The 240,903-nt window shown below is 40.4% G+C and overlaps 8 protein-coding genes and 1 long non-coding RNA gene across 13 annotated transcripts; 4 read left to right on the top strand and 5 right to left on the bottom strand.

The window, feature by feature from the left end:
- The first annotated feature begins 1,170 nt into the window (after positions 1-1,170).
- Positions 1,171-15,155, top strand: PROZ (protein Z, vitamin K dependent plasma glycoprotein). The gene is made up of 8 exons (XM_071571632.1): positions 1,171-1,316; positions 2,905-3,068; positions 4,743-4,767; positions 7,629-7,742; positions 9,107-9,238; positions 10,495-10,580; positions 10,659-10,782; positions 11,305-15,155. Exons 1-8 carry the CDS (start codon positions 1,250-1,252, stop codon positions 11,814-11,816), a joined length of 1,224 nt encoding a protein of 407 aa, XP_071427733.1. The 5' UTR covers positions 1,171-1,249; the 3' UTR covers positions 11,817-15,155.
- PCID2 (PCI domain containing 2) lies at positions 12,336-23,971 on the bottom strand. The gene is made up of 14 exons (XM_071571754.1): positions 23,802-23,971; positions 22,471-22,560; positions 21,382-21,455; positions 20,214-20,281; positions 19,636-19,675; positions 19,104-19,158; positions 18,663-18,766; positions 17,858-17,933; positions 17,598-17,739; positions 16,457-16,557; positions 14,869-14,942; positions 14,579-14,704; positions 14,245-14,368; positions 12,336-13,245 (listed from the first exon to the last, which is right to left on the bottom strand). The coding sequence occupies exons 1-14, from the start codon at positions 23,835-23,837 to the stop codon at positions 13,156-13,158; spliced, it is 1,200 nt and encodes a 399-aa protein (XP_071427855.1). The 5' UTR covers positions 23,838-23,971; the 3' UTR covers positions 12,336-13,155.
- A 908-nt stretch (positions 23,972-24,879) lies between these two features.
- On the top strand, positions 24,880-62,840 carry CUL4A (cullin 4A). Its single transcript, XM_071571372.1, has 20 exons — positions 24,880-25,114; positions 25,654-25,769; positions 29,892-29,995; positions 32,035-32,104; positions 33,801-33,874; positions 35,287-35,449; positions 37,919-38,008; positions 39,693-39,775; positions 42,783-42,850; positions 46,139-46,257; positions 48,779-48,971; positions 50,357-50,461; positions 52,162-52,272; positions 52,667-52,752; positions 54,136-54,243; positions 55,451-55,564; positions 56,705-56,810; positions 59,812-59,984; positions 60,831-60,983; positions 61,263-62,840. Exons 1-20 carry the CDS (start codon positions 24,946-24,948, stop codon positions 61,356-61,358), a joined length of 2,301 nt encoding a protein of 766 aa, XP_071427473.1. The 5' UTR covers positions 24,880-24,945; the 3' UTR covers positions 61,359-62,840.
- Positions 50,012-61,974, bottom strand: LOC139679896 (uncharacterized). 2 transcript variants are annotated; one of them, XR_011699269.1, is made up of 6 exons: positions 61,420-61,974; positions 61,234-61,306; positions 58,633-58,965; positions 55,487-55,589; positions 53,572-53,661; positions 50,012-51,964 (listed from the first exon to the last, which is right to left on the bottom strand). It is a non-coding gene; the product is annotated as an uncharacterized lncRNA (long non-coding RNA). The 2 variants fall into 2 exon arrangements; XR_011699281.1 differs by lacking the exon at positions 53,572-53,661 and having other exon boundaries at positions 61,420-61,973.
- Positions 62,841-69,471: 6,631 nt separating the features above from the next.
- On the top strand, positions 69,472-89,158 carry LAMP1 (lysosomal associated membrane protein 1). The gene is made up of 9 exons (XM_071571504.1): positions 69,472-69,633; positions 79,028-79,143; positions 80,444-80,657; positions 80,763-80,924; positions 84,526-84,743; positions 86,093-86,215; positions 87,134-87,203; positions 87,363-87,533; positions 88,142-89,158. The coding sequence occupies exons 1-9, from the start codon at positions 69,477-69,479 to the stop codon at positions 88,279-88,281; spliced, it is 1,371 nt and encodes a 456-aa protein (XP_071427605.1). The 5' UTR covers positions 69,472-69,476; the 3' UTR covers positions 88,282-89,158.
- Positions 89,159-90,490: 1,332 nt separating this feature from the next.
- Positions 90,491-123,125, bottom strand: GRTP1 (growth hormone regulated TBC protein 1). 2 transcript variants are annotated; one of them, XM_071571875.1, is made up of 8 exons: positions 122,987-123,125; positions 121,097-121,248; positions 114,965-115,123; positions 109,822-109,946; positions 107,938-108,034; positions 93,344-93,516; positions 93,040-93,225; positions 90,491-91,021 (listed from the first exon to the last, which is right to left on the bottom strand). In XM_071571875.1, exons 1-8 carry the CDS (start codon positions 123,022-123,024, stop codon positions 90,932-90,934), a joined length of 1,020 nt encoding a protein of 339 aa, XP_071427976.1. In that variant the 5' UTR covers positions 123,025-123,125; the 3' UTR covers positions 90,491-90,931. The 2 variants fall into 2 exon arrangements, with proteins under 2 accessions (XP_071427976.1, XP_071428062.1); XM_071571961.1 differs by lacking the exon at positions 93,040-93,225.
- A 34,056-nt stretch (positions 123,126-157,181) lies between these two features.
- Positions 157,182-178,086, bottom strand: ADPRHL1 (ADP-ribosylhydrolase like 1). The gene is made up of 7 exons (XM_071569739.1): positions 177,873-178,086; positions 174,039-174,203; positions 167,979-168,104; positions 165,269-165,409; positions 162,106-162,233; positions 158,394-158,526; positions 157,182-157,339 (listed from the first exon to the last, which is right to left on the bottom strand). The coding sequence occupies exons 1-7, from the start codon at positions 178,084-178,086 to the stop codon at positions 157,182-157,184; spliced, it is 1,065 nt and encodes a 354-aa protein (XP_071425840.1).
- A 2,967-nt stretch (positions 178,087-181,053) lies between these two features.
- Positions 181,054-207,585, bottom strand: DCUN1D2 (defective in cullin neddylation 1 domain containing 2). 3 transcript variants are annotated; one of them, XM_071572329.1, is made up of 7 exons: positions 207,322-207,585; positions 204,763-204,979; positions 201,610-201,778; positions 198,911-199,041; positions 187,444-187,526; positions 186,064-186,160; positions 181,054-185,420 (listed from the first exon to the last, which is right to left on the bottom strand). In XM_071572329.1, exons 1-7 carry the CDS (start codon positions 207,322-207,324, stop codon positions 185,341-185,343), a joined length of 780 nt encoding a protein of 259 aa, XP_071428430.1. In that variant the 5' UTR covers positions 207,325-207,585; the 3' UTR covers positions 181,054-185,340. The 3 variants fall into 3 exon arrangements, with proteins under 3 accessions (XP_071428430.1, XP_071428506.1, XP_071428600.1); XM_071572405.1 differs by lacking the exon at positions 207,322-207,585 and adding an exon at positions 207,041-207,305; XM_071572499.1 differs by lacking the exon at positions 207,322-207,585 and adding an exon at positions 206,893-207,022.
- Positions 207,586-207,595: 10 nt separating this feature from the next.
- On the top strand, positions 207,596-239,936 carry TMCO3 (transmembrane and coiled-coil domains 3). Its single transcript, XM_071572202.1, has 13 exons — positions 207,596-207,827; positions 210,233-210,774; positions 215,911-216,090; positions 217,704-217,895; positions 218,696-218,824; positions 221,050-221,142; positions 222,318-222,504; positions 223,441-223,558; positions 224,130-224,325; positions 230,161-230,311; positions 236,447-236,526; positions 237,024-237,173; positions 238,766-239,936. Exons 2-13 carry the CDS (start codon positions 210,328-210,330, stop codon positions 238,877-238,879), a joined length of 2,037 nt encoding a protein of 678 aa, XP_071428303.1. The 5' UTR covers positions 207,596-207,827; positions 210,233-210,327; the 3' UTR covers positions 238,880-239,936.
- The last annotated feature ends 967 nt before the right edge of the window (positions 239,937-240,903 follow it).

The raw sequence follows: 240,903 nt of genomic DNA on the forward strand, positions 1-240,903 counted from the left end.
CCAGTGGTTGGATCCAGAGGAAGATCAGAACTTCAACAGGACTGCAACGGTCATCTACACCAACAGGTTTTTTCCCTTCCTTTTACTTTGGAGTCACGGTCTCAGCACAGGGGCTAATGAACACCATTCTGTTTGAGCCTGAGGGTGCTGGGTTCTACTTCTGGGCTTTGTGGATTAAAACCAATTTCTCTTTGTGCCATTCCATTTATTGTAATATTTTTATTAAATTGTAGCTCTGACTTACAATCTCTTTCGTGTTGAGTTCGTTTCTCCTGTCAGTTTACCTTTAAACCAGCACCCATGAAAACACAGAATGGTATCTATAACTCAGATTAAATGAAATATGCTCTTCCTCTCAACAGCTGTTGCTCTCAGTATAGAATTGGTTTCCTGTTCTTCCCAGGAGACTGCCTGTGCTGGAAGCCAAAAAACTCCCAGCAGCACCATTGCATGCTATTGGATTTATCCTTTGTCTTGTCCAGGACTGGGAAGCAGGGTCGCCCCAGTCTCTGGGTGCCTAGCTGAGCAGCCCAGGGAGTGCTTTGGTCTTCTCTGTACTTCCTGTACACCTCCTCTCACAGACTCTGCATGTCTGTGTGTCTCTGCGTGTCTCTGTGGGACTGGGATCCTGATATCAAGGAAATGTTTTCTATGCTTTCCTTCATGGCTGGGCATTACAAATTTAGCAGTAAAAAAGAAAAATGCCATATCCATTCAGATGCATCCCTAGGGGAAAGATCCCATGCTTGGGTACTTAGTTGTTACAAAAGCTGGTAGGATTTGCCCTTTGCAGCTAAGCCTTGGCAAATGTTTTGTGGCGACAGTGTATGAAAGAGCCAGATCATAAAATTGGTCCCTGTCATCTTTGTTCCACTTGTGCTTTGATATAGTACAAAGAAATGTTCATACTGTTCATCTCCACCCGTGCTGAGTTACAGTACATGAAGGCTGGGGCATAGGAGGAATACCCAAATCTTGGAGCAGCTCTCAGCAGCACTGGCAAAGGTCCTCACTGTCAGCCTGGCCACTAAGAGAAGGGGCACTGTTGCACCACTAAGCAAGGGGTTGGGTTTTGTTTGGTTTTTGGTTCGTTTTTTTTTTTTCATGTGTTGACATTATAGCCAGGATTTGCCCTTAGAGGTTTTGTTTTCTCATGAGTAGCTGGACTTTAAACCTCATCTCTCCTGTAGCCATTTCCCCCAAGAGCTTCAGGAATGCAGGCGGACACCATTAGGCTCAGAGAGTAACAATGGCAAGGTGCTCTTGGATAATATTGTTCCTTCTCTCTGCCCTTTTCCTTCAGACAGAGCAGACAGGTATGGCCTTTGTTTTGTTGCACCTTTAATTTTGATTTGTGCTGCCACTCCTTTAAAAGCATGAGTAATTTTGTACCTTGTATCATGTTTACTTTGTAGCACAGGGTGAAATCACTGAAAAATGTCTGTTCCTAGTTTTCCTTACATTTCTCCTATTTATTTCATGCATCTAAGTGAAAACTACAGTAGGTTACCCAGGCAATGTAATTTTGAAGTACCATCATTTATGCCAGGGTAGTATTTTGTCTTTTCTTACCATTTTTAAAGTGCCTCAGATATTAAAGAGAATTTTGTATTATATTTCTATTTGCTGCTGAAATAAGAGAGTCCTATGAAAGAGGACGCATGCTTGTTATAGCTTGAAGAAATTTGTGTTTCTGTATTAATCCTTCATGGTTTGTCAAAAATAAGGAGGAGACAGGCAAGGAAGGAAAAGATGGTGACCTCTTAAGAAGGTCAAAACGCTGCTGGGAGCAGCAGAAGTGCACTGCCAGCTGTGCTGGATGTGGCAGAACCACAGCACAGCAGAAATGTGTGCTGGGGGTCAAACAACTCTTCAAAATGAAAATCCCAGTCATGAGCCTTTCTTTTTATCCTTTTTTTAATATCATGTGCAAGCCAGTTGCTTATGGGATAACCTTCAAAAAGATAGCTAAACATTAGTATGCAGTTTCAGAATCATTTTGTTCTTGATCTCACATTTTCAAATTCTGTGATTATTTCAACCTAGTGGTGCTGGGCCCCCAAACCCAGTATAAACGAGAAAAAGAACCCCAAACATTCCCTGCCCCAACATTTGTACTTTCCAAGTACAGAAGAACTGACAAATATGTGCTGACACACACAGCTACATAGTGCCTAATGTGGGAGGCAACAGGCTCCATCGCGCCACCAGTCACCCAGCTGGCAGGCAGGTTTTGTCTCAGGTATCATTGCAAAGAGGAGTTTTAAGATCCAATAACTCTCACGTCTTTGATCTCCTCCTTTTTACTCAAATCGAAAAGATTGTGGTACCTTCCACAGAAAGGGTCATATGTGATACAGCCCCCTTAACTGTGAGCATTGCTGAGGGGTAGCTTTTATTTATTATCCTTAAGAGATAATTGCTTGAGAGATCAGCCATGCCATGGCTTTGCTTCTCAGTAAATAAATTGCCATGAACTAAGACTGAAGAGTGTCAGTTTGGATCCACCATCAAAATTTTTTACAACTAATATTCACTGCTACCTGTGAGCCTGAAACCTCTATGCAGTCTCACAAAATAACCTCTGGCTTTATGTTTTTATCCTTTTCCTTGCTGTGCCTCTCTGCATTGCTGCTCTGTATGTCTCATGCAGTAAAAAAATATGTCAGGAAGGGCTTCAAATTATCTCTGCATGGGAGCAAGTCAGGAATTTCCTAAAAGTAAAAGGTCATGACTTCTATGCTGAATTTGGGCTAAGAAAGTAGAGCTCTTTAAGTGTGTAAGTTTAATGTGATTGAAATAATGGGTCAGCCGAAATTATTTCTCTTTTTAGAAAGGAGGTAAAAGTATTCAAGGAGATGAATCTAAGTACTTACATCAGTGTTTTGTCATATAATATTTCAGTGTTTATATCAGCTGATGATGCAAACAACGTTATGAAGAGACAGAGACGTGCCAGTTCTCACATTCTGGAGGAGGTCCTCCAAGGCAGTTTGGAAAGGGAATGCCTTGAAGAGAGATGTACACATGAGGAAGCAAGAGAAGTATTTGAAAATGATGAAATGCTTGTGAGTGTTTTGTTTTCCTGTGTGCATAAGGAAGATTGCTGCCTTGATCCTTTTCTTATCAAACACAGCTTCACAGCCTGCTTCCTTTGTTTGGGCTTCTCTCCATGTAAAATCTTTGCACTTCCCACCTCAGTAGGTATAAAGCAGGTCTCTTCCATGGTCAAAATGGAAGTGAGAAGATCAGCTCTGACATTTTTTAAGTCCCTCCTGAAAATGATGTGTCCTGTGCCTTATATTGTGAAATCACATGGTTTTTGTCCCATCCTGACCACACACAGAAATACAAAGAGCTTCTGGACAAATGCAAACACAGAAAGGAAACCTACAGAGGATGGAAGTAAGGACAGGTAGATGCTTGGGAGGGATGCAGAGAAACTGTCTGAGCAGCCAGGAATCAGGTTAGGAAAGCCGAACCCTGATTGAATTAAACCCATCCAGGGATGTCAAGGGCAACAATAAAAGCTTCTAGTGGTATGTTGGTGACAAAAGGAAGACTAGGAGAAATATGGGCCCTCTCCAGAAGGAAACAGGAGAACTGTTTACTGGGACATGAGGTAGGGTGAGGTACTCAATGATATTTTTACCCCAGTCTTCACTGGCAAGTGCTCCAGCCACACCACCCAAGTCACAGAAATCAAAGGCAGGTACTGAAAAAATGGAGAGCCACCTGTTGTTGGAGAAGGAATGGAGAAGGGTTTTAAACTGAAAGGGGGTAGGTTTAGATTAGACATTAGGAAGAAATTCTTAACTGAGGGTTGTAAGGTACAGGAACGTATTGCCCAGAGAAGCTGTGGATGCCCCATCCCTGGGAGTGTTCACAGCCAGGCTGGGTGGGGCTTTGAGCAACCTGGTCTAATGAAAGGTGTCCCTGCCCATGGTGGGGAGAACTAGATGATCTTTAAGGCCCCTTTCAACCCAAACTATTCTGTGATTCTAAGATTGGAATGGAGGGAAGCAACACACCAGCAAGTACTGGGATCTATAGAGAGAGACTCACTTGGTCAGTAGCTGCAAATTCCCTTGCATAAGAAGCCCTCCTGACATGTACAGATGGATGCTGCACTCTTTAACAGGAGCCTGGATGGAGGTTTTGTTTGCAGGGAAAGCAGAGGAAACAGCTGTAGGGCTGCCCATGCACAGCCCTGGTGCTTTGGGAAAGGGAGCGGTAGGGAGAGGTGTCCTGTTGGGGAAAGCAGCATCTGAGTCAGCTGCAGTACCAAGGGAAATGTAGGGCATGTGGTGGTGCCCAGTGCCAGTGACTTCCAGCTCTGCTCTGACCCCTCTGCCTTCAACAGCACCTGCTGGGGACCAGGTGGGATGGACAGGATGGGGTCATTCCCCAGGCTGGTGCATGCCAGGGAGACAATAGCTAGCCCATTTTTCTGGGAGGCTGCACTGCTAAAGGATTCAGCTGTTCCTCTCTGACCTGTGAAGTGTTTATTTTCTTTTATAGCTTAATAAGAAACAATAAAATAGTCAGGAGGCAAACTCTCTCCCATCTCATGCACATTTTGCTAGCAGGGCAGAATTTGTAGTTGTGCAACTGTGTAAACATCAAACTGTAATATGTATTATCCCATAACATGTGTTTGTTTTATCAAAATATTTATGGTATGGGTTATGACATTATTTGAGAATTAGAATCTAATTTCCTTTTCTTTTTCTTCCCCACAGAAAATGTTTTGGGATATTTACTATGGTAAGTTGGCTGCTTGATTTTTCTCATTCATAGCACGGTCACCCTGTGAACATTATGATTCAGCCCAGTGCTGGTTTTCTAAGAGTTTCTAGCAGTTTATTCTGCAAGGAACATCAGTCAGTCATGTCTAGTAAAGCAAAAGGAAAAGTCTTGTGTAAAATGTTTTAAAAGAGGAGTAAATATGAAAAAATTTTAGGCTGCAAAAAAGAATAAAAGTTGGAGTAAGCAAATGTTATCATAGTAAATAGGCTACTTCTTTTTCTGAACTTAAAGCTATTTTGAAACAACCTGGGCCATAAGAATGTCTGTTTTGCAGATACAACAGAGCAGCACAGCTTTACCAGCAAAATCTCCCAAAGACCTAGCACTTAAGCCTGAGTGAGATCAATAGGTGCTAAAAGCTACTGGGCTGTCTACAAAGTCTGGATGCTGGCACTGCATCATCCCCTGGCAGCTGTCAAAGGCAAGAAACAAATCTGCAGAAGCTGAGGGTCTGATGTAACTAGATGCCTCCTGAACAAGGAGCCTGTGGCACCAGCTTATGGTGACTATGCCTTATTCCCTCTCTTTTCTGCATACCTCATCCCAAGCTTTTCTCTTGTTTTTAACTTAGCTTTTATTTATTTCTAATCTTAGGTTTAGACAGTGGATAAGGTGTGGCAAAACCAGCAGTCAGTATTCATTTTCTGCAGAAGCCACTAAAACACTGAGTCTAGGGAATTATTACGTAGAAGAATCCTACCAGTACTATAAATGTTATGAAGGAATGATGCTAAATATCTGGCTTTTATTACTTCTGTGAGGGTGGGATTAATTTCTAAATTCAGTCATTGAATGTTTGTACTAAGCATGTCATGCAGGCATCCTCTCTAGTCTAGGAAGAGAGAAGGGCAACTGGTTCAGAATGGCCCATGCAAACAAGATTAGCCACAATCAGACCCATTACTGGCTTCAGCCTCAGGGATGGGTTCCTTGATGTAATTGAAAGCCATATGTCCTGTCTTCTTCCTACAGAACAGCAGTGCGTGTTTCCTTCTTTGTGATGTCTTTAACATTTTAAAGAGTGTTGTCTTTGAAAAGTGGCTTCTTTCCTCCTCCTTACTAAACAAACATTTTTTTTTCATCCTGTCTTCCAGTAATCTCATTTTCTAGACCTCTGTAATGTGTATTGCTTTCCCCCCAAAGTCCAGGGTACAGTGGGTAAACCTGCACTGTGAATAAATGTATGCTGGGGAGAAAGGCTGAGCACCCACCTAACTGAAGGGTCACCCTTTGGCTCTGTTTTGTACTGCTCCACCTTGATCCTTCAAGTCAAAGCTGATGTAGCAGCATCTTGCCAGATGTCAGGGCACTTTGCCTGAGGTCATACTTGTCCCTGACCCTCCTCTATTAACAGTATAAACTTAGCCACTGACAATCTCTCTTAAAACATCACTTTCCATACAGTTTTGTACATGTCTTATAGTGGTGTGTGTTTTCCTACCTCAATGTCATCTGAGACATTTCTACTATAATGTTCACTGATTCCCCCTAGGTTCCTTAGCCTATAACGTGATTAGATATAAATGGTATGGATTATTTGATCTTCAAAAATGCATGTTGGTTGTTACTTACCACCTTTTTATTTTGAGGGATGCTTACAGTTTAATCATCCCAGTAGCTTTCCAGGAACAGAAATCATGCCAATTTCTCTTTAATTCCTCGTATCTTCTCTTTCCTCCTTTAATGAAGCTAGGTGCTAGATTTACTTATCCCCAGCATGCATTTCACAGGCTTGAAACCATCTAACTGCTTCAGGCTGTAGGCATAACCCTTTCCCTAGCTCCAGCTACCCACCACTGCTGTTGGAAGTCCTCACTCCTCACCTCTGCCTTCTCAGCTATGCAGATGAGGCCTCCCTAACCCACCCAAAAACTCTCCTGGGAGGCCTAAATTGTGCTGGGGTATGTTGGTGGCATCTGGCTGCAGATGGGCTGAAGGTGGTAGCTCTTTCAGCCAGTATTTTAGTGCATTTAACACTCAAAGATATGCATGCACATAGCCTGAGCAGATGGTGATTGGTGCGTTTTTTCTCAGTACTAGGTACAGTTTTTGTCTGGATACCAAACTAGGGCAACCCACTGACTGAAGCTAACCTGTCTGAAGAAGTGTTAAATTTTATAAAGGTTGAACTTGCCCCAGGTTAGGCTTTTCTAGCTTGTTCACTCATAGCTTACCTCTACAATAAACAGTTTTTGTTTGAGGCATGTTTCCAGTAGGCAGTTTGAAGGGGAACTGACAGCTCTGCCTGTGCTTCACTTATAGTGAATAGGACATCCTCTGGCTTCAGTATTTGGTTCATCAGAATGACTAAGCTTGATAGTGTCTGAGCTGCTATATAATAATTGTACAGAGATTTAACAGTTAGATTTCCTCCTATTTTGATATTGCTTGCTGTATGTTTGCTATAGAATTTTGATGCCAACTTTTTGTATCCAGTGCATATGAACTAACAGGGGAGACCTAAACCACCAGTCTCATACTACATTTGTAACAAACTCATGAACTATAACTCAGTCCTTTTCCCTGAAGCAGAGCATCCAGGAGACTCTGCCACTAGGTACCTCCCAGCCTCTCTGACAGGGGCTGCAAGAGTGCCTCTGGAAACAGACCTAGGCTAAAATTACCCCTGAGGAGCAGTTTGTTGAGACTAATCTCATTTCCTTTCAAACTGCTTTCACATTTCTCTGTTGTCACCACCTTTTTATTTTGTTGAGTGCTTGCAGTTTAACCATTGCAATTGGAAAGCTCATATGCTGGGAAGGGGACAATGTGATTTGGGGTCAGTGGTGGTAGTGACTCATCCCACTCTATTTCTTCAGATGGCAGGAGGTGCTCATCAAGCCCCTGCCAGCACAATGGCGTGTGTGAGGACAGCATTCGTGGCTATACCTGCACCTGTACTGAGGGCTACGAGGGAGAGAACTGTGCTTTTGGTAAGGCATCACCCCCTTCTAGAGAAGCCCTATCTTCTCCTTTCAGAGGCAGTTCATGTGAAACCATATGCAGGTCTCCCATTATGTCAGTCGTCATGTTTTTGGTTAAAACACTGAGTTTTTGACAGAGCAGGAGTGATGTGTGCTACCCATCTACAAAACTTTATGGCATTCCAAGGTTATGCAGGCTGTCCCTGCCCCTTGAGCCTCCCTTCTCTGGGGATGCAGTGAAAGGACTGATGGAAATCTGCCTCATGGGTAGGCTCCAAAAGCCAGCCTGCCACTGCCATCTGTCCTACCTAGCTGCTTGTCCTGTTGTGGTCCCAGGTGGCCCAAAGAACTACGGCTGCAGTGCTGGAGTGCTTGGCTTCCCAGACAGCCCAGTGCCTCCAAGGCCACACACACCCACAAGCCAGTCTCTCAGGACAGAGGGACTCCAGAAAAATGTTTCCAGTGGAAGTGAAAGGCATAAGCAAAACAGATGCTTTCTGGCACATGAAACACCCTGGGCCAGATCCTACATTTTTACATCTGCTGGGTTCTACTTTCCAGCCCTTACATCAGCACTTCTGCTGGTTCACAGGTCCCATGGGGTGGGTGACGCCCTGGCGGCAGCAAGGCAGGGTCATTCTCTGTACAAGGGGTGTGACTGTGACCAGCTTCTGCAGGAGCACAGGAGGTGACACAGCTTGGACCAGTGCTGGGAACTGGATCTGCTCAGCATGAGTCTTAGAGAGTGATGTTATGCGAGAATTTTTGCTACTTCTTCACCTACAAGCTAGATCAAACAGCTGTTGCTTTGTGCTAAAGCTTTAAGTGTTTCCTCAGATATGGAAAGTTGACTGAGCATGTTTCAAAGTTTATACTGCCTTTCTTTTTTTCTTATCTTTGGCACCTGGTAATTTAAAGTTTCTTAGCACAAGTGTGTGAAATATGTGCTATGTATTTATTCTTTCTGAAAACAGAAATCTTATCCACTTTCTTCCTCAAGCAATACTTACTTGCCTTCTTAACATGTGTAACAGTTCCTCTCTGTGCAGATACTCAGTGTTTTGTTCAAACATCCATGGGGTGACATGGAAGGCCCAGTTTGGCCCATGGCTAATGCTCCCCAGATCTCAAGAAGTGCAGAGTCTGTTCAGGGATGTGCTGGGGGAGCAGAGTTTGCGATGAGCCTGTGGATGCTGCAGAGACTCAGCTCTCTCCAATTTCTGCTTAACATGGAAAAAATAACATAGTAGGAAATACTACCATCCCAGATCCACACAAAGTGAATAAAAATAAAACATAAAGAGGACTCAAGCTATGAAAGAATACTCCAGGTGAACTATTCCCAGTATTTTTCCGCCTCTCGTTCTGTTCAGCTAAAAATGAATGTCACCACCATGCAAAGGAAGGATGTCAGCACTTCTGCTACCCAGGAAGTGATTCCTACCGCTGTTCCTGTGCTGATGGCTACGAGCTTGGGAAGGATGAAAAACAGTGCATTGCATTAGGTAGGTGTGAGCATGCAGGTACAGAGGGTACCTGTTCAGGTCTGGGATGGACAAGCCACAGTCTGGTATCCAGGCATGATCAACCTGCTTCAAGGATCAAGCAGTAACAATACTACTGGGTAGAAAAAGAAGGAATCTAGGCACCACCACCCAAGGTGCCATAGTAATAGTAAAAGAAGCAATATTTTATCTGAACATTTCAATATGAGTCTGCAGAGAGGACTTGCATCATCCTACATATCATTCACCAGGTTTTCCACTATGTTTGAAAGAATAACTCCACTGAACCCCTCCTTGTTTGGGAATGAGGTTCAATTGATTTCCATCAGGCATCCAGTGGTTTGATAAATGAAGGGTAACATTTGCTGACATATTAATTAGTTTGAAGCAGTAGCCCTTTTCATTTTTTCAATCTCATACTAGGTATGTCATTCAATCTCATCCCCTTATAAAGGAGGTCTACTGAAAACACAGAAGTATACTTAGACCCATGTCTGTATTACCAAGTGGGGCAGCCAAAGAGGAGTTCAGCTGTAGAGCCACACTTTTGGGGATAAAAGCCTGATGTCCACACTCAGTGCAACCTTCAGGTGGGCTTTACATCAAACCAGCTTTAGTTCATTCCTGTGGACTAAGCACCCATTAACTATGAGAGTATGTTATGTGTGCTCCTGGAGGGTGTCTTGTGGTTCAGCTGCACCAAACCCCAATCCACTCTGTGTGACACAAAACCGAACCACAAGGTGAACTGAAAGTGTGATAAATACAGGTAACTGGGTGATCCAATGAAGAGAACTCATGTTGTTTGAACCAGAACTTGAACAAAAACCCATGAACATCCCTAGAGTGACAACTTTAACAAGGAAAATCCAAGATTTACCTTATCCACACTGGGCCACAGCTATCAGCTATTTGGTACATGTTGAATAGAGGATACAAAACTGAAAACACAAGCTGTGCTGATGGTTGGCTGGAGAGGAAGCCTCATGTAATTAGTTAGACACAGCGAAACCTGGTCACTACAAGCCTAATACAATGACCCAAAATGTTCAGCCCATTTTTAAATTATTATGACTAAAAATATCAAGCAAATTATTCCAATTTTCACCAGCTCAGAATTTTGTCATTCTCTTTTTCCATGGTTAAAACACAAAACCCCAAACACAAGATGAAACCAATTAGGCATTTGCAAGTATTAGCCATCTTAAAATTATACAGCATAAGGTGTTGATTTTTTCTTTTAATTCATTTGCTAGATGAATGTGCATGTGGCAGACTTCAAGACAGTGATAATCTGATAAGTGAAACCGGGAAGAAAAATCATGAGCGATTTCCTTGGCAGGTATTTCTAGCAATTCATGAAAACCGTAACTCAACCTCAAATGGACAGTGCTATCTTTGTCTTTTTGCATTTTCTCAGGTACTACTGCTCAATTCAGAAGGGAAAGGCTTCTGTGGAGGAGTGCTGCTAAAAAGTAACTTCGTATTGACCACAGCAGAGTGTGCCCTTCTGCACAGCCGTGTTGAAATCAGGGTTGGTGCTGGTAGGTGGTCCAACACATTTTCTCTTGTTACAGCAGAATTTAGTATTGACAAGCTAAAAAAGATTACTGAACTTGTTGCTGCTTAAAAATTTTGTTACAGTAACAAATATTCTGTCATTGCATTTAAACACCTCACTCATAGTATCTGAGCTAGAACTACAACTGCCCCATGCCCCCTTCCAAGCCGAGCAGGGACAACTGCGTCAGACACAATTCAAAACTCAGCACCCAGGGATAAGCTAAACACAGTGGATTTAGAGGTGGCTTTTGTTTCATGTCAAAATTCACTTCTGTGCTGGGTATTTGTCCTTACTGCAGAACATGCATGCTTCTACACGGCCTTAAAAAGCTGTGATCGTCTTATTCCTAGTTTCCCTTGACTGCAGCTGTTTTGAGAAACAGCACCTTTAGTTTCTCTGCCACACATAATACTCAGCACAACCAGGCAGTTGTCAGCTTGCATGCAGCTTACAGTCTCTGATATACTATTCCTAAGAACAGTGCAATGCCATTGCTTCCCAGGGCTTAATGGAACAAGTGGAGCTGAGCAGATAATGCAAGTTAGCGAGAAGCACATACACATCCGGTACGATGAAGACACTGGCGAGAACAACATTGCGTTGCTACAACTTCAAGAGCATGTTGAGTGCAACAACTACCACCTTCCTGTATGCACCCCTGAAAGAGACTTTGCAGAACATGTTTTAATTCCAAAACTGGCTGGCACAGTCAGTGGCTGGAGAATGGAAGGTGATGAACTTCAAGGTGATGAGCTGCAGGTTTCGTACCTTCCTGCTGAGGACTGCAAACAAATACTCAACATCAGCCTCACTAACAGGCAGTTTTGTGGGGCCCTCCAGGAGGCTGTAGGTAAACAACTGGCTGCAGGAAGCTTTTTAGCTACCGAGTATAAGGGCACTTGGTTTCTGACTGGTATCCTGGGATCTTGGCCACTAGAAGACACTGACTGGAAAACACTTCTATTCACCAACACTGCAAGGTACATGATATGGGTTAAACAAAAAATGAAATAAGAAACAAACTCAACCAACTCTCAAGCATCAACCCACTACCAGTCATTGGAAGAAAACATACGGATGCAGCCAGTACACCCATTTGACTCTATCACAACTTGCAGCAATGGAAGTTGCAACAATGAAAAAAGTATGTAACTCCAATTTAAACAGAAAAGCTGTCTGACTTTCCTTCCTCTGCTGACATGCAGTACTGTGAACGTCATGATGCAGTAAACCTGCTTATTTTACTAAACACTGACTTAACTTCAAATTTCCTAGAACTGTTCATCCTAAAACTCAAAATACTTTGATGTTTTTCTGGGATTTTAAATGTTGCTAGAAGGCAATTATTATTTTAAATTCTTGTTACCCTGAGGTTAGATTCAGCAAATTCATATTACTTCAGGATCCATACAAGTAAAACTTACAAAGAATAAGGGAAACTTCAAGCTTTTAAATGTCTGTGTTGATGCAGGACTTGACATTTTCATCATGCTAAAAAATGCATGTCAGTTAGAAGGTAAAACAAAACCCAACTGTAAAAGACAGGAAAAAAACTGTTTAATTTCCTTTAAAAATAATTTTAACCCCTCCAAAACTAGCATCTCATTAGCCTGGACAAAGTTACATTGTAACCCTGCAAACAAACCAACCAACCCCCCAAGGGAGTAACACTGAAAATTCTGGATCCAGTGGTAGTGTTTTGCCCAGAAGCAAAATATAACAGAGACTGGATTAGTTACTTACATCAGCTTCTGTTCAACGTTACAAAATTTAAATATTATCAGAACTAGAAAAAACTCAAACTCATCCGTGGGCACCTACAGACAAACCATCCACATTTACTTGAACCCATAAGTATTACTGACACAATAAAGCTTTTGGTTTTCTACTTTCTCTAGTTTTAGAGAAAGCTTGAAGAGAGTATTTAATACCAGCAAGATCACTGAAGAGACCATGTAAGAAAACCTTTCCATTCTGAAGAATGGATTAACACAAGTAACAAAAGCTGATACTTTTCTCTGAAAGGTAATTGCAATAATAGTAACACAAAGTACTTTAGGAAAGTTTTTAAGAAGTTCGTAAGGAATTCGGAATGCTTTGCTTTATTTTTTCATTAAATACTTTGAATGATTTAGAAAGCCTGTGGAAACTGTCATTTAAAAGTCAGTCCTTCATTCCAACACACTTGGTAACACTGGCAGCCTTGGTCACTCTGAGAAAGGAACCACAAACAGTTCCTGGTATTCCAGTCCTGGACATGAGCCATGTAATTTACAGTGTTGGGGTGATTAGGAGCAGTTCCACTGGGCAAGCTGAGTATCTGGAAAGTACTTGCATGGATAAGATGCAATACTCAACACACTGTTGACAGTGGCGGAAATGGGTTCTGCTTACTGACCACAAGCTTCTGATGCTGGTGGGATATGTAGCCTTTAATGTGACCCTGGCAGAAGGAGAAAAAGGAAACATTAGTTGTGGGAGCTGTTAACACAATCCCTATAACCTAAGCGAACACCTGCAACCATAGCAAAGCTGTGTGTGTATGTTCAATCCTCGCTGCACTGCTGTACTTAATACCTATAAGGGTCCAATTTAGGTAAGTGGGTCAATTTGGAGAGCAAGGAGAAAGTTGGAACAACCCCCATGTTTGGGTAATAAGGGTGCTGTCAGTCTGAGAGCCTCTTCCCAGGGCCCCCTATGGGTCTGCTTACATTGCCTTGAAAAGACACAGCTCTACAGAAGTGTTTCTAAATTTACTCTTGGTCACTTTAAAATGAGGATTTTAACCAGTTAGTATTCTACACCTAATAAACTAAATGACATAAGTACTTCCTTTTCAAACATAGTGTTGTAACACTGAAAGAAATCTTCCAGTGACCTACACCACATCAAATAATCTGTTTCAGAAACAGAGATGTGGTTCATTTTCTTGCTGACACCACAAGGCTGCTACAAAATCTCCGATTTAACAGAAATCTTTATATTTCAAGCCTTTTTCCATTCATGGGTAGTTGAAATCCACTTGGTGTAAAAGACAAAATGTGGAACAAACCCAAAGAAATCCGGCTTTGTTTTTTTCTAATGTTAGAAGGTCAAGAGTCTGCTACTTCAAATTCAAAACAAATCCTTTTTGGTTCCAGTTAAAATGTTTGTATTTTTAAATCAGTATTTATGCATATATGGAAAAAATGTCAGTATCAGATTTATAATGTAAAATTCAACTTCAATTTTAACTGATTGCTGAAAAAAAGAAAGGCGGGAACTAGAGGAAATCCTCAGGGCAAATGAAAACATTCCATTTTCAGCATAAGTGAATTGACTTTTTTATACAATAAAATGTGGGATTACTGGTGTGGGTTTTGTAAAAAACTTTTATTCTCTGTCCAGTACTTTTTACTGCTTGATGTCTGGAAGGACCAGACAACAAGTGATCGGCACATACCATATATATAAGGTTAGCTAAAATGCACTGGACTTCATCAATATCAACATCCTCTACTTGCATGAACTTCAGGGCAATCAGAAAGGCATCTAGAGATAGCTGATGGGTTTTGAGTAGTAAATACCTGAAAGAAACAACAGAAAAAATATGTTATTGAAAAATAATCACATAAAAATTCAGGTTCTTATAAAAATGGCCTTTCTAGCATAAATTCACTTCAACAGGAAGTCAGCTCTCTCAGAGAGAACTAAGGAGCATATACATTTCTACCTCAGTCCCAGGTAAAACCATACTAAATCTGCTTTTGCAAAAATACAGGTTTGGTTTTGCTTACACTTTCTTAAAGAGATTTCTGTATGTGATGATTTTCAGCTTCTCAAGGATAAGAAAGATTCCACATCGAATAAAGAAGGTCTCATGCTTTGTCAGAGCATCATTGAGTAGGAGAAGATTGCCTTCACTGCAAGGATGAAAAGATTAAAAAATGAGAAGGTCTCACCCAAACCAGAAAAGAAATTGTCTGACTTGGTAGGAATATGCATCCCCTGCCTTCCTCAATCATCCCAGATAAATACCTTTTACTTAATACTTTTTGAACACAAAGCAACAAAACAAGCATCATACCTCACAGACTTTGTTACTTCAGCAAACTGCATAAGGTCATACTTTTTTAAGAGCTGAACTGTTGGCATATGGCCCTGAAAAATAAATGGTTTCCAAAGTTTTGCAGGGTAAACTCAAAAGCATTTTCAATAGAATCTAGTAAGCAAAAAAACCCATAAATTCTTAAAAGACACTTTTTGCTATAGAATAAGAAGTGAATAAAGAATTTGTACGACAACCCTGCTCCTGTTAGATATCTTGTAGCTCAACCCACAATAGCTACTGATTTGTCATGATTTAGGGGGTCTTGATACTTAATGTTAAGGAACAGCTATCAAATTTGCAAAATCAAGATCCTGTGCCATGAGACCTAGGCAGATTCAAAATTTATATCATGACTGCATGACCTAATCCACAAACAGAAGAACGTTGGGAATACCAAGCATTCCCAAGAAAACACAAGCAGTGCTTCAACATTGTCAAGTGCTGGCTCAGTCTGTACCAGAATTTTTGTTCTCTGTCTCCATACAGAAATAAAAATGTCCTCTCAAAAAACAAACACCACCAACAACCCCCTCCCCTACAAGATTAAATTTAAAGAAACAAAATTCTCATTGCTAAATCAGGTAAGACTGAACTATCAAAAAGAAAATTTGCTTTTTCCACTACACAACGAAGATCAGATTGCACATTGACTTGGTCAGACTTTAAATTTAGTTACATCATGCTATGCTGTTGGTAACTCCTTTCCTGGATGGAGGATTAGCTGAGAGCAGAACTCGGTTGCATGTTTACTGAGAGCTGCTAGGAATAAAAAACCACAACATCCAAGCTATTGTAGTACAGTTTAAGGTTAGTGTTAATGTTTGGGCTCTGATTTTAAAAAATTAACTGTAAAACTAATAACCTTTATCTTATTTCTTTAGGGCCTCTTGTACACCAGAACTGCTCCAGAAAAGCCACGGTAATTCCAGGCACTAACAAACTCACCAGTTTAAGGCACCTCATGACCTTTCTCACATGCCTTGAATGGGAAAATATACAAGATGCAAACAGAAAACCCAAAGATAGGCTGTTCCAAACCCCTCTCAACAGTCCTCAGCCACCTGTTTCATATCCTCCTCCCTTCCACCAGGTGAAAGAAGGAGACAAATCTGTTCTAGTGAATCCACATGTTTCCTGGCTTGCCTGTGCAGCTGATCACTAGAGAGGCACACTGCTACATGACAGAACTTACACTGCTGAGTGCTTCTCCAAAGAACTCAAAGATATCTTTATTACAGATGTAATATCAGGTTGCACCCTTAGGAGGGGTGGGAGCAAGGTAGGGGGAAAGGAGGGCCAGGTTGGTTTTGTCTGGGGGGTGGGTGGGAGGCATTTGTTTGCTTGGTTGTGTTTCCCCCCCACACCAATTTCTCCTTTCCTGTTTTGCTATAAATGACAACTCAACATTTTTTGTGCTCAAACTACTAAATGCACATATGTTGGCTCTTACAGGGGTAAAACAGCCTCTGAATTCCCAGAAACCCAAGAACAATACTGAGCATCAGTGTTATTAACTGCATGTGTGTCCCCCCTTCCCTTATTTAGAAAAGTAACATCTACTCACCAGCAACATTTTTACAGGCAGCAGGTAGATCAAAATCATTCTTTTATTCTTCTGGCTTGATCGGTGACAGTGCTCAAAGGCAAATGACAGATACTCCTCAGCTGCAGAAACAAATGAAAGTACCAATAATGTGAGTTAACAACAAAAATGGATTAAAACCGTATCCCAAATTCAGTGCTCAATGTCCACATCTAGCTCGGACATGACATTTGAAATTATGTAAAAAATAATCACACCAATCAAAATACATTAAGAAAAATTGGAAATTCACATGAAATACAAAGCATTACCAGAAAAGTAAGTTCTCTTTCAGAAAGTCGAAGTAAACTTGCCAAGGTCTAGATGTTAGACATAACGGTTATTGGAATTTTCAGCTCATTTCAGGGATATTACTGTGCTCCTATTACAGAAGTGGAGAATCTTAAGAAGCACCGATAGTATAGCACTCTCTTTTCTAAATTCAGATTTACTTCTTCAGTGGATGAAAGCTGCATGCAACACACAACTTGCTGAGCTGCAGAAACATGCCAGTATAACACAGCATAACAACACAAAAGTCTCTCAGCAGTTTCCAACAACAGATAAAAATGATAAGCCTGACAGGCACCAGACACTGTGAAGAGTTGCAGAAGCAAATTCAGTTAGTGATGAAGTTGTACACCTAAGCTCTAGAAGCATCTGTCTTAATGAAATCTATTAGAAATCTGGGAAATGCAGTTTCTGCATCTTCTGAAATCAATGTACCAAGAAACTAATTCTGCATCACTGTTTGCTGAAGTTTTCCTACATGGTACAGAGCAATTTGAAAAGGACAAGAGAGTCACAAAGTCTCCTTTGTAAAACCTTTTACAAACTCTTCTTTTGAATGCTCATACATTTTGTGATGCACACATGTAATGCATAAGACTACAGGGAGCCTCACTGACACAAGTATTTTAAAACTGGACACATACAATTAGAAGTATCATGTAATCTCATCTCTGCTCTGAGTCAGCCTGTGGGCCTTGGACCTTTCAGCATGACTTTCCTTTGATCTACCCAAACAGAACTACGTCTTCTACTTGTGTTTTGAGTCACACACATCAGCCAGATTTCATACCAAGCAGCAACACTTTCAATGTGTCTTACTGGCACACAGTACCTTGCTTAAAGTCACTGTCAAACATGGCTTTGCGTCCAACATAGTATTTGTATGTAACTCGCTGTGCCATACTATATTCATCCTTCAGATTTGAGCTGTCAATTGCTCTAATTAAGGGCTTACATAGATGGAGCTTGTTGATCTGTTAAAAAAAATTGCATTTTACTTGGAGAGTGCAGATAAGCAGCATCATATACAAAAGAGTGGGGTTGACTTAGAATATGAAATACAGAAGACATCTTACCAGACTTGAACCCTACCTTAAAATAAATTTTAAACAGCTGATTCACAAGAAACAACATGCCCCACTTTTTGGAGTCTTCAATGCCTGCTCGACTGTCATAAACAAAAAGAAAAAACATGCTAGTACAAAACCCTGTAAGAAAGTAATTATTTTCTCCTTATAGTAAATTCACCCCATAGGTATTTTATGGATTTTTAGTGTAAACACAGGTGTCTGAAAATAAACATCAAGGCCAAATTCCTTGAACTCCTTATGTCTTAAACCATACCAGCACTGTGAAAATAGAACATGTATTCCCATATAAACAGCTCTGCTATGTTTTTATCTCAACATAATGAAAATATGTCATGCAAAATATTATTCATCTGCATCAGAACCCTCACTCCAGTCTGCAGGTAACACATACAGTAGCACAGCAGTGACTTACAATATATGAGATTAGAGAAAATTAGAAAATTAGAAAAAAAGCATTTTTCCACTTCAAAAGTGTTAAAATTGCTAAGACTGGAAACCAGGCTCCTCTTTTCCATCTAATCCTAATGGAGCAAATTTCACAAATGAACAGGGCACAAGAGCATTAATCACCTTTCCTGAGAAACAGGGACATAATCAGTCCCTTTGAATAATATCTGCGAGGAATGTTAAACCTGAAGGGCTGTTCCTCTGAGTTAATAGTCAAGAGAGAATAGGCTAAAACAAGACTCAGAAGTCTTCATTCTTGCTCTCATATATGGCCTTAGTAAGTGGGAAAATCTAAAGTAAAGTTCATTAAGCTCTAAAGAATTTAATAGTGAAAGTTGTACAGAGGACCTTTCGCTTACGTGTCACTGGCACAGACGCGAAAACAACTCATCAGTAGTTCTGCTGCTTTTTCCAACATGTCACCAACTTTGCTTTTCCCTTTCTTCACAAGCTGTTGATCTGCCTAGTATTACACAGTAAGAAACAATATGTAATTCTGCACTCTGGTCTGCTGGGTTGCAAACAGTCCAGTTCCTTAACACAGCATTTTATAAAGTATTATAGCAATGGATTTGCCATGCCTGTTATCTCCCAAATCTAAACCCCTCCCATTTGCAGATGGTCAGACCGAGCAACCTCATTTTCCAAAGGACTGGATGAATGTAGTGTGTCAACAATATCCTAAATAATGACTTAAAGAGAACTGAGCAAAATTAGGCTGCACAAAGAGTAAAAAAAAATTCCATTGTAGAAATATCAGAGAGATAAAAGCAAGGACATTGTTAATGACACCTACTTACATTATTAGCAAAAATTCGAAGATCAAGGGCTACGGCATACATAATAGGTAAGGCCCTGGAAAAGCAAAACACAGGATACTTAGTATGTACAAATCATGCAATAAGTAAAGGATGAGAAAAAAAGCAATTTTTTTTTGGCTAGTTGGTCATAAACCCCAAAAAATATATGCTAACCTCTAAATAAAGACAGATGTACTTTTTAAGAGGAAAGTTCTTCAAGATTGCAGCATTTCATAAATCCTACGTTAGAATTATTATTTCTGACCACTTTTCTTACTGGGACTTTAATAAAATACCAATGCACTTTAAACAAACTCTTTACATATTTACTTGTGGACCATTCTACAGAATTGCGCTCAGATGTTTAGTTTTCACGCTTCTGAATGTAAAAAATCATGCAGCAAAACAGTTAGGCTGGATTTAAGCTTCACTAGGAATAAATAAAAACTACAGGCATAATTTTATTTGACTACTACAGTATTAGATGGAAAAGATGAGTTTAGTTCCTGGTAGCTTCCTATGATGTACTCACCAATTTTCTTCCTTATGTGCCTGAAATGCTCGCAGGAAAGATGTATTGTATTCAGGAGAATTTAAAATGCCATGACATGAAGCACAGATTTAAGAAACAGCAGTTGAATGGTACCAGATGTTACTACGTGAAAGACTAGAAACCAAAAAAGCATCAAGTAGCTGAGGAGTCAGGAGGCAAAGATGCACTTTGGATGAACATAAGCACAGCCACGCACTCCTTTGTGTGGCAGCAGCAGGAAGGAACAGTGGCCACAGATAAGACAGCAGCTTCTTTACCATTATTTTTCACTGTAACCAAGTACAAGCTTCAAGGTATATTAATTATTTGAGGGTCTCCTATACTCCAGGAGAAATTAATTTTCTCTTTTAGAGCCAAGTGACAGAATTATTCTCAGCCCTAGAGAAAACTGAAAGAAGAGTGTATCTGGATTCCCTTGCTTAGGAACCTAAGCAGCTGAAGAATATTTGGAAGCAAAACTCATTCTATTCGATTTTTAAAAGGCATAAGGAGAACTCATTCTAGAGGAAGACATACAGTTAATGTGAAAACAATATATAAGATTTATGGAAAAGGATATTGGACAATAACTGTTTGGCATTTGTATGCTTCTACAAAGTCATGGTTTCCAACAGCGTAAGTACACCTGTCAAAGAAAAGGAACATTAGTGCATCAGAAAAACATATGTAAAACAAGTATTTGTTTCTTAACAAGCATAAAGTTTTACAGTTTATTTAAGAGACACAGAAATATGATTAGAAACTTTCTCAACAAAATTTTTTAACAAGTATTTTAACAGAGCACTAAGCTTGATAATTGTGGAAAACTGATCCAAGAGATAAATGGGGATTTAATATGCTAAGGCTTACTGAAACCATCACCAAGAGTAGATTAAAAAAACAAGACTTGAAAGAGAACTAAAGATTATGTTAATGTAGAATTTTTTTAAACAAAAGCCTCACAGAATTACGTAGGTACTACAGCTGTCTTAAGAGTACTTTTATATTAAAATTTCCTTTAAAAAATGTTTGTTTCCCTTATTTATTTCACTCAAATTCTCATGTAGCTGGTAATCACAGAGCAAGGGAAACAGCAAGCACTGAAACCAAAGCTGTGCCAAAGGCTGTATGTAGATGACTGCCAGGTACACAGAGCAAACTTTATGTGGAGAGGAAAGAGAAAGTCTTTATTTCCTGCAAGTCTACCATTATTTATAAGAGTAATAAATATCAACTTTTCAGATGTAAGCCCTATAAAACAGTGTTGTAGTTTGGGATTATTATGTAAATTCTCTCCCCTGCCACTTAACTGCCCAGGCCAGCGGTTAACAAAAGAAGCAGTTAACTGTTGATCGACTAGAACCTACAGCACCCGGCATTTCCCAGGAGGTCTCCCATCCAAGTACTAATCCGGGACTGACCCTGCTTAGCTTCCGATATCTGACGGGATCGGATGTCAGGGAGGCATTTAACTGCCTCCTTCGAGCCCCCACTCCCCCGTTCCGCCGAGCCAAGACTGGGGAGAATATCCAAAAAAAAACCAAAAGAGACAAACCTGCCCCCACCCCAGCGATCAACAGTTAACTGCTTCTTTTGTTAACCGCTGGCCTGGGCAGTTAAGTGGCAGGGGAGAGAATTTACATAATAATCCCAAACTACAACAAACAGGTAAGCAACTTAAGGACATCCTTCTCCATCCCTGCTGGATGCCTCACAACTGACTTTACATTCCAGGCCCATCTTTACCTTAAGTGGGCTGCAAACATTTCATCATATGGTGGCTCCAAAACTTGTTGACACTTCTCCTCTGGAGATGGAAGCTAAGTATAGAACAAATCAATGAAACATTAAAAGAACATCCAATCCACCAGAAACAGAACATCATAGGGATGTTTTGTCATGGCAGTTTTCACACAGTGGCAGAATTGTTAGAATTGGAAGAGACTTCTGGAGACCATCTAGTTTGCTTCTATCAGAAGTTATCTAGTGTAATGAATTGCTACTGTGCATTCTGTAATAGTGGTAAGTAAAAGCATTCAAAATGCACAGAGCACAAACACCAAGGTCCAGAGAAGAGCAACAAGGCTGGTGAAGGGACTGGAGCACAAGCCCTATGGGGAGAGGCTGAGGGAGCTGGGGTTGTTTAGCCTGGAGAAGAGGAGGCTCAGAGGTGACCTCATCACTGTCTATAACTACCTGAAGGGAAGTTCTAGCCAGGTGGGGGTTGGTCTCTTCTCCCAGGCACTCAGCAATAGGACAAGGGGGCACGGGCTCAAGCTCTGCCAGGGGAAATTTACGTTGGCGATCAGAAAAAAATTCTTTGCAGAGAGAGTAATCAGGCATTGGAATGGGCTGCCCAGAGAGGTGGTGGATTCCCCACCCCTGGAGGTTTTTAAACTGAGATTGGCCGTGGCACTGAGTGCCATGATCTGGTAAATGGACTGGAGTTGGACCAAGGGTTGGACTCAGAGGTCTTTTCCAACCCAATCAATTCTATGATTCTATGATTCACCAGGCCCTTACTTCCCACTGCTTTTTTTCTTTATAGTCACTTCCACTGTCCCATGTTAATAACTAATGCAGACTTGGTGAGAAAAGACTTTCAAGACTGCACCTATTCAGAAAACAATTCAAAGTGGAACATAAAGAGCCACCCAGGAAATAAATTTTTTTAAAAATCGCTGTAAGAAGAAAAGAGAACAAAAACTACAAGGGGATCCTGCTCTGGCCTATGAAACAGGTTTCTGAGGTTTATCTCCAATGAAAAGGAATCCACATAGAAAGACAGCAAAACTTAAAGCAAAGCAAAAGAAAAGGTCAAAAACAGATTCTCACCTGTAGCCTTGGGTTTGCTACATGTGGATGTTTAAATGATACTAATTCTGCACAAAATTGTCCATCTCTGCTGTCAATGGCTTCTTGTACCTGCCAAAGTAAACAGCCTCATTACAGAATATAATCCAGCAACAAGCACCCAACATATTTACAGGACTATGGAATCCACCTTCTTGTTACCACTGTTCATTCTCTTTAACATCAAATCAAAGGTGAGTTTTTAAAGGTTTAAAACTGAATGAATAATTTTGCATTTTCAATATGCCCATTTTTCAAAAAGGCCTCAGGAAGAAGGCAGAGTGAACACTATTGTGTTTTTTTCCTTATTTGTAGGCTACAAACAAACCAGAGGATCTCCATACAACATGTATAGGTTTAACATTGTAATACAGCAGTTGTGAGATAGATTTGATTAGGCTTTTAAAATTCCAGTTGGACTTACGGGCATCAAACACATATTTGAAGGCACAATCTTTAAGTAATACTTTAAAATGAAATCAGGCAGACTTAACATGTAGATACTGTTCCAAAGGCAATATTTGATATTAGACTGACACTTATATAGAATACTTTTGAAACCTATTAAGACTGTAAATGTTATTTTTTGTGTGAGAATGGTTTAATTCTGCTTCCTGCTAAAGATAACTCCTTATAAACATTAGTCTGTCTGAACAGTTTATTGTGACATGAAGGTGGAAATTTCTTGAGTTGTGGAAGTACTTTTATATACTACTTCTTAAGAGTTCATTTCCCATTGCTTGTCCTTTATATGTCATATTTTTGTGTCCCAATATGAAAAAATGTATCTTTTTGCTGTATGGAAAGTTCATACCAAATGGGAAAAATCCATAGATTAAAACAGCAGCAGAAGAGGGAAAATCAACTGCTTAAACTCTTTCAGAAATTGGCAGGGATTTTTTTTTCCAACAACGCCAGGCAGTGACCATTCCGTGCCGCTGGTGTCCCTGGGATTCCGCTCCCCCCCCTCCATCCTCCCTGCAATACACTCTCCGAATTTTTGATCTTAAATCCCTGTATTTCTTGAACCCCTGAGCTGCACTTGTTCCTGCAGGCACAGTCCATCCCTCCCTGTCGCTCTCAGAGAAATCCCCTCGCTCTCCATGACATCAGGAACCATTCCGGCATTCCCGGTACGCGTCCTCGGCACCCCGACACAGAGTAAAGAAATGTATTTCTACACTACATCACTCAGGTTATTTCTTAAACAAGGCAACGTATTTACAGCAACAACGACAGCACCGTATTTACACCCCCATACTCAAACAGAGCCCACAAATTAATTTAAAAAAACACTAAGAAGCGTCGCTTACTTGCTGCAGGTACTGATTGATGGTGATGTGCGCCATGGGAGCGCAAGCAGCGCGGTCAGGTCTCAGCTATTCCCGCTCCGAGCCCAGCGCGGCGCTCCCGGAACTCCCTCCGCGCTTCCGGCACCGCCGCGCGCGCCCGCGGGACCGGCACCGCCGGCACGTGACAGCGCCGACCCCGCCCAGTCTCTCTATGCCCCGCCCATCGAGGGGCGGGTCTCCGAGAGGTAGCCAATGGGAGAGCGAGATGGGCGGGGCAGAGGGCGCGCGTCCCTGATAAGCCGCGTGCGTTGGGAGCGCGGCGCAGTCATTGGCGGGCGGTGCTGGGGGGCGGAGCTGCGCTGTGTTTGTGCCGCGGGCTGGTGGCGGCGGAGGGTCGTACCCTCCTTGAGCCCCGTGTGACGGGACCCCGCTGATTGAGGACCCCCTCCCAGTCTCTTACCCGATGGAGCGCGGGGGCTGGAGCGCCCTTCTCCTGTCCCTCGCTGGCTGCGCTCCCGGGGGTCGCGTTGCCTGCGGGGAGCGCTTGGGTCGAAAAAGTTGAACTGAGCAATTAACTCCTGAAAACGTTGCTCCTAAAGGCACTAATGCTAGGGAGGCGTGTAAGATAAAGACACGCTCCGTGCCTGCGCAGGCTGGGCTCGGTTGTCCGAGCTGGGCTGGGGGAGCCGGTGAGCAGGGCGGCCTCGGGGCCGGTGGCTCTCCCGGGCAGGATGCGCCGCTACTCTGTGCATCCCGCCCCGGCCGCGTCTCGGGCGGGCAGAGCCGGGGGAAGGAGCGGGGGGCGCCGAGGGCCTGCGAGGTGACGGCGGAGGCGCTGTCGCCGCCCGGCCGGCCCGCGGGAGGCTGCCCCGGCCCAGGAGCCATTTTGTGCGCGGGGCTGCGCTGCCCAAGCGCCGCGGGCGGCCCGGGCCGGGCCACGGACCCGGACGCGCTCGGCGAGCCGGCCGCCAAGGCGCCCCGGCGCGGACAGGCGGCAGAAGCTCCCTCTTGGCCCGGCGGCGCTTGGCAGCCGCCCCCGGGCAATAGGGGAGGGCGGCGGGGTGGTGGCGGCGGAGGAGGAGGGGAGCGGAGGCGGGGACCGGGCGGCCCCGGCCGGGCCCAGCCCAGCGCGTTGCCCCGGCCGGACACGGCGCCCTGGGCGGAGATGGCGGACGAGCCGCAGAAGAAGCCGCACTTGTCGGCCTTGGTGGGGCACACAAACGGGCTCACCAAGCCCACCGCGCTGGCCGCCACCGCCACCCGCGCCGCGGGAGGAGGAGGAGGAGGAGGCGCGACCGCCTCCTCCAAGAAACTCGTGATCAAGAACTTCAGAGGTGGGTACGGGGCAGGCCGGGCCCTCTGCCCCGGCAGGTCCGCCCGGCCCCGCCGCCGGCCACAGCCCGACCTTTGTTTACCGCGCCCCCGGGCGCTCCCCGCCCCTTCCCCGGGCCGGGCCGGCGGGGCCCCGCCGCTGTCACCCGCCTTATCGGAGCCAGGGGCAGCTGCCCCGGTTGTGCCGTGCCCTGCCCGGGCTCCGGGGACACGCGGGGGGCTCCGTGTGCGGGGGCAGCGGCGGCTGCGCCTGGGAGGGAGCGGGCACTGAGCCACCTGGGAGTCAGCGCTGATCAGAGCCAGGCGAGGGCGGGTACCTCGCTAAAAGTAACACGGGCGTCAAATACAGCAGCCGGGGAGTCAAATGCGTCGTGGTAGGGTTTGGTCGCCTCCGCTGGGATTAGTGAGCCCTCTGCCAGTGCCAGAGTCACACAGTCGAGCGCAGCATGGCCTGGCAGAACTCGATGGAGCAGCGTGAGCGACATTGCTGCAGACTCCTCTGTGGTGGCGGATATTCAACTACTTGTGTCTTACTTCACAGAAAGACCCAGATTACCAGATAATTATACTCAGGACACCTGGCAAAAACTTCATGAAGCAGTGGGAGCGATACAGAGTAGCATTTCTATAAAATACAACCTCGAAGAGCTCTACCAGGTAAGGCACGTAGGGTTTTAGTTTCTTCTTTTGAGTTTAACAACACAAATAAACTGCTTTGAGACTCTCACAGGGCACACATTCAACATATTGTATTTTGATTTATTAAAAGCTGACTATATTTTGAACACTTCACTCTGTACTCTGTTTCTTGTCAGTTTTGTATACCAGTTCCTTAGAGAGTTACCAGGATCTGGGCCCATGAAAAAACAGTTTATGTTGGGCAACACAGAAAGCTATTCCTGGGCAGGGCTGAGATTTGTCTTGGTATCTTCAATATTCTGCCTACTCCACATGCTGAGAATGGCATGTTCTTCTAACTGGGTTATGAAGTTATGTGTTTCATGATGATTTTTGTACATGGTATCATGTCTTGTAAATAGAAATGTTGAAATGTTTGCTGTTATTAGATAATAACAGTACATTTCAACATCAGTACCTTTTGGGGAATTGAAAAGGCATCTCAATTGAGCAGACAACAAACTGTCAGTTTATCCATGTTTCATATTTCTGTTACATTTACATAACAATCAGGGTCTTAGTTGTTTTTTGTTCAAGTGGTGGTAAAATATTTCTGGAACTAATGGACTAATGGAGCAAGGACTAGGAAGGGTAAAAGAGAGACATAAGCCATTTCTTTCTACTTTCTCAATTTATATCTGATTTAGTTCTATGGTATTTTAAATCTATGTGCTTTAAGGTGCTTAACTGAAGTAGTGTTTTTTTTAACAGGGATCACATTATAAAAATTGCTGGTGCACACTGAGTTATGCTACACAGCATAAGTGAGTTATGAGTGTTCTATGGGGAAGATGTTTGGTCTACACGTGTTGATGCCCTTGCCCGACCAGGACTTAATACATTATTACACTCACCTAACATTTTCTGAACGTTCAATTGAGATAGTTTTGATGTTGTCTGCAAAGTGCAGACTTTGAGAGAGAGGAGAAGGCCAGCAGTTCGTAATGGGTTCATGCTTAAGAAAATCAGCCTGGATTTGAGAACTGACTGTAACTGTACTTATCTCTGTGATTAGTTAGGGTGTTGGGGTCTAAAATGGCTGATTATGTACATGTGTATTGACTTGATATAATTTATTGCCTTTAAATAGAAAAGTTGACTGTGTTGTATTCATCTATTAATACAGGTTTGCCGAGTTTGAATTGCATAATACATTTTAGCGTTTTAAACTCAGCATTTCAAAAATCCTGCTTTTTCGTGCCTATCTACAAAGAAAAATCCCACAGATGCTTTGAGCATTACCTAACTTGTTTTCAGAGGCTCAGAAATGAGATTATAGTAATATGGCTATGAAATCTCTGGGGTACAGACGAGTTTTGGCAGAAGAGGAGGTGAGGGATTTCAGATAACTGTGAAGGGAGAACTGTATTTCTTGCTTTTTCTCTTTGCCTGCTTATTTGTAAAATACTGTGCAAGGCCAGTCGAAGGATCAGTAAGGCAGCAAATGAGCAAGATACCTGCATAGTGGGTGGTGGCATCAGTGTGCCTGTGCAGAGACAGGTACTGACTCTCCAGTCAGGGGAATAAAAGATGAGGTTCAGCATCCACTGGAAACCTGATCTGTACTTACAGATCGTTCTAACTGCCTGTTGGTAAGCACAGTGTGCATAAGTTTTTACTATCTGTGCTTTTTTTTTTCTTTTTTTTCCTTTTTTTTTTTTTTGAGTCTTTATCCAACGTTATTGCAGGAAGTGAGAGGCCTGCTAGAGTTCAGTGCAGTGAGCAGGCTGGTGTACCAGCCTGCCTTTGAACTTTCTGATTTATTTATTTAATTTGGCTCAGTGGCTGAGGAGAAACTGAAGAACAATGACGAGGCTTTGTGGGAAGCCTGAAGGATACTCCTTCCCAGGCATTAGGGGCAGCATGGGATCAGGCATGAAGGTGCTTGGCAGAGACATAGTGAGCAATGGGAGGGTGGCAGCCAATTTTTTGCAACTAAAATAGAAATGATGTCTGGGATTGGTGGGAGATTGCACAGGTTTTGACAGAAGTAGCTTATACTTGGTGAGATAGAGAAGTAGGACAGTTCAAAAATTGCCAAATGAGGCATGAGTGATAAAAATAATGGGAAAAAAATTACCTTTCCAATGAGGTCCTAATAACCTGAAATGGGGCAGCACTGCCCTTCTGTAGGACATAGAATAGGGCAGTGTAGTAGTAAAGGAAAAAAATTTATGAGTTGTGAGCAGACTTTTATTTGGATGGGTGGATAGGAACAGCCATGTCTGAGCACACATAACAAGCTATCTGCACAACAGTTCAGTGTGAATACTGTTTGTTGGAAGTATTGTTTTACTCACCTGGTTTAAGACCAGATGAAAAACATAGTATAGGCACTGTGTGATAATTTTGTTTGTTTGTATACTTTAATGTTCTGTCAAAATTGAGAAACCTATTTTTATGTGCATTTAAATAAAATGACATTAGGTAGGTTAGAATTACCCCATGGAGAGAGTTCTGTGAGGCAGATTCACTTTGTGTTTTGGATGACAAGCTGTTCAGTATGTTAGAATCTGTACAGGAAATAACAGAAGAAATAGCAATAACTTGCTAAATGTTAAAACAGAAGCCTCTGCTCCAAACAAGTTATTAAAAGACTGATTTTGAACAAAATTTTTACTACATCTGCGTGGGCTAAGAAACTGAAAGTGTCACCTCTGTTATTACTGTAGTTTTTTTCCAAACTAAATGTGTGCAAGATGAATAAAACTCGATTCAAGTGTCTTAAAAAAGAGAGTCAGGAAGAGCTGACTGAAACAAATGCTGAATAACAAGGAAATTACTAGATTTCATGCCACCAAAAAAAAAAAAAAGAAAAACAGAGCAGGAACAGGTGGTATGGCTGCAGTTGTAATATACTTTAAGCCACTACTGCTGCCTAAGGAATCATAAAATGGTTTGGGTTGGAAGTGACCTTAAAAGATCATCAAGTTACAATCCCCCTGTCATGGGCAGGGACACCTTCTACTGGACTGGACTGTTCAGAGCAGCCCAGCTTTTCCCCTCACCTCTCTTTTGGCCCATGCACTTGGTAGCACATGTGTTTGGGTGATCTTAAACTGAAACAGTGAAAAACATTTAGTATTGCTGTGACAAAGAATTGCATGCTGGCATTAAAAACCATAATGTTTCATAATAGAAATAAGACACACACAAAAAAGATAGAATTTGGAAGAAAAATCAGTAAAGGCCTAGCACTGCAAAAATACTGAAACTTTGTCCAAATTCATTGATGTTACCAAAAAATTTGTCAACAAAATGCCACTGTAAATCCTCTGAAGCAAAGGACAGCATTCTTGGGTCAGTTTTAGTTGCCCAGGTGACATATTGCTTTAAATCTTTAGCAGTGTTCTCTGCAGTGTCACCTCATAGCATAAAGGCTGTTGTCATTAATGTAGTGACCACAAGAAGATGTGGTTTTGGGCAAAATTAGTCTCCTTAGTTAGGATAAGTACTCAACTAAATCCTGTGAGGTCCCAATAAATCAAGTCTTTATACAATAGTTAATGTGGGGCTGGTTTGGATTTTTTTTTGTTTGGGGTTTTTTGAAATTATTTTTTCCCCTCAGTTTATGTACCTTAACATGAATGTGTGAATAAGTGGAAATATTTGGATATAAATAAGTTAATAAAAAGACAGGAAAGTAGCTATACTCATTCATCATCTAGAGAGACTGGTTGAAATGTCTACCTTACAGTTACTGAGCAATTAAAGTATTTGCTATGATTGTGTCCTCCCCCCAAAAAAGGACGTGTGTACTTGCACTGAAGGATGCACAAAATGGACCCAACAGGAGGAGTTCTGCTCCTGTGCAGTATTGGAGGAGGTAGAATTCTGGTAATGTTTAACAACATCTGAAATATGACCTCAATTCTTATGGTGGACCTTGTTTGTATACAAAGTCTAGCAGCATAAGAAGGGACCAAAATCAGAAAGCAGTCATGAAGTCTTGATTTTTCTACAGAATTTCATTCTGATGTTTTGGTTTTGTCCACTCTGAACATATAATACATATTTTTTCCTTTATTGTCACCCTCAACTACACAGACAAAATTTGAGTTCTTTTTTTGTCTCACTCATAATCTTGTTTTGTTTTTTTAGGCTGTTGAAAACCTCTGCTCTTACAAAGTCTCTGCTACGTTGTACAAACAGCTGCGACAAGTCTGTGAAGAGCATGTTAAAGCACAAATCCTTCAGTTCAGAGAATATCCTTTTGTCATGCACAGAAGTGGTTAGAATTATTAGTTTAAATCATTACTTTTTAAAACATCACTTTGTAAAAATTAGACCAGTAATTGTCTATGTGTTAGAGGTGTTTGACCACTTGCATATTTTCAAATCGGGCATAAGCAGCTTCAGTCATCTGGGTGAATAATTTTTGTGTACCTATAACTAGCATAATAATAAGGATTTACTTTTTGTTTCAATAGGAATGCAAATTTTATACCTAGTCTATAAAATTTCAATAGCACTATGACATTTCACAGTAGTTACAAATTTCTGTGTCAGGTGAGTAGTGAAGGTACTTATGGTTGCAATAGCGTAATAAACATCACCACAGTAATTTTTCAACAATAGTAAAAGAATTCTCAGACATAAAGTGCCACTGTTCGACTAGTAATAACCAGTGGTCAACAGCAATATGTCACAAAGGCATTCAACAAGCCTTCAGGTATCTTACGTGTACCTTGAGAGGTTCTTGTGAGAGAGCTCTAAGTTCAGGAGGTCGTTTGGGATGCACAGAAGCCTGAGTTTTATGGCAAATTTCCCCATGGTTTACTGGTGTTACATTGCTGGGCTTTTCTTCTGTCTCAGTGGGTCACAGAAGTGTCTTGGATCTCCTGTGGGCACCTGGGTGCAGCCAGCCCTCTTGTCTGAATCCAGTCGACTTTTGCATGCTGAGAAGGTGATATTTGTCTTTTCTGTGATATCCATGGGGCTGCACTTTGTTGGGCAGTAGACAGAGCGAGTTTTGGTGCCCCTTGCTGTCCCCACATTCATGGAAAGTGTCTTAGAAAGCAGATGCTGGATGGAGAGTGCTATACTGAACAGATACTCTAGTACTAAGGCTGCTGGCAGTGTTTCCAGGTCTCTTTATGTATTTTATTAGCAGAAAATGATAGGATAAAAGGACAAAAACAAGGGACTGGGGCCTAAAAAGAGCCTTCTTTCCAGATGAATGCTTTAAATGTGCTTTGAATTGTGCCTCTGTTTCTCAGTTCACTACATTCCCCAGGCAGGTGCCTACAATCATGAAGAACATAATTATTTTTTCCTATTACATAACTAAGTACTAACATGGTTTTGGGGTTACGTGGTTTTGGGTGATTTCTTTTTTTTGAGTCTCATTTCAGGAGTATCCTTCTACATAGCACATGAGTCAGTACAGTAGTCTCTTGAACAAACCTGGTCTCTGAGAACCAGTTTTATGGTCATCTCTAAAGCAGTGTACAGTCAACCATTTTTTGCATCCCTCCTTTTTCAGACTTTAGATTATCTTATGAAGGGTGTTTTAAAAATTTGCTTTCACCCTGGGCTCTTGACAGAACTGATGGTTGGAGAATTGAGAGTTCTGTATTTTACAGGTATTCCACTTTATGTCCTAAGGACACGAGATCAGATTAATCAGATTTTGCCAGAGCAAGTTGGAGATGATAATGTGGGGGAGAGGAGGGAAAAGTCTTATTTGGATTTACTTGTATGACACATGAAAATTCTGTTACTTGTAAATAACAGTTGGATCTGTTGTGTAATGAAGAAAAGTCTGTAGATTACTTAGGGTGACCTGGAGATGTATATGAAAAGGGTGGTATTTGGATTTGTTGAGGATTATTTAGAACTGTAACTGCTTTTAAGAGATTAGGGTCACTCCTGTTGTGCACAGTGTGAACTCATTAAACAAGCAAAATAACCTTTCCATCCCTCTCACCTCTGTTGGTGAAAGGTTGTTTTTGACATTGGTGGGATTTCTGTTTAAATCTATATTAAGGTTATACAGTGCAGCCACTAGATGGTATTGCTGAAGAGCAGTGAGTGTTATTCCTTGAAAACACAGGGAGGCCTTTTGGAGAACTGCCAGCCCCTGTGCTGGGTAGGAGCTCTGCAATTAACAGTTTATCTCCAGCAGGCAGAGTAGCGTTGGAATATCCATGGAGCAGCTGTGCTTAGTGGCTGACAAAGATCATCTCCAGAATCTGGCCTCAAAAGATACTGGCAAACTAGTTTTCCTTAATGGGTGCTGTACAGATTCTCTGGATAGTCTTTTATTTTTAAAGAAGATAAATAAATGTTGGCAAGATCACTGCAGACAAATGGTAAGTTCAGAATACATATCCTTGAGGTGCAAAACCAGGTTTGTCATAGTTTCAGCTTGGGACTGTGCTGCACCTCCTCCAAATTTCAGCATTGCTTTTCTCTTTTCCCTTTGCTAGTTGAGGGCAGTTTTGTTGAAACTCAGGTTCTGTTGTGTTACTCTCTGACTTTCATAGGCTTCATATGAAGTTGGAATATCATTCAGAAATATAGTGACACCTTTTTTTCTGTGTGTCAAAAACTAGCCAGGCAATGCTGAAACTGTCTACAGTTTTCAATTTTAAGTAATTGGAGAATCCACAATGTTAGCTTTTAGATAGCTTCAAAAATGAGGTTAATTTGTGACTTTTTTTTCAAAGCAGAGATGATTATCCTGACTATAGAGCTAAGAAACAGGAAGATTAAAGAACTGAAACTTGCTTTCTTTCTGCCTTTGTCTTCTACCTCCACAATCATTTATGTTTCAAAAAAAAATTCTTTCTCAAACACACTCCATGTGAATTGTGCTTTTAAGGAAGCATCATTATAATTCCAAACCAGCATTTTTCAATGAGTTTTTATTGTATTGTCACTTAGCTTTGGTTGAATTTCTATTTTCATTCCTCAAATCCACCTCTCCCTCCCTCCCTGTGAGGAGTGGACAGTGGTGTGTCATTTTTATCTGAATTAAAAATGTAAAATTAGGGAAATCATTTGAAAAAACTTGACAGTCTAATGAAAACAGAGTTGAAGATTATTGTATTGAAAATGTAATTAAACTGAGCCTGTGATTTTATAAAAAGGCTTTTGCTGTGAACGCTGTTGACTTTAATTATGTGTAAGCATTCTTTTTTTTTTCCTTCTTTCCTTAAAGCAACAACCTGTAGCAAGTGGCTTTCTTGCTGATGTGCTGGATTAGCACTTGTGGTATTTAAGAAAAAAAATCAAACTTACTGCTATGTTGCTTTAATATTTTTGGATGAAAGCTATGTCAGTTTAAAAATTGCTTCAGAAGCAATGAAATCTTTTAGGGAAGGAGTAGGTGGACAGCTGGGAATAGAAATCTCTGTATCTGGCCTGGGGGTGAGTGAGTGAGTTACTGACATTCTGAATTATGCTAATGCTAAACTGAGAGCTGGGCAGCTGTTCTATGAGTAAAGTTAAAAACGGATTTTGAATGTGCAAGAGTAATAAGCTAAAAAAACACCTTCTCCCACTTTAATGAGAATATGTTTTTATATCTTATTTCTTCTGTTAGATTTAATATATCTCTGTTTTTCTCATGAATTTTGGCGCTAACTTTTATTATTAAAAGATTTATTGCACAGCTTGTTCCTGTTCCTGCATAAAGCTGCCTTTTTTAAAATTTTAAAGCAAAACCCATGTCAGCCTGCTAGTTCAGGATATTTACTGACTGTCTTGGTGGTGCTGTTTGAGTAGCTTATGTATCTCAGTGGTATAAAGCTCCTAGCAGGTTAATAAAACTATTTAGTAAATAGTTAGGAATTTGAAAACTGTCTTGAATGTACTTGGCAATACCACTTAGTATTGGCTTCAATAAATTGCATACCAGTGGCTGTACCAGTCACTGTAAGTGTTGAAAATACCTACATCAGTAATTAAGGTGCATGTCTATGTGATAGTATTTTAGAATTTGTTTTATAACTTAAAATACCACGTGGTGGTAAAGAAAAAAATGTTTTCTATATTTGTCTTCAGATCATGATCAGAAGCATTTTCTTATTTTTGGATCGTACCTATGTGCTTCAAAATTCAATGCTTCCTTCTATATGGTAGGTATCCATGTAAGTATTTATCAGCTCTTTAGGGTGTGGACATGCTATAATACTTGGAAAGATTGAAAATAAATTTTTCACATTATAGTTGATCTGTTTAATAGATCTTTAAAATTTTATGTCACTTTATGGAAATAAATGTGTCCGCATGTATATACATGTATCATTTCCTTCTTCCCCAGGAGTATTAATTGTTAAGTGAGGGTAAAAAAGACCTGTGAACATAAAAGTCAAGGCACGCTTAGCTGTAGCTGTCGTAGCCTCCTCCTGACTGCTACCTCTGCTCCTTAGCACTGGCTCAGCAGGACTTTAGCTGCTTCTGCTGTTGGCAAAATACAACATTGAGCTTCTTGTTCTGTTTTTTTAAGTTAGTCAGATACAGTGACAAGGTGCAGATTATCTTTCCAGCGCTGGCCTCTTCAGAGTTGAGACGTGTGGCTCAGAGCACTTGGGAGAATGCCATTGGACATTCAGCCCCACTGTAGCTGAATCTTTGGACATTCTGTTTTTAAGCCTCTCTCCTGAGGCCATTTTGTATCTTGCCCAGCAAACAAACCCAGGCTTTGCCAAAAATTTCTGGTATTATTTCTTCAAAAGAAAAAAGAAATTCATAGACAAAGTACTGAAGTAAAAGCATGTCTTTTCCCTGCCTGACTGATCTGTGCTCTTGAGAGTTCCTCAGGCTGTCTGAGGAGCTTGACATCTTTCTCCCACATCTTGCTTGTCCAGTGGACATCTTTCTTTCCAGCCTCTGCAGTAGCTTTCCTCCAGCTCTTTGTGCTAGACTTCCTTTTGCTATATGATATTCAAGAGCTTTGTTCTCATACTGGGAAATTCCTTTTATTGAAATCCTGATACATGTGAAGAAGTTGGAGGTAACAAGTTTCATCACAGATTCCTCAGTTTTCCATGGCCAGGACAATATTTAATAATTGGCTGCTTCATGGCAGAGAGGCACCATTCCTCCTCTTGGAATGAAACAAGAATCTGATACAGGTGATAAGATTCTAGAGTTAAAAAGAACTCATGCTTTTAAAAGAACTTTTAGTTGGCTGAAAGATTGACTAATCCAGGGAATCTTACTTTAAGGTATATGTTCAGATTTTTTTATTATTTTTTAACAAACAGAGAAAATTATAGTACATTATGTGAAAGATGGACAGGCTCGTCACGGTTCTCAGGTGGAGTGTATGCATCTGGTAGCATGTGACCTGGTATTTCTATGATTAATTCTTGTTACAGTTGTATTAGTGGGCAGTGTCAAAAACAATATACACACCATTAATATAATCTCTTTCTGCATAATATGTATACACTACATATATTTTATGTGTTTATTTTTCTCAAACTGAGGCAGATTTTTCAAAAGAGCCAACATGCTGACTTCCTAATTTTTGGTATTCACACAGGGATATGGGGTTAGAGTTATTTAGAAACCACATCATTAGTGACAAGCAAGTTCAGACCAAGACTATTGATGGAATTCTCCTGCTGATCGAAAGAGAAAGAAATGGTGAAGCTGTGGACAGGAGTTTGTTGCGGAGTTTGTTGAGCATGCTGTCTGATCTGCAGGTGAGTACAGCAACATTCACTAGTGCTGCCTGCTTTTAGAAACAGTTTGACTCTTCTAATTCATGTCTTGTACAAAAATTATTCTGTGCTTCTAGTAAAGGTGCTTCACAGACTAGCTATTGGATTGATAAGACTACCTCTTCTTCAGCTGACATACAATCTTTTATTCTCTGTCTTTAAATGAGACCTCTCTGTTTTCCTTAGATAAGGTAGTGGCTTGCAGATCTTAATAGATTTGCAAGTTTTTTAGTATGTGCAATATTTTGTCTGTCTTAAGCACACATTGTTGAATCCCAGTGAAATTAAGTGTAGGAACAGGAAAAGACCCACTCTGTCACTGTAAAAAGGTGTCACCCTTTGAAGCCCAACTCTTGAGTCTGTATCACAACAACATGGCTGTATTGGCAACTTCTCAGCAGAAATGCCAAGGATAGAATGGGATGCCAAGTTGAGGCCAGGGTTTTCAAATAGATCATGTCAAGCTGTAACTTACTGGAACTTTCCATGAGCAGAAATACTAATTAACCAAGGAGACTGAGGAGTGCTGTGCTTCTGCCTTCAGCATAGATTGTCGCTGGGTTGATGTTGCAGCCTTGTGTCATGTGCAGTGAAACTTTGGAGCTGCCTTCCACTGTTGAGGATGCTCCATTTCCAAGTGGCGTACAGTGTTAAAAAACTCGCTGAAGGTTAAAAAAGAATTTGAAAAGGAAGACTGCATAAAACAGTACTTTTTGGTTAGACAGCTTACCTTTCAGGTTAATTCTCTTGACTTTATTATGTAGCTTTCTTTAGCATACAAAAAAAAATTAATAACTAATTATCCTGTTCAAGAGAAAAGGCAAATTTTGTCAGTGATTTTTCAGAACATATAACTCTCTAACTGCATCATCTCTGTATAGGAGTTGACTTTTTAATATTTATTACTGTTCAGCAAAGTACTAACTAAAGATGCACATTCCCCCTTACTGTATCCTTCCTGCAGAATTTGATTTGTCTGCATTTTCCTTCATTGGCTCAAAAGAGTAGTTTTCTTTTTTTTTCACTAGGGAAAGTAAGGTAGTCTAATCTGTCCTTTCATAATAGCTGTTGTTTCACTGAGATAGAGATACGCTTGTACACCTATAATTATATGCCAGGATCTTTACTTCTCCCTTTCAACAGAAGTTATCTCCCGAAGCAAGAGTAATTAATTAATTAAGCAAATCTTATATTTCAATTTAAAAGAATTAATCTCCATTCGTGACATTTAGGCAATTATGCAGTTGAGGCCCAGCTGCTGAAAGTTGGTTGTTATTTGCATAAATCCTACTCTATAGCTGTTTCCTATTGCAGAGCTTTAGTTGTGTTTTATGCATATACTGTTAATGTTCTTTCAGTTTTCCTGATGGAAAGGAAGGTAAGAAATGAAATCTAGTATTTGATTCTGTTCACATGGAGGTAGTGCAAAGAGGAGGCTGAAACAATGAGTTGATGTCTGCTTGTGATGCTGAGTTAGTGAACTGTCATGTTCTGAATGCTTTTCAAACCAGAAGTTTCATATTTAAGTTTGCACTGAAATAAAGCATCAAGCTTCTAAAAGTCACAGAATGATACAAAGGTTTGTGTAGGAAGGAGATTTAAGGGTCATGTAGCTCTAAACCCCTTGCCATGTTGAGGGAACCTTCCATTGGAAGTCCTTAAGAGAAATAAAAGTGGTCAGACTGTAAATGAGTTTTACATCTCAGCAATATGTTTTGGAAGAAATATTTTCTTCTATGGCACTCAAGGAATCTTTCCCTTTTCATTGTCCCTCTGTTTACACGTTATTCCTTAGCTACCTTCCAGACTGTTTTCAATCTTTATATAAATGTCCTTTCTAATTTATTTCTGTTCTATAATAAACTGTTAATCATTATGCAAAAAATTTTTAATGCCTGTTATTGTTGTTGGTGCCCTTTTTTGCACACCTTATTTGTTCGCTGGAGAAAGACAGTTCACCTTATTTGGTATAATTCATTTTTCATGGGCAACTGAGAGAAACCTGGCAGATATGAAGATGCTTTAGTGAGTGTATTATTCTTTACTGATGAGAGTTACCTAGTCTGTGCCAATGTTTCACTAGTTGGAAGTTTTTTTTTCTCCACAGAAATATCCGTGGGAATTTTGAGCTCGGGTGGATGATATGTTATTGCTGTGCTGTGATATTGGGTACTGGTGTTGGGCTGAGTGCCTTAAGCAGAGCCTGTCAATTTAGACCATTTGAGTATCGATGACTGAAACACACCCTTGGTGCCCTGGAAGTCAGCTCTGATCTCAGTCTTTCTAAAACCAGCAGGCAAACAGAACTTCTGTGCTAACGTAACGTTACTCTGACACTTCCCACAGTGGTGTGCATTCTTGAGATTTTACTTGCCCTCTACACCTGACAAACAAAATATTCCACCGTTTCTGGGAGCTTAATGACAGTAACTAAATTAATTTCTTGTCCAGGTTTACAAGGAATCATTTGAACAAAGATTTCTGGAAGAGACAAATTGTTTATATGCTGCAGAAGGCCAAAGATTAATGCAAGAAAGAGAGGTAGGTGCATGCTGTAGATGTTTGCCTTTATGTTAGTTTTATCAGCTGTGGGATTATGTGGGAGCTTCTGGTAATGCCATGTTCTGTGAATGTTCAGTGAAATTTACTGGCTGTCAGGTATTGAAGTGTTTTGATACGGACTACAGTATCAAAGGACTCTTATTGTATCAAAGGGAAGAGCAGGCCCCATATTGCCGTGGTACTTGATATATATAAAGTGTGGAGTAACCCAGTGACATTTTCTGTAGCTGAAGTCACACTACCAGAAAGTCATTTCCACATGAAGCCTAAAGGTGTGCCATCAATATTATTTTTGCCCAAGAGCTGTGAAATGTCCACTGGCATCATTTTACTCTGTGGTTAATACCAAAGTAAGCAATTTCTTTTTTTTGCTGGTTTGTTGTATTTATTTTGCAGTTTTGTTTCTTTCCCTTAATTGGTTAAATAAACTTGACACATTTTTGCTTTCTGTTCACTTGAGATAAAATTATGTCCTGTGGTGGGCAGCCTGCAAATGTCGGTATCTGAAAATGTGTGTGTCTCTTGATGGTCTAAAATACTGAAGACTGTTTCTTAATTCCATTTTAGCACAGAATCACTACAAACATTTTGAAAACACCTGTTTTCATTGAATTGAGGTGAATCCCTGTGTTTTATCCTGCCCCATTTACCTCATTCCCTGGTGTTCCAGTGGGACCTGAGGTGAAATTCTTCAAACACAGGTCTTGAAACCAAGAGTCTTACTGCATTTGTACATCTAGGAGAAAGCTGTGGGAAAACAGAAAAGGAGTGAGACCCTAATGTACACACCATATACATGTACATACTTACGCATACACAGGTAACATGTGCACACATGTATGTATGTATGGCCAGACTTCGCGAACGAAGATTTGGGCAGGGCTTTCCCCGCGTGGGTGTGCCCTTCCAGCCTGCACAGTGGATTTTTTAGGTGAGGCACAGCGTGCACAGAACTGGCCCCACCCTTTAAGTCCTGAGGTCCATTTGCCACGGCTGAGCAAGTTTGGACAGTGACAGTGAAGTCCGCGGGACTGTCACAGCACCCGGCACTAACCGGGGCTGACCCTGCTGAGCATCCGAGATGTGACGGGATGGGATGGCAGGGAGGCATTGAACTGCCAGGGGATGGTCCCCACTGAGACTCGAACTCAGGACCTTGGGATTCAGAGTCCAGAGTGCTCTCCTTTACACCACGGGACTGCCCCATATGTGCACACATATGCATCTACATACATATGTACATGCACATACCTGTTGTAATGTGTTCTAAATGTGTTAACTCTCCATAGAAAAATATGCTCCACTGGACAAAATGCCATTGATATAATAGAACTCTATGGTTCACACCAACTGGAAATCTGCTCTGTGATACTTTATGGGCTGGCTTAGCTCAGAAGGGTGTTGAGAAAAAAATTAACCTACTCTGAAAAATTCTCAGATTTGTTTTTCTCTGTCTTTCTGTCAGGTGTGTTTATAATACACTTAATATGAAGTAACACTGATTAAGAAAAATACAGATTATGTGGTACATAACATTTTGGTGAAATAGTCCTTTCCGTTTCAAACTCCCTCTAAATTCTTAGTTTAAAATAATTGCCATGAAACAAGATTATCTGCCTTTCATACCTTTGTAGCTGAACTTGTCATTCTCTTGTCTCACTAGGTCCCAGAATATCTTCACCATGTTAATAAACGTTTAGAAGAAGAAGGAGACAGAGTAATAACATATTTAGACCACAGCACACAGTGAGTACAAATTTTGTCATTTTTAATATAAGTCTAGCATTCTTTGTAAATCACTATGGTTATCTGTGGTTTTAGAGACACAAAGATTATTTCTGTATTACCTTTAAGATATTATCTTGTTGACAGTTCTTGTGATACAGCTTGGATTTTTACAGATTTCATTTTTATCAAAAATTACACCTAAAATAAAAATATACTTTCAATAAGAAGGGAGAAGCTTGTCCAGAAATATGAATCCTGTATACTGAAGTTAACATCATATAAGAACTCAAATTTGCCTTATCAAAATAACATCTGATTTTAGCTGTTCATGCACCGATAACAACTTTAACCAAAAATCCCTTGAGGGAAGAAGACTGATTAGAAAAAACCCCAACCAAACAAGAAAAAAACAACCAAACAACAAAAAAAAACACAAGAAAACCCAAACAAACCCTAAAAGGACAGAGGACAACATGAACATCACTCATGAGCAGTTCAGGATGTGAATTTAGCGATAGATCAGTTGGTGCAGCTGCTGCCAATGTACTGTGTGAGGTAGCTTGTCCTTTTTTCAGTCGGGTTTTGAGTAATAGTTTGGGTTTTCTTGGGTTAAAATGTGTGTTCAGGAGGTACTGCAGAGTCACTGGCACACTATATAGATCCATATATAACTTGTCCTGCAGTAACCTCTTGCTTACTTTTTATTAAGAACGTAACATTTTATTTTATCTTGTAGTCTTCCAGATGATATATTGGCATTTCATCAAGTGTCAAAAGGAGAAATGAATAAAAATTATCATTTTAACTTACTGTTGTTCTTCAGATATTATATATATATATTCACACATACAGCATACTTTACGCAACACATGGAAAGTGTGTCATTGCAGCCCATAGAAGGATTCTTTAAGCCCATCCGTACGTGCCTTTCTGGACAGCGGACCAGAATAACCATTTTTCCTTGTCAGTCAGTAGATGACCAAGGCAGATGACTTTGAGGCCATACAGAAGGTATCTTTAGGCTCATTCCTTAGCTAACAGTCAAGATAAATAAAATACTCATTTTGTCTACTTGTTAAAGTGTAGTGCTCTGCCTCTTGGCCTCAAGCAGATGGATTCTCCTTCCTTCCCCTGTACACAGGATAGGTCTTCCAGGGCAAAGGATGGTATTTCATACAGCCCTGACTCCTGCGGTTGGAGACAGCCAGCAGCTGTAGATAGGAGTAGCTGGAAATGCCAGGGAATATGAAAATGACCATAAAAATTGCTGTGTGTTCATACTGAGGGTTTGTCTAAACAGTATTTCATATTCACATATGACCCACTGAAGGGAAAGAATAGACAAAGTGAATGTGATGCCCAGATACTCTGCTAGTATCTACCTGTTTTCATCTCAGAGTGTTTTCTGAACCTGATGTGGTTGGTTTGTATTTCTTTGAAATACTTGCACTATCTGTCTCATGGGATGCACATAAGCTTTTCCATCTAGTCTTTGGCAATATGTTCTACTGGGGCACCAGCCACCATGTGTTGTTGCCTCCTTTTGTGCAAGTCTGGTTCCCAGCACCATCACTGGTGAACCCAGTTCTTGCATTGGAAAGGAAGGTGATCAGTCAGTTCCCTTTCGCTCTCGTTTCTGCCTGTCAGCACACTGTGGCCCTGCTAAGGCATCTCTTTCCCAGAAAGCAGAGTCTTGAAGTTGTCTCCCTTGTAGCTGCTGCTGCATCCTTTGATCATTCCTGCTGCCTTCTCTGAACCTTTCCAAATTCTAATCTAACCTTTTTGAGATGAAGAGCCTGAACTGGTGTAGTGTATTGAAAGTCAGGCATGTCCCCTGATGAGCAGTTTCGGGGAATATGCTGTTTTAGTGGAGGTACACTTGTGTTTTAGCAAAAGTGTATGTTGCTGGTCCCGTGGTGTAAAGGAGAGCACTCTGGACTCTGAATCCCAAGGTCCAGAGTTTGAGTCTCAGTGAGGACCATCCCCTGGCAGTTCAATGCCTCCCTGCCATCCCATCCCATCAGATCTCGGATGCTCAGCAGGGTCAGCCCCGGTTAGTGCCGGGTGCTGTGACAGTCCCGAGGACTTCACTTGCACTGTCCAAGCTCTCTTGGCCGTGGCAGATGAACCTCAGGACTTAAATGGTGGGGCCAGTTCTGTGCACGCTGTGCCTCACCTAAAAAATCCACTGCACAGGCTGGAAGGGCACACCCACGTGGGGAGAGCCCTGCCCAAATCTTTGTTCGTGAAGTTTGGCCATACATACATACATACATACATGTTGCTCTGTAAAAGGCTTCCATAAATCCAAGTGAAGCATCTCTTTTATAGGAAATCTCAAGTAAGGAGCTGAGATGGAGTTTTATAAAAGTTAACTTGGAAATAAATGGTTGATCTTACATTGTCATATTGCAAGCAGTGGTAGAAGTTTGTGTTTTCGTATTTTACACTGTGAAAGATGTAAAGGAAAACTTGATACTATTTTTCACTCCTAACTAAAGTGAATGTATCAAACAAATACTTGATTAATAGTAAAAAGTAGGGACAAATTTAAAATGTGATCCAAATTTGAGTCTTATGGTTTTAGCTCAATTTATGCTTATGTAGGTACATAACGCAATTAGGCTGAGATTTAAGCATAGACAGTGGATATTATGTTGGTTTGGAGTTTAAACCCTTAGAGGTTTTTATTTTGTTTTGTTCTTTGGTTTGCTTGTTTGTTTCCAAAACTTACTATAACTTTGTTCCAGTAATGCTTTTGTATTGATTTTTGCTGACTGAGCTTCTCTGTTCTACTATGTGAGGACTTTCAGTATCCAAACCTGAATTTATTTTATAATTACATGACTTACTGTTATCTTTCTTGTCCTACATCACATGTGACATTTTTGTCTTAATTTGTAGCCTAAGTAGAAAATTTTGGGGAGTTTTGTATTATAATATAAATTATATAGAAATACAGGGTGACAGAAGGCAACTGCCTTATACTGTAATGGTTCTAATTTACTTTTCTTGCCTAATTTAGGAAACCTCTGATTGCGTGTGTGGAGAAGCAGCTACTAGGAGAACATTTATCAGCTATTTTGCAAAAAGGTATTGTTTGTTAAAATTCGTGTAATGTTCAATAAGGAGTGGATTCTCTTACACTCTGCAATAGCTACATATTCCACAGCTTTTACTTTAGGAGGTGTATCAGCCATAGGAAAAACTTCCACAGTCACAGAAAGCCAACCTGATGATTATCACACCCATTGTGACAAGTAAAGTGTGTAAATGTCTAGAACATAATTCCATATTTGTAAAGGTTGCTAAGCCCCCAAATCTCCTTTGACTTCCAGCAGTGGATTTAGGAATTAAAACTTTGGAACTGCTTATTTCCTAGAATTATATAAACTTGTAAATGAGAGCTGCATTTACTGTTGTAGGTTCTTTTTTATGTGATAATCACACAGTTCAAGTGCCATAGTTTCACATATTCTTGATTGTGTAGTTCAAGAATCATGAGTTACTGGAACCAACAGCATTTGAAGCAATGACCTTTCATGTGCTTTTGTCTATTCTACCTTTTGTCTGGCAATTTCAGATAAGAGCTGCAGTCTTCTTAGGAAGTCCTTATTTAGACTCTAATGTCATCAAATCACAGTTTCTTTGCGCCTCTTAACTTTTAATATCTTTTCTCACTGACTTTCTGGCTTTGATCAGTATTCCCTGATTCTTTAGTACTTTAAATGATCTTTTCTTCCTCTTGCAGTAGCCATATTTTAGGTTTCAGATCTTCTAGCAACTTGTCCTTTACATCTTTATTTCCCTTATTGCTGCAAAACAGATGTCCCCAGTAGTCTGGTGTCTTTGAGCTCCATCACCTTCATGTTTGTTAATACTCACAAGTTCTTATAAATACCCCTTCCTTGTCTTTCCTTGTCCCCTTTAAAGATGACATATGCTCACAGTTTTCTCTCGGCTGCTCTGGGAATAGGTCATTTCACTATTTTCAGCATATTTATAAAAATAAGCCTGGCCACTCCATTTAACTATTCTTAAGTTTGTCATAAAGAGAATGTAAAAATAATTATTTTTTATTGATAAATGTCAGGTTTTTTTGCTCTTCAAGTATTTTCAAGTAACTTTTATAGTGATACATTTTTTTATCAGGTGGCTTAAACAGAAAGGGGGTGTTGTGTGTGTGTCTTGTTTCAAACTGAACTTTTTCTTGGTTTACAATGTATATGAACCATCCATGTAACTATGGAGAGATTTGTATGTTTTTCTAGTTTATATGTTTTAGGACTCTCTAGTATTGTTGGATCAGCTTTTGCATTCTGTGTCCTCACTTAAAACTTGTAGCATCACTTCACTTGCATAACTTTCTGTAGTCATTTAATTCAGAGCACACTGTAATTTGCTTATAACATTCTATTATTCTGTGCAAGTACAAGAAAATAATTGCCTTTTGTATGTTTTCTTAATTCAGACAAGGCATGTGATGTCATCAGTTTGATACAGATGAAAAAAGCTTAAAAATGTGGAATATGTATAAGAAACTCCTTTTTTTTTCTTATATTACTACAGCTGCCTTTAGCTCGATATTGGTGTGAGTTTTCCATTGTGAGTACGATAGTTTTTCCAAAGTTGTGGCAGTGATTTCTGAAAGCTGTGTGTAACCTTTTACCAGAGGACTTTGCTGTATATTCTATTCACTTGTCACATTTGTGACTAAATTTTCAATCATACAGCTCGTGCTAGAGGAAGAGGGAAGGTTAAGCTTTATGACCTAGATTTTAATAAAGCAGTTGCTGTGTTTGTTCCTTTAAATGAATAGGAGGTAATGCTTGGATGTGATGGAATGGGCACTTCTTAAGAGAGCTGAGGTTGTTCAGCATGGAGAAGAGAAGGCTCCAGAGAGATCTTATTGTGACTTTCCAGTACCTAAAGAGAGAGAAGAGGGAGAGCAGCTTTTTTACACAGACAGATTGTGATAGGACAAGTGGGAATGGTTTTAAACTAAAAGATGAGAGATTTAAGAGTTGATGTTATGAAGAAATTCTTTACAGTGAGGGTGGTGAGGTACTGGAACAGGTTATCCAGAGAAGTTGTGGATGTCCCACCCCTGGAAGTGTCCAAGGGTTGGATGGGTCTTTGAGCAACGTCATGTGGTGGGTGGCATCCTTGGCCATGGCAGGGAGGGTTGGAATAGATCATCTTTAAAGTCCACCCTAATCCAAGCCTTTCTATGATTCTTTGAATTCTACGATTCTAATTCCATGCTCAACTGCCAAAAGAGCACCAACCCCACCTTGTATTTTAGACTGTGTAGTCTGTTGTCTTACATTTAAAGTATGTCCATTCTTCCAGTATCTCAAGAGTTTAGGAAAACTCAAAATATCAGACAAAAATTTACCTGACATCATTCTTGAGCACTGTTTGCTTTTCTGAACATGTAAGTAAGTTGTAATATACAGTGAAAGTATTTTTAAGCTGAAAAACATAGTTGAATATGGGATAATTCAGTAGTGAATGAAAATCCTTTGTAATCTAATACCATTTAAAAATTGGCATTAATGAAATACACTTTGTGAAGTAGGACAGTTGTACAGTCTCAGTTACACTGATGATGTGAATTGTCAGCCTGTGTAAAATCAAGCTTTCGGGCTTTAAAAAAATGTCATAAATCTTTGATGCTATGCTCCCTTATTACTAAAGCCTCTTTAACTGACACCAGACAATGTATCTCTGATTACACTGGAGCTACATTAATCATATTCTCACACTTAAAGATGTGTGCTAAGTTGATATTTGCTTGTTACATGCCTTGAGCTTCACTTCTCCATTTGCTAATCCGAAGCTTAGTCTCATGTAGAGTGAATCGATAAAGCAAAAGTTGCTTGAAAGGAATTTGTAGTCTTGTGTTATTCCACTGGTAGGAGCATAGAGAATTCCTACCACATTCTTAGTCTAAAAACATAGTTCACCACACTCTACAGATAAAAATCTCACAAAGTACTTATCTTTGCTTTAAATTTAGAGCTGTTTGTTTAGCTCACTGATTCTTTTTAGAAGTTCTTAATAAAACTGTACCCTTTAAATCAAGCTCTCTACATAACCATTCTGCAAAAGGCTTATGGTCATCACCTTGATGGGAGAGTAATTCAGTTGAAATACTTTTTAAAATACTATATCATAAGTAATTTCATCCCGTTTAAACAAGGGTATGTGTCATTTGCTTTCAGAAATTTAATCTTAAAATGTTCATGCTTTTTAAGCATACTGGAGGGAGGGTCTTGTGTTTTGCTATATTTCATATAGATTTCTCTAATGTATTTCTAACTGTATTTATACAACTGTATTTAAATTTGCTCTTTCTTCTAATTTAATTTTTTTTAGGACTTGATAACCTGCTTGATGAAAATAGAATATCAGATCTGACCCAGACGTACCAGCTGTTCAGCCGGGTTAAAGGTGGGCAGCAGATCCTTTTGCAACATTGGAGTGAATACATCAAGGTATATCAAAGATTTATTCCTAATGTCAAAATTTATGCTGTTACAAATTTCTTCTGTCACATCGAAGAATAATATGTAGGTGTATGCATCAAAGTTCTCTTTTAATCAGATATGGGAGGGATGTTAATGCTTCCCCCCCAACAGCAATCACATGATGAGAAACAGCAACACCTGTTTCAGTTTTAAATTTCTACTTGGAATTTGCTTTCCTTATAGGTTTGAACATTGTACAAGATGTTTTGATTTTGCTTTTCTTTTGAATAGAGTCACATGCACTTGTGTTTTGAGTATGCTGGACTGTACTATGTGTTGTTTTGCTGCAAATACACTCAACTGTTTATATATCTGCAAAAACACTGAAATATCAGAATGTCCCAATTCTACCCTGGGTTAGCAGTGCTACATGTAAGCAACCTACAGCAGTGCTGATGAATGTTTAAGCTATTTCAAAGGGAATGCTCCTATTGAAAATAATCCATCATCAAATTGTTATTTAGATGTTTCAGGTTTGCTTTGCTAGGCATGATATGCATACAGTGCTTCCCCAGAGAGTGCATTCTAGTGCTTTTGGCAAGAGGAAGGCAGGAAAGCTTCACAGAAGATTTTTCTCTCTGGAGTTGGTAATTCCTGGTGGGATGGTTCTCCCCTAAATTGCCCATGTATTCATCAGCCTATAGTACTGAGTGGACAGCATCAGTTCATTTCAGAGGTGCCTTTCCTGCACAGCTGTGTCTGGAGTTTGGCACCATCCACCAGTGCTGCAGCCCTTGTGAGTGGGATATAGACACCCCTCTGCCCCCAGAACTGAGGTGTTTACTCCACGGGGAGTCATCTGGTGTCCCCGTATGCAGCCCATGGGTCCACAGACAGCTGGTCCAGTTGAATGGTTTGCTGTGGCTGAGGAGGAACCACTTTCCCCTTCCTTGCTCCCAGATCAGTCTCCCAAGTTAACCCTTGTGCTGCCTGCCACTCCACAGACTCTTGCGTGATGTGTTTTAAAACACTACCTTGGGCAAGGTCACTTTTGTGCAAGGTTTAGTGAACTGAAGAGTCCAAAGAAAGAAGCAGGAGTTCAAGACAGATGGCAAAGTAAGGAAAAGAGGAGCAGAACCTTACCTTTCACAGCAGCAATTTTCTAAATTGGCTTATCATACACTAAATCTCATGGAACCAGACCTTCTGTGGCTCTAAGATGGGTTTTTACGTGCTCAGAAAGCTAGAAACCTTTTTCTGTAGTGTCAGTAAATCTCCCGTTGGACGTTTTGTATGAGAAAATGCATTAAAGAGAGGCTTCAAGAACTATTAATGTTTATCTTGAGCTGAGTTACTGGAGTGAAGGTCTGTGCTCCCTTGTCATCACCTTTGTATGATTTTTGGAGCTGACACTTGGCTTTCTGTATCTCAATTTGCCATTTACAAAATGAGGGCCATGCCCTGCAAGTCATGAACATAACTGGTAGAGACTGTGAGGTGCCCAAATACTGTGTTAACGAAGGGGAAACGGTGATAAGTGGAAGATATGATGGAATAGGTGATCATCAGAGGTCCCTTCGAGCCCAAGCATGTTCAACACATGTTGAATCTAAGGACCTTGGGCAGCCTTGTATTCAGCATCACTCTGAAATCTGACCTGAGAAGGATCTCCATGAAAGATGACAGTGGCTAATTAGATACTGAAGTGGAAATTCTGAGGTTTGAGTGTGATTTCCCCATCTTTTACTGTTGTTGTGGTTAACATACTCCAGTTGATGAACATATACCAAGTGAATATTGTTTTGCTGTTACTGTGCAGATGTTCCTCTTTCTCACCTTGGAAAACTGATCATTCTGTCCAGGGCACTGATCAGTGTTACTAAGCAATTGTAAATTGTCCAATTGATTAAAATCCTCCCTTACAGGATATTTTGGTTCATTAGACATAGAGTGTTCTATCTAAGATAATAAATGTAGAAACAAGAAGAGAAAGTCAAGTCTGTGGCTGCTTCTTGTGCATGGGAAAGTTTTGTTTCCTTGCAAGTCAGCTAGATTATTTTGCTATAGAGCCCTTTCTGAAAGAGGAGTCTTGGAGTGATGAGCAGCAGTTGAATTTTTGCCACCTGTTCCATAAATAGAGTTCTCTAGTAGATTTAAGAAAAATAGTGTGAAGTTTTCTATTACATTTAACATTTCTGAGGCAGTTTCCATATAATTTATTTTACCTGAATCATGTGGTTCTATATATAACTGCAAATTTGCACATCATAGTCATGTCTACTGTGTATTTATTTAATTTATTTATTTATTTTGCATCTGTCTTGAATGTATATAATCTTTAAGTCAAACAATAGTGTTTGAAATCCATTAATGTGTGTCTGGGTTTTTATTTTAAATTTCAATGCATCTCATTTTTTGAAAACTTAGTCACATAAGTAGCACTGTTAAAAAAATTACTCTTTCTAATGATAAATTTTATAAGGGTGTCTGTTGGGGGAGATAGGTAGCACTCTAAAGTATTTTACTATCAAAAGTGTTTGTTTTACAGAACTTTGGGACAACAATAGTGGTTAATCCTGAAAAAGACAAGGATATGGTGCAAGAGCTACTAGATTTTAAGGATAAAGTGGACCATATCATAGAAGTGTGCTTTCAGAAAAATGAAAAATTTATAAACTTGATGAAGGAGTCCTTTGAAACATTTATCAACAAGAGACCAAATAAGCCTGCAGAATTGATAGGTACACAAATATTTTTCTGTAAAATATTTCAAAACTCCGTAGAAAGCGTGGTAAGATATTGCTGCTGAGTGTGCTAGTGCAATAGTGGTGCAGTACGCATTCTGCTCTAGGAGACCTTTTCCTGGGGATACGAGGCAAACGTTACCCTGGGACCGGCACAGGTTCTGGGAGCTTGGGGTGCTGGAGGTGTGTGTGGTGTCCTGACGGAGCATGGCCCTTCTGCTGTCCCTGTGCTCTGCTGCTTGCACGGTGCCGGTGCTAACAATGCTGGGGTACCAGCAGAGTAAGTGGTTAGGGGTAAAGAGTAGCCATGGCAAAAAAAGGGGAATGGGTTCTAACTCTGGTAGTAGAGGAGTTCTTTGGATGTTCTGTATCTCTTGGAAAAGACTAAGCACAGCCCATCCATCTGCCTTGAAGGCTGAAGTTGGGGTAACAATTTTGAAACCTTCAGATACAAAGAGTTTTAATAGAGGAAAAGAAATTTATGATCTCAAAAGGGAAATTAGTGCATATTCAGGAGTCAAAAATAGTAACAAATATTTTAAAAACTATGATTTGTTTTATCCCCGATCTGCCAAAAGCTATTCTGACTATTTTGCCTGCAGCAAAACGAGCTGTGGCATTGTACACTAGGACAGGATCCTGCTCCTTAGTTGGTTGTTTTCCCTCTGTACATTCTTATGCCTTTATTGATCTTATTTTGTGACTTCCTTCTAAAATCAGGTTTATTTAGGACAGATTGCACCACAGTCCAGTGATACAGGTTAAAGCCACGTTAGGGGCTGCTGTCATTTGTTGATCATGGTGTTTCAGCTCCTGCAAAGAGCTTTTGTATAAGGATACTAATGTGTCTGAATAAATACTTAGCTAAACTCAAAGTTTAACCTTATTTCTGGCATTCTGAAGCTACTAACTTGAAGGCATTGCTTCTGTTTAAATTTTGATCTGCTCTTACCAAGGAGCATGAGGGACATGGTAAAGGGCTACAGAAATACAGTCCTCTTTATGTTGTTTGTTTCTGTTTCTCATAAATACATTCATATGCATTGTATGCTTCCAAAACATTGTCTTTCAACAAGTAATGTACTTGTTCTTAATATAACACAAAATATGGGAATTTCTAATGCATTCATTTTAATCATTATACTGTATTCATTTTTTTCTTGAACTGTTACTTTTTGCAATATTTTTCCATTATGCCAGTAGTACCATAGGGCTCTGTCATTCCACTGAACATAGGGATGGGAAAATAAAAAGTTTAACACTTATCCTGTATTTTAACATATATTCATATTTAACACATAATAATATTTCAAGGGGGAAATATTTAACTTGGTTATTTTAGATTTATTTTTAAGCTGTTAAATACTTTTATTTATTTGTAGCAAAATATGTGGATTCCAAGTTAAGAGCTGGTAATAAAGAAGCAACAGATGAAGAGCTGGAAAGAATCCTTGACAAAATCATGATCATATTTAGATTCATTCATGGTAAGAAATAGCACTTCACTGTTGATGGAATTAAAACTGTCTTCCTTGCTCCTGGCAGACCTTCTTTCCTCTTAATGTAAGAGATGTTTTTCATTATGAGTTTCTGCTTGACTTGGTCTTTAATTCAGGTTGCCTTACACCTGAAGGAGCACAATAAATACACCAAAGGGGACAAACTAGTTCTGTGGAGATTGGCAAGTTACAGACCTTTCGCAGTGTGTGGGTGGAGACCTGAGAGTCAGAGCTGTTGCTGGAAGTTTTTTCACATAGATTAACCACATCTGTAACCACAACCTGTCCTTTAATGACAGAGAATGGATGTTAGTACATATTTTCTCTTCCCTATCTGCCTCAGTATGTTGAAAGTGCAAAGCATGTGAAAACTTAGCACCTAATGACTTATTTTCTCATCATGGCTGAGGGGGAACACAGTAGAGTGCTCAGAATGGTGGGAAAAGTTGTTGTTATTGAGGTTTACTGCCCTTGAAATGCACTTCCCCCATGTATGTCCCTATCTGAGCAAAACCCTTAAATGTATTAAGAGAATTTTTTTTTCTGGATTGGATATCAGGAGAAAAAAACAAGTGGTCTAGTCCAGTAGAGAGACATGGTCACGATTTTGAGGGAAGCGGAACATGTATCCTGGGCTGGGGTGGAATTAGCAGGAACTGCAATTCTGTATTAGTTTGTTCTAAGATCTAGTTTGTTCTCTCCTCATAAAATCCAAAAACAAGTGTAATATAATGGGAAAGCAGTCAAGTAGTGTCATTTGCATCATGATTTTTGTCAGATAGAGATGGCGAATGGAAACAGTTGCACTGGCAACTTGTCAGCCTAAGAGATTAGTTTCTGTTAATCTGAAACTTTCATCAGCTCCTTTTTTTCTTCATATTTTTTGAGCTAAAAGTGCAAATTTTATTTTCAGTTAGTGTGTAAGAGTCCTTTTAAGAGCAGATGATAATTAGTAGGTAGGTTTTGGGCACTGGACTTCTTGATAATGTCTTGATGCAGCTGTTCCATGACACATCACCAGAGGGACATATAGAGAAGGAAGAAGACTGTGGAGGAATTGCTGTATTGGAAGGTGTTTACAAGGAATTATGAGGGGCTACTGTAGGTAGTGCAAGTAGTGCCTTGAGTTACAGTGAATTTATTCCTCTTAAAACTGAAACAACTTGCTGATATCTTTGCACTATCAATAGAAAAGATATGCGGAAGCTTCGGTTTGAGGTGTGAGAGTTTGTGGGTGTCTGTATGACTTCCTCATTTCAAAAGGCTACTGGCAAACCAAGTGAGAAGGCTTCTGTCAATTTTTCTTCATCTTAGGCTTTTGAAATACGTTCTTTAATACATAGAAACCCCGTCCCTTTTTTTTCCTTAATAAACGAGACCACTGGAGAATGTTCTTCTGGACATCAGAACAATTTCATCTGGCTTGCAGGTGATCCAATGGGAAATACAAGGCAGTCCATGTCATTGGGGCAGCAATAAGAAAGAAAAATTCTGTAAAATATGTTAATAAAATTACTAAAATATAAAAAGAACAAATAATCTAAATGTTTTTCTTGACTCTACATAGTAAATATTCTTCTGCAGATCAGCATGTCACGAAAAAGGCCTGAGTCATAAATCTGAACTGCAGTGATGCAAATAGTGTATTATTTCAGTTGTATTTTATTTTTTGTTTCTATTTCTTACAGGGAAAGATGTTTTTGAGGCATTTTATAAGAAAGACTTGGCCAAAAGACTGCTGGTTGGAAAAAGTGCATCAGTAGATGCTGAGAAGTCCATGTTGTCAAAGCTTAAGCATGGTAGGTGTCTTCAGAAGTGTTAAATTTGTATTACTTTTTGGCACATAAATTGGAATCCCTATTTTCTCATGCTTTGACAAGAAGTGACAAGCCAGATTTCGAGCATTAACAACAACTTTTACTTAAATACTTAGCTATATATATCTATATCTATATATCTATCATAGCTTTCGCTGTGCTCAGCAAGAGCTATTGGGCTGACTTGTTAGGTATGAGGCTGGTTCATTTTATGTACCTACAGAGGAGCAAAATCCTTAAAATTCTTGAAAATTCATCTATTTGTAGGTGCTGTATAACCTGTCAAATGTGCCTCAGCTGTTTTGGAGTAAATCTTTTATGGCTTGTTCTGTGCTTCTTTGTAATAGTGGGATCTTTGCTTTAATTTGTCTGACAGAATGTGGTGCTGCTTTTACCAGCAAACTGGAGGGCATGTTCAAGGACATGGAACTGTCAAAAGATGTCATGGTGCAGTTTAAGCAGGTATATTTAGCTTTTGTTTGCATACTAAATTTTCAAAAGTAGTGGGGAAGCATTTAATGGTGTAATACCTTGAATTAAGCTAAAATTAAACAAAACAGCTTTTTAGCAGGTCCTGGTCTATAGACTATTCTATTCTTACGGAACAGAATTTATCTATTGTATATCTATTCAGAGATAGGCTTGTGTTACAGTTTTATTTGATTCATTTTTAAGTGTATGTATGTATGGCCAGACTTCGCGAACGCAGATTTGGGCAGGGCTCTCCCCATATGGGTGTGCCCTTCCAGCCTGCACAGTGGATTTTTTAGGTGAGGCACAGCGTGCACAGAACTGGCCCCACTGTTTAAGTCCTGAGGTCCATCTGCCATGGCCGAGCGAGCTTGGACAGTGACAGTGAAGTCCTCGGGACTGTCACAGCACCCGGTATTAACCGGGGCTGACCCTGTTCAGCATCCGAGATCTGATGGGATGGGATGGCAGGGAGGCATTGAACTGCCAGGGGACGGTCCCACTGAGACTCAAACTCTGGACCTTGGGATTCAGAGTCCAGAGTGCTCTCCTTTACCCCACGGGACTGCCCTCCTTTTTAAGTAAACTTGTCTAAGTACCACACAGTAATTTAGTCAACTGATGTCCTTTAAAGTCTGTTTACCTTAATTCTGTAAACTGTTTCTGATCTGATGAATTCTCCGTGAATGGCCCACAGCACAGTAACTCCCAAAGGTTACTAAGCATGCAGAAACTGCATGTTTCAGCCCTACAGTTTCCAACCTGCTGGTAACCAAGGGAGGACTTGGAGTAAATACTGTATATGCTCACCCTGTTGCTGCATTTGTGGCTGGGTACTCGTTTTGGGGCCTCATTGAAGTTACCCTGATGGGGTAGAGATCAAACCCAGGACATCTGCTCCTGTAATAAAATACTAAAGTGACTTTTCTGTCCCAGACTTTGCAGCCTGGTTTGACCAATGCTGTGCTCAAATTATATGAAAATATTTTGTATAACAGATGTGGAAGTCAAAGGGGATCTTTTTGATCTTATGGTCCCTGCCATGGCTTCTGCCATGATCAAAAGCTTTTCTTTTGCTTTATTTGCATGTAATTAAAGGTCTTTGACCTTAATATCCTCTAGAAACAGTGGTCTAGGATATTTCATGGCATAATGTTCTTTTCTTTGTACTTCCAGCCATTTGCTGTGTTTTGAAACTGGAGAGGGGGGCATTAAATAGTTACTCAAAATCCTGGTAGAGCATGTCTAACCAAGGATGTGGCATGTAGAAATTTTTCCTTGTTATACTAATTTTAAATATCTTAAGTGTATCTATATTTTCTAATTTAGTATGCTGACAGTATACTTGAATGATTTTTGTCTCCTGTATTTTAGTATATGCAGAACCAAAGTGACCCAGGAAATATAGACCTGACAGTAAATATATTAACTATGGGATACTGGCCAACTTACACACCTATGGAAGTCCACCTAAATTCAGAGGTTAGTGTTTAAATTGTTCTTAATGCACTATACAGAGTGGAATCATAATCACTATCCCATACTGAACTAATGCACTTCATTAAATGTTTTTTCTGCTAAATATTTAAGGAGTTTGTCATTTTAAAGATTGCAGGATTGCAAAAAATAAAATGCAGTGGATAAAATGCACTTTTTTCAGATGACTGTTTCACTCAATGTGGGGTTTTTTACCTGTTTAATAACAATATAACATTAGTATTACAAAATCATTGCCTCACTTAGCATTGCAGTCAAGCACTTAAAGGTTTGCAATTGGTCAGTTCACCTTAATTTAGTCAGTCTTTAACTACATTGGTTATGCACTTTGATCTGGCCAGTAGTTATCTGACTGCATGATCCTTTCTTTTGTGAGATCCTTCCTCTGTTCCCTGCAACAAAATTAGTCCCTGCATTTAAATAGTATTTTCATGAAAAAAAGATTGCTTCCAAGCTGAGAGGTTTTGTGCAAAGCTCCTGCCAGTAGCGATGTAGGTTAAAATACGTGTTTGGTGTCCTATTTCCTGCAATACCTTGCCTGATCTGAAGTGTGGAAAGCACTTCAGAGGCCAAAGGTAGTAATGGGGTTCCCATTCAGTTCAGAAAATGTGGAAGCTTTTGTGCTCTTGCTCCTGAGGTGTCTTTTCCTCTGTGGCAGACTGCTTTGGAATGATCCAGCCTAGGCAACACACCATGAAAATGAAGGGGTAGAAACCTCTAACTTGCAAGTAAGAGAGTGTAAAGTACTGGAATCAGACTTGAATTCCAGTATAGGACAAACTACAGGAAGAGCTTGGAAGTGGATGGTAATAGCCAGTGTGAAGCTGTGAGATGTATGCTCTTTGTCTGATGACTTCTTGGTGAGATTCAAAGTCCAGGACAAAACTAGTATTTATTTTTGAGGTTTAAAACCCTTTAACAGAGGGTTTATTTTATTTTTATTTAAAACAAACAAAAAAATAAGGTAAAAAAAACCAGGGAAATTAAAAATTGTTTTTGAATTAAGACTTTCTTTTGTGCGAAATAGTATGAGTGTACATGAGAGCAGAATGTTGCTCTTTAGATTGTTTTCCACACAAAAACACGTATTTTGAAACATGATCAAAGAGAATAAAGAAATTATATGTGTGAAATCATCTGGCATCACTGCACTGGTATAATGTTTAAATATTTTTCTCTGTTTTCTTTACAGATGATAAAGCTTCAAGAGGTATTTAAAACCTTTTACCTGGGAAAACACAGCGGTCGAAAGCTTCAGTGGCAGACCACGTTGGGGCACGCTGTCCTAAAGGCAGAGTTTAGGGAAGTAAGTTTGCCTGTTTGAAGTTAGCCTGTCAAGATAAAATCTAAGTGAATTGTTTGGAACCCAGTCACATTCTGTATTTTTTCCAGAGGTAGTTTTTGTGAAGGAGCAATCACAATTCAACATTTATTTTGTATAGAAAGTGGGCTTTGTACAATCCAACTGAAATACTGCCTAGCCAATGGAAGTGTGATACATTTTGGTAATATTCATTTGATAGGAACTATTGTTCAGTTGTGATAAAGCGGGAAATTAATGAAAAAAGACAATAGCATTTTTTATTTTTAATCAGGAATTATTTTGATCATAGAAATACTGGTGATGCTTTTAGTATGCTTAACTGATACAAAAAGACTGAAAGGTGTTAGTCGTGTGATGTCTGTGGTTAATCTTTAAATGCTTGTTCAATTATTTAAGTCTTGAATAACCACATTCTTTCTTAATGTGGTTTTCTTTTGTCTCATGCAATATCTTGACTTTTAATGCAGCTTCATTGAGCCGCAGCAAAGATAAAAAACCTTCAATTCTTTTGCTAACTCATTGTGAACATGAATCGTGGAGGTTTAGTCATTACACAGGAGTCAGATGGATGGGCTTGTCGTTCAGTTGACAGAAGCATTCACAGCTGGCTGAAGAGTTTTGAGTTCTTTATTTCCTTTCCATTGCCTGTTTGTACAACCATTGTGCTACTGATAATACTGTCCCTGTGGGTCATAGTAAACCAAAGTTATCTTTTGTTTCCTTCATATTTGATTGAACACCAAGATTTCTTTTCTATTAATTATCTTCATAAAATGAAACTTAATTACAAAGAGATTCGCTATTGATGGCAACAATGCCAGAATTTCATATATTGTAATTCAAATGAAGTAAAGGATATGAACTAAATATCAGGCCATTCTAGTGAACTTCTGCTATGTACTGTATTGCTACTGTTAGAGGAGCCAAAAAAAGAGGTTTTAAAAATACTGTTTCCTTGATACTACATCCAGGCAGAGTCTTCCGTGTGGCATTCTAAAATGCATATTGCCTCTTCTAGAAATAGAAAAATAAATGTATGCCTTCTGTAACTTGTTAAATGTTTGGGGATGCAATAGAAATTCTCTGAATATTACTTCTAACTATTTGATATTTCTCTTTTAGGGGAAGAAAGAATTTCAAGTATCACTCTTTCAGACGTTAGTCTTGCTTATGTTTAATGAAGGAGATGAATTCAGTTTTGAAGAAATTAAAATGGCCACTGGTGTAGGTAGGAAAAACACTTTCTGATTCTTAAATTTATTTGAGTGATTGTCAATTATGATTTGGTATACAAATGCTTAATTTTAAAAAATGTGCCCTGATCATTAGGCAGACTTTGAGCAAATAGCATACAGACACCAGAAGAGATGAAAACACACTGCTGGTAATCCTTAGTGTATTTTCTTAGTGTGTAAGACAGATACTTCACAGAATTAATACTAAGAGCTGTGTAGCCTGTGGTACTAACAACCTATTAGATTTACAAAACATCACTGCAAATCTTAAAATTCAAGTGGTGATAGACTGTTGTGTGTACGGATTATTTTTGTTCCATTAGTTTCACATGCTAGATTTTGAGAATTATTTCCTGGAGAATGCTGTCATTCAGGGGTGATGCAGGAGAGTACTTTCAATTGAACTGTTCTGAGAGCTCTTCCACCTGTTTCCCACCACTGTTGCTGCAGTGCCCTATTTACAGTAGGTCTGATTTGTCAAGAGCAGCAGTGTTGTGCTGGGTGTATACTTTGTAGCTTTCTGCCTCTGCACTTGAGCCTGAAGGCAGAAAGGACAAAAACTCAAGACGAGTATAGTTTCATTTTTAACCATCTTGCTTTCTGTATTCTTATGTTCTTGGGTGGTTTTTTTTTTCTGAATTCTTAGCACTTTCTTGAAATAGTTATAGCCATAATTCTGCCATCTCTGTACTCTCTGGAAGTTCTGCATCAATCAGTGGGTTATACCCAGGAGCCCTTCACATGTTGAAACTTAAAATTAACCCAAAAGAGCAAAGCTGGAAAAGGGTATTTGAGCTAAAATATTGTAAGGTACTTTACTAAAATACTGTAAAATGGAGGTATCAAGAATGTTTGTGGTTCATTGCAAAAGGCAGTACAGAGCCAGGGAGCCTCAGCTATTCAGCATCAGTGATTCAAGTTACTTAGTCATACACTCCATTAATGGTAAGGGAGCTGAAGAAAATCCATGCCAGTGTAATTGATAAACATCAGGATAGTCCAGAGAGGCTCATTAGGCCAGAGTACAATGTTTACAGAACAAACATAGGTTCACACAACCCTGATCCAGGTCCTGCTCTCTCATCTTGTATTGCTGTACTTTGGAGTTTGCATTCTGGCTACCTGACAGCAACAGGTAAAATCTGCTGCAGAGAAATCCATTCCATTATAGCAAAAAATAAAAGATTTCACTGGAGTGTTTTTAGGGCAGCTGGCTGGAATTGATAATTGAGAGCTACCTGTATGTCATTGCACTGAGTGCCATGTCTGTATTTCTCTCCCCTAGGGAGAAGTTCTATAGGAATGTGGGTAATGAGGACAGTTCGTGTTCCACAGGTTTCCTTTGGGGCCAGGATCAATGCTGTAAAATCATAGGATGGTTTGGGTTGGAAGGGACCTTAAATATCATCTAGTCCCAAGCCCTGTGCCACAGGCAGGCACACCTTCCCGTAGACCACTTTGTTTAGAGCTCTATCCAGTCTGGCCTTGAACACTTCAGGGACGGGGCATCCACAGCTTCTCTGGACAACCTGTTCCAGTGCCTCATCACCCTCACAGTAAAGAATTTTTTCCCTGATATCTCATCTAAATCTACCTTCTTTCAGTTTGAAGCCATTCCCCCTTGTCCTGTCACTACATCCTCTTGTAAAAAGTCCCTCTCCATCATTTTGTAGGCATTAACTGGCCCTGGTTGGAACTTGTGTTTTCCAGTCACTGCTACAATAAATTATCATCAGTCTCTTTAATGAGATTGTCCCTGGTACATTAGAAGAGTGGTAAAATGCACAAACTGTCACTCAGAGAAATAATGCTTACCTTTTCTCTGGTAATTCTGCTGCTTCAACATGCATTGTCCAGATATCCTCCATACTTTACATGCCTTTCTCATTATCAAAGAAGCTTCTCGGAGCTGTAGTTTTTGCTTTTACTTCAGTGATTGACAGGTAATTGCAGATTCCTTTTCTTTGCATACTGTATCCTGTGACATCACACACAAGGCAGATCAAAGCTCCAAAGTGTTTTAGCAGCATCCTTGTATTTGGACAAAAATTGAGGTTGAGACATGCAAAATGTGTCAAATGTCATAAATGCCTGTTTAGTCCACGTAGATTTCAGGGTTTTTTTAGTAATCATAGGACAGTTGGAAACCTAAAAAAGGGAAAATGTCTCTGTGTGAAAGTTTAACACTGTTTTTAAAATAGTTTATCATTTACTCAGCTACCCTGCACTCCAGCAGTAAATTGCAAAACCTTTATATCAATTCTTAGACTAAAACTCTGTTCAGGAGATCCAACACAATTGGTGATAATCTTATATTGTGAGTAAAGTATTCTGGAGAATGTTTTAGTGCAAAATCTTGATACAAGACTTTGCAACATAATTACTAGAATGTTTAAGACTTCATTTTATCTACTTGTCCAAATGCTTTTAGCCTTGTATATTACTAGATAAAATTTTCCTCACCCACTTGTTTCTACTACTTTCCTGTTGTGGGGGAAGTTTGACTATAATAGCTGTCAGCTCTACCTTCTCACTAAACACCTTCCTGTCAGTTTAGACTTCTGGTTTTTTTATTCTATTTTGTATTTTCTGGAATGTGTTATAAACAGTGATGAAACCATTAAATGGGTGGCTTGAGTTTCTTGTCAGCCTCTGACCTTTTCCTCTTCTAAAGTCTTGTTACTACCAAACAAAACTAAAGCAATAAACCCAGGCTCACGTTAATGTGAAATCTTCCATCTCTTTTGGATGGAGAGCTCACTGAGGTGAGCCTGAGTCTGCCTTTCAGACATGCACAATTCTGGGCATGCTGTCAGCACTTACCTGTGAAAGATGTGAGACTGAGCTTGAAGGCTGAATTGTTTCCTAATTGGGGCTTAATTGGAAGGAAGTATTAACATAAAAACAGTGACTTTTCAAATGTATTTCTAGATTAATCACATAAAACTCCTCATGTCAATGTTTTGTTCTGCTTTCTCCCATACTTCTTCACAGAGGACAGTGAATTAAGAAGAACATTGCAGTCTTTAGCTTGTGGAAAAGCACGAGTATTGATTAAAAATCCAAAGGGGAAGGATGTAGAAGATGGAGATAAGTTCATCTTCAATGGTGATTTCAAGCACAAATTGTTTAGAATAAAGATCAACCAAATCCAAATGAAAGAAACAGTATGTATATTTTTTGCATTCATTCAGTTTATGTATTAACTTTTTATCTACATATCTCACGTGGAAAGACAGAATCTCTGTATTTCTTCTTGTAATTTTTGCATATGAAGAAAAGATGTTTAATTTTTTGGGATAGTCAGGATGATTCACAAAGATTTTAAAACTCGCCAAAATCGAAAAGACTTAGGTTTCTTCCTGTGTTTCCAAATTTTTATATATTACATTGATAGGATCTTGTAGATATTTCAGTCCATCTTAGAAGTTTCTGTAGTATTGCTGAAATGTTGGTACTATGTTGAATTGGTGAACCAAATGTCACCATGTCGCTTCTATATTTAGCAGGTAAGAGGGTTATAAAAGTCAGGGTTGTCCCTGAGTTTACAGTGGATGTCTTGATTGTACCTGCATCCCAATTCCTGACACAAGGTGACATATTTCAATTAACATTGGCTTGTTTCTTTTATGCCTTTGCACATTAAAATCCCTGAAAGTCAAATTGGGAGTTTGACACAGAAGACTACTTTATTTGGGCTGTTGAACTACTTTATTTGGGCTGCTAAGTGTTCTCTCAGAAAGCTGAAGGGAGTTTTTAAGATTTAGTTCAATTTATCAAATAGATTGAAAATAAAACATCTTATTTTTTCCTTTATTATCCTTATTTTATCTTTGACTTGCTTTAGCAGTACATGCGAGAATCACTTAGCTCATAACATGCAGTAATGTGTGCATCTGTCTCAAGGATGAGTACATGAATTTCATTTTATTGTAAACGTTAACTATAGAAATATAATTAATAAAAAGTAGTGATAAAAGCTGGTATGATTTGTGGTGTTGTATTGTCTTTAGGTCGAGGAACAGGTCAGCACAACTGAGCGAGTATTTCAAGACAGGCAGTATCAGATTGATGCTGCTATTGTGCGAATAATGAAGATGAGAAAGACTCTTGGTCATAATCTTCTTGTTTCTGAATTGTATAATCAACTGAAATTTCCTGTAAAGGTAACTTATGTTTTCGTTTGTCAAACATCCTACATTTATGTAAACATATGTAATACATTTTTCTATTCAGCATGTCCTGAATAGATGATATTGTGAAATACTGTAGAGTCAAACCTATAGATCAAGGTATTGTGTGAATAGAAATAAGCTGGAGTATCAGTAGTAAATTAACTATATACTATGGTGAATTTTCTTACGTGGCTTTTAGCAGTCTTATTGTTTAAAATGTATTTGCATTTATATTACTTACTGTTATTCTAATTTCATCTTTCCTTGTAGCCTGGAGACTTGAAAAAGAGGATTGAATCTCTCATTGACAGAGACTATATGGAGAGAGACAAAGACAACCCCAATCAGTACCACTATGTTGCATAATGGAGAAGTACTTTTATTTAAAAAAACTAAAAATAACCCAAAAAGTAAAAACCAAAATTACCCACATACATCTTCAGGACACCAAATACCTAAGCTGTTCCAGACTTTCCTTTTAGCAGATTTCAGGTTGATGTATACTCTTCAACCAGCTGCATGCACTGCTGTGGAAAAGAAGCAAACTGACATATTAATGGATCACCCTTGTCAAGACTCCTTACTAATTTTAAAATTCCTGAGGATTATTTTTATCTTTACTCTTTTGTTCTTCTGGGTTATACAAAATTTAGTTTCACTGTTTTGTTTAACAATGTCATTGAAGTTGGGTGGAAAGGTAAAATCACCTGTGTGAGAAATGCTTCTGTGATGGCTGCAAGTCTGGTTTCTTCTTTAGGTGTTTCTAACTGCATCTGTAAAGTCCCTAAATGCTGCATTCTTTAGCTACAGTGACAATTTGGGTATCTTTTTAAAAACCTTTAATGATGAATACTTATGTACAGGCAGTGTTGAAATACACTGAATTTTTGAATTTATGCACTATGAAAACCCTTAAACTTGTGTTCAGCTAATTTTCTTTCAAGTTACTACAAACTTCAGTCTGGTTTGGATAAATCAGGTTTTGAAGTGAGATCCTTGAAGTGCCAAGAGGACAACTGTATTCCTGTGTGTACTGAGCTGTTGGATTATTTAGATAAAATATGGATTATTCTGATTACTACTTCTGCTGGCTTGGGTGGCAAAGATTAAATCTGAGTTAAAGAGGCCCTACCTCACTTTAGGGCAACAGGTGTTATGTAATTGCTGTAACATTTAGTTCTGCCTTGAAAATAACCTACAGGGAATCTACTGTACAGCATACTCCACTTAGAAAAAACAAAACCTTTTTAAAAAGACTTACCATCTCCATATTGTGAAAGCAAAGCTACATGTCTTGGTAGACTAAGGATTTTGTGAGTACTTTGTTACATATTGTATATATGTGTCGATTCGAATTAAAGAGTGAAAGACACTGTAGGTCTGTTAGATAATTGTTACTATAAGGAAGACACATTTTGTGGTAATACTTAAAAGACTGTTTATTTTCCTGCTTTGCATAATGGTGTGTGTTTCATTCTGAAAAAATGCTACCAAGGGAGTTTTGATCACTACGTAAATGAGAATTTAACTAAGCAATATTTTCTAGAGACACCTTATGAAGTTTATGTAACGTGGGGTTTGTGCATCAATTAAAAGGCCACTGCCTCTTCTTAAAATAAACATTGCTATGAATTGACATCATCTGGATCTACAGATTAAAAGTTCTTATTCTGTCATCTGGTGACATTAATTTTACTGCATTCTTCTGAATTAGTTTTGTTCCCTTTGTGTTTAGAAACGAAACATGTTTATTGTATTTAAAGCATATTTAATGTTGTAATTTAATACAGACTTATTTTAATATTTGAATCTTCAGTTAATGCAAATAAAATCTTTAAAGCATATTAATTTCCTAGCCTTTGTGAGAACACGACACTGCAGTTTATTTGTGCAGTTGGTCCTTCGATGTTAATTACACTGTGCACCTTGTAGTTCACTTTCTGTGTGTATGAAAACTGAACAGATCCATCTAATCCAGCCGGGAGTGTGTCCCTCACAGAGTGCCCAAGGCTTCAGCCACACCAAAAGCTGGCAGTAGTGTGCAGTAGCAGATATGAGCTGTGTGTACTGCCTGCCCTTCTGAGCCCAAATGAGCTGGGTCAGTGGTTTTAAACAATAGGCTAAAAGCAATGGTGTTATCCTGAAGATGACTGAAATGGTTCTGCCTCAAGAAGCAGTGTTAATTCATTAAAAGTGCTGACGTGCAGTTTTGCTTAATTGCGACAGACTAAACTCTTTGGCCAAGTAATTGTGGTCTAGCAATTAAAAATTACTTGTTCCACAGCAGTGAAAATAATGAAGTCTGTCTTCCTTTGCTGTTTTCCATTGGTCCCTGGTGTATCATCCCCCACAAATAACCTTAAGCTGCAATATTCATGGGCGGTGGTTCTCCTTAGTTCTTCCTTTCTGCTTGTAGAAGAATGAGTTTTGTTCTTTTGTTCCAGCTACTGCTCTCCACCCCTCCCCTTACCCCTGAATCTGTAGAAATTCTCTGAAGACTTTTAGTCTTCCAGATTGGTCTGCAAGTGGCTTTGGAGGTTCAAAAACTATGGGCAAGGCTGATGGGCCAGGTAATCAGGACACTCTCAGGTCCTCATTTTTAATTTAATTTCCTCAAATTTTTCTTCCTGGGACTTTTTTACATGCTGAACCAAACAGGTTAGCAGTTAGTTTCTTAGCATGATAATCACTTCTCCATAGCAAAATAGCTGCATTTGATTGCTTTTTGATAGAATGTGGCTGAGCATCCAGTCTCAATCAGCTGGTTATTTGGAATGACAAAAATAACAGCAAGAATTTGGGATACAGGTGGGGACTCAGATAACTCATCCAAACATACATTTATCAGGGCCAGACTTCACGAACAAAGCTTTGGGCAGGGCTCTCCCCACGTGGGTGTGCCCTTCCAGCCTGCGCAGTGGATTTTTTAGTTGAGGCACAGCGTGCGCAGAACTGGCCCCACCATTTACCTCCTGAGGTTCATCTGCCACGGCCGAGCGAGCTTGGACAGGGACAGTGAAGTCCTCAGGACTGGAACCTCCAGCCCCCTAGTATTCTAAGTACTAACTGGGGCTGGCCCTGCTGAGCTTCCAAGATCTGACAGGATGGGGCATCAGGGTGGCATTTAACTGCCTTAAACATACATTATATGCATTTAAAAAGCAATTTTCCTGAATGTGATGCCCTGTCCTTAGGGAAAATGAGGGTGTAGGCTGGGGGCTGATTTAAAGGTGCTTCCCAAGTCTGACAATTGCAGCTCTCCTTACCAGCCAACAGCCTCCTTCCTGCCCTCTCCTTCAGTCTTCTTAGTTGTTCTATATTTTAGTTTCCCTTGGATTCCTTTCTCTAAATGTGGGTTTATCATTTAACTCCCTTGATCTACTGCAGCTATTTTCTTCCTTTCTTTGTGCTATATGTAATTAAAAAAAAATTACAGACCTTTCAGACAACTTGAGTGCATCAAATTGTTATGCAGATAGACCTATGGAACACTCCAGGCTTGGGGTAGAGTTGCTGGGAAGATGCTTGGTGGAAAATGACCTGGGAGTTCTGGTTGGTAGCGGCTGAACAAAAGCCAGTAGTGTGCCCAGGTGGCCAAGAAGGCCAATGGCATCGTGGCCTGTATCAGAAATAATGTGGCCAGCAGGACCAGGGCAGCAATTGTAGCACATACTTGGCACGGGTGAGGCTGCACCTCAGATCCTGAGTTTTGGGCACATCACTACAAGGAGTGCACTGAGGTGCTGGAGCAGGTCTAGGAAAGGTCAGCAGAGCTGGTGAAGAGTCTGGAACACAAGTCTTATGAGGAGCAGTTGAGGGAACTGGTGGTGTTTAGCCTGGAGAAAAGAAGGCTCAGGGGTGACCTTACTGCTCTCTACAGCTCCCTGAAAGGAAGTTGTAGCAAGGTGGGGGTTTGTCTCTTTTCCCAAATAACAAGTAATAGGGTGAAAGGAAAAGACCTCAAGTTCTGACAAAGAGGTTTACACTGGATATAAAGAAAAATTTCTTTACTGAAAGAGTTGTGAAGCCATTGGAACACACTGCCCAGGGAAGTGATGGAATCACCATCCCTGGAGGTATTTAAGAGACTTGTGGATATAGAATCATAGAATCGATTGGGTTGGAAAAGACCTCCAAGATCATCGAGTCCAACCCTTGGTCCAACTCTAGTTCACTTACTAGATCATGGCACCCAGCGCCACATCCAATCTGCATTTAAAGATCTCTAGGGATGGTGAATTCACCACCTCTCCGGGCAGCCCATTCCAATGCCTGATTACTCTCTCTGTAAAAAATTTTTTTCTGATATCCAACTTAAATTTCCCCTGGCAGAGCTTAAGCCCGTGCCCCCTTGTCCTATTGCTGAGTGCCTGGGAGAAGAGACCAGCCCCCACCTGGCTAAACTTCCCTTCAGGTAGTTATAGACAGTGATGAGGTCACCTCTGAGCCTCCTCTTCTCCAGGCTAAACAACCCCAGCTCCCTCAGCCTCTCCCCATAGGACTTGTGCTCCAGTCCCTTCACCAGCCTTGTTGCTCTTCTCTGGACCCGCTCCAGCATCTCAATATCCTTTCTGAACTGAGGGGCCCAGAACTGAACACAGTACTCAAGGTGTGGCCTCACCAATGCAGAGTACAGGGGAAGGATCACTTCCCTGGTCCTGCTAGCCACGCTATTTTTGATCCAGGACAGGATCCCATTGGCCTTCTTGGCCACCTGGGCACACTGTTGACTCATGTTGAGCTTCCTGTCAATTAGTACTCCAAGGTCCTTTTCTGCCTGGCTGCTCTCCAGCCACTCTGTGCCCAGCCTGTAGCGCTGCAGGGGGTTAATGATGGACTTGGCAATTCTGAGTTAACAGTTGGACTCCATGGCATGTGGGGTCTTTTTCAACCTAAATGATTCCATTATATTTGTAGGTTTAGGATCTTCGGCAGCCAGTTATTAGGGAGAGTGAACTCTGTACCACAAACTTGGTTAGCTGTTCCTAGTAAGCCTCTTCAGAAAGAATATAACCCTGTGAAGTCAGGTATTACGCAGTAAAAGGCTAGAGGAAAAATGGAGTTGTTTTTCACAGAAATTCTTTCCTGGTAAAAATCCCTAAGCTGTATTGCCTCATGCTTTTACTCTGCCTTGACCTTGCTGGACAGCTTTTACTGTAGCAATGGCTCCTACATCTGCTTGTTTCCCATGAGCAACAATTCTGCATCCATGAGTCTACGAAAGGCCCAGAAGTGCACAATGGCTGATATCTGGACCTGTGTTCACTGGCCAGCAGCTCTGTCAAACAGAATACACAGGGACTGGGCGTGGACTGCATTTCATTTCCCTGAGTGCCAGCACTAATTTGGATCTCCAGGCTGTGTACATATATCAGCTTTCACACAAGATGTAGGTTTATGTTCATGTGTTACCCTGCTATCAAGTTTGACTGATGTCAGACAACAAGTGGGGCTGATGGCCAACATGGTTGTGTAATACTTGTTCCATTAGTCTGACAAACACCCTGGGTAGCATTTGTATTGAAATGCTGTGGAAGTTGCTATTGTACAGTCTCTACACCACTATAAAAGGCCTAGTGAGCTGATGATCCATAGCATATGAGGTCAACATCATTCTCTGCTAACAGCCTTATGTTCTTTGTTTACCAAATTTTTTGCTTTATGTAACTTACATATACATATTGACAGTTTTTGGTAGCAATCCAAGCATCTGTCGTTCTTCCTTTTACAGACACCTACCAATTTTCCAGCAGAGAGCCAGACTGCCTCACAGCAAGTTTATACTTGATGCTGGGCCTCCCTCTCTATTCTGTCTTGTGGCAGACTTCCAAGTGTTCTGCAGCCCTTCCTCTATTCCTGGTGCAGGTGCCAAAAACAGGGAATGAAAAATAAGAACCACCCATGTGCCATCTGCATTACCCTCAACTCCTCTGCAGATGACTCACTCAAACACTTGACCAGAGCTGCTCATTATGTCCCTTTTTCAAACTGACTAACTTCTGCTTTTGGTAATACATGGCAAGAATAAAGATTGCTAGAAGTGTTGCAAACAAACTAAAATACATTACAGTCTCTAAAAATGCACAGATAAAAATGCAGCATTAGGAAATCCCTGTTTATAGCAATAGCATAGAAATTGAAAGGTAGATCCCCAAGCCACCCTAAGGAGCAACTAAACTTACCTTGGATGTTCCAGCAAAACAGGAAGTGTAAGTGAACTGAGACAAACATCAAGGAAAGGTCAAGTTCACAGGAGCTGAACTGGACTTTAGCAGCTGGTAGTAGCTAAATTGCATTTCAAATGGGTCCTAAGTAAAAATGTCTGAAGGGAGCTTGGGAGCAGAACTGATTCTGCCTCAGAGACAATTTATCTGGAGTACAGTGTAATGAGGAGAGGGATGACACAGCAGTCATTTTGAGAAAGCATAAGCACCCTGCTATTGGCACACTTTCCAGCATTACTAGAAACAGGATTTCAGTAGCAAAATAAATACTTCTGAGGTTTCAAGTGAAGTAAGCATATCCCTAACAGCGTAGATAGGAGAGAGCATTGAATTGCAAAGTGATCAAATGGCCTGGGTTTCCCATCTCCATTACTATGCTCTGTTACATCTGAGAATAGTCGGATCTAACTTCACCTTTTCTTACATTTTCTAAAAAACAAAATTCCTTAAAAAACATCTGACATCATCTGAACCTATGTGAAATTGCAACTTTTACACATGCAAACACAAGTCCTTAGAGTCTGTTTTTTCCTGGACCACATGTAGATTGTATGTATACACAGCTAGAGATACATCACTTCAGAGATAATAGGCCATCAACTTCTAATGTTTTATACAGCTGGAACTTAAATAGTTCTATGCAGAACGACTGTACTCACCTTAGACTGCCTCTAAATTTAGTGACAATAAACATATTCTGGAGGCAATACAGAACTTCAGTGAGTTCTGTGAAGTGACAGGACAAGGAACAATGGCTATAAACTAAAACACGGTATGTTCCACCTCAGCGTGTAAAAAACTACTTTGCATTAAGGGTGGCTGAGCACTGGAAGAGGCTGCCCTGGGAGGCTGTGGCGTCTCCCTCTCTGGAGACATTCCAAACTCACCTGGACACGTTCCTGTGTAACCTGCTTTAGGTGACCCTGCCCTGGCAGGGGGGTTGGACTGGATGATCTCCAGAGGTCCCTTCCAACCCTAACAAGTCTGTGATTCTGTACTTGCTCATGAAAGCCTTTTCTCGCCCTCTTCTATCACCCTCCTTTTTACCACAGGAGTGACTGCAACATTCTCCACTGGGATGCAGCGTTACACGCCTAGAGCCGATAAGGGTGGGCCGATGTTCCTCGCAGCTTGGATCCCTCCCAAGTCACAAGGCTGTGCCGCACAGCACCCACAGGGAATCCCCAAGCCCCGCACGGCGCAGGGCCCTGGGGAGCCCCTTGGGCCGGGGCTGGGCTGGAGCCAGCGGGGCCGCAGCGGGGCCGCAGCGGCGTGTGTGGAGCGCGGCGGGCACGGGGGGCGTGCGGGTCCGGCCCTGCTCCTGCCCCCACCGCTGTCCTCTCCCGACCCCGGCCATGCCTCATCCCTACCCCTACTCCTACTGTTACCCCTATCCCTGCCCCTGTCCCTATCCCTGCCCCTATCCCTGTCCCTCTCCCTGTCCTGCCCCTATCCCTGCCCCTATCCCTGTCCCTGTCCCTGTCCCTGCCCCTATCCCTGCCCCTGTCCCTATCCCTGCCCCTGCCCCTATCCCTGCCCCTGTCCCTATCCCTGCCCCTGCCCCTATCCCTGTCCCTCTCCCTGTCCCTGTCCTGCCCCTATCCCTGCCCCTATCCCTGTCCCTGTCCCTCTCCCTGTCCCTGTCCTGCCCCTATCCCTGCCCCTATCCCTGTCCCTGTCCCTATCCCTGCCCCTGTCCCTATCCCTGCCCCTGCCCCTATCCCTGCCCCTGCCCCTATCCCTGTCCCTCTCCCTGTCCCTGCCCCTATCCCTGCCCCTGTCCCTATCCCTGCCCCTGCCCCTATCCCTGTCCCTCTCCCTGTCCTGCCCCTATCCCTGTCCCTATCCCTGCCCCTGCCCCTATCCCTGCCCCTTTCCCTCTCCCTGTCCTGCCCCTCTCCCTGTCCCTGCCCCTATCCCTCTCCCTGTCCTGCCCCTGCCCCTGTCCCTATCCCTGTCCCTGTCCCTGTCCCTCTCCCTGTCCCTGTCCTGCCCCTATCCCTGTCCCTGTCCTGCCCCTATCCCTGTCCCTGTCCCTGTCCCTGCCCCTGCCCCTGTCCCTATCCCTATCCCTGTCCCTGTCCCTGTCCCTGCCCCTGTCCCTATCCCTATCCCTGTCCCTGTCCCTGTCCCTGTCCCTGTCCCGATCCTAATCCGCCCCCCGTTCCGCCCCCCGCTATCGCGAGATCCTCCCCCCACCACCCACACCGCTCACGGGAGTCACGTGACTGGCGGGCGGCGCGGGTGACGTCACAGTCACATGACCGGCCGGGGCCGTCGCCAGAGCGCCCCGAGCGGAGCCGGAGCCGCCCCCACCGTGCCCGTCCCTGTCCCTGTCCCGGCTCCTCCCGCTCCCGCCGAGCCCCGGCCCCGGCCCGACATGGCGCGGCGGCTGCTGGCGGCGGCCGCCCTGCTCGGTAAGGGACGGGGGAGCGGGCGGCCTGTGCGCCCGGCAGGGGGGCGGGCAGGGGGGGCGGGCGGCGGGGGCACCGCGGCCTGAGGCGGCCCCGGGGCCGGCAGCGCTGGACGCGGCACCTGGCGCGGCTGGGACTGGAGATGGAGGCGCTCCCGCCTGCCGCGGCGTTCCCGGGCGGTGACTGACTCAAGGATGCCGGGGCTGTGCGGGGCACGGGCCCAGCGCCCATCGCTGGGGGTCGTCCCGGCCGAGCCGGGCCCGAGGGAGCGATGGGCGGGACTGACCGCGCAGTGCCCGCAACGCTTGTCTGAGCACTTCCACTGGATCCAGGGACAGCGCTCCGGGGAGAACCTGGAAACCGCCGTCACCTTTCACGAGGCGTGGAGACGCGGGAGCTACTGGTGTCATTGCTAGGAAATTGCAGTGTTCTATAGGGCAAGTAATGCTCCCTTACTTAAAGGGTTTCATCCTGGCGTATCCTGGGTAAAATATGAAACGTGTCTGGGATAGAGAGATTTCAGTGTCTTGATGAGAAGGTTTGTTAGGGCAGCCAGGCTGTTCTGTGAGGAAGTGTGTCGTGCTTGTTTGCTGATAACTACCTTGCTTTGTGGTTTCTCGTCTTGAAAGCCACATCACACAGCAGTTATCAGTTTTCTGAGATGTGGCTTTGACAGCAAAGGAAATTTCTTCAGCAGCTGGCAAAAATGTTTTCCAAGTAAAGCAGCAGTTGAGAATGGTTATCTGCCATCGTTTTTGAGATATGACAGTCTTTGGGACTCTTCTGACGTCTCTTTGGTAGTAAATATCTTTATCACTGTTGACAGCACTTCAGTTTCACTGAGCCCAAAAGGTGCCGCTCGCAAAGGGCACTAAAGCAGTTCAAATATCCAGCCCTTGCGAGTCAGTCTGGAGAGCACAGTGGCTTACAGTGCTGCCTGACTACTTGCCCTTTAGGGCTGGCAACTGAAGTGTCATTGAATTGGTGTTAGAGTGGAAATTGTATTGTTTGTTTCATATAGTTACAGCTTAAGCGAAGAATTGCTTTTGTTTACCTTCTAATCAGCCTGCCTGGTTTTTAAGTGGTATCACAGTTAATATTTTCTGCAACTGCAGTAGCTTTTCCTTGATTAATCAGCAGTTACAAACACCATTCTGTGCATTATATTTGTCACTTTTTGGCCTGTAAAATGTGTTAGGTTCCTGCAGCCGAGGCAACTCCAATATATATTTTACCACAGATTATTTACTGATAGTCAGGACTTTGTAGCTGGATGGTGTTTCTGCATAACTTTATCCTGCAGTCTTGGGAGAAAGTTTTGTGGTGCAAATAGAGACTCCCTTCTTGGAGTGCAACAGGCCTCCACTATCCTCTGCCAGAGTGTGGGACTTGGGTTGTAGGTGAGGGGAGAAGAATATGAGATAATGAAAATATATGAGCTGGAGTCTTCAGATATTTTTAGCTCATTTGCAGCCTTTTAGTCATCTGAGTGAACACTGATGAGAGTAAGGTGATGATCACAGGAGGCTGAAGGATTAGCATGGGTGAGTCTTATGTGAAAGCCTTGACTTTGGGACAATAGAAATTTTTTCCTCGTGAACACCTCACCACACCTCACTTACTGTTTCAGTTTTCCATTCACATTAAGCAGCAAGCACTAAGCTGAATATTTCATGTGTCAGCATTAAGTCTTTTGTGATTAATTTCCTCACTAATATCAAGCATGCTTATGGAATTAAAAAAAGATTTCGGTAGTATGGTGGTAAATCCAGGGAAGGTGGGCTATGGGAAAAGAAGTTCCTCCCCTCAGACTTGACTGCTACTTTTTGAAATATGGAGTAGGATGGTGCTTGTCTGTTGTTGAGCATGATGAGTCAGTTGGGTTGTGTGCCAAACCCAGCAGAGCTGCTCATGCTCTCTGAGTCCTGGAGCACCCACAGATTTTTTTTTTTTTCTTACTGCAACCCTCTCTGAAAATCCAAGATTAGAGTCAGACAGATTCGGTGTTAATGAGTAAATAATGAAGTGCTTGAGATTTGAGGAAGGAAAAATTCGTTGGTCAAAGTAGTGTGATGCCATTTCAGAGTTATTGACACATAATCCACGTGTTCTATTTCACAACTCTAGTCCAAAGGGGAATTTCAAACCTTGCTACCAGGGATAGTAGAGGCAAACTTGATAATGAATTCCAGCCAGTGAATAATTTGGTGCTGAATTGTTCTTCTCAATTTTGTCATCACTAGCTGTATGGAACTGAGACCAAGTTAAACTTAATTTTCACAAACTGTAACTGCTTTTATATGTTGAACAACTTTAGGAACGTTGTTGTACCAAATGCTGCCCTTGACATAGTGTTTGCTTGAGAGCTGCTCGAAGTGTGTTGACATAGTCTTTAAGGATCTGAATTTGTGTGGCAATCATCATGTGATAGGTTACTCAGTTTTGACTTCAGCAGCTTTTTTGACTCTTGAAGTGACTTCTTTACTTGCTGTGTGAGAGTTCTGCAGCCTCCCTGACACATCTTTGAGGTGTGTTCACTCGGTTTCTGTTCAGACTCACTGAGGAGTTTTATTTTTGGTGCAATGTACTTCTTCTAGATTGTTGTGTAGTGATTAGAATGTTTTGTCGTCAGTAACAGACAATCAGCTGAAGAAATGCCTCTTGGTACAGAGGAACCTGACTCAAATAAAAGATTGATGTTCCATTCAGATGTTAACTGCTACTATCTCTGATCAGCCTTTCTAGGTCTTAAAGATAGTAACTTATTTCTAGCACAAAGTGGGACTTCACCTTTACTTGTTGGAGTTTAACTGCAAATTTGTCTTTTCTCTCAAGTCAGATGTGATTATTTGAAAATTCCTAGAGAAATCTTGGATTTCTTGGTATTTATTCTCTTTAGCTTGGCAAGAGACTCTTTTGGTTATGTGTCGGTAGTTGCAACATCTATTTGAACACTCCCTTGCATTATCTTAATTCTATATTGGATACTTTAAAATGTACCATATGGTTTGGTAAATCAGAGTTTCGTGGGTTTTGTGCATGTGATTTCAAGACAGACTGGTGTCCCTTTCAGTCTCAGGATAACAATTTCTTAACCTTCTTTATCACCTGACAGCAACACTGACTGTCAATACTATTTCTGCTGCAATTCCAAATATGAGAGTCTTAGGAGCACCCTGGCATTAGAGTACAGAGTTTCAAATGTGCTTGAGCTCTGTGCAGTGGACACTTCTCTGGCTGTTCCTTCTCCAGTGTTCAGGCTGGGCACAGGAGTTCACAGTTAGTACATTTGGTTTTCTTGTATTAAATTTCAGGAGTTCCTGATTTTTTGACAGAATTCACTCTGTGCAATATGGGAACATCAGTATTTTTTTACTTTCCATCACAGGGTTAAGATCTGCTTCTTTAGAGGACTGGGAGAGTAGTTTTACTCAGTCAGTTGGTTTATTATCCTTTTTTCCCAATATCCTCTCATCTGGGGAGACTTTCTTTTTGATTTGTCACACAGTGCTGCTTCTTTCAAAGCATTGTTTGGGGCTGCCTTGAGTGTGTGTTGGTTGTGTGGTGTGGTACAGCAGCACTAACCAGAGCAAGTGTAGAATGGACTTGTGTGAATGCTGGAAGGGGTCTGGCCAAGGGAGTTCAGACCTACCAGTGCACTCATGTAATCATTTGCTGGAGAGATATCCTAAGACTTCCTTCCTTTAGATAGGAAGCCATAAAGAAGCTTCATGTGACTAAACCTGATGCAATTGTGCGGTTCTTGGGTCAAATGGCAAGTGTTCAGCTGCTGGATGGCCTTTCCTTTGTAATGCCTTTGTACTTTTATAAATTTGTTTATAAAGACAGAAGTTATTCATCTGCAAGCTTGAGTTGAGAAACAAAATGGTTACTGCCTTGACAGAAGTCAACAATATCAAAACCATAATCTGAGACTGCATGGATTTGGTAGCTGGCAAGGAAATGTGTTGTGGGGCTGGTCAGGAACTTGATACAGTGCTGCACTTTGTGTGAGTGCAGTGGGTTCTCTTCTCCGCTTGAGTCCTCTCATCCATCCTTGAGTTAATCTCTGCTCCCCCTTTCTCCACCTTTGTGTGTGTTCAACTTTGTCCAGCAGCAATTGAAGTGAGTCCAGCCTTGCCCATAGAGCCAGGATTCCGTCTTGTGTGTCCATGGGTGACAGGTAGGTATAACTCACTTTAGGGAAACCATATTCTCTTGCAAGGCATTCCTACATCAAGTCTGTCAAGGGATTTTCCTGCTTTCAATTGTTCCTGAAATGTTAAGGTTGGGAAATAGTGTGATCTTTCAAAAATATATTATTTTTTAAGTTTTTTTCTTTCTGTACTATCCCAAGGTATTATAGGTTCTGAATCCTAAGGAAGTGATCTCAAGTCAGTCTTTTGATAAAGAACTTGGACCAGGTGTCCCTCTAGGAGGGGTGCTTACATTAGAAGACAGGTCATTAGAGGAGAGCGTAACTCATTGAGGATTTTTCCATCCTCTTCTCTGGCAAAGATTTAGGAGTCTAAAGTGGTGACTAAGGTTACCACTTTGTTCACAAAATGGCACTGAAATGACAGGATCCTTCCAAACCATCAGAATGAGTAAATCACGGGTGCTTTGTTTCATGTGTGCTGTAGAAAATAAAGCTTCTTTAGATAAAAAGTAGCATTTATTATCTCCTTGGATTAATGCCCCATAGATAGCAGCGTTGGCTCTGTGCCATCAGAACACCTGGGCAAAAGTGCAGGGCAACACTTCGTGCTATAGCTCAGGGACAGCAGATTGCACAGGGCCAACACCCCTGAGCCCAGGGAGCTGCTGCACAGCAGGGGCAGGGCTGGCTGTCACCAGGAGGGTCTCTGTGTGACCAGGCTGTGGGTGTGCTGCTCTGCACCGCTGTCAGTGCTCCTGGGAAGGGTAACCTGGGCCACGCTGCTCTCCTGCTGTACCTCCCCAATGCCAGGAGTCGGTGGAACTGCACAGTCCCATCCGTGGGGAATCTGCGTGGCTTAAAACTCCTGATGACGTGGAATGTGTGCCCAGGTGGATTTGGATGGCTTGTTGTCCTTTATTCCAAAAGGGAGGAAGAAAAATGCTAAAGACGTTTTTACTTATGCAGAAAACATGACTACAGCGTGTGTGTGTGTATGGCCAAGCTTCGCCAGCGCAGATTTGGGCAGGGCTCTCCCCACGTGGGTGTGCCCTTCCAGCCTTTGCAGTGGATTTTTTAGGTGAGGCACAGCGTGCACAGAACTGGCCCCACAGTTTCAGTCCTGAGGTTTATCTGCCACGGCCGAGTGAGCTTGGACGGTGACAGTGAAGTCCTCGGGACTGTCACAGCACCCGGTACTAACCGGGGCTGACCCTGTTCAGCATCCGAGATGTGACGGGATGGGATGGCAGGGAGGCATTGAACTGCCAGGGGATGGTCCCCACTGAGACTCGAACTCAGGTCCTTGGGATTCAGAGTCCAGAGTGCTCTCCTTTACCCCACAGGACTGCCCTACTGAATGACTATAGTAATGAACTCCAGATTATACAGAAGAAGCTTTTGTGTTTTGGATCCTTATTGTCACTGTTCTGTGTTTCTAATAAAAACTGGACACAAAGTAAATGATAAACTATAGAACTGAGCTCCTCTTTGCAAGCAGTCAGTGTGAACAATTGCCATTAATATGTTTTGGAGCACAGCAACCATTCATTGCTCTCCCTTAGCAGGTTTCCATTATATGGGAGAGTAACCCAAGGGCAGTGGTGCTTGTCTATCAGGATTTCAGTTATAAGAATGTTGAAACATGAAAACATCTTTGTGTGGTCGAGATATGAGGAATCCAGGCATCCTAAAAGCCATATTCAAAAGGGCTTATATCTGGAGTGTACAGATGTGCTAGATTGTTTTGTTAGCTTTGTAGTTTTCAGTTTAAAACAAACAGCTTTATGAGGTAGATTTCTTTAAGATAAATTGTTATACAATCAAAGAAGTATTTGTATTGTTTGACTTACTAACAATCTGAGATAAAATAAATAAATTTGGGGGGTTTGAGTGAGATATATTTGGTAAGGAAGGATGCTGGATTTAATTCAAGTGGCATGTGTAGCTGTTGCTTTAACAGTTTTACCCTGAATATTTTCTTGCATGAACCTGTAATTGCAGAAATTAAGTATAAAGAGAGAGATTGTCTTACGATTTTCAGTTGAAAAGATGCAGCCAGAATAAATATATTTGCAGCCTTTACTTGGATCTCTTGGAATACAAAGGAAGCATCTGTACTGAATGAAATGTCTTTTATGTTACTACATTTTTGATGGTTGCTTCACTAGATATCAATAGTGTTTCCAGCCAAATGAGTAATGAACCTTACAAAACTTACCTCTGGTATTGAAAAGTCAAGGAGCTCTTCAGTGCTGCGTGTGCTCTGCCACAGAGAGTTGTCAAATAGGACACTGCAGCTTATTAAGAGGAGCTTTTAAAGTCTGAAGTTAAGAATCTGAATGTTGTATCAGTTTTTGTGTTAAATAGCAAAGAATGATGTTGTAATGAGATGTATAAACAATATTCCCAACTTGTAGGTCTGCCCTGATAGAATTGAGCAATACATTATGTAACTTAAATAGAAATATTCCCAGGATAGATTGATTCAACATGAGTTTGCTTTTCTCTGTTCTTGACATTTTGACTGTAGGCTCTTGCTGTTTGTGGGCTGGTGATGATTCATGCATTAATCACTGGTCCACACCGAAACTGCCTTCACAAAACTCAACAGCTGCTTTCCTGCAAGACCCAGCGGGCTGTTCCTCTGCCTTATACGGGAGAAAAGTTTAGGTGGGACCTTCTTTCTTGAGTATCTTGATTTCTTCTGCAGTAGTTTTTTTTATCAATTTTTAATGACCCTTATGTTTCACTTGGTTTCATCTTCATTCCTCCAGGACCTTGGGAGCAGGTGCTGCTGCAGCTCAGTGCTCTCTGATCACCTCCCGGGCTGGGTTGCCTTACGGGCAGCAAAACAGCTCTCCTGCCTGTTCACTGAGGGCAGCTCAGTGTCTCCTGCTGGATGCATCTGTCTCATCGCTGACATTGCAAATCCAGCAGCTGCTCAACATTTCTTAAGAAGGATGGGATGTTTTTGGCTTTTGTTCCACACTAAGGAAATCAGGATTCTTGTAATAGTGTGAACTTTACCTTGCAAAAATCTAGTGGTTATGCGGGTGGTATTTTTTTACTGTTTCTTCATCCCCCTTATTTTCTATTACTTAAACTTGCTGAGGATGATCTGTCAGTTCGTCATTCCCAGAGTTTGTCTTCCATTTGGTGCTTTCTGGTAGTTTTGCATTGTCTATTCTCTGAATCATCTGTAATGGTCAGGTCTATCACATTTTCCTTTAGGTCAGCAGCATTTTTCTTGGTTGTTTTTCAGTCTTTTCTTTCCCCTGCATTTCTTTTTAAAACATTTTCATTCTTTTACTGCCTGTTACCTAATTATTTTTATCTCTAAAATTGTCAAGATTTTTAATAGCCATCAAACAGAGGATTTCATTCTAGCATATTTTCCAATCATAATGTTAGTTCAAGGAGCAGTGGATGCTTATTCCCTGCCTTTACTCTGTTTTCTCTGCTATGCTAGAAGTCTTCAAGAAACTGTAAGCAGCCTTTGAGAAACTTTGCAAATTGAAACTTCTATGTGGAAGAGCATCAAGCGTTTCTGGTACTGCTCTGAATTGCAGTAAATAATGAATGTATGTTCCTTAATGAACATTTTAAGCTGGACATAAAGGCAAAGATAGGACAGTTCTGCTTTGAAATAAGTTTTCTATGCTGTCTGTTCTTAAGCATTTTCTTCCTTTTATCTCTGATTGCAAGTCCAGACTTTTCAAACAGCTGGATAAAGTGTATGAATTCCAGCTTTGCCCTCTTTGGTGCTGGGGGAGGATATGTTGTTGCTAAGGGGAAGGCAACAAGGGAAAATGCTTGCTGGGTGCCAGAGAAATAGTTTCCGATGTTTTCCTGCGACCGATGTGCCTTCTACCAAAGTCCAGCTGACAAAAGTCCAATTTTTCCTAATAATTGTCCCAATACAATTGTACACACCACAGTTTTGCAGTGAAAAGTTTTAAGATTAGGCTTTAAAAAAGAACTTCTTGGGGAGGAAAGCTGGCTAATGGATAATCCCTCATGGGGATCTCTTTGCTATTATCAACAGTTGAATGGATTAGCATGTTTGACTTGTTTAAAGCTTATTTGCTTGTGATAGTGGTTTATGTCTTGCAGCTGTTTTTTTATCAGGTTTTCTGCAAGACTGAAGTTATTGCAAATGCAGACTGATAAAGTGCTAGCATGAAAATGATGCAGGCTTTTTGCAGTGAGGTTCACTTTGCAAGGGTGTGTGGTGACAAATTGAGAATCAGAAAAATAAAAGGCTCTACATCAAAGACCTGGAAACACCTTCGTATGATTTCAGCTACAGGAGCACTGTCAGTTATCCTTTGCCACAAATCCAGTACAAGATAACCAGCATTCCAGCTGTATTCAGCCTCCACAACAATTCTGATAGGCAGAGCTTCTTTGGCAGTGGACACTGGTCCCAGTCCATGCTGCAGTCAGAAAGGATGACCCTGTGTGCTCCTCTTGCTGTGTGTTCTTACTCTGTTAAGTTGGTCCTGGTGTGCTCAGTTGTACTCCCTGTGCTCCAAGCGCTGGGGCTGGAGGGAAGCAAGTGGGAAAAAGCTTTTCTGTGCTTTTCCCAGCACCTGAATCTGAGTTCAGCTTAAGCCAGTCAGGAAAACATAACTGAAGTCTGCATCAAGGTCTTGGCCTCTTCCTCCTCTCAAGTGCAGAGAGCATGATGACAGTAAAAAGAAGTACTCCTGGCAAGGGTAGCATGCTCTATAATGCTATTTTTGGCCATGCCTTTAAAACATCTGCAGTCAGTCCAAGCTTTCTAAATGCTGCATTCAGTGCATGTACAGCTGAGTGTCCTGGTACAGCGGGAAAGGAGGGTGCATGGTGTGCTGGGGGGAAGGCAGAGCGCTGTAGGCATGCAGGATCAAACATGCCAAGTCAGGTCTGGCTGAAGATTGTAAAATAGTTGCAGTGTAGGGTGAACTATCGAGTAGCTGCCTTGAACAGTCTGACTCGTGTTTGTTGCCTGTTTTTCTTACCATCTGAGGACCCAGCATGCCAACAGGTAGTGTGGCTTTGTCTCTTTATAGATGAGTTGTTAAATTTCTGTGTTAGTGATGTTGAAGCTAACACAGATTCTGCTAACGCCCAAGTTTCCAAACTCAACTGATGTTTAGGCTGTACTCCCAAAATGTACAGATGTACACATGTCTCCTTGGGATCAAAAATAAAAATGAATGTGATAGCAAGTTAACCACTTGTCATTCTCAACAGGGTTTTTGCAGGCTTCCTCTTCATTTGAAGTGAAAGATTCAAGTGGTAAGGTCTGCATATTTGCTGATTTGACAGTTGCCTTCTCAGTGGAGTACAAAACCAATGCACAAAAAGAGGTAAGGGGGCTCTCTTACTGCTTGTCTCTATTGTTTTTAAAATGTGTGGTTATTTCTGCACATGCACAGTATTTAAACTTTCAGCAAGTATTTATGCCTGGAAAACTGCTTCAGCAAAGATTGTTGCCCTCCCAGTCATGTTGCATCAGCTTTTCTTTATTACTGATGCTTCTTCTAGTTGAGCAACAGAGTTAAGGCCACCTGAAACAGTCACAACCAATACGTGTGTGAAATTACTTTTGTAACTGAAATTCCACACCAGTCCTATCGATAACTAAAATTATTTTCTCTAGAACTGTAAAGGCAGAAATGCTACCATTTGTCTTTTGGTGAACTTGGTCACACTCACAGAGCTAAATCTGAACTTTTAAACTTATCCCAAAATCTCTGAGCTTCTCACTTGGCAAATCTCTAAATTTCAGTGTATCTGTAGACTAGGGCAGTGCTTACAAGTTGTTTCATATTAACAGCAAAAGCTTGTTAATGAAAAATTAAGGATTTGCCTTTGCAAATACTCTTATTTTCAGATTTGGGTTTTGTTGTTTGTTTTTTTTAGTGTCTTCAATACTGAGCGGGAATTGTGGATTATTTTATAGTCTCATTGCAATTGCATGTTGTTGAAGTTGATTTTTTCTCCCCTAGCCCTCAGTATAACATAAGATTAAAAAACCCCTACTACTTTGCCAATGTTGCACTTGCTATGAGTGATTTGGGCTAAGCATTACATTGCGTAATCCACTTTTCAGTGGTGCTGATGATCTGAAATCCTGCTGGTACTGGTATACATGTGTGCATTCAGAGGTGACAGCTTTCATAATACGCTTTTGTCTTTCTTGCTGTAAACAGTAAGCTCAAAACTTCCCAGTAAATGTTGTATTGGGCTTCAGATACTTCACAATGTATAATAAAGTATTATGACCAAACTATGTAGGGTGTACCATTTGCTTTTGTTCTTGCCCAATTGTACTATAAGAAGCAAAGCTTAATTTCTGCTACTTTCATGTGTCCAGAGTCTGCCAGATTTTATTCACTTAATACAGAAGTACTTGCAAATTCATATTGGTACCTCATGAGGAAAAAAGTCTTGAAAGGGGCTGTGAGTATGTGCTGGTTTGTCCGCAAATTTCAGAGCAACATTCTTAAACCTGAGTGCCAGTGACATACTACTTGCCATATGCTGGTATATAGGTAGACATCTTAGAGCAAGTATTAATGCCTGCTATATGTTTGTAACAGCTTCACAGGATATTTAAAAAGCAGTTAGACAAAGCTTACATGTCTGTTATTTTCTACCCCACAGGTTGTACACTTCTTTCTGCCACAAAATGCTTCAGTAGACTCGCAGAGCTCATGTGGTAAAGATAACATATCTCATCCAGTTCTGATTCTGGATTTTGGAGCAGGGCATTCATTAAGCCTGAATTTCTCAGAATCTACAGACAAGTACCAAGTTGAAGAGTTAGTTTTCCACTACAATCTGTCAGATGCAACTTTATTCCCTAATTCAACTATAGGTAAAATGAAAAATTCCTGTTGTTATTGTGTAACCCTTCCAGATGTAATACTGACTTGTTTCTTTAAATACTGTTACATACTAATGCAATGTAATCTTTCTACAGGAGAAGTGAAGACTGTGTCACATGGAAGTATTATTCAGGCACATGTGGGCACAAAATACAGATGCATCAGCTCGCAGCAGGTCAATATGAAGAGTGTGAACATTACGTTCAGCAATGTCACTTTGGAAGCCTTTCTTGCAAACGGCACTTTGAGTGTGAACAGTAGGTATCTTGTAGCAGAAAATGTACTTGATGAGCTAATATTTCCAATAATGGATTCTTTCTTTTTACATTCTGACTAATCATATTTAGGTGGGTACAAACTGGATCTGAAGCTCTGATAGCAGCATCTTTTGAAAGGAATGGCCTTGCCTCAGGTTTTCGTGGTAGGATTGTCAGAATCTGTGACTAGAAGGCAGTGCTCTCTATTTCCATGGGTATTGATTGCACATGTACCAGGGAACATTCCTGCTGTTGTTGAGTATGGGTGTAAACATGTGCTGCAGTAGGTTGACTGGGCATATGGCCAAAATTCTAGTTTAAGAAGTATCTGGTAACTCCCAAGCATTGTGCCACTGCTAAAGTAATTTGAACTAGTTACTGTGTGCTGTGGGGAAAATGAGGGATATAATGGCAGTTAAAAACTGGTCTGTAGAAAGCAGATCTGTACATCTTCCTAGAGGAGGTTTTATGTCAGCTGAAACAGTAAGGCTCTTTCAGGCACAGACACAAAGTGATTTTTTGTCCTGATTGCTTGTATTGAAAAGCAGTTTGGAATTTTGCTGCTAGAATGATTAGAAGACAAACTGCTTCATGGTGTGTTCATGTCCTTTGCTTTTGTGGCAGCACTCCTCAAGTGTGAAGAGCCACATAAACTGATCACCCATGCTATCTTAAGGAGTGATAAGTCTTTGCCTTACTTTTGGAATGCAGAAGAAGTCTTCATCTTCTTTGGGAGATGTAGAAATTTTCTTATGCTTTTAATCCCATTTATGTATCAGTTAAGTTGAAACAAATCTTAAAAACCAGGGTAGTTGGTGCCAGCATAGAATAGATAGAATGAACAAGTGCCTTCTGCTGGAGTATCTACCTTGTCCTGTATCTGTGAAAAATGCCTTGCCTGATGCACGATGATACTGGCATTGACTCCTTTTATGGATGCTTCATGTGACTGGCTCATATCTCAGTGCATATCATTCTCTGGATCAGTCTTTTCCATTCAGTGAACTGGTTTGAAGTAAAGATGCAGACCTACCTTTGTCCTTTAAAAAAATCCCAAACCCTGATTCTATTACTGCAGCCTTCAGAACTGTCTCATTTTTACTTATGATATCTTGATTCAGTTCTTATACTGGGAAAGTATGAGGAGTGATTATTTTTCAGCAGGCTCGTACCTAAGACATGATACTGGGAAAAACCGGTTTTTACCTTCTACAAAACTTCAGTAAAATCTTTCTACTGTGTAATAATTTTCTTTTTAAGACCAGCTATTATCTGTTCTTATGTAGTCTTCTGGTTAAAAAATAATCAGTATGGCATTATTTCTGGAGTGTATTTCTTATGGAACTCAAATTTTTGTCTGCATTTGCTTTATTTTCTATTCCGACACAACCTTCTCTTTTTTTAGATAAACATAAATGCTTTAATTTGTCATGATCATATTGTCAAAGTTGCTTCTTTCTATCCTGTGGTATCACTGTCTTGATAAACTATTGATCTTCAGAAAATACATGTGATTTCCTATGATCCCAAGATAGACACTGGTCTGAGTTCAAGGTGGGGTTTTTGTGCCATTTTCTTGTTGTTTTGTTGTTTCCACATTCCTCTTATCCATACTGCTATGCATAGTTTTTTCTTTAAATTGTCATCTTCCCTAAGTTTTTATTAGTCTTGGATCTGGCTTTCCCATTTCTAGTGCACAACTTCTCTTTCTTGGTTTTGGGGGCTTTTTTTTTTAGTTACGATGGGTAAAGAATTCTCATTCTATTAGTTTTTTGTTTTTAATCTTCTTGACTCTAAAATCTTAGTTCCTTCCATGTCTGTTCCTTTCCATTCTTGTAGGCTTGAAGCTTCCCTTGTCCCTGTGGCAGCAAGTTATTGATAAACTTTTGAGCTGGAATTTTCCCTTAATGTTTTTTCTCTGCAAATCTTTCATTAAAGGATATTTCTGCTGGTGATCTGGACAAGGATTACTGAAGGGAAGAAGAGTCAGTTTTTGGTGCTTCTGTGCATTACTAGGAATGGTGACTTCCATCAGAGTACCTAGAATTTAGTGACTGAGGTGATAGTAGTGATTATCTGCAGCTCTGAAAGGGAGACTTTATCTGTGATAGTTTTGTCAGCTGCTTTCCTGTAACTGTCAAGAAGAGACGTAAGAATTTCTCCCATCTTCAGGTCTGTCCTGAAGAGTTACTAGAAACTTTGCTGTAAATTGTTTCAGTGAAACTAATGTATCAAGGCTCCATCTAGGGCAAGCTTCCACTTGATGTGATTTGGTTCTTTCCATCTCTGCCAACTTGAGTATGAGGCTCTGTGTGTTGAGGTCTTGGAAATAGAGGGAAATTCTACGCTGAAGTCCCAAGAAGCTTCTTCTTACTTTGTTAGGAAATGATTGAGTTTTGGGATCAGACCAGTATCAGTCTGCAAAACATAGGGTCACTCATCTATCTGTCCATCTTCTCTCTGCTGTTTGACTTTCCAGAAATGGAGAGTAGAAATAGGAAAACATGCTGTGTTGGAGTGTGTGCGCCTTTCAGGTGTGATTAGAGTTCCTCTTTCTGAGCCATAATCAAAAATTAAGCTGCTGTTTTAAGTTCAGAGCCTATTTATTAGGTATCTTGTACCTGCAAGATACATATGCATTAAATTTTAGAAGTAGGCTCTTTGAGTCAGAGTTGCCTGCTGCTGCAGTTGCTGTTGTCCTTATAAAGTTGCAAGCTGTTATCCCTTACACATGGAGATGACCTTGGCTTGGGACATGGAGGTCATGTCTTTGTTATGACCTTTGGTTTTGGCTTAGATGTGCAGTGTCGGAACCTTCTTGGCTCCCAGATCAAGTTAAGATCTTGCTGCCAGGGGTTTCCAAGTACTCTGGCAAATAAATCAGTCACTCTTCCCTCGGAAGCTGCTGCTGAACTGGATGAAAAGAGAAAACCAACTTGCACATCTTCACTGAGTCTTGTTCCACCCATGGACGGTGGCGCCTTATGTGGAACTAAAGGGAGGATGGATTTGGGAGAACACAACAGAACACTTGCCACTAGTAGTGTCTTAGAATGCCCTCATTAAGGATAGGAGAGTCAGAGTACTGTTTTAAGGTTACTGTGGATATTGCCAAAGTAATCACACAGGGTCCTCACATACTGGTAGTATGACAGAGGAGAAGAAGGACACATCTCCTGGGAGAGCACTGTTAACAGTGGGCTGTTCTCTGCCTGTAGCACACAAGTGCCCAAGCATGTGAGGGGCGGGCAAGCCAGCCTTGCTGTGAGCATACGGCAGGAATGCTGGCTCTGTCAACATGGCACTGTCTAAATAATCCTGGCTTGATGACAAAGTGAAATGATGCATGTGAATGAAAGGATGTGAACTCCAGTAAATTATAAAAATAGAGGTGTTGTTTTCACATGCTAGGCTTTAAAAGTGTCTCAAACTTTGCAGCAAATGTTTAGGTAATGCTTTACCATTGCATTTCTGAGCTTTTATTATCTTCTGTTAGGAAAAACTACTTGGAATTGTGTCTTCCTTTCCCTTGAGGATTAAAAAGGTAGATCATCCCACAGCTTCATTTTGTTTGATGATGTCTGTTTTCCTTTCTCTGCAGAGACAGAATGTGCTGAAGATATGGGCTCTACTACTGCTGTAGTGCCCACAACTCCTAAACAGACTACTAGCCAGGTTCCAACAACTAGCCCAGCACCAACATCATCACCCCCAAACCCTGCAGTTGGTAAATACAATGTGACTGGTCCAAATGGAACCTGTGTACTTGCCTACATGGGCTTACAGCTTAATATCACCTACCCAAAAAAAGATGAAAAGGTACATCTTGGGTTTTTGTTTCTTCAAAGCCTTCAGTTTCCTTCTTTGGGGAAGGCTTGGGAAATTATTGTGAGCTAACCTTTTCTTTAAAAAAGCCCAGGTCTTTGTGATGTTCATCCATCATTATCCTCTATTTGAATTGCTTTAACATGGTCTAGGCTAGTGACATTTCAAACAGTTCTACTGAAAGTGGTCATTAAGGATTTTTCCATTTACTAAGAGCAGTAATAAACTTTGTTGAATCCAGGAAGTGTATGTGGCTGTTTCAAAGAAGCAGTAAAAATTATCAAGATATGAGTAGAGGGAATCCTGTTATCAGAGTTGCTATCTAAACAAGATTTTTAAACTGTTAAATAAAATACAGAAATTTGGCCAGAGGCACCTGCATGAAAACAGTGAATGACTATTAGAAGGGAAAACCACTACTGTAAAACTGGACAGGCTTGTGACTTAGTTACTTTCAACCAGCACTGCAGACGTTGGGTTTGACTTTAATGCTTAAAAGCTACTTAATGCTTGATTGTAATAGCAAAAAAAACAAAACAAAAAACATGGTTTGTGTAAGATCCAGCCCTGGCAAAGGTTCTTCCTCTCCACTGTTAGTGCAGAGCCCAGCTTGCCAGCTCCATGGACAAACCCAAAGTCCCAAAGGGGCTGGTGAAGGCCCTCAGTAGGAAACAATGGTGGTGCAAAGGAACCTATTGCATTTATTAATGATGTTGATGACTGAGAGGTAAAATCACAAGCACTGATAGGTGTACAGTTGCTGATTATGATGGCAGTTGTGTTTTAGCCACCTTAATTGTGTGAAATTCTCTGAGCATGGTGTTCTAGCTCTGCCATAACAGCTGATTTCCAGTGTAATGACCATTGAGGAGGTGGCAAATAGCTTTTCCAAAGTCTCCTGAGGATCCAGCTAAGAGCTGCTGAAAGTTTTCTATTTGATTGTTTGGCAAATATGCTTAACTTACAGGTTGTTTCCTTAATGGCTTCAACATTATGCCAAAGCAGGATGTTACAGTGTCTTGACCCCTGTGTAGTGTGGTTCTTGAGGTTTTTGTATGCTGCAAGAACCAAAGCAGTTTAGTGTGGAGAAAGCAACAGGTTATTGGCTGCAGCCAATCAGGCTGCAGAAGGCTTTGTTAGACATGCAGTGTTGCCCACAGTGCTCAGTGTCAGCCTGGGGCAGTGTGCACCAGCCTGTAACCCGCACGTGTGTCTGCCCCGGTGACAAAACGTGTGGGCAAACAACACTGTGTGCAAGTGATACGAGCCAGCCACATGTCGATTGGATGGAAGGTGATGTGTTAGTCTCTTCAAATGTCATAACTGAGCCTCTCCTTTCACAGATGGGTTTGGATTTGCTGAATTTCATACCACATAATACAAGTGTTTCTGGGAGATGCGACAATACATCTGCCTTGTTGAATCTGACTTTTGAGAAAACAAGGGTTATCTTCCAGTTTGCATTGGTAAGAATTTCTGCACAAAGCATGTAACAGGGTCTGCAGGGTTCTTCGTGTGGGAAAACTAATTGGGACAAGTACAAGAGGAAAAAAGATGCAACTACGCTAAGGGGAGTAACTAATTCCTTTGGTTGTAATACTAGAATTTGGTGGGTTTTACACTTGGTAACTTTTGTGAGAAAAGAATGTATTCATGTATATATGTACATATATATATGTATATATACACACAGAAAAGTATTTTGTTTGGAATGGGAATTTCTTTTAAAATTGTATTGCCTGCTCTAAGGCTTCTTGTCCAAACTGGGAACAGCCTGTGACAAGTAGATATCTCATCTGATTGTACAAGTCTGGAATTGGATTTAAGTCCTCATCAATATTCTATGTACAGTTGAAGGGCTTTGTGTGCTTGTCTTCTGGTCTCCTATCATGGTTGGGAATCCTGTTTCTCACAGTCCTGCTCCAGTGCTGTATTGGAGCTGCATACCCTCGAGGACTGAATCCACTTTGTCAGAGAGCTTCATGCTCCTTTTAATGCTGATGGGATTGATTGAATGTGATCACCTTGCCCTGTTGCTATTGAATGCCTCTCCCCAGCTCTGGGGTACTGAGATCACTGCAGTAGGCTGCTAAGGTATGGGTGGGACTATGCCTGCAGTGTGGAACTCAAGTCAATAGTGTGAGGGGTGACAAGTCCCCCTTTCTCTGTCTCTACTCTCCCCCAGTGTAATCTTCCCTAAGGTGCACATCTTCTGTAGCTTTTCTCTCCTAAAGTACAACTAATAAACTTCCCAATTGTGGACTAGCCTATGAAAACACTTCTCAAAATGCATGCAGAATCAAACCTGGATGTTAACAGCTTATGTTGTATATCATTAGCTTAAATGACAACTACTGGTTTGTTTTTCTTTGTTTTTTTTAAAGAATGCAAGCGCTGAAAAATTCTTCCTGCAAGGTGTGAATGTAAGCACGACTCTGCCTTCTGAAGCAAAAAGTAAGGACTTTTAAGAAGTCTACTTTCAGTGACTACTTCTCTAAATATTAAGGGTAGCCTGCATTAAATAACATGTTGGGGATGACTATCAAATTTTAGCTCTATGAGCTTACAGTTCCTGCTCTTCAGGTTTATATAATAAGACTTTCTCTTACACAGATCCAAAATTTGAAGCATCAAACAACAGCGTGAGTGGGCTGAGAGCTACAGTAGGGAACTCCTACAAGTGCAATTCAGAGGAGAATCTGCAGGTCACAGATGAAGCTCTTGTCAATGTATTTAATGTTCAGATCCAGGTTTTCAAGATTGATGGAGACAAATTTGGGCCAGGTAAGAGGTTTACATTGGGTAGCCCCCGTCAAACCTAAGATTTGTGAAGTACGATATTCTGTAGTCAAATGTCAGTTTGTGGGTGCTGTGTTTAGTGTCTGCCTGCCCCGCTACAGACGATGTGGGGGCTGATAAAGATGCCTGAGTTGAGAGTAGTGTGAGAAGTACATGAAAAGCTTTGAAATAACTCAGACTTATTCCTGATGGTCCAGAGGAGAGTTAAGGAAGAGTGCTAGTTTTTCCTCCTAACTAGTTAGTGTGGGGTTTTATGAAAGGGACAATGCTATCCCTTGTGACTGGTTAAAGCAAAATGGCTGTGGGAGGAGTAACACAGACATTTATGATGGCTAAACTTGTGTGCAACAGCAACCACTCTTGAGGAGGAAACAATTAGTATAATTCTCTATATTGTACATACAGGTAGTACTAGAAAGACTTCATCCTGAATGATCAGAGTTAGTGCACTTGACTTCCTTTTCATTGTTGGCAAACTAGAAGTTCAGTTGAGCCAGTTTTATCCATGTGCTGAGAGCAAAATCCTGAAGTTCTGGATGTAGCCATCTATTGGTGCACTAGTATCTAACGTGGATCTTTTTCTCTCTCTTCAGTGGAAGAATGTCTACAGGATGAAAATAACATGCTGATCCCTATAATAGTTGGTGCAGCCCTTGCTGGTCTTGTTCTAATTGTCTTGATTGCTTACTTGATTGGCAGAAAGAGAAGCCATGCTGGATATCAAACAATTTAATGACTTGCACTAAAATCCAGTGTAGATGAAAAGCAATTGCAAGAGGCTGGGGAAAAAAAGCCCACACATTTTCCCTGGGCTAAGATTGATATTGTAAGGTAACATCTTTTCTTGCAAATTGCTTCTTTAAAGTCTGCTTTATTAAATGTGAAATCATCTTGCAGCATTTAACTATGCACAAAAATAACTTCTGAAAATTCTGGTGTTTAATTTTGCTAACTAGTTTAAATATTTACCCACTTAGAAACAAGCTAAAAGTTTTTAAGGGTGATTTTTTGGAATTGGCATAAGATCATGTCAGCTAAAGATTCCAGAGAGGGATGTTGCTAACTCACACTGACTCAATTTCAGAACTCTTAACAAAGGGAAAAGGTTCATTCTTTGCACCGCTGCCACTGAGCAATGATGTTAATTATACTGATGATGCGTTTAAAAAAACTTTAGTAACAACTGACAAAAATTGAAATTTAAAATCTGAACTTCACCTTGTCTCTTAGGTGTGTATTTTTTACTAAGCTTTAAACTCAATGCCTGGCACATGCAGGGTGTGAACAACGCAATATTCAAACCTTACAGGAACTCTTTATGATTGGACAACTCCCCTGTTTGATATTTTTGATGCTATACCAGCTTATTAAGAGCTGGTACTTTTTTAAAATGGGTGTTATTTTTATTTACCTTTTTTTTGTAAAGTGATTTCAGTCTATTCTGTTGGAAGGTTCAGAGAGATCCTGTTACTGCACATGTGTACAATATAGATCTCAATCTGCTGATTCTTTTGCTTTAAACTTGGCTGGGGGGTTGTACACTTTAAGGATCAGTTCTTATGTATGCATTGCCTGTAACAATGCTAATAAAGACACCTTTTTTTTCTGTATTTCTTAGTTTTGCTGATCATTCTTAAAACATTTGACCATTTGTTAAGTGCTGAAGTCATGGTTTGACAAGCTTCAAACTATCCTTAGTATGGAGTTACGTTAAACAAGTGCTTCAGTTTTTTCTTCGTGGCACAAAGGTGAACCTTAACTGTGTTTTCAGGACAGTCCCTTGTTTTGGACTTTGTGCCTGGAAACAAGGAAAGCTGTGTTTTGCTAACCTGAGACCTGGAGAAGTTAACTCCTATATTAAATTACCACTTGCTGAGACATGTTAGTCTCCTCCTGGTCTTCCCTGCTCAGCGTTGCTTCCTGGAAATGCTGCTAAGGTTCTCAGTGTCAGGACTGTGTAAGTGACATTTTGTCCTTATTGTGAAGTTAGGCTTTTTCCATAAAGTAGGAAACACTTGTCTGCTGAGGGCTGTGGGTGTAGGGTAATGTGCTGGAAATAAACCTTTGTGGTTTAAGTCTCCTGGCTCCCTCCTGCAGTCAGGCTTTTTGGTGTTTACAGTACTGGCTCTGCAGGACAGGAATGGAGGCACATGGAAACACTGCCCACAACACTCCTTCTCGCAGAGAGAACACATGGCAGCCAGGCTGGTTATACCTTGGACCATCTGCACTGTGACCTTGAAGGTACCTGGAAACTGGATTTTGCCAGTGGTGAATAATATTTCCAATACCTGGTGACATACTTGGAATATGGTACTACTACCATATTTGGCCACGAGAGGGCTCTGGAGGGACAAGAAAGCAATTCCCGGGCTCCCGGCCCCAGTAGGGCTGGAAATGGCCCTGTGCCAGAGACAGGGCTGCTACCCAGGGTTAGGATAGTTAGACTTGCTTTAAGGTACAGCTTTGCACTTGGCTGTTGTCTTCCCCTGTCGAGGAAGAAGTCTGTTCATGGCTGTCTTTACAAATGTTTCTCCTCAAATGTTTAGGGACACAAGTGTGTGAGGACAGAGCAGCTGCAGTGCAATCTCAATACCCCAGCACAAAGCAGCAGTACACCCCTTACAACAAAGTGAGGAATGCTACCTCCCTCTTTCCATCAAATTACATGTTACCTCTGTGCTAGAGCTAGAAAACCCCAAATAAGTGTGTAAAATATGGTTGTAGAGGAAATTTTGCAGTACTTTCTGTATCCGTGCATGTGGTCCCTGATGCCTTTACCTGAAGAGCTGTTATATGCTGCATAAGTTAACTGCTAGGGAAGATAAAGATCACTCTCACTGCTGTCTTGCCCTGCACTTTGCCATATTTATTGAGTTCCTTAAGTGACAGGAGGGAGGAAAATGATGCTTGTGTTCTAACCAAGTACCTGCAGTCAGGAGTGGGATCACATATTTATTTTCTTTACACCAAGAAACATGTTCTGACAAATTAAATTAATTTATTTTGTACAAATGGTAGTGGTGTCACAGTTAATACAGTAATACATAATTTTATACACCTGTTTTCTTCTAATATTACAAAATGCCCTGGGATTTTTTTTTTAAGGAGTGTCCTGATATTGATCACATTCTACACTCTGAAAACACTTTAATCCTTAAAAAATAAAAACAACACACCAACAACAAACACTAACAGAACCACCACTTCCAGTTATCAAATCTGACATACAGTACAAAGTACTAACACACTTACTTGAAAGGCAGGAAAAATTGGTCAAGTGTCAGTTAACTCATGGAAAGCTTAAAGTGTGCTTTAGTCAGTGCAAATAGAGGAATGTGTCAATTGCTGTAGTATCTGACCCCCTGGTTATATCTGGTGAGTTATCCCTGAGAAAGCAACTTCTCCCTGCAAGTCTCTCGGAGTTTGTTGATTGTTGTCATGGACAAGCTTCCAGGGTCTGTGAATATTTTCTGAGGGCAAAAGGAGAAAAGTCTTAGTTATAAAAATGCTGGCTTTGGACAACATGCTGGAATTCTCAGATAATTCTCTGAAGTGTGAAATCCCTGCTTTGATGCCCATACTCTGAAAATCCTTACAGCTGTTTGGCCTTCCCATTACAGGGTCATATCTTTATCTACTCTGCTGTAAAGACAGGTTAAACAAGTGTTATAAGTTACACAAAAGCAGCAATACAAAATCTGATTTGAATGTGTGTCCCATCAGAATTATTTTCGAAGGCAGTGGTGGGGGTAGAAGGCATGTTTAGAACATACTAAGCTGTCCTGGGTACTGCTACAAAGCACGAGGGCACTTCTCATGTGGTGCTGGCAGTAGGAGCTCAGGCTCTGGAACATCCATAAATGAGTATGTCCCTGCAAAAAATCAGTCTTGATACCTCATTATGCTACCTTTGTTCCTCTTCTCTACCCGTCTTCCAGAGTAGTAAAATACATGGATGTAAGAACTTGATGCATTTCTAACTTTCTTTTGCTCAATACATTTCTTTCCACTACTTCACCCAAAACTTCTGAGTGAACAAAACTGTGAAGAAAGCTGCAAGTTTATGCACTTTAATCTATGGTTAAGACATGTGGGCCCCTCAGTTCTCAGGAGTTGTTAAATGACAGCTCTGGAGATGAGATTGTCACTGAACCAGTTCTAAGCAGCTTTCTGGTGAAGGGGCCTGCATTGCATTAAACTAAAAATGAAGGTTCTGTTCGTGGGGAGGGAGGCATAAAATACTCAACTGTGATCACATCTACTGGTACTAGTACCTGTACTACTGAAAAAAAACACCCCAAATCCAAACATAACAGTATGTGTTTCAAAGGTACAGAGTAAACTAACTGCCTCCAAAGCCCCCTTATTACAGTGACTAACACTGTTAAAATAAATTGCTTTATTCAGGGTAACTGCAAGAAAAAGGCGGTTGATTTTCTATAAATAGCTGCTGTAAAATTTAACGTCATTAAAGAGGGGGAGAGAAGTCCTTCAAAGACAAGTCTTAGTATCAGCCTCTTAACTGCCACGAGAACACCAGTTGACATTTAACAAAACTCTTATTCTAAACTGCTTATGGAATGGGAAAAGCCCTCCAACATCTCCCTTCTAAATTAAAGCTGAACCTATGATTTGGTTTTCCCTTTCTTCTTCAATAAAAAGACTCACAAACACCAGTAAGTTTAGCTTGTTTTTGTTCTATTTGAGCAAAAATGAAACAACATAATCAACATCCTCCTATGACAGGCCTATGCACAGAGATCTGACATGAGCATGGAACTCTTCTGGGGGCTAAAAGTCACGCTCCAGGACAGGGTTTGTGTGCACTTACCAAACAATGACAGTGGCTTTGAGCAAGTGATTTATGACTGATATTGTCCTGCTACCTTTTTGCAGCTAACCTCTTACATTTTCATGGTCTGAGTTAAGCTCCAAATCTAGTGCTTTATACTGATTTGGCACCCACTGTAATAATAATTTTTAGTTTGCAGATTGTCATAAGACTCAACTTCATGGTTTTTGTCTCGCAGTGAGAACTTGGTGCTACAATTTTGTTCTAAACAGAATGCTTTATATTCTGGCACCACAGTGATTTATCAATGCAAGTTTAAAATTCACTTTGTGCCTATTCTACAATACTCTCTTGCAGTTAATCTAAAAAATCCCACAGGAACACAATCCATAGTTCACTGAAAAAATGCAGCAAAATTATTTTCTCATTAGACTTCCTACCTTAACTGGTAAAAAGGGCAAAAAGAATTTTTCCCTGTATGACAGGTAACATAAATGCATTGCTATATATGGAGTTAGGTAATTATTTAAGAAAAGTTCTTAGAAAGTTTTGTGTTTCTATGGAAAAACATTCTTCATCATTTTGGCAATCCCAGCAACTGCATTTCTCATAATTGTACCTATATTTGCCCTGTGAAAAACATTTCTGTCAGTTTTGTTTTTAATTTGGAATGACTAAAAGCTGCAGAGAATTTACCTGCATGAAACTGTGACACTCTGTTACAAATGTTCCTTTGGTGATCTGCTTAAATTTCTCACAAATATCAGGAAAATTTGTGGCTTCCAAAATAAAAGCTTGGTGTTGCTTAATCAATGTTAAGGCCACCCGGAAGATGATCTTTGACCCTTCATAGAATAAACAATCCCATATTCGGAGGACAGTCTGCAGGAAAGGAGAGAATTCAGATTACAGAGTGATGTCCAGCAGGTAATTATTACTAAAGGAGTACAAATGAAACAATGATGAGTGTGCAGTAAAAGAGCTTTATGTTACCAATTACCTCTACTGGAAGAATGTCGATGAACAAGCATATAAACCAGCGTGACACCACAAGGGTCCACATTACTCCGTGTCTTTCCATCAGCTCTGCCACAGCTGGAACTTTCATTTTCACAAGTTCTCCCAGGACTTCCTGATCAGTTTTCAGGCCCAACATTGCAGGACTGTAATAATCTTGGAGAGAGGAAACCAAAACTCAGGAATCTGTGGGCATGATCTTTTCATGCAATTGAAGAGAATGTCCTGTGCAGCTGAGTGTATAAAAGCACATTGAGCCTATGAATCCCAAGGTGAAGTAAATTAAACAACACCACAGATCTCTGCACTGTGGTCATACGGTACTTCCCCTTCAGCCAAGGCTGATCCTCTACACAAACGTTTCATTCATGCCTACTGAAGTATCTTCTTTCTCTTTGATGTTTCTTGGCAATTCCTTCTTCCTTCCCAAGGAAGGATAATCTAGGTAGTTTTTAACTGCTAGCTTAAACTACAGAAGTCTTACTAATATTTAAAAAGTTCAATATAACCACTACCACCTCCTTCCCATATGGGGAGGCTGCACAACTCCCAATCCACACAATACCCAGACAGATAACAAAAAACAACCCAAAACAACCTGTAGCCTTTAAACTAGGTCCAGTCACAAACTGGAAATGCAAACTTCAGGATGTGTCAGCTGTGCAGGGGGTGCTGGAGGCCAGATACCCCTTCTTCTAGAGTGTGACCTAGACATTGTTACGAGTTTTTCTCTCCTTTCTCCAAGCCAAGAAAATCCCACTTTTCATAGAATAATTCCAACAGGAAGTGAATGACAAATCCATCAGGCAACATCTCTTCCTGCTTAATTTACCTGCAAGACGGGGATTGAAATTAGACCTACATGTCCTAAACTTCTGGTCACTGCACAATTAAGAACAACAGAGCACGCTCTGTCTGTCACTCACAGCCTGTTTGTCAGGGTAAGCATTTTCATTACTAAGGTACACACTGAATACCAACCATCTCAGCTCTATGAACAAGTAGTTCAGGATATACTTAAGAGAAGAAATAGACTGTTTCAGTTCATAAGGGTTCAAATGCCCCATCAAGAGACAAGAATTACACAGATGTTTAAAAAGTTAATATTTTGGGTTTATATATTGACAGTTCACTAGTGCTTTGCTGACAAGACCTGTGTTATTGACTTTATTTACAGGAAGAAATCACTGGTAATGCAAAGCACCTTTCTATGCCTTCTTTCCTTCACTGACTCTGGAAAGCTGCAGTTCAGGTTTCTCTGTCTTAGCTGGTTTCTGTCATGGTTCCTAGACACACAGAGCATAGGCCAATCGTTTATATGAAGGTGAAGGAACCAGAAAGAGCAAAGTCTATTTGCCTGAAATAATTTTAATAAAGTCTCCCAATGCTGCAAGTAAGTTTAAAAATATGTCCAAATTATGCAGTACATTTATGACCATTTTAATTTTTGTAATGAAATCACAAGAGCAGTTTAATAGTCTACTCTTTCCTGTGTCAATGGTTTTCCTGAACAGACTTCCCACCCCACAAGCTATTTGCTCTTCATTTGTCCTGTCCAAACTGCAGCACATCTACAGGAGTTTTTACTGGTGCTATGGAGCATCATATTCAACCTTTAGGAATCCAGCTTTTTGTCTGGGATCCTTTTCTTTGTTGCCACTGAAGACTGACACATAAAACTCCTCAACAGAGGTAAGAGTCACTGCCACTATATACATTCCTTTAACCATTTGCCTTTCAATTGCTTGTAGGGAAAGCTCTGAGAGCTAAAACACAAGTAATCCCATGGAAAAGTTTATTAAATCCAAATGGAGTTGTCACACCACAGCCTCAAAGCCAACACATAAACCTCTCTTTCTCCAACATGCTGTGTTAGTGTTATGCTCATTAGTGAACTGGAATGCTGGTAAAAGAAACATTCATCAGCTGAGCAAACGTTTCTTAAAATGCTACTTAATTGTAAGTGAAAACCTAATCACATCTCAAATAACTCAGAAATAACAGAACAAGCCTTTCTGCCTTTCCTACCCTTCCTCCTCCTCTCATACATCCACAAACTTTTTTCTTTTTCCTCCTCTTTCTCCTGACATATGTGAGTACTTAAAACTTCAAGTTAACACTGTTGAATGTCCTCAGGAGGAAGGACAGCAGCCCACTCGCTCTCTGCTCTGCTGCAGCCATTCGATACACTGAAACCAACAGCAGCTGCTATTTTTAATTTATACAGCAAAGTACGTGTCAGGATCCCAAGAACAGAACTGGGCACCTTCCCAGCTCTCCAAGTGCTGGCAAGCAAAAAGTTAACAGACAGGCAACGTGGATACGTCGCTCCATAAGTTACTGAAGCAGTCAGGAAGCTTTGGCATAAATTAAAATTTCATTCATGTCTGTTAGATTGTACTGCTGGACAGAAAGGAAAAAAAGAACTATTCATCTATCTGGGGCAGCCTCCTGCTGTTCCTCGTGGAGCAGGAGTCGCTCCCATGTGCCCTGGTACACAGCCCTGCAGTGCTCGGCCCTGCGCACTGGGAACCACAATTAATGAGTTAGCAAATGGCAGCAACTGAGTAGCTCCCCCAGGACACTGACTGCCAGTTCACAGCAGAAGTTAGGTTAAAAGAATCTGCATCCAAGACATTCTTACATGTAATTATTATACATTAATTATAGTTACTTTGGGTATTAATTATAATTACTACAGAAAATAATATGCAGTTATAATTTTATGTTTATTTTACTGTATATACAGTAAAATGTATACATAAACTTACGTATACATTTTATACATAAACATGTGTATACAAAGTTAGCTCCTCAAATTAGGAAAGCCAAATTTCCAAATCCTTCAGAAACATTATTCCTGGAGGACGCCATATTTGCTCTTACCCACAGATCATCTACAAGGAACACCTTTCACAATCTACAGTCCTGGTTTCACTAGGGAAAAGGATTCTGTAACTTGGTTCAGTGCCTAATTGCTTGGTAACATTTAAGCTATATGGCTCTTCTATTCCCTTCTTATTTGCTAGAGATTCCCAGTCACTAAGCCTTCTGGAAATGTCCTCTCATCAAAAATCCTGCAGCTCTCCCTTGCTGAAAATGCTGCACTGTGTGCCCTATTTTCCTAATATTTTATAATTGACTGCTCTGCCCAGAATCTCTCCCTGAAGTCAAAATATCCTTGTTTATAAACACGTCTACACAGGCTTACCTCTCCCATACAACACAAAACTTTTTCACAAGATACAGTGTGGTAAATTATTTTTACTCACCTACCATCAAACCCCATAAGCTTTATGTTCTTTCCATCTTACAAATTATTTGAAAATTCTAGATTTGCATGATCCACATTTAATTAGCATCTTAATTATTTTCCCCTCTCAGCAATCTGGCAAAATACTGAGCAGTTGATGACCCAGTACAGACCTGAGTCAGTGACTGCTCCTAATCTGCCACTTACTAATTAAAAATAGAAGAAAAAAAGTGGGCTAATTATATTGTGTATCTGTTGATCTAGATTGGTTTATAGGAAAGCCCTCTGACAATATATTATCCCCCAGAAAAAAACATAGCCAGATTGCTTCCTTTTATTCTTTGAATTGTCAAATGGAAGTGATACTCTTAATTTTTAGGTGACCACACACTGGATTACTTTTAATCACATCTTCTTCTGGAAGGCAACAAATGAAATATTGTATTATCAATTATTATTATTAACTTATTACTAAATTCCAGAAAAATGTCTAGATGAAAACCAAGTTTCAGTTTGCAACTCCACATTTTCAAGCTCTTGTAACCTGATCCTAGGCTTCCATACTTACCCCTCTGCTCTCCTTTGGGTGTGGCTTACCCACGTGCACCTGCTTTGCCTAGTCTGTTGTCCTGAGCACCTGCCTATGGATTTTGAGTGCCTTGCTAAGTTTAGGAGTGCCTGAGAGTAGCACAGGGCCATGCAGGCAGCATTCCGCATGGGATTCGCTCCGCCAAATGCCCCTTCCTCATCAAAGTCCTGACTCCAAACAGCAGCATCTCTGCTGGGATCATCAGCTTCTTCCTCTTGGAGTCAGGCACAAACAGGAAAAGCCAGATACACCAACTGCCAGGTACTTTATTGCTACAGTACAACACAGGTGAGTAGATGAAGGCACCTTTTTCCTTGTTCAAAGGGCTTTTTGTTACTAGCTGCACTGTGGCACACAGTGACTGAGCTGGAAAACTGTTCTAGCTCAGCATCTGGCAAAGAGAGGTTCCTTAAACTACACTTCACTGTCTCCCTGTCATAATAATTAGCACCTCTCTGAATTGTACCAGGATGTCCAGGACTAAGACATACCTGTCTGCTTGTGCTTCAGAGCAGTAATGAGATTTGTAGGAAATAAGGATAAAGCTTGTAGGGACTGCATGACCTTGTTCTGATACAAATAGATTAAGAGGTTCCAAAAATAAAAGTTTAAGAAGCAGTACTCTTAGAGCCTTAAATTATCTCTACAAGTCAGAGCTGCAGAAGTTAAAAAAAGAATCCTTCGAGTTTGTTGTGCATATGTCAGGTTAAATATACATACTCCTACTGGAACTAAATTCTTAAGTGTTATGAAAATACCCAAAACACGACCTCAGCTCAGCTGCTTTTCTCCCAGCATTTCTAACTATTAGTTCAAGAGCCCCACTTCAACAGAGTAATTTGCCTTGGTGGTCCAAACAAAACCGAAAAATTAAAAATTAACTGATTTAACTTTTCTTACAATCAAAAGCAAGGTAAAATATTAACAAAATGTAAAATATTAACAAAACAGTGTTTGTAATGTCCATGAGAGTTCTCTGTGTGTGATGATGATGATAACATTCTCTCCCCTCTCCCAACAGAAAAAGTAGTTTCTTTTTATACCAACATGCAACATTCAAAAGCATCTCCATTTGCTACCAGACTTAACTGGAATCCAGAAGAAACAAATAAAGCAGGTCTAAGTGCTGGCAGGCAAAATCAGAGGTTTCCATGAACGGAACTGGCCAACTTCGTGAAAAGCCCTCAATTTTACAATTTTCTACATTTCAAGTCAAAACAGGAACAGATTCCACCATGCTCACTTGTGGGAAAATATCCTTTCTAGTAATCCTTTACTTTAAAACTTACCATTTTTAATGTCTTTTAAGTATCTACATCATAAGCCTGGCATAGAAAGTTGAACAAACTACGTTTGGGAAGAAATCAGAAAGCCAAAACAGGAAAATGAGGAAACCCAGAAGTACTGCCAATTCTTTCTGCAATATCAAGCCAGAGTGACTCCCTGCAGATGTCCTGGCCAGAGCAATATCCTGCAGATATGTGGTTAAATGGCAAGCTAAAAACTTTTAACTATGTTATTTTTAAAACACGAGTTTCTAATCCTTCAAGGAGCTGAAAAAAAATTCAAACAAACCCAAAACCAGCTCAAGCCATATTTTATCTTTTCTTGCATGAAATCAAGCTGATCCAGAACTTCTGTCCTGTGGTACTGAACTCATACCAGAACTAGCAGTAGCTATATCATTCACAGCTGAATATTGGCTTTAAAAAAACTACAAGCAAGATAGATTTATTTTGGTGGCAGAACTATTTTAAAAAATTGGGACCGCAAGCATTTTATGGATGCTTATGAGTTGTGATATTGAGATTACACAAAATTTAGAGTAAGAGTGTTTTGAGGAATGACTTACTATTAATAACTTTCCAGCAAGCACAGGAAGGCAGGGGTTGTTTTTTTCTACATAAACTCATCCCATCTGCCTATATTCATCTTTTGCTTCTGGCCCCATCCTGTGGAGCAGAAAGAGCCCTTTGGTTTTCTATTTGCATTTCACACAGCACAGGGGGATTCTGAGGAGATGTAGCAGCTACCTAGCATTTGGAAACTGAAGAAGGATGCTTGTTAATTAGGAAGACAATGGAAGGGCAGACAAAGATGACATCCTTCCAGACACCACAGGGAGAAGAGAAGAAATACAAAGAAACAAGAAGACTTCATGTATAACCCCTCAGAAAAACAAACTGAAGTTAGCAGCAAGTTCACAAGCACAAATGCAAGTTTCAGACATTCCAGTTACAGAGAATGAAACTGGCTATGTTAATTATTTATGAACATATTAGCTCTGTTATGTGCTGCTCAGTAGAGACATTTGCATCATTACAAACTAGTCCTGTTTAAAATTATAGCTACCAAAATGCTCTCTTGTACCTTAGATGTAACTCCGAGCAAAATACTGTTTGTTGTCCAGCTCTTCCCTCTTCCCTCACTCCCCTTTGTATCCACCACCATTGAAATCACTCCTGTTATGGATAGTGGTTTTTTTCATAGTATCACTGAGCTGACAGACACCAAGGGACACAGAGTATTCTCCACTCGGCTGTTTCCAAACAGCCTGACTCCAGTCACTGCACTCCGTGAATTGCACCTGCCTAAAGAGTTGCACACATGGAGAAGTCTGTGGCTTATGGGGCTGACAATGGCCCCAGGAGCCAGGGCTTTTAATTCACAAAACACTTTAACAGACTTTTATCACCAGTTTCCTCAGATACAGAGGAAATTCATGAACAAGCACTAAAACCTACAAGTGCTTATCATGCCTGTTGAGGAAACAAACTAAAAAGAGAAGAGTTTACAATTGTACAGTGAGTCTTAATGGCTGATGACTTCAGCAGAAAAGGGATTCCTGGATCTGTGCTTTTATAATTCCTCCATGGGATTAGGAAGAATAGCTACTTTATCACTTCACTGCACTGACAAGATTATTCTTAACACCTCAGCACAAAACTCAGCAATTATATCCTCTCACATTTCAGAAGAGCCTCAGTGTTACATTTTCTTCAGCTCTTTACAGAAATGCTGTGGTCTCACCATAGGGATCACTGATCACATTACTTAAGACTGGGACAGAAGCAGACAGCACAAGTTGAGAGCTGGTCCAACACATACAGCTCTAGCCTGATACTGGAAGAGGGAAACAAATCCAACCCTTCAGTCTCAAGAGAAGGGAAACAAAACCCACAATCCTCTTACTTAAAGCCTGAAGAAGCTAACAAGAGAATTAATTTTAATCTTGAAGCAACAGATTTTAAAACTATAAGGGGAATAAATAAGACTTCTCCACTAGCCATAAACAGACAGCTTAGTAAAGCACTCAAGTCTTCTGAACATAAAACCCATGAAGCAGCCAAAGTCATATTTCCCAAGCAACTCTATAAAATTAAACAGTCACTTCTTGTATTTTCAGGTAGACAAGAGTAAACACTGTACACTGCCCATCATTTTCTTCATTTCCTTTACTCTCAAAGCACATCTCCTTCCAAAAACACATTCTTCATGTAGCCAACTGTGCTGCATGTGTATTATACTGTATTTTGAAACAATATCACGGCCTGCTGTCAGTGCTTCCTCATACATATTTACAAAAACCCCAACACTTAATGAAAGAGTTGAGTGATTGAAAAAAGAATAAACACATTTTTGCGACATCTTAAGTTGAAAATACAATAAATCCAGAGTAAGGACATCTTAACTGAGAAAAACACAAAGCAATCCTGGAATATATTATCCACTGAAAAGAGTGTATGTCATCTCTGTATATGACAATAGAAAAACTGAGGTTAGAAGTTGAAGAAGTGGAAAAGACATGAAAGAAAAGGTTATAAACACTACTAAGAAAAATTGAGCTCTGTAAAGAACTTCTTAATTTGTACAATTGATGCACAAAAAATGAAAAGCAGTTTACTACTTCACAGAGAAAACATACAAGGCATTATGGACTTCTCAGTATAGTAAGTGAAAGTCCGAAAAAGAAATAATACCTACAAATTAGGACAAGGCAAATTCCAATGAAATAATATATCAAGGGCTTTTACTAAGAGTAATTTATAGTTTGAGTACACTGGTGATGGAGTCCCTCTGTCAAACCAAGCCTGGGACCCTTCACAAAGCAGCCAAACAAGCCTGCTACAGAGGCAAGGATACAATGGTTTGGGTTGGAAGGGACCTTACAGATATCTTGGCTTGGCCATGAACACTTCCAGGGATGTGGCATTCACAACTTCTCCAAGTAACCTGTTCCAGTGCCTCACTACCCTCTGAGTAAAGAATTTCCACCTAACATCTAATTAAATCTCCCCTCTTTTAGTTTAAAACCATTCCCCCTTGTCCTGTCACTGTCTGCTCCTGTAAAAAGTTACTCTCCATCTTTTTTAAAAGTTCCCTTTAAGTACTGCAAGGCCACAAGGGGAGGAATTACTACTGTTGCCTCACCCAGCTTCTTGTATAGCAAATCCAGCTACATTTTCAGTTTTATGAGCCTTGGTATTTTATACACAGCTCACTTCAAGCATCTTAATACATTTTATGGGGATTTACAACTTAAAATACAAAACTGTATATTAGGATCTGCACTGAGCACATACAACCCCATCATACATTTGTCAGCCATCATATTTTGCTTCTTACTGTTAAAGTGACATATTCTCAGGAAGGCTCCATTATTAAAATTGTAATTGAACATGCAGAGCCCTGGATGACCATCAGACAGTAACAAAAAAACAAACAAAAGCTATGAGCAATGAAATAAGCTACTTGCCTTGGCTTTGCACCATTGCTCCGTTAATTCCACAGGTAAAACAGCACAACCCCTCTAACATGGAGATGGCTCTGTCAGAATTATTGTTTCAATACCAAACATGTACATTAGAGCTTTCCTAACTAGAGCCATTATCTAAAACTAAAAATCAAAATAGAACTTCCCTTCAACATGGCTATTCTGCTAAAATATGGAGCATACACTAGGTAAGCCTTGTGCTGCATGCCATGGCTTGGCCATTAATTGGTTTTCACACAGCCAAATAAGTGGTGACCTCCCAAACCCACACTTGTGTGTTTATACCACTCTGCCTACTTTCCTCCTTTGTATGCAGCCAGGGAATTCTACCTGTGATCAGTCCTGTAAGATTTCATTTGACAAGTTATTTTGCTGGTGGCTTTTGAAAGGGATGAAACTTTGATTTACTGGGGAGATAAACAGTCAAGTACCACTGCCTGCACAGACAGCCAAAGGCTGCAGGGCACCCAAGCAGTACCATGGAAGGCCCACTGAAGATACTTCAAATTCAACATAATTAAATTCTATCAGTAGAAGGCTTGCTTGCCAGAAAGAAAGAGGCATACTTGACTCTTTGGCTGAATAATTCCTGTTCCCAGTGTAAATACAGCCATATTAAGGAACACAATAGTCTTCAGCATTTTTAAACACCATGGGTGCTTTTGCATCATGACTGAAACCAAGTTTCCTCACAGAACTAAGGCTGACAGTGTGTATATTCTTGTCATATGCAGCAAACTTCTCTTTCAGACAAAACTGTAAGATTTCTACCAAGCCACTTAAATCACACCTACTATATAATGAGATTTTTCTTTTACCAATGAGGTTTGTGACTGGGGGGAAGGAAAGGGGATATGATACATAAATACAATATTTCAAAAGTATAAATACATGTATTATTTTAAAGAAAAAATCCTCATCAGTTTGTAATTCCCTCTTGCTCAAGTCTCACAAATCCCCTAGCAGTTCAGATTTGTAAGTAATGAGTATTTAAGGCTTATCACAGTTTCTAAATACAGGCACATGACTCCTTCACTCCACCTCCAGCTTAACAGGACACTGCATGCTTAATTCCTAGGTAAATTCGACTGACCTCTAATGCTCAAAGATTAATGCTGTCATCATGACAGGTGGTGAACACTAAAACATGATGGAACCCCATATTTCAAAACTCCTAATTATTCAGCCAACCAGCCAAACACTCCTGTCTCCTAGTAATAGCTGGAGTAGATGTTGTACTCAGAGATGTGCACCACTACAGCTTCACATGCAATCACAGAGGAGCTCTAAGGATGAGCAAGAATTCTGCCAACCCATGGGCCTGTAGCTGAGTGCTAATGGAGGAGGAAGATAAGCAAACAGCCCAGAACTGATCAATCTCCTGAAATTCTCTGGGTAGATGGTGCTATAAAAAAAGGTTGGTTACCAAAATTTACTTTGCAAATACAATGTCATGTATGTCACACATAGTCTTGCAAGGAGTTTTCCACACCTAAAGCACATGCATGTGGTGCTCAAGTCTTCCCTGTGAAAGGACATACTTTTCATCAGAACAGTCTCCACTGCAGCCTGTAAAGTCAGTGGAGTTCAGGTCAAGCAGTGATTTTACCCATGAAGCTAAATAAAATGCTCTGTGTGAAACAGTTCCATTCCCCTTTCAGGATTCAGGTCTTGAAAGACACAGCTGCCAAGGCTGTTCTGCACTCCCAGGTTCCCTGGTAATACTCAATTAAGGTATTCAAAGAAACAAATTATAACAAAATCAATACATGCTTAATTGCAATTAAAAGCAAACAGTGTAAACAAAAATTCTTCACAGGTTAGTGCAGCATTCTGCATTTCTCCGGTTGTCCTTTCCCTTCAAACTTGGAAGTCTGTATTATGGTACTTTAAAGAACGTTATAACATGAATCCCTCAAAAAAGGAGATACATGAGTTTGATATGTAACTATGGTATCATTCAGTTCAAACACATATCTCTTACTATGGCTAACCCTCTTGTGCAACAGTACCTTTGAGTCATGTCTCTGGCTGATAGACTTGCAAACCATAGAGAGCTCAACAGAAATGTGTTAGATATCCATTATCTCAGCATGCAGACATTTGCCATAACCAGCAGCCACTAAAGCTACCCAGCAAAGTGTCAACTTGTTTTGTATCTTGAGTCCTTGCAGATAATGCCAGTTAGTTCAGTGCAGTCTCCTACTTTGGTGACTATTTCATCATTCAAAACTCTGTTCTTAATTATTGATGAACAACTGGGCAGTACATGTGGGTAAATAAATTTTAAAACAAAAGGCTAAAAAGCAGCTGTCTGAAGGAAGGTTGTTAGACTGACCCTTGAAGAATTCTAAACCTCATGTAAGATTTTTATTTAGAATATTAATTGACTGTACCCAACGAATACATGAAAAGCAAGCACAAAAGAGAAGGGGACTTTTTACCTCCAAAAGTCAGCATTGATACAAGATTAAAAGGATATAAAATTGGCCATGAACAGTGCACAAATTGTGAGAAGTCTCTTAACCACTGGAGGAGTAATTTACAATTAGTTTTCAGTAACAGTAGCTCCAGTATAATTGTCCAGTAGACTACAGCTTGATAAAACACTGCTGCTTCCAGACTGAGAACCTCTGCAGAAAAGATAGAGGAGGGAATTTTCTGCTATATATAAGCATAACTGACATGCTAGAGTTAGAACAAATTGTCAAGACTTTTTTCTCTTAAACTCACCATTTAATCACAAATATGTAAGCCACGACAAATGTACTCCTTAAATTACATCCTGAAGTATCACAGTTAAAAGGTCCCACCTACATGGCACTTTCTAAAGCATTTTTCCTCAACAGAACATAAAAAATTCTCTACAAGAATCAGAGTAATGAACAGAATAAAAACATTAGAGCTATGCTGCTTAGAAACTGCAGGCACATCCACTGTGATTTTGAATTTAATCCATACTGCTTCTTGTGGGCAATACTGTCTGCTCCAGCCATCTGTTTGAATGAGCCTGGGAATAAAAAAAACTTGGTAACACCCAACACTTCTGTTAAACAAATAATTCTCTTCCCCTGCTGTGTTTAAATGATATGCTCCTAATTCCTCCAAATTCCTGACTAAGCAGCTGACAGACACAACAGGCAGTGGTGCATGGGCTTGCCTGCAGCAGCAGCAGGAACTTTCTGTCCTCACCCAGCCATACCCAGCAGCGCTACATTCAGCCAGATGAATGGCACGCACACAACTCCAAACACCAACAAACCAAATCCTAATTTTTGCTGGCTCTCTGTTCCAGCTGCACTAAATCCATTTACATGTAACAGAACAATTCAGCCAGAAAACCTCTACTGATGGGCTCCCATTCTCTGTCACTTCCCCAGAAAGCTCCCATCTGTCACAATGTGCATTTTCCAATCAATGACATTGATCTGTGGCTGGCTCAGTTCATCTGCTGACCAAAAAACCACTGTCAGCATCAAAGTAATGGAGTGGCTGTTCAATGTAATTAAATGTGTGGGCAGGGTAGGGAACATTCATAGAGACACTGCAGAGGGCAGAAAATGGATTTCTAAACTGTCCTAAATCACCACCAGCAGCAACAGGACATATTTGAAATTAGAACATGACCCAGAGGCACATTTGTTGCAACAGTAGGAGGAAAACATGTAAATTATAATGCAAACAGATCAAGGAAAGAGCATCCACAATGAAACTAATGGGAAAATGTTGGTTAATCAAACTGTTAGCATCTAACAAAAATTATTGCTGATTTTCCTTCTGAAGATCTGGAAAACATACAGTGCTTCTCTAATTTCCTAACAAATAATTGTGCAGCTTTAAACTGAAACGTGCTGCACCTTGCAGTCATCACTTACCCCAGTAAGGTTTTTTTACTAGTACAGTCTGTCTGTCTCTCTTCCTCACATATACACATGCAATATTTCACTGAAATGATGCCAATTATCTGTCATACTTTGAATTTTATAAATATGCAAATCAAGAACAACATAGGAGGGTGGTGGTAATAAAAGGGATAAAAATATTTTTCAAAATGTTAGGAGTTCCTTCTCATAACCAGTGCTTCTTGTCTAAGATAATTCAATAATTAAGAAGGAAAAACAAGGAACTTTTGTCACTTAAGGATCAGCAAAGCATAGAAGAAGGATATACAAGAAGAACAAAGGTTTTATGACAAACTGAATTAATCCTATCAAAAACAATGATCATTATGTTCTGACTCCACCTCCCTTGCCTCAAATGAAAACATGTAAGACTACTGAGAAGATTAACAGCAAAAGTTTCCACACATCACTTTGCAATGAAACTTTCCTTTTACTGAGGACCTTATCCCTCACACAGTGATGTCAAAGGAAAGACATCCCCCCATGCTGGCCAGTGGCAGGTCATGTGGCTGATAGCAGCCCTGTCTCCTACCTGTTTGCACAGCTTGTAACTCTCAAGGCTGAACAAAAGTGACAGACAGGTGATTCCTTTAAACTATTTTTATAGTTTGAAAGTAAACTTTAAGGCTGTAAAATGTCAAATATTTGCAGACTGATTCAACAACTCATAGCACTCCCTGCTTGTCTCTGCTCTTTCAGTCTGGAAACAAAGTCCACTCACCTTGCTCATACGCAAGGAAAATCCAAGTTCCTACATGGTGGGTTCAGTGTAAAAGACACTTTTCTACAGTCATTCACAAGCAGGAAATGACTATGTCACATCTTCCTCCTTATTTCTAAAATTCTTTATTTTCTGCTAATAAGACAACAAAAATAATACCTTTTTTTTTGTTTAACCTTAAATAAGAAATGAAAGAAGCAAAAATGAAAGTGTCAAACATGATGTCCTTGACCAGTACTTATTTGACAGTATAATACTATTCCACCTCTAACCATTTGAGATAAAGATCTGTGCAAAAGCAAAACTGGGCCAATAAGGAATTAGACTTCCATTTTCTATTAGTCTTCCAATTAGTCCTTCCACCTATATTACAGGTGGAGCTGTAGTCAATCCTGTGCTACGATAATGGGAATTCATGATGAAACCATTCTCCCTCTATAATTAAATCCCAAGAAGGAACATTCCCAAACGTATTTCATAGAAGTATAAAACATAGCTGTGCCTGATGTCTGCTTCTGGTTTTAAACTCCCTCACATGTGCAGTGAGGTTCAGGTTATACAAGGGGCAAAATTGATTGTGTAAACACCTCTTGCAAGCCCAGAGATCCAGGAAAGGGAACCCAGAGAGCTACTGAGGAGACCAGATGCAGATACTGTCTATAGCCTTGGGTGAGGTGAATTTCCCTCGGACTCTATGGATCAGCCTGGCTAGATCATCATGGATTTTAACAGAACCTTAACAAGAACTTCCCCTACAAACACAGACAGGAATTTTGACATTTGTTTGCTTTGTTGCAAAATCACAGTGTGCAACTTGTCCAAGAAATTTCCACTCATTCGAAGGGGGGGACACAGCAGGAACTACCACCACCTTGTCAAAAACCTCTGAAGAAAGCTCACATTGCCTTCTGCCAAGCCACTGGGAATTCCTCCTTCAGGCTCAGTGCTCAAACTTTGCACAACTCCATCTTCATCTTCACTCTGCTCTGCAATCACCACTTCCACTGGTCACATTCCTGCAACCAGAAGTGCCAAATCCCAGCCCCCTTTCCAAGCCCTGTTCCCCAGGGATGGAGGAAGACAGCTACCTAACAAGTATAAGTAGGCAGTGAGAACTAAGACTGCAAATTAATAAACACATAAAATGACTGCATTAAAACTAAAATCTGACTATGATACATGGGCAAATTTTGCCTGTGTACTGTGTTTCCAGGACCCTAGAAAACTTGAGCCCAGGCAAGTCCATTTTAATATCTAAACCCTGTGAAACAGAAAAAAATGCAACAATAAAAGCCAAGCTCCAATATATTAATATAACTATTCATGTTTTTAGCATACCAGGCAATATTCTTCCAATAAGAGCATCTAGTAACCAAAAGGACTCCTCTTCATTCTTTGTAATAAGAATCAGGTACCCAGCAATGAAGTTCATGCCCTGAAACAGAAAAAAGGGTTTTAAGATGTGTCCACTGAACAGTTTCTAGTTTATTTTCTTCTGATTAAGAGCTAAATTACTCGAGTCCTACAAAGCATGCATAAGTAAAATCTAGTAATGAAGGCCACTGGTTGAGTAACCTGTTAAACCTGCATGACAACAGCTAAAAAGAATTATTAGCAAAGATCAAGGAGAGGAAAATTAAAAGTTTAGTAGTCTATACTTTACTTTCAATTTTACTTGGGTTTTTTTTTGTTTGTTTGTTGTTGTTGTTGTTTTGGTTTGTTTTTTTTTTGTAATTCCAAAGCCCTGGCCCAGTGCAACTGAAAACTGCTTTGATCAGAACCCAAACATGGCTGTATTAGATATGAGCTCAAACACAGCACAACACACCTGCAAGTAGACAGTGAGACTACAGGAGAAGAATGCTTGACCCAAACGCTCTTCAAAGGTGCAATTCCAGCAGCTTTTACAAGCTGTTGCTGCTTAACTCTTTCAAAGGTTGTACACAAACCATTTGCTTACATAATACCTCCAGTACTCCACATACATATAACCCTGATTCCGTGAGCAGACCAGATGTGCAAAGAAACCACATAAGGTTTTTTTCATTTTCTTCTTCCATTAGCTTATTAAACAGTTAATGTACCAAAACATTTTAGGAACAATGGGACATGTATTTTGAGTAAAGCTACCATGGTTTAGAAGTTGTGCATATGTTACATTGTGTATAACCACCTCTGACACTTGCAAAAGTGACTATTCATAATTCTACCTCTTCTGTTATCAGCAAAATACTAAAATTATATTTTAGTAAGTACATATTACTGAAAATAAAAATCATTCATCTTTCAGAGACTGATGAAGTTCTCAGAATACAAAGAAAAGGTTTTCTTTAGTTACTTCAGTGTTGGTTTAAGTCCCCCTAAGTCTTCTTCTCTCCAGATTTCAAGAATCTTTTAACTTTGAAGTAGGTTATATTTACTGTACTAAATTTCTCAATTAACATAAGGTATATGTTAGCACACATATCCTTATGGAGGAAGGGGAGGAAAAAGGAGAGGACTTCAGTGAACTGAAAACAAGGTTTTCCAATGACAGTTCTTGCTTCTTTATGGTCCCTTAAGATGACTGCTTTTTTTCTTGACTGTCAGACTGTCATGAATCAGCTTTTATCTTCTTTGTGTCTCACAGGAAACTTTACAGTACTTGACAGTGACAACAGAAGCTTTTTTGAGCTGGCATCAAAACAGTATCAGGGTGAACTTCAAAGAAATTTTCTTCCTACTTGCCTTATCTATATTGGGAAATTGGCACCAAATAAATGCTACCAGCCCCCAGTTACATGATGACACATTAATGCTGGTCTTTCTGTATTCTGAAAAATGTGACAGTGAAAACAAAGGAAATTGAGATCTTGTGATGCTTTGCACATATGAGGGGATGTTTGGGGAAAGATGGCAGGAGGGAGGAAGAAGGAAAGGCAAGCTCACTTTCTCTTCCTCGCCAAAGCAACTAATCTTGGTATAACCATGCATGGTAAAACATTTCTTTTGCAGCTAACAAATGGAGTCAAATATGATCAAGCTAGCTATGAAAACAGCCACAGAGTAACTCACAAGGACATCTGAATCTGCCTGAAGTGATTCATCCCCCATCCCTCCTCCCCAGGGCCATTTTGAAAAACAAAATAGTTTGTGGATGTGCTTCTAGGAAACACATTCAAAGTGCCAAGAACAATTACAATGGTGAGATGTAGCATTGTTTAAAGAACAGTGATTACATACCTGACAATATCCTACTGCTTTATTATGATGCCCATATGCTACCAAGACGTTGTAGAGTGCATGCTGCAAACATGGATCAGCAGTTTTGCGGAATTTTACATTATCTGGAAATGTTCTGTTCATGTCTAGACAAAAGGAAGAAAGACCAGAATTAAGTGCTGTTCCCTCTTCCCCTTTCCAAAGAAACTTTTACAATTCTTCTGAAGTCCCACTGAAGCTTCACTGGTTCACTGAACTGTTGTTTTGGTGGATTGCTTTTAAGAAACAGCTTTACCTCCATTTTGGCTAAAAGGGCACTTGCATTCAAGGATAATTTATTCCTAGAAAGAATAATCCTATTAGTGTGCAGAAACCAATTTCAAGCAGGCCTAAAGAAATTCTCCTGCAGATTGGACTCTCTGTGTTTGACTGCAAAGACTTAAATGAAAGCAAACTAGGTATTTAGACTGACAGGAACAAAACATACTAAATGTATCAAGTGATACATGACAAGTGATACATGAGCAGGAAATGAGCTGCACCTCTGGGAAAGTACAGTCTCACAACACATCAGATGAACCTCTACCAAACAGTCCCAAACAGCTGAAAAACCAGCCCCGTTCCTGCAGCTGGTGACTTCCACTAAAAACACTTTTCAAAAGTTAAGTTTCTCCATGATGTGACCATGACAAGACTTGTGTCTTCATTGGTGCTAGATCATCAAGAAGGAGAGCGATTTTTGATATCCAAGCAGCAGAGCACAATCCCACATGCTTCAATCTCAGTCCAAGTAAGAGCTATACAAATACTGACATTGCCAACCATTAATTTCTTTCAGAGCAAACATGAATAGCAGGACTCACCTCTCCTTACAAAGGCCTAAAAATTAGACATACAAGTTTGAGCTAGTCACTACAAAACACCCTTTAGTTGTTGGAAAGAAACACGCAGAGTTAATTTTTGGCCTGCTTCACTCTATAAATAGAGAATCTGAGATCACTAGTCCAGACTTGTGCATCTGATTTTTGAACAGGGTTTTACTCCCCAGCTCAAAGTTCTAAAGGTAACCTTGAGGATTTTTAAAGCCCAAGAGTTATTAATAAAATATGAATAGTTTTTTGGGTTATATTTAACAACAACAAAACCAAACTGAGTTAAAGAACAAATACAGTAACAGCACCTCCGTACAGATCTCCATGTCCTCAGAATTATCACTTCTTATCAGCCTTTTCCGGCATAAAGGAAGAAGTCTGTTACAGCTCTGACACAAAGTTCACCTGGAAGCAACTAAAAAAAGAAAGCTTCCCAAAATCAAGAATAATGTAATGCAAGTCACAAGCATTAGGATGTTGTTATTTCTTCCTTTTATAGCAAAAAAATAATTTACAGGAAAATATTTCACTTCACCTCTCAAGTGACTGAAAAGAAAAACACACAGAGAAAGACAATTTTTAAGCAGACCTGAACAACAGACAGTTAAAGGATAAATAAATTTGGGTTGTTTCTTCTTAGTAGGAATAACAGCATAGTATTTGCATAATAAAAATTCATTGTTTATTAAAGTATATGTTGGGTATTACAGAAAAGATTGATTTTAACATTTTAGCCATGGCTCTTCTCCTCAGCTATACAGAACAAGGGTAAGAGGGAAGTATGAAAAGTCTGTCACATACAGGGCAGAGACTACTCACACTGAATTCATCTCTAATTTCACAACCTGAGAAAGGCCTGCAGTTGAGAGAATCACCTCCAACTTGCTTTCTGATTGCAGAGCATTTTTTCCCACAAGGACTGCAGGAAATCTTCCCTAGTTTTACAAAGGATTTAAAATTTTCTTTTATATTTAGTAACAGTATTTTAATTTAGGGGGAGGGTACAGAGAGAAAAACAAGATACAAGAGCTAGAACGCTTTATCCTTAATAAAGGATACAGGGCATGGTCTCACAGGACTCCTTGTGCCAGACTACTTTGAGAACACCAAGAGCAGAGAGTCCCACCTCCTCTCCATCCTCCCCTTTCTGCTCCATTTGCACGCTCTCTCACGCTTCCTCCAGTTCTGAGGCTCCTCTGACTGCAGGGTGACAGAACTCAACCCACTCCACAGTGCACATAAACCACCATGTTTTACCAATACTATAAGATGACAGTCAGAGGTGACTTGAGGCAAATGGCAGGAGCAGCCAAGAGCTGTTTATTTGGCTTCAGCACTTACACCCACTTTACTACACCTGTTCCAGAGCAGACATTCAAACACCACCTCTGCACAGCCTACCCCTGACCTGTTATCCACTAATCTGTTCATTCTTCATAGACATTGGTGCACAAAGGAACACAGCCTCAAACTAGTCCAGTTGAGGGGGAAAAAACCAAAACCAAAATTCTTTTCAAGCAGGGAAATGAACATTAAAACTTTATACTGCTAAATAAATCCCCAAATTATTACTATCTTGCCATTGTGTGCAGATCTGCTCCTTACAAACAGAGCACAGAATCAGGAAGAAGGCCACAGGTGTCTCAGAAACTCCCCAGACAGGGGAAAACTGGGAAAAATATTCTGAGGAAGTATCACTACACACTTTACTCCTCCAGTTTTTACTTTAGCTGTTCTGGTAGACCAAGGACTAGATGAGGCAGCCATTTGGACATGACCTGATACAGCTTCTCTTACAGGGAGCCTGAAGAGCTGACACTGCTGTTCCCCTTAACCAATTGCTCCTGCATGGTTAAATGCCCTAAACTCTTGTGAAAATTCCCAGCCTTCACTAATAGTTTAACAACATTCAAAGAAGCTTATTAGTGCTTTGATAGTAAAGTATTCCCTGTCTCCAGGGAAATGGCAATGACCATTGTTTGAATTACTTTTTTGAATCCATAATAAACTCAGCTAAGATCCTGCAACCACCATCACAGTCAGATCTTTATGCCAGCAGTCACATAGTGCAGCACAGGCTCAGGGGACTCACTGATAGATGTCACACCCTGGGTTTCACAGCCCCTACAACTCCTCTCCATGAAACACATGAATGGAAACACGGATATTAGCAGCACAGACACACCTACTCTGAAATTCAATGGCCTGACCTAACAGGAGCTTACTGCAAGGAAGAGACCACAACTTACATCCCAGCTTTTTTTGTAACCAGTACATAGCTTTGCATTAGAAGGACAGCCACTTTTTATCCTGCCAACATCATTTGTCCCACTAAACTTTACTATAATAGGACATGACCAACAAGGAATAGTAGCAATGCAGGCCCTTCTAAATGTGTGCACAAACTAAGACATGAAAATTTCTATCAACATTTACAGACTTGCATTCTCTGAGCCCTTGTTTTTATGCTTGGAAAAGAAACCTGCTCTCTTCTATATTTCTGTTTTTGTTTGGTTGGTTTTTTTTTTAAAGTATGTTCAAACAACAAATACCATATTAAAAAAACAGGCAATAAAGCTCATCAGTTAAGAATCAGGAAGCTAAAGGGCAAAATGGGGAAAGAACAGATTTAATTAGCTGAAAGACTTCTGTTGCTATTAGTAATTAGACTTTTCTTTAAAGATTAAACCATTTCTTTACACAGTCTACCTTGCCCTTTTCAACCCGATTATACTCCACTAAAGATTTTCCAATGAGAAAACAAGTTCCAGTATTTTTCCTCCCCCACAAAAATAATTGTATTTCATTTTAACATGTGTGAAAAGCCATCTACTAACATGATACCACCCTTCATGTCTTTGTCCAGTACTGGAAAAGAAATTGTTTTCAACTCTTTTGCAGCAGTTGTACCCCAACTGAATAGTTTAACCCTTCTCCACACTCTTACCAAGGCTGGCTTTAGAAAGTTATCTTAGTAGCTCTCTCTGTATTCATAGAGATTTACTGTTTCTAGTCCTGAGCAGGATACGAGGCTGCCTAGTCTTCATATTCATAGGAACATGAAAGTTCATGCTCCCAAATGCCTTACTAAGGTGTGGAGTCCCAAAACCCCAAAGTGCTGCTGTTGCAGGGAGAGGCAGAGAAGAAACTCTGCATAGACCAAAAGATGCTTATCCCACTCAAATAAAAATCCACAAAGCTCAATTTTTAAGTACCTGGGCTTTGCAAGAGGAAAAAGACAACAACCATACCTACAATTCTAACCAAACAACCTCAGCATTGTGTTTGTCTGGAGCACAGCCCAATCTCTTGACTTATTAATTGGAGAATTCAGCCAATATCAGCTTCTCTAGTAAGGCTCTGCTGTAGCAGGTTGACTAGTTTCAGGACAAACATCAGTTACATCAAACCTCTACTTCTTTGTCCTCACTTACTGCCTCTTTTTCCTCCCAGCAGGCCAGTCAAAGCTCTGGTTGCCCTGTCACCAGTATTGGCCACTGATCAAAGTTCACAGAAAGTGCATATGAAACTGGATTAGGACAGGAGGGGTATTTCATCTCCTGCACTTCTCCCGAGGACTTGCATTTCTTGTTTAGTATGTCATACATCAGGTAGATTCCTCCACCTGTTAGTTTGTCTAATTTCTTTTTAAATCAGCTCATACTTCCATCCTCTGTTGCACAGTAACAAATACCACAGCTCAACAATAAGCTTTTCTAAACCTGCAGCAGGGCATATTTCATTCAATTTCCTTGGTTCTTAAGTTACAAGAAACAAGTAACAATTGCTCCCCATTCACCGTCTTTGCACCATTTATAATTAATATAAATCTATTAACAGCTTTTTCTCAGCAGTCTTTTTCCTCAAGCTGAAACCTGGCATGCTCCACCTGCTTCAAACAGACTCTGTAACACACCTTCCAGCATCTGGCTGCTCGTCCACTGTCCTTCTGGGACAGAAATACAGAGAAACAGGCTCAAAGGCAGGTCTCATGGCACAAAGTTGTAACTCTTCAATCACTTAGGAGATGACATAGTAATGTTTTCTAGTTTGTTCCTTCCCAAATAATTTCTAATCTTCCTTAAAAGCATTAAGGAATGCTTTTAACCACATGACAAACCTGTAGAGATCTGTGCTGTTAAAGAGCTTATGGCTAATCTAATTTACATGTTAATTCAGCACTTAAACCACTACTACAGAAACATAAAGTTTTCCATGACATAACTTGATCTCTAACATTTAAGGAAGTAGGATGGATAAATACAGATAAACTGCATTATCAAGACAATAACCTGTTTTGATTGCTTCAAGCAGCTTGTCATTCTTCTCTCCTTCAAGTAGTCTGTGGTAATATCCAGGGTTTTGTTCCATGTTGGTTTGGGCCCCACTCACAATCATCCAGATCAGTGCACGGTGTTCATTGGGGATGCCTTTCCTGATGTATCTCTTCACTGCAAAACAAGAAGTTTTGTTTTGTTTGTTGCTTTTTTAAATACATAAAGCTGTATTATTCTTTTGGAAACGAGCAACCTAAAGTTAAGAACTCATAGGAAAACTCTTGACTGGAGATTATTATGTTTTCTTTTCTATGTTACCATTTAGGACAAACATTTACTTCTCAGCTTTGTAGTAAATTTTAGATTCATACCTAAGTTCTTGTCACTCAGACTCTACCTGAACAGATCTCCAGACCCAGGCTTTCCTTTCTCCTCTCTTCTCCCACTAGCATTCTGAACCTTTTCCTCTTCTGCCTTTCTGGATGGAGATAGGAATGGCAAAGTTTCCCCCTGATCTTTGTTCTTTTTCATTCAAACAAACACTGACTTTTCCTTTCCTACATTACCAGTGGCCTCTGACATGATAGCTCTGCCTGTTTCATTATGCTCCAGGACCAGTGGCTATGCCAACGTCACCCCAGGGTTTCAGCTTAGCATCTCGCCACTGAAATCATGCCTGAAACTGAGGAACATGAAATATGTGCCTGCTGCCTAAAGGACCCCTTGGAAGAAGTGAAGATGTGAGTGAGCTGATGATTTTTCCTAGAATAACTGGGAAGTCTTTTCAAATCTAAAGTAGCTCTTATCTCCTGCATCGTATCCATCACTAGGGTGTGCTTGAGGGTTTTTTTAAGCTGATAATTAAGTGTAAATAACTAGGACGCAAAATTACAGGAAGAAGCATCAGGCTAATGACAACCAAAACAGCTTCCTCCTGGGAGTGGTATGAAAAATATTAATAAGGAGCCAATGCTGCTCATTGGTGCATAATCCTAAATCAGCATTACCTCTTCTGATCCAAAGAGACAGCTGAATGTTTGAGATTCATCTGCTTTTTTCAGGGAGAATAAATTGACAAAAGAACCAGACATTTCTTACTAAATGAATGAGACTGTATGAGTTAGAGCATCAACTGCTCCTCCCTAGTTTCCATGGGACTCAAATGAGAGTGGGGACTTTTATTACACAAACAAAATATCATTAGCTAGCCATAATCATGAAGACCTCTAAGTCAAGATAAATGCTGCCTAAATTAAAGCCCTTAAAAACAGCAGACTGAAACAAGGGTTTACAACTCAGACAGATACCTTCTAAATACATTCTATATAATTCCAGCTGCCTATCCTTCAGAAACCAAAGCTGCTTTCCCAGTGTCAACAGATAGAGCTATGCACATATAATGGGCCTTCTACCCACTTAAAATCTGGAACTTTCCCTCAAAGAAACATACTTGTAATAAACACTTGGTCCTCAGGGTACAGTTTTTGTTTACCTTTTTTTATGAGTATTTATACTATGGGTTACAGTCTCTACTGTAAAGTGACTTTAACTACAACCTTCTTTTAGACAGACTGGAAATAATTTACTTGTTTCCATGGTGGCTTAATAATCCACACTTCATCTTTTTTATAAGATTTTGAACTCCAATGCTCAAGAAATCCTATAGATGGCCATAGCAAATACATGAATGAGTATGAAGAAGCATTCCCTTTAGGTTAAGAACAAGAGACATTTGGATGAGCATGCAAATGTCTCTAGAAACAAACTTACTGGTTAAATACTGAATATTATCATATTTTAACACATAATTTCAATGGGGTTTTTTTCTGGAACAACTGTAAATCTGGAAGCATAGCCAACATCCACATCCAACAACACACATTAAATTCAAGAGAAGCAGGGACAAGCCTTTGACAGTGGCACAAGGGGAAAGCAGCCCTGAAGGACAGCATACACTCGTTATTCCTCAGTGCCATCACTCTCATGGTAACAGCCAGAAGCTTGTAGCATCCCAAGTGACTACTGAGCCAGCTCCCCCACTCCCTGAGGAATGGAAAAGCCCTTTACAAGGTGCTTTTTGTCCTCACACCATTATTGTACTTGCTAGGATCTGCAAACTGGCACACAGGAGAAGCAAAGCCGTTTTCAAAACAAGGATAGCTGCAATTTAGTTTTAGATACAAATATATTATTTACATGTGGCATATTCTATGCACAAAATTGAGTTGTTTTATACAAATATATATTTATTTTGTTTTCTACAGGCTTTCTTTCACATCCTCCTCAGGAACTAAAAAGCCCACAACAATCCACACTGCAGAATATCCTCCCACTTTAACACCTATGAAGATGTCACAGATGCAGCAGGACCGTGCATGGGTCTCCAGTCACACATCCGGTGCCAACTGGAAAACAAGGGCTTGATCTCAAAAGTAGCACTGTTGGGTAACACCAGCCTCAAGTCCCTGCACACAGAATCACTCCCAGGACAAGCACAGCATGCACAACATAGTCTAAGTTTTAAAACACATGCAGTAAAGAAATATCTTTATGTAAAATTTTTGTCTCTTCATTATAAAATATGAAACATCAATTTTTAAGCAAAAAACCCCTCTCTTAATAATTCAATTATCTCTGGCACTTAGGGACAGTTTCACACATTTAGAGTCACACTTTATAAATGTGTTTTTCTTGTCATGAGAAAAAACAGGTACATGATAGGGTAGTGGTCTAAAAGTGCTGATAAATACCCCAAGTCACTTCAAGAAAAAAATATGCAGAAAATAACATTTTTCTAATACTGTGCATTACTTACAGTAACAGGATTTTAAAATAAGTCACTTAAATCTGCCTGTTGATATTTCATGGTAGAATAGGAGAATTTTGGAGGCTCCTGCTCCTATAGAAAAATTGTATTTACCTTTTCCCCCCATTAACATTGTTTCACTCTACAACATAGACTATGATGCAAAAAAACCCCATTTAAAAACAAAAGTTATCTCATATTAAAACCATTAGAAGAGTGTGATTTTGAGAAGCACCTGCACTTACTACTTTTTCAGTTTCTAAAAATTGCTTTTGTATGCTGAGGAAACAAACTTGGGCACTGGAAGAAAAAATTCTACAAAAGTGCAGAAAAGAGCATACAACAAGTAACTGAAAGTCTTATTTTATGAGTACATCACAGAAGAAACAAAGCAGACCTGTGCTGTAAATTTTCAAATTCCAGTCAAACATGAAAATTGACTTTCTAAAATGCTCCTTCCTCCAGCCCCTGGTCTGGAACAAAAGTGTTCCTGTCATAACCACTGTTCACTACATTTACTTTCACCTTCCACCATATTTTATCAAAGATCAGAAAGCATCTTCTGCTACTGGTCAGTTTTGACTAATCCACTTACAGCCAAATTCTTTCATGTCACATGATTTTGGTTAGAATTAGGCTACTTTGAGAAATTATGTCAGACAGTTTGCTGCCCACTTGTAAGCAAGTCCAAGCAGAAAGTTGTGTTTTGGTCCCATAAAGATAGCACTGAGTGGAAAAGAGAATAAAAATAGGAGGATCTCAGTAGTGGCAGAGGAAGAGACAAATGACAACTAAAATTTGTTATGATGATAACAAGAATAGAGGGAGAAACAAAATACCGGAAAAATAACAAAAATGGAAGAGACTGGAAAATAAGAGAAAGGAACTGTACATCAAGATTCCCATGATCCGCCCTGCCAGAGATTGTAATACAGGACAACAGGATACACTGTCTAATTACCATTGTTAAAACGTAGTCTAATTATTTTTCTTTATAGTAGAACAGAATTATATGCATACATACCATGCTGGATATGAGGCAAACACTGTAGCATGTGAACATGCCACATTTCCAAACTGGAAAATTAACATAAGTCATCACTTCTTCCTGTTCACCCAGACAGAAATTATGAGCTTCTCTGTGTACAAATGGGTGTGGGACTACTGAGACACCAGACATACAATGCCTCTCTCATGTCTGCTCACAGCAAGACACTTGAAAACTGCCCCATTAGAACTCAAAACATGGGTTCACAAATAGAGCTATTGCGTTCAGGGAGAGAAGTAGCAAATCAAATACTCTTCTCAGTTCTAGCTTATGGCAGAGCCAGCAACTCTTGAGCAAAGCTCCAGAGCAATGAGGTCAGGTTCTGGAGGAGGGAAATTCAGTGCATAACCAAGCACACCTTCTGCTCTCTGACTGCCTGCAAGGAAATCACTGCAGGATCATCTTGCAGGATAAAGCACACAACTGCTTACACAATTCCATGTTTATATGCAACAGACTTCAATCTTAACACCAAGACAAGAAGGACAGCATTTAAAAATCAGTAATTGCACAGGTCAACCTCTCACTCTCCTCCAAGGTATGAGTTGAGGAGATGCAGGAAGCTTTTTGTAACAACTTTGAATCTACACTCAGACTACATTTCTTCAACATTGCTTATTCCTGTCACTTTCTTTAGAATTATATAGTACATGAGAATGCATAGCCTACAAATCCTCGTATCTTTAGCAAAAGTTAGCAATGTCAAAGATGATGCACCAGCCCACAAAGGCTTATAAAAGTCAAGAGCCATTGGCTGTGTCTACTCAGTGGATTTACAGAATCCCATTTTTCACAAAGAGCAGCCTGTTTGAGACAATTAAAGCCACGTTAAAGGTTACTGTCATTACATGGCTGGTGGAGTAGCACAACCATCGGTTTTGAAACCTGCTAGAGTTCTGGGCAAAGTTTTGGCTCCAAAATAAGACCAGAGGCATTTATACTGTTTGTATCAGTGTCTAGAATGCTGGAACTGGAAACACAAAGAGAAATGAAATGAACTCACAGAAATTGTTAACAGTTGCCACTGGTACCATTCACACATTTTAAGAGAAGATGAATCAAAACCTGAGATTATTTTTCCATAACAACTGGATGACTAAGTTCTTCAGAATCTCAAAATCATCACCAATTCAAAATAGCACACACGTATCACTATATTCAAACATGACACACTAAACAAAAGCTTCTTTACATTTATAAGAAAAAATAAGATAGTAGAAGTAGATAGTTTCTGGTTAGCAGCATCTGATCTAGCAGCTACAGCTCAAACCTACATTTTCTGGGATTTCTCAGACTTAAAATAGACATCTGCACACAAAATACACTGTTATAGTTAAAAAGTTTCCCTAGTTATCATCACATTCCTGGTGCCAGGAAAAAAAAATGCATCAAAAAAACCCAAAACCACCAGAATTACCAGTCAAAGTCTGTACCTGCAGCACAGCTCTAAATGTTTACCTGTGTTACAGACAATGCCTGATTAACTTTTGCTTTGCTTTTACTCACTTTTTCTTCAAAATACTTACAGAGAATTCTGCCCAACTCCAAAAGACACCCCAAGGAAAGCAAGCTGAATAGCACCATTAAAAGCAAAATTTAGATGATTATATGAAAGCATAACCCAGAGAGGAAAACCCCACCCTTTAGTTCCACAGAATTCCCTGGCACCTTCTGACTCCATCCATTTATTCCTATCTGTCTTTCAAGGAAACCTCTACTAATGTTTTTATTTTGCTTTTTGAAGCAGACACTAACACTGCATCAGCATTGTATCCCATGTTGCACTAGCTCTTGCATTCATTTTACTTTCTTCAATTTGTACAGCATTTATCACCAGTTCTTACTATGCATTTTTTTAGCTGTGAGGTAAAGTCATTTCACAAATGAAAGACATAGAGAGACAGAAAATCTCAGCAATCTAAAGAACTGTCAGAGTCAGCAACTGAAAGCCTTAATAACCTGATTCCTGGGGTTCATGACAGCATCTTCTACACAATTTCATGTCTTTTTAAAGAGACAGCAGAGTAAATACAAGCAGCTGCAAAACAGCATCTTGAAGTGCCAGGGGCGCTTCTACATACTACAGTGTATGCCAAAGAAAGATTATTCCATTATAAGCTTTAAATCAAATCCCTCTAACAACAGCGTACCTGCTTATGTATTATCAATGTTTACCAGTTTTCATCTAAAGACAGAAACAGTATTTAACATTCAAAACCACAAACTCATTGAATACCATTTATATTTGTTCCAGCATAATGCACTTTTACCTATAAGCAGACACACAGCTCACCTTTTAAACTCTTCTGTATACTGTTATTCCCCTTTAGGAGCTTGGACCATTTGATTGCTCTTCTAGTGAGTACCACCAGATACCTGGAAAAGAACGCTTCATAGGATGCATAGTCAAAGTCTTCTGGCCTTTCAAACCCATATGGATCAACCCTACAAAATAAAAAAGAATTCTTGTACAAATGTTTCCACATATCTACAGCTAAAAAAAAATATGCAAGTGTGCTTTAAATAACTTACAGTTGCTATTTCTAAAAGCAGCTCAAAACTCCCTCCTCCCAGCAAAATCCTACTTTACACAAACTGTTACACTTCACTTACCCTAACAGAGCTGTTTGAGTAAATTAATTTAAACATGCACTGTTCAGCCAGTTTTACAGATTTCACTGCTTTTACAAGTAAGGAATTCTGGAGCAGAGGGTCTGTTGTGTGCAAAACTGACCCAAATTATGATCACACAGAACCTGGGATAATAATAAAGACAATAAAGACAAGCAGTTGAAAAGTACAAAGGTACAGCACAAGAGCTCCAGTAGGGCCTGAGCTCTCTTTCCACACTGATCTGCTCAGAAAAATGACAACAAAAAGTACAAGTGTAACAAGTTACAAAAATTATTTTTAGAATGGGTAATTTCTGAGATTATCTTCATGAAAGTAAATGACTTGGAAATAGTGACAAATACTTACGGGAATCCACCTTCTTCATAGGTAGTATCAAACACCCTTATTTTACTAGCTTTTACAATGTTTCAATGTTTCAGCACATTATCTCATACAGCATGATGCTGACAGAGTTTCAGAACTGCATGGCTAATTCTAAGATTAATGCATCGAGTCACCTTGCTAAATTAGGTTTATGGCAACTTCCCGGTGCGCTTTATACCTGAGTACAGCACACGCATAGGCTTTGTATGAGTTAAACAGGCAGAGGAATCTGTCCACTCAGAAAAGGTTTCAAGACAGACTTCGGGGTTTAACTTCCCAAAATACTGCCCATATTCATTTGTGGGGAAGGAATTGGCCTTGGAGCAGGATGGGCACAGCCTTGGGAAAACTGGCTCTCAGGAGCGTCACAGGCAGTAAAGCATGAATCAGAAGAGGAACAATTAAATATTCAGACCTCAGACTGCTATTACCCACTTGGCTGTTTAAGAGTCACCTTAGTATTCGTGTGCTCCTTAAATCTGACACAAAACCCACAGGTGGAAAAGACATCGAGACCCCGACACAGAGCATGAGAACACCCAAACTCTCTCCCCTTCAGACCTCTCTGAACACACAGCTCATATTTGCGACTGCCCGGGCGGCAAGTACAGATTAATTTCATGCTCAACTCCATTCCCGAGGCAGAGAGGCAAAACAAGGAGTCAGGGCGCAGGGGGTTAGGGAAGCTTCCTTCCCTGACCTGCCCTCGGGCCAGGGCGGTGCTGCGGTGGCCGCTCGGTGCCCACAGTGGCGCCATGGGCTGGTTCGAGGGGGCTGCCCCTCCGCGCAGTCCCTGGACTACCGCTCCGAGCGCTCGGGGCGGCACCGCCCGCCCTGCTGGCCCCGAGTCCAGCGCCGCCCGGCCTCACCTGTGCCCAGTGCCGCCCTGTCGGTCCCGAGTCCAGCGCCGCCCGGCCTCACCTGTGCCCAGTGCCGCCCTGCTGGCCCCGAGTCCAGCGCCGCCCGGCCTCACCTGTGCCCAGTGCCGCCCTGTCGGTCCCGAGCCCAGTGTCGCCCGGCCTCACCTGTGCCCAGTGCCGCCCTGTCGGTCCCGAGTCCAGTGTCGCCCGGCCTCACCTGTGCCCAGTGCCGCCCTGTCGGTCCCGAGCCCAGTGTCGCCCGGCCTCACCTGTACCCCCAGTGCCGCCCGGCCTCACCTGTGCGCCCCGTGCCCCCCGACCCTCACCTGTACGCCCAGTCCCGCCCGTCCTGCCGCCTCTCCATCGGCCGGGCGCTCCTCAGGCCGAGCCGAGCCGCGCCGCGGCCGCGGCCCCGCACGGAGCTGCGGCTCCCAAGTTAACTCCGCTGGTGCCGCCGAGGGGCGGGCGCGGCCGCGGTGCCGCCTCCCGGGGCCGGGCAGGGACGCGCCCCCCTGCTCTCCGGCCCCGCACCGAGGTGCTGGTCTGCTTCTGATGCTGCTACAGATTTGTGTCTTTCACATCTCTCTCACGCGGAAAAAAAAATCTTTTTTTTTGGAAAAAATTCAACTGTCTCACTAATGATGGATGAGACCGGCTTCAGGTCCCGCCCTTCAAACCGAAGGAATTTCCCCATAACCTGTGAGGGGAAGTTATCACAATCCCCATAACCAGCAAGGAGAAATCACCCCAAATCATCACAGTTCTCCGTTTAATTTCCTCAGTTTATTAATTAGAGTCAAAGCTGTGTTGCACAGAATTTCTGAGCTGGAAGGAATCCACAAGGAGCAATGAGGCCAGCTCCTGTCCCTGCACAGGACACCCCAAGGATCACGCCATGTGTATGACAGCATTGTCCAAACACTTACTGAACTCTGGCAGGTTTGGTGCTGTGACCACTGCCCTGGGGAGCCTGTTCCTGCCCAGCCACCCTCCGGGTGCAGAACCTCTTCCTTACACACTGAAATATTACCAACTTCAGCTTCTGCTGATTCATTGCCACCATAAACTAACTTTCATTTAAATACGATTTAAATAATAAATAGCAGGTTGTAAAAAATGTGAAGTAATAATACATAAAATTATTCCCCAAAATTGGCTTCCCCATTTCCAGAACCCAACTCTAAAATTAGCACACTGCTTTTCATCTTCAGAGGTGTCGAGCAAACCCCAAAACCCACAAGGACTCTGCCCTACCTGACTGACAGCAGCTTAATGCGTAACACACTGTGAAACAGAAGGGAGAGAGCAAAACGATATCCCTGCGTGTCCTTTTTGAGTCAAGTCCTGACTTTGCACCCAGCAAAGTATTTGGAAAATTACAGCTACTGCCGGAGAAACATTATCTGGTTCAGCCAGCAAGCAAGAGTTGCTGAAGACAACAGATGGAATTTCACAAGGGAGATCAACAGTTGTTCAGCACAGTCCTCAAGAAAGGTACATTCTCTCTGGGGGATCAAAGGAATCACCCACACAGAAATGTAAAAGTATCTCAACTCTAATGGTAGGGAAAAAAATAGAGATTTGTGCTTGGTTCAACTGTCATTGCAGTGCTGTAAAAGTTCATGACTGTTCAGCCAAACATAATTATCTTTTTTTATGGGAAAATTCTGTGCTTCAGCAGAGATAGGGCTTCTCCTGCAGGAGTGTGGTCCTGCTCAAATTACTGTGTGGCATCACAAACACACTCGGGTACTGGCAGAACTGGAAGCTGATTACAGAGCAGCCTGGGGAGAGCCGCCCGGTGCATGTGCCAAGGCTGCTTTGACTTCCCGCCAGCGTTGCCTTGGTGGGGTGTAGGCAGAGGCAGGCTCTGCAAACAGCTCTGCCCAGAGAGCTGGTCACAGGCTCATAGAAAATCCTTGGCAGAGGTGTGAATAGGAGGCGATGCTCTCTCACAAAAGAGAAGAAGGAAGCCTCAGTTAAACAGAATATCTCTTCTCCCACATATCCTGAAGTCATAGGCTTGTTTGGTGACAGGGTTATACTTCACCTGACAAGGTCAGCCTCTTCGGTGGATGTTCCTTTTAAATGGTTCCACCAAAAGTTCCTACAAACAGCAGATTGTTTCTGTGATTAATTAAGGGTACATCTGCAGTGCATCAAGGGTAGCCTTGTGTATACCACAGTGCATTTTCACTGTCAGCAAGCCTCAAATGTTACATACAGTTTCTGTTGCTCTAACACAAATAGAAAACTGTGTGGTTTACTCAGATTTATGTCTTTTACACACAAATACTCCCATTAAGAAGACTTAAAATATTAATTGATTAATAGAAATAATTCTTAAATTTCAGCACAGTAATAGGATCCCCGTGTTTTGTCTGATAATATGAGCCAGCCCACTGTCTGGCAAGAGATAATGCCTTGGTTGTCCTTCACAGGGTATCAATGCTGCTCTCTTCTGGGCAGATGATACCATGTTGCTTTCAAAGGCAGCCAAAGAAACTAATGCATAAACCTTGAATCTGAAAACTGCATATGCTTGGTGTTGGGAACAGCAGAAAAGGATACTTTTTACTTTTAATCCTTCACTTCTAAAGAAGCTGCTGACAGTGGCAGACTGCCAAGAGGGCAGACCAAGTTGTCTTTCATACCAATGAAGCTTACAGCCTTCCTACCTGCCACCTGGTGCAAAGGAAATTTACTTTATATAACTTCTCCCTCACCACCCCTCTTTTTGCATTTGAACCTTATCCCTGAAGTTTTTTATGGTGAAAGTATTTGGAAGAAATTCCCATCCTGATGCTGCCAGAGTGAGTCCTTTAAATAGTGACTTTCCTTTAAGGGCAGGCATTTAGATGTGTTCCTTGCAAAGGCAGATGAAGGTACAGCAGACGAGTGTTTCATGGGCTGAGGCATTCAAAGTTTGCTGGTCTCATACCCGGTGTTTTAGTGAGCAAGGCTTCCCTTCTTGTGTTTGCAGAGCAGTTTAGAAATAACAATACCAGGAAGATTTTTATCAGGAATTAGTCTGGGTTGGCTTCATACTTCTTAAGGCCGTGAAATATGTGCTATGACACCTATACTTGATGTACACCAGTGCTGTAATGTGGTTCAGCTCCTCACATACCACCCCACAGCTGTTGTTACTTTTAGGCCAGAAGTGTGGAAGGAGCATCAGGAGAAACTCCTTGATAATATTTGTGCCCAAAAGTATTTCTTCGATTGCCTGTAGGGGCCATAAGGATTCTTTATCCATCCAAGAATGAAATAAATATATTATTATTTTGTATATCATAAATGTGTTGGAGTTTTTTTCTCAGGTTCTATTTTTGCTGGCTTCAGGGAGGCCAAAGAATAAAAATCATTAGGGGAAAGAATAGTGCTATAGGACTGAGAAAGGATAAGGTGTGTATAGATATAAGTGTATGTGGATATCTTGTGCCTAATACTTTTAAAAGAGCATGGTGAATCTGTTCATGTAGAAATAGCAGCAAGAAACACCATTTCTAGCAAAGGTAACAGCTCTGCTTTTCCACATCCAGACACTAAGTTTAAAAAAATCCAAAACCCTAACTACTCACAAAATGGTTAATAGCAACTGTTTAGAAAACATGAATGCAGCAGCATTGGAGAAGAGATAAAAAGATGATTCTCACTACTGACTGGATGTTGTAGTATCCTAAGTAAGGAATGAAATTCCCACAGCACATGTGGCTTCCCTAGCTCATGTGATTTGCCATACAACCACTGATCTTTGTGTCTGTACTTAGTAAACCACACCACACAAGTACACCCTGCTGTGTTGGAGCTCTACTCTGCATCCATTTGGCTTGAGCTACTTTCCCATGACCTGAAATAAATCTGCTGCTCCATACATAAGGAAAACAGTTTAGATTAAGCAGATTTGACAGTACGGAATATCCAGTAAGAGGTAAACATATATGTGTATGTGTGTATATATGTATGTATATATATTTTTTTAAAATCAGTGCATGTCTATATTCTAACCTAGACACAATGTGCTCCAGGACTAGACTACTCATCCAGCCAATAAGGTTAAGGAATGCCACCATCACATCCAGACACACTTGGTTCCTGTTACAACCAGCTACCTACTAAGTTAAGTCCACCTTCACCTACATATGGGTTGAGGCTCTCAATCCATAATGAATTGTAATGAAATGCCGAACTTGCTCCATATTTTTGTCCTAGAAAATTGCACCATGCTTACATAATTGTAGTCTGCAGGCCTGATTAGACCTGCTCATGTGAATTGTTGCAACAGCAGTCACTGAACTTTAGAACAGACTGGATGTCACGGATTGAAAAAAAGTTAAATTCCAGTATTCCCTGAAGGCTTTGCAGCTTCATGTTTATGAAGGTTATTAGCTGTTAGGACAAGTCACAAATCCATGTGTAGTCTGGGAACTGCTGGTATTTTGATTATCCTAGGTATGACTGTGGCCCTGGGAGTCAAAGCATACTGATATGAGCATCTATAAAAAGGAGCTCTAAAGCTTGTTACATACCACTGCAACTGCCTGGAAAATCAACATTACCCATGGAAATCTCTGCAGAAAGGGTTTTGCACTCAGCTGCCATCCTCCAGCTGTGTCAGAAAAGAATGCTCAAGGCTGTAAGTGACAATACTGGAAACAGCAGGGACAGAGAAATGATACGGTTGTTCCCTCAGTGTGAAAAACATGGCAAAATTATATGTCAAAAGTGATGTGGAAAAAATATTTGAACATTATTAGCAGCAAGGGTTCCTAACACAGGAACAAGGGTGTCCTTAGGAAAAGGTCAGTAGCTATCACAGACCAGTAACCATGCAGCGTGGAAATGAGTAGACCAGGTTCTGTGCTTCATAGTGGCTAATTACTTGATGAATCTAGCTTAGGTCAGGCTGCAACTCTGTAAAAGTTGTTTGTTATTTCAACTGAAAAACGAAGTATTTTCTAGATGGCTTTGTTCTGTTTGTTTTCTTTTTTCCTTATTTACTTGAATGATCATGAGGGGTATGCCGAAAGCCCTTTAAATCATGCTGATGATGTTTACTTTCCTAGCTGCATGGGTACAAGGCTTACAACTGAACTTTGAAATTTCCTAGGGGGAGAGATGACAGACAAGATTGGAGATTATTAACTCCTTACTTGTCCCATCCCTTTTTCTTTCTTATACCCAATTGTGAAGGTATCATGCCTAGCAAATCTAGTAGCTCCAAGAACTACTGTTTAGAGATAGGGTTTAACCTGGATGTTCTCTGGCTGTCTACTATGATTTCACATTTGGTCCTAGTTGAGAAAAGCAAAGGCAAACCTTCTCCCGGCCTTCAATTGCCTCACCATTAGGACTCCTGCAAGGACTCTCATTTCAGTTGTCTCAAGCAGGTATCCTGTTCTGTAAGGAACAGGCAGAGTTATCATTGCAGGTATTTAAATACAATAATTGCATGTAAATACGTAGTGTTAGCTATGAAGAACATTATCTATTTCACTTAATTGTCTCTATGCAGTAAAAGGTTTCTCTTAAAATCATGCATTAAGGAAAAAAAATCCTTAAAGTAACAACATAGTTTGGTGTAAGAAGAAGGTGTAGCTACACATGCAGGAATAGACATCCATTTCTCACATGGAATGAGGCAGGAGTTCTTTAGGAGCACAGATTTTGAGTTTATGTAATTAAATACTATTTTATTATGCATACATACAGGAGGACTGAGTTTAAGTCAGGTTAGCAAATTCTCTTTCTATAAATTCCCAGCTTTGGAGTGCTGAACTCTTCATAAGTAGTGTGCTCCCATGGAGGTTGTTCTTCACCTTAGCTTTCTGCATATTTATTCCTGACACATTTTTAAAACTCATAGGTTGAAAGAAAAATAAGGCTTGTGAAACCCTGAAACTGGGTTTGACAGCAAAAGCAGCTGAAGCTTCTTGGAACTGCAAGGTTATAGCAACAGCCATCAGTACAGACATGCCTCAGTATTTACATGTGATCAAGATATCGGCTGGAGTATCATGTTTTTAAATTCCTTTGAGAGGTAAGAAACTTTGATTGCAACATCTAGGATCAAATTATGCCTTCCTTCTGGCTTACTTTGTCAGGTTACAGATTATATCATGTGACTAATACTGGAGGGAAAATATCATTCTCAATTTGTGTTAATTTGTGGATGAATGTCTCCCAAATACTAATACTATCACTACTCGATACATTGTCAAAATTGAAATTATGTAATTTAGATTTTATTTTTCTTATTTCTGGTGTTGCTGACATTGTTCTTTCCTGTCTTAGAGTAATCAAATTGAAGAGGGAAGTGTGACATTAAAAACCATCAGAAACATTTTGATATTTCCATGGTTTGCTGCATAATTAGTTACAAAAATAGTATGTTCTCAGCCAGATGTTTGATTCTATTTTCCATTTAAAGTGTAACTCAGTTGCCAACAATACATCAGCTGGATTTTTTTCAATTGAGAAATTTTATTGTAGCTGTGTATGAATTTAAGAAAACCATAGAACTGTAGTTATGCTGTAATTATTCATTGAGCCATAGCAATCATTGGGTGTGATAGTGTTCTACATCTGTATTGCTTCTGCAAGAGGTACCTTCTATTCTGTGTTTTATTATTTCTCCATAATAGATTTTTCAATAATTTTCTGCTCAGAAACTCCAATTCTATCATTTTTATAATAATTTCCTTTTGCATGATATCCTGTCACTGCCAGTCCTCCAGGAGCAATTGCTAAATTCCCAAACACAGCCAAGTAAGCTTTATGATAATTATTATCTTTCCTGATCTATGCAAAATAATTGTTTTTTCATATAGTTGCAAAAGTGCAGTCATTGTCTTCTTATTAGATGCTGATGGAAAATTGTTTATGGAAAATTGACTATAGTCATAATCCACATGTAAATTCAAATCAGCTCACAAAAATACATTAAGTAATAAATACATTAAGTAATAAATCAGCTCACAAAAATACATTAAGTAATACTTAGAACTGACCATTACAGTTTGCCTGCTGTGGACATGCCTTGTAGATACCCTGATTCTGTGCCCCACTCAGTTACAGTCTAGCCCACAGTACCTACATGTGATGAAACCATTTAACATTCCAAAGAATGACTCCATCAGTAATTCCAGCTGCACTTCTCTTAATTAAGCTGTTCTTGAAATCTATTTCAGGCACAGCTTTTTGTATTTTGATGACAGCAGAAATGCCCTGTATAAAATTTGCTGAGAATTACAGACTTTCAGAATTTATTGTTTCTTTATATGTGTGCAACAGATTACTTTTTGTAAATGAAACATCTTTCAGCAAAGAAAGCTCAGATTCTATCCCACAGAAGTCACTGGGATGGAGGAGTGAAGGGGCTGAGTGTTTGTCATGTCTCTCCTAATAATTTTCAGTTCTTTGTTTCAGCCTGGGATTCAAGAAGCTGTGGCAGTGCAGGATCAGAGAGAGTTCATGAATCACTCAAGAAGAGATGATTCTCCTCCCGTGTGAAAAATTGTCACTTAGGCCTTCACCTTTCTCTCTCCAGCTCTGAAACCCACCCAAGTCTTGGAAACTTCCAAGGCTCAACACAGAATCGCTGAGCCAGAAGAAACACTTCTGAGAAGCTCTAGCACTCCTCCTGGCTGGAAGCACCCAGTCTCTGCTTGAAGGAACCAGCTGGCTCTCAAAAAATATATTACGTGTCTCTGCTCTGTCTCTCACATGTCTTTGCTCATGTTACAGAAAAATAGAGGTAGGGGCTAAATATTAAAGCAGGCCAGATCATAAATGTGAAGGTATAGCCACAGTTTTACTCCACATTCGAATAGTCAGGGAAAGCAAACTTGAAGGAGCCTGCAAGTAGAACAAAAGAAGTTCAGCCTTCAATCCAGTAGGAAAAAACTGCTGGTGTTGGATATTGCATAAAACACCTCAGAATGTCCCCTTGCACATCACAGGATCAAATACAGCTCGCAGCAAAGTTGCAAGTCTAGCAAGCTGAGAATCAAAGGGTCAGGTACCGGCAAGAAGGAGACCTTGGCGAGAACTTCCTCAGATTCATCCAATGCTTCAGAAAAGGAAAAAAACAAAACAAAACAAAACAAAAGATTAAAAAAGAAAAAAAAAAAGGAAAGGAAAGGGGGGACTCTCTCTTGGAATTCCTCTTCTAGGGAGGATGCAGCTTTCAAAGTTAACCACATCAGTGGCAGTTAGCTTCACAATGTTGTTTTTAGCATGAAACAAATGCCAAATTAGCAAGGTGTTGTATTTCCCACAGCAATGATAGCATGTCCCTGACAATACCGTTCATATGCCCAGGGGAGAAAGTTAATGCTGGTCCTTGAAGTCAAGTTTATGTAGTGATAATAAACCTCACAGCTGATGTCAAGGGTCTTCACAAAGGGGTCATTTGTAATGAAACAAAAGACATCTATGGTGGACTGATTTCTGGAAAGGAAAAACAATCAAGTAACACATGAGCGTCAGTGGCTGGTTTTAGCTTTTCAATGCTCTGATTTGCTGCTGGAGCACCCTTCAGTACCTTTTGTAAATGCATCCTCCTGTGCAATTATTGGCTTTTGCAACTTGCGCTTCCTTGACCCCCAGAGCTATCTTCGGTTGTCTGAGTACAGTCTGAATTTAACTTGGCTTGCTAAACCATTTTGAAAACCAGTGGAGTAACATCAAGTAATATTTGAGAAATTTGTAGCAGATGATTGCTAGGAGCAAAGCTGTGAGCACTGAAATGCTGATAATAAGGAAATGCAAGATGGTTATCTTGTCACTTCCATTTTAGCACTTACCTTTAATTAAACTAAAAAACAAAGGCATCATGGGACTCCTCCCTGAACATATGTACTTCAATATAGTAGTTGAGTTGATGGTCTGTACTATTAAAAATGGGTAAAAATAGTTTAGAAGAAGGTGAGACAAAATCTGCCTTTGATGAGTGTGAGGAAAGATGAGGAAGGACATGATAGAGACTCAGTGCGTCAGGCTGTTTGCAGGTCTAATTTGAACCTGGCTATTTTTAGGAGGCGTGTTGCACATACCAACAACACCAATGACTGCCAGCAGACACAGCCATGTTCCTAGAGCCAGCAGCATTGTGTGCAGCTCTCAGGATTTAACTAAAGCATGCTTTTGGCAAATAGTAATAAAAAGTAATTAATTCTGCTTGTTTCCTTCAAATTGAATTATGCTGTTATTTTACCTCTCTTTCCCTGTGGGAAATTAGTCCAGAGAGTAACTTGACAGCATTTAGCTCTTACTATTTAATGGAGTGAATGGCTTTTTCATAAAATTCTGACTTTTTCTTTTTCTTCTGTGTGTTTGTGTGCTATGGATGGAAACCATGATTTTCCCATTGCCTTCATTTTATTGCTATTATGTGATCCGTCTAACATTTTGGGAAGCAAAACAATCCCTACCAAGAGACTTGTCTCCCTCATTACTAAATGCTGAGAACAGCATAGAACAAGACTCTAATCTCTGGCAGGGGACATGCAAACAACATTTGCTGTATAAACCCACATTTGTAAGAGGGGCATCCTGAGCTGGCCCAGAATAAGGGAGATATTGTAGGGCAATATTCCATGCGCCTTTGGCAAGGGTATCTTTCTTATCGCCATTTATTATTAGCAAGCTGTTCACTCACAGATCTACCCACATGATAATATTCAAAAGTGATAAAGCAGCCTCATTAGAAAAGTTTCTGACTAGCTGTGGTGGCTGGGGAATGCAAGTTGAATGGCAAGCAGTGGGGAGTCAGAGAGAGCCCCTTGATCTATGCCTGCAGCACAAAAACAGCCAAAGAAATCACTGTGCAGGCACTATCAATAAATGTCAAAAGGGCCTTGATGTAAATTGTGGATGATTTCGTTGTTGATCTCAGCAAAACAACAGCCAGACCTCGTCAACTGTGGAAAACGGAAAGAAAGAGCCAGAACAAAATGCAAGGGCTCCAGCTAGGCAAAGCCATTTAGCTGTTGGTTTGTTCTCAGTGCAGGTATTGAGGTGTAAGAGGTGGCTCTGTTTGACTGCAACACAAGACAGAATCACAGAATCCTACTGTCAGAGAATCATTTAGTTTAGAAAGGACCTTTAGGATCATTGAGTCCAACCATTAACCAGCACTGTCAAATGCACTCTTTACCCTGAAGTGGCAGAGCTTTGCAGAAATCGGGGTGGATGTCTCCAAAATGGCATGTGTGAGGTGAAGGAGCCAGTGCTTTTGCCAGAGAGACACTGGCACTGGTGCAGCTTTCCTGTCAGCCCTGCACCATCACATCGTCTAAGTGACAACAAATCCTGGGATGATTTTTGTCAGCAGTATACTGGGGAAGCGGTCAAATGTTTTCCATCCTATAAGGTATAAAATAAGATACACTCTGTGCTAAGTGCTTTAATGAGGCTTTAAGTCCCCTGTGATCTGGTACTCTTAAGACCCGATGGCAGCTTCACTCTCAGCTGAGCCTGGAAGCCATTGGGAAAGGCAGAGGTAATGGCATAGAAGGCCTTGCAGTAAGGCAAGGAGGTTTAGTGAGCTAAAATTTCTGGGTTTTTTCAGTCAAACATTGCTGTGTGCACAAGGAAATGCCCCCAGGCTAGTGAAATATACTACTGAAGTATTGCCTCTGCTCTCCTTAGCTCTGTCCACATGACTCACACACTGTTATGGGGTCAAAGAAAAGTTATTAAGATCTAGAAATGAAATAGTCTCTGGGTTGCTGGTGGGATGAGGTACCAAGTGCTGCCCTTTGCTGGCAACATGCTCTTCTGAGCATAAGTTAAGATTTCCTATGCTACCACTCAGCCTTAACTGTGTATTTCTCCTTGTCTCATACAGTAGGAAAACTTCCATGCTCTTCTGTGCTCCACAGCTCCTTGCTGTCTCAGAGGGGATCCCTGCAGCAGCCCCCAAGGCAGCTCCCATCATGACAGCAGCCCTGCAGCACTGGGTGTTGGATGAGCAGGGGAAAGCTGTGGGAAAATACACTCATGTGTGTCCGGCCAGGTTCTTGCAAAATCTACCCATTCCCTTTGGGCCACTGGGTGACAATGGTGGCAGTGGCAGAGCAAAGGTAGGCTGGTAGTTATGAGGTTTTGAATCTGTGCTGCGTTACAGCAAGCAGCTCATCTGGTCTTGCAGCTTGTAGAGACGAACGTGATGGCAGAGCTCAGCCATGGCACAAATGTAACAGGTCTGCCTTGCTTGCTGTGCATTTATGGTCTGATAGCCGAGGGTAGCATCTTTCTGCCATACTGGAAATGTCTGAGGGAATCCTGCTGTCCGCTTTGTAGCAAGACTGGCAATAGCACCAGCTGCCCATCCCTTGTGGTGCCCAGGGCTCCAAGATGCAGAGGACCTGGCCTTTGTTACCGCCAGGCTCCTCCTGCAGCTGAGGTGGTAGCAAAGGGAAAAATCCCAAGGGATCCGGGAATCAAGTGTACAGCCCTGGAGCACAGGAGGGATGGAAATACCTTCCTGTCTTGCCCTGCTTCAAATATTTTAGTTATTTGAACACCAAATTGTCACAAAATTTGAGGTTTGCTGCCAGAGTGAAGTATATGTGTGTGTCTATGTAGCTGATCAAAACAGAACATTCCAAATTGGGGTTTTTTGAATGTCTGTGAGTCCTTTTTTTAACAAAGTAACAATGAAACTTCAGAATGGAAAGACTACTACCTTACTGAAAACTATTTGGTTTAGGGGTTTTCCCATGAGTTAATGAGCAGCTGCATGTTGGAAAGAATTTCTTTCTCATGAGGCTCTTGGGAGGACTCAGAAAACTTTATTGAAAAATAACTGGAAAAATTGACCCACAGAGCAAGTTCTCTATGTTTCTTGGAAATTCATGATTCATGTTTCGTTCTCATTTTGTATCCCTTGAACAAGACATAAATGTAGGGCAAAAAGTAGGAAAGTGGAAAGGAAGAAAGGGAAGCCAGCAATAGGAAATGTGTCTGTCACAGGATAAGCTTAGCAGAGTTTCCATGTGGGCAGTCAGGGAAAAACATTTATTCGTGTGTCTATTAAAAGTACTCTTTTCAACACCTTATTTTTACTTTTGTGAAGTATTCATATTTTTTTCTTTTGTGAATTGTTGAAGGAGTCCAGATGAGTTTAAAACCCAGACATGGATTTTGAAAAACAGATAGGGAAAATATATTTTCCTAGAAGTATGGGATGATTCAGTGGGGCCTAGACTCAATATTTTTTAACTCTGTGGAGAATTTAACTCATTGTAGCATAGAGATCATTAATGCTCCAAGTCATTGCTGGAGACTCAGTCTTGGACTGTGCGGTGGGACCTTCAAAGTCACTCATATTGGTATCTCTTAATTCATGTCTGACGACTGTAGGGAGGCAAGAAAATGATAGAATGATCATCATATATTGTTACTTCACCTCCTGGAAGAGCAGTCTTAATGATTTTGTGCTGTGGACTGTGACTGCTGCTGAAGTAGGTAGTGAAGGACCTTATTTCCATGGCAAATAGTAATATTTAATGATCAGCTAAAGTACTGATATTGCCATCTTTGGGGCAATATCTTCATGCCTGGTAAACAATGGGTCATGCACACAAAATGAAGCACTGTGGGGGAGCTCTTAGGGAGGGTGAAGAGTTAACTCTTAGCTATCATCTTCAGACAGAATTTCTTTTTCAGATTCCCTTAAGAACCGAGGCTTTTCTTCTCCTTGTCAGCAAACAGCCACATCTCTAAATGGCAAACTCGCCATCTGCAGGCCAGAGAGACAACTCGTGAGGGCTGGGGAAGAAACATCCCCACAAAGATCGGCTACACCTTGCTTGTGGTGGTTTTAGGATTTCCTCCTCTTTTATGCACCAGTCAGAGAAAGGAAATCACCTCTGGATGTTATCTCAAAGAAGTTAAAGTGCCTGTCTCTGGAGCTTAATCTTATCCCGGTGTATTGCTTAAAAATGTAAAAAAATTAGACTTGATGTTCTTCTGCAGCAAATTTCTACCCTTTGCAAGCTCATACCTGGTCTCAGCTGCAAGGAGAGAGCAGAGCTTCCCAGCCCAGGCCTTTACACCTCCCCCAGCTACTAGAAATCAGCACTGTTTTTCCCCATGAAACATGGTTTTCATTAGAACATAGTGTTTTTAAGCATATTTTTGCCATGAGAACATGTTGCAGTTTTGAAAGATACTAAAACATTGTTTTTCAGGAAGTTTGAGCTTGCATTGTCAGGCTGGAGGAACATTATTGGAACGCATTTTTCTATTTTAAATAAGTTTTAAGGAGAACATTTACTTTGTTTCAGTAGTTATTTTGTAGTGCTCTCAAATCACAGTTGCATTCAATTAACTATAAAAAGTCAAAACCTGAACAAAATGTTTCATTTTTATGATATTTCTTTATTCAAAACTCAAAAAAAACCCCCGAAACTGAGGCAACTTCAATTTCACCCCATTTTTGAATAAAAGCTATCTCTTAGCTGCTGAAAGGAAAACACACATATCCTACCTCCTCCAGCAGCAGAAAAAATTGAAAGCACCCTAGAGAAACCCAAGAATCAGTAAACCTGCTTTTGCCAGCCCTGTCCTATATACAGTCATGTGGCACCCTAATGAGAAACAGCAGAGCCTTGTTACTGCTACGTCTCCTGCCCATAATGCACCACACATTTATTCTTACTGGATCTGGCAACTGTGCATGAGAGCCATGTCTGTACTCCATGGCCTCCTCTGGCTCTTACCAGAGGATTTTTATTGTAGTCTTTGTCCCACCTGAAGCTTCTCCTGCAGAGGAAGTTGCTCTACTGCCATAGGGTTACAAGGAGGGAAGCCACCAGACAAGCAAACCTACCAAAGCTTTGGGGTCCTGTTGTTGCAGGTGGACTTAACACACTCTTATAGTTCTTCACCAGTCACAAGACACTTCAAGAGGAATTTTAACCATCTTCATGGAGGCTGCGGTGGTCTCATGGCTTTCAGAAGTGAAGCTGAACTTTTCTTCAGCCCCTGGAACTGGGTAATTACCTCATTAAATTTCAGCCCCTGAGATTTGTAAAGAGATGAGTTTTCATTGAAACCTGGCTTGTGAAGGAGAAAGCATAAAAAGGGCCTAATTTTGTATTTCTTTTTGCCTAGAGTTGGGCAGTAGTGGTGTACACTGGAGAGCAGCGTCCACTTATTTTCAAAAGATTTTTAAAGAAGTCATTCAACCAATGTTTAGTTCAAAACTAAGCCTCAGTGTTAGCTTGCTTGAAAGGGAAGCACCTAGAGGTTGCACCTATGCCACTTATTTGCTTCCAGGTGAATTCTGAAAATGAGGGACTGAAGTTGATAGAAAATAATAAACATAATATTCAGACTGAGTTTTCACAATGCCACAGAACTCCAGGTGAGCTCTTGGTTGCAGTCAGAAGGGTAGTACGTCCATATACATACACTTGTGGCAGACTGCATGGCCCAAAGAACTTGGGTATATAACGACAGGCACCATAGTGAAGGAAAAAGTCATTCATTCCTCTTATGCAGATGGAGAAGGAACGCGTAAACCAAAGCTGATTCTTTTGATATCAAAAAGCCTTACTGCTTTGAGGGGACAAAATCAAGACTTAATTGTATTTTCATTATGTTTTCTTAGAAACAGGTTGTGCTTTAGTGTTGGCTTCCATGTGGTACTTACACAAGTCTGTTTCTTCTAATTCTTAGTGGCATTCAGTGTCATATTCACTCCTGCTGGGAATTGTGTTCCCATACAATTTTTATGCACTCTTAATACCTTTTTCAATAATGGGTTGTACAGGTCTGTGAAGAGAAACACCAGAGGAACATCAGAAGTCCCCAAGCAACTGATGATACTGGTTTGGGTGATAATAGGGGAGTGGCAACTCAACTAAACATACAGCTGAAAAAATGCTGCCTTTGTAAGGGATTGCTCTGACAACTTGCATGCTCATGTGGGCTGTGTCCCACCACAGCTCTGTTCACTCTCCACCACACTTCTCCCACTCAGTGATCATCTTACCTACACACTGTAAAAGCTGAAGGGGAGGTGAGGATCAGTGGTGGTGGTTTTGGAAGGGGAGTCAGATGCACAGGGCAATGGTGAATGTGGGTAGGCAGCTTCTGTCCTGGTTTCCCTGTGCTGCTCACATCCAGGCAGTAGGTCCAGGCTGGGTGCTTTCTGACCCCTGGCCACAGCTGCCATTTGAGCTCCCTGCTGTCTGTGAAGTACATCTTCTGTTTTGTAGGTGGGATCAGTTTTGCTGGAGTTTCTTGTTCTGGGGAGGACAGCATCTGGCAATCTCAATAGTAAAAGGTGTTTTCCTTAAAGCTTGTATATAAAGAAGTAGCTGCCCAAGGGCCTTCCACAGCTCTAACATACAAATCTAACTACCAGATTACTGACTACTGCCAGTCTTGAACCGTGGGTAGCCAAATGTGATTCAGCCCTGTCATGGCACCAGGTTTATTTCAGGTGTACATTTAATTACTGCCCTCACCAAGCAAAGGCAAGTTAGGCAGTGACATCGGGTCTAACCAGCCCCCCCACACTATGGGCAGCATAGGAGGAGGGAGCTGGTCCAACCACCCTGATCCTTAGCCTGTCACTGCTCCTATTTAGGTGGTTGGAGTCACCTCTCTGACACAAACCTTCTCTTTGCCTGGGTCTGAGGAGCCAGTGAAGAGAGGGCAGCAAGGAGCAAGCTGCAGAAAAAGCAATTTGTCAAGCTCTTTTCAAAGCCATGGCATTTGCATAATAAATGTTCTGTTTTCTACTTGTTCCCACCTGTTTCATGAAACTCGGCATGTGTCAGCTCTCTTGGGCATAAGGAAAACAGTTTGTATACTGATGAGACTCTTAGAGGTGCTGTTTGGTTCTCATTCTCTTTCCGTAATAATGACAGAATGATTACAAGATTGCTATTTTATATAGTTTTATTATTTTAATCTTCTCAATACACAAGACTCAATGGTACAAATAAGGAACCCATGTAAGAAGGAAAACAGTTTTATGAAGAAATCTCTATGGTATGACAATGGTACAGACTTTCTTGTTTCATGATATGTGTAACTTAAATGAGTTAATAAAGAAGATGTGGATTTCTGGTCTTCTGCAATGAGTGTCCTGGAACTTGGAGACAGTTAAAGTTGAGATACATTTGGTGGGACCTTATTTGGGTGTTTAGATCACCGCAGTCTACACAGAAGAATGAAGGGTCTCAGTAACTGGGTTAGCAATCCAAGGCTGCCATTTGGTAGTCTATTGTGTTGATATGAACCCCAAGGGGCACAAGGATTTCACTCTGATGGCGTAATGTGACTAAACACTTGTTTATTGACAAGGATGGACTGGCTCTACAATGTCCAAGAGTTTCTTTCTTTGATTCCTTCCAAAAGTCTTGGGGATCACAGCGATGGGAAGGCCTCATCTTCTTTTTAGACTGCATCTCAACTGGTGACTCTGGCAACTGCTGTTGTGCAGGCCAAAAAAAAAGGTGTATGATGTACAGAAAATGGTTGCAATTCCTTGTGGTAAAAGCAACCTGCAGTGGCTGCATTCACCTACAGGGCTGCGGTGAGCTGGCCGGCCCCTGCACATCAATTCTTTCATTCACATCCTTTTCTTTTTCACATGCAAGTAAGTAGGTGCCTAAGAAACCTCTCCTGTGTTTCAGAAATCTGAGGTAATTTATTTAAAAGGGGATTTGGTTGCCTAACAGAGGTATGTGATGAAAGAAGCTTGATTTTCAGAGAGCAAATGCTGAGCAGTTATTCCAAAAATCAGATCTTTGATAAGATGTCCTATTTTGGATATTTGGAGTCACTAGACTTTTTTTTTAATAGAGCCCATAACAGATATTTGGTCACTTTTTGAGAATAACCAGTTCAGTGTATTATAGATTTTTATGGCTTTATTTTCCCAGGAATTTTTCCCTCTAGTAATACATCTCTGTAGTTGCATGACATGAATCATTGAGAGCCTGCTGTAGCACTTGTTTGCTAAATGACAATTCCACCATCTTAAAAGGTTGTTCTTGCACCTGTAACTAAGGACACATTGAGGATAAACCAAGTGCGGTAACAGGAGGTGTGTAGCAATTCCCAAAACTTTTTCAGGTCCTTCAGATCGTGAGACCTGACCTCCTGATTCTCTGGTTGTTCAGTATACAAAAATTCTTTTAGTTGTCAGGAAATCAGATACCTGGCAAGATTTCTTGCCCTCTTTTTCCTCCATTTTCATTGAGGAGTGGAAAATGTTTCAATTCTACAAAAAGATGCTCATGGAAATGAAAAGGACTAATGAAGCTTAAAGGATCAGATACATTTTGGAAACCACAATAGTGAGTGCACTAGTTAAAACTGTTTTGCTGTTAATACCCCTGTGATTATTTGTCAGATAACAGAGTTTTACTTCCATGTTAAAGGGAAACACTCTACTCCCAAATCTGTAAGGATCCACAGTTATTACTTGTCAGGTTTTGTTTGTCACCCAGACAAACTTCTTTTGGAGGGTGTCCAGTTCTTACTGGCACAGGAAAAACAGAAGAAATGGTTTCCCAAATTTCCTTACTATTCCCACCACTATTCCCACGTTTTCTCTGCTTTCATCGCTGCTTGCCTGCTGCCTGCTTTACAAATTCAGCCATTAGGTGGAGCGTTTCTACTGTCAGCAACCCAGAGATTTCCTCTGTGGCATCTCGGCCCTGGTGAGATGCTGAATAGTCCCTGTGTGCTGCGATATGAGGTCTTTTCTGTTATCTTTAGTGCTTTCTTCTATTACCAACTCCACTGAGATCCAAAAGAGTTCAACGGGGAAAACCTGAATCAAACTGTACAACTTAAGGTCTTGATTTCTGTCCTTTTTTAATACATAATATGTTAAAGGTTACCAAAGTGAAGAAGATGCTGATGAATCACTAAGTTATTTCACAGTTCAGAGCCAAATGTGTGCATTCACTATTTTTGTTCATTTAATTTGAACAATTTGGAACCAAACTCTATCAGGACAACTGTTTCTTCCCAGTTTGGAGGTCTGGAGGAAAGTAGTGACACCTGCCCATATTTATTTTTTCAAAATATTTTATCTGGGTTGGAGAGTTTCTAGTGGCCAACCCACATCATGCAGCACCTTTGAACCCACCTAAGAGGCTGTGAAATGGGCTGTGCATAAGTTTTGTCTCTGAACTAGGGTTTCCAGGGGAGAGCAGCTTGCTGAAGGTCAGAGAGCAGGCCAGGAATGGTGTACAAATTTTGTTCTTGTTTGTTTGGGGAAAAGAAAGCTTAAAAGCAAATACACACAACCAAAGCCTTTGCTTTCCCTCATCACTGTCTATAACCACCTGAAGGGAAGTTCTAGCCAGGCAGGGGTTCATCTCTTCTCCCAGGCACCCAGCAATAGGACAAGGGGGCACGGACTCAAGCTCTGCCAGGGGAAATTTAAGATGGGTATTAGAAAAAAATTCTTTCCAGAGAGAGTAATCAGGCATTGGAATGGGCTGCCCAGAGAGGTGGTGGATTCACCGTCCCTGGAGGTTTTAAAACTGAGATTGGAAATGGCACTGAGTGCCATAATCTGGTAAAGGGACTGGAGTTGGACCAAGGCCTGGACTTGATGATCTCAGAGGTCTTTCCCAACCCAATCAATTCAATGATTCTATGATTTTCTAACTTCACAGTGGCTCACTTGTGCCTTGTGGTACAGCACCGGCCTCAGTTCTTTCACAGGCTAAACTGTCACAGGGTTTGGGCTCCTTTTCCTGGGAATAGCTATGCTTTATGTGCTCTCTTTTAATTTGGAAAAAAAAAAATCAAGGAGGAGCTCACTGTTATTGCTTACATAGAGGCAATGCTCATCCAGCACGGCTTAGCAGCCCTTTCTGAGTTGGGGGCAGAGAGAGGGCTATCCCATGGACCCACTGACCTCTCCTAGCACCTGAAACCCCAGAAATACAGGCATCACATTTGCTTCTGAAAATTCTGGAGAAAGTGGTGGTCTCATTGCAAACTGGGACTCTGGGGCCTGGGTCTGCCCCACTCAGCCCCAAGCACCTTAGTTGAGGACTGTGCTTCTGTAGGGGATGGAGGGAGAGCAAGGCACACCCAGCGGGCAGTTGACCTAGTTCTAAGTTTTGGAACCAAAGGCAGAGGTTAGTCCTTCAGTCAGAAATATAGGAGCATGAATGAGACTGCTGGAGATGATGAGGACTTGTTCAACACTGTGAAGGTGACTGTACTATCACACTGATGTGCCAGTTGTTCAGGTCCAAGCTTGACTATCCAAATTGCCCCAAACTAATCCTATTGTGATTTCTGTATTACTAAGCCCACCTGAGAGGTGTCCTGCCAATGTGAAGTGCTGGGGGATATTTGACTATGACCTAATTACAGAGGACATAAAGGTCTGAAGGACTTTCCTGATGGCTGCTACTGGGAGCCTGCTGGGGTTCTCTGTTGCCCAAACCTCTATGTCTCCCACTAACCAGTGAGCCCCCCTCAGACCTGCACCTTCAGATGGGACCCTCCAGGTGCCCCAGTTCCAGCTCAGTCTGGACACTTTTTAAACAGTTCTTTTATTCAGGCTTCCAAAAACTCCAGGAAATCTACACTTTGGAGGCCCCAAAGCAATGGACTATACCTGAGGCAATAACATTGTCAGTAATTTTGGCACAGTACCTTTAAAACAATCTCTCTCCATGAGTGTCTAATTCCATAAGAATGTGAAATTTCAAAATATGTCACCATCGAGGGGGAACCTTGAAAAACCTTATCTACCTGGGCTTTGTTTTTCCTTATTTGCCCTGTCCCTGGCCTGGTTTTGATTCTGTCTGTATCGATAGCTAAGCCGGGGCTTTAAGGAATAATTAATAAAACTGGGGGAGAAAAATAGAAATCCTGCTACATTTAGTGCAAAGTAAGGATCTAATCCCTTCAGTGACCTTGAGAAATGTGTATTAGTGATGCAGAGGGCTGTAGTATAGAGAAGGAACAGGACTGTATGGAGTTACACCCATTGCCCAATACCACAAAAGCCAAGAGATGTGCTGGCAAAAGCATCAAAAGTATCTTATTACATCAGACAAATTGAAATGCAGCTGGGAAGGGTCCCTTCACTGCCTCTTCTGTGATGGTGTGAGAGATGTGCCTAAAGCATAGCAGAGGCACAAAGCCTCTGCGCCTGGCAGGGAAAAAGATCTGTGAAGGACTACTGGGAACTGGGAATGAAACTATTTTCTGTTGTATGTCTCACTTGGCAAGGATCTCATTAAATTTGAGCCTGGTCATTTGCATGCCTGGCATAGCTGGCATAAATGAATGTATCACTCCTCAGACTTTTTTTCTTTCTGAAATACTAATTTCTGGCATTTCTTTGCTTATCACCAATTCTAAATTTCCTGCCTGCATGGTCTGGAGTGGCTTGTTGACTGCAAAGCACATCAGTCTTCTAGTGCTCTTCTAGCCATCACCACTGGAATTTGTATGGCCTTGCTCTCTCCTGTCCTGGAGGATTCAATGTATTAACTCCTGAAAAGTTTTCCCTAAGTGAGGCATTACCCTTAAGGATGCATTTAATGCAAATCTCTTATGTTTTAAGTGCACTTTGGGGAGGGTCAATTGACTTGGATGGATATTTTATCTTTCCAGCAGGGACTAAGGCATGCAGCAACCTAAAAGTTAACCCTCACAAGATGACTCTGCCTGACTTGTCCTGAACACAGGGTGCTGTATCTCAGTTTCCTAGTGTTGCATGTCTGTTGAGAAAAACAAACGTGGCAGGTATAAACTGGAAGACTTAATGACCTCCTGGTGCCCAAGGACTAGCTCTGCTGGAAGGCACCTACTTCACATTTGGCTTTCTGACAGAGACAAGAACTCCTTTAACTTGTTAGAGGGTAGTAATCTTTCTAGATGTTAATAAGGGGCAACATTCTCACCATTTCTTTTAAAAGATTAGCAAAATAATAGCCAAAATGGCTTCTAATAAAAATAATTAAATTCCAATCAGAATCCTTAAAATGCCTTCTATGATAAGGTCACCTATTTACTGAAGAGGAGAAAGGCTGTGGTTATAGTCTGGCTAGACTTTAATAATGCCTTTGGCACCATTTCCCACATATTGCCCTGGAGGAACTGGCTGCTCATGGCTTGGACAGGCTCACTGTTTGCTGGGTAAAAAAAAAAATGGCTGAATGGCCAGGCCCAGAGGGTGGGGATGAATGGACTTACACCCAGCTGGTGGCTGGTCACTAGTGGTGTTCCCCAGGAACCAGGTCTGGTCCTGTTTAACACCTTTATCAATGATCTGGACAAGGGGATTGAGCCCACTCTCAATCAGCTTGGAGATGTGACACCAAGTTGGGCAGGAGCGTTGATCTGCTGGAGACTGCAGAGGGATGTGAATAGGCTGGATCAATGAGCCAAGGTCAATTATATGACGCATTATAACAAGGCAAATTTCCGGGCCCTACACTTGGGTCCCAACAAAATCAATGCAGTGTTACAGGCTTGGGGAAAAGTGGTTGGAAACTTGCCTGGTGGAAAAGGACATGGGGTGCTGGTTGACAGCAGTTGAACATGAGCCAGCAGTGTGCCCAGGTGTCCAAGAAGGCCAGTGGCATCTTGGCTTTATCAGCAACACTGTGACCAGCAGGACCAGGGTGGTGATTGTCCCCCTGTACTCAGCACTGGTGAGACCGCACCTCAAATCCTGTGTGTCCAGAGCAGGGAAACAGAGCTGGAGAATGTCTGGAGCACAAGTCTCACAATGAGTGGCCAAGGGAGCTGAGGTTGTTTAGCCTGGAGAACAGAAGCCTGAGCAGGAATCTTAGTGCTCTCTACAGCTGTCTGAAAGGAGGTTGTAGCCAGGTGGGGGTTGGTTTCTTTTCCCAAGTAACAAGCAATAGGATGAGAGGAAATGGCCTCAAGTTCTGTCAGGGGAGGTTTAGAGTGACTATTAGGAAAAATTTCTTCACCAAAATGGGTGTCAGGCACCCCAGGATGCCCAGGGAAACAGTGGAGTCACCATCCCTGGAAGTGCTCAAAAACATGTGGATGTGATGCTTATTGACATGGTTTAGTGGTGGACTTGGCAGTGTTGGGTTAGTGGTTGGACATAATGGTCTTTGAAATCTTTTACAACCACAACAAGTCTATGATTCTCCTGTGCTGGCAGGAGAAGCCAGCTAATAGAGAATTTATTATTCAAGTCTGGTGCAAATACTTTATGCTGTAAGGACTTTTCTCAAATGGGAAATGAAATCATGGACAATAAAAAGTAAATTATGGTTTAGATTTAGTACAAAGTGGCCTTTATATTTGCCAGCCCATAGAAGCTTGGTCAGTGAAATACACCTCTGTGTGGAAGTCTTGTATCTTCAATAAAATCCATTTTAGTTTTTGAGGACTGGTGTGATATACAAATGTGATTTTCATTTTCATTTTGTGACCCTTCAGATTCCAGAAAGCCTAATTCTTGGCATGTTGTGAAGGAAAAAAATCAAAGTTTAAGCCTCTTCAGTGGTCAGGAGACATGATGTTTATGTTCCCACATCATCCCAGTCAGGCCAACCCCGTTGTCGTGTATGTGACTCATGTGCACTGTGCTGGCAAACAGGTTTGATCTCAGCTTGCTGCCAGCCTGTTCTTGTCCTCTTTCTCTTGCTGGCAGTGGGTTGGGGCATTCTGCCAACCTGGGCTGGAGGAACAGCCAACCCTCAGCTGCACAGAGTGTGGTCATGGAGAGCATCTTAAAAATTGAAGGGAAGTCACTGCCATGAGGAAGCAGGACCTTAGTCGTATAAACCCTCTCTCTTTCTGGATATCTCTGTGAATTCCTGAAGGTGGATCTTTAGGATATGCCTTGAGGTTTCCTCCCCAGTAAGTTTTAACATGAATGTGTGGTTACAATGCTAAGCTAAACTCGTGTATAGGAGAGTTGATGGTGTAAGACCTTCTGTCTGTCACAGATTTACTAAGACACCCAAGGCAGCCAACTCTGCCTTCGCTTTTCCAAAACAATGTTCATTGCACAAACTTTGTGCAGAAGATGCTATTACTGTAAACATGAAAAATCATTCCTCATTAATAGGATTCAGTGACACTGGCTGCTTTTTACTGCTCTGTTCCACATTGCATTGTAAAATAAACACTTCCTAAGACTTCTAATGTGAGCCTGAGGCACCTGCCTCACGTCTGTGTGCCCCAGGATTTGGAGTGGGACAGATGTCCCAGGAAGAGCTGAATTGCTATGGCAAAGTGTTGAGCCCCTTTGGCTTACCTTGTCCTCACAGCCTTTCAGCCTTGAGCTTTTTTGCGCTCTTACACTTGTTGCATATTCATCTACAGTAATTAAGAAGCCCTTGAAATGGTGTGTCTTTACAACAATAACACAGGCAGTGTATGGCCGAAGTGCAAATAGCTTCAGAGGAGGTTAAATCACTATTTTTCCAATATTAATATTAATGAGGCTGAACATTTGCATTTGCAGTAAATCTCCTTGTAGCATCAATGTCCTTTGTGGATTTTTATGCAGATAAATGAAGCATTCCCCTCCTTCCCTCACTACTTCTGCTAACAGCGTCACTCAGTGCAGCAATAGATCAACAGTTCCTGCCAATCTCTGAAAAGGCAGAGCTTAGAAAAAGCCCTTTTTGATATAATTAAAGCTACACTGCCTACCACTATTCCTGGAAGAAGTACCAGTGGAGTTTCATTGGAACAAGTAAATACAAATAGAGTTCAGCCTGAACAGTTGTCTTTGTTACAAACAAAGCCCATTAGCTAGCAAGGAGAGTCTGAGGCAGGGCTGAGTTCACACTGATCTCAAAGCCCTCCTCATATTTAATTTATAAACTGATGATTAATTCAGTGATTAGCTAATTCACTTGCAGTGATTAATTTAATTCATGTCTTCAGGCTAATGTTTAAGAAAGGAAAAAAGCCCAGCTCGGATAGATGCACATCAATATCCTTGTGATTAAAAAATGATAATATAATGCCCTGGAGAAAAAAGGAGAAAAGAAAGATCAAGAGAATCGGTGGCATGATGAGTTGTAAGTTCTTGCCTAAGCTGCAGCGGTAATTTTCAGCTGTGATGTTTAAATGTGTCAGTTACTCTAATGACCAATGGTTTGAAGGCTGAATCTAAGGATCCTTCACTGTAGCTTTCCACTGTGTATTTTGAGAAAGGCATTGCTTTAGAGCAGTCCTCCAGCTCTGCTTTTTTCTCACTTGTTTTACCAGCTGCCTGCCAGCTCCCTTCCCTTACAGCACCATCTTTCTCATGCCTCACCAAAGTTTTTGATGAGAGTGCTTTGTATTTCTTAAATCCAGGCTGTTTATTTCCAGCAGGATTTTCCTCATCTTTTGATGCGACATGAAATAATGAAGATGATTTGGCATTCTTAGACAAACTGGTCTTTTTTGGGACAGTACTGCTTTTGCAATTTATGCCATTGCTTGGCAATGGAGCTTGATAACTCATGAAATCACCTACAAGGCTCTCCTCTCCTGAGGCATCACTGCTGTGCTTTTCTGATTGAGCTGAAGAGCCTAGCTGGTATTGCTCTTGTCTCTCAGATTCAATCTTCTTTTCTGGACTATCAGTTTTATACAGTAGTTTTTCATCATATGGTGGTGTCAATTGCTCCTTTTTAGCTGTGGCCTTATTTTCTTGAGGCTTCACCAGCAAATTCGAATATGAGGACTGGCATGCCCCAGAACTTTGACCTTTGCTTTTATCTTTTTCAGCATTTGCATCAGGCTTTGTATGGCTTTCAGATACAGTCTCTGGTTTTTCTCCTTCTTGAATATTTTTCTCAGGCTTTGATAATTTTCTTGAAGGAGGTAGCTGATGGTTCCCAGAACACTGGTATTTATCATCCTCCTTTACAGCGTTTTCTTCATATGGCCTGGTGTCCTCTGCTGCTGATGTCTTTTGCTTTCTCTCTCCTGAGCTTTTTTCTTGAGGGTTCACCACTTTGTTTGAAGAAGGTGGCTTCTCAGAATTTGGATCTCTATCTTTTTCTTTTACAACATTAGTACCAGGCTTCTTTAAACCTGAAGAAGCTGATGTTTGTTGCTTTTGTTCTGGAGTATTTTTTTCTTGAGGCTTAACCAATGTTTCTGATGATACTGACCGATACTTCTTGGAACGTGGAACTTTATCCTTCTGTTTTGCAGTATTTTTATCAGGTGTCATAAAGTCTTCAAATCTCATTTGCTGTTTTTCTCCTCCTGGAGTATTTTCCTCATGAGTGTCTGGTTTTCTTGACAGAGGCAGCTGGTGCTTCCCAGAAAGCTGGTGGTCGTGATCCTCTTTTATTACCTTTGTTTCAGGTGATCTGGTGTCTTCTGCTGCCAGTATCTTTTGCTTCCTCTCTGTTGAAGAGCTTCTGTCTTGATGATTTGGCACTTTGTATGAAGAAGGTGACCGAAGCTTCTCAGAGATATGTTTAGTCTCTTTTTTGTCCAATTTAGTTTCAGGCTTTACAAAGTCAGCTGGTGACATCTCTTTCTCTCTCTCTGGGGGGGTATTGTCCTCATCAGTGGTCTCATTGTCCTGCCTTGATGTATTTCTTGATGGCATTGAGTAATTGTTGAAGTTTGACTTGATGTTTTTTAGCCCTGCACTGTTGTTTTCAGATTTCATTGTTTCATCTGATGAGTTGAGGTGGCTTTTCTCATTATTGCAATAGATGTTTTCATCTCCTGTCATATCATGTTCATGTTTCACAAAATCTCTTGAAGGTGTTAGATGCTCCAAATTCTGTCCAGTATTTTTCACTGCTTGAATGTTGTTATCATGCTCTGATGAAGGTAACTGTGATGTTTGAGGTTTATGAGCATTATTCTCCATTGAGGAGTCATTATCATCTTCTGCACTGTCGTTTGGTGTGAATACTTGTTCCTGGTCTAATTTATGCAAGACATTTCTCTCTTCTTTCTCCTCTGTCTCCATCCTATCACCCTCATGCTTCATGTAATCATCTGATGAGAAAAGCTTATCCTTTGTATGTTCAGATATCTTATTTCTACTTTTGACATTCTTCTTTTGGTCTGAGACCAATTCATTTGATGAAAGATTCAGGTTCTCTTCCATCATATCATATCCTTGCTTTTTGGTATCATCTAAAGTTGGTGTTTGATCCTTCTCCAAGGGTAACACAGTCTCTCTGGCTACCGTGGTTTTATTTTCATCTTTTCCCAGCTTCTTGGTTGAAAGTGAAGGACAGTTCTCAAATCTTTGACATATATTTGTCTCTTTGTCTGTAGAGTTTTCACTTCCTCTTTCATGATTTAGGGGCAGTGCTTTGTTCTTAAAATCACATGTGGTTTTCTCCTCCACTGTTGTGTCATTCTGGCGGTTTGTCAACTCATCTGAAGGGGGTGGTGAATGCTTCTCACGGTCGTGGCTGCCGTGCTCATGTCCTGCATCACCAGCTCCCTGTCTCACCAGATCAATAGGTGGAAGTGCTGGAGGACTTTGAAGAGTGTAATGGATACTTTGTCCTGCAATCCCACTCATTGATATTGGTAAAGAAGTTGACAAGGGTAACTGCCGTGCCTCAGAGTCAGGCCATGACATCTCATCTGCAGTGGCCTCTTCATGCTCAGTGAAAGATTCAGATGGCTTGTGACAGGTCTCCAGGTCAGTCAAGGTACTCCTGTGCAGGGCCAGATTGTTTGCATTATTCATCATGTCATTTGCTGAAGATAATTTGTCCTTCCCAAAACCTTCTTCTGCAATACAGGAACTGTGCTTCACAAGGTCACCTGGCAAAGGGCTTTGTGTCTTTTCCAAATGAGAAGAGATGCACTCTTCTTCTGCAGCACTAGGCTTCGGCACCTGGTTCTCATTTGAGGAGAGTGTGGGTCTGTTGTGATTTGCATCTAGATTTGATATGTTTGCACTGACATTATCCAACTTATTTTGTTGGCTAAAAGTTATTTGAGGAGGCTGTGTCTGCATGGCTTTAGAACCATTTTGCATTTGGCTGTCAGGTGTTTTATTCTCCTCCTCCTCTATGTTTAGGGCATTGTTATCATTTTTGCTAGACAACATTTTGTCTTCACTGTGAGATTTTGCTTCTTCTTTGGCTTCCTCAGAACATTTGCCTCTTAAATCCAGTGCCTCTTTTTGGACTACTGGAGGCATTTTGCCAGAAGCTGGTACTAGGACAGTTAGATGTTGATCATCCATTGGAGACTCAACTTCACAAGATGCTTGAACTCCAGGAGAGTGAAATGGCAGGATGTTTCCCAGTGCTTTCTGCTCTGGAAAATATCTTTGTCGTGCAAAGAAAGGTTGGTTTTCTGTCTCCTTTTCTGGCTCTTTGAGCTCTATGTTATCTTCCTCTGAACTGTATACATACATAGTTATTTCAGGAATCTCTTCTGGTTTAGTATCCTGAAGACTTTGTCCATGGGATTCTTCAGCTGTGCTAGAATAAGGCAAGTCAGAAGGTGGGTTGTTTTCCTTAACATATTGCAGAGCACTGGTAATCCCTGATAGTGGAGATGTGTCAGGACCAGCTGTCATGTTGTTCCTATCACAGTCTAGGCTACATTCAGATAAGGGAGGAACACAGTCTGCAAGAGCTTTATTTCTATGAGTAGTAGAAGAGTTATCTAGAATAGGATGAAAGTTGGGTACTTGTTTTGCAGAATCAATTTTAGTTTCAGCACAGTCCTTTGCATCTGGCATGGCCACTAATGCCACCAGTAATTCTCCTTTGTCCTCCCTGTCCTGTGCTGCATTTGCCAGTGTTTTGTTCTCTCCACAGTCTCTGCTGGACCCCTCATTTTCCTTCAGCAGTGTGCCAAGAACAAAAGGCTGCTTTGTGGCATTATTTTTTGACCAGCTCCAAGGATGGTTAATTTTGGTAGCCATGCTGAGTCTGGGCACTGGGACCATGGAGCACACTAAATTTTGGGACTCTGGACTTTTTATACCTGTGGCTGTTATTGCTGCCATGTGCAGGACTCTGACCTCAGGCTTATGAATAGTTTTTCTGCTTGGGAAGTGTTTAGTCTTTTTCTCACCTTTGCGCAGGAGTGATGCTTTCACCTCTGCAGCTGAGCAAAGAGTGCTTTGTTCAAACTGCTCCTTCAGTTTGGACAGGACTGAACTCCTGTTGACTATTTTTGGCAAACTGCTGTTTGCTCCCTTCCCTTTCCAGCTAGAAGACTTCTCCTTGGCTTCTTTTTCTTCAGCAGCTAAAAATTTCTTTATTATGTTCTTCACTCTGTTTTTCCCAGTCGTGCTGCTCCACCTGGCCCTCTCGCTGGGTGCTGTATCTTCATCCTCCTCTGCTGCTTTTCCATCTCCTTTCCTGTCTCTGCTTCTGTCCAGCTTGTTACAAGCCCTGTTTAGCCACAGCTTTTCTTTAATGACCAGTTTGCCAACTTCTCTTCTCTTCTTGGTGTACGGCTCACGATTGTTGTTCAAAAACCTGGACCGCAAGAGCTGAAATCTGGTTGGATACTGAGTCCTAACTGGATCTGGACATGGCTGGTTATAACTCACCTTGTTTTCTTTACTTTCTTCCCATTTTGTCCTCTTGTTGCTGATCTGCAGATCGCCGGCTGTGAGCTCAGTGACATACAGCAGCAAGCTGCTGAGAACAGCAAAGGCCCCTTCCTCTGTTGCCATCCTATTGAGCTTCTTCTTCAGCATCAAAGGGTCTACGAGCATCTTATCATCTCCACAGAAATGTGTGCTTTTTGTGCTGTGCAAGAGAAAACATGAATGTCTTTTCAAGTCATCAACATTGTCACTACCTTCTTATTTTGTTTTAATGGCATGCTGCCACGCATGAAATGGAAAAAACATTTTAATTTAGAACATCCCAAGAGAGTTCATGTTAGTGGCCTGTTAAAAAGTGTGCAAAGTGCTCAACAAGCTTCATGAGGCATAGTGTAGCAGGATTGTCAGTGCTTCACACCATCCCACACAGCACTGTCAGCTCTTTTCTTCTCTGGTTTGTGGGCAGCAGAAGCACTTAGGGGAGCAAGCAATGCTAGTAGGGGTCACTGCATCTCCTCTGTGCCACTCCTCACTCATTTAGTATTGCCATGTCCTAAAGCAAGGACACCATTGAAGATGTTTTCCTATCATGCCAGGTAAAGTGTAGACAAGGATAAACATGATGAGAATGAGGTTAGCAGGAAACCTTGGTTCTGTCTCTGGTTTACAAAAATAGACTCCAACCATTAAAACAAAATATCAAGGCAGAGGGGCACAAGTGTGCCATGGATGGTTTTTGAATTGGTACAGGTTAGAAGTCAGTAGGTATCTCTCCTGAATTAAAATAATGCCCCAGGGTTTGTCATTTGCTTTTTGATAACATTCAAATCCCACATCAGGACTATGCTCTTGTGTCTGCTTTGTGAAGGGTATCACCACAACAACAACCTTGGCAACGTCCCTTGACTACAACCCCCTTTAATCTGGAGGAAGAAAGATGGTACACTGGATCTTTGTCTGAGTTTGAAGAATCAGGCCCTTGGACAGCTGGAGATTTAGTCAATGCTTTAATTGGTGTGGATCAGCTACTAAATAAAATATTGAACTCAGTATAAAAGCTGGAGCTTGAAGTCAATAACAATAGATGGGTCTAGGAGGAAAAAAAGAGATGCCAGCTTTCTGACACCACAAAAAGCTGGGAGGTTACTTCACCATGCAGTGAAATAGCTTCATGCACAGAATGTAGCCTGCATACCAGGAGGGGATTAATTTTTATGAGCAGAAGTGGAATAAAAAATTGTGTAAATTAAGCCCACATAAAAAGATAAGAAATGCAAAGATGGCTCATCCTTTAGGGAGTGTCAGCCTCGGAAGGTTGGGGAAGGTCCAGCTGTGCCCCAGCAGGTGGTACTCCATGAACTCTGAAAGAAATTGGACCTGGCCCCCCACTGCAATGTTATGGAGGCTGTTTGCAAAATGTGGGGTGGTTTCTGTGTGACATTTGGATTCCACTTGGCTGCGTTTCAAATTCACATATTGAAAATTACATCCCTCAGCAGAGGTATGAAGTTGCTATCTTGAATGGGAGAAGGTCTATTTATAATGACTTTGTAGATATATTTAAAGGCCAGTAAAAGAAAAAAAGTGTGACAACTGGTCCATGTCTAAAGTGACAAACAATATCCCGTAAGTTTTGATTGGGAATAACCACATTTCAGCGTAGCACAGGTGGTATCATCCTGGTATCACGCTTTCTGTTACAGAATTTACCCCAGCCAAGGAAGCCAGGCTTCTCTGTTACACCAAGATTCCCATTTGGTACAGCTATGCAAATTTTCAGAATAAACAAAGAACCAGAATTCAGAGTATAATTGGCTAAAATATCCTGGTTCATTCTTCCTCAGATAGCCAATCTGCTGATATTTTAACTGCAAACTTGCCATGGCAAAAGACCACCTGTCTCCTCCCTAACTAGTGTCTAATCTATTCAGAAAAACATGTGGGGCCATCAACCGGTGTGGTTTAGGGTCATCTCTGATCTCTCAGAACAGAATGGAACCAGATGCCCTGCTTGTGCCTCCCTTCTGGACTACACTGGATACTATAAATGGCCACAGTAAAATATGGACTGGTCCTGATTTCAGTGAGGTCAGCGTAGCCAAACTACTATTGATTGTCAAGATCAGACCCTCTCTGCTAGGAATATTCACAGTAATTAATCATGTATGAGCTATAAAATGCAAACGACTTCATTAAAAGATACTACTAGTGAGCTCTCTTCATGTTCCTCTTCCATGTTAGAGTGTTATTGGATGCCATCTGAAGTGCAGCATTTGTGGGAATACTGCATTGCCTTAAGCACCAAGACACGGGTTGAGTGTTTGATGTTTGATCCATATTCACCAGCCAGCAGCAGAAAATGAACAACCAGCTATGACACCTACTTAGGACATCTGCAGTTCCTCCAAGATGACGTCACCTGCAAATGAGCATCGTGACTATGTAATTCTGAAATTCATTCTGTGCAAGGGCAGTGGTACAATGATACTAAATTCTGAGACCACCACAGAAAATGGAGGTGGTGATGAGTCTGCTTTGATCCAGCATTCGGAAAACACCATCCTTCGCCCTTACGGAAGGAGGGCAAAGTGAGAGGTTTCTCATTTTTGTGAGCATGACCACCATTCTTAACAGGCCAAATTATCATCTCTAATTTTTCTTCATCGCTTTTTCCCATGTTTGTAAACTATGAGACCTATCAATGAAATATAATCACTGCTACGTTAACTATGGATAGCCAGTTCTAGTCCCAACTGGGAGGATCAGCACAGGTAGCCCCCAGCACAGAGGGAACCCCACAGCAGCAAAGTCACTTCCCAGCAGTGTGAGCTATGCCAGGTGACAAGGCAGATACTTGGTCTCCTTCCAGATGCTGTGAAATGGCCTATCGTGGACTTCAGCTTCCTTGTCCCTCTTTTCCCCCAGAGATGCTGGTTTTCACTGTTTTTATTGTGCATAATGTACCTCTGTGTGCTGCTGGCTTATGGAAGTGTTGCTGTGTGGTTTTCAGTGTCTGGATGACAGACTGCTTGGACCTCCAGAGGGGGCAAGGCAATCTCCAAAATTTTCCTGTCTTCTTGGCCCTCAAATAATTAAGATGCATGGGACGGGCTGTTTAGTTATTTATTTATAGTTTGTTTGGGGACACTTATCATGGGCAGCAGAGTGGCAACAGCCTGATATGCTAATGGGCAGCAGTGCAACCCTATCCTGCTGGCTGGCCTGTCCCAGAGAAACCTCTGCAGTGGTTACCGCTGTGTTCTGGAGCAGAGGAGAGCTGATGTGCCACGGCAAAGAGAGAGGAGCTGGCACCCTCCTCTAGAGCTGCCCACAACCTCCTGCACCAGTGCACTCCTGTCTGTCCACTCAGTTAGGGGTCCAGAGGCTGCTGAGTAGTGGTGGATGGCGGCATTTGCTAAAAGCATTCAGCTGCAGGACTTTCTGGTTTACTGTCTTTGGTGTGAAGAGAAGGCCCTGTCTCTTGACCCTGAATTGCATGTTAAATATCTGATCACCATTTTACACACTGACAGCCTGAAGGACTAGGTGTTGCAGGGACAATGGCATGGGCAGGAGGACATAGCACTATGGAGATTGTCAAAAGATAGGAAAAAGATTGGAAAACAATGTCTGACTCACAGAAGCTGTCAGAGATTGATGGATTGCTCTGCCTCACTCTGGGTAGGCTCTGGGGAAATGGCCACAAGCTGGAGAGTGTGATATGCTGCATCCTGTAGGCCTCCTCATCCCCGGGCATCCCATCATTACCTGGATCTGCATGGTGTTTGGTCCCTAGATAAGGAAGGCAACTAGGAGTAGCATTGCCTTCTCAAACCAATCCACAGGCCCTTAGAGTGTTTTCAGGGAATTGATGCCAACATGTCGCTCACCTCAACAGCTGTAGAAATGGTGCTTTACAGGTTCAGTCTTTGGGAACCACCTTCTAAATGAGATTCACTAACTGATCTCTGAAACACACCCTGGTCCTGCCTAGGTTGCATACAAGGTAAAGTGGGAACAGTTATGAATTCTTTTAGTTTGCTTTGGTGTTTATTTTTTTTTCTAAAGGAAGAAGAAAAGCTGAAGTAGTAGAGAAAATCCTACCTTGTGGAGACTATGTTCTTCTCTCTTCTCTATTGCTGAATTTATTACAGGCATGCTAAAGGCATCCTAAACTAGAAGGAATGTTTTCAGAATGTCTTGGTACTCTCTTAAATCAAAAACTACAGACACAATTGCTCGTTTTGGTTTAGCATATCTCCAAAGCAAACAAGAAAGCACCTTGCGAAGCTGCCAAGAGAAAACATGCTAAAACAACAGTGTGAGAAGCAGCTCATAGTACGGAAAGCCTTTTCTTTTGGATATTGTCATGCACAGGGATCACCTGCTCCTGTTTCTGCCACATAATATTCCAGTGACGATTCCAGCAATGGCTTACATGGAAAAAGGCGTAGGAAAGTACTCGTGTATTTTTAGCTATCTTTTTAAAACACAGTTCAGCAGCTGGAGAAAGACAGGAGAAACCAACACCATGTAGGCTATCACACACGATGGGAATCAGAAAGTGCCATGGAGACCTCCGTTTCTGAACTTCTGAGGTAAAATGTAAGGTTAAACACCAGGAACAAATTCTGAGCTCACTTCTTCTGTGTCATTTCACTGAGGATTGCAAATTTGTTCCTGTGCTACTGTGAGGACATCAGAATCTCCTTCCTCAGGGTCTACTGTTTACTTTGTCTGTGGTATGCAAATTTTAACCCGATAACAGTTTGTTGGTTTTCTTAAAAAATGGAAAAATAAAAATAAGAAAGAAGGAAAAGTGAAAAAAGGAAAATAAAAAAAAGGATAAAAGGAAAAAGAAAAAATAGAAAAAAGGAAAAGGGAAAGAAAAGGAATGAAAAAGGAAAAAAGATAAATGAAAAAATAAAAAAGCAAAAAAAAGAGAAAGGAACAAAGAAAAATTAAAAAAGGAAAATTGAAAAAGAAGTTGGTGAAGGGAGGGGAAGTGAGGAAAGGCAAGGAAAGGGGAAAAAGGAGAAAAATAATTAAGGGGAAAAATAAAAATTAAAGAAAAGGGAAATGGTAAAGCAGTTGTAACTTTTCTTCCTGTTTTTTTTGAGGTCCTTGGACTTGTGAAATGTATCACAGCCTGACTGTTGACCTATTACAACTGCTTGAAGACCTCAGCCAAAAATTCTGATACTGATACAGCAACATATAATCTGTCCAATCTAAAAATAAAGACTGATGCTTAGAAAATAGTGCAAGATTAATTTATTTACAAATATTGCAGCCAGTTATATTTTAGAAAAAAGTTTTGTTTTGAGGAAAAATAGAAATGTAATTCAGCAATTTTAGACACATTGATCAGAAATTTTAAACACACTGATGCTTTGCTGTTCCTTGGAGGTATTTTTAGTGTTGGCTTTTCCTTTTCTGGAAGCTTCTAATGTAACAATACCTTGCACCACAGTGCTGATACAGGGATCAGTGATTCATTAAAAGCTAATCCATGAGACATTAGGTTTACAAGTGTCACAGACACATTAGATTTGAGAACAAGGAGAGACAGAGTGGTGAAAGGATTGTCAAATATACAGAGAATATCCCCATAAGTATATAATACCATTAGTTTTGCAGGAAAGCATTAGTTCTGAAAATTAATTTTGTATGTGTAATTACTGGTCACAGCTCTTTAGAAAGTGGTATTATAGCAAGTTAAACTAAAATCAGTCAAAAGACATTTTATTTATTTTTTACCAGTTGAGGGTTAAGCAACACTGCTTGTATTCAGAAATCCCTACATCAGTAAAAAAACCATAAATATCATATATATCTAATCAGTCTAATAATTCTAATCAGTCTAATAATGCAGGTATCTTCACTTGCACGTGATGCACATAGAGCCCTTCAGACTAATTCTCAGCTAATACCTTCTCTCTGAATGTCAGTCAATTATCTACAGTTTTATATAGTCTTTAGAGAAAGAGAAAATGGCAGAAGCCGCTTTACTTTTCCTCCATGGATAGTCGGTAAAGATTCTCGCCCAAGAACTCCAGCCTCTCCCTTTGTTCCATGTCCTGGTACAAGCCTTTGGGGACCTTGCTCAGGCCATAAACCAGGCCATACAGGCAGCCAGCGATGGACCCAGTAGCCGCGCTTTCTCCTGCAGGTTGAAGCACAATTGCAATGGTCTCTTGGTGTCACCTTTGCATATACAACCAAAAAACTGTGGTGCACAGAGGAGGAAATGCTCCACTGTGGTGGACCATAGTGGGGCATGTTGGGTCAGTCCAAAGAGCTTGCAGCACCCCACATCCTACCTCTGGCAGTACAGGTGAGGGTGCTTAGGGCAGAGAGCAATGCCAAGGCAATCATGTGGAGATGCCATGGTGGTGTGCACACTTGGGCTGGGAGCTCACTCGTTTTTGGGAAAATTTACTGTGAGACAGCAGCTCTCGCAAGCAGCTAGACTTTGATAGGAAGAAAGGAGGGAATAGTACTTGCAGGGGTCTCTACTATACAACAAACGTCCTGGACTGGAGAGTGTCCCTTCCCTCCTCCCAGCACAGCATGACACTGCGCATGCTTTGAAACATCCAGCCTTGGCAAGGAGCACTGATGCTCCATGCTTGTGGTGCCCACGGGTTTGTGCCTGCCATGCTCTGCAGTGAGGGACTGTGAGCTCTCACCACACACAGCCCCTGCAAAGGGCGACGCCAGGCAGGGAGGGAGTGGGTGATTCAGGGTTGGGGTCCTGTCCCACTAGCTGCGCTGGCCCACCTGAAAGCCCAGCAAGATGCATCTGCCAGCAAGAAAGTTATCTCTCGCAAAGCTGTACTAAACTGTGTGACCCTAAGTGCTGGATTTTACCTACTTGGCACTTGTTTGGCTGCTGTATTATTTTTTTCATTTTCTTTGTTTTACCAGATGCAACTAAAAGGTTGCTTTGCCAAAGGTGCTCATGTTTTGGCAGGGTAAGATATCAGTCCTTTAGAAAGCCGTACTGGATTTACTTCTCATGAGATATAGATGGAAAGTGCCATAAACAGCTTGTGTGGCAGCTGCTGCCACAAGAATGGGATTTAGAGGGTAAAACCAGAGGTGAGGATGTAACAGACAACAAGACAGATTGGCCAAGAGAGGCACCTGACAGCCAGGAGGGCTTTATCCTGCCCCTGGCAAGTGAGCAGGGGGTGGGAGGCACAGGGGACACTCACCTCCGTGGAACATGGAGCGATTGCAGAGTTCTGTCCAGTCCCCGCCGCAGCCCAGCAGGGCGTCGTACGCGATCATGGGGGCATCATGGCCTCGCCTTCCCCCCCGGCCTTCAGAGCTCCACCGCCTGTACGTCTGTGGGAGACACGGCGCTGTCAGGGTGGGGCACTGGGCCACACCAGGGTGGTGTCCCCCTGCTAAGTGGGCATAGGGCAGGGGAAGGATGATACTGTGCCATGGGCACCGCTGCATGTGGCATGGCACGAGCCAGCACAGCAGCAGCGACCGCAGTCCTGGTGATGCCTGAGGTGCAGGTATAAGCTTGCACTCCAGAGGTACTTAATGCACAGGGGTCCTGGCAGGTCAGTAAGCTGGTTGGATTTAAGCAAGCCAAGAATGCCAAAGAGCAGATCAAGCTAGATTTCAGGTTCACATCCCAGAAATTCCTTATCATTAAAAAAATTAAGGTTGGTAAGGACTTACTTTGTTGGACTTCTCCCTGCTGCTGGGAAATATTCTCTACTCCCCTTGTTGCACATTTGCAAGTGTTTCAATTAGCTAAGTTTTCGTGGAAGGTGAAAAGGTTCTGATTCAGTAATTTCTTTAGGGGATTAATTTCACACTGTGTTAATACAAGCCCCCTTCTCTTTTTCTTGCCAAGCCTTTTCTCTCCTCTTCTACAAGAATTTTTTGAACAAAAGGGAAAATAATTTGTGAATGTAAGAAACATTTCTTCTCCAGAAGAAGAAAGAAGTAAAAAGAACTCCAAACCGACAGTGAGGTTTGCAAAGGAAAATTGGATTTTCTCCAGGGAAAGTAGCTCCAGAACTCACCTTTTTTCTGCCCCATATCACCAAATTAACTCAACACTGATAAAGGTATAGTTAAAACATACTTTCCTATTATGAAACGGGCAGCTTTATTTCCTGAATTTTAAGTTACATTATGGCAAGTGGAATTGTTGCTGCTTGGCTGGCTCTTGGCTTCTACAACAGGTATGAAGGTTTTGAATTTCACTCTATTCACTTTCATCTCAGCCCTTTCATACTTGGTTGTGGTTTATCTGCATATACATCCAACACGGCCGAGTTAAGACTACAGATTCACTCTGCTGTTTTCCTTTTCTCTTACAATTTAGAGAGTATTTATGCCGTTATGCTGTTCTCTGTCACAAGCAAATTTCCAGCCTTACTGAAGCAGTTTGGATGCTGCTGGAGCAGCACTGGCACATGTGCAATACTGCCAAAGGCAAGTAGGCTCAGAGTAGAGGTGCTATTCTGGGTGCACAGCCAGGAGGCTCAAGTGTCGCTCCATTTAGCCCTGCAGATCGCTGAAGCTCCGCACGCACCCGATGTCATCCTGCCTTGCTGAAACAACTCTGTGTTAGGGATAACTGTCCTCAGGATGCAACCTGGGGGCACTTAACTCCACCAAGGCAGCACTTCCCAAACGTTTTCCCTCTCCTTTCAACTCCAGAACCTTTGTGCAGCCCCGTGCTGTGCTGTGGCACCAGCCCACCTTCCCTCGGGTGGGCGGGCAAGGACCTAGTTCTCGGACGGGGTGTCAACATGCACTCTCTCATGCTGAAGGCACTGAGCTGCTGCCAAACCAGGGAGGTAATTCACACATCCCCTCCTCGCTGTCAACCCCTGCCGCCAGTAATTACAGCTGCCTCTGACTTTCTCACCCTTCAGGACCTGACTGCTGCTGGCTAGCACTGCCTTCCCTTGCCTTCTCCCCTCCTTTCTGGGTCTCTCACAGTGCTGGTTTAAGCAACTCCCCCTTAAGGGAATGGGGTCCTCAAAGTCTAATTGGCCTGGATGACTTTGGTTTGGTTCTTCCCTCATTTTGTCTCACACTATGTTCAGGACAGGAAGCAAGACAGGAGGTGTTTTGTTTGCAGAAGCAAGGCTGATTGCAAGTGGGGAGCAAAGCCTGCCTATTCACCGTGTATTTAACATCTTCCAAATGCACAACACTGAAAAATTATTTATTATACATTGGCCTATCTTATGTTTATACATTCAAGAAGGGCTAGTTTGTCTTTCATCCCCACTTCTCTTGTTATCTCCAAATTTAAGCTGTATAGCAGCTTATACAGAATATTGTCTTTGCTGCTAAACATTTTGATTTCTTTTGGTGAGGGAAATTGCCTTTGCAACATGCTCAGATCAATCCAAGCTACATTTGAGGGCTTCACTTTTGCACACATCTGGCACTGTGCCTACAGAAAGGTGAATGCAGCCAAGCAGGAACATGTGTACCTGTTGGCAAGAGTGGTGCTAGATATCAGTGCTTTATTAATTACATGTGAAAAGGCAACAGGCTACACTCCCAGACACAAGGGGACAGTTTGTTTGGAGAGAATGCAAAGTAGAGCCCTCCTGAGAAAAAGGTAGGCAGAATGGTTACCTCCTTCTCATTTATTCTTTCCATAGCTATTGACATGCAAATAACGAGTCTCAACTTTGGCCAGGCTGTGATCTCCAGCTGCTGGGGGAGTCTGAGGGTCAAACAACCTTTTTCCTTTCTTGTTCATCAAAATAAATAGATCAATAGGCCAAAATACGTGGGCTAGGGTAATGAAGGTAAATTTTGTTTCTGCTGTAGATATTCATGCAGTTCTCTCTTGAAATGATTTTGGGGAAATACTGCTTGGTTTAATCTCTCCTAAAGTTCTTCTAAGACTCCGGTATTACTGAAGAAATAAAACCCTAGCAGCAAATTAATGGCACTGAATTAGTAAAATACACCTAGAAGGGAATATTTTCTTTATGTTTAGAGTGAACAATTTCTTATTATCCACAATCTGACCTCCACTGACACTTTTCACTGCATAGAGAATCACCTGAAAATACACAAAGTGACTTCTCAGAATAGAACTCTTCTTTAACAGTCTGGAAAAAAGGATTGATATATGGGACAAGGTGGCAAGAACCACATACTTATTGCTTAGCTGCTAAGTGGAGAGCTTTGGGAGGTGCCAGCACATATCAGATAGCTGTAAACACCAGGGAAGAAGACACATTATTTCTATCAAGTTAAGAAGATATAACCAGAAGTCATGAGGCAAAGGAAAGATCATGTAGACTATAAAATAGTATCTCATGGGATGTGATGAAACACCATCTCTCAAGACACTTAAAACTAGTTTGGGCACAGCCCATGTTGGCAGAGAATCACTTAGGATTACTGTTTTCTGCTCAAAGGACCACAAAATCATTAGAATGGTTTGGATTGGAAGGGACCTCAAAGACCACTGAGTTCCAATCCCCCTGCCATGGGCAGGGACACCCTCCACTAGACATGACCCAATACAGCTTCTCATACCTGGGGGAATTTCTTGTGGGACTTTGGCCACAGTTCCATTAGGATTTAATGAGAGCCCCAGGCAAGATATTTGCATTTTCCACCTTCAGATAGCTGTGGCTTATGTTTTGTACCTGCTCTGGCCCCAGACCATCAAGTCTGCCTCTTTGCACTGTTTTCTCCCATTGCAGCAATCTCAGGACTGGTGGCAACTGCCTTTTTTTACACTAACACATACCTGAGCCAAGAATGGGAGTTGCTTTTAATTCCCTGAAATTTCAGGAAGAAGGAAAGACTTTCTGACTACTCTGGCACTGGAATCAGTTGAAAAATACTAGTGTATCTCTTTGAAAACACCTCTCTTGGTTCAGAGCCTTGCTAAAATAATTTGGAAGTTGTAATTACCTTTTCTCTCTCCTCTGCATCATAGTTGTCTGGAAAGACAGGTTGATTCTGATTTTCCTCATTAATTTGTCTCTCCTCCAAATAAAACTGCCATTTGGCTTCAAAGTAAAACCAGTGCTCCTGATATTCTGAAGGAAAAGAAAATAATGATGCAGTATTTCATCTCAACAGCATTTTCAGATCTACTTTAATAAATTTTAAAGAAAATGACAGTATTGACTGATATGAAAACACAGGTATTTTACAGTAACGTTCTGCATGTGTACTAAGTATGCATTTTAATATGGAGTGGGATGCCTAATTTGAAACAGAGGATATGAATGAAGAAAATATTTTCAGAATTTTGTGTTATTTTAATGGTGTATTAAAATTACATTATGATGTAACAAGATGAGTTTTTAAGAGAATTTACTGAAGAACACTCCAAGGAAAAGATAAGAGAGAAAAAATCAATTCCATGTCAATGTTTTTATTCCTTTATTATGATTAAAGAATATCTAAAAATACTTCCATGTCCTAAATACAAATTGCCACCTATCCCACTTATCAGTTTTTAATCACATAAATTCTCCAGTATTCCTGTTCTATTTCCACAGTAGTTCTTGTGTGATCTTTCAGGAAAAGGCAGACAGGAAAGGCCAGATTTTCCATTTACATATACTATAATGCATATCAAATGTAGTAAAAGGAATAAATAACACACACATCTGCTATCTGTGCCCATAGAAATAAGCCTTTTTTAATAATGATAGGTCTTTCTCATTTTTTCCTGTAATTTTGGGAAGTGATCTTTAATCATGCTTAATGTTCCACGTGTAAATAATCTTATTAAATTTAGTTTATTGTCAAGCCAGTGATCTGGCTCACCCTTTGTATAAAGGCTTTAAAAGGCTCCTAAGTCAGTCGCACCAAACTGTTAAGCACATACACATGCACCTGCCTGCAGAATTGAGGCTTGTAGGAAACCCTGAACCTTGCTGGGAAGCTGAGGGGAGTAAGGAATTAGAAAACAGTGAGATGGACCAGGCAAAGTAAACTAGAAGTTTGGTGTGGGACTACTGAAATAAAGTAAATTGAGCATTCACACTTTTTTCCCTGTCTCTCTCTTTGTGCAAGTGGCTGAGGAACACTCATACAACCAAATCATTCCTCTGAGGGATGTAATCTGTTATTGCCTCTTTTCCTAAAATGTCATATAAGTGACCCTCTTTGGCAACTAAGATCTTTAAAGTAAAAGTCTTTTGTAAAAGAAGTCCAAGCTGCTTTGTAGAATCTGATACTTTCACAAGGTTGCCAGTGCCCCAGTCCCAGACAGTGCTGAGCCTTCAACCACATGCTTGATATGCCTGGGAATGTCCAGCTAACCTTTTTCTGAGTCCATGACCTAGTCTGGGCTGATTAGAAGGAAACCATTCATCAGAACCTAAAAAAAGGGAGGTGTTTAGAAAAACGGTGAAAGTGTACTCAGAGCCATCAGGCCAAGGAGAGCATCTAGAGCATATAGATGTATCTACACCATCTAGAGGAAAAGAAAGCAAATGGTTTTAGTTTAAGTAAACTATTGATGCCCACTCCAGCAGCTGGTTACAGCAGCTTTTGGAAGTGTGGGTGACCTGATAGATTTCTTAATTTTTTTTTCGCTGTTTCCCCCATAACCATAAATGCCTCAAAAGTGAATGTTTCCTATGTAATACATTAACAAGAATGAAGTGTGATTCTTCCACAGGCTCAGAAAAAGAAGTATTGAGCAGTTGCAGGAGACTTTGGATGTGTGGACCTGTAGCATGGTCAGAAAATCCCATGCCACTAAGGCACCATCCACTCTGCACCCATGCCACTCTGCACCATCCCTTGAGCCCAGCTAAGGTGATGGTCACATTCGGGCCCAAGGAACTATCTGGCAAGTAATTGCAACTGGATATCAGAGAGGGGTGTTGAGCCGAACTCTCTGTGACATGGATAACAAACATATGTTTGTTATCCATGGGGGATAATACAGCTAAAATAGAGTTTTCTAAAACTGGAGGACTGTGTTTGGCAGGATTTCTTTGCAGCACATCTCACCAGCCAAGGAGCTTAACTTTAATGCAGGACACTTTTCCCAATACCAAAATAGGATGAAGCTCAACAATATGGGCACTAGCTGGAGAGCATGCCTCAGGAGTCCAGCACACATACCTCCACGCCGAGGGGTCCCGCTCGGGTGGAGTGACAGGGGCCTGCTGCAAAGCCACTCAGAGACACACTCTCTCACATTAATCCTGCACCTGCTCCTCATAGGTCTCTGCTAAAAAAATCCTGGTGTGCAATGAGGCACAGAGGAAAATGCAGGGTCTTTCAGGAAGGCTTCCTGGTGCTCCTTTCAGATTTTAAAGCAGCAGCTTTACTTCATGAGTAAATTTTAATTTTTGAGCGATCTTGAGTCAAGATTTCCATGGAACTCAGTCTTTCTCAACAACTGTCCCTTAATCTCTTTCCTCGATGTTTTAATGTAATGATACTTGTCTTTCTGTGGCAGGCCTCACCACTACAAACACATCACTCCTTTGCAAGAGTGGACTAAAATACTTTGCCCCAAAGACTGCATACATTTGCAGCAACAATAAAACAGTAATATCAAGTTCAGTAGTTATGTGACACTCAGTTGTTTTTAAACAAGGTTGTATCTTAAATAGTTGTTCAGGAAAGCAACAAGTCAAATCTGAATGTGTGGTCAAAGGCTAACTCTTGAGCAGGAGACATCTGCAGGTGAAATTTTCCTGGTAGGGTGAGGAGAGTCAGTGGTTTTTCTTATGGAAAATAATGGACTGTATTAAGTGATGGAAGGGATCTAAATAATTCATATCTCAGCAGTCAGTTTGCCTAATTACCTGCTGAATATAATTTCCTTCCTCCTCCCTGCCCAGCAATTTCTGAAGACTACCTGAAAATGCAACTGTACAGTAGGGCACTGTCATTGCTATTTCTCTTTGTGTTTTTGCCACCAATATACCAGGGAGAAGAAGGTGACATCACCTGCAAAGAGCAGAGAAAGCAGGAGGACAGCCTGTGGAGAGAGGAGAGGAAAGCAGCAAGATGGAGAGACCAGGGAGTGACATTTCTTCACTGCCTGTCTAGCTCAACAGTTTTAAGAAAATAAACTTTTTGGATTCGGACTCCTTACCTGCCATATGACGAATGGTCTTCTTGCAGTATTCTTCAGCCATCGGCACAACCTTCATCATCTCTCTTCCCCACTGCACAAGGGGTTTCCCTTGTATTGCGTACGCCACAAAGAGAGCTGTGCACAGGGACCCTAGAAAACCTGGAATTCACAGATAACCAGGATTACCAATGTGGAGCCTGTGCTGTTACCATCCTTGCCTTGTTTCTCATAAAATGATCAGTGGAATGCCTCATGGCTGTCAGGTAGATTCACGAGTGTACACAACTGACCTCTGCCTGTCTGCAGGCTGACTCCTGGCATGTCGAGATTATTGACTAGTGCATGGTGCCCGTTGGCTTAAGACTCATTTTGTATAGAAGGGACTTTGTGTTCTCAGTGGTGTAACATGACAGAAATTGAGGCAGGGGTCAAAAATAACATCATCCACCAATGTGATACTGAAAATCTTCTAATTGAAGTCACATGAAATAATTGACTTGCACAAAGTGATACACTTACAAGCTATATCATCTTGCTTACAGAAACATCGAGCCTAAGAGCAGTGGTTGTTGAATCTAATACTATTGCTGGTTCATTTTACTCTAAGGAGACAAGCCCATGTCCCCTTAGAGAGAAAATGCAATTGTGTGAGAAAGACATGCTGCCTCTCCTTAGTTAGGTCTTCTACTTTGGTTACAAATATTGTAATATTGAAAATATTACAAAAATTGTAACTGCTGATGGACACTCAACTTCCATGACATCAGAAAGAGAGAGGCTCGTTTTTTGTATTTGCTTGTGCTCTAGGCATTCTGTCAAAGACAACAAAACTAACCCAGTGCAGTGTGCAAAAAAAAGTTTAAGAAAACAACTCAGTTATTTAAAGAAATCCCAGATGAGCAAAGTATTGATGAGTGCCCTTCTCTTGGAGTAGGGATCCAAAAGCACTCACTCATGCAAAGAGGTAAGCATGAACTTTGTGTCTTTTGCTGAAGGTAAAACCACATTCTTTTAGGAGATTACAAGTCCAGATTACTAATTCTCTGCCACAAGACCTGAAACACTGGGTCAGGCCCAAGACACATCCAACTAGAATCCAATAGATGTTTTCACAAAGAATAAAAGCACCGCTAGAGCCAGCTCAAAGTGTCCTGCTCAGACAGACATCAACTACCCCAGATGCCAAGAAGATCCTTGAGTGACTCATTTACAATAAGGGTGGCAACAGAGGTTTAGAGGATGAATCCAAGGGGTAGCAGGGGCAGTGGGACAAGTCACTGCAGAGGGTGGTAGAAGGTTTCCAGGGGACTGGCAGTTCTCTGACAGCTTCCCAGGCTGCCCATCCCCCTGCTGCCGTTGCCCTGCTCCCCCTACTCATGGCAGCCCTCACACAGCCTGCTGCCCCTCACAGGGAAGAAAGCAAGCCCTGGACAAAGTTTCTGGCTCCGCAAGAAATGGCAGTATGGAGTGAGCCTAACTGGTTTGGCTTTTCCATTCCCTGGAGCTTCTAGGCCAGTTTAGGGGCAATTTCAACTACATAGCTTGCTCACTTTCAACAGTGGCAGCCCTTCTCCTCCACTTGGCCTGCTCCCCTTTGAATCCAGGCATATCCGCGGACTTTGCAGCTGCCTGCAGCAGTGAGGGCTGGGGCTTGACTATGCACAGCATTGGGAAGTATTTCCTTTGTTTGCTTGTTTCTGTCCAAATGAGGTATCAGTTGGGTTTTCTCAGTCTTTGAGTTAGAGGATGGCAACTGACATTTCACTGGCACCTTTCAGGGCAGTAGTGAGGTGCATGGTGTCCCTTCCACCCATCTCCTCCCTGTCTCCCCACTGTGTTACTTGTCTCTTTTCCCAGCTGAAGACTCCTTCTGGATCTAATTTCTCCTTGTATGGAAGGTATCTGACAACTTGGATCCTCTGTGCTGCCTTTTTCTGGGTCTCATAAGCCCTTTCTAAGATGAGAGACACAGACAGCAAGCAGCCTTAATGCTGCTAATGCGCTGTGGGTTTTACATACCAACTTAATGATATTTTCTGATTTGTTTTGAATCCTTTTCCTCTAATTTTATGCCATCCTGATTGTTTTTCTGACTACTTCATAGCACTGAGCGTATAATTCATTTTGGTTCTTTTTGTTTTTCTTTAAAGCAGACAAAAAGAAGACATGGTTATACAGCACAGAATTATCAAGATGACAGACCTGAATATTCAAAACAACATTAAATCTACTTATTTATGTTTTGTTTAGGAAATGTTTCAGATTGTATCCTAAAATACATGGAGTTACATTATTTTGGCTTACTACATTTACCTACAGTGACTGGATATGACAAAACCTGCCAAGAGAAAAATGTTATTATCCCCTGAACCATAAACTTACATGGTAATAGTGAGTCATCTAGATATACATGAATCCTAAAATGTGATCAGGGCAAGTAACATGAATATGCTTTGGACAAGGCAGGTTGTGTTCAGTTATTGGGATTTTAGGAGGGAAAACCACTATGCCTGAGAATGCTGTCTGCATAATACACAAGCAAATATATAAGCCTATATAAGTAATATATACATGTATGTATTATCCAAGCAAAATTCAAACTGAGGCAATGGAATCTGCAAAGCAGAAGCGGTTTAACCAGGTGAATTCACAGGAGCCATGTTAGTCCGTGGAGAAGTGAAAAGCCACCTCAGGGATGTCAGCAAGCTGATAGGTCAGTGGACATTACCTGTGGGATGGTTATGAGTCATGCGTCCACATTCAATGCTCACTTCAATAAGTGATTCCAGCCTTTCCGGTTTCCAGTATCGCATCCCTAAACACATGGCTTTTGTGGATGCTCCAAATCCAGAACCTAAAGTAAAAAGATAATGTGAAGCATTTAAAAGGAGACTGATATTACACAGATACGTTGATAAAATGTGAAGCAAGCACACTTTATTAATTCAACTCCTCAGGGAATGGGACATTAACATGTAAAACGAATTACAAGTTTTGAAAGTTTCTTATGAAGAATTTTGCTCCTACACAGTCATTCAGGTTTTACAGGTATATTCCGATATTCCCCCGTGCTACGAATGGCACGGTAGGTTCAGAAAGCAGTGTGCTCTCTTGTTCACAGCACTTGTTTGATTCAAACTCTCATCTCATCTTTACTCATTCTTGGCTGACACTGCTTTTGTTTGCTCCAGGTGCCAGCACTAGAAACAGAAGTTTGAGAAACAGATACATTTTTCCTACACCCTTATTTTAGTAGCTGTAAGCACATGATTAACACACTTTATATAAGCATTACAGTTCATCTTTCAGTTTTAATGCATGTTTCATCCTAGAGACCCTCACCAGTTTCTGCTACATACAAAAATAATGTGTCCAAAAAGAAACTAAAGGCTACAAAGCCAAATCCTACAAAGTTAGGCAATGTCAGAACTGAAGTTTCCCATGTGACCTGGAATTAGGGCTTGTGTGCACACTCAATGCACTACAGCCTGCACTTACCAAGTTTGGTCTTGGGAATGTCCACCTCATGCTGCACAGAATTTATTTTATGAAAAGCTAATTCAGAAATTCTTTTAATCCTCTGCACTGAGTGTATGATCCCAGGTGTTCACCTTTTAAACATTTCATTGAATGGAGAGTTAAATTTACTAATGAGTTTCTCTGCAGTACTTATCACAGTAATATCAGGATCCCACAGAAGTTTTAATGAGCTTATCTTCACATGGCACCAGTGAGGTGATTATCTCCTCTATGCAGCTGGTAAGCCAATGCCCAAAAAAACATTAACTCATTGCAGGAACCCACCCTGAGATGGATAGGCTTTGATTTTTCAAAGTGCTTGGCATTTTTCAGCACTGTCTTTGCTCAATCACACTTCCCAGTGACCTTGGAAATAGCTGAGAGCAATCAGCATTTCTCTACTTGGTCCCTGGAAGATAAGGGACATGTTTATGCCACCTAATTTTAGCCTATGTGGAACCTGCATTAGAAACAGTCTCCTGTCTTTCCCAGATAGGCAGCACGGAGAAAGGCTGTATGCCCATTGGGGCATATGATGGCATAGTAGGAGCAACTCAAAGGGCAGAGTAAATTGAAGCAGGAGATGCCAATGACCCAGGGTCAGGGTTTACAGTCACTTATCTGGAGAAGAGCCCTCAGCCGCCCCTCTGGGCCATGCCTGCTGTGGGTGCAGAGTACCAGGGCCTCTCTTGGAACACCACCTGCCATTTAGTCTCATCCCAAGTGGTTCCAGCCCCAGTGTCCTAAGATCATGAGTGTGATCCAAGTGTAGTAGTGGGTGTGGCAGGAAGATCTACTTCAAGCCAAACTGAAGCCTGAGCCAAACTACCATAAGCCACCCATTGGCATTTCCAGGTGCAATATCTGAATTTCCTTCTCAAGAAAAGAGCTCTTCTTCCCCCCTGAGAGCAGCTATCCCAAGTGAGTACCATGGCTATGTCATCTAATTAGTGTAGCTGAAGAAAGGTCTTTGTTTCCTCCTCAGAGTCTAATGTGCAAGTTCTTTGTGCAGTAACTCCTCCAAAAACACCTGATAAATATGTGGCATGAAAGGCTTTACAGAATATAATTTCATTCTCTGCAGTCTCAGAGCCTGCCTCCTTATCCCTGCTAGCCTTTCTGACAGTGAAAGGGACCCTCTCCAGAACACCTTTGGCCAGTGCTCTGGTAGAAAGAGTGGATATGTGTCTTGCAAATGGTGTCTACTTTGCTCCTGATCCTCACATATGCTGCAGCTTAAGTGCCTGGCTATTAAGGAGCCAGGAGCAGATAAAACTGTTTGCCTATCCCACAGATCACATAGAGAAACCACAGGGAAGGTCAGGAAAGAAATTCAGTCTTCCAGAGTACCAGTAATCTTAACTGGGAGAAATTATCTCCTCCTGATTGCAAGACTAAACTCTTCATTAAATCATCTGCTGTCACATAGAGCAGCAGACAAGAGTCTTCTTCACTATGCAAACCTGATTCCTCCAAAGAACACAATCCATGATGGTTGTTCAAGAAAGGGGGGTGTTGCACTACACAAAGCTGCTAATTAAATAACATCTCTCAGTATATCCAAAGTGGAGGATTTACTGCAGTAGTCTGACTGTTGGTCTGAAGGAGCTTGTCTTTTCAACTTCACTGTGTTCCTCCAGTTTAGTAAGTTACATTAAAACCTTCTGCAGAATTAGACAAGCAAACTCGATAACAAAAAACTCTGTCCCATGGAGTAACAGAAAACCTAGACAGGGCTTCAGGTGATTAGCAGCTGTTGGCTCCCACATCTCAGTATCTACCATTTGAATCAAAGATGTAAGGCAATCCGAGACTAGTCCAAGCAACAGGAGAGACACATGTGTAAGAACATAAGGATTGTCCTCCATGGTCAGACCAAAGGTCAACCCAACTTAACATGCCTGACAGTGGCCAGTAAAGAGGATACTTAAAAAAGAAAAGTACGATGACCCTTTGTACTAACTAAGCTGTGGACAACTTTTTCCCTGATCCTGGAGGCAGCTGGCTATTCGTCTTTCCACTTAATAACGCTTGAAGGATTTCCCTGGGGTAAACTTGCCCAGATCTTTTTTGAACTCATGTGAACTGTAGCATCTGCAAATTGGCATTGGAAAAGAGTTATGCAGCCTAATTAGGTGTTGTGTGAAGAATTCCTTCCCTTTGTTTGCTTTGAGCTCATGACCTCTTAGTTTCATTTGAAGTCCCTAGTTGCAGTCCTGGAGGAGACAGTGAGTTTTTACTGTCCCTGTTCTTGTTTTTCAGTTATTTATGACTTTACAGCTCTCTATTCTAATATCTCAGACATCACAGCCCTTGGAAGCAGTTTTTTACCAATTCAACCATCCTTCCTCATATCCTTTCTAGTTGTCTTTCATCCTTGTGGCAGGAGGGAGGGACCAGATCATATACAGCAATCAAGAAACAGTGGCTATGGGTTTATACAGTGGGGCAAACATATTTTGTGTTTTGGTGTCTGTTCTTGTCGTGGTCATTTCTAACAGTCTAATTGCTTTCTGGTTCTTATGGAGCACTGAAACGATGTTCTTGTAGAACTATTACAGTTCCACAATCCCTTTCTCAAGTGGTATCTGAACAAACAACGGCATTTATGTTTATTAAATTAAGATTTCCCACTCCCCCATGTATAACTTTGGACTTATTTTCACGGTATTTGGTTCTGCTGTTGTGCCACAAAGTTATTTATCACTGTGAGCATCCTTTACACTCTGCATCATATTATCTTTGACTTTGCTAACCTGTTATGCACTTGCTTTTTCAGATAGTCTGTAGACATGTTGAACTACAGAGGTCACAAAATCTGTGTTGACACCAATTATTACTCCGTTTTCATTTATGTTGTACATTATTCTCTTTTAGTATGTGCTTTTCTTCACTCTACATCTGTAGAGTAACAAAGTTTAGGGTAATGGCTGCTAAGCCCTAAAGAGGATGTGTCTTTTGTGACTACTGCGTGAGAACTCCCAGTCTGCCACCTTTATCTCCTGTGCATCTGTAGCTTGTCCCTCTCTTCATTTTTCTCCTTTACCTTTCTGCATTTAACTCTGCCAGTGCCAACAGCAAAAGGGCACTGTTCTCAAGTGCCTCTGGGAAGTCCAGCAGTTGCTTCCATAGCTGCAAATAAAGGCCTGCTTGAATGCTACAGCCTTAGTCTGAAATTCATGACACAGGTCGAGCCAAGCTGTTTGACCTGCCATTGCCTGGCCTTTCCCAGTGGCTCCAAAATCTCTGGCTCAGGGGGTATTACCTTACTCAGATTTTGGCTCCAGCTCTACATCATCAGTGATTATCTTCTGAACAATTCGAGGTATTGGCAAGGGGTGAGATAACTTTTACCAAGTCTCAGAAACAGTAACCCTCATCTGCATCAAAACCTTAACCAAAGACTGACAGACAGAGGCAAACAAGAATTTTAGCCTTGTGCTTATCGATGCTGTAAATTGTAAACAAAGCTCTTAAAATGGAAGGTATTAGACAGCATTGGGACAGTATTAGACAGTATTCTGGTGGTCACAGGAATCTCACCAACCTCCAACATAATCCAGGTAAGTTACAATGAGTGTGGCAATAAGCATCACGTGAAATGGCAAAGAGACACACAGGGCAATTTGACTTAGGAATTCAGTTTGCTGACTAAACCCATCAGAATTTAAACAGACAAGCATCTTATAAGCAATGTAAAATTACCTAAGATAAGATTTCACTGGTCCATGAAGGCTGACACATAAATTATTGCTAGAAGCGAGATAAGATAGAATGACCACAGCAAATCAACCCTTTGGTTCCAGCTCATCCAAAATATAATCTGACTGCTAGGCATTCAATGCTAGGCATTCAATGCCTGTGGCATGTTTTTGCCTCAAGAAGAATTTTGTGAAAATTCAATTAAAAGTTAATTATGTCCACAGTGATGTCAGGTCCTATAGTAGACAGAACTCCTCCACCTCAGGTTCTTTTTCTCTCAGGGTGAAAAAAAAGACTTCTGTGGATGTTCAGGATGCTTATTTGTCAGACCAGATGGAGAAGGTGGCTTTTAGCTGTCAGGTCTCTAAGAAGGAATTCATTTTAGATCCTTCTAGCCCAGAGTGCACCCAAAGCAGACAGTTCATCATGGACAGCTGGGGAGGAGAAAGACTAAAAGAGACATAGCTCCAATGCAGTAATGGACAGGGAACAGCCATGCTCAACTGCGTGTTGAGAAATGCTGAGAGCTGCTTGAGGCCAATGGCAACTCCCACAATTATTTTGACCAAATTTTATCCACTGTCAATCAGGAAACATGTGACAACTTCCAGAGGAGCACTTTCTCAAATCTGATGGGCTGGTAGTAGGGTGGGCAGAATACAACCATTTCTCTCCCAGCAGCTGTTGTAAGGAGTGGGAGATGAGTGAGGGATGCTTTTTGTGTCAGAGAAAACTGACTGCAGTGACCCAGAAATAGCCATGGCATTGGGCCGCCGGATCTTTGCCTCGATGTTACATGAATATGCAGTTCTGTTGAGTGATGCCAATTCATGCAGTGGCAGAGCATCACACCAATACAGCAGAACATCTGTGTGAGCTGCCATTGTTTTATGGCTGCCTGGATCTGCCTCCTCTGATGATGTGGTGTTTCAACAGGCTTTCAAGATTGATTGCACCAGATATGTGTGTGTTGTGCTGCACACAGGTTATTTAACTTGAAATAGAAATTCTGTTAATTGCAAAAGTAAATGATCATAAAGAGAGAAAGAGAGGGTCAGGGGTAGGTAAACCAGGCTAGGAATATCAGAGATTATCAGCAAAACAGTCACAGTTGTTAGGAGGGCATCCAGCTGGAGAAAAGGCTCTGCTTTACCACCAGTAAATGTGTTGGTGCTTAGCGCAATTTACAGGTTTGGTATTTTGTTTCAGATGTGGTATCACTGAAAAGATCCAAGTCTACAAATGTTTAAATGAAAAATGGCAGAAAATATTTCTTAAAATAACTATTAAACTCAAGGACAAAGATCTGGATCCGGAGGCACAGAGCCAAGAACAAAGTCTCTTTAAATAGATGTTAAAGAGGGAGGGGTTCGTTTATGAGAGGACACAGTGCCCTATGGAAGGAATTCTTGGCAGATCTTTAGCCATCCTCAGGCAAACATGGAAACATTTCAGGGGTAGTGGCCTTTGATGTTGGGGGGAAAAGGAAACAATTTCCATATAGTCACAAACACTGAGAGCATGCATTATCCTAGACAGGACTTATAAAAGGAAAGTGGTACCGTACCCTTTTCATTGAACGGTGTGTGCCAAGCGAGAAGGTAGTTGTCTGGTTTTAATTCCCTGCAGCCCTCAATGGTAGCAGGGTCTGGCCGCCTGCCCGAGAGCTTGTCAATGGCATCCACGTACCTCTTCACCAGCTCCCGGTACAGGTCTTCCAAACACCAGTAATCTGCTCAGAGGAGGGAAGAGAAGGGTGCTACGTGAAGGCAGAAGAGTAAGAGAGCATGGAAAACATGCAAGCAAGATCACTATGCATTTAAGAAATATCCCTGTTTCCACTTCCAATACACCAAGTCATGTTTATGGTGCCATTATTAAGACGTTCTTACACACCACTTTTAATTCCTTTAATTGGGAAGACGAAGGCATTGTGTCAAGTAACAGTAGCTGCTCAGGGCCTATATTTAAGCTCTATGGGGTAAAGAAATTACAGAGGTGTCCAACAGTCAGGTGAGAGTGTGGCCGCTGTGGGGACTGGGAGAAGCCTAACTCAGCCCCTGCCTTTGCAGGTGGGAATTGAATTTTAAAATAAAAGCCTATTATTTTAAAAATTGCCACATTACAGAATTACTTTAAGAGGTAGGTACAACTAAACAAAAAAGCAAATTAGTGACCTCCATTTTAAATCTGTCTTTACATGTATTTTGTCTAAAATTTGTAGGTCTTTCATGAAGAGATCCCAATATCTTATGTTAGTACAATGTCAAGAACATTGAGCTTTTATAAAAATATTATAAAGATCAGTAAGAATAATAAATCCCTTTAGTCTCTAGCATTTCCAGCAGATAAATTTCTCTCTGTAATAAGTTCAATAACAATATTTGTTCACAGATTATTTTTACCAAGTCCTACAGTTTTGCCCAGGGACCTTCCCCCTGTTATAGTGTTTCTTCAGTATAGTTGCTTCTCTTGGCTGGTGTTGTGTGTTGTTGGACTTGAAGAGTCCTGCCTTCAGCTCTAGACAAAGAAAACCTTCCACTGGCATACACTTCGGTATTTTCCATGTACTTAGAGAAACTTCATTTAATACTTGGTTTGATAAACAGGTTGAATAATACAGCAGCAGAAGTTCTTCTAAAAATATCTTTATTTTGTCAGAGAGAGTGAATTCTTGAAATCCATGGAAGCAGTTTAATTTAAGAGAAAGTCTGGAGTCCCAGAAGCTAGAGACACTCTGAAGTACCAGTTATGCAGGCAGGCAAATAAAGAAGATGAAGGGAAGAACAAAGATTCCTCTCCTTTCACATAAAGTAATACCCTATCAGTTACACTGGACACCTCACACACAATCCCAAAGAAACAAGACACTTTCAATCTGCCGTCTCTTTCCAGATTTAGGAGTCAGGTGTCACAGTTTATTCAGATGGGAGCCAGGATCAGGATTTAGTGCCTGGCAGTTCCTACAGAAACCTTGTCCCCACAGCCATAGTCCCTGTGGTCCAGCACCTCTGGGCTGCTCAAGCCCGCCACAATTCCCACACCGGGAGCCAGGCTGCTGTCTCAGTTGTCAATAGGACAGATCCTTTCTTTAGAAATGAACTCTTATTTTTTATAACCTGTATGTAAGTCAGAGAGGAAAAGACTTCCCTTGGTGCAAAGATAATTCCCCTGGATTTGATGATGCTCTTCTTGTTCTTCCCTTATGGGACAGATTCCTGCTGGAAGCAGAGGTTTCATTTATCCTTCATTGTCAGATCAACCTTTCAGTCTACACATGGTGGATTTGGGGAGTGCCAGGTCAGTCTGCAGCAGCACCCATGGTCCTGCTGCTTCTAACCATGACCCTTCTGGGATGTCCTCCTGCAGCCAGCAAGGCACTGGCCTAAATCCCTTCTCCAGGTGAGAACTCCCTTTTCCTTAACACAAGCCTCCCCCTCATGCTTGGCTGCTGGCACAGACTCAGGCAGGGAGCTCCCCCGAGGGCAGTGCCGCAACAATGGGGTAACATGGTGAGCCTAAGCCCTGGGCACATTTGTCCCAGCCTTCAAGAATCCTGTAATTGCCTGCAGGTATTCATCCAGGGGATGCTTTGGATGTGAAGGGAGCAAGGCAGTGAGGGACAAGGATATTTTTATCGCTTTTTTTTTTCTGTGTGGTAGCATTCCAAACATGCAATATATCCTTTTAAAATCTCAGTCTCCATGGCAGTGAGGGTTGACTCCCCACTGCATGAGAAATGCAGGTTCCCAGGGCTGGTGGCAGCTGCCTTCAGCCTCATGGACCCACATCACCTTCTTTAGCTTCACTCTGTTGATGTGGTTGATTTAGAACATAGGCTGGGCAATGAGCAAGTCCTGGAGCCTTTTTGTGTTCTCCCTGTTAGGAGGAGACACTGCTGCAGGCAGGAGTGGTTCTTGTTTCCCATGTGGGAAGCAGAGAGAAGGACTTATTTTCTCCTGTTCACCAACGTTACTGTGAAATACATCTTTCTTACTAAAATTCCCCACTTCATCTTGCTGTTTTGTCTCTAGATCGTGAAAGTACCTTTTTAAAAATGCTTGATCAGGTCAAAGAAATAGTGTAGGATAAACATAGCAAATGGATATTATAGCTGAAACTTTTTTTTAAAGGGTCACAGTCCTCCTGCTACATTTAATTTAAAAAATGATTTATTATTTTACTGTTAGTCTAACTGGCTTGATTACCCAGAAGTTATGGTTTTAGAGAGTTCAATAAGCAAGAAACATATGATATGTATTTAATCATAGCCTATATTCAGAAATATGCTAGTCATCTTTTTTCTTCATAGGCTGACATCTTGCCCTTATCTTTAGTGTATTAGCTACCTCTTAAACCATTGGTTAGCTAATAGCCAAGTATGAAGTGCTCAACACACTCTTCAACTGATCTCTATGTACTAAATTTAGAGCACTTTCGAAGCAGGCAGATAAAGCAGTGAAACAGGAGCACCAGGGAAATTTCATTGATGTGAAGAATACTTATCTACATTGTGAGCTTCTGTTACTGGTATTTATGCAGTGTTAGGAGTTTTAAGAAAAAATGAGGAATACTTTTGCAGAGATTAAAAAAATTGATTAATTCTGAAGAGGCAAAATACTGCTGAGAAATCTGGTGTCTTCTAGTGTACTTTCTATAATCTTGACAGTCTAAGAAAGCTCTAGTTTGATGGGTAATGTGAGAAATATTGTCACATCTTAAAAAGACTACCTCTACCTTAAGAAAACAACATTCTCACTCAAATCATTGTGATTTTAGAAGGCATCGCTTAATAACTTCCACCATTCTGACAGACTTTATTATAAGCATAATATGTTAGAATAATTTTTGTACTAAAGAGATGGACCTCTTCTTATAAAGCAAATAATACTTTTTATGGTGCAACCCTTTGTCTGAGGGACAGCAAAGAGGAGACAGCACTGGTGGTTTTAGCCTGAGAGAGGTACTAAGGTAACTCTACTCCAGCCTGGAGTTCTGGACACAGACATCTTAAAAATGCACTTAGAAGAATTTTTATCTTTTACAGAAGAATCTCTAGTGGCTATAAGATTCCCTGATGTATTCCAGCACACAGATAATATACTTAGCAATTATTTTATGATGGACATGTGGTATTTTTAAGCTTTAACTAACCATATTTACCTAGGGAAAATACCAGGAGAGCACCTTCCCTCCAGAAATCAAGACTCACCAGTTTGTGTGATGGTCACAGGATTGTGCTCGTGGAGGAGCCAAACTAATGCATATTAACATTCACATAAGCAGCATTTCTGACATGCTTCCTCAAGACTTCCCCAGCAATCGGGCTTATTCTAAGAAATGCAACACCTCGACTGTTCTGTCCTCTCCAGACTGCATTTGCTAGTCCCCTTGTACCTACCTGTGATGACAGCCTCAGCTGTAGCCATGTGCATGAGCGTGTTGTCACTTACTGGCCACTTGTCGGAAGAGAGCACCAGGTTCTCAAGTCCTCCAATTTCCTTCAACTCCTGCTGGATTTTTGCCCCTAAGGCATTGTTTTCTCGGGAGAAATTGCGATAACCGAGAGCATCCCCTACCCCAGCCAGCACGAGCGCAGCCTTAAATTTATCCATCCTCAAGACACTTTCCACTTTCCTTTTGCCCAAGACAGCCACCAAATCTTGATCTTCCTTTGTTCCTTCACCTTCGACTCAGCTCCCCTGACACTTTATATCAGCCATTGTGTCACACCGAGAGCGCTCTCTATAAGGCAAGGACTTCCTTTTCTGGCTCTGCAGATGCCATCTCTTGTCCGGGACCCAGCAGTGAGGAAATATTTCATAACCCAGGGATTTTGCAGGGGCTTTGTTTAATCAAACTGTAAGAGCAGACCTGCAAAAGCCTTGATTCTGCAACCCGGCTTAAAGCAAGCCAGGAGATCCTTAGCCCTACCCAGGATAAGTAACTCTACACCCAGAAAAACAGATGCCTTCATGGGGGGTACTTATTTATTCAATAACTTGTAAATAATTTTTTTTTCTCCTGCCCATTTCAGATATGCAGAAGTCAACCTCTCTCTCAGGGACCAGTCAGAAGAAAAGCCTGTTACAAAAGCAGTTTTTCAGACTCTCTACGCACTAGAATAAGGGTTAAGCAGTAAGGAATCTAATCAAATGTAGATGATCTCTCCCATTCTAATTATGCCTAATGATGACACTTTGTTAACAGCTTTGTCTGTTCCACCTAGCACAAGAATGTTCTGCTCATTCACTGCACTCCTGGATAAACACTGACCAAAACACCAGCTTCAATTCCATGCCTTAATCTCTGGCAAAGAGTGACTTTTTCCTAAAGCTGAGCTCAGATACAGCCCACACTTGGACTCTGGAAGGAAACTATTTTGAAGGATGTATGTAAATGGCATTCTGTGAGTCTAAGAAAATCCTAAAGACTCACACATTATTACTACTTTACAGATAGAAACACAAATGTAAATATAAACTTAGGTAAACAAACAGAAAGCTTTGACTGACTTGACTGTAAATTTGATAAAGGACACATGGGAAAAGGTCTTTTCTTTGATCTTTTTCAGAGAGCAATAATGATTGCTATTTAGATGGAAAAGGCCAGCAGTGTAAAGCATGCATCCTCCTAGCACCCAAAGCAATAAGCACTTAATCACAGTCTGAGTTATTAATATATGTAGAAATATCACTGTACTTAGTGCAGTTTCAGGACACAGAGAAGCATTGTCATGCCTGTTCTACATTATAAGAAATAAAGAGCCCTAGTGGTGAAAGTAGCCTCTGATAGTATACACTTGTTTTAAAGATTGGGACTTGGTTAACAAAAGTACTGAGTATTAAGAAAAGGACACTGAGAGTGTTTTCATTGCCTGAAAGCAACATCTCTACCATGAAAAAGTGTAAAAAACCTCCCACAACCAAACAATTATACCTTAGGATGCCAGAGGCATCATGTAGGGATTAGAGGATATGCAGGGCCAAGTGTCCTACAGTGGGGCCATACCCAGCCTGCTCTAGAGGTGGCTTGCCATGAGCAGTGAGGATGCCAGCCCCTCTGCCCTGCATGGCTGTGGGGATAAGCATCATCTCCCACAACTCGGGCATTTATGCAACATAGAGGTATTCAGAGTCCCCCATGCACTGACAGTTATCTCAGGTTCCACGTATCCGAAAGCAAACACTCAAGATAGAACACCAAGGCCAGGACAGCTTACAAAACCACACCAGGCAGAAGCACTGACATTGATGTCTCTTACAGGTCCATCCACCCTTCTGTGGCACCCACCTGTTCTCTATTCCTGCATAGCATCACGATTTGGAGACATGTGGGAACTTGAACTTGCAGAGCAAGGATGGCAGAAATCACCTGCTGGGGCCCTGTGGTGAACTAGTAAGGGCCTCATCAGATGGAAGGTTCCTTCCTGAAAATGGGCAAAGCTATTCTTAGTTTTCCATTTATCTTTTCCTTCTGAATGTGGCTGGCAGTTGCACTGCCCTTTTGCCTCCCGGGGACTTTACCCTGTTGCACACACACTTGGCTGCTCATAACACAGCCTAAATGAGGAATAAGTCTTTGGCTTTAGAAATATGGGTATAATAAAAACCCAGAGAAATTTTCAGAGAAGTTCTACTTCTCAACTCTGCAAAACAGATGCAACAAAAATTTTTTTACTTAATTTGTTAATTACGTATGATCTCCTTTTCATGTGGTACTTCTAGCTACCTTTCTCGACAGAGATAGGCTAGACACTGATAACTACCCCTACTCCTCAGAAAGGAGACAATTATTTGTAAAATATCATACTTAATATCATACTCACATGTCTTAAACAGAGACAAAAGACAGTAACACATTTAAAATGGATAAGTATTCACAACAGGAAAAAAAAAACAAACAAGCTGGGCTGGCAAAAATGTTTGGTAAACCATATAAAAATGCAGCTTTGATGTTCTTTCATTAGTGTACATATGACTGTTGTCAGATGGGAATAATTCAGAAAAAAAGGCATGGGAAAGCTGGGCAGAGAAAAGGCTTACCCATGGTGGTGGCAATGTGCTGTTTCAGCTTAACTGTGTTTGAAACATGACGTGAGAACATGAAAACACTCCTTCAGCAGACATGGCTGCTCCTGCCTCCTCCACCTGAGGGGCTCTGAACCCGTGACCTCCAGCACATAGGAGAGGGCTCATGTGCTGTGCAGGCACTGGGGTCTTCTGGCAGTAAATGAACTGGCAAATGGGTTGAGAACGCTGAGTCCACTTAAGCCCTTGTTTAAGTTAAAAGATGACTACACCCCAAATTCTTCACCCATGAGTGAGTGATGCTTCTGCCATTCAAAGACACTCAGCAGAGAAATTCTCTTGCTTCCAAGTCCACCCATCCAAAGGACACAAAGCCATTTCCTGGAAAAGTAGGGTTGTTACCAGATGGGTGTCAGACTTCTGTTAGAGCTGCCATCTTTACAAATAATGAAATGAAGGATTTTACTTTAGCAACAGGATCATTCCTTTAAAACACATTCATTGAGATCCAAGGAAAAATAGACCAGTTTTACTCAATTCTTTAATAACGGAGATGAATCATTTTCATACAGCTTTACACCATTGCCTTAAAGGAAAAAGAATCCACAAAAGCATGGACTTTTCTTTACACTTCTGACAAAAAGCTGTGCTCATGATATCAAGCCTATAGGGTTTGCCAAACAACAGAGTAGGTCACTGCTTGGAAAAGAAGGCACAAGGAAAAACACATGGGAATTTGTCAAGTATATGCATCAAGAGGAAGTATCCCAACACTCAATTAAAATTTGAACGCCTCTGAGCTTCTCCAGCCTTTCTCATTCAGAGGTGAACATTGCACCCCTCTGTCTGAAATATGGTCTTTTCTGCTCGTGGTTGTAGAGGCAGCTGTGGTTGCAGATCCTTCTAACAACAGCTTAGAACCAAAAAGTTAATTTTAGAGGTGCGTCATGCTCACCAAATTCTACCCACCATGCTGTACATAGTGAAAAGATCAGAAAACGAGTTTTGCTGAACACGTTCATCGTTGTAAACAAATTACATTTTTTCTCATTCTGAAGGGACATTTGCCTTTTGGTAAGCCAGATGCTGGTTGGCAACAGCTGAGGGAAGCTACTAGTGCTGGCACCTGAAAGCAAAAGAGCTTGCCGTGGTTCAAGTATCAGCATGAGCACTTTCACTGTTACAGGAAAAGGATGACAAGACTCGTGTGACAGCAGAGCTGCCAGTGGTTGGTGAAAGCACCAGAGAGGGATCGCAGCAGTGAGAGGATGGCAGACAACTTACTGATTTTGATTTAAACTTTCAGAAGACAACTAATGAGAGGTGAATATACAGCACTGAAGGTCTTTGCATAGACTTCTGAGCACACTGCTTCTCCTACAGAGCTCAGAGCCAGGACTGAGAACACTTCCCCTGCAATTACACCTCTCACTGCCAGTCCAAACTAATGACACAAATTGCAGAGATTCAGTCACTAGCATGTAGTGAACACAACACTGTAGCTAAACACATCAAGCTTCTTAAAGGCTTAAAGGTGTCACAGAGGAAACCAAACATTTATTACAGCTAGTAAAAAATTAATGAGTTACATCCTTGCCCTCTTCTGGCTAATGGTGTAATAATGCAAGAATCTAATAAATGAACCAGATTGCAAAAAACCCACCAGCCTTTCCAAGGCTTCCAAAACAGAAAGCTGACAAAAACCATACAGACGTCTCACATGACTGATTTCAATCCTTTATGTTGACAGTCCATTTATTCCTTTTTCCATTGCCACAAAATTTACACACGTACAGCTTACTCAGCAGCAAATCTCCCAGGTGCACTGAAGGAGCAGATGCCTGCAGGTTTGCTCTCCTTGGCATGACACACATGATAAATGACATTTAAATTTAGAATTGGCAAGTACAAATCCTATGGCTCAGTTTCAAACACTCTAGGATGTAAGACCGAACAACTTGGCACCAAGTTTAAAAATACATACAGCATATCTGTGAAGTAATACTGTATGCACTGAACAACTTGAAGACATCTGTACCATTTATGATTATAAACTGATCAGCCTAGGTGTTACCACTGTATCAGCTTACTTAAAAAGCGAGTCAGAGTGCCCTGTAAAGTGGAACTGTGGACAGCAGATAATTATTAAAATACCTAAGAAACAATTTGAAAGCAGTTTATTTGTACTGTTTATGTTCAAGTGTGAAGGTGTTACTCCATGCTATTATGGATGGGAATGTAAAGAGCATACATGGTTTCAAATGGATAAAGACTCGAAGACCAAAAGAAAAAGATGCACTACACCTTGGAAGCTGGCTGATGAGGAGCAACTCCTATCTTCAGATATTCTACCCACGCTTCATGTGTTGGAAGATGTCTCCCATGAAGCATCCTCATAGGAATGAGGCTTAAGAGTGTGTAAAATTATATATATATATAAACTGATTATTGTGCTAAGCACCTTCCTTTTTGCTCAGATTAACAAGGCAAAAAACCTTCAATCCCCATGCATTTCTTATGCTCTATTTGAAAAGGTAGAAGGTTCGTGAGATTGAGGGAATTCTCAGCACAAAGAAATGTTTCACAAGTTCCAGCACTATGAAACTTCAGTTACATCACATACTGATAAACTACTTCTTTGGAGTTATATTATAGTTATACATTTTAAGTGGTAATTGTGTGAATAACAAGCATTCTACCACTTTTGGCTGGGTAAATGCACTTGATGCTGTAAGATGTTACACACTCGCCAAAGCCTATGGGACTGACATCGAAAGGGCTTATTCTGGGATGGAAACGTAGATCAATCAAATCCACTAAAAAGAGAGTAACACTACCTTTTGATCCCCATTGACTTCTGTAGAAGTCATGCACACAAATGCCTTTCTAAAAAGATGCAGTCAGAAAGTAATAATCTGTTTTAAGCTTCCTGGCTAACTCTACACAGAAGCAGGAGGCAGCTGCTGGCTGAGACGCTGACACCTGGCGGCTGCCCTGCAAGGGCAAAAAAAAAATGCTAATAGTAACAATAAATCACTCACGAGGCATTTGTAACTTGCTTGCTATACTCTTACTAAGAGAAAACGTGCTAATTTGTTCAAATATGCCCTAATCTTGCATTTTAAATATCATGCACAACTGAAATTCTCCCAAGTGGAAGAATAAAGGCCATCTCTGTATGCAACATGTACATTTGTTCTTGCAGGTTGCACTGACATAAATGAAAGCTGACTGCTTGTATAAAACTCTATTAGAGTCTAAGAGAATATTGCAAAGCTTTTATACCCTTGCAACTACAAAATAGAACAGTATGCTGTCATGCAATACTTAAGTGATCTGAAGTGATCCAAACAGATATAATTTATATAACTAAATGCACCACTTTCTCCAAAATTCTTGTATCTATTCAGCTCTGACTAAAGAAAATACATTGATCATAGCTGTACACACTCTTTAGCAATTCTTCATTTTAACACTTTCACAGTGGCTATGACAAACTCATTTTGATGAGGTAGCATTTGAAAGAGCCCTGTGCGAAGACGCGCTGAACAGTTTCTGGTAAAAGGGTCTTGTGCTTGGACAGTGGAAGACACTTTTGACGAAGAGGAGACTGACCTCTGTACACTTCATAATCAATGGCTGACACAAGGGGAGAAAGAAATGACTGAACAAATTCAGACTTCGTGAAAACTGGTACCATTCCACCAGCATTGAAACTGCATCAGTTTACTCTTTTTTCCCCTTCCTTAAATAGATAAAATCAAATGCACAATACATGCAGAGGCATGAATACTTACAATCATTAATATAAAGTCTCCGTATCCCTAGCTATTTCTCCAACATGGAAGTCAACTAGTTAAGTCTTTGGGCTTACTCACATACATTTTCCATGAGAAGTGCCAGGAATTGCATTTTTAACTATGTTGCATTTAGCTAGAATGGTATGTTTCAAGCTACAAATAAAATCCATGTTCCACCAATTCCTTCCTAAAAATAAATAAAACACATAACTGAAGACTAACTGAATTATGGTAGTCAAACATGAATTATAAAACATCTTTGGTTGCTTAATGCCTAGTTTAAAATGGTTAATTAAAAAAGGTGGAGTTGCAACATAGCACAGAGGAGCAGCCTGTCCTCGGAAATGCTCCTGCTACACGTCCAAGCACTTCAAGAAGAATAATGAGCAAGTTAGTCTCACTGGGAGAAAACAAAAGGAAGGATAGAATCAATCAATACATCTAGGACTTAAAAATACAAATTTAAAATTTTGGCAACAACTAAAAAAAAGCATATCTGGGTTTTTTTGTTTGTTTTGTTTTGTTACAATTCCATACTAGGACAGATCCATGGAGTAACTTTTATAAAAATACAACATACTGCATAAATTTTATTTAGGGATTTAATTTATATACCACAAATACTGCTTTTAATATAAGTACAATATAATACAATTTTATTTATGTAACTGCTGGTGTTCACTTTGGATCATGAACTGAATGGCATGCTGTGCTGTCAAAACTTTTAATAAAATGGCCTCTATTTAAACTTCTCCAAAGTATAAAATCATGCAAAATCTACATCCTATATGATACAACCAGTACAGTAATTGAAGCCAATAGCCTACAAACAGCTTGGACTATCTTCTGAGTTTGTTCTTCAAGTGTCCACAAGTCAGCCATCACTTCCCTTAGGCAGAAAGGAAGAATTTCACTTTTCTCTGCAGAATGTCATCATGACCACTGAAACCAGCAACAACGTGCAGAGTTTTCAGCTAACAAATCTTCATCACCCAATGCAGTTCAGGGAGTGTGCTTAGTCCATATTGACAAGTCTGGGTTAGGAAGTTTTACGTTTTCCTCCTGTGACTATTGGTCGTGCATATTCCACAAAATCATCTATTAGAACAGGCCATGCTCCTAAAGAGAAGTCAAGCAATTCAGAAATTCATCTGTTATTATCTGCAATAAATTGGTGTAGTCCTTAAAAACAAAGGATCAGACACTCACCCTGATATTTCTGGCCTAGCCTAGCCTTAACACACACGACGTGATAAAACACTTAAAAAAAGCACCTAACTAATACATTCAACATTTAAATCTCTTCTTGCAGCAATAGTCCTTAAGACAAACAAAATGTATTTAAAGAATAAAAATCCACACTACAAATACAAACTCCAGTTGATAGTAAATCCATGGCATTCTTATTAGAGCCATTCATATCTTAGGACGTATTTCTGTACACATTCCAAAACAGAATTAGTAACAGAGTGTGAACTGCTTTTAGGTTAGCAAAAATTTTGCACAAAACCTTCAGTTTCAATGGAGATTTGTAGCATAACATGTTCAAATAATGTGCTATTTCATGGTGTGACAGCATTTTCACTTCTATTTACAGTAAACCTTATCACTACTGTTTTGGCAACAACCATGACACTGTACTTGCAGCTAAAACTATAAGGATAAATAAATTAAGACTCGAGGTAGCAACATGTTCTCATGTTCATTTATAGCAATATTTTAATTCTGCTGTACCACATTCAGATGTTCAGACACTGCTTACCTTCTTCATCATAGTTGGACATGTCATCTGCAATCATATTTCCAAAATCTAACAAAAGATTCCAAGTATCTTTTGGAATTGATCTTTTATGATGTTCCTGTAATGGAGGAAAAATGGTACTGGTCAATCCAAACTACTTCCATAGTAGTATTTTCTATTGACATATACAGAAAAACACATTTTACAAACATTTCTTTCTCTTCTTTGTCTTAACAAATAACCAGTAACCCAGAAAACACCTAAAAGAGTCCTAGCTTGCTTCTTTCTTAGGTCAGAATCTTTTAATTTAAATATTTCTTCTGAAGTAAACATTCAGTTTAAATATTTCTTCTGAAGTAACACATTTTATGTTAGGTAATTTGAATTATTGAAGTAGAAATCCACAGAACTGTATGTCGTAACAAACTTGATCACATAGCAAAGCTGGCAAAAAACTTGCAGATTTTTCTTCAATTACATCTATAGATCTGAATTTGGATGTGTTGAGTATTTTAACTGCCTTTGCATTAAGGCAGTTAAAACATGAAATGTTTTCACAAGTCCTCTTGATCAAACTGGTACATTATTCTGTGATTCAAATATACTGCCTAAAAATTTAGAAAAAACTTCAGGAAAATATTTCAGAAAGCATACACTTCCCATACTAAGTACTAGGGGACAAAATGCAGAAAGACTTATCTCTCCTAAACTACAGATAAAAAAATAAATTGAAAATAAAAAAATGAGAAATTATACATTATGTAACCTTTTTTTAACATAGAAATGCAAATGCAGAAACATGGATGAGTGAAACAGATCTTTTATAAGAACATTTTTTTAATTTCTAAGGTTTAATTCATGCATCTTTACTCCACTGCCCACAGAATTGCACTATTGTCAAGAATCAGGTTATAACTATTAGTGAAAAAATTAGTCAATTAATTACTCAGGCAAGAACTTTTTGCTTAAAAGTCTCTAAATTTCAATATCAATTTTGTTATGACTGACTTAAAAAGACTGTGTTTATGCATTAATACTACAAGAGTTAGAGCATGGTAAAATATATGGTTGACAATAATCACAGCTGTCTTGAGAATAAAGACATGATCAGCTGAGTCTACAATCACGGCCTCCTTTCATGCAGAAACTTTCCTAAGTAGGAGGATACAGGATCAAGTAAGTAGAACACTCTATTGCTTTGCATTCTTCTCAATTAGAAAATTACATAGGAGAAGATTTAACTTGGCTTGACTTAAGACTATTTTATATCAGTTTTCAAAAAGGAAAAAGTTCAAAGGAAATATTCAGATTCCCTTTTTTTTTTAGCTTTTTGGAAGCACACAGCCTACAACAGTCAGAATACTATCAAGACAGGCAGTAAGGAATACAATACATACTTACCAACAAAAATTTATTCCAAAGATCTAGAAATTTAAACCTTCCTGACAAGACTAAATTCCAATATGCAATCGCCATTTCTAAATCTGCAAGAGATAAAGCAACACATAAATATTACAGCCCATTATAAAAAATAAACTCCTTTTGGTGAAACTATTAATGCTACATCCAGTATATTATGATACCAATAAGTAACATTCTTTTAAGATCATTAAAAAGATTATAAGGAATTGTTTCCTACTCTCACTGACCCAAAAGGTAGAAGACAAGCAATAACAATATAAATTGTGTATCAAACATTAAAGTCATTAAGACTGAAAGAGTTTTGTCACTATCCATCCACGTCACATTAAAACTACTTTCAATCTATAGAAACAGAACATAATAGTTATTGATAACTCTTCAAATTAAAAAATAAAAGTATATACTACATGCACAAACACCCAAATATTGATAAAAACACAAACATTTAAATCCACAGGTGTCAATTCCTCTTAATTTACCACATTTTAGATACATTTGACTTTGAAGGGAATTTAAGGATATAAGGGGATTAAAAAAAATCATTTGTCTGTGGCATTATGATTCTGGAGAACCCCTTACAGCAATAATTCTCTTCTGGAATCTTTCATAGATAAACACCTACACACAATACTGAAAATGTAAGTCCAAGAAAGCAGCCCTGATTCTGCATCATGACCCGTGACCTGAAAACAGAGTTGGAGGAGGATGCAGCACCATGATGTATTCCAGCAGAAAAGCAGGAGCAATATTAGATGCAGCTTAAGGGTAAAAAGAGTTTCCTTGAAGGCCTGTTTTCATCTTCAGCAACTCACAATACCTAATGGCTTCTGTGTTTGCTCCAGCAGGTAACAGCACCAAGTGATGCTTATTGCTGTGCAACCACAAAATAAAGCAGAGCCTTTCTTAAACCACAAAAATATTTCAGCTTGTGCTTTCAGTATAAACAGAATATAAAGCTTAACAGAAAGTACTGTCATAGCAGATTAGGACAGAAGCTTGGCCTGTACCTGCAAGAAAGAAGCATGGGTTTTGAAATTGTACATATCACATCACAAATTAAAGGATGCTCCTGTCACCTGAAATGAAGCTTCAGGTCTGAAAGACATGATCCAGATCTCAACATAGCCATGTCCCTAGAGTACCTGTATCATACAGGGCTGGGGGCCAGATAAAATCCAATAGTTAAGATGCAGAGAAATGCAGTTTGCCTCTACCTATTCAAACAGACACAGTGCTGCCAGTGTTTGCCCTACTATGATCAGAGTGTTCTTCAGTGCAGAACTTGAACTACGCCCTAATAAACTTCTTTCAGTTCTTCTTGTCTTTGCCACCGTGCTTGCTTTTCACAAAAAATTAAGTACAAGAGAGCAATTAATAGCATTTACTTCCTGCTCAGATATGCAGATTAATTATTCTTACCTGCTATCCCATATGAAAAGCAAAAGAAATTAAAAGAGAGAAATTTGAACAATCTTAAGAGCTTCTAAACTTCACTGTCAAGGGACTGGCTTTGATTTCATTCACTCAGGCTTATTTATGAACACTCCACTCCTCCAAGCAAAGCTTACAAATCACATGACAGCACTAAGCAAAATGCACTTTAAGAAAGAACACCTGAAGAGGTTCATAGTACTGATGGAAATATTCCTTGGAAAAAAGGAAGAAAGTACAGGTAGGGAAACAAAGATGGCTACAGATGCCACAAAAGAAGAGTTAAAAGGGAAATTTCTGTGTTTGTGTCAAAGTCAGCATTATATTAAGGTGAACTTGATTATTGCAAAATTGTGAAAAGTCATGTGAAATACTACCTTAAGTTGGGGCACAGTTTATGTGTGTGGCAATGGATTCTCCTGCACAGAGATACAGGAATTGTTTGCTATAATATAAAACAAATGCACATTCCACTGTGGATGCTGCTCGGTAGTGGCTGAAACTGGTCCACACTGGAGCTGCTCTCCCCACTGGGCACAAGCAGGAAAGTTCTGATTTTGGTAAAATTTGTTCACAGTAAAAATAAAAATAAAAAAAAGTGTCAATCTGCCACAGCTGATTCACTGTAATCCCAGAAATTCATGAACTACCACAGGAGTTACTGGAACAAAAGGACTAGACAGGACTATCACTTTTGGTAGTGATGCCAGTTTATGCAGTACATGAGATAATGAGGCCTTCAGGTGTGCCACATTCTCAGGGGCTACGGCAATGCTTCTGTTTGAAGACAATTCCCTACCTAGATTGAAAAACTTCACACTGGAGGACAAAAAAGAGGATCTTTCTGGTGCAAAGGAAAGACCCAGTTACTACAGAGTTCTAATTCTATGTTAGGATGCTGACAGTAGTATCAATGAACAGCAATGCTGTGGAGACTGTGTATCTGCTACAATTAGTGCTGCACTAACAGATATAAAAAAAAAAAGACAAGGCCCTATGCTACTCAAGTTCTGCATCCCCACAGGAAGATGCTTTTGCAAGGCATGAATTTCTTGGCAGTCTTAGGAACACCCTTTTCAATGCTGCTAGATATAAAGGCATCATTACAAAAAAAAAATCAAACTACAATTATAAGATATGCTGGGTTTGTACCAAAAAATATCCTTCCCACATTATAGACTAATAATGCAAATTTTATAAATGGAAAGAAAAAGACACGAATCTCAGAAAACACTTCGTCAAAGATGAGTTTAGAAGAGACTTCATTGCTAACATCCATGTTCATATCCAAAACATAAGATGGCTAAATGGTTAATGTTTCAAGGACATCAAAAATACCATATGATATACTGTAAATTATACAATGGTTTGAGCTTTTCTTTTACTCTTTCCTTTCAAAATATTTTCAGTATCAGTATCTAGTGAGTTGCATGCCATGTAACACCTTAAAAAAAATCAGCTTTTCACAATCAGAAGGACAGGATTTTCCACGCAGCACAATCTGTTCTGAAACATTAAAACCTCATTCTAAAATTTCTTTTAAAACCCCTCATTCTCTTCTACCCTGAACAGAAAGCTTGAAGTGATAACAAATAGTATAATTAATGCAGAAGGAGAAATACATTACCAGTTAAACAGCCTGTGTCTACTTTCAAGATTTGATCAAATGCTTATCTCATTAACAAAGAAAAGAAATCACTATGAGATTGCTGAATAAATAAAGTAAGAATCAAATTAAGTTCCCCAAGCCTTCAGTATGATTTTGGGCAAGGGCAATGAAGTCACTGCATGCAAGAAATCAAAGAATTGTGAAAACAAAAAGAGAAATCAACAGATAGCAACGAATTGGCTGGAGAGTAGGATTTGTGAGGAACATGAAATGCAGTTTATTTAGACCTGCTATGCAAAACCCGCACTCTGGGATTGCAGGACTCACTCATCATCCTCTGCCAAACAGAGCTTTCCAGCCCTCAGTATGCCCTACCAGCAAGAGCTGTTCTTGCTGTCATGTTTGAAACTGTTAGAACATGACCATTAATTCACCTAAATTACTGACAGAACTTTTTGACACTGTGTCATCCAAACTGATGCAGGTATGGGAACAATGAAAACTGGTGTCAATCTCTCTCACACTGGACTATCACACTGCCTGACCAATAAACATCAAATGAATACTTGCAAGATTCATGAGTTACTCAATTCCTTGTTTCCTCATCTCTGAATGACTGCCTCCAAAGGAAGAATGTGGACATGAGAATTAGCTTTTTCTTTCCTAATCAGCAAAGTATCAAGAAAGTACCATGAGCATTCAACCTAAAAATGCTCTACCAACTTCCCCAAAGCTTAGAAAAAAATAGCCTTTAACTGTAACTGGAAGTTCCCCCAGGGAAGGAAGAGAGAAGGGAAAAGAGAAGTAGGCAAAAGGTATGATAGTAAAACAAACTGTGGTTAAACCCAGGATCCTGCTGAGCTAGATCCACTCATCCCTGCAAAGACATAAACAAAGAGCTTCCCAGTGCTCTTCATTAGGGGATGTATAATGCACAGTGTTGGATTAAGTGCCTGTAGTAGACAGGGAAGAACAGTAAAGCACAGCATATGGATATCAAAGGAGAACTGCCAGAACTGAGCAAGGTCTGACTGCGCTCAGTAGCTCTATCTCAGCATCTGCCAAGCTGATACAGGCTGACCTCATGCAGAACCTTTCATGTTTATTATCCTAAGCGTTAACTGCACAAAAGCAGAAACTGAACTGCTTTGGAATGCAAGCTGGACTTAGAAGATGTCTATCTAAACATCAGTTGAGTGCAGCTTAATGAACCTGACTGCAGTCACTTCCAAAGTCCTTTCGCCTCTGCAAATCTCTCCATGTACAATTCAGATAAACTACAAGACTTGCCTTAAAGTTGACTGGATATGGATTTCCCAAATAAGGGCCAAACATGAGTAAAAGAATCAGTAAGGCATTACTAAATCGGCAGTTATGCCACACTCTTCTTCTGACCAGAGCACCTCTTCTGTAAGAAGCTTCTCTTAAACTGCTGGCACTTTCAGCAAGAAAAATGTGAACAAAAATAAAGCATGTTTCATACACACAGACTAAGGCCATTGGAACACCTCAAATACAGCATTCACAGACCTCTTTCAAAATAAACATGAAATTCATTTATTGACCTCCTTCAATGACTTCTATCCACTCACTCCTATAAATAGCCTAAAAATGGATCAATCTAAATCTTCACTGAAAGGGGAAGAAGTTTTCATAATCAGGTAGGGGAAAGGGGAAAGAAAAACCAAACAGAAGAAAAAAACTCCTAATTTCTAAGGGTGTCTTCAAAGAATCTTGAGATACCGCTATGATAAAAGCCAAAGCTGATGTTGCTTCAATTAAAAAGAGCACATTATACTCATCTGCTCATAGAAGATGAAACCTCCTTGAAGTCCACATACCGGATGCAAAGATAGCCAATCTTCTGGTCTTGAGGTAATATCTGATTCAAGTCTGAATGCCCTCCTCATCTTTCCTCTCTTGCTTGATCCCAGGCAACTGGCAGAGAGAAGGAAGCACAACCTTTTGAGCCAGCAAGCAGGCGAAGGGATCACAAAGAAGTGGTGAAGGACCAAATCAGCTTTTTGTTTCCACGTTGAAAGATGAAGACCATGAAAGAATGCATTACGCTCCTCCCTGGTGCTGAAACAAACTGTAATACACTCCTGAGCACATCTTGTTGGGGGTCAAAGAGACCCATGAAGAGAATCACAGCAAGTATCAAGTTAAAAAAAAAGAAAAAACAAGAAAAGGAAGATGAAGTTAAGGCCTTTCTTTGAGCTTGAACAATGGCCTTAGAAATCTGAACTGCTCTGTATGCAACACAAGACCTATAATCCTGTTCTTTAGTACACTTATCAACCAACAGCTAGGACACAAAATTCCATTCCGACTGCAGTAGAAAATCTAAAACTTGGGAGTGGAAGGCGAGATAAACTTGTCCAAATCTGCAACACACAAAACTTAGAGATTTATGGTACTATATACAGTAGCAACAACATGAGAGAGCAGATTAAACAGACAGAATCACAGTTAGACATAATAGCTCTCTTTAAAGTCTTCTGGAAAACCAGACCTTAACAAAGTGCCCCTATCACAACTCAAAATACATAGAAAACATGCAGATGAAGTTTAACATGTCTAAATATTATGTATGCCAGATCCAACATTCAGCCATTGAGATGGCACTGCTGCATTGAAACCTAGCCGTGTTTTTTTGCCTGAACTCTGTCCACCACTTGGACAGCCAGTTATAACCATCCATCCTCTTCAATCATGATCAAACATATTCAGACTTATTTGGAAGACACTTGACACTGGGGTGCTGAGTAACATTAACTAGAACATCATTTTCTGCTTAAAGAGAAGTCATGGTAGATCTTCTGCACTGTGCTTTTGCCTCCTGCACCTCACTACCCACACAAGCCATCACCTATGGGGACTGCTACTACTTTCACTTGTTTAAACAGCACGTGTCCAGACTGAAGTACACTACTTGACAATACCAAGGTAATAAAAATAAATGGAAACATTCAAGTTGGATGAGACTAAAGAGACAGCAATCCTGCAGATACAGAGAAATAAAAATTCCCTCCTATCACCACACGAACTGTGGAAAAGGGACTCCTATAAAAGGCTGTCCTATTTCTAGGAATAAGTACTGGTGTACTGAACTCTGTGCCTATTTTTGGGAATGACAGAACAGATGCAACTTAATTTATTGGAGAGGATTATTCCCATCTAATTACATAAAGGCAGAATTTCTTCCATTGGTTTTGAGGGGAACTGCAGAAGAAGAAATAAAAAAGCAATGCAAGACAGGCTGTTCTAAAAATAAATAAAACACAAAACTACACGCACACCCCTCCCACTCAAGATTGCTTTCCTGGAGCAGAATCCACACTGCATTATGAAGACAACTGTGTCAGGTAACTCCAAAATACTTCAACCACAAAAAAACTCCCAAGGAGGACTTCTGTACCATCCCACTCCAGCCTTACAAATGGCACCTGGTGTGAAAAAGGATGTGTCCTGCTGATAATCGCAGGAAAGAAAAAAGTCTAAGGCACACAGAGACTTTTTCCTCAAGGATATGCTCCAGGCAAAAAGGTTCAGTGAAAACTGATAGTGATTTCAGAAAGACCTTTTAGAAATTCAGTCTTAAAACATTGTTGCCCAACGCAAAGCCAGACATGATGAAATTCATCTCACTATGCTGGAGCAACCTCAAACTGCTACCCACCATCTCTGGAACTTCATAAAGGTCAAAGAAGTTCTAGAAGAACCTCTGTTGTTCTCTGACAACCTGAAACAAAGTGTAGCATGGCAGAAGACAGATTTGGTATTATTTGGACAAACTGAAAAAGTACTTGAAAGTAGGTAAGTAAGATTTCATTAAAGAGAAGAGCAAAGTCATAGCTAGTGGGAATAATCAACTGCAGAAATACAAGAACAAAGTTACCTGGGTGCACTGCAGTGCTGCAGAAACCCAACAGTAAACCAGACTGAAAACTGCAGACGGTATCAAACAAACTTAACAGTATGCAAAACAAGGAGCAAAATATCTAAGGCATGTGGAAGATACCTGGTTTGTTTGGGTACTACAAGACAAGAGAAAGACAGATCAATTGAACTGCAAAGGAAAAAAAGAGTTGGAAGACAAAATACCAGTACCAGAGAGCTAGAAGATAAATTTTAACAGGGTAGTTGGTTTTACTCAGTCTGGAGACTAAGGGAAGACACGTACATAATTGCCAGATATGTAAAAAGCTGTTACTCACTCTAAGGAAACTTGTAGTCTGCATATTTACTTTGGTCAGGTAAGAAGTGAACTGGAAAATTCAGGAACAGAGATTTAAGTTATATGCTAGAAAAAGAAAATAAATAAAAATCTAACAATAGGTTTAACCAAGCATGGGCACAGATGTATGAGACTAGCCATTAAAAATTTAAAATTATATTATGTCAAGGCAATGGCTCCCAAACTTTTTTCAGACAGAGGACCCCTGCCAATTAGACACTGAATCTTGATAATTACTGAAACCAAAAAGGCAAGTTAGCATATACTCCTAGCACACCACTGAACATTTGGTTAGAAAAACATCTTCAAGGAACAGTTTTACTAAACAAAAATCCTGTCTGGCAAAAGGGAAGACACTGCAGAAGTGTTTCGCTGTCTTCTACATTTAAAGACCACTTGGCAACCCATGAATCACTGTATTTCCTGATGTTTATTAGGGGAGATGGAAAAAAAAATAACTGCTGCTTATCACATCTTAAAACAGCAGAAAGAGATTTTAAAAAAAGTAATCTGAAACATATTAAAATACTGATAGAGCAATGAACATGACTCATAAACAAAGCACTGCTGTTTGAACATTTTACACATATTCCAATAATTTCTTACAGCTTCAATATATCAAGATACTAAACATGAAAAAGAATTGTTTAAGCCACTCTGCCTATCACAGATGTACTTCTGGTAAGCTTTATTCTCAAGAGTTAATTCTGTTAAAAAAAAGTTGCACTAGCACTTAGCCTGAAGGACACAACAGAAGGATTTTCATTAAGTCTATTTTTATAAAAAGTTTCTATTAACTATCTACTAAGAATAAGAATTTCCCATTTGTCAATGACACTATGTCAAACTTGCTTAGTTTTCAAATAGAGGCATTTATAGGCCATGTGTACATGCAAGAATCAAGTAACATTCTTTCAGTCTACAGATCACTCCCCTAAACAATGAGTACCATTACCAGACTTGGTGATTTAAGCTCCCAGCGTAGTAAGAAAAAGCACTGAATACTTCAGACCTCAGAAAAAATCACATTAGAATATTTTACAACTGAAACTTAGGAAAGAATTCCTGGATTATTCTGCTTTATTAACTAAAACCATTTACTTTTATTCCTTACTTGACGTGAACTTACTGACCTCTGGTCTTCAAGTTACAATTCCAATGAGAAGGTATAGGAATGAGTAGGCAAACACTATTAGAGCAACACGTCACCAGAAAGACTTCAAGGCAAACAGCTGGGCAGGAGCTAAACAGCATCCTGTACATGGACAGCACTGAATGCCACCCAATGTGCACGTAGGGAAAAAATCACAGAAAATACTGAGTTGGAAGGAACCCATATGGATCATTGAGTCCAACTCCTGGCTCTGCACAGGACCATCCTCTGGGGTCACATCATGTGCCTGAGAGTATCATCCAAACCCTTCTCGAACTCTGTCAGGCGTGGTGCTGTGACCACTGCCCTGGGGAGCCTGTTCAGTGCCCAACCACACCCTGGGTGAAGAACCTCTTTCTAATGTCCTTCCCTGACACAACTTCAGGCCATTCCCTCAGATCCTGTCACTGGTCACCACAGAGAAGTAGTCAGTGCCTGCCCCTCCTCTTTTCCTCACAAGGAAATTATAGACAGCACTGAGGTCTCCCCTCAGTCTCCTCTTCTACAGGGTGAACAGACCTCAGCTGCTCCTCATATGGCTTCCCCTCAAGAAGGAGAGATCAGTACCTTAGGACAGCTATAGATTTACACCAGCTCATTTGGTAAAAATGCTAATTATATATTCTGGTTTAACTATCTGAACAGAACTCATGCAAGTACCCTGGGTTAAGGCTCCAAACAGTAAGAGAGAAACAGACTTTGTACATTGATGGTATCAATTCCCACATCTCCTTGACAATACAGCACATTGTCAATGGGCTACAAATACCAAACATTCCTCGAGATGGGGAGCAAAAATGGACAGTTCTACCTTTTAGGACAAAACACATAGTTTAAACAGAGAAGAGGATGTAAAACATAAAAAAAAGCACCTAAACCTATTCTAAATGTAGCTGAAGCAACTAGAATTCTCAGCTCATACATTCCAGTAAGACTGATATTTCCTTGCTTACAATGTACTGCTTCCTTCTGTGATTATTATAAACAACAACCTGCAAACTTATTTTTTCCCTCCATCTCTTTGTTCCACTGACTATAATGACATTCCCTGAAAAGATTCCGACTCCAAACCTATACAGTGTTAGGCTTCATTTGGATAAGCTACCACTGCCCTCAATAACCAAAAATGTCACAATAGTCAATGTGTTTGCCCAGTACTCTCTTTCTACTCAAGATATGGTGATCCAAATTCACATCAGACAGAAATACAGTGTATCTCCCCTAAAGTAAGAACAGTGCCCCCTGTTTATAATTCTTTGCTATCTAGCATCATCTTAGCAAAACCAGAAAAAGTCTGACAAAAAATGTCACCAAACTACTGCCAAGTATAAACTATGTATTACTTGAAAAAGAAACAAAAAATATTACCAGAATTACTAAAATTCCTGAAAACTGAAATGAGCAACAGTTCAAATCAACTCATTCTATAGTTTATGCTTTACCTAAATTTTTGCACTTCTTACTTTCTCCTGTTAATACCTCAGCTCTTGGTGCAAGAAGGAAGTTAGGTGTTTTATTGTCAAAAAGTACCATTCTCACACAATAGAGAAGACAGACTTGAAGAAAAGGCCTCCAATACTGAATAAACAGAAGTAATGAAAAACAAGTAAGTTTCCTCCTCATGTTAAATAAACAGTACATTCAGTTCCATAACCTGTGCTGGGCTGCTTTCCCTCCTCCTTCATACAGGCTTAGGTGAAAAGCTTTGGAAACATATTTCTCAAGGACTTGAGTTTCACGTTGGAACTGATCCAATTAAAACAGAAACCTATTTGTAATATTTCTTCAGGTGTCCCATAAATTCCAACCTCAGCTTTAACTGAGTTACCTTTTCTGCAACTTGAAAGTACTAAGTTAATGAAGAGGAGCTAAGGGACTAGAATTCCAACCAGCCTCACAGAACCATTACAGAACTATTTCATTTTTGTGTCAGGAAAAGTGGCATTTGGGTCATTGGAAAGTGACACATCCAATGCAAAACGAAACTGCTGCACAATATGAAGAAAAATATAAACTGGGTAAAAGTTGCCCAGAGTTCAGAAAAAAAGACAAGACAGATTGTTCAAAGTAGTTCCCAAGAAAGAATGTGGAACAGACACTCCTGGTTGATGTCTAAAGCAATATTCTGCTCCTTTACCCCACTACTCTTTCAACAGTTCTTGAGAAAAAAATATTTTAAAACTTGCCACTTTAAATCTGTATCTACCTTACTTGGCTATGCTACAAACAAACAAACCCCAGACAACTTTCTCTCACCCCACAGCACAAAGAGAACAGTGATGATGGTACAGTGCTATTCAACATGCAAAACAGTTTAATTCCTTCCTACACAGTGTCTTTTGAAAGTGGACATAAATTTGATGAGAGGTGAATTTCATCTTGGTTTTTTCCCATCTATTCCCAAACTAGACTTGAAGAGACTAAAATGTCAGAATTTAAAAACAGTGTATGGGTTTTACTCCAGCAAAACAAGGTATGGACTGGGACAAATCTCAAACTTTATAAAAAATAGTAATTTAATGCTTTATAAACTGTATGCCCATTTTCATTCACTAGTTTTGAACCATGTCCATAATATTCTTTTTCTAAACTTTATAAAGAACTGTGAGCTACATCTAAAAACTCTTAGAAGAACAGTAACTTTTTTTCCTCTTCCTGAACTGATGTGGACATCTTGTTTCAGTAGTTCAAACAAAGTGGAAAACAAAGAGCTCAGCAGTACAGTATTCAAAAGCAAAAAAATAAAATTCACAGGTCTCTAAGAACTGCAGGAACTTTTTTTGACAAGAGGTGAGAGAACATCCATAGTAGCAGAAAAATCCATTAAATTGTCAGTACCAAGCGGACATTAAAAACGAGATTAATTGAAAGAAGATGGGAAAGAGGAAAAGTCAGTGTAAGAAATCAATAATGAATTTGCTATACAATCACCAATGGGAATACTGTAGTACTTGGAAGCATTTGGAATTGACTTCACTGACTGTAGACATTTTCTCGATTTTTTTCTACTTACCTAGACCTTTTTGTCCAGGGTTTTTGGCAAAGTTAAAAGTAAACTGATAAAAATCTTTGAACTTTGTTGGATCCTTTAGCTCCTGTTCCAGTCTTGGCAATAGAGCTTTTAGTTTTTCTGTGGTGTCACACCTGTTCAAAAGACTTCGTATTACTTGTAAATATTGAAGATTTCTTTTTACTTTCCCCCCTCCTTTTATGGTTTAGTTTCAGAGCAAAACAGAACAGTAATTAAGATAAAAAGAGTATCTGTGCATAGCGTTCTTAAAAATATGAGCACCCATATGCCTTTACTAAGGAATTTTAAGTGGAAGATTGTACACCTACACCCATTAAGTACACAACACGAACAGGATTCAGTGGTTTAACTTCCTTCTCTGTCTCCACAAATTTATGAACAGATGCTATTCTGATCTTAAGGAATATAGAAGCCTCACTGAAATCTGCTATCCTTTCCCCTTAGCTCTTGTAACACAAGTGTTTTGCTTTATTCTAGACAGGCACTCCTTGCTCGCTGCTCTCCCAGATGAAGAGCTGCACACCATGCTTAGAATTAATCTCAGCACTTTCCACCAAAAATGAATGATTAATTTCAGTAATTCTCTTCCTGCCATAGGACACTTGAGGATATAAACTAGGTAAAAATAAGCCTTTGATGATAATTTGAAGGCTGACAAACCACTCACCAGTCTGGCACAGGTAAGCTAAGATGGAATTAAGTTACTGAGAATTTACCAGAAACACGTCCCTGAATAACAATGACTGAAGCACTTTCAGTGAAAGCACCTGAGCTGGTAAGACACAACTTTAAAAGAACAAGGGTTTCTCCCAGCCAAGGCATCAAATGAACATTCAAGATTTACAGGACATTACCAATATCTTGAATTGTACCTAGAAACTCAAAGTGAAGCAAACAGGTTTCATAAGAAGCAGCTATCATAACATTGTGCATCTGAAAGTTCTCTATAGCTAAATGTATTTTTTCTAAAGATTCAAGAAAAATTCTATTAAAGGACAGATAACTAACAAGATCCAAAAAAGGCAAATGCAGTTTTAACTCTCTTGCATGGTATAGATAAAAGTAAATACCTTTCAGGCCTACAGGAGTACCTGGTGGAGAGAAGATAAAGAATTCTGCCAACAGTATTCAACTAAGAACTTCAGTTTTACTGGGGCTTGATCTAGTCAACAGATATGCTCTCCCACATGCATCCCAAAGATGCTATAGGATTGATGCCTCAGGGAATTTCTTTTCATTCAAACGTTCACTTATGTTCATGGCTCAAAACTGCAGGCACTGCTCCTCCAAGGATGTAACAAAATCATCCCAAATTCTCAGTAAGTGCTTTACCAGTGGCAAGCAAGCATGATCACATCATGCTCCCATGACCAGTTCAATGTGTGCTGAGAGATAAAAATCACACACCTCTATGAACTGTGCCAGAGACAGTCAGAAGAACATAGCAGCAAGGTGACAATAAAGCTACAAAACAAAATCCAAGCCAGAAGTCATAGGAGTTTTAGCAAAACCTTTTAAATCAGTTACATGAAAAAAACAAAAAAAGAAGGCAACCTTTAACATAAGGGCATGAGCACTTGATTGCTGTCCATGGCTAGAAAATCTTAATTCTTCTTCTGATTTCTACCCAAAGCTACCCAATGAGACAATATAAAGCAGTGGACTTCAGATGACACAAAAAACTATTTCACAACAATTTATAAATACCTAAAAAGGAAAGTTTAAAAGCAAGTCAATAACTGATGAGGTCAATAACAACAGATTGCTCGGACCTCTGCTCAAGAAACAAGCACCACATTTTCTAGGAGTTGGTCTGTTGTAGAAAGGTATTGACAAGGTGCCATTCTAAGATCAAATGAAATTATTTAGCTACAAAAAACATGCACAAGTAATAAACTGTAACTAACCACCTATTTAATGTAATCAGCTAAAATAGAAAACATTTTAACATCTCTGTGTATTAGAAATACTGCACCTCTTGTGAGGAAAAGTTATACACAAAGTATTATTTTATGATGATAAATGGTTGACTTCATTGCTAAACAGACACAGTGTTTAACCTCAAGGTCTGTTATCCAGAACAGCTCCATAATCCAGGAAGGAAATTGTTTTTAATCAGTTACATCACAGTCAGATGAAATAATCCTTTCTGCTACCAATGCCCTCATTGTTATTTCAATTTCTCACAGATATTGTCTAAAAATGAAGTATCTAGTATAAAAGGCAATATGAGAAAAGCATGGGTGGTAAAACAGGAAAAAAATTGGTAAAGGGAAAGAAATGGGTTTTTTTCTGTTTTTCTATTTCTTTACTGCTTCAACAGTGATTTTTTTCCCCTTCATACACCTCCAGACTTTTCACTTTTTAACAGCACATGCTCCAACTCAAATCCTTAACACAATCATGCATATGTTTACCATGAATACCATAAAAAGATTTGTGTATCCACCTGCCTTCCCTGGCTGCACAGGTAGAACTTGCTTCGCCCCCCACTGTGGCCATTCGTAAGGCTTTGCAGTAAAACACCAAAATAAGGAAGACAAGACACTACACGCATTGAGCACCTGCCAGGCTTGGCACCAGCCTCACTGGGCTTTTAAAGCTTCACACAACTGAACATGTTTTAAGCAGAAACCAACCTCAGGCCTTTCATTATCAACTGTGCAGATATGGATACTTACCCCAACTCTGTCATACCATCAACAAATTCCTTTTTACTGAATTCACATTGAGTAGCTGCCCTGAATTTCCATGCTACCACCAGGACACTGATACTGGCTGGGTCCAGGCTTAAATCATCACAAAACTGCTGAATACCATCAATGCCAATTTTATTTTCATCTTGTGGGTCTGTAGTCCAAAATACAAAGAGGAGAATTGTAATTATTTACAAAAATATTTACAAATAATCATATGACAACTCTGATGTGCTGCATAACACAAGCCTTCACTTCTTCATAACATTCACAAATGTTTGCACTTGAAATCTAGTTAATTTTAGAAGTACCTCAAGGAGAATCAGTAAATAGATTAAGTACTCTGCAAACTTATCTAGAAACTGGTTAGCAACTTTTCCTAAACTCACCAGCTAATGGCAACAAACCAGTTTTGCTTTCTCTCCATAATGCTCTATAAAATATTTCAAAAAGAAGATCAACCCAAAATCCAAGCCCAACAAAAACATACCAATCACATGAGCCCATAGATGCTCTTTCCTGATAGGGACAGAGGAGTATCCATTATAAATGTTTAAAGATCACATTCAAACATTTTTGGGGTTTGTTCAAACAATGCCTTAGCATAACATAAAAATTAGCTAAACAATACAGCTGAGGAAACACTATGTTTCAGGAGTAGTAAGCAGTACTTTTCTGAATATCAGAACCACACTTCCTAACTCCCTACATCAGGGTACGTATCTTTTAAAAATTCTGTAACAAAATTTGCCTTCAACCCTTCCCACCCCCAACTAACCAACTCTGACTGCATGTAAACTTAAATAATTGAAGAGGGAAAAAAAATCAAATGACAAAAAAGAGAATAAAACCACACCTTTAGTTTTTAAAGCCTGATAGTTTACAAAACACAAAACTGTCTTTCCCAGATTCTGACTGGAAGACATTTCAGTATCCTAAGTTGGGCTGTGGAGAAAAGCATCCCTCAAGTAAATTTAAGACTAACTCCTTAAACTGGTAAGATTTTCAATCATGCTACTTTTAAGCCCTGATCCAATGAGTTGATTAAAAACCCAATAAAATCCAAGTCTAAATGTAAGTTTTATTTTAATTTTGTTAGTTCTTAATTTAAGATCTCTTCTACTTTTTCAGCCAATACTACAGTGAAATAAATGGGAAATTCCAGAGAGGAAGTTAATTTAGCAAACCAGACAAAGACTTCTATCCATTAAACAAAGAATTACACCCATGGTATAATTCAGGGACCTTTGATCCTGAATAAGAAATAAACATCTACTCAACTAGTTCTAACTAGTTCTACATTTCTTGTATATTTGGGGAGTAATTGAAGAACTGAAGGTCAGAAGAGCACTGAGTGAAAAAATTCAGGTGGGTTTCGACAAGGACTGTTTCATCCCTATTATATTTCATGTTATCCAGGTAACTAGAAACAAAAATGAAATAGCTGTTTTGACAGAGTTGCTGGATAAACAGATAAGAAAACTAATAAAAAGACACCACAGAAAATGAAAGACATTTCAGCTCAGATTTCCAGTATAGTGTAATATCCTATAGGCCCTGTAGAACAAAGGAATTCCTTGTTGCTGTGGGGCCAATGACTCAGGTTTAAGCCAGACATGGAAAAAAGGAAAGGTGCTTAACCGAAACTTTTATTGTCTTCTATCAAATCTTGTAAAGGTTTTTGCAAGTTTACAACTTAAGTGTTGAAGTGCCAGAACGGCAAAGCTGCACTGCACACTTAAAACACTGACATAAAACTGACTGGATTTCCTTTCACCAAAATCAAATGGTACAGTTTGCCACTGGTAGAAAATGATGAGTAATAAATAACATTTGTGATAATTTTACTTCCATTTCAGAGATTCTTAGCTGCATTTAAAAATTGGAATATATATATTTTGACACAGAAATCTTCATGACTGACATGCGAGGAGCAAGTGAAAGATTTAGATATGTGTATATATGTTTTATATATATATGTATATATGTATGTATGTATATAGGAGTGTGTGTGTACGTGTGTGTGTGTGTGTGTGTGTGTGTGTGTATATATATATAACAAAAAGGTTTGCTTGTTTTTGTGAAAACAAAAAAAATGCTATAGTCTTACTGGTTCTTTGTCCCTAAACAATTAGTTATCATATAATAATGAAATATTAAAGAATGCATACATATAAAATAGAACAGATTATGTAAAGAGAAACCAAGAGGTGGAAACAATATCATAAGAACAGGAAAAAGTATATACAAAGCCTGCCATTATTTCATTGAGAAAGTTCATAAAATCATAGCTGGGAAGTGGTTAAGAGTTCATGTTTTAAAACATGAGGTGTATGGATGCCAGCAGGGGCTGGCAATTATTCCAGCCTGCGCTGCTCTAACAGATAATAACAATGCACACACTCATGTCAGGTGGCCACAGCTCAGCAAGGACTGTTACCTGGATCATGTACATCTTATGGTATCTTTTCATTACAATTTTTCTGTTCTTTTTAACAACACTGTAATAAAATATGGAAAAGAAGCAACTCTGCCTTTAATCCACCTTACTGTGACTTTCCCTCCCAGCCTCTCTGAACACACATCACTTTTGCTGTAATATGTCAGCACGAAGAATAAAATAAGGACAGAGTTTCTGGGTTTTGAGTTTTCTTACTTTACTGTTTTGTCAGACTGCTAGATGTAATGTTTTCTGAAACATTTTTTATTTTAATGTATTGAAATGCTACTGTCTCTGAACAGAATTAAGTTCCCCAAATACTAATTAAAAATATGTATTATTTTGCCATGGAAAGTTACATGGTATACACATATAATAGCAGCCACTGGCAATAAATCAAATAAATTGTGTAATAAACTTTGCTGCCATATGTAGCTGACATTTTTTCCCTCATGATAGATTTAATTTTATACTTTTCAACTCTACAGGAATCTCCACAGAAGTTGTATACTCACCATCAAGAGCATTTAAATCCTTTTTCATCCTTATTACCACAAACTGTACACAGAGAGAAGCAAAAGCTAGCAAGCTTTGTTTAGAAGTCCTTAAAAAGGGCAGAGGGAAAAGCTGAAAAACCACTCAAATAAAATTAGGAAAAAATACCCCAAAACCCACAACAAAAACCCCACAAGCCTTACCTTTGTACCGATTATACAATTGTTCTAATTTCTTCCTGTCTACTGAGTTTTTCATGGATTCTTTGTAGTACAAGTCTGGATTCTGGAAGTAGTTGTCTGTTGCCACTTCTAATTTCCATTCATTCTGCATTAAGCAGTATATAGCAGTCCTTTCACCAGCCTGGGTAAAGGCCATAAACTGGCGGACCTTGTCCTTCTGAGACGATTTAAGCTTATGCTTTGGGATGCAAAAGAAGCAGGAAAGGCCATGAAGCTAATCCAGAAGTTTGTTTCAGCATTCTACTATTAACACCTATCTTTAAAAGGTTTTACTTTTCTTGCTGATGACAACTTTCACTTCAGAATAACAGGAAGACAAAGCCTTGTTCTTCTGCAGTTAAAAAGACACCATTTTCTTCTGAAAATTGAAATGACAGCATCTACATATACATTTTTAGCAGCACATATTCTGCTAGTAACAAACTTGTACTTCTGCTTTACTGCTCATATATGCAGAAGTTTTTCTGTTCTGTAACAGCAGTAAACACAAGTTTCCTCATGTAACTATATGTTTATCTTCTGAAAGATATGCCTAGTGGTTATAAAAACAAGAAATTAACAAGGCACAACTTACAGAGTTTTCCTAGTATTTTCCTAGCAACAATGAACAATGTAAAGTTTAATCATTTTAAGTCATCAGCTGAAAAAGGCAGAAGCATTTCTAACATAATTATGTTAGAAAGCATTTCCAACAGAATACATATGACAAAAAGAAAATAGATTAAAGTGGACTTGTCAGAGCCTGCTGAATGTGACAATGAGACTATAAAATTGCTGTAAATGTGATCTAAAACTTTAATTCAACTCTAAAAAATTTGTTTATACTATTAATATATCAAGCAACAAAACAGCCTATTACAGTGGTATACAGGAACTACTCTAATGTTTCTCTCAATTGCAGCAACCACATTGAAATCGTATCCCTGAATTTCTGGAACATCCCAGAAGTAGAAACAGGGATTTTATAGGGAGCAAAGTTGCTAGTAACATAGCTCAACACTATTTTTGACATGAAGTTGGAAGGAGATAGAACAAAAAACAGAGTTTGATTTAAGCTATTCCGTACTTTCCAATTTTGTTAAACCATACCTAACAGATGATTTGGGCCAACAATTAAGCTAAGAAAATTTACTGGTCTCTTAAATATCACGGGCAACTGAATGCTAATTCAGTGAGCAGTAAGCAGCAAACTCGTAAGCTGAAAGATGGCTCTGCGTTATCTCTGCTACACATACGGATGGTGACATCTCGACAACAGACAGTCCTGAGACAAGACATGCATCACGTAAACAAGTCAAGGACTTTGGTCTTTCCTACAAGATTTTTCAATTTAATACAATAAGAAACATACAGAGTTTCTTCTTATGTAAGTAACGTGCCCACTGGGAAAAAAAGGCTGCAAAAAATAATTACAATGTATTTTACTAAGAATATAATCAATAATCCTTTGACTTCAAGCTCTGCGTAACCACGACCCTGCCTCCCACTTTTCATTACGGTCTAGCTATGGGAGTGTCTGCACCAAGATCTTCCTCGGGTACATAAACTTCTTTTGAGCAACCAACTTGGTGATGAACACTTCAAAACAGAGGTCTCTGTTTTGCAAACAGAGCAAAACTCCAAAGCAAACCCCACGTTCTCTTTCGAGCCTAGTTAACACCAGGCACTTAGGGATATTTTCTAGCTGCGAAACGAAACACTGAGTTATTTGAAGAAATCAGCGGTAAGAAACAGACTCGGCTCTCCAACCTACTACTCTGCCACGTCGTCCGGTTCCATCTGCGCCCGGAGAGCCGCGCTCCGGACAGCGGGACTCGCGGGACCCGCGGGCATTCCCTGCGGGACCGCGGGGAGCTCTGGAAGTCCCGTCTCCAGCCTGACCCCTCGCTAATGGCACCCGAGCAGGATGCGCACCCCGCACCCCGGCACAGACCGCTCCGTGACCTTCCCGGAGCCCTCCCCGAGCGCTGGTGACACCACCACAGCAACAGGGAAGCGCCGGGGCTGCCGCGGAGGCACCCGCAGACCCTCCCTCCCCGCACAGCCCTTGCGCTCCCGCTTCCCGACCCGGGAGGGGAATTCGTACCGCACCTCTCGCACCTCCTCCGGCTGCACCTGCCGGGTCCCCCGGCGGGGCCGGGGCGGTGGGAGCGAGGGACGAGGGGCTCCAGCGACCTGCCCCGCCAGCGCCAATCCCAAAAAAGGCAAAGGTACGCGCCGCTGCCGGCGCTGCCCATACCCGATACCCGCGGCGATGCCCGGCCCGGCCCCTCCCCCGCTGCCTCCGGTGACCTTCCCCGCTCCCGGCCCGGCGGAGGACGCGGGAGGGCGACTCCGCTCGGGGGTGTATGTCTGTGTGTCCCCGCGTCCCCCGCCCGGCCCGTGCCACCTCCCCAGGCAGGGCGGCGGGACCCGGCGCTGCGGCAGCGGCGCTGCGAGTGCCGGGCTGTTGCCGGGGGTTACCCGGGGCTCTCCCGTCCCCGGTTTCGCCGCCTCCCCTCCCCCGCTCGCACAACCTACCATTTTATTACCGGCGCTCCCACCAACTTCAGCGCTCGGGGCCGCCTCCCGCGCAGGCGCGCACCGGCCCGGCCGCGCCGCCTCCCGCCGGGGAACGCTCGGGCAGGGCGGCGGGGAAGGAGCGGAGGGTTCCGGTGCAGATCCCGGTGCGGGTCGCAGTGCGGATCCCACAGCACCGCCGCGGGGAGCGGCGGCGGCTCCCGGGCTGCAGTTCCTTGGCTGCGGCGGCTCCCGGGCCGCGGCTCCGACTACAACTCCCGGCGTGCGGCAGAGGCCGCGGTGACGTTTCCCGCCGCGAGGCGGCGCTCGGGGCGCCGGTCCCGCCCGGCGCTGCCCCCGGAGGCGCCGCCCCGGCGCTCGGGCACCGGCGCGGGGCACGGGCGGCCGCCAACACGGCGCTCCTCGGCGCCCTCCGCCAGCGGCCGCCGCCCCTCGCCCCCCCCGTGCTCACCGCGCTGCCGTCCCGCCCTTCCCCTGCGGCCGCGGCATCCCCCTCCGTCCCTCAGGTGAGCGTCGCTGCCGGGAGCACCGGGCGGGGCCGCCACCTCTCCCCCCGTGCCTCCGCTGCCATGAGCGGGCAGGAGACGGGCCGGTGGCAGCCGCGCTCTGCTCATCTTCTCCTGTCCTCCCCTCTTCCCGGCCTTGCCCAGGGAGCGGGCCGGGAGCCGCCGCCGCGCTCAGCGGGGCCGGGCCGGGCCGGGCCGGGCGGACACGGCCCCGCTACCTGCGGCTGCCGGCTCAGCGGGCAGGGGAAAAGGGGTGGGTGGCGGTGAACAGGCAGGTGTGGAAGGACTCGCAGGCGTTTGGGAAGAGAGGAAACGGGTTGTGAATTGCAGGCAGGGTCCAGTATTGTCAACTTGATGGAATTCGCTCCTACAGTGCCGTGGTAAGGGAGAAGAAAACGAGGAAGATGAGCTGCAATCCATCAGGAAGCAAACTGCTCAAATAAGAACTCCAAACCAAGTAGTTCCTTCTGCTTTGATACTGACGCATAGAGAGGGGTATTTGTTCGTTTTTAATTTTTTAAATTTGTTTTTATTTGCACTCTGCATCAAATAATTCAATTTGGTAGTTGAGAGCTTTTGGAGCAATGCCCCAGGTGCCAGTTTTCTAAGCAGTTTTTGCTAGTCAAGAGAAAAACACTGAAACAAAACTGTCCTGTGTCTGAACCGCAGTGCTAAGTTTGCATGGTGCAACAGTGAGTGAACTTTGCTAGTATAAATCTCTGCTTGGAATTTAGTTATGTGGTTTGACATACCATGTAAGACTTGCATAGAGTGTTTTACTCACCTCTCTGTAAAAAGAAGCTTGGATGTACACTGAGTGTTTTCCTCTCTCTCCTTGCAGGAATAGGTTGTAATATATTTAGCAAAATCTCTGCTCCAAGCCTACTAAACAGGAAGAGTATTACTTTGTATACATGAAGAAATATTTCCTTAAATTTCACTCTAGAACTTTGCCAGGTGGTGGGATCTGTTATTTTCCTGAATTTTTAAAAATACTAACCCCCCGCAGCTTTATTGAAATTCTGAAATATTTCTACTTTTTATTTCATTGATACTAGACTGATGTGATCTGTTTTTGTTTCTTCGATTGCACTTTCAGTTCTTAATTTTAAATGTTGTAGCTCTTTGTATCGTTAAACCCTAGCCCACAGTCAACTGTTGTTAGCTAAATACTTTGGCTTCCATTTCATGTATTGAGAAAAACAACCCACAGACAGATTTTCTCAGTTCTCTCTGAATCAGAGGGCATGTGCTTGTCATCTCCCTTCCCATGGAGTCATAGAATGGCCTGGGTTGACCTTAAAGACCATCTAGTTCCAACCCTTTACCATGGGCAGGGATACCTTCTCCTAGACCAGTTTCCCAGAGCTCATTCTGTGTATTGAGGATGGCTGGCTTGGATGCTTTGGATTGTGACTGCTCCTGCATTACAGGAAAAGAAGATTCTTTCTCAGGCAGACTGCTCCCAGATGACCATGTCCGTGTGTTGGTTCCCAGCTGAGACTGTTGGCTCAAGGATCAAGGCTGTAGCTGAAGTTTTAGGGGAATACCTGCTACACTGATGATCTATTAACATATTGTGTGGGCTGTGCATCTTTAGAATGCCATGCTTCAGTGTTAAATGTGTGTTTTGTACAGACATTGTTACATAGAGCCTTGGGGGGGGGTTGCAGTTTAAAAGGTTTTTTATTTCTTTGGGGTTTTTTTAAAGACATAACTGTTATTTTACAATGAGAATGGATTGATTTAGTATTTTTGTAACTACTTTAAAATCATGAGGACCAGTAAAAAGCTTTGAAATAAGTACCCTAAGGCCCCTCCAGCCTTTCAGGTGAAGAAGGTCTTTGATCCAAACTAGTAGTACCCAGAAGTCCAGGAAGTTTTGCTGTTTTTTCTTTCACAATTATGATTTATAATGTAATCTGTTTCGGTGAGGCTTTTTTCATTATGTTTTGTTGAGTATGATAATGCTTCTGAGACATTCTAAATAACAAATGATTATGATACAATTTTCTTAGGACAGGTTTGAGAAAATACAGGATGTTTACTGACAGATAAGAATAAGGAGTTCTGGTTCAAGTGCAGCCTCTGACATCATGGCCTGATATTTTTAAAGGCTTTTCTTTCATGTAAGAAGTGCAGATGAGTACCATGTGAAGTGACTAAGCTTTCAAGTTACTGTTCTTAAAACAAGGTATTACCTAGGAAATAGTCAGAGGGAAAACAAAAATCCCTCAATAACCTTGGGCTGGTGCTTGGTTGTGATAAATGTTGACTGAAGTAGACTATGTGTGTTCTGCTAAAGCTTATGGTGCAGGGTGCAGTCTTTGGGTTTTTTTCTGAGCTTGTTTGACCTCATGGCCCAGTGTTACCACATTTGATAACTGATTGGCACTATCTTGCAGCCTGTGTGCCTACTGGAGATGCAGAAACCATGTAGCAGAAACCATTGAGCAGTGGTGGATTCTCAGTTTCTCCCAAGAGCAACGTAAAGCAAAGAATGAAGGCGACTGGATTTATTTCCCTGTGGATGTTGGTTTCACTGCCTTGTGGCCAGTTAGCAAGTCCTGCAGAACATGAAGACGTAGTAAAGCACGCAATAAAGCTGCACCGTGGGAAAGGAGCTGTCATCACTCAGAGAAAGCAGTGGGTGTTGGAGAGTTGCAGGAAACTATCTGGTCTTCTTCGCCAAAAGAATGTTGTTCTCAACAAACTAAAAAATGCCATAAGAGCAGTTGAGAAGGATTCAGGACTGTCTGATGAAGAGAAACTTTTTCAGGTGCACACCTTTGAAATTTTCCAAAAGGAGCTAAATGAAAGTGAAAACTCAGTCTTTCAGGCAATCCATGGCCTCCAGAGAGCTCTGCAGGGTGACTACAAAGATGTTGTAAACATGAAAGAAAGCAGTAGACAGAGACTGGAAGCCTTGAGAGAAGCTGCAATTAAGGTTAGTTTCTCCATGTTAATTACTAGAGTATTCATATTCTATTTGTGATTTTAATTTTATTGTGGCACAGTTTCATTATTTTTCAATAAAAAAGAGTATCTATATAAAACATGCAGTGTTTACTGTTTAAAATGGATTTTGAATGATTTGTTCTCATTAGTAAATTTACAAGTAATTCTGGTGTAGAGCTTAAAACATATTAGCAGTCAATAGTTCTTATCTCAAAACAAAGCTAATCATAAGACCTATGGCAAATATTATTTTAAAGGGAAAGGAATACGAGCAGTGAGTCAGTGCACATAGTACAGTCACAGTAGACAAGCCAGCAGGACTATCAGAGTGGAAATAATGCCACAAATTGGCAAAATACTAACTGCTTTTTCCACTTTAAATGAGAACTGCTCAACTGAAGTCTGGAATTTAAACAGCATGACTTACTGCCTTTCATTTCCATGTTTATACAGATAGGGGTAAAATGGACATGCAAAATAGTGATGATTAGATTTCTAAACTCAGGTTAGCTCTCTTAGCCTAAGAAGTGCAGGTTTGGAAAGCAGAGCTCACAAGAAAGAGCCAACTGAGGTAATTTTGCCAAGAAAAAACACAGGTGAGTAACAGTTGAGCGCAAGTGAGGAAAGTTTGAGTTCTGTCATTGCAGACCTCTTAGGTTGTGCACAGTTTGCCACTGTCCTCTGGACTTGGTAGTGCTCTGAAAGTCTCCCATTGAGGGAAAATTTAATTTATTTGATATTTAAATTGCTCTTTTTCTTGTTCAACCCCTCAACCACTGGAGGAGCATATTAAGACTTTTCTTTGTTTTCCGTCTTCTAAAAGAAGAGGCTGCCCTTGCACAGGGACGCAAGAGGAGGAACAAAAATGTAGTTGGGATCTGGGATCAGAGCTGCAAGAACCTCTACAGGGCATTTATGCTTAGAGGTGTGCAGATCTTTACAGGTGAGGATTGAAAGAGATTATTGTGCAGGAAAGGTGTGCAAGGAATTGTGGCAGGGAAGGCTGATGGAAGTTAGGATGCAGACTTGGAAAACTGGAGTGGTTCTGTGCAGTGGAAGCAAAGGCTGAATTACAACAAATTTCGATAGGAAGTAGTTTAGATCTAGTTGTGTTCCAATGAAGTGCTTCGTATGACTTGGATAGTGATACTTAATGGTCGTGCCAGTCTCTGCTACATAGAAATGATGCCAATTCTCATAAGCATTACTTGATTTTCCACCTTTTTTCGTTCTTGGAGCATGAAAAATAGCGGCAGTGAAGCTGTCCAGAACTTTTCTCTCATTTACCAATTTCTTGGTTATTTTACTGTCAAGTACTGAAGTAATCTATCCTTGAATTAGAGGATGGTGCCTCATTGTTTTTCTCCCAAAAGGAGACGTTTGCGTATAATAATGTATTTTAGGGGCGTGTCCTGTCTGAAGTTAACTTTTGCAGATCTGGTTTGTGTAGGCTTTTTCTATTATCATACGAAGACGTTTACTTGAGTGAGCAATCCTTTGCACTGTTCCTTCTTATGCCATGCACATGATTCTTTAAACAGTATCTGTTGTTCTAACCTTTTAATTGTTGAATGAAGGGAAACAAAGGATGTGGAGAAAGGCAGCCCAAAAGGATGAAAATTTCATGGGATACTTTTATTGGTCTTGTTCTTACTTCAGAAGGCACACATTAGGTCCACTTTTTGTTACAGTTTCATTTTACTGTAATGATTACTTTGTTGGTGTACTCATAAAACATTCTTTCCACTTTTTAAACAGTGAATGGAAAATACATATGACTGTGGAGGGTGCTGGACTCCTCATTTTATTTCTGTTGAATTGAAGTACTTGAAAGTCTTTAATGTTGGGATATGTATGTATGTCTGATGGATTTCTTGCTGGTTTTGCTGCTGGGAAAAGGTTTAGTGAAATTATTCGCTGTGGAGTGGGAAGCAAGGAAGAAATGGGGGGCATAAGGAAGAAGTGCTGAAGATGGTTTCTGCCTTCTTTTGTTCCAGGAGCACCTCCTGTGTTGAGGTTCAGGAAAAAGCAACAAAATCTTACCTACTTTTTATCAACTTTTAATTTTGTGGCTGCCTAGTAGTCAGACATTGATGGAAAAAAAACTTGCCAGTAGTGCAAAGAAGCAACTTCTTCTGAATGTGCTTTTGTCATCTCCTATTAAATAGAGAGCAACAGCAACACTGCATTCCTAATCAGCAGTGCCCCAAGGTCTTACTTAATCTTACTTCATTTGTGTGTCTGGGTGTTCCTGTTAAGTGCACAACCCTTATCTATATTACTTTGTTTAAGAGGTTGTTTGGTATGTACCTCATGGTTGGGTGTCACCAGCTGAAGAACACTGTTTGTACTGTGATGCACTTTTGCTCAGCATATCGCAGATTGTTTGAGGTAACTTGTCACTTTTATGGACAGCATTCCCTGTGGTTGTCCCACTCTTCTGCTGTCACACTCATCTGTAAGTGGCAACAGAGATGCCTCTTGAATAGACTACAAAACCCTTCATCTCCACTAATTGAAGAAACTTGCAGTTATACTCAGATTTTTCAAAGCTTTTCTACATTCCTATTCAGGGAAAGTTAACTCCTTTGAAATCAGAGAATTATTTATTTTTCAGCAATTTACCTCTAGCACTGTTCAGCTGGTTTGTCTCAGCCAACACAAAGGACTGAAATTGGCTCCATGCACCCAAAACCTCTCCAGTTTTTGAGGGGAAAGAATATAAGAATTATCAATTCCATCTTACATTCTAAGTTGTTGCTGAATGAGAAGAGAATCTGCAGCTTATATGGGGGCTGTTTTTTACATCTTTCAAGCAATGTCTGCTAGCAGAGAGCAAGAGACAGGAAATATTTTTTCTTCAAACAGTATGAGAGTGACTGTGTCTCCTACTTACACGTTGCAGAACTAATTGTTGACATTGGGCCAATCACATTAATATAATAGTTACATTTTTCCCAACCCTAGTTATTTTGGGATCTAGGTAACTTTCATCATGCCAATGTAACTATGGTAATTCTAAACACCAACTGACAGCAATTTTGTTAGTTCCATCACAATCAGAGCCATTCATCTGAATGTCGGGATTTTAGTAGAGTTAAGCTGCAGTTACGGTTGTACTGAACCTTCTCTCTTGGCATCAAGAAATCAATTAAATAACATGCATGTTCTTGAAGGTTTCAGGGGGAATAATGTCCATCTGCAAATGTGTGGAGGAGGGGACACTCCAGTTACTTAGGCACAGGTGTTTAAGACTATTTTATATGCCCAGGTTGTTGAAGGTATCTATGGAGGTAAACCAACATAAGGGACACCTATGCTCTCTGATTTCTAACTGGTATGGCAGGGCATCTGAAGTGGAGACAGACACTTGTATTTTCTGGGAATTGAGTCAGACCTAGAGAATGCTTGTATATTTTGCCCTGTTTTTTCCCTTGATAATAGTACTGGCTTTCTTAAAGAGCAGAAGTAGGGTCTATTTTGTCTAAGTATTCTCACCATCCCAAACCTAAGCTGAAAGGAAGAAGTGCTGCCATTGCATATGTTTCTGTACTCACAGCTATTCTCTAACCAGTGCATCTTTAAAAGAGTGTAGGCCTGTAAAGGAAAGAATCTTTTCTTCCAAAACCTCAAATTGCTCTCTGTCACTATGCTGTTTGTTTAGTCATGATAACTGTGTAGAATGTGCAGTGTTAAATCCAGTCTTGATCAGTAAATTAAGCTTTTTAGTTCTCTTTTTGAACCTGAAACATCAAAAGAGAAATGACTTTATCAGGGAACCTACTGAAGTATTTTCACATCATGTCATACAATATTATAATTTTTTCTTCTCTTAATTCTGAAGCCTAGAAATGGATTCCAGAAGATATCAGTACAAGTTTATAAAAGGCCCAAACTGAAATGGGGGAAAAAGTCAGGTATTTCACATCTGATAAGAAAGTGCTTCTTGGGAAACATAAACAGGCAGCTCAGCTAGAGTGATTGGCTGCTCATCTCTACTCTCTCCTGACTCCTTTTTTCTTTCTTTCTTATTTTTTTTGTGGCTGTTTCCATATACACTGTAATTTTTGAAAACCATTAACAGACCTCTTCCTATGTTTATAAAAGGACTTATAAAGTTTAGATTCATTGTGTTTTCCATCCAAGTTGTTTGTTGTGGATAGTGTTGCCGTAAAAGTCTGTAATAAAGACTTTGAGCCAAGTTTTGTAGGAGATAAGATAAAAAGTAAAGGTCCTTTAATATCACAGGCCTACGGCCCACAGGAATACATGATGACATGCATGTGCTCTCCAGTTCTAGTTTCCATGATTTTTATAATAAGATCCCTCCAATCATTGCTTTACACATTTCTCAGTCCAGCCCTAGTCCAACCCCTGGTTCAACCCCTGGAATTGGGTCTGGGGTTGTCAAGACCCTCTGTCTTCATCAGCTCCTCTTCCTCGGGCACACAAAGGTCCTTTGGAGTTCATCCAGTTCTGACTTCTGGGTCACTCTGACCTGTGTTTATGTTTCGCTTTGTAGGCCTTCTGATATCCTTCAGCTCTACCTTGGAAAGGAGTCTAAACAAGATTAATTAACTAAAAGAATTTAAGTTCCCTGTTCTGGGACAGGGGTAGTGATAGAAAGGCATTAAAACTAAACTGTTAGAAATATTAACCCTCTAAAAATCTACAACTACTGTGTTCCTAAAATCTACAAAATGTGAAAATCAGAACAAAAACCCCTTCGGCATCAATAGCATAGCTATGTTTTCAAGTTATTATGCTTCCCTGCTAAAGCACTGAGTGCTAAACTCTACTTGGCTCTACTTGTTTCCTAAAGTTTCTCAAAGTCAGTCCTTTCTTGTATTCTCTGGATCATAACCTTGGGGAAGTTCTACTGTTTAATGGATTAGAAAAGGTAATTGGTGAATATTTTGTTTGATTGTTGCTTTTCTTGCCCACTTACTCCAATGAAAATTGGCACAAGAGAAACGAACCTTCAAATACCATCATGAAGGCTATATGGCTTTAGCAATCCCACTAATAAGATGTTTTGTGTCAAAAGAAGCATACAGTTATGTCAGGTGTTTTTCTGCTCAAAGACCTGGCCATTATTTTATCTGTGTACTGTAAAATTCAACAGGAAGAAATGGAATACGTCGAACTCTTAGCAGCAGAAAAACACCAGGTTGAAGCCCTTAAGAACATGCAGCATCAAAACAAAAGCTTATCAATGCTCGATGAAATTTTGGAAGATGTCAGGAAGGCAGCTGATAGACTGGAAGAGGAAATAGAAGAGCATGCCTTTGATGACAACAAATCTGTAAGTGATGTTTTCAGTCTTTTCATTGATATGCATTTATTTATAGTTAGTATTTGCCCTGTAAGCATGTTTCTCATGTGTTACATAGTTGTTAGGATTTTAGTGACTATTAAAAAAAGAAGAGTGTGCATCAGCTATAATTGCTTCTTAGTGATTTCTGTGTTTTTCATTTGGAAGTCCTCCCTGCAGCTGCCACTTTGACAGTGACAAATGTAGTCCATCAGTGGTAGAGCCCGTGAGAGATCTGACATCTCAGTAGTGGTGGGAACTGCGATGGTTGGACTTTGCAGGGTGCAGAGTGACCATGTTATGCATTGTCTCCACTTTCTCATTTTGTTCAGAAGGTTATGGCAGAACATGAATCCTTGCAGTTAGTTTTCACAGTGTGGGAAAAGATATGTTGTTCAAGGGAAGGACCTGAAATGTGTTCGTGGTATTGCTTTCTCTTCCATCTCTGTCTTCCTCTGCTTTTTGTACCTTGGCCTACCTGCACTGTTCTTTGTTTTTATGTTGTGTGATAGACAGTATGGCTCAGGTAGGGCTGTGTGCTTCTGGAGCTGGGAATGCATCAGTTTATTACAGTGTCCCATTTTGCTGTCCTGGGAGGCAGACTCTCTAAATTGGTCCTGTTTGCATAAACATGGCTGCAATTTTATTTGGCTTTTGCTCGTGAGAGGTTTTTGTTGATTTGCAGGTTGACTTCCGAGGGGCGTGTAGCTCTTGATTCTGCTGAGGAGGAAAAAGCAGTTGCTCAGTAGCAGAGAGCCAGGCCGTGGGTTTTTTTGTGGTTGTGTCAATAGAAAGTGAAAGCCGCTGTTTTACTCCCTGCACACCTGGTGGGAGCGGCTGCGCCCCGTGGGGATCCGACCTGGCAGCGGCTGCAGCGCCCTCTCCCGTTCCGTCGGGGAATAGCGGCCCCGTCGAGACGCGGCGGCACCGGGAGCTGGGAACGCGCCAACGCCGCCTTCTCCAGGGCATCCCTTTAGTTTTCAGCTTCTGTCTCCACCCAGGAAAGACAAGGAATGATGAAATGCAACCTGGAGCTCTGTTTGCATCTCCGTCTTTGCAGGGAACATTTCAGCGAAAACACTGGAATTTTAGAACAGAGAAGCTCTAGTAGAGTAATCAGTATTCTGATATTTAAGTATTCTTCTATTAAAATAGAATCAAATAGAGAAGTGTAGTATGTTGAAATGAAAAAAAAAATCTGAGCTACAACTTGCTTTCAAAAAATTGCTGTTTTGGGAAGTAAAATCCTAAAAATAACTAGATAACTAAAAATAACTAGTCCTTATAACCTCTCCTTCAAATTTACAGTACAGTGACCTTTTCTTGATTTGGAATGCAGTCTTTAGTTCAGGTTTTTGTGAATTGAATATCACTTTGTAATCTTCAGGTTTTTTTGTTCAAGGTGATAAAATATTTTATTTCAAGACATCCAAGTTTTAAAAAAGAAAAGGAAAGGTTTCTTAGAAAAAAACCCTGCAGTATTTTTAGTTGGTGTCAATAAGTTCTACAGAAACTTCAAGTACAGCTAACAGTCTTTCCTTGTTTATGATATGCTTAATTGGCTCTCCCTTTTTGTTTCATTATTTGTTTTCTTTTTCTCACAGGTTAGAGGTGTAAACTTTGAAGCAGTTTTAAGGGTGGAAGAAGATGAAGCCAACTCCAAAAGAAATGCTTCAAAAAGAGAAGTAGAGGATGACTTAGGTCTTAGTATGCTTATTGATTCCCAGAACAATCAGTATATCCTTACCAAACCCAGAGATTCAACCATTCCTCGTGCTGATCATCATTTCATAAAGGTAATCATTTTAGAGACAGAGACATTCTTGTCATTGCTTTGGGTAAGATTTAGTCCCACTAGTTTGCATGTCAGTACTACTTGGTTGGATTGAATACAGTTTCAGCATGTGTCTCTCTAAAGTTACCCCAGCATTCATGACTCCCCTATCTATGGTGATTTGGTGGTGTGTTCCCTGCTCTTAGGATAGTCTTCACAAGACTAATAATCATGATGCCATGTGAATCCTCTCTGGGTTTTTTTTTTTTGATTTATCTTATTGCATCTTTGGGGCACCATCCCTTCTCTTGGACTGCACAGTGTTAAAGGAAGCTACTGCTGTCCCTGATAAACCACTGGCATGTTGTCAGTAGAGAGAATTTATTTGTTGGTGTCTTGGAATGAAAAAAGGGATGCTGGAAGATACACAGACATGATGGGGTTTTTACTTTATTTGTGCTTCATGTGGAATAACTGGATTGGGATTTTTTTTTAGTTTTAGAAACCCAAAACAGATCTGTTTCACCATCTTGCTTTAATGCAAAGTGTCATTCCACCCAGGCAATTGCCTACTTTCTGTACTGTATTTAAAATATTTATTAAATTGATCAAAAGTCCCCCAATTAGTTAGTCAACACCTTATCTGCTTACACCTGCAACAGCATTGAGGTTACTTTACTGAAGTTGTGTTTTCTTCTCATAGGCAGTAGTCTGTATTTAATTTTACAGTGCTATTTGTCTTTTGAAAGATAATAGTCTTTAATTTCATCCCCAATTTGTGTGTTCTTTATGCTAAGGCATTTGTAAATCTTACATATTTAGGATATTGTGACAATAGGAATGTTGTCTTTGCCATGTGGCTGGCTGTGCACAACAATAGGATTGCCAACCATGTTTGGATATATCATCTGTGGAGTACTCTTAGGACCCTCAGGACTAAACAGTATCAAGGTAAGCATGCATGTTACTTCTTGACTGATTGAATTTGTTGAAATCCTTAAAAGTAGTTCTAAAATAATATGGCATTTCCATCCTCAAATTTTAAAAAACAACAAAAAAAGAATCCACAGTAGAGGAAGTGTTTAAAACAAGTAGTTCCCTGACTAGCATATCTTGGCTTTCTGGAGTTATTTTGCATCTCTGTAGCTCTTTCATTCATTGTAGTCACCCTGTTTCCTTCCCAGTACCCAGCCCACATTCCTGAAGTCTCTTGAACCTTTTTAGCTCTATCACGTGTACCCTGATTACGGGCTCATGTGAAACCATGGGCTGTGGTTGGCTTGGCACGTTTTGATTAGTGGTCTGGTGTGCATTAACAGATTGTTTAGCCAGCAGGCAAAACAGAACACACGTTAAGGCTGCACCATAACGTCCACTTAAATTACACATGTCCATGGGATTGGTATCCATGTAACTGCTTGGCACTTACTGTCTTTGCAACATCTGCTCTTACGTGGGCTTTTGTGGAAAGTGACTGTTGGGCTCAAAACTAAGTAGACATGAGTAGAAATTGACAAAATCCTACAATCTTATATTGGAAGAGAAGGATTCAAGTAGTACATTTCCAAAATTTTATATTCTAAAATTGACATTAAATAATAACTTTTGTGTTGTACATAATTTCTGGGTTGAGAAGGTCTGGGAAGTTTGACCATTTAGACTGAGAAACAAGTCTGTAAGCTTGGCATTAGGAATAGATTCAACAATGAATTTTCAGGGACTTAAGTTGAGGAAGATGATGTGGTCAGAACAGATGAGAGATGTTTCTTTAAGACAGTTTAAGTGACCTGCCAGTTTGCTGTGGAGCTGTGATGAAATGTTACTCATCTGGATAATGTTTATGTTGACTGGGTCTCTTGTGTATGCTTTTTTCTTTATTTACTAAAAAAGTTGAATATTGGAGGAACTGAGGAGACAGGGAAGTTAAGTTTCCACCTCTACTTATCTGTGATTAATGATAGACCCTGTTCTCTTCTGCTCTGGCCTGTAAATGGCATAGAAATGTTACGTTTTTAGAACAGGTTGTTTCATTGAACTGCCTGACCACTTCAAGGCTGACCAAAAATTAAAGCATGTTGTTAAGAGCATTGTCCAAATGCCTCTTGAACAGTGATAGGCTGGGGGCATTCATCAGCTCTCTGGGGAGTCTGTTCAGAGCTTGGCCACCTTCTCGGTAAAGAGATGGTTCCTAGTGCTTTCCTGATGCAGCTTTTGAACCATCCTGTCACTGAATCCCAAGGAGATGAGCTCAGCACTTCCCTCTCCACTTCTCCTCCTCAGGAAGCTGTAGAGAGCAATGAGGTTCCCCTCAACCTGCTTTTCTCCAAGCTAGACAAACTGTCCTCAGCTACTCCTCATAAGACATTCCTTCCAGCCCTTCCACCAGCTTTGTAGCCCTTCCGTGGATGCATCCAAGTACCTTTGCACCCTTAAATTGTGGACTCCAGAACTCCACATAGAATTCCAGGTGAGGCTGCACTGACATTGAACACAGTTGGATAATCACCTGGTTTGGGTGACTGATGATGCTGTGTTTGATGTACCCCAGGATGGGGTTTGCCCTCTGGGCTGCCAGGGCTCCCTGCTGACTCACACTGAGCCTGCTGTCCATCAGCACCCCCAGATGCCTTTCTGCAGGGCTGCTCTCCAGCCACTTCTCTCCCAATTTATTCTTTTGCCCAGCCTTATTCCGTCCTCGGTGCAGAATCCAGCATTTTGACTTGTTAAATTTCCTAGCAAAAATCATTACCCAATACTCCAGGGTATCTAGATCCCGCTGCAAGGCCCTAAAGTCCCTCTGCAAGGTCCCTAAAGAGAGTCAGCAGCACCTCTCAGTCTGGGATCATCACCAGACTTGCCAGTGGTGCATTCAGCTCCTGCAGGGACGCTGTAGGAATTTCTGATGTCATGTGACAGCAAGTGAACTACCTATGGGAACATAATGAGAAACAAAGTGACTTTCATAGAATCACAGGCTATCCTGAGTTGGAAGGGACCCAGAAGGATCATCGAGTCCAGCTCTGAAGTCAATGGCCCACATGGGGGATTGAAGCCATGACCTTGGCATTATTACAACCAAGTTTTAACCAACTGAGCTAACGTTTTGTTTTGTAGTGGAATTACAATTTATATTGTACGTAAACTGCTGTGCACTGATTTTTTTATTTTATTTTAAGTCTATTGTACAGGTGGAGACGTTAGGAGAGTTTGGTGTATTCTTCACCCTCTTTCTAGTTGGTCTGGAATTTTCTCCTGAAAGATTAAGAAAGGTATTTTTGTATAATACCTCTGCATTAAAGAATTTAATTGCTACTGTTCCAGTTATCAGTTATATTTCAGGTTTTAATACTGTCTCTATAATATATTGGTATAATTCTGTATATTTTTGAAAAAGACAGATAGGACATTTGCTTCTGTGGTTTAATTCTTTGGAAAGAACAGAATACCTTACTCAGTGTCTCAAAAATCTTACGTTTGCTATTCCTCTTTATTTTAGTAAAACAGTTTACTAGAAAAATGTCTTACAGTTCAGGACAATCCATCTCTGCTTTATTTTGACCTGCAGTAATGTGCAGTTGCTGTTACAGAGTGTCCAGTGATGTTTGCCAGTCCTATTACAGGAAAATCAAACCATTTCTAAGTACTGCATACTGAATTGATGATACATGTTCTACTGGATAATAAACTGATATAGCAAGTATTTAAGTACAGTCTGGAATACTACATGATGTGGCCATCAGGATTCAGCAGAAAGCTGCAATTTCTTTTTGGTCTTAATTAAAAAAAAAGTTATCTCATAAACCAGCTAGAATTTTAATAATGGAAAATACTGCTGCAAAATACATGCAGACTGTATGTAAAGAATTGGACTGTGTGATTTGTTCCTAAACTTAATGGTTGTGATTTCATGGTACTGTAAAAGCTTTAATTGAAATGTGTTGAAATTTATGATCACTCACTTTAATCTGCTATTTCTAGTCCATCTAAAGTCAAAAATCAGTAATTCAAGGGTTCCTAAACTGTAATAGGTAAATTGCTGCTTCAGAATTGTGTGTGTGCGAGATTGGAGCAGTTTGCTGGTATTGGTGACCTTTGCCACTCTCCATTTTTTTTCCCCATCCTAGAATCAAATAAAATAAATTGTCTTCCATTTGATAATTTTTAATAAATTGCAACCCATACTGGGTGTTGGCCCCTAATCTATCCATGAGTTCTGGGGAATTTACCTACTTCTGGTAAAAAATCTTCCAGCATAGACTATCTACTATACATAATACCTTGAGAGTGTTAAGTTGTAAAAGGTGACTGCCCTTTACTTCTGTGGCCCAGTACTACAGCCTCAAATCACACATCTTTAACTGCTTATTTGCAATGAAAATCATTTTAATTTAGCAGTGAGAAAAGTGTCAACAGACTTTATCGTTAAAACTTGTTTTCTCCCAAGGTATGGAAAATATCTTTGCAAGGACCTTGCTACATGACTGTTCTGATGATTGCCTTTGGTTTGCTATGGGGGCACTTGCTCCAAATTAGACCAACTCAGAGCGTCTTCATTTCCACTTGTTTATCTTTGTCAAGCACACCACTGGTGTCAAGGTTCCTTGCAGGTAGTGTTCGAGGAGATAAAGAAGGTACGTGTCACTCGTTAAATACGGACTACTGTAGTATCTACAATAAGATCTGAAAGAACCTGACTTCGTAACATTATGAGAGAAACTAGTTAAAAACCCCAGACAAACCCCACTGTTAATTCTGCTTTACAAGCAATCATCCTCTTTTAACACTGGCCATGTGTTGTATATTCTTATTAGGAGGTGTTCTTGCTTTTTTACATAGTCCTCTTAGGAGAAAGACAGTATAGCCCAACCAGTGCTCTCCATGTTAAGAACTGAATTTAATGAGGGTCTGGAATCCTTTTTAAGAAGTTCTCAGACTCTGCCGTTGTTACCAGTTTACCATCAGGGCAGAAAGGCTAATTTAAGTAATTCACATCCTTCTTCAGCTGAGACTAATTCAGGAGGTCTTTCCTAGCTAACAGCTCTTCAGATAACCCTTTGAAGAGTCGCATTTGCTGTCTTCTCAAGTACTTCTACATGTTTCCTTTTGGAAGTTTTGACATCCTGCTTTCTTCGACTTAAACCTCTCTCATACAAACTGCTTTAAAGTATGCTCCACCCTCTAGAATATTCACTCTAATGTCAGAATTCAATTTTACACATACTGGCTCTTACATGTGTCTGTTATTCTAAAAACTGTATTGTCTCTGTAAAGGAGTTCTGCTAAATTCATAACTAGTGCTTAACTGCTAAGCAAAGTCTATGTTTTGTTGTGTAACAGAAGTTTGATATGAATATTTTATTTGTACTTTAGTGTCTTTACATAAATATGTATACTTTTTAATTTACCTACTAGTGGGGAAAAAACCCACCAGACATCTTTGAATGGCCTTCACCTCATTAAGAGCTATACTTGGCCTCCATTTGATTAAGCCTTTTCTCGATTTCTGAGCCTTGCAAGGATTCATAGCTTCTGATGACAGTTTCCATGCCTGCTTTGCTGGTATACAGGGGATATCGACTACAGCAGCGTACTGCTTGGCATGTTGGTGATGCAGGATGTGCAGCTTGGTTTATTTATAGCTGTCATGCCTACACTTATTCAAGCAGGAATGAGCACATATTCCAGGTAAAAAAAATTATGGTATGGATCTTCCCCCTACTCCTTGCCGTTAGTATGTAGATTGCCAATGTGAATGTGAGAGCACTGCAGTTAATGTCAGTTCCATGAAGGACACGCTTTCTGTTCTGTGAGTTCCCTTTACTGTTTGAAGTTGTCACGTTGTATGAAAATACTCTTTTTGCTCTAGCTACCTGGGTCTTTTATGGTAATTATAATTTCTAGTGAAAAGTTTGTTATTGCAAAAAAAAAAAAAAGGTTAATTTCTTCAGTTACTTTATTCCCTTAGGGTATGTTTTTGTCAAATGCTGTGTGACTGTGCTATTGAGTCTGATGGCTTAGCTTGGAGGTCAGTCAACAAAATATTTTTGAGTCAACATAGAAGTAAATTCTAGGCTGTAAAAGAGGTTATGGGGCACTCAGCAGATTTAATCTTAACCTTGTTTACAAATATATCGTAATATCTTCCTGTAGCTGCTCAGTTTTGAACATTTATAGAGTTAGATCTTTTCATTTAAGGGGAACTGGTTGGGAAGCATGAGAGCACTTGAAAGAAACTTTGTTTGTTCTTCTCTTCCAGCATTTTCAAGGAAATACTGAGAATACTGATACTGATTGGCCAAATCCTCTTTTCTTTGGCTGCTGTTTTCCTTCTGTGTCTTGTTATAAAGACTTATCTCATAGGACCCTATTACCGCAAGTTGCATGCAGAAAGCAAAGGGAATAAAGAGATCCTCATTCTAGGAATAACTGCATTCACCTTCCTTATGTTAACGGTAATCTTTTAAATCAATAAAACATTTTTATACGTGGTAGCTTACTGCATCAGTGTCACAAAAACCATTGCACTTTACTGTTATTGCATATATATGTACCTCTGTCATTAATTATTTGGTTTTAAAATGTTTTAAAACAACCCCCAAATGCACAGATGATTCACACATTCCAGCACAGATGAGTAAGAGATAAAATTTGAATGTCAATCAGATGAATTTCTGCTGTTAGCTTTTAATACAGGCAATTTAAGAATCATCCAAGTTTTAATATTGGCCTACTTCATGCATTTGAAAATTATTTGGGGTGGGTTTTGTGATACTGATAATGCCTTATTGTGGCAGTTACAAGTTTCTTAACAAATTCTCAACATGTTTTTTATTATAAAATATTTTTCTTTTTGTGTGGGAGACACAGTTTGGGATGAAGTTAAGAAAGTGGAGAGATGCTTTAAGGTTCATAGATTTTAACAACCCTATTGAGTTTGTTTCATTTTCCCCTGGATTTTCCTTCTATTTGTTTCTGTCTCACATTTCAGCCCTCTGAAAAACTATACTACTGGAGAACAGAATATGACAGTTGCTGATTACGTTGTGGGTTTGAAACTCCATTATCCTGAATGTGCAGATTGTTATGTCCTCTGAGAATAATTAAGCCAAAAAATTCTTGTGCCAGTGCCTTTTTATAGGGGTATTTGCTTAGTTGCTACAGTCCAGCAGAGAAAGCTGACCTCTTTCAGGAAGAAGGTCAAAAATAACTTAGTGAGAGCATAGCTTTACAGTTGTTGACTTCTATTGTATAGGTTAAAAATGCCATTCCTCTGAACAGCTATTCATATTCCAAGTATGTCACCTAATAAGAGAAGGAACAAAACTTCCTTTTTTACTTTCTAACGTACAGACGTTACATTGTAAAACAACTTCAATAACAACCAGCAACCAAACCACAAAAGTAGCATAAAATATGATGGTACCTAGAAGCAGTTTTACTTTCATTAAAAACATGACCTACATAATCTGATGATTGAACTGGGTGTACTGCACCCACATCACCTGTCAAATGAACAAGGAGCTTGTCTGTGTGACTTTACATAATACACGTTTTCACAAACCTGCGGGGAGAACCTGTGTGAGTGTGTTGGGTTTGTACTGCAAAACCAGAACACTTCTTCAGCATTTTCAATAATGTATCAAAGGGAACAGTACAAAGGATACTGCAGGTAACTTCAGTAAACCAGTTGACATGCTTGATATTCATTGACATGGATACACTCATTACAGTAATGCTACAAGTTGGGATTTAAACACACAGACTTTAAAAAAAAAGAAAAAGAAAATTTGGGGTTTCCAGTTGAACAGATCAACAAACAAATCTTCTGGAAAACAAATCTTTATTGGTATAGATGCCATACATGTCATGAACAAAAACAGAATGGGGAATGGCAATCTAATTTGAGAAAATACTGCATGTCTTTGAAAAGGATAAATTAATTTTTTGAGTGCTGTGGAGGAAAACAAACTGTAGTAGTTCCTTCAAAGACCCTTTCCTGGGAAAACCAAGCCTAAATATTGAAAGATTTGGTATAATTAATATGCAAAAGCAGAATTTTCTGTATTGATGTAATTTTGAAAAAGCTTTTGAATTTGTAGAGGAGAAATAAGAGAGTACCAAAGATGACTCTGTGGCTCCATGTAGAAAGTTTGAGAGACATTTTTGAATAAAGAATTTTAGCGCTCTATCTGACATTCAGGTTACTCTGCAGGGACATGCTTTTCAATACATGACCAATAGGGTGGAAATGATAAGGTATTTCTGCTTTGTGCATACAGTTACTTAGTACATGCTTCAGTGTTAACTGGAATTCTGGGTCCACCTGATTTTATTCTGTATTTGGATTAATCTGTAACACTAGCACATGTAATGCACCTTATATATAAACTTATTTTACTTGTTTCCTGTGTTTGAAAAATCTCAGATGACTAATTAAACAAGAATTGTCTTTTCCCTATCGATAAAGGCAAATTCTGTATGGGAAAACAAGAGGGAGGATAGGACAGAAAAGGTTCCTATACTGCAGTGTGAGTAAGAAATTTTGATGTAAGGATTATCCTGTCAGTTGAGGAACTTCCTCTATGGTAGTGAATTTTGAGCATTCCTGAACTGCTTGGCTCACTTGGATATCATTGCAACTCGTTGCATCTGAAACAGTCTTAAATACATCTCTTGCTAAACTAAGTTAAAGATACGCATCTCAAATTTGAGATATTTCACTAAGACTTGGAACATAAGATATCTCTTTCTCTTCCCACTATTCTCAGAAATAATTGAAATTCCTCTCCCTTTTGTCTATCAACTAGTTAGGCAGATTGGGTCTGGGGGCAGTTTCTGTCAAGTGGCAATTCTATAAATGTGCAGCTGACACTGAGACACAGTTGTGCATCTTTGAATTGTGTGCCTTGCTATCCGTAACAAAGGTCTGGTAGATCATTATTACACTTTCAGCATCCCCTGCTGAAGCTTTGAGTTATGCAGATAGTGGTTTGTTTGTTTTAACTGGGGAACTATTTTCCTGAATCAAAGTGTAAAAAGCAAACTTGCTTATGGCTTTAAATACAACCATTCAGGATCCATGGCCAAACTGGTACTTCAGGTCGAGATACTTACAATGATGAGCTGCAAAAAAGGTCATCCAGAGCATTCACTGGTGTAATGTTGCTTTTACATGTTCTGTATGCACAGAAGCATTAACAAGAAAATTGTGCAAATATGCCAGCTTGCTTTATATACCAAAAAGAGGAAAAGAAAATATAGCCATGTTATTACAGTACTTTATGTATGAAAATTTACATATTTTTTCCTGCAGTGTCTTAGGAATATCATTACTAATACTGGGACTATCATTCCTTGCTTGCCTGGAGTGCTTCTCAGTGGCTCATAACCTACTTATGATCTGCTTTCTATCAATTAAAAGGAGAGGATTAAGGAAGAACTTTAATCTCAAATATTCTAGTTAATTATTTCATAAAATATAGTTAGGATGGAGTTTCTACAAGGTTCACCAAAAGTTGTTTCCGCTTCCATTACAGCTTTACTTCCTTAAAATGCAAGCTCAGAATTCACCCCTTTACTCTTGAGCAGATTTAAGTTACTAAAGCCTGAAATTCTAACACCTTTATTTCCATCACGATTTTCTTTAATTTTACTGGTTTCCATGTTCATTAAGCTTCTATGATGATTAAAGAGTAGCAGCAAGATCAACACTATGAGAACATGTGAGCAAAACAACTGCTGAACAGATGGTTGATATTCAACTGGAACGTGTTACAGCAGTAATGTTTATTACTGTGATAGAACATTTGAACATAAAAATCTAATATTCTAGTGAAAGCAAAGCAATCCTTTCTGAATTAGAGTAAAATGGGACCTTTGAAAACAACTGAAAACTAAGTTGTGCTGGGAAAAACATGGAAATTGACAAAACTTTAGATGTAATTTTGCCTGAAAAAGCTTTCTGTATGGTAAGGGTTGAGAAAAGGCCAGCCAGTGCAAAGCTGTTTGCTAAACTTGAACCATTGAAAGTGATGCAAGCACAGAGGGAATACCAAATGCTAATTACTTTCCAAGTTTTGCTTTTGTAAGAAACTCTCTGAGAATGCCTTCCTGCCAGTAAAACAAACCATCTCCAGTATGTTTGTGCATGCGTGCCCATACATTAAACATAATAAACCCTGATGGTACAGTTTTAGCTGAGGAAATATGTGTACGTATTGGTAATATTACTGGCCAACCAGAGACCAAGATGGGAATTGCAAAAGGAGTCTATAAATCTATGTATAAATCTGAAGAACAGACTGGAGATGGGGAGATAGGATTAAGAAAATTATGTAATTGTTGACTCTTCTCTTGCTCTCTCATCCGCTTTCACACTTTTCAGTGTCTAGAGTCATCTGTAGATTTTGTAGACCTGAAGTGGGTAGTACCCAGAGACTAGACAAGAAATAGCAAAATTTGCCTATTTTTCTACCAGGCCCTTAAGCTTATACTTGATTTTGCCACAAAGTGAAGGAATGTAATTCAGATTTTATGCTGTGGGAGCAAACTCCCAGACAGACATACGGTTTGTTCCAGTTACGTCTGTTGCTGTCTGAACAAACATGTTTCTTTCGCACTCAAATTGCTCCTTGCTTGAAGAGTGATTCTCATCACAGTGCACTCTCATGCAATTCTGGTACAAGAGATGCGAGATCTCTTCTTATGTGGTAATCATGAAGGTAATCATGTACATGGGAATACTTAAAATATTGGCTATAAAAGTTTGGATGGGGAGCTCTGTTACAGCTGATAACTCAAATGTGGGAGGATTATAACTGAGTAGTAAAAATAATTCCACCTTGGTGTATGCTGCTGGATCTTAATCATACTCAAGAGGCTGTGACTTTTAAAATAACTTACGTATGATTGAAAAGAGTGTTTCCTATTCATAACAGTTTCCTTTATCTTATTCATCTCCTGGTGATTTTAAAACCTTTCATGTATATATTGCCTTCTTCCCTTTTTCAATTTCAAATTGTTGTGAAAAGCACTGAAATTCCTTCTGTTTTAAAATGAGAGTAACATGATAATGCTATTTTGTTGGTTTTGCCTGATCAACAACTATTGGTATTAGTTGACAGAACCAACTTGTTTCCTTAAAAGTCTTGCAGTAAATTAGACTATTATCACAAATGCAGTTATGTGATGATTATTGAGACATTAATACTTCAATACACAAAAGAGTCTGGGGATTATTTTTAGGTGGCATTTTATGCACAGTTTGAAGACTTCTTTATTGTGTCTTTTGCTCTTTTTTAATTTCAAGTCACTTGAGTTCTAGTTTTGTAACTTAGAGTGTAACACTGCCCAAGATATGGTGAATGGTATTCATAAATGTACTATAGTGTATTGTTGCCTAATTGAAATTAGTATGAAAATAAGTTTTCTGTTTTATATGTTCTGTTAATAGCATTGTAATTCCTCAGCCTGATGACCCTCTGAAGCAGCATAAGTTTAAAGTATTTATTTTAAAACATAGTTGATAACCACCAGAAGTGCTCCTTGCCTTTTTTTGTCCAAACGTTCTGAGCATTGCCTTAAGCAACTGCTTTGGTTTTAGTTTCTTTTGTTTTCAGTCGCTTTTCATGCATTTCATCTCTTCCTTCTAGTACTGTGTTAATATATTATAGAAGAATGAAGCAGTCTGAATTCTTTCAAGTAGATGCTGTGCTTTGTTTCAGCAGTTTACTTCACACACTCAAATCCCTGTTCAGTAAAGGACACAGGCACACTTCAGCCAAATTTACGATAATAAAATGTAATTTATGCCTGAGAGTTTTGCTAAATTGAGACTATTCTCCCAAATAGAAGCTTTGGTTTTCATTTTTCCCCTTTTGTTTGACAGCTGGAAAATACTTTGTTCTTACTGCTTTGTTTCACAGCCTCAATGTATTATGTAATCCTGACTCCAAAGCTGTTAGAGTCTCTCCTGGAGTTGTGAAATCAGATGGTGTCCTTAAGAGTGACATAAAGCGAAATCCAAATGTAGATTAAGAAATATATTTCTGGGTTTGTGGGAAGGGCGATAACATGGAGGGGGAGACTGGTTCTGTGACTCTTCTGTATAAATACAATACTTCAGAAAACTGAAATAAATACACTGAATTCTACTTGTTGTTGAACTTGCATAAAGACCTAGTAATCTCCTACATTCAGTATCATGTACAGTTTTATAATTTCATTATGAAATGGTATATAAAGTTACTCAGTCACTGAGCAATGTATTGTCTGTTATTTCTTGACAGATCACAGAGCTGTTGGATGTTTCAATGGAGCTGGGATGTTTCTTAGCGGGAGCTCTGATCTCTTCTCAGGGTCACATGGTTACTGAGGAGATTATGTGCTGTATTGAACCAATACGTGACTTTCTTGCCATCATTTTCTTTGCATCTATAGGTAACTTCCAAGAAAACTTATAATATTATATATATTAAATAATGTTATGTCTATAGTATGTAAAATATATATGACGTAAAAACATTGTTTACAAACAGGGGGAGAAGAAAAAGTGGTGTCTACAGTGTGAGGGGAGGACATAGATTTTCTTTGTTAAAATACTAAACTGTTAACTAAGCACAATATTGGTTTGTTACTAATTTTAAATGTAACATTCAGTTTCAGAAGCCATTTCCATTTTGTACTCTCAAGTCATGTTTAATGTCAGCTTTTCATTGTTAATTCTGAATTCATACTATTTAAAGCATGTAACTGAAAATCTTAAGGTAAAAAGGTCTTGGTTTGGGTGTTGGTTTTTTTTTTGAATGTTCTTCTGTCTTCCCAGCATCTGTATTTATAATTTATACTAAAATTGTATTACTATTTTGAGTCAATTGGTAGAGTAGTTTTCAGGTCCTGTGGCTTGGTTTTCTCTGGAAGCAGAGTACGACAATGGAAACAGACCTTTTTAATAGCTTCTTGTTGCTTTAGTTAGGAAGATATAACCAGTGTTCTCAACATGGGGAAAAATAATTGAACAAAATGTATCTCAGAGATTACCTGAGCACCAACTGAATTGCAGTATTGGTGCCCAAGACCAGGAGAGTAACTCGTTGTGCTTGTCGCCCAAAACAGGTTTACACTTGAGAGTATTTACAGTCAATCAGTAGCTTCATTTTGAACTGCTACAATTTCTAGCTTTCCATGCATGCCCCGATATGCTTTCCCTAAAGGAAAGAGGAACACTGAAGTGCTCAGGTACGATGAATGAGGACACAGGCCCTGTGAAAGCACTTCCCTCTCCCTGTGCGTTGTATAGGAGATGCATGTCCTGTGTTTGGGGGCATTGCACAGAATTCCTGGGGTTTGGTGTTAGTTTAATTTTTCAAGACAAACCTTGGTTTTTGTTCTGGTTTTATTTTAAGTTTTTTATTGTCCCATCATCAGCATAATTTTAATGCTGTTCCTTATATACCTGTTTGATGTTCATTGTTTCGGAAGAGAAACTAAAACTCTCAGTGTCTCGCAAACTAAAAAGGAAATAGTTATGCTTCCCACTCTTGTTGTTTTTGGGATTTGTTTTGTTCTGTTTTTTTATCCAGCCCATGATAATAACTTCTGATGATCAGTCAGATTACTTAGTAATAAATAGTATGTTTATTTGAATAACTTATTTTTTTTATAATGTGAGGCTAGTAGTGATCTCCGGTAAAATTCTTGGGCTTATAAAACTGCCAAGCTTGGATGAGTAATTGGTAAATACTCACAGATGTAAGTTGCTTATGTGTTTCACTGAAGATGGTGATAAATGAATAGTGTTATCAAGGACACAAAGCATGACAAGTAATTATAAGCCCTCAGTTAATTTTACAAGGAATGAACAAAAATACTGTCCTACACTCTTGTGGTTGCATAAATTAGTACAAGAAAATAGCAAGACCTTTGTTGGCAAGGTAGCAGCACTCCATTTAGCCTACATTGTACCCTAAGGAAATCATTTAGTTGCTCTGTTACAGAATTAAAAAAAAATTAACTGTTGTTATTGTTATAATAAAAAGAAGGGAAAGAAAATTGCCTAACAAATTTTTTATGATTTTATAGAAAGTGTGTGTTATTCTTGCCTCAGGAGAAAATCAGCTTAAAAAATCAGAAAAATTAACTATGTTATAGGCCTCTGACAAAATGTGACACTGCTTTCTTGTTAAAAAAATCAACCAAAGAAACCGCTCCAAAACAATAAAAAAGAAAGCTCCAAACCCCAAACAAGATTCCCCTCCTCCCCAAATAAAAATTAGCCCACCGTTTCCCCTTTACTTTTAAATTTTTTTTCTGTACAGGAAGTTCTGTAGAGTGGCAAGGAGGTAGGTTTTAAAAGGAGTGATAGGATGTTGCAAAGAATAAAAAGTACTCCTTAAAGTTTTTCCTTACTAGATTTCTTTTTAAGGACTTGTTGCTTGTTTTCTACTTACATATGTACATATGCAGATGATATGTACCTATAAAGATACAGAGATTTACTCTGTGAAATTATGTAAAGGTCACAGGGAAAGATTCTTTCCGCCTGCCTAAAGACAAAGTATATTGCTATATGCAACAAGCACTCTGTTATAGAGAATGGAAACACTTGAGATCCTGAGGTGGGGTTGTACACCACTGCACTGATGTAATTTCTGGTCCTTCTAGAATAAAGACATAAATAGAAAAATTTAACTTAATTGAAAAGCGACTGTAAATATGTCATTTGGAAAATTTTATTCCTATTTTGTATGTCTTAGATGCCTGCTTTTCTGTTTGCACTGCAGAAATCCTTCTGGTGCCTAAAAGCGGGGATGAATAGTACTTGTTTGTGTAATATCTATAACAGTGGACCTGCCCTTAGCTCGACCTGTGTAATGGTACTGCTTTCAGGTTTGCGCTTGGGTGCATTTGTGAGAATAATACACCTTTGCAGTTAGGCATTAACAGCTGCACTTTGAGCTACTCTCTGTCTGTACATTCGTTTAGGCCTCTGTGTGTTCTTCAAGGTTTCTGGCGCTCTTTATGCTATCTGCTGAGGTTAGAAAGTTCCTGTTAGTCTCTGTCCTCCCTGATACTTTTGAGAGAAAATTTGAACCCATCCCTTAGAGCCACCTCTTGAGAACTTTCTTTTCTCGTTTCTGTTTTGGTACCTAGTACTCAGATCTTTCCCCCTCCATAATTTGATTTTGTTTTGATTGCTTTTTAGTAAAGTAGAAGGCATCTTTGCAGAGACTTAGACTTTTTTTAACAAGCTCCAGTATCCTGGGTTTTTATCAGTCTACAAGGCATATGGAGTTTGAAGTTGGGCATCAGGACCCTCTCTGCCACTGGTGAGGAGGCAGATTACTTCCACAGGCTGACAAAAGTTGTGTGTTCACAATGTGCTGTGCAGATGTATTCAGTCACCAGATTCCATGTTTCCCTTCTGGGTAAATCTTGTGGTCAGCTTTGGACCCTGAATGCAAGATGCTGAAAACCCTTTAACAGCACAGTCTTGTTCTCCAGAACACCACTGTCCAGAACAGATCTGCACACAAGGATTCTCTGATAAGCCTCTTAACATCTGTTGAGTTTGAGAAAAATCAAAGGAAGATCCCAGCTGGAATTCATTAGGTGGCATGCATTGCCTTCTCCTTATCCATCCAGCATACTGCTTTGGTTTCCTGCATGGAAGGCAATGAAACCTGGAGGTTTCAGGCTCTCAGAATTGACATTAGTATGAAAAGGACTTTCCCCTTTGCAGAAAGATGAGGAATGCTGGCTTTGCCCTCTGCTACTTAATGATCCAGCCAGGGCTGTAGCATTTATTGCATTTGCTAGTTATGATCTTAGGTTTGTTAAGACTCTCAGTAGATACAGCATCCCAATGCATTGCTAACATTTTTCTAAGTGATGTCTGGTGGATGTGTCAGAATTAATTCTGTGGCTTCAGTTTGACCCACAGAGTTCTGGTTTTGTAATCTTTTGTGCCATTAAGGATCTCCAAGATGCCTTTTCTTGATGTTGGATCTACCAGGATGTGGTCAAGACGTTTAGATGTTTAGATGCTGTTTAGCAGACATCCAGCAGACTGGTAGAATCTGTCTAATCAGAGAAAGAGGGAGTTTACTTGTTTAGAAAAAAATACTTATAAAAATTATGCTGCAAAATCTTGCCCATAATTCTCCACAGAAGAACACATACTGACATTAGTGAACTGGGCTTTTTGGCCTGACACTCATGCAAGATTACCCCAAGGCCTCCATTCAGCTATTTCAGAACACTGCTTAGAATTAAAGTCCAGAAGCTTATAGTCAGCTCTGTAAAGGTGTACCTAAGCGTTAGCCTAGCTATTGACTACTGACCAATGTACCATGTGCTATCTGATGTTACTGCTGAAGTTTTTGAACTATTTGCAGCATTTCTTCCATTTTAGAGAGTGAGTCCAAAATGCCTCTTGAACTTAGTAACACAATCTGGTCAAAACCATTGCAATAAATGCTCATATTCATGCACCTTCTGCCTGTGAAGTTAATCTTTCTAATGACATTTTTGTTGTCAGGGAGGCTTTATGTGCCTGTGCATGAGTCTGATATGACTTCTGGCCTTATCCTAGGTTTTCATCTAGGACTGGAGCAAAGGTCTGTAATGACCATAAAAATCCCCAATGATGGGATTTATTTCATACAAAAAAGTCTGTTTGCTGGGATCATGATTTGTCTGCTCAGAATAGTGTATGTAACAGGTGTGGGCTTGCTTTACTTTGCAGACACCTCCACAGGATTGGTATAGAAATCTGCCATAGTTTGTGCCTCAGCTCTTTGGAATATGGCAATAATCTCCATGTTGGGCAGCAGTTCAAATGGACTTCAGACTGCCTGAGCGCTCCAGAACTGAACAGGTAGTTCCACCAGCAGTGATGAGAGCACTAGGCTATATTTATAGCCTTCCTCAGAAACCTTCAGTTCTAGATGTGGCAGAGTTGGCCGCCTTATCAAACATGCCATTGCTATGGGCTGTATTTCTCTAATTGCTTTTCTCATGTGTTTTTTGAGGTCACCCTGAAGGTGAATGAGCACTGTGCACGTGATACACAGTGAAAACAGAGAAGCTACTTGCCCCTTCATGTGCATCTTGCCCCTCCGTGTGCATCTGTGCACAGATGCAGATTTCTTCTTTTGGTGTGATGTTCATCCCTTATTTTGTCATCTCTCCTCTTACTTTCATAGTCTTGCATTTGCGCTTCAGTAGTTGGAAGCAAATTAAGAAATAAAATGGGGTGTGTACATGGTGACTGGGTGGAACTTGGTTAAAGATTTCTGATGCACTTGAACATTTCCATCCACAATGGAATGAATGTATGGACAAAACATCGTGAAGTTACTATAAGTAACTTTCTTGCGCAGTATGGAGAGATGACGACTCTTGGTTCGCTTCAGTTCTTCTGGCTCTGCTGCCCAACAGGGCAGGGAAAATTAGTGAAACCTTCTCTTGCATTAAAATAAGAAGTTACAGCATGGATTTACATGCCATATGCTTTTTAGAAAGCTACATTTTTGTCCTTCACCAGAAATAATTTGTTGGAGAACTGCCAACTATTATGGATTTATCAGGAACACCAGCGCTATTTTGCTTTCTCTTTTTAGACCCTTTTATTAAAAATGAGTGAGTTTCCAAAGATGCACAGTTATGTTTGCCTGCACAAGTTCCTCATACTCTATGAGGAAAAAATGGATTTAGTCAGTGTAAGATTATTCCTCAATGACTGTAAGACTTCTACAAATACTTCTTTTTATTTTGTTTAATATTAGCAAGATTTATTTTTAAGTTTCTGTGTTCTTCGTTGGTCTTGTTGTCTTGCTTCATATAATTACTGAATTAAAATTTAACAAAAAGGCAGGAAATAAATTAATACATCCCACCCCCACAAACATACCCAACAACATCACAGCAATGTGGTTTTATATAATCCCTTAATTGTTAGACCATGCTCAGGGATTTATGGCTTTACTTTATTCCAGTCTAAGAGACTATACCCAGTTCAGGTGACTTTGAGTGTTTGGAAGTGAGGGTCATGGAATCAAAACTAGTTTCACTTTCCTGTACCTATGGCTATGCAAATACTGAGTGTCACGTTCCTCCCACAGTAATAGGCCATTACCACCTCATATAAAAGGGCTAAATGACTAGCAAAACATTACAATGACTGTGCAGAACAGTGGAATTGTTTTCCTGCATGATTTTTATAACTTTCATTAAAGGTGAGTTTCAGTTCAGATTCCGTATTGTTGAGTGGTGTGGAAGGCAGAAAACTTTGTAAGTGAAAGTGTTTGTGCATCAGTCATATGCAACTTAACTCAACTGGTAATATTGCTTGTGCTAAACCCCTCCAAAGGAAAAATGGCTGGATAATGCAGGAAGTTCTTTGATGATCAAGTAGATAGTTAGGGCTTTAGTGAACAAGTAGTCGGTAGATAGGTTAAGGCTTTTTGTTTGGTTGGTTTTGAGAATACAGTCTTGCAAATATTATTAACCCAGAAAATTACTATCCTAAGATACTGGCCTCAAAATTTGAAATATTGTTTTCTTTCCTTCTAGGACTTCATGTTTTCCCCACATTTGTAATATATGAACTCACAGTCTTGCTATTCCTTACCTTGTCTGTAGTCATAATGAAGGTAATTTCTTTTATTCTTTTTTAAAATCTTTTTAATCTAAATAATTGTTGTGCTGCATGCCCTAAAGAAAATTCTATGCAAGAACTGAACATCTGATATAACAGTATTACTGTAAATCTGTATTTGGAGGAATCTTACCAATTAGAATACAGTTTGATACAATATTCTTAGGATATTAAAAAAAAAAGTACAGTCTTCAATGTTAAAAGTAAGTTGCCCATGGCAAATCATCTGTTTATCTAGCTTGGGTTTTGTGACAGCTCTTAAGTGTTTTTATTATAATAAGATACTACTTTTTACTGTTCAATGTACATTTGTATTGTTTGACATTGATACAGAAGACACACTTGGAAGTCCATTGTTTTATGCTATGTCCAGAATTATTGTATTCTATACTATGTATCTTATGACGTTTGTACTGTTTTATTTATTGCACTTTTTTAATTTAAACAAACAAAACTAACCCACAAGAACTCCAAAACCCCCTGTTTTTAAAGTTTGTCTTGGCAGTGCTTGTCCTTTCTCTGATTCTTCCAAAGACCAGCCAGTACATCAAGTGGATTGTCTCAGCAGGACTGGCACAAGTCAGTGAATTCTCTTTTGTTCTGGGAAGTAGAGCACGCAGAGCTGGGATCATATCTCGGGAGGTAAGCTGTTCTAGAGTTACTAATTTCATTTTTTGCACCTGAATAACTTACACTGTAGTACAGAATCCAAGTATTTGGAATACCAATACACTCCAATTTTGTGGTATCTCTCAACTGTTAACAAATAGAATCAACCCATACAGGGGGATACTTGTATGTCCCTGACAGGGTTCTTAGTGCTGTTTTTTATTTTTTCATATTGCATTTTAATATTTTAAATAGCTTAGTTATAAATGCTTTACCTTAACTGCTCTCACAACTTCTTTATTACCTAAGCAGTGAGTTGTAAGATAGCACCTGAGTCACTAAGACTGAGAAGTCTTTGCTTTTAAACCTTGATACAGCTATAGAACAAGGTATAGGAGTACAGGATATATGGAGAGTATAGGATTTGAAGAAGGAAATACCAGCAAATAAGAACTAGAGAGCAGGTATCATGACATGGAAATTGCCTTAACATTTAAACAAGGAAATAGTTTACCTGCAAAGCTTGGTCATTTTAGATCCTCTGTAGAAGAAACAACCAGTGCTTTCAGTAGTCATTAAAACAATCCCCGGGAAAGAAGCCTTAAACTTAGTTTGATATTGAAGCTGTGTGAATGTTACTTTGTTTTGAAGATGAGGTCTGCTTTGTGAAATTAGTAAATTATGGCTACAGAGGTAGAACCACTGACCTCACTTTCTAGTGCTAGCTGCTTTGTCTTCTGTGGTCCTGCTCACAAAAAATACTCTGCTGGCACTCTGAGCTTTTCATTGTGTGACCAAGTGGGCTGTATAATGCTGGAACCAATTACAAATAAACCACGTGTGAAAAACTTACATAGTGCTGTTCACTTGTAGGTAAAGGTGATTCATTTCCATGTTCACTCATGCATATAATTAGGAGTTACAAATGTTGCATGTTTGCATAGAGTTTCAAGATCTCTGTATGTGACCAGGGAACCATTTTAGGGGCCCACCCACTGAGACTGAAGGCTTTTAGGCTTTTTTTTTTCTGCTCTGACATGGTTATCTACTGTACAGGTTTATATAGCTCTGAAATTTCATAAGGTAATTCTTCTGCTTGAGACCTCAAAACTACTTCCTGACACTGTTTTATAAGACTCATTCAGACTATATAGTTAAGATTTTTTTTCAGAAGATGTGCAGTAAGACTAAAGGGGATTTTTGTTTGTTCTTTTCAGTGTAGAATAGTAGGGAACTTTGCCATTATATTACTAAATTGGAATAGTTTGGGAAGTGGTGGGACTTTTTCTTTTGTTTTAAAAAGGCAGTATTTGGCCTTGAATTTTTTAGCAAATACTAAGCTTTAAATACCTATCTCTTAATTTTACATATGAACAGTTGTTTTTCTGTAAGTCATAATGGTGTTTTTGTAATTGTATGTTCAAACCAGGTAAACAGGTAATTAAGATGATTTGAGCATGCACTTGTTGTTGGCTTTTGTAGCAATATGCAAAGTTGATTAGGAACATGGGTGAAGTCTCTTGAAAATACTGTCCTGAAGAGTCTCCTCTCCTCAAACTTCTAGCCACTTCTTAGTACTACTATGTAACCAAGAGAAGTAATGGCTTTATTTTTGCCTTCTGCAGGTCTATCTGCTTATTCTGAGCGTGACTACTCTAAGCCTTTTACTTGCCCCTGCCCTGTGGAGAGCTGCGATTATGAAATGTGTTCCAAGACCTGAAAGACGCTCCAGTACTTGATTAGGATTTGCACATAAAGAAGAATTATGTCTTCTTGCAAGAATATCTTCATTTCTCATTGTATCTCTGTGCACTCAGAAAACTAGACATTTTGAGTAGTCAGTCAGGCCTCTTAGTGAGCACTTGGTCATGAGCCTTATACTGACCTTCAAACAAAACAAAATTCAACACTAAGAAATAATTGTCATTCAGACTGCACACCTTTCACAAAATTTACTTCTTTCTGACATTGAAACCTGACAGAATATTTGTTTGTGATCCAATCTATTATTCAGATCATAAATTATTTTTTTAAAATATACCATCATGCAAACTGTGTTTATTATTATTTGCCTGAATGTGCCTTTTAATTTTCATCCTATTAATGCTGGTTCATCGCCAGATTTTGTTTAAAAAGAAAAAAATATTTATTATGGTGCCTATGGTATCTTCTTTTACTAAATGACTTGAGTCATTTTCACGTTTAGGAGTTTAATATAGCAGCATAAAATTAATTACAAAACAAATCTCTAATGGTGAGTAAAAGAGTAGTCATCTACATAAAGAAAAGGTTTACCTGTATAGTGTCAGTTCCAAGCAGTCAATTACATATTCCAAATGATGCAGCCAGTACTGTGTGATATTTTTTACTCCAAATTTCAGTATATAATGTATTTTCTTACAGTGGTAAATTTTGTGTTAGCTCTTATATTTATTTACATACTTGAACTAAAAGTTGACAGTGAGAAAGGGCATAACTTATGTTTGCAAACTGACGTTGTCACCCATTCTTGTTGCTAACTTCTGTTACAGTAATGGTTTACAGTTTTTTTTCCATTGTTATAAATCAAAAATAAACGTAGTGAAAACTGGGAAGTCTTATTTTAAGCAGATGTGGAAAATCTCACTTTTGTAACTTTGGAGGTTGGATGTTATTTGACACTTTACTAGATTTGAAATTACTTTAGGTGAATTAACTTACAGAAAACTAGAAATGGCAGGCTGGATGTGTACTTGCAACTCCACAACCTTATAAGTTGCATTTACATTGAATAAATCGTTAGGTTTTTTAAAAATACCATGATATTTTAGAAAATGGTGTTTTGAATGTGATCTTAAATGTAAGTGGTTTTTCTTTCAAACATTGTATGTAGTGACATAAGCCTTGTAAAAGCCCATTCTTTAAGTATCACAGAGAAAGCTTACTCATAGGCTATAGTCTGCTCTGACAAAGCATTTAAGAATTGTCTCGAGGTTTATCTGCTAAACCAATACTATTTAAGATACATTAACACACTTCAGGTCAATATTGTAGTGCCATATGAAATAACTTTGATATCCACAAAATGGTTACAAAAATGCATGTTCCATAGGTTTAAATTGCCAATTAAAATGAAAACTGTCCTCCAAGTAGCAAACAAAGCTTTGGATGGATTTGTGTGCTTTACATCTCCTTCCTCTACCCCATAGCAGCCTCACTTTCCTCCTGTGTTTTCTTTGACATCTGCTGGGCTTGTCACAATGCACCTTGGACTAGTCTGGAGTGTGTACGAATTAGTAGGATGTGGTAGAGTTCATCATATTTGAGTTCTTGCTCACAGTATCCAGAGCTTTCTCTCCAGGCACTGACGCTTCATCAAGTATGGCAATTCCACCTCCCCTTGAATGGTTTCAAAAGTTATTGCAGTTACAACAGTGCAAATGCAGAGGAGAAGCTGCCTTATAAATAAAATAGGGTTTTTTAATAAAATGAGTAACAGAAAAGAAACTTGAAACTGATTTGTTGGTGTATTTCAATATTTTAGAGAACAAATTCAAAAGTTTTATGGTTCCATTTGATAATCTTACTAGCTCAGACCTTATACACTTTTTCAGGTGCCTCACTAACAAAATTTGTTTCTTTACTGTTCTAGGGAGAGAAATCTTACTCTAATTACTGACCTAGCTCATGATTTCTGTTTGAAATACAAGCATCTCTCCTGAATGCTTCATTTTGGCTTTGAAAGATCCCTGTTTCACATGTAGTTTACCACCTGTTTCAGGGG

This window comes from Pithys albifrons, chromosome 1, assembly GCF_047495875.1.
Source record: "Pithys albifrons albifrons isolate INPA30051 chromosome 1, PitAlb_v1, whole genome shotgun sequence".
Taxonomy (NCBI): Eukaryota; Metazoa; Chordata; class Aves; order Passeriformes; family Thamnophilidae; genus Pithys; species Pithys albifrons.

Bases quoted from the DNA above. Each gene is read 5' to 3' on its own strand.
- TMCO3 (XM_071572202.1), top strand. From the start codon at position 210,328: ATGAAGGCGACTGGATTTATTTCCCTGTGGATGTTGGTTTCACTGCCT. The intron at 216,091-217,703 runs GTAAGTGATGTT...TTTTTCTCACAG, and splicing joins CCTTTGATGACAACAAATCT to GTTAGAGGTGTAAACTTTGA. The intron at 236,527-237,023 runs GTAATTTCTTTT...CTGTTTTTAAAG, and splicing joins TGTCTGTAGTCATAATGAAG to TTTGTCTTGGCAGTGCTTGT.
- DCUN1D2 (XM_071572329.1), bottom strand. The intron at 201,779-204,762 runs GTAAGGCTTGTG...TTTGGACTACAG, and splicing joins ATTGTATAATCGGTACAAAG to ACCCACAAGATGAAAATAAA. The intron at 186,161-187,443 runs GTAAGTATGTAT...CCTCCATTACAG, and splicing joins TTTGGAATAAATTTTTGTTG to GAACATCATAAAAGATCAAT.
- CUL4A (XM_071571372.1), top strand. From the start codon at position 24,946: ATGGCGGACGAGCCGCAGAAGAAGCCGCACTTGTCGGCCTTGGTGGGG. The intron at 38,009-39,692 runs GTAGGTGCATGC...TTGTCTCACTAG, and splicing joins GATTAATGCAAGAAAGAGAG to GTCCCAGAATATCTTCACCA. The intron at 54,244-55,450 runs GTTAGTGTTTAA...TTTTCTTTACAG, and splicing joins AAGTCCACCTAAATTCAGAG to ATGATAAAGCTTCAAGAGGT.
- PROZ (XM_071571632.1), top strand. From the start codon at position 1,250: ATGGCAAGGTGCTCTTGGATAATATTGTTCCTTCTCTCTGCCCTTTTC. The intron at 4,768-7,628 runs GTAAGTTGGCTG...CTATTTCTTCAG, and splicing joins GTTTTGGGATATTTACTATG to ATGGCAGGAGGTGCTCATCA. The intron at 10,581-10,658 runs GTATTTCTAGCA...GCATTTTCTCAG, and splicing joins ATGAGCGATTTCCTTGGCAG to GTACTACTGCTCAATTCAGA.
- GRTP1 (XM_071571875.1), bottom strand. From the start codon at position 123,024: ATGGAGAGGCGGCAGGACGGGCGGGACTGGGCGTACAG. The intron at 115,124-121,096 runs GTGAGCTGTGTG...CTTGTTTTGCAG, and splicing joins TATACAGAAGAGTTTAAAAG to TGAAGAGATACATCAGGAAA. The intron at 108,035-109,821 runs GTATGTAATCAC...TTTCTGTTTCAG, and splicing joins AAGCAGTAGGATATTGTCAG to GGCATGAACTTCATTGCTGG.
- PCID2 (XM_071571754.1), bottom strand. From the start codon at position 23,837: ATGGCGCACATCACCATCAATCAGTACCTGCAGCAA. The intron at 14,369-14,578 runs GTAAGCAAAACC...TGTTTCTTTCAG, and splicing joins AGAAATCTCTTTAAGAAAGT to GTATTTACTACTCAAAACCC. The intron at 13,246-14,244 runs GTATGTGCCGAT...TCCTTCTGCCAG, and splicing joins TAGCTAACCTTATATATATG to GGTCACATTAAAGGCTACAT.
- ADPRHL1 (XM_071569739.1), bottom strand. From the start codon at position 178,086: ATGGATAAATTTAAGGCTGCGCTCGTGCTGGCTGGGGTAGGGGATGCT. The intron at 158,527-162,105 runs GTAATTACAACT...TGTCTCCCACAG, and splicing joins ATGCAGAGGAGAGAGAAAAG to ACGTACAGGCGGTGGAGCTC. The intron at 157,340-158,393 runs GTGAGTGTCCCC...TTCAACCTGCAG, and splicing joins TCGCTCCATGTTCCACGGAG to GAGAAAGCGCGGCTACTGGG.
- LAMP1 (XM_071571504.1), top strand. From the start codon at position 69,477: ATGACCGGCCGGGGCCGTCGCCAGAGCGCCCCGAGCGGAGCCGGAGCC. The intron at 80,658-80,762 runs GTAAAATGAAAA...ATCTTTCTACAG, and splicing joins ATTCCCTAATTCAACTATAG to GAGAAGTGAAGACTGTGTCA. The intron at 86,216-87,133 runs GTAAGAATTTCT...TTTTTTTTAAAG, and splicing joins TTATCTTCCAGTTTGCATTG to AATGCAAGCGCTGAAAAATT.